This window comes from Podarcis melisellensis (assembly GCF_964234715.1).
Source record: "Podarcis melisellensis genome assembly, chromosome: 10".
NCBI classification, from domain to species: Eukaryota; Metazoa; Chordata; class Lepidosauria; order Squamata; family Lacertidae; genus Podarcis; species Podarcis melisellensis.
The window spans coordinates 32,074,309-32,302,722 of record NC_138542.1 but is presented as its reverse complement, the minus strand read 5'-3'; the positions used below and the strand labels follow the sequence as shown (position 1 = coordinate 32,302,722).

Below are 228,414 nucleotides of genomic sequence, written 5' to 3'. Positions count from 1 at the left end.
TGTCTTCAGAACATGACAATATGCAATTACTGGAAGCTTGCAAAGATAAGCTCGTTGAGACAATCTCTCTCAAAACTTTCTGAATGAATCTGTAGAGATTTGCACTAACATCTGGTTAATGCAAGATTTAGCCATTTTTGCAGTTCTTGTTCCAAAGAACAGTGTTTTAGTACATTATAAAACAAAGTGGCATAGCTAAACTTTTGCAAAAGGAGAAGCTCTGCTGTATAACCATTGCTAGAAAGCTGGGCAAAGCAATCCCATGGTCATATTAAAGACCATCACATCAACCTTGGACCTTTACATCAATGGAGCTAGCTAGCATCCTATGCTTTCTCTGCAGCATCAGAAGAAAATACGTAGCTCAAGAAGGGGAAAAAGAGGGATCAGTCAAATGAACTCATTCATATTTACCCAGCACACCTCTTCATAAATCACCCCCAACCTCCCTCATAGCAATGCAAGGCTAATCACATCAACAGTAAATGGGGCAAGGAGAGGAGATAATGATAGACATTAAGCTGCAAGGACTTTCAAGCTTTCTCCTTGCTAGTGCTCCAATGGCAAAGCCACAGCTTGAGTGAAAATCCAGATGGCGGTCCCATCCTGAAGACGTTCGAAGAGAATGAGAGTCGGGGATGGTGAAGTTCCCTATCTGCTAAACATTGGAAAAGAGAGGCAGCTGAAAAAACAATAACAGGTTTTAATAGTGTGAGTTTGGAGGCAGAGTAACGCTGCCATGTCCCTTGGAATGGGCATAGGAATCTTGCTACTTGTCTTTCTTAACTCAGTATGGCCAACTCTTGACTGGCTTGGCTCTCAGCTGCCTCTTTTAAATGGAAGATGCCAAGAATTGAAACTGGGATCACTAAACTATGGCTGGAGCTTCTGTATTCTGGTGAAGAATCACGACTGGCAAAATAGTTCGGGCCCTACATTTTAAGGGCAGCGACATTGGGGATTTAGCAGGAATCCTCATCACCCAGCTAGTGTTTAACTTCAGATATTCTCAAATACAGTGGTACTCGGGTTACATATGCTTCAGGATACATACACTTCAGGTTACAGACTCCGCTAACCCAGAGATAGTGCTTCAGGTTAAGAACTTTGCTTCAGGATGAGAAGAGAAATTGTGCTCCGGCGGCGCGGCGGCAGCAGGAGGCCCCATTAGCTAAAGTGGTGCTTCAGGTTAAGAACAGTTTCAGGTTAAGAACGGACCTCCGGAACGAATTAAGTACTTAACCCGAGGTACCACTGTATGTTAAGCAGGGGTAGACATAGTGCTCTCCAGATGTTGAACTACAATTCACATCAACTCTTGACTGTTGGCCATGCTGGCTGTGACTGATGAAAGTCTGGAGGGCACCATGTCAGCTACCCCAAATGTAGAACAACTCTAAGCATGTGTACTCAGAAGTTACACTGTGTTCAGTGGGGGTTTGCTCCTCTGTATGTTTAGGATTCCAACCTGAGTCTGTACTAATGAACTGCTATTTGAAAGCACAAATCGTAAGCTGGCTAGATTGCATTCACATTGAACATCTCAAGCTTTTCAATGATGTAACATAATTATATCAGTTTTCTCAGTGGTTTGCTAGAGTTAGCACCGTGTTAAATCCTGTGTGATGAGAGGTAATATTTTAAAAATGAAAACACAAAACAAACCCATAGGCTAACATTTGCTTTATGAATATGTCTAGTTTAGGGAACTTTTAAGATGATGCCTAAAAGTTTCTCAAACTAAAAATTCAGGGCTTTCAAGCTCATGGAAAACACACCTGTGTTTGAAGAGGTAAACCATGAGTGGAATCAAGAGAAGGAAGGGAAGCAATGCAGTTATGCCCACAGATAATTTAAAGCAGTCTAAACAAATCTGAGAGCGGGGAATGCAGTACAGTTAAATATCATGCATGACACATGCACATTTCTTTATTTCAATATAAAGAAATTTGCATAAACTACAAGATGGGATGTAATGAGTTGGCGATGGCAACAATACATAAATGGTGCCTGTCAAAGCTGACCTGATTACAGACTGATAGCGATTATAAAGGAACTTGAAGAAAAACCAAAATCTGTGTGATATATGATGGTGTATGTCCAACAGGGAGGAAAAGATAAATTTACTCGTGTATATAAAAAACAGAAAAATCTTTGTATGTTGAGAACCAGAGAAAGATAAATGCGTTTAAAGGAATGTAGAAGCCTGCAGCTAAAGAGCTAGTTCTGACTAGCATTTGCCTCAGTTTCGTATATCTTCACATTATTTCGATTACTAAACAATGCCAGAAGTTATTTTAAAAAACCTTATCTGGAATGCAGCCTCACGCCAAATGATTTTAGCATCTCTCCCAAATAGGTGGCTCAGTGGAGTTCTTCCTAATGCTACATTTTAATCACTTTCTACATTTTAATCACTTGATTCATTTAAAAGTTTTACAATGTATTTATATATGTTTTCAGCCCCAGTGCTGGTTACAACAATATAATATACACCTATTAACACAGAATAGCTACGATGATAAAGAAAATGAAAACCCACCAGCTACTTTATAGGAGTGGGTAAAAATGCAGTAATGAGATGGAAGCTAATTGGAGAAAACATTACCTTGTTTTTCTTTTTTCCTATCAGCTCACCTTAATATCCAAATGTACCTTGCAGATAGGTATGAGAGTTCTTTGTTTTACTATACCTGGACACGGCAAGTAATCAAAGTGAAGATTCTCAGCACTCTGTTGACACACAGTGTCTTGCTTCCTTCCAAACCAATTACAAGTGTTGCTTTTGGTTACAATCCAGAGAAATCACAGGGACTTGCATCATATTAATTCCAGAGGGACTTGGTGTATGCAGTTTCCATAAAAGCAATCCAGGCACAATTTACATTATTAAGGCCTTTTAATAATTTGAAAACAAAATCCTCTTGAAATGAAAAAGTTTAAAGCCAGGCCAGGATACCGTGTCCCATGTTTCATTTTAGCCACAGTCATAATATTTAGTTTGAAGAATTAATGGATAAAGGAAGACTGCTAGTCAAATTTACATTTAAATTTTAGTCCATGTAAATATACATTAAAGGGTACATAGTTCAGCTTATGGGAACAGTACCAAAGCTAATTTAAACACTGGTTCTCGGTTTACATCTTTTTAGTATTTTTTTATTTAGAAATCGGCTCCAACCTCAGCAAATTAAACAGACTTTTAGGAAGAAGAAAATACTAAAAATGCTGAAAGCTATCTGCTGAGATCAGGAGGATGTAGTCACCAAACCAGAACATTTAAGAGTATAGTTACTAAAATAAATGGAATTGCTTGCTTCAGAACCAGCAGTTTTCATTTAAAGTTAGTGCCTTCTATAAGCGAAAAAATACTGCGAATAAATCACTGTACACAAAGGACACATGAGTAGCATATAAACATTTGAAATGACTGCTGGTCCCACATGCACATGACCCACTCTTAAAAGCATTACCATGTTTAAAATACAGAAAAATGAAGGATTTTTTCCTCATTCAGATTTTTCCTATGGGGGTGGATGGGAGATAATTTGAATCAAGAAGCCATAGGGATAATCCGTTAGAATAGGCACAAACTTTCCAATTTATCTTTTTTTTAAATAAATATTTATTAAGGTTTTTTTAAAAAGAGAATACAATAATAATAAACATTATTGCTTTGTTTTAACAAAGTTTCATAATATTCTTGAGCTTCCTCACGTCTCCCGCTCCCATTTACATCTTTAATAATTTTTGTCAAGCAAATTATCATCTTATTTCCAAATCTATAACCACCTGCTTAAATATCAATTCTTAATCTATTTTAATGATGGCCAATTATTTATAACCGAGCACAAACTTTCCAATTTATCTAATCCATGGGTCCCTAATTCATCTGGGCCAGTGGGTACATTTGAAGTTTTCAAAAGGTTTTAGTAGCCCCACTGGGAAGTGGCTGCCTTAAGGGGCTTTGCCAGTCACAAAATGACTGCCGGGGCCTTGAGGGGGCACACCTAGCCATGGTTCGTTGGGGGTGTCCCCTTGCTAGCTTGTACTCTGTGTTCATTTCTTCGGTGTTGGGAGATAGGTTGGCCGGCCAGAAGAAGGGGAAGCCAAACGGAAGACTTCCCCCAAAGATTCCAAAGGGTTGGCGAACCAAGAGCTACAGAACACCAAATAGGAAGGAAAAACAAGTGGAACTGCCCCCCAAGATGAGGGAAACAAGCCTACAGGTGCCCAGAGCACAGGAGCAGCTTTGAAAACAGACCCCCCCCCGAGGCAGGATGATAATATGCAAGACCTCTCTCCACAGAGGGTGGAAACCCAAAATTCAAACACAGAACCCCCTGGGGGGTCACACACCCTCACCTGCAGGAAAAGGAAGAAACAAAACACACAAATTCTGTTCCATTCCTTTTCCTTATCCTTGGTACCCAGTTAGGCCTCTCCTTCCCACCTTATTTTCTTACACAACTACTTCCAAAATGCTATCTCGCCTTCCATTCTGGTGGCTGCGCTCAGGAATAGAGGAAGCTTCCTTCCTCTCAGGTGCCATTCTCAGCCCGGAACCACAGAGAACAGGAAGAGGAACTAGGGAGGAGCAACACTCTTCGAACTTCCTCTCCCAATCCTCTACAGTGCTCCAGGCAAAAATGGTAATTCTTGGCAAAGACAGCCCTGAGCATAGCTGTCAACCTTCCCTTTTTTGGTGGGAAATTCCTTTATCCCAGCATCGTTTCCCGCTGCTATCCTGGATTGTTAGATATCCCGTAGACTGTCCCTGGAAACTGTCAGGCTGCTGATCCCTTATTTTCGAGGCTCCCCGGGACAGGTAAGACTGCTGATCCCTTATTTTCGAATCTGAAAGTTGACAGCTATGGCCCTGAGGGAAGTGAAGGAATGTAGAGGCTCTGTGGGCTTCATGTCGGGAACATCCGATCTAGTCCAATGCCTGCTCCGTAACACTAGAACATCCACTCAACAGGTTCAACTAGAAAGCAGCAAGTTACAAAAGCAGAGCAGGTGTGTTGTGGGAAGACAACTCAACAGACGAGTCCCACAATGCACGGCAGCCAACCCCTTCCCTAAACTATTCTTTCAACCTAAGCAGAAATGCCTTCCTGACTGCACAGAATTTGTCCAGAGAGAGGCAGTCAGTCATTATTATCCCATCAAAATCAAGTACATCAGTAAAAGCTAACAAGTGCCCTTGTTTTTGATGGGACTTAAGCAGAACCGTTTGTGCTCTTGCTGTGGTGTCAAACACCAGGACAAGCAATCACTCAGAAAGAAAATCAGGTGCCCCTCCAAGCTACCCAATGTTCTATGCAGTACTTTGACCCATTATCAACCCTTAAGAGGCCACATAGAAAACTAGGCATGGCTGAGGCAGAACTCCCCCCCCCCAAAAAAGGGGGAAATGTTGTTATTCATTTCTTCCTTTTTGCCCTCAATTTCATTCCCTTGTTTTCATTCATTCTGCTTACTTCCTGCAAATCAATTTTGTTATTAACTTGTTCCTTCCAGATTTGGTTTTGTGCCTTCATGAATTCCATTTCTGCTCCTTCTTCCCTCCTCCAACTTCGTTTTCATTTGCTCACCAATATATTGAAGAGGTGCTACTTACTGTCTATGCTGTTTTTCCAGCTGTGGTGTTTTGGGCAGCAGGCAGGGCAGAACGTCAAGTCTTCAGCTGCCGATGGTATAGCAAAACAATGGGCCAGTGGATCTGGTTGTTAACCAGAAGGTTGGGGGTCCAAGCCTACCCAGGGATGGCTGTGGGCAGGATTCCTGCTTTGCAGGGGGTGGGACTAGATGAGGCCTGCGGCCCCTTCCAACTCTATGAATGGGGCTATTGATAGCACATCCAAAAACTGAAGCATCCTCAGACAGAGATGATACAACAGACTTTAAAGTAACCCCCCCCCCGAAATGGAAGTCACCCTCAATATAACAAAGGGCACATGAGCAAACCCAACGGAACTAAACATCTGTGTAAAACAGAAAAATGGGGTAAATCGGAAAAGTATTTTTTAAAGCGACTGAATTGTTGGAAGGTTCCCCATAGGCTACTTAAAACCTGGTGGACCATATAGCCCATGGGTTAGTCACCCCTGACTTAAATACCTTGCAAAACTATATTCTACAATTTTCAAACTGTTAATAGAATATTTGTGAATTCAACCTAAATTTGCTCATGGCCACTTCAGACCATTCTCTGGGTGATGAGCACACATCATAAAAGTTGTACTGCTGAAACTAAGCAGGTCTAACACTTGATTAGAAACTGCCTGGGAACTATTTGCAAGTAGTTCCAAGTTCCTTATTTACTATAAATAAATGTACCCAGGCCCTTCTTTAACCTAATTAGCTCTGCTCCCTCTATTGTGGTGTCAGCATCTTTTCTTTTTTAAAAAAATGAAACACAATTCGGTAGTGCCCATTTATGTATTCTGCAGGATATGGATATGATGGACACTAAGTAAAAAGCAGCATTCTAAAATCTGTACCCTGCCAATAAATGAGGTTTACGTATAGAAACGAAAGTAAGTGCATATAGGACTAATTTGGAAACAATTAAAACTTTCCCACTGTTGAGAAAGATATGTTGTTTTTCAACTTGCCTTGTGAATTGCAATGCAAGCGAAATTTCACCATCAAAATTGGCCAACAGTAGTATTTATAGGACTGCACAAATCACTATGAAAATGCTGTTGTTTATCTGTCAATATGAACTTGATGTAGGCAGGAGTTCAGCAACTCGCTGACTTCAGTTCAAGTCCTGCAATTATTACTGGGACTGTTCTGGAGCAAGTAGATAATGCCCAGTTTCACCCTTCTGTAACCAGAACGATGTCATGAGAGCTATATTTCAAAACACAGCAATGTGTCCATTAAGGTTTATCTAAAAGGGAATACTTGACTTTTACCTAGTTGTTCCTCAATTTGGCATAAAGGATCATTAAAATAGCATTAAATTACAGCTCTCTTTCAAAAGAATTTAAGAGGCAGATATTTAATCCTGTGGCAGTCTTCTATTTTTCTCGTGCACAAGCATTTTGTTCATAATATTAAATTCAATGTTAAATAGATCAAATGTGTGAATGTGAAGGGCACAATGGTTTTATAAACCACTACTACCTATTCTCAGCTCTGTAACAATGATAGTCTAAAGTAGAATTCTGTTCTTGGCAGCATGTCATGCTTTATTATATTAGCATCCAGCATCAACATCCTGTTCTTGCTTTATTCATTTCCAAGTTTCGATCATGTACAATACTGTGAATTAGGCCACAATAAAGTGCATCTAAAGTTATACTTAGAAGTATTTTAAAACAGGCCCTTTGAAACAGCAACATTATTTATTAGGGCACATTGCAGGAGAGTAGTTCATGCCTAGCAATCATCCCAAACTATAATGAAACAGGAACATTTGAACGCATGGGGTCCAGCATAAAATGAGAGAGATCATTTTGACACCACAAAATGTGCCAGTGCTGACGTTACATTTGTGTGTGTGTTTGTTTTGTGGAGACTTCTATGGTAATGCTCTATGTTTCACAAATTAATAGAATGTGGAGAATATTTCCAATCCCATCCCTTTTAAAGGTCTTTGTAAATAACACAAATGTATTGAATAACTGAGAAACAAAACCAAGCAACTAAGCAGTATTTGTCACGGTGTAAGTTACCAGCATTAACTGGCTGAGGAAGCACTTTGTTTTAAATAAGAAGAAGATGATAAGTTGTCATTTTATATTTTTATGTCTGTCATTAACCCAAAATACATATAAAAATGTAGAATTTATATTTGCTGTACACCTGATACAGAAAACATAGCAATGTTACTAGCAGCTGATTTCCCAAAGTCGCTTGAGAAAAGAGCTAACAAATTTATTTTGCGCTATATAGAAAAAAGTTTTAAACTAAACATTTCTCTCGACATTATTTTGCTGTCTTTTCCCACTTTGGTAACTTCAGATAAGTTGTAACAACTTATAATATCCGATTGCAATATAATTCACAGTTGACTGAATTATGTGTTAAGAAAAAAGGATACACACTATCCCCTTTTCCCCTTTGCCTAGAGAATAGTTACAGTGCCTTTCACAAATTAAATGCTTTTCATGTTGGTTTATTTAGATTTGAACCTCCAGGGGGAAAAATAGCCATTAAACGAAATGTACCTTCTCTGCTCAAAAAGTTTAAACAACATACTCATGACAAAAAGAAAGTTATTTCAATGTGAATTTTTGGACCATCTTTCATGATTGCCCATCTTACCCCATTGCTAAAAATACATTGTTCTATTATTACGTCAGCCTGTTCTGACATTAACAAGGTTCGATCACGAATTCAGACCTACAGTGGAAACGTATGCGACTCTTATTCAATGAAGCTCCAGCAGCGAAAAGACTCTTCCTTTTAAGTGCCACAAACACTTTATAGCTTAGTATGTTTTAATACTTCAACTTTTTTTTCCATATTTTTCTCATCGTTGAAGAAGTGATATCACAATCTCAAATCAAAGTCAACACTGCAGTGAGGAGAGCTTTTCTACTTTATTACAAAGAGAAGAAGCCTTTATGTGGTCAGAAAATACAAGATTGATCTTTTTTTTTTCTCTTCCTATGAAACGCTGCTGTTCAAACAGCCAGAGTGAATTGTCTCAGTTCACTTCGTTAAGTCCCATCACATTCACTTGGGTATGGATGTCCTTGGCTGCTGAAATCTGGCCCTTTAGTGCACAGGGCGACAAAGACGTCCCCTGACCAGCAGTTCCAGAATGTCCCGTTTTCATATATTGCATCCATGCACACCTCCTAAAAATGAGGTACAGCAGGGCAAACATTTTCCAAAATAGATGTCATATATATAATATATACACATTCGTACATACATACCTTTATTCATGTGATGTCCAAAAATTTAAAAAAAATGTACACATTTATTACAAAATCGTAACAAAGACTGGACAGTGTTTTGCTCATTCTGGAAAGATGAAGCTCAGTAACACACAACCCTGGAAATGAACCAAAGGTTGTGGCAATATCTTTCTTCTAAACAGTCAGATATTCTTGCATTAAGTTGGCGAAAACTGCCTTTTCAAAAACTGAAGGGGAAGTAAAATGAAGGAAGCAGACCTTGCTCATCTTTCCAAATGAAATACGAGAAGGATCTTCACATAAAAATGCACAAACATTTTTTTTTTATTACCAAGAGTGCTACAATGAACAATGCAAATTTTATTGTCTATTTCTTGTTTCTTTTTTTCCTTTTTTTACAATTTGGAAACTAAGTGGTAAACTTTTGTCAGTGTACTTGCTTGTCTTTACAGACCCAAGCTTGTCTGCTGGCAAAAAAAAAAAGTAAAAAAAAAAAAATTTAAATCCGACCCTGCTCAAACTAAAGAAAAACAAATTATAAATTTAGTTGTTGGGCAGCACATAATTAGTAAGGCAGGACTTCAAATGGTGACCCTTTTGCATGAGCCAATTGCCAGATCCTCATAAGGAATTAAAACCAGGATGCCTGAGCCACATCAGTTTTGCAGTTATGTTGAGTATTGTGCTGAGACAGCCATACCCCAAGACAAGGGAAGTCCTTAGAAGGCTTGCTGAGCAGGGTTGTAGTTGAAGGTGGATGGCAGATGAGGCCTTTCTTCTAGCTTGTCATATTCCAGATGAAACTCCTAGAAACCAAATAAAAAAGATGATCACTTCATTATCAGCCCACTAAATTCTATAAGGTCATGTGTAACCCAAAGAAAAATGCTGCTTCAGGGGGAATAAAATCTGCTAGATTTTCTCTTGACCAAAGAAGCTAATCTTCTCGTGGCCTTGTCTCCTTTTATATTATGATGGTGAGGGGAAAATAAATATTCTGCAGCAGCAGCAGCAACCTTCACTTTTGAAATTGGCTTTACAAAAACTCTCCAGTAGCTACTTTAAAACTTATGGCAGAATCCAACATAATGCCAATGAACTTCCACTCCTGTAGAAAGACTTAGGGCTTCCTGTCTCCCTGCAACCCCAAAATCTGCTCTGGAGGATCATGGTAAAACACTACATACAAACTTTAAAGTGTTTTCCCAAAATTGTCCATCTACTATTGCCCCCATTTTACTTTTTTTCTTCTGTGCCACATTCTGCAGATGCGCAGAATGCATAACATATTCTAAATTTTGGGAGGTGCTGGACTATAAATTACATTTCCCCTGCAAGCTCTCTTATAAGGAGGCAGGGGAAGGCATTCTTGACGATGAAGAAGCAGCAGCTTGTGAAGTGAAAATGATGTACTGTAGTTTTAAATTCTACTAAAGGATATATCTGGAATGTAAAGCCAGTCAGTCACCTAGTCACCTGTAAAAGTAAAGGTACCCCTGCCCGTACGGGCCAGTCATGTCCGACTCTAGGGTTGTGCGCTCATCTCACTTAAGAGGCCGGGAGCCAGCGCTGTCCGCAGACACTTCCAGGTCACATGGCCAGCGTGACGAAGCTGCTCTGGCGAGCCAGCACCAGTGCCGCACACGGAAACGCCGTTTACCTTCCCGCTATAAAGCAGTACCTATTTATCTACTTGCACTTAGGGGTGCTTTCGAACTGCTAGGTGGGCAGGAGCTGGGAGCGAAAGATGGGAGCTCACCCTGTTGCGGGGATTCGAACCGCCGACCATACGATCGGCAAGTCCTAGGCACTGAGGTTTTACCCACAGCGCCACCCGCGTCCCTAGTCACCTGTAGCTGCTAAGAACTACCTCCAGGTGATAAGCAGACATCCATTTATTTTCATTTCTCTATATATTCTACCCCTTTCCACTTCAGTGATCTCAGGGCAGATTATAAATAATGAAAGAAAAATGTTTGCCAGCAATATCGCCTTGCTGCTCAACTGCAGTGGCGTGTGTGGGAGCTCCAAACTGGCTCCAAATGGATTGTGTGAGCAGAAGGCACTTTTGCTCACATGCAGGAATTTCCCATTTCTCCCGTGATGCAATGCACTGACCCTCAGGAGCATCTTTCTGGGGGCTGTGATGGACTGCAGCTGAGAGATGGGGGAGAAATCCGTGTACAGAAAGATCTGGATGCTTAAAACATAAATAACATAGGCCCATGAGGAATAAAGCAAGGGTGTACTATTCCTAATCAGAGGTTTGCCAAATAAAAGGCTCTGTTCTTCATGGCCGCTTAACTTACCTATGAAAGGATGGGTACAAAGAGCAAGACTTCTGCAGAAGATCTTACAAGGGGGGAATATGAGAGCAGGAAGGCCTTTACTTATGCCTCAACACGTTCAGAGCTTTATAGATAAAACACACATACTGAAGTGTGTACTCAGTGTAGATTTTTAAGCTCTGGCAGTTCTTTGGACTAGAGTTCTCTGAATGAAAGACCTTTCCTGTCCATCTCAATATCTGGGACAGATCTGCATGTTATGTGTACTAATGGTAATGGTTTGCGCTTGCCAGCATGTTTAGGAATACCCATTAAGCTTAAGATTTTTAAGGCAAGACGGCATCCAAACACACCATTCGTCTTTTTGTGATGAAGGTTAACAAGAAAAAGTCTAATGTTTCCTGGTGATCTGAAATAGCTATACAGTATTTTCTCATCCATTTCTTTTAAACAATGGTTTATTTACCTACAATTTGTATCGCAGCACACATTCAGGATAGAGAACATTCAGTTCAGTTCAAAATTACAAAAACAACATTTTCCAAAGATACAAAGTCACACTCAAACTCCTTCTCGTGTCCACAGGGAGCAAGACCAACTCCTAGCCATTCAAGCTTCCTGCTATGTTGGCTAGGACACGCCTCTCTCTCCCATCTTGTGTGTAAGCAATTATTCCAAGATTTAAGTTGTTTCTTCTCCTGTCTTTAGATTGTGAGCTGTCTGGAGAGAAATGTCCTCATTTATACAAAATATCTATTACTGACCCTGTACTCAGTCAACAAATACTACATGTAATGTAATCCACATGTGATTTACTTCCTCCTTTTGCAGGTATGGCTTGATTTTAAGATGCACCTCCTAAGAATTTTTCCCCCCTTTGCAGCCCAATTTGAATAGCTGCAGTTGAGAAAGAAAAATGCTCCTTTGCACCCCAAGCTTGACTTCAAGCCGGGTATAGAGAAAAAGGGAAGTAGGATATGAGTCACAGGGCCCAGAGTGTCCCTGGTTACCTCTTAGCAACAGATTCTGGATGCTGCAGAAGATACCCTGCTTGAGCCTAAGTAGTGGTTCCCCACTGCCGATATATAGATTTGTGACAAAATAAACTGCATTTTACCACTCCATTTACATTTCAACCAAGATTCACAGAAAGGTACAAATCAGACCTCCTCCTAAGGTGAACGAACTATTGTTTTAAGAGCCATTTCTAGAATGTGAAGTCAAAACCCCACAGGCTTTCTACGAAGCTGCTTGATGGATGTCATCCTTACGTAATTATCCCCATGACAATAGTCTTAATACGTTTCAATCACTTACGCAACAGAGGGGACAATCAAAGGCTGAAGCAAGTTGAAAAGAAGGAACACTGTTCCGACTTAACTAGGGGATCTTGATATACTTCTGGGTTCATCTTCTGATAAGCATTTGTGTAAAAAATAATAAGATGGCCATTATCTGAGGCATTCTGCAGATGGGCAACAGTTAGCGAACTGAGAGGGAACCAAGGTAACGAACGCTGGTATGCTACTGCCTCTGTCCCAACAGAGTCTCCTTCCACATAGTAAGAATTTCTGGTGTAGAACAACCCACTCTAAATGTGCACAGCCTTGAATACCCCTCCCTTTTTTACAGATATTAGTGAGAATGTGCACAAAGTAAACATTTTATGTGCAACTTTTAAATGTTTCTCTGAAGAAGAAAAATACCTTAGCTACTTTTCTCCAGTTAAGACAGTCAAAGAAGTAGTATGTTCCCCTCTCATATGTATTGGTTTTCATTGTTGGCTCCATGCCTGGTGCCCTGGTAATCCATACTCTTTCTTCTTTGTGATATCTCCAATCTCGGTTGAATCTATTATTATCCAATCAGGAAGGAAGAGATTCTGTTAGCTTGGCTAATTTCCACTGATTTAATCTTCTTTAAAACTCAAAATATATCTACGCCAACATAGCTGCTCAACATCTTTAACATGCTACAATAATCTAGCCGCTATCAAAGTTAGTACCTCAAGCAAAAAACTGAACTTATTGTCCTATATGCAATGGTAATATTAGGAAGTATTAATGAAATATTTTTGCCCAGCATAAAGTAGGCGATACAATATAACTAAATTGCAAGACAATTTATGAGAGCTTAGATTACGGTTTTAATTAATGGCTTCAATCTAGAGGATAAAGCGATGCACACAAACATCCCCCCCCACTAAGAACTCCCAGTATTCTCCTTCTAATGAGTGATGGGTGTCTATCATCTGGCAGAGATTCAAGATTAGGTTCTCCACCAAGCAAGCACAAGTGCGGGAAATATATAAGCAGAAACCTGTTTCCTTTCAAGTGTCATTCTTGCTAGCATGGAATTCTCTAACATGTGGCATATAAAATAACTTGCATTTGAAACAGCAATTTAAAATTTTTTAAATAACCAGAATAATTGTCTCCTTTGTATCCTAATACAAAATTCACTGAAATCTGAACATACAGCTCTACTGCTGCTAATAGCTGTAATACATCTCCTCCATTCATGTAATAGAGATAAAACAGTAGATCTTCCCCATAGCGGCCAAGCTTTATTGCAGCCAACTGTAAAGGAGAAAAAAAAAAAGATGAACACTTTTTAAAGAAAGGAGTTTGCATAAAGGCACTAAATCCAATCAAACTTTTATTGACCTATAGTTAAGGGTGCTATTATGAGACAAATTACTCTGGTAGAATTCCAGCTGGCTTCAACGAAGCAGGAAGAGTGTAACTAGATTGTGAACCTATCTCCAAGCATGTTGCCAACACTTTTTCTAGCATGTATAATAAAACAATCCATTTCCCCCTCTAGCGTCTATTTCAATTTACCTATTTAGAAGTTGCAGAGCTAATGTTGTAGAAAATATCAGGTCTTATAATTTTCTTGTCCTTCACATATTCATAGTCCTTACTACTAGTTTGTTTACGTAACAAGTATCTGTTAAAATAGTTTTCCTGAACTGTATTATCCTGGGAGAAGTAAAGAATTTAATCTGTCTAGAAATCAAGTTTTTTGCTGAAATTATAGACAACTCAAAGAAACTTGCATTATGCATTTCAACAGGCAAACTTTTGTTTATATAAAGGGACAAGACGGTATTGCTCACCTTATCCCTAATGTGAATGTTCGTTAAATATTCAGATGGAACATGGAAGTCTAGATAAAGGAATGAAAAGCGATTTAATTCTGATCCCATGACACTGACTCTCACTTAGGAATTTTAACCACACACACACGTACGTCCACCCTACCTATATCTTGAGGTCGACAAGGTGAAGAAGCCCAAGGTGATGCAAATTTGGGATAAAGATTTCTGCACAGAAAAAAAAGTGACTGAATTGATATCAAGATCCATCTTTCTCCCAACATTTGTGTTACTTTTTCACAAAACTACTTTATGCACACACACACAGGCTAAAATTCATACATTATCTAGACAACACAGTAGCCATTGAAACTCTGATTTGGTATCCACTGCGCAACGGTAATGTATGAAATTGCAAAACATGTGGGCTGCTTGATCTTCTTGGGTACTTCCCATACCAATACTTCATCTCAGGCCTGAGAAGGAGCATACCACTGCTTCTCTTCTCTTGCTGAAGGAACTACACCATTCCTCAGGTTTCTCATGCTCCACAGAGTGGGAAACAACCATTCAGATACCAGCAGAGCTATGATCTTTCTTTTGAGATCACAGCGTACCCTGTTTTGTGGTGGAATGGAGGGAATGTAGATGAGGGAAATTTTCCAGCTGAAACTGTCAATAGGTTCTAAAATTCACCATGTACGGCCTTAAAACCATTACAATTTAACTACCTTCAAGCTTACTCAAATACCTTTCTGCTCTGAACATGGGATGTGTGGAGAAATAGTGCACTAGGGAACTTGTTCTTCGCATACACTCACACGCAGCAAAGGAACTGGAAGCAGCAGAGCCCTCACATGCTATTACCAAACATTTTTATTTTTGCAAAAGCCCAACACACAACACAAAACCAGAGTCCTGATCAAAGTAGCGGCATAGGCCCAATAAAGAGGGGCATGGGACGAGATTGTGTCGGGGGACCAGACCTTTCTGTTCTCCCACCCCTACCCCAGTCAATCATATGACGCCGTGATGTATTCCCCACCCATCAGTGACAACATTTTCAGAAGAGGGTGCTGTAGCCACTGATTAGCTGGCTAACAGCAACCTCCTTTGAAAACGTGCTTTCAGCGCCTTCAGCTGATTGGTCAGGGACTTTGCAGAGACTCCATGTAACTGACCAACAGCTGATTGTCAGTTAAGAGAGCTCCTCAAGTCTCTGCAAAGGGGGAAAATGCTCCTAAAAATGTAGTGCCAGGGGCAGGGGAGGTGTCTATCATGCTCCCTGGGGCAGCCACCCTCCAAAAAAATAAAACATACATTTAATAAACACTTTCAGCCATTCTCATGAGCCTACTCTACTAATATCACGTGTACATCCTGAGTTGCACACTTTTCTATGGAAAGCCCGATAAATAAAATCAATGGCTATTCCTCACCTAGCAATAAGGGCAGCAAACTATGGTAATGCAAGTAGTCTGGCACATTGTCTGCCGCTCAGACAACAAATAACTCAAGAAAACAAAGTCTTTCTAGGGTGTGTGTATTATAAATGGTAATGATTCTGGCTGTACACCTAATATGACCTATTATATTTTCTTATTAATATTGGTTGATGCAGTTGGTTGGTTACTGCAGATATTAGAAATTATATTATTGTGCCTTACTGTTTTATTATTATTATCAAGTTTTTTTAAAATCAAATAGTAGATAAATTTTATGGCATAAATAAATTATTATGATTATGATTAATTGTATGCTTTTTCCTTTTGGATACTGCTTTGATATTCTCAAAAAAGTGTTATGTAAGTATTTTAAACAAAAAAATGTGCACAAGAACATACACTATTCACAAATGCAAATCAATATCTTGTTTTGTTTTAATTGATTTGATATGAAGGATTTTTCCAATTCACACTCTTGAAAACAGAAGGAAATGAAAAGAGGGTCTTGATTTATTGGAAGCTTGCAGAGCTGAACTCAACATCTTGAAACAAATTGTATTTTTTATTTATTTTTTATTTTGCTTTCCAAAATTACATTTTCAGTTAGCAAAATATATTTTTTTAAGTTTTGATTTTTCAAGGTGGCTAGCTGAAGTCATTAGTTTGAACAACAAATGGGACGGAAACAGAGAACAACTTACTCAGGAGAGTTGAGATTGAGACCTAGAGTTGTCAAGTCACTTCCTAATGCGAGATGTACCATGCCGGGGTCTGTCTCTGCTGCCCTGATGAATGTTAACAAACCAATCATTCCAAACTGGTCTGTTACCATCCCTTGAGGAATGTTGGTAACCCGACCTAGACAAACACACCACAAAATTAATCCCAAAATGTCCAGAACCAAAAAACATTTAAAAGCTTTTGTGAGAAAATTTAATGGAAAACAGGGGCAGGAGAAGAGAAAGAGAAAGAGATTGAGCATACCATCAGGTAACACCTGGATCCCTTTTTTCTGCTGGTTATTGTTTTGCGTTGTTGAACTTTTATCTCCAGGAAATTTAGGTCCATCTGCACTAGAAGATGTCTTGCCTGATGTATTCAGATTCTATTCAGAGAAAATGTAGCAAGAAATTTAGCATGAGAAAAGACATAGAAGGACAAGTATACATAAACTGTAAGCCACAGAATCCCTTTAGAGGTGTACAGAGATACGTGCTTGTGTACCATTTTTTCTTCCCAATGACAACTGTTTCCTTGTGTTAGAGGTTGATCCTGAACCTCCCACGAGCTTTGAGTGCAGCACTGTAAGGGAGGACAACAGCCTTAAAACCATGGGCTCAGAAGATTGGCTGTGTGCATATTCAAGGCGTCCACATTCCAACCCTTTGGAATAGGGCCTTAAATTAAAGCTGCAAATTCTTTTCCTTTTTTAAGTATTTGTCCAGCTGATTTCACCATATGTCATTTTTGCTATGAAGTATTTGCAGGTCTCCTTTTTGTTCCCCATGTTTTATAGCGTCTATATCGGGGCGGAGAACACGAGCAGGAGCTCCTCAATCCCTGCTGGCCATTTTGCTGGCTGGGTGAGGATGCCAACATGTCAATCACCTGGTGTTCTAAGTGCGCTCCCGATTCTTTGAACTCATGGCAGGCTGCGAAGTCGCATGACTGGGAATGCCACGGTGCAACCTATCATGGAAAAGGTTTTCTAGTTACCGCTGATTAGAACCGACTGCAAGCTTTGCTTGCCATGGAATAGTCAGGAGTGTACTTGAAGGCTGAATCTTTGCCTGCCCAGCATAATAAAAGATTTAAGGTGTAGGGCAGGTGGAAATGGTTGGGGGAAATGGCTGGCTTTGCAGGCCAAATTAAGAGCTGTGCTGGTCCTAATCTGGCTTGCAGGCTCCCCACTGCTGATCTGTATAAAACTGTTCAATGCCATGAACTGGGAAATTGAATAGGGCATCATCAATGTGCTCACACCACCCAACTCTATTTCTCCTTTACATAAAATTTAGGGAAGTGGTGGAATGCAAAATTAGTACCACAGTACATTAGTAGACTCTGAGGGTCCATAAACTGATGCTCAACACTAACAATACAGAAGTTCTGCCAAAGAGGTTGATGTTCAACCTGTTCTGGATGAGGATAATTCTTCCTAGATCAATGGGTTCAAAATAATTGTTTCTTTCTTTAAAACCAGGAGACACTTACGGATTTACTGTCATCATTACTCGATGTTGGATCTTTGTAGTTAGAGCCTGGTAAAGCTGGGAAATCTTCATTGTGTATTGAGAAGTCCTGGGTTTGCTCACTTGCTGGTTTTGTTACCATTCCAACTGTGTTGAAGATAAGTGTACCAAATTAGATATTATATTTCTGTGCTGCTATTGATTTTTCTCACTTCCATCAGCAAAATTTTCTACCTCAACAGATAATGAAAGAAGAAATTAAAAAACAGGGGAAAATATGTTCTTTTAATGCAGCAGTTTGCAGAAACTATTATAAATGTAGGTCTATTGAACCAATTCTTCATAAAATATTTGCTTGTCATTTTTAAGTTAACATTCTTACAATTAACAATGTCAAGGTATGGGAGGGGGCAACAGGGTGCTTTAAAAAATAAAACAAACAGCATTTAACACAGTATTATTAAAGAAAGCAGTTCTAAATTGCTTGGGCACTCTTCCTCGTCTAACATACTAAGATAATTGGTAACACAACACGTCCTTACAATGGTTTATGGTGACTAAGTGCAGGAGAAAAACTGCAAGCACTTAAACTGGTAGATCTGCAGATACCCTCTAGACACAATCCTTCAACCCTTATTTCACACACACAAAAATAGGCCAAGCTATTCAAGATGGGAATGTGAAACTGGGCTAAAGAGATGAATTCTTTGCTACAACAATGGAAAGTACATCAGAAATAACTGTTTGACTCACATATAGATAAAAAAATACAAAGTAGCAGTTGGAAGTAGAATGGGGAGGAAAATTTATAGCAAAAATGATCTGACAATTCTCTTGCTTCCCTTAATTATTCTCAGATTACGAAATCAAAGTTCTCTCTTGATTTAAGGAACTTGCCTCTTTTGGGCTTCTGGGTGAGTTGGTATAGGATTGCAGCCTAAATATGTTTTAATTATGTTTCTATTGGAATCTTGCAATTTCCTTTTGCCCAAGAAATGACATTAACTATAGAACAGTGTCAAGTATCAAGTTCAACAAACCTGTTTTCAAATATCCATTGTGCCTTGTGATAAAAGCAAACTAGGCTGCCAAAGTACCAGTTTTAAGTGACACACACTCACCATAGGGTGCCCTTCCAGCTAGAGGGTTTATTAGTGGAGTTGGATTCCCACTTCCTTCCCTTCTGTTTCTGTCTGCTAGTGCCGGAAAATCTGAAAGGTCCAGTCCCGTCACATTTTCACTGCCATCTAAAAGTAAATGCAGGGAACTTAAAATTCTTCTCAAAAATTGTCTCTCATAAAAACGACACTGCAGAGTGAATACCATACTTTTCGCTCCATAGGATGCACCGGCCCATAGGACGCACCTAGTGTTTTTTTTGGGGGGGGGAATTATTCCCCCCCCCCAGGTGTGGGGCTGGGACGGGGGAAGCCCGAGCTTCCCCCAACCCCAGCCCCCAGAACAGGCTGCTATCCACAAGCCGTGGGAGATCTGCGCGAAGCCTGAAGCTTGGGGCGTGCTGAGCTCAGCGCGCCCCAAGCTTCTGGGTGCAGGCAAGCTCTCCGCTAGCCGTGGGAGAGCTGCATCTCCCACGGCTAGCAGATAGCTTCCTGAAGCCTGCATTCACCCCATAGGACGCACACACATTTCCCCTTCATTTTTGGAGGGGAAAAAGTGCGTCCTATAGGGCGAAAAATACGGTAATTACTAACTCTCAAGCACCAGGGTGATATTTACATCACTTTCTTGCCCCTACAACAAAAGGAAAGAAATATCCCAAAATGGAGAGATCAAGTTAGAGGAGGGTCTCGCACTGTAAATATGACCAGGAGCTTAACGCAAGCTAGTAAAAATAAAATGCTAATTCTTGAATGGACACAGAAAACAATTAAAAGCAAAATTAACAGTCCTAAAACCATGTTGTGGCTATAGCTAGCTGGCAAAAAAAGATGAAAAAAACAACATTACCAACAACATACTGGAGCAGGTTCAATATAACAGTGGTTTACCACTGGGACTACAGATGATGCAGCTCTGGCATCACTATATAATTTTAATTTAACTAGTAGTTGTCTAGTGTTAAATTACCCAGTTAATGATCCAACAGTAGTTCAAAACATCGTACATGATAGAGGGTTTAAAGAGGGGAATTATGCCTGATGTCTAGCCAGCAGCATAAGCAGCTGAGTCCCAGGAAAACCAATGGATAGTTGTGTGTCAAATACTACCACAATGTATGACATTCCCACTGCAGTGAGAAAGTCCAGTGGCTGGGAATGGGGAGAAGGCCGTCATTCCAGCATTGTGGTATCTGCTTCCCCTGAGATCCCCAGGGCTCAGCTGGAAGAAGGTTGCAAACCCAGAATAGAAATTTGGTGGCGCTGGGCTATGATTACATGCAAGACATTTAACACACATTATTTAAGTGTCTTTGTAAATAAAATAATTTAGTTTGCCTTCTAATTTATATGACTCGGAACATAAGTCATTTACAATTTAAGAACATTTATTGAAAAACATCATGAATGTCTACACAAATGTTGTAATTTGGGGGGGGGGAACCCTAAAATTGTATACAAAATGTGCTTCCAGCAAAGTCTCTCAAGTGTGCAATTTTAAGTGGGCTTACCTGTTCCATTAAAAATGTTACTTGATAAAGAATTATTCATTCCAAACGCCTGATTCCTGTTCATTCCAAATCCAGACATACTAGAAAAAAGAAACAAATAAAAGTAGAGTAGTGGAACAGATTTAAAATCATCTGTGGGGGATGAGAGTAAATGATACATAACTAACACCTAACTAACTGTTCTCATATGACTCCCCAACACACACAGCTCTGCAAAACAAACATTAATTTGAACAGATTTAATGTTAAGTTTAAAAAGAAAGCTCAAAATTTAAAACAAATTTTTTTATTATACTGCTTCAATCTCAAAAATGCTTTGGTCGTTTTTCAGATCTGGATGACTACATCGACTAAAATAGGTAAAGAGCTAACTGGCTCCTGCTGGAAACCTAAATAGATCCTTACAGGGTTTTTTTTTAAAGGATCAGGGATTTTCAGTTGACAGCCCTTTGAGCTCTTAAAAGAAGCAATCCTCAGTACAGCTAGGATCCCATGGAATGCTGATAAAGGCAATCCATGTGAAGAGGAACAGAAAACCTAAACCCGCCGATAGAATATAATGGCACACCATCGTATTCAATGCTGGTCAAAATGTTAGAATGAGACTGTTTCCACTTTTCCATGAATATTTAACTTAATAAAAACTTAAAGTGGAAACTTGCACCAAAACGGGTAAAAAAATGAGCATTTTAGCGGGTTCAATGAAGCATCTTTATGCATATCCTACATTTGTTTAAGCAGGGTGTGCATTCCAAGGTTGCTTTGTCTCGAACAAATCTTTTCATGGAAAATGTTAGGACAAGGTGTAAAGTGCAGTTCTGAGGAAATGCAGAAGTAAGCATCCGAGCAAGCTCACAAAACAACAGAGGAAATTCAAAACCTCCCCAGGAAGTAGAGATCACGTATAATACTGAAAACAATCAGTATATGGTAAAAAGAGAAAGAAAAAAAGGGCTCTTAGTTGTTTCAGATTTGAAACATACTCATAAAAGTATAAAACTATTTTAATACTCAGTCTCTCTTCCTGTTTCTCCCTTTCACCAGCTGTTTGGTTTTTTTTTCTATTTAACCACTTCTTCATTTATACTTCAAGCATTCGGTCCACCTGACTTTAGGGGTGAGTGCAGAGAAAGAACAGCCATGAGTATAAGATGAAGGCTATTAACGTGTTCTCCGTAATTTATTAATGCAACAATAAGCTTGTTTTAGTATGTTATTTGGAAATGGGCATCTGACGGTCAGATTCAAGATTCTTCAAGTGAAAAGATTGGAACTGCTAATGAATTATCAGTCGCATTCTAACTGACACACCTGCCTTCCATTTTTAAAAATGCATTGTTTAATTGTAATGGAATTGTTTAATTGTAAATGAATTGTATATGCAGGAGCATATACAGTTCTTTGTTAGCTATTGCCCTACTAGTTTATGCCTTGGTAAAATTTATGTCTAACACTCGTATTATTAAAGCACAGTAATACCAATATTGCACCTCTTCCAGGCTAAAAATGTTCAGAAAATGGATATTACACTGACCAACAGGCCCAGCGAGTGAAAAGATTTCTCTATGAAACAACTGCACAAACACAGAAGTCTTCACTGTACAAAAATTGCTGAGAACTGAAGCCAGTTAATAATTTAAGAGGTTTTAAAAGAAACCTTGGCTAAATTTGATAAAGTACTGATACGACCTCCCTTAGATATGGGAACTTGCTCATTAGCAATTGTATTTATTTCCTTATATGAAGATCTACATTACCTATACTGCAACTTAAATACTAAATATATAACATTATTTTACTTCCTATTACCACTTTCGAGTTATTCTGTCTGGAATTATAAATACATGATACCAGTGTACTAAATGTTATTTTTACCATTTCTACAAGCATCCAAGACTGAATCTCAGCAGGTTAACATGGGTGACTAGAAGGTGTTCCGTTTCAAGTTTGCTTTCTTTTTCTAGTCCTTTTAAAAAAGCTTGGATCAGGAAGAGTAGATGATAAGCACTATCTCATGCACAGGCAAACTCGGCCCTCCAGATGTTTTGGGACTACAGCTCCCATCATCCCTGACCACTGGTCCTGTTACCTAGGGATGATGGGAGTTGTAGTCCCAAAACATCTGGAGGGACGAGTTTGCCTATGCCTGCACTATTTTCTCCAGAGAAGCCAGTTATATTGGTGTAGGGGCTTGGTCTGTTTCAGTGATGCTATTCTGGATGGAAGGAAGGGCAGCTTGTGGGACATGGGTTTATGTCAGAAGAAGAGAAGCTCCATTATATACATGAGGTTCATGTATTCATATCGCTCCTTCAGCTGGGAGAGTTGACACATTTAACACAAAGCTTGGCAATACGAGCTAACTAATCCTAATGCATCGCTAGTCAGCTTTGGCTGCTGTTCCACTTGAACAGTAAGACACCCATGCTCACAATGGCTCTTCCTCATCCTCTCTTGTCCCTCATGCACCCTGAACCTCAGCTGGGGGGTGGGGAGTTGGCAACACACTGGAGCAGATTTTGGGTGGGGTGGGGAAAAGTCCTGCTGTGCCAATGGAACGCCACTGGTGTAGCATTCAATACAATCCTAAATAATTATGTTTTGATACATTTGATAAAAAAGTTTTGATTTTAGTTTGTAGGGCTTCAAAAACTGGTGAAAGCATTTCAAAAGAAACCCAGCCAGATGGGCGGCGTATAAATTATTATTATTATTATTACCCATTCACTTTCCCACAAAAATTGACCTAATTTAACTCATAACCCAGCTTTGAAAATTCAGATCATTTGCTTAGCTCATAGCAGCAAATTGGTTCCTAATACTGAATCTGCCTTACCTGTTCACAGTAAAAGGTTGTCGAGAGGGTTGTTGCTTTGGCATACAGATTATGCTGGGTGAGCTTCGATTAGGGCTGCCTAATCCCGAACTACTCATGCTGTTTGTCCTGCTGGGAATTCCGATGCCCTGACCGACCTGGGAGTGGTTCATCATATTCCTAGGATTCATAGGCAATATACCCCTGGAAAAGAAGATCCAACAGATACAATGATGTTCAGCAGAATATCGTTATTCTGAAGCAGTCAAAGCAAACCATTCTTTTCAGAATTGCTTCTAAACAAACTGGCTATTAGAAACATACGCATATAAAGAGCTGCCTGTATTGTCTACCTTGACTGGCAGTGGCTCCCAAAGTTTTTCCCTAGCTCGGTTAGTTTCAGATTTTTTTAAAAGGGTGAGCAAGTTTAGGACATTTCATATATATAGTGTCTTATTTTAACAAGCTGCACAGCAGAATGTGAATATTATTTTCCAAAGGCTGGGATCAATATTGCATTACAAGCTTTCCTCCAGTACCCTCAAAACACAAGCCGTAATCTAGAAAATTAAAACATTGTTCTTTTTAATGTATGTGCACTGCAAAATAATTTAAAGTAAAAACATATGCTACATATTTTAGGAACCCCTGCAGAAATAAGTGCTGTCAATAAATACCTGCTTGGAGATGGAGGCGTGTGAAGTGACATTGTTGGTACCCCTGTTGTTGGCGTTACGTGGCTCGGTAACTGAGTGCCTTGCGATAAGCTGCGATTTAACTGAGGGGTATTGTTGCTCATTCCCCTCATTGGAAGGCCTAGTGCACCTATTGGAAAAAAGTCAGAGGAGTGGCAATGTAGAGAATTAAGGAAGACAAGTATGGTTTTCGCAAAAATGGGTATTCATTCTGATTTGACAGCCAAATGTGCTAGGTAGTTTTTTAAAAAAACAAAAATGCACACAATAGGCTATCTTTTTATGAAATCAGTTCTAAATTCAGTGGGTGCAGTTTCCAAACTTTTGGTTTTTTTTAATTGGGTAAAGGGAACTTCCTTTTGGAGATAAATTACTTACATATATATTAATATAAAGTTTTCCCTGAAATGTTAATGTGTTTGATTGACAAAAAAAATTTTAAGTGAGATTTTTCAAGCAGCAGCTACGTTTTTAGAACTTATTTTTAATTTGAAGGGCACCATAAGCCTCCTAGGCAAATATTGGCTCCAAACAAATTTCAGTAACAGAAACTGTTCCATTTACTTTAAAACATCCGGATTTTTAAAAAGTGTATACCAGAAGTCTTCATTTCCAGTATTTATTGGTGGACTGCAATGTCACTTACACTGATTGTAAGCTCCATTGGCTTTGTTCAGGCTGTGTTAATTATGACAGGAACAAACGTAGTCTCTCCCCAGACTTGTATGTTTCCTTTCCCACTGCAGCACCATGAAATCAGAAGCTGTTGCTTCCCATTTAGATTAAGCAGATTAGCATTTCATCTGAATCCTAAAAAGCAGTTAATCTTAACTATGGTTTATTGGGAGCGGGGACTCAGCTTCATAAACTACGGTTTGAAGTTACCCACAGTCTGTTTGAAACAAAGCAAGATTAACCAGAATTTGCTGGGTTCAGGTGGCAAGTGGCAGTTAATCAAAAAGAGACCTGGCCACTTCACAGCTATGCAAGAAGAATGAATGCCAAAGGAAACTAGGCATCAAAACATAGTCACTGAGTGCCTATGATTGAAATCCTTCACCAGTTCACTAGAAAATGGCCTGGTTTTCACATTATAGTTATAGAACCACAGAATGCGCAGGCTTCTGGAGAGGAGCTCAAAGCGTCTTTGCTCCTCCCTGTTGTTTTCATTCTCTCTTCCATCCTTTTAAAAAACCCTTATGCCAAGTTAAATCAAGGTTTGGCTTATTGTGTCATTCGAACCCAAGGTTATGTATAAGGTCTCTCCTTGCTAACTACAAACTGCAGTCAAGGTTCATTCTCCTCTTTTGCAACACATCTGTGAATATGGACACAATGAGTATGTTATGAAGTTTTATTTGGCGTCTAGACCATCTGAAGTACCACAAACTTCTGCAGAGAAGTTTCTATATTCCAAAAACCAAGCCACCTAAAGGTATAACAAAAAAGACTATATACCTATATGTTAAGCAGGGGTAAATATGGGCTTTTGTTTTACCCAACTTTGTTGATATACATGCCCCCAACTTTAAACTTATTTGCCCTTGTTAAAGGTAATGTATTAAATATTCAAGTGGCAAACCTACTGATTTGCCATTGATCCATTGCATGTGACACATTTGTTTGAAAATATAGAAACATTTCTTCATGTGCAGTATGCAAACTGGGACTACTCAAATTTAAAAAGAATGGAAGATCAGAATGGGAAAAAAATATGTACTGTCATCAGTTTTACAACACTCTATGTGTTGTGAAAGAAGCTGTTAATATTGGTTTGCCTAAGAGCAATCAACAGTTCTTTTACATGCATCAGTTGGTATGTATTTATTTTGGAGTGGCTTATAGGTTGTTTTAATCTTCATCGTCATAAAATATATTTAACTGATTCCTACGTGTCTGCATAACTTGGAATTTTGAATATGGTAAGTACTGTTTATCTCAACATGCTGTGGCTCTTTTTAGGGTCTGCTGCTGGGTTTGATTTCATTTTGGACTATTGCTGTAAATCACGGTTTCAGAGATAGATCTGCATAATATTAAAAAGCACTTGGAAAAGGAGAAGGCATGCCCTTGGTAAAACTTTTCACTTTCCATTTTCAGTCAACAAAGAAATAGGCTTCTTAAAGAGTAGACTATATTTACATTGCAATACCTTCTATATTATTAGTGAAAAAATAAGTGGAAAATCAAAGTGAAAACCACACCCTGGAACATTCATTATGCCCAAGAAATAACATTTAAGTCATTACTTTCAAAATTCTGCACTATTTATATTAATGTTGAAAATGCCGATTAATTGGTACAATATTAAAGTCAATTAAAAGGCAGTGCATATGTGTCTTTTGTTTTGCCACGGGGAGCTCTAGCAAAGATCTTAAAAGGTTTGCACCTAGCCATTTCCCTGAATGAGCATTGCCAATATCCCTGACAGCAGAGACCCATTCATCCATGTGAGTCTGACTCCTCAGGCCTCCAACAGTTTGGGCTAGGGCTGTGATTAGCCTTTGTTCTGCACTGGGAGCTGTGGCTTCATGTGCCAAAACCAACATTATCACCTGAATTGTCTAGCCAGGCTTCCTACTGTTTGCTACTCCTGCTTGCTCTTCACAGGGAAAATTTGTGCCACAAATACCGCCATGCCTTCCTGCTCATGAATATGGGTATGAAAAGAAATAGCACATCAAGCTATCAACATGATTGGTATTTATTTCTTTTAAAATGTGGAATCCTAAAACACCTTAGTTGTGAGGAATTAGATGTTAGTAATCATGAGAGCAATTCTGTCTTTATTATATCATAGCTGGCTACTATGAAGTGGGGAAGTATTAGCACATTGTTGCACCACGGGGAGAATTTCTTGTGGGCAGTTAAGAGATTTCTACATTTGCCTGCTGAAATGAAGATAAATTCCTAGACAGTCTTGTAAGGCAAAGGAGTTGCTTTTGTCTACTTTCACTTTTAATTCCTGTTGGCAGTTTATCCAGACTTGGAAATAATCCTGACCTACTGAATTATTTCCAGATATCCACTAAACTAATAAATTCAGCCCAGCTGTTTTTCATTTTAGAGTCAAGGAGAGGTTGCAAACCCCAAAATTCATGAAAAATCAGCTGTATTTAATAGCTATATAACCTGATTTGCACTTCACATCAAACCATAGTTAAAACAGACTATTGTTTAATGTGACTGAGCAATGTGCTTGTTGTACAATGCTGAAATTGCATGCACTTCCTTCTTCTCTCACTCTTGCCACACTGCCAGGAAGCAAGTTGTATGCTGTATAGTCCCGTATGTTGCTGAAACAAACCACATGATTCTGTTTCCTCCCAACAAACCACAAGTGGTAAGCCAAGCTGGTTTCTGATCATGGTTTGTTCACAGAGAAATAAACCACGAGGCCAGATTCAGATAATACAAGCTACATGCCCTATTTCCAGGCAAGACAGCAGCAACAAGAGCAGAAAAGATGCAATTTCAGCAGCATGCACCAGGACCAAGCTTGTTCACATTAAACCATAGTTTATTATAACTATGGTTTATTGTGGTGTGTGAACTAGGCCTATGGGAGAAAAAATCCACTGCCCCATAGAGGATATTCAGCCTCTTGTAACCTAGGAAAACCTCCCTATTAGACAGACTGCTGTTAGCTAAAAATTGGAAATCCCAAGAGATTCCAACGGTGGAAGAATGGCAGATGAGGATGTTGGACTTTTTGGAGCTAGCCGACCTGACTGGAAGAATCCGTGACCAGAAAGAAGAGGAATATCAAGAAGACTGAAATTTAATGACTATTTAAGTAAATACTGTAATATAAATAACTAGAAGTCACTTGAAAGTACCAAACAGGCCGAGGATTAAAATTAGATTCAATTGTAAGTAAGTTGAATTTAGAATATTAAGAAAAGAGAAGAAGATAGTTCATAGTTGGAAATAATTTTAGTTGTAGAATGATATTGGAGAGCTGTTATACACAGATACAATGAAATTCAGAAGGGAGGGATTCGAGGAAGTCAATTAACAAGGTAAGATAATTTGGGTTTTTCAAGTGATATGTGTCAAAGAAAATGTTTTTATTTTTTAGTAATGTGTTTTCTCTTGTGTGTTTTCTCCCCCCCCCCCATGTTATATCTGTTATAACTGTGAAAAACTTCATAAAAAAGTTTTTCACAGGGGGGGATAGAAGGTAGGCCAATAGAAATGTATGTTGCACTCCATTGACCTTTCAGGAGTTGGTTAAAAAAACAAGAATCGAAAGATACACTGAAATCACGGTGGTAGGCAAAGAAAAAGCAACATTAAGCCAGCATGTTTTCAAAACAACTTATACAAGCCTGTACATTCACATATAACTTAGAATAGAATACTTACTTTGATGCCCGTATAAACTTGCCCCAAACTGAGACAGCTGACCTGATGTTGAAGGTGATGCCAGCATCTAAAATGGTAAATAAAGAGTCGGTCAAGGATAGAATAATAAAGTATTTCTTTAAGAAAATTAATGAAGGCAGTTGCGAAATCAATCTCAAATAATCTACTGCAGGCAAGTTTTAACTGCAATTCATGTGTTTGGGGAGAGAAGGCCCTGCTCCCAACCTCCCAGTGAACTCTGGCACCCTTCGAACTTTCTTTGTGTGTTGGGTGCGTAGGTCTGAAGTGGGGTTCTAAGCGTGCTCATATGAAGATGTGTAGAAGTAATAACAAGGGTTCTTGGCTAAGAAGATGCTTCTAAGCATGTTCAGCTTAGAATCGCCCTTCTTTGGATCTTGCATTTAACACCAGAAGTTCGGAAGCAGAACCAGCAGTCACTGGGAGTGGTGCCCTGTGTGCATGTGCCCTCCCCACTTTATACCCACAAGCTTTTGCCTGAATAGGACTATTGTTAGTTACATTTTGCTATATGGAGCTGCGTACAAGGACTCAGTTTTAGTAAACTGAGATTAGGAAGGTTCTCTAAGCTAGTGAACACCACTAACAGAACAGATAATGGAACATACAGGAAGTATCTGAAGTTACGAAGGCAGCACTTGTGCTTCTGCACAGAAGCTCGCAAGTGCCCCCTCCTACAAAATATGCTCTAAAAGATTGAGGTTGAGAAAGACTGGGAAGCTCCCAAGGCACCACAGGAAGTTGCAGGAGGAAAGGGGGAGGTTGGAAAGCTCCATAAACACAGATGCAAATAGGAATGCACATGGGGAAAATTCTGGAAATAGTTAGATGAGCAATAGTACCCAAAGAAAAAAAATACTAATAAGCTATTCAGGCTCTAATTCAAAATAATCACATTTAATAAAACAATTTGACATGAAAGGGAGGAAATTTCTCAATGTGACACTCAGAATGCAAGGCTATCCATGATTTATTAATACTCTCAATTCACCATAAATTTCTAACATCCAAAATTATTATTCAAAACTCACAGAAAAAAATGGTTCTATGACATATGTGCAGTAATGTGCACATTTTCTGCATTCTGACTTGTTATCAGCACAATAAACCTAACAGAGATTATCTGACTCACTAAGTATCATTGACCTAGTTCTCAGTCTGAGCTGTTTCGCTCAGACTGCAGGTGGAAGTTTACCTCATCAATTGCTCCTGTACATAAAGCATCTCTCTACATAGATAACTGTATGACAGGGTGTTCTAGTTTAGCTTTCCAGGTTTATTTATTTTTTCAAAACAGAGGGGTATTCAGTCATATGAACTTTCTTCCACTTGTAGTCTGAAGTGGTACTGCCCAACAATAGGCTTGCCACCTCACTGAAAACTAGCCCACTGAGAACTTTGTCACCAGTAGGCAGGTCACCACGAAGTAACTAAGCAGAAAAGCTTTTTGGAAATTGGAAAAGTGATTTTATTTTTCCTTTCTCAGGCCACTGATGTATAAGAAATGCCTCAAGAATGTAAGTATTTCTGGCATGGGGACTGGGACAAAGAACCAGAGGGGGGATTGGATGGACTTATTATCAAGGATGATCAACCACACAGTCATATGCCAATGAAAAGCTCCATGAGCATAAACAGCATTTCTATCTCTCTGAAAAACTGAATACTGGAATGTTTGGAGTGATCCCTAGTTTGCATTTAGTGCAAAAGAGCCACTGGACTATGAATAGGCGCATTATAAAAGCTTTCAGGAATGACTGGAGGCAAAATGGGGCCTCCATATTTACAGGCAGCAGAGCAATAAACTTCATATTCTGAATAATTGTAGAAGATTATTTCCTTCATGTCCTGTGTGATAGCTTCACAAGGCACTCAGGTCTGGCGCAAGAACAGCCTACCCATTTTATAGTTCCTAGTTAGCTGAAGGGCATGCATTGCCACAGATCTGTGTGGCACAAACGTGGAGCTTGCAAACACTCAAGTACCATGTGTACACCTAAACATGATATCAAATATTTTTCAGGTTTTTTCCCCAAGAGATTTTGCCTACTGTGCCTGCTTTTGTTGTGTTTTCTTTCATATTACTATTTTATTGTGAATTTTAATCTGCAAAAGCTCCCTTGAGTAATACATACATATTGGAAAGTTAGAGCAAAAATGCTTACACGAATAAATAAGGTGGTGGCTGGAAATCTGATTATAGCACTAAATATGTTAAATGCTAGCCACAAATGCCAATTTTTCCAGTTAATGGTTAGATCTACACTTGAGGACTTGAGTTTTCCAATCTATCGCAAGTGTGAACACTTATGCACATTCTGTGCAGCATGTATGGTAATTCAAGCCAATTAACTCTGGTATCCCTGATTACAAAATCATGTATTTTTAACCAGTTTAAAAAATGGAAAAAATAAGTTAGTGTAAATAAAAACTTACATCTTTTTCTGATCGATGTGGGAACATCGAAGGCTGGCCGTAGTACATGTTTTCATCGTGGTAGTCACTGTCGACTCCCTCTACAAACTTCTTTCTTGAAGCACCAAACATGCTGTTTGTCACCTACATTATAAGAATATGGCATTAATCTCTGGAACAAAAGTAAAGCAATTCCTGAATTTAATGATGCTTAAAAACACACATACATACTGCAGTTCTAACAATTTGCTAAACTATGGTTTTCTGTAATACACCTCTACCACAGGCAAGAGGAAGCATTTGCTTCTATTTGTTTGTTGAAAACCAAAGTTACTCATTATATTTGAATCTCTCATTTGGGAATCAACCAAACTTAAACCAGGATTTGTTTCCCTAAACCACAGTTGAAGTTAACCACATTTCTGGTTTTGGCTAAAATGATCACCAGTTAGCTGAAAACAGAAATGAAAGTTTCCAATCTTCTTGTGGCTGTGACAAAGAAGGGAGCAGAAGCATAGAAGCCATAGTTTAGTGTTACACATCTGAACCTAATCATACTCATTCTTATGTAGCACCTCCAGCTCCACAAAACAAAACGTGTTAAACCCAGCACAATGTATAGCTTCTCTCAAACCAAAATTCTACAGTGCAGAACAGCAAACCAGTTCCCTAGCTATTGATGGTTAACAGTTTGATCTATACATGCCTACTCAGAAGTTCAATGGGAGTTACTCCCAAGTGGATATAGGACTGCAGTCTACACCACTCATTTGTACACACTACTATTAAATAATCAATTGCCTTGTGTTCCTAAAAATGCACAAATTAATTTACTACTTGTATGTCCTCACAAATAGGCAACTATTTGAAGTAGGCAACTATTATACCTACTTTGTTAATGGGCAGTGGAAGCTAAGAAATGCATACAATACAAATCTCTGCTTAGTTGTAACATTCTTAATTCTTTACCAACAGGGATGTGTGTTTGGAGTACTGTAGCAATGAAGGGCCCAGACAGTGATAAAACAAAGTCATATATGATGATGTCCTCCTTAGGCCAGCTTCTTTTATATCCAGCCACTAATGTTCAGTGAAAGTTTTCTCTCTCTCTCTCTCTCTCTCTCTCTCTCTCTCTCTCTCTCTCTCTCTCTCTCTCTCCCCCATTACAGATTAAAAGCAATTTCCTTACGTTAGGAACACAGACTGTATTATTTATATCTTGGTATATATGTTTGGTATATTAAAAGAACAGTTTAGTCAGACAATAATTCGAAACTGAAGTTACTTTTTATTTTTTTGTTACAAACTGAGCTACAAACTGCTGAACTGTAAGGAACCTGAGCTATAAGGAACCTCTTTGGTTCTGCTAGTTTATGAGGAGCAGGCAAAAACCGATAAAAACAGAAGAAACAAAACAACATTAGTAAAACAAATAAAATTATTATGTATCCTACAGTACTTCACAATGTCAAGCAGACATAAAACACTTATTTCCATAAAAACAGTTGAGAAAAAGGGGGGACTAAGCAAGAAAGATTCAATAAATATACCGTACAGGTAATTTAAGTACACTTTCAGCTCTTTTTTGTTGCCCTGTACTATGCTCCAGTCCTTTGAGGCCTAGTCAAGGACAGAAACAGATGCACCAACTATGCCAACAAGAGGAAGCCCACAAGCAAAGGAGGCACTAAAACCTTCCTCCTCCTCCTCCTCCTCCTCCTGTGACAATGGCAGTGCCCCAGAGGCACAAATGCATCTTGCTCTTAAGGTTGATAGTAGTAGTCTCTGTTTACAACTCAGGACTTGTTTGTCCTCAGTGCACAGGAGCTGCAATGATCTGACACTGTACATAGTCTTACAGAAAGCCTTTGTGTTACATAGCTTTTAGAAATCATTTCAGGGGTATAAATATATGAACACCTTGGCTTAAACATTCCCCCCCCCCCATCATTCTAAAAGAAAATATTCCATAATCCATTTTCCCCTGAAAACAAACAAGAAAGCCTTTTTGGGGGTGAGTAGGATGGAATCCACAGTCCCCCCCTTCACTCCTCTAATTTTTATTTCACACAAAAGTAAATTCCAGGTTTTCCCAATACACTTAGGTAGCGCTCTCACTTCACAATTGGCTCACAAATCACCTACAAAATGGAATGCAGTATTTAACAGGCTAAGGGGATTATCTCCTCTTTTACTCTAGCTGAGCAAAGTGATGATGAGCTGAGAAATTACTGGTGGCAGCTGCTGCTCCTAGCAAGGGTGAAGAAGAGTAGAGTCAACCAAGGTAATCTTCCATGCAGTGAAGCCAGAAAGAATGTTCTTTGCCAACTTACTCCCTTCTGATTATAACACTACCCTACACTACTATTACTACCATTGCATTACCCTCACTAAAAATAAAAAAGGCAGAGTTGCTTTGTAGTTATCAATAAAAGGTAAAGGTAAAGGTACCCCTGCCCGTACGGGCCAGTCTTGACAGACTCTGGGGTTGTGCGCCCATCTCACTTAAGAGGCCAGGGGCCAGCGCTGTCCAGAGACACTTCCGGGTCACGGGGCCAGCGTGACATCGCTGCTCTGGCGAGCCAGAGCTGCACACGGAAACGCCGTTTACCTTCCCGCTGGTAAGCGGGCCCTATTTATCTACTTGCACCCGGAGGTGCTTTCGAACTGCTAGGTTGGCAGGCGCTGGGACCGAGCAGCGGGAGCGCACCCCGCCGCAAGGATTCGAACCGCCGACCTTTCGATCAGCAAGTCCTAGGCGCTGAGGCTTTAACCCACAGCGCCACCTGCGTCCCAATGTAGTTATCAATACTTGCACTTAAAGTTACAAACTGCCAGCATAGACATAAATCAGTAACCACGGCAGATTTAAGTTTGATCTTGTTCCTCAGAAAAGTTTGTGCTGTACCTTTGGTGCAGAAAGGAAGGAGGCCCAAGCAAGCCTCACCTGCAATATATTGCCAGGTGAAGGCACCATCATGCTCTGGTCCTCAAACCGGGTCTGGGCGACTTATCGATACATCACTCAGGCCTGGATAGCTCAGTTGGTTAGAGTGTGGTGCTAATAATGCCAAGACCGCAGGTTTGATTCCCATATGGGGCAGCTGCATAGTCCCACATTGCAAGGGGTTGGACTAAGGTGATCCGCAGGGTCCCTTCCAACTCTATGATCCGATAATGCCAAGGTTGCCTAGTAAACATAAGGAACTTTCATGGAATGTTTCCCCATTTGAAACATCAACTATAGAGACAATGATAGTCCACCCATCTCCTGAGCGGAGTTGCCATATTTAGCCAAAGGAAAATATAATTTCCTCCTTTTTGGAGCAGGGAGTGGAGCAATAATAGCATTGTCATTTCACACATGTTACGCTAATGCTTGCTCTCTTTGAAGAATCTTCCATTAGGCACGATTTTTACCTTCCCAGCCTCAGTCTCAAGATCAAAGTACTTTCTTCCTCCAGTGATAATTAGTTCTAGCCTCCCAGTTTTCCTATACTGTATTCTTCTATGGCTGTTTTTAAAGGATTTAAATTGTAAGATTTTCTTAAATTCAAAGAACTATAAATCTTTACTCATTCCACCAAAACTAAGAAATTGTAGCAATTCCTCACCCGTACTCCATCTACTGATGGCTACTTCTTAACAAGCACAGCTTTTGAAATAGGTATTATTAGCAATAACTTATACTGGAGTTTATTCACAAGTATAAACGAGATATATGAACCTACTTCTGGAATTCTTGGAAAAACTAGGTCTGTCCCACAAGCCAGTGTGGTTTAGGCACTCTCATCATTTTTATTTTCATCATGAGAATTGCCTCCATGTGCATTCCCACAAGGGAAGAAAGAGTGAAACCTGAAGCATCTCTAAGTGGCAAGGGAAAATATTAACTTGAGTATCCCTCCCCAGCCAAGACTAGGGATTTGCATTCCCAAGTATAGGCATACAAATAGCCACATGGCTGTGGTAACAGCAGCTAAGAGAAAGATGTTGTCATAATGGGGTAGTTAGTATATGATCTGTTCAACAGTAGTTTACATCTTGTCTGAGAAGTCATAAAAGGGCAGAACAGATTTTGTAAGAATAACAAGCTCTTTAAGGGAAGGCAAAAATCATATTCAGATTTTAGATATCTCGTGTTTAAGGTTACAAACTGTAAGACTCCTCTTTGAAGATATTTAATTCAAATCATGTCTGATTAATTATAGATTGGAGCTGGGAGGGCGGACGGGAATTCTGTACATTTCCTCCAAACAGCTTAACATTTGCTTCTGACACCAAACAATTTGGCATTCTTGCTCTCCCTCAAGTTTGCTCAGGGTAATGTCCTTAGTACATGATGCAGACTCTTAGGAATTTGAAATATTTTTCCTCTGAGGGAGAGTCTTCTCATCAAAACTTTGCTCTCTTATACTTATAAAAGGGAGGTCTACCACCTACAACTCTCTGAAGACATTTCCCTGAATAACTCTTTAATCAAAGATATTAGGACATAGCTTTAAAATATTCCAATAGTGGTGGCATACGGTGCACCACTTCCGAAAGAGATCAAAGGAGACATGCAGGTACATATGGAAGCGATTTCCCTCAAGTAAGCAGAACTCATGAGGTTTTGAACTTGCTGGGATTCAATGCAGCTCTGTGGCAATCATTCCAGCACAACAAGCTTTTCAACTTGCCAGATGGAACATCTCTCCCCCCCCCCCCCCCGTTCCCATATTGTCCTTCTGGTTCTCCCAGCCCCACCAGAGCCCAATTTGGGTGATACACAGGGGACAGGGAAGGGAGAAATCCCTGCTGCACTAGCAAATGTCTTCAATGAATCCTGCTCTAAGTCTTCAATCCTATGCATGCTTATCAGGAAGTAAGCAAGCACAGTGGGATTTACTCCTGTGTAAGCAATACATAGGACTGTTAAGGTCAAGAGGGTTCTTAAGGCTGAACAGGTTTTCCATCACAATATGTTAGCACAAATACCAGACAGTTATCCTAATCTCAAAAAAAGGAACACATGTGCATCAATCAGGGCTTCGTGTGGAAAGCCCCTTCCAAAAATCTGAAAATCCAGCTGTTCAACTGCTTGGCTGGAACAGGATGGAAAAGCAAGGAACTGAAAAAAATTGCCTACTCCTACTTCCAAACAGCTGAGCAGTGCTTTTCCCTGAAGAGTTATGTGCATGCAGTCTCAAATGTTGGATCAGTGAGAGGAACTGAATAAACACTTTAATATTAAGGTTCAAATAAATACATTGAATAAACATACCTTTTAACAAATGGCCCAATGGGCACTCAAGGTGGCTTCAAAAATGCCAATGGCAAAACCACTAAAATAATGTACAAAAATGTACACAGGGTACACTTCAGTTATGACTAACTAAAACGGTAATTCAACCACAACAAAGTGTTACCAACTCAGTTTAAAAGCAGCAATTTGACTTATTAGAGCTATAATATTGGAAGCAAACTTCCCATTTGGGCATTTCCCCCGTCCCAAGTATTCCAAAATGTTTTCACAAGAAAAACACTCATCTTACAAACCCTCCACAATACTGAATTGCCATTATATGCAAAGTTCAACAAAAAATATACAGTGGTGCCCCGCTAGACGAATGCCTCGCAAGACGAAAAACCCGCAAGACGAAAGGGTTTTTCGGTTTTTGCGACGCTTCGCTAGACGATTTTCCCTATGGGCTTGCATCGCAAGACGAAAGCCCATAGGGAAATCTCGGGGACCTTTTTTTAAATGCTGGCGGTGGGGAGCAAAGCCTTCCCCCCCCTCCGGACTTCAGAAGAGGTCCAGGAAGGCCGGCGGGGGCGAAAGGCTTTGCTCCCCACCGCCAGCATTTTAAAAGCGGTCCGGGATAGCAGGGAAGCGCTTCCCGCTATCCCGGACGGCTTTTGAAGGCAGGCAGGGGGGGCAAAGACTTTTGCCCCCCCTGCCTGCCTAACCGGGGGCTTTTAAATCGCCCCGGGACTGTCCGGGGCGATTTAAAAGCCCCCGGACGGCTTTTGAAGCCTCCCCCCCCGCCCGGCTTCGGGGCATCATCCCGATGCCGGGCGGTGGGGCAGGAACGCCTCCCCCAGCCGCCCGGCTTCCGGGCATCGTCCCGATGCCGGGCGGTGGGGCAGGAACGCCTCCCCCAGCCGCCCGGCATCGGAACGATGTCCCGAAGCCGGGCGGCCGGGCGGGAAAGCCTCCCCCCCCGCCCGGCTTCGGGGCATCGTCCCGATGCCGGGCGGTGGGGCAGGAACGCCTCCCCCAGCCGCCCGGCATCGGAACGATGTCCCGAAGCCGGGCGGCCGGGCGGGAAAGCCTCCCCCCCCGCCCGGCTTCGGGGCATCATCCCGATGCCGGGCGGTGGGGCAGGAACGCCTCCCCCAGCCGCCCGGCTTCGGGGCATCGTCCCGATGCCGGGCGGTGGGGCAGGAAAGCCTCCCCCAGCCGCCCGGCATCGGAACGATGGCCCGAAGCCGGGCGGCCGGGCGGGAAAGCCTCCCCCCCCCCGCCCGGCTTCGGGGCATCATCCCGATGCCGGGCGGTGGGGCAGGAACGCCTCCCCCAGCCGCCCGGCTTCGGGGCATCGTCCCGATGCCGGGCGGTGGGGCAGGAAAGCCTCCCCCAGCCGCCCGGCATCGGAACGATGTCCCGAAGCCGGGCGGCCGGGCGGGAAAGCCTCTCCCCCCCCCGCCCGGCTTCGGGGCATCGTCCCGATGCCGGGCGGTGGGGCAGGAACGCCTCCCCCAGCCGCCCGGCATCGGGGCATCGTCCCGATGCCGGGCGGTGGGGCAGGAACGCCTCCCCCAGCCGCCCGGCTTCCGGGCATCGTCCCGATGCCGGGCGGTGGGGCAGGAAAGCCTCCCCCAGCCGCCCGGCATCGGAACGATGTCCCGAAGCCGGGCGGCCGGGCGGGAAAGCCTCCCCCCCGCCCGGCTTCGGGGCATCGTCCCGATGCCGGGCGGTGGGGCAGGAAAGCCTCCCCCAGCCGCCCGGCATCGGGGCATCGTCCCGATGCCGGGCGGTGGGGCAGGAACGCCTCCCCCAGCCGCCCGGCATCGGGGCATCGTCCCGATGCCGGGCGGTGGGGCAGGAACGCCTCCCCCAGCCGCCCGGCTTCCGGGCATCGTCCCGATGCCGGGCGGTGGGGCAGGAAAGCCTCCCCCAGCCGCCCGGCATCGGAACGATGTCCCGAAGCCGGGCGGCCGGGCGGGAAAGCCTCCCCCCCCCGCCCGGCTTCGGGGCATCGTCCCGATGCCGGGCGGTGGGGCAGGAAAGCCTCCCCCAGCCGCCCGGCATCGGGGCATCGTCCCGATGCCGGGCGGTGGGGCAGGAACGCCTCCCCCAGCCGCCCGGCATCGGGGCATCGTCCCGATGCCGGGCGGTGGGGCAGGAAAGCCTCCCCCAGCCGCCCGGCATCGGAACGATGTCCCGAAGCCGGGCGGCCGGGCGGGAAAGCCTTTGTCCCCCCTGCCTGCCTTCCCAGGGGCTTTTAAATCGCCCCGGACAGCGGAGAAGTCCTCCGCTGTCCCGGGCGATTTTAAAATGCCGCCCGCCAGAAGAGGTCGGGGGAAGGCTTTTTCCATAGGAACGCATTAATTGATTTTCAATGCATTCCTATGGAAAACCGTGCATCGCAAGACGAAAAACTCGCAAGACGAAGAGACTTGCGGAACGAATTAATTTCGTCTTGCGAGGCACCACTGTATTAAAATAAAAGATTGCAAAATTGCCTACAAACATTCAGGTTACTTTTCCATCCTGGACTGGATCAAATATTTATCAGTGAAAAACTTTATTTATTATCTGTTTACAAACATTACTAGAAAATCTTTCCTAGAAAACCTAACACACACTAAGAAAATATCTACCTACCTAAAAACTGTACTTTTGCCCATTAACTTTTTTGTGTCTGTTGAAGCAAGCAAGCTTTGATGGACACTTCCTGTAAATGAAGTAGATTAAGTTATTAGAAAAGTTGAGGGAATCAACAACTTTAGCAAACACAATAGGTTTTATTTCACTATAAATGAAAAAACATACTATAAAGTTAAAGGCTAATTTATATGTTACTTACAGAACTGAAAGGATCTTCAAAAGCATTGACCTTGCCATTATGAAATGTGATACAACATAAACAATATATGAATTCTTCAACGGCAAGGTATTATTGCCAATGTTAATTAATGTTTTACAGGATTAAAAAAGGGCTATCAAAAATTAGCTACAAGTCTTCTACTTATATGCTCCTTATTTACTTACTGGGAACATACCAAATACATTGACCAGGTCAAGGGTCCACTGAGTCCAGAACACTGTCTCCAACAGTATCCAACCAAGTGCCAATACAAATCTCAAGCATGGGCATGGATGGAGGTGGTATTCTGGGTTTGTTTTTGTTTTTTAGTGTGCGAGATGGTAACCAAAACAACAACCACCCAGCCACCGAAATATTGCCAGTTAATATGGGCATCAGTGTTAGCAACTGAGATATGAAAGCTAGGAACTAAATGGCACCTTAAACCTAGGTTATAGGTGCCACAAAGGATTGTCTAGGCGCACTTTTTTATAACAAGAATACAAAGTTGAAAATGAATAAACTGCAGCCTGCTCCTCATAAACTGGTAAAATCACATAGTCTAGTCCTCATCTGAAGGCTGGAAAAAACAAGCCATACTACCCCTGCCTGCCCCCCTAATATTCTTATGAGGGTCCCTTCTCCAGTCTTCAGGATGGCTGGCAGTGGGGAGGCAGAAAAAGGTTCCTTCCAGCAGTGGCAGTTTTAATCTGAAATCTTAGGTGCAGTACTGTGTCCAGAGCTCAGAAGCTGCTCGCATTAATGAAATTCCCTGTTGCAAAAAGCGCCTAGGACAATGAATTTGTCTCATCTTAGTATGTTCAGCAGTGTAAGTTAGAACTAGAATTAATGGGAGGAGTAGAGAAAGACTGGGGAAACGAAGAAAACGTGAGACGAAGTGGAATATACAAGAAACCAAGAAAGGAGAGGAAGGGAAGTCCGTCAATGATTGTATTTTTTAATGTAACATATTGTGTAATATGTAATTCTTTTTTCCTTTTTTTATTACTTTTTGGGGGGGGTTTCTTCTGCTGAAATTAAATGAATCAGAAACGCAGTAATAATAACAAATGTCTCATCTCCTTTTAAAGCCATCCAAGTGGTCACCATCACTACCTCCCATGGAAGCAAATTCCATGGCATAGTTTAACTATGCACTGTGTGGAGTAGTACTTTCTTCTGTCTCCTTCACACGACACATAAATAAACAGTGGAACTCATTCCCACAGTAGTCACTTCTGTTTATAAATCAACTAAAAGGCACACAGATACTCACAAATTGCTTTTTGTCAACTGGAAAGTATTACGTTGATATAGATGTAAATGTTACTGAAACACATTAAAATGTTATGCAGTATAAGTTTCCCACTGGTTGTTTTTTCCTTTGCCTCCCTAAATTTTGAAGACTGTGGATGCAGAAGAGTGTTCCATGACCGCTTATTTGCCTTACGAGCTTCTCCTTGATAGGGCCAGTCCATAAGAATAAAATGTTAAGGTGAAATGTACTCTTAATGCAACAATTCAAGGGAATTACTACTTTCTCCAGCACATGAAAAGAACTCTGACTCAGTACAGTTGCTAAAGGGCTGAGCCTTCCTTTATGATAAGCAAGTGACCCAGATTCACTTCCTTTAATCTGTCCTTCTCTAACAGCATACAGAGGGCAAAACACATCATAGTCAGCCCAGGAATATGGATCTTAACAGCATACAGAGAGAAGCCACAAACAATGTGTAAAATCTAAATGAAAAAAGGGCATGCTTTGATGCTATGCATGCATCTTCACTTAGACATATGCCCCTTTAAATTCAAAGGGCCTTATTCTCTGTTAAGTGCTCATAGGGATTGAGGCCTCAATAGCAGTTACTTTATACACTAAAGTGTATGAGCTTTAAACTAAAAAAGTTGTTAAACTGCCGTCTTTCATTTCAAGCTGCCTGTGCAGAACTGGTCAAGGGTGCTAAAGGAGTTTCATCAATGTAGCTATCCTTAAAGGCCAAGAGCAGCTCCATCCTCAATCCCCTTCTTCTTGCAATACAGTCATACCTCGGGTTGAAGTAGCTTCAGGATAAGTATTTTCAGGTTGCGTGCTGCGCGTTACTTCTGTGTTTCGCTGCTCACGCATGTGCAGATGGTCAAAATGAAGCATGCGTAGAAGCGGTGAATTGCGACCTGGGCACGCGCAGACGCAGGTTGCGTTCGCTTCTGGATGCAAACAGGGCTCCGGAACAGCTCCCGTTCGTATCCAGAGGTACCACTGTATACATACATATGATGCATGGTGGGGCTCCCTCAGCTGTAACAGCAGGAGTTTGCTTAAAGCAGCAGCTCCATATATAGCCCCAGTCCAATACTACAAAAATAAGAAATACAAAAGGGGGCAGGGGGAGAATTCAAACCATCTCTTACATTTAAGAATTCTTTGTTCTTTCTGTGGCTACTGCAGAGACAAAAACTGCCATTCATTATATGGCTTCCTTAACCCCACCGTTTAAGTACAGGAAACGAGAAGTGGGACTGTTCACTAATTTAGCAGCACCTGCATGTCTAAGGGGAAGGAGAAAGAGTGAGACATTGGCACCGCATGGATTTGCCCCCACATCGTTTTTTCCCCACCATACCCATGTGGGAGGTAACTGCTGGGAATGATGGGCTATGAAAGTAAGAGCAGCCAGCTACAGAAAGAATGACAAGCAAAACATGGATTGCAAACTACAGATTGTGCCCAAGCCAGATAAAAACTAATGAAATAAGGAAACAAAAGAGTTGACTCCATTACAGTTTAATGACTGCATTTTCAATTAATTAGAAACTTTTATTATTGAAGACTGTTTTTATGTTGTAAATGGCCTTTTAAGACCGCATACCGAGATAAAGAATAAATTATAGAGAAATATTACAGTAACTCAAGTTTATTTTAAAAACCTCTCCTTAGCTTGATAGTACATCTCTCAAAAAAGTCAAAAGGTACACAAACCACAGTACAAAATACAGCAAAGCTATAACGTTACGTAAGTTCTGTTCTATCATTGCTTATTTTCTCTAATGAGTTCTGGTAACTATTAAAACTGAGCCACCTACACAACAGACACAGCGGTTCCATCACTTATTTCTGATCATTTTCCCACACCCAGGAATTATAGATGGTGTATATTTGCATTTATAAACACAGAATATGCAAAAATGGGGATATTAAAATATAGCAAAACAAGTATTAGAAACTGAGATATGAAAACTAGGAGCTAAATCGCACCTTAAACAGAGATTATGGGCCAACAATGGAATGTCTAGTCTCACTTTTTCATAACAAGAATACACAGCTGAAAATGAATGAACTTCAGCTAGAATATTATGTTCATTTTCCACATAGTCTAGTCCTGCCCCTGCCCACTCCCCTAATATTCCTAACAGGATCTCTTCTCCAGTCTTCAAAGAGTAGCAGCTGGAAATGGGAAGGCAGAAAAAGGCCCTCCTTTCCTTCCACTCTGCAGTTTTAATCTGAAATCATAGGTGCAGTACTGTACCCAGAGCTCAGAAGCTGCTCGCACTAATGAAATTCCCTGTCACAAAGTGCGCCTAGAACAATGGGAGTTTCGAACACTGAGAAAAACACTGGCAAGCATGGCTACCTAGGAAATTTTTATTCTGAAACCCAGGAATTTGAAAGATTTTAATCTCAGTGTAGGGCTCAAATAAGAAAGCGAAATATTTTCCCAACCCTGAAAATACAAAACTGAGCAATATGAAGATACCATTCAGAGTTCAATGACAACATCTTTTCCTATCTCTCTTGATAGGATAACTCTAGATATCTCGTGTCCCCCATCCATCAGGAACTAAAGAATCTCTATTCAAGACCATAGCCTTCTCTCAGCAAAATTACCTATGTGATCTAACATTAGCATTTGTTTTTGTGAACCAACTGTCTTTTAAATTGCTCCCTACTGGATCCAGCATCCTGCATCCCATTTCCCACAGTTGCCAGGCAGATGCTTTTGGCAAACTCCCAAGCAGGACATAAAGACCACAGTCCTCTCAATTAACACAGAAGAATGCACTAATGGATGGGGATAGGATGATAAGGCACCATTTTTAGCCAGCTAGGAAAAGCCTGGCCCATGAGCTTACATAGCTCCAACTCTCATCTCTCTCTATTTCCATGCAGGCAGGGGTGAAAGAGTTAAAACTAGTATGGACATGCCACATACAGAAATGAAGCACTGCTTAACACAAGAAGATGCCTGAAGTAAGTCTCTCACATATAACTAAACACATACAATTTTTGTACACAACATCGGGCTTTGTTTAGAAAAGTTGTTGAGCTTTGTTGAGCCCCCACTCAAAGAGGCTTTTAAGCTGCTTCTTTTTTTAATGAAACTCACCCAAATAAATCAACACTTCCAATATAGACTGCCATACACCAGGGTTTTTAATCGGCCATAGGAAATTCTGCCTGGACGTATTTCGATGGACTGGCTGTTTTAGACGGACGGATCCCAGATATGTCCAGGAAATTCCGGACGTATGGCATCCCTATGTGGCTTATACTGCACAAAGGAAAGCAGGGGCACACTGCAACGCTCCACCCCCTCCAGCGGATCACTTTCCCCCTTCCAAGAGTAGAGGACACTCCTTGTTTCAGAACGTGACCACCCAACTCATGGAGGGCTGAAAACAATAAAAAAGTGATGCACTGGAGTGGGATGGAGTTTGGCAGCATGCCCCTCCTCTTCGTTGCACAATGACAAAAGCCTGAAATACACGGTGTTTGCAGAAATCTATGCAACTTGTTCACGTACAAATCCCTTTAAAAAAAGGTATTTAGACCCAGAATACAATATGGCAAAATATTCTATGCTACAGATGGTATTTGAATGTGTTATTTTGCAAACTTTTTATTATGTTAGGCTGCATCAAGTGGAAGTGGAAGGATCAGACAATTATTTCATTTATTTGAAAATGAACTTTTCACACCCAGGTAACTTTTCTGAATTGGCTTTTCACATCCAAGATGGCAACAAGAGGAAATCAATTACATTCCAGAGGAAGGCATTTACTCCTACCTGGGCAGGTTAGAATATGCCAAATCAAGTAAATGAAACCAAATCAAGTAAATGAAATAAAGAAAGGAGTAATATATACTCAACTCACATGCAGCGCATATGAAAAACAATATTTTTATTTTTTTAATTTTCCACCCTAAGATGACCCAAGGTGGTTTAAGTATGTTGCAAAGTCATCGGTTACAATAGGTGATCCGTGAGAAAGAATTTTAACACAGATTTCTGAACAGCTTTTGGAATAGCTAAACTCATTTGAAAAGCTGCCTATGTGGCTAGAATCAGCAAGCAAGCTTAAAATAATCAGCCTAGGAGGAGTATTTGTGGCTTGCCATTGCCTCTGCTGTCAGCTTGCCACTTAGGGGGCCAATGGGAAGACAAACTAAAGAAAATTGTATTGTTATTCTAACACAATTAATAATGTAATGTAATATAGCAATCCCAATAGAACATTAGGACATCAAAAGGTGTTAAATTATAAAAAGGGGTGGATGGGAAACTGCTTTCTGGACTTCTCTCCCATTACTACAAAATCTGGATGAATCAATTTGTGCTGATACTAAATTAAATACAAATAATATAGCAGATTTCAGAATAAACATTTTAACTGATGCTGCAGCAAAGTTATGAAACAATTTCTACCATGGCTCCCTACACCAATAAAAGAAATGAAGTGAAGTGCAACTAACATTCAATTCAAATTCTGATAAAAACAGAATTTTAGGACTGCCACTTAATAGAACAGTCTGCATCAACAACAATTTTGTTTGGTTCATTAACAAGAGATATTCTTTCCTTGTTAAACATGCCAAAGATTCATCCTAACACTGCTTTTTAAATTCATTTTTTGCATGACTGTCTTATCATATGTACATTCCCCAAAGAGAGAAACCTACAGAAGACTCTTAAGGTGGAAGCCTCCTACACTTTAAACAAGCCTCTCACTGCCTTTGATGGTCTTCAAAACACAGCACAAAGTGAGTTCTTCACTTACCGTACCTTTGCAGGCAGAAACACCTGTGAATCCTAGTGCAAGTTCAGAAGTGGACCTGAGATCTCCTCAAAGTCATCTGTGAATGCCAGAGGATGTGGGCCGGGGCAAGGTACACAAAGTTACTTATGGCCCCCTTCACTTTTTTTCCTAAACTAAAAAAACCCAAATGCTGTAGCTCTTTCCTTAGAGGCTAGTTGTTCCACACAACACCCTAATAATTCTGGTGGCCCTTTTCTGCACCTTTTCTAGCTCTATAATATTCTTTTCAAGATGCAGCAACTAGACCTGTTTACCGTATTCCAACTGTGGTTGCACAATATATTTTTATAAAGGAATTGCAATATTGCCAGTTTTATTTTCCACCCCTTTCCTAATGATCCTCAGCCACAGACTTTGTCTTTTCACAAATGCTGAAAAAGAGGGACAACTGTTTTCTTGAGCTATCTATGACAACACCAGGATCCCTTTCCTTGTAAGTGAAGGCCTCATCACTTATACTTTACACTTATTTGACTGAACCACAATTACCATTTAAATACCGATTCATCCAGTTTGGAGTGAACCTTTTGGAATGCCTTGAAATCCCTTTTATTTTATCACCCCAAATGACTTGGTGTCACCAGCAAACATGTCTACCTCCCTGCTCACCTCCAGGTAATTTATGAACAAGTTAAAGAACAGGGATCCTAATACAAATCCTTGAGGACATCACTTTTTACATCTCTCCATTGTGAGAAATGTCCATTTCTCCTTCCTCTCTGCTTGCTGTTCTTTAGCCATTTGTCAATTCATAAAGAGGCCAGTTAAAATAATTTTCACCCCACTTTATATATTGTATTAATCTCACGTAGATCATTTATATATAAGATCAAACCAAGGATGCATATACAGAAAGGATCCAGGCATTTCCACGAAAAGGCACATTCACTATAGAGTACTAATATTCAAAAGAAATACTGTTAACTCAGTAATGTGTTCACTGAACACCTGGCGTTTCTACCAGTGGCTTCTCAAATTACAATTAAACAAGCTATATTGTGTCAGTTCTTTTTGACTACAACATAATGGGTCACAGAAGGTACAGTAGACATCTGAGGAAATAGATGTGGCAATAGATTCAATGAAACAGTGTCACCTTTCCTTCCACCTCTCTCTCCACTGAGATATATTAATAAAAGTATGAGATTTCTTTTAATAAGGCCACAAAAGTTGCTGGCCTTCAAAAAAAGGTCTGCCAGCTCTCAGCAGGCTGAGAACTCTGTCCTGCAGCCTAATCCATTTTAATGCCGGACACAGAGGAGGGGACTTCTCTCCTCCAGCTCACTACTTTCTGAGCTGAGCATGAAGCAGGGACCAGGCACTTCTTCCCTCCTCTACCAGTCTGCTCACTCAGCTGAATGGCTTCCTGGTTACCTATGGCTTCCAAGTTAGTGATTAAAGACAAGTCTGAGCTAGTGGACTGCAAAGTTATAAAGCAAAACAAGCTCTAGGAGGGATTCTCTGTAAAATAAAATGAAAAGGGAGCATTGAATGCTAGCAAGCAATGCATTCTGAGCTACAATGGAACCCTATGTTATGGGGGACACAAATCACATTACAGTATTAACCAGTCAGGAAAATAGTTCATTTGGTTGATGACAGATGTTGGTTGATGACAGACATCTCCATCTTCAGCTTTCTTAAGGTCAGCAGAAGAGCTTCTTTATTGCCTTTTATCTCCTACCTTTTGCTCTAAGGACATTGTTCACACACACCCTCATCAGTTAATGCCTACGACGACCCTGAAAGGTAGGTGAAGAGGTTGCGATCAACTCCAAGGTCACCTTGTTACCTTCATGACTGACTGGGGATTTGAACTCTGATCTCCCAGGTCCTAGTCCAACACTCCAACCACTAAACCACCCTGGCTTCCTACTGTCCTTCTGCTATGGGGCAGTTCTATAAATTGAATCGGTAAATCAATATGGGGAAAGCAAAATGTACCTTAGAGAAGGATCTGAAATATTTTCCTTGAAGCTTAGATGTATTTTATTCTGGATGTTGTCAACTGCTGTGAGATTTAAAATATGAAGCGGCATAGAAATAAAAATAAATTCTATTGGGGGGATGGTGCCTAGACATTCCATGATGGCGACAGTAACTGAGGTTTAAGCTGGCATTTGGTAATTAGCTTACACATCTGAGTTTCTAAGACTGATAGAAACATGGGAAGCTGCCTTACACCATATAAGATCACTGGCCCATTCAGCCCAGTATTGTCTATGCCTGGTTTTAGGCAGGAGTCTTTACTAGCCCTACTTGGAGATGCTGGGGATTGAATCTGTGTCATTCTGCAAAGCTGATGCTCTACCATTGAACCCTGCCCAAAGTTCAAAGAAATCAGCATCTGAAGACACATTTAAATCCTGGTTTCCCTGAACAAACCAGTTAGAATTAATTGTCACTTGCAAAGTTCAGACATAATGGGAAGCTGCAGGTTATTTGAAACAGAAAGTGGAAGCTCTTTATCTTGACGCTCACATGCAAAGGAAGGGAACTGGGAAGGAAGAGAACCTGAGGCTTACCATAGTTTATTCTCATAATCCAAAATCATTGCTTACTATTGTATGAGCTATTTGGTAAACCTCACTGATAAGCAATTGCCCTCAACATGTTTGCTTTTCCAAAGATACTCAATAAAGCTACTTACTTGGCATAGTTTTTATGTATCTTAAGATACCTTTTTCTTGCTTTAAAGCATGTTTACCTTACTCTTCTGCTGAAAAGGCTCCTTGAGGGGCCCACATAAGATCAAACCAAAAAGCAAGGTAGCCCCTGCCTGCAGACTCACAATCATTCTAAAATATGTGACACAAAAGGAAAAAATGAGGAGGAGGAAAGAGGAAAAACAAGCTAACTCAGGTACAAATAATTTTTCATAGTTCTTCTAATGACCAGCTGAAATTCAGGGAGAGAAGCTAATGGAGTGTCTCTCCTTTCCATCACTTCCTCTGCTGCAAGCAGATTTGTCCTCATCAATGATAAAATACTTTGCACTGTTCTGCTAAGGATGTTGAGAGTTGCACCACAAAGCCTGCAGTCCTATACCTAATTATTTAATAGCAAGCTCAAATGAACTTCACAAGTTTTACTTCTGAGTAGACATTTATCAGACTGCAAAATTAATTGAATGGGAAACACATTTCAGCTTTCATCATATATCTATTTTCTGATAACACTGTCTATGTTCATGTAAACAGTTACTTCAGCCTAAAGAATGAACTGTAGAGTTTAATATTAACTTCAATATTATTCACTTAGAAAAGATGGGCAGTAGTAAGTCCTTAACTTCTGTCCCAAGAATGAGTGATCAATAGTAAGCCTAGCTGTGTTAAATGGGGTGTGCTTCCAGGTACTGGGCACCAGATTCCAGCATCAGTTATGCTACTGTGAACAATATCTCAGATTTTAGCAGGATAGTTGATCCAGTAGAAGTTGTCATTGATGGAAAGGAGGTGATTTCACTTCCCTATGCAGCGCCCTTTGTTCTCTAAATCTGCTCCAGAGGCTTGGATGACTTTTTCAAACAGTGTGATAGGTAACAGTTTTCAGGAAATGGATTCATATACCCTCAGCTATACACAGAACCACAGAATAGAATTATAAATTGTAGAGTTGGAAGGGCCATGAGGGTCATCTACACCACCACCCTGCAATGCAGGAATCATGAAATACTTTCTTGGAAGTTTTTTTGTTCTTTAATGTCAATATAACTCTTGCAATTCTATTTCGGAAGTTAAGCTATGGTTAAATTATCACCTATATGCACTTTTTACAGAAATGCAGTCAGTTACCTGGAAGTACTTCTTATCTGTGCTAACTGCAACCAAAAAACAAGCCGGTGTCACTTTAAGCTACATAATGCTGCCATGCAATTTTAACCCTTCAACACTTTTATTTTTTAACGGTAACAATCTGATATTGGGGTCCAAAGATCCCATTAAAGTTCTAGCTAGAAATAAAGGTTATAACTGATTTCATTATGAGAGTGTTAATGCTTACGTCCAGAAAAGGCCAACTAGGAGTAGGATTAGTCCCAAAGGACAGAAGAGGGGGAACTTTTTCGGCCCAAGTGCCTTCATAGCAACCTTCTGAGAGTCACATGCAAGTGGTAGGCGGAGCCAGGGGCAAAAGTGGAAAGAGCAAAAAAAGTAAAATTTACCTCCGTACAGTAAGTTAGTTTCTATATACGCTCACATACACTTCTCTATGCTCCATCCAGGAAAGCAACAGGCAGTAACAAGAGTTCAAGGAAGCATTCCAACTAAGCAAAAACATTCAAGGGGTGTGTGAAGCATGGCTGTTGAGAGATGTGCATGGGAAGTGAGGTTGTGTTTCCTAGGGAAGAGTTCCAAGCACAGGGAGGCCTGAGATTCAACTCCTGCAATGCTTTGTATTGGGGTTTCTCTGTTTTCTGATACAGGACTGTACAGATCTAATTCCCTCCACCACCACCAGCCCCTCCCAAACCCTTCAGTAACTGTTAAGTTGTGTTACCCCCCCCAAAAAAGGAATTTATTATACAGATGGAATGCTGTTGTTTTCTCTACCCTATTTTGAGAAGTTGACGGGAATAGAACAGAACCCCAGTTACCTGTGGCATTTCAGGGCTTCCCTTTCCCATTCGTTTCAAAAGCAGTAAAGCGGCTTAGTAAGTCAAATGTAAATTATAAGAAATTCTAAATGGCGGTGGGAGGTGAAACACCACAGGACAATTGGTCCCACAATTGTGAAGAGAACGTAGAATATATGATGGTTCATGTTTGCTCAAAAGTATTTCCAAAAGCTGCTGGAGTGCACAACAACACCAGTAAGGTAGCAAAGGTTGATAACAACCCACACTAAGGTAAGAGGTTTAAGAGTTTTTTATCGTTGTAATTAACAATAATTTTGTTTTTTGCCTTTCATTGTTAAAATTTAATTAAAAATTGTTAATAAAAAAGTAGAGCTTATTTGTCATAATCTGGCACACACTTAACTCAAACTTGTCTTGGAGCTTAAGTGGTAACTCATTAAGTGGAACTTAATGAGTGTAACAGTGCTATTTGAAAGCCATTTTAAAATACGTATTTTTGAAAGATTAATTATAATTAATTTATTTTGTAGTTTTCAAGTTTAAGTCACTGCCTACAATTATAACACTAGTTTACCTTCAGATATTTCAAAGTGTTTTCAAGAGTTTTGGATATTTTCCTTAGAAATCTTAACAATCATGAAACATTGCAGCGAAACAATATGTGCACTTAAGATAATGAAAGTAAAATGGGGTTTCAAAAACAGCCAATACATGCAACTGTTTTAAACTGATGGGGCTAACTGATTCCATTTTGAACAGATGTCTGGAACAAGAAAATGGAAAAAATAGAAATGTCCTTACTGTCCACACAACAAAGAAATAAAATGTAACTTACTTTCCTAATAACGTAAATAGGAAAGAGCAATACAAAAAAAATCAACCTAGGAGAAATTCTTCTCCAAGCCATCCTGTCAACAGGAGTTTTGCAGAAGCTAATTACCAGTAATTAATCTTTGTCTCTTAAAATTTAGAAATAAGGGAAACCCTTGCCAATAGTAAACAGAAGACAACTTTTTAAAAACAACATTTTATTTGATATGTATCTCAAGTTATGGACTCTTTTACAAATCTGTGTGTATTTTTAATAAACAAAACTATAAGCATACATTTTAGAAAGATAACTTTCCAATAAAGCTAGACCTTTCAAAAAGGAAGCCAACTTCAATATACGTACCTAAATTTATCAGCACTTCCAGTATAAAATCTACTTCTGTGTTTTTAAATGGTTACCTCCCAGTTTCATTTTCTATAAACTCATGGACATTGAGTGCCGCCTCATTCTCATCCAAACCAATTTTCTGGAGAGCCAACTTTTAACCTCCAAACTAACCAAACTTTTTTAAAAAAACAAAAACATTAGTGCTGATACACAAGTGCAGCAGGTTTAGTATCTTATGAATTTCTCTTGCTGTCAGAAGGTGTTAGATATATTCTGTTAGTATCTAAACTCCTTACTTCCTCCTAGATGAATGAGAACGGAACTGTATCACTGTAATGGGGAAAAATATGAAGGACTTCAGAAGACGAGATAGAATACATACAGACATCATCTTAGATTCCAAAGAATATAGAAACTATATTTGTGATATTCCATGAAGCATTTCTACATTACCGTTTTCTATTTTTATATATATATTTTTAAAAGTTTGTGTCATTTCAGTGATCTACACAATAGCCCAGAGACCAAGTACCGGTACTCACTGTTGTACTTCTAGCTAGCTTTTGAGACAATTGCAATATAGAGAGAATACCTGAAGAGCCAAAGGTTTCTTAAAACTTTGTTCTGAAGATGGAAACTCCTTATCTATTTCAACTTTTAAAATTGAACCTTAAAGCAGTTTGCCTCTTTTTAGCAGTGCAAACAGCTGAAATAGAAATATTAAAGAGTGGAGAGATGTTGAACAGAAGCAAGGGAAGAAAATCAGCTTCCATGCCAAAAAGCAATGATCTGGCACAAAAGACCAAGAGGTTGGTTGCATGAACTCTGTAAAACCATCCTCTCTCTTCCTGCAATGTGGTTGGAAGCAGACTTCTTACAACGTTGTTTTGAAAAACAATAACAACAGGGGTGATTTTAGCATACAGTTGTGACACAAGACCATCTATTCCCCTCCACCCTAGGCACCCTCAACTTTGGAGACTAGAATGTAGCTCAGGAATAAATTTTTAATGGATGAAGAAAGGGCAAGGAGGAAAATTAAATTCACTTTACTGACACATTCTAAAAAGAAGCCGCATACTTGTGAGTTTGGCATTGTCTGCTTCAATGGTAGCTTTGGTGCTCTACTATTGCTAAACTATAAAACAGAAATCTTTACAAGGGTTCAACAACCGGATGAGAGCTCCTACATTAGAATAATTACAAACCTGAGTAAGTTTCATGTTGGTACTCTCTAAGTTTAGAGGGTCTCAGCCTGGTGTTGGGCAGACTGGGAGTGCTGGTGGTCTATCAAGCCCCCTGTTGCCCAAATGCACCCCTGACTAAGCTGGCCAAAATTGTATCTCGCATAGTGTTGGAGGACTTCAGTATCCATGCAGAAACTGATGTTAGGCCTTCTCAGCACTTTATAGTCTTCATGACAACCATGGGGCTGTCTCAGTCATCAGTTCAACAAAATGAGCAGTGCACACCCTCAATGTAGTCTTTACTCCAAGTGATGAGCAGTGAAACAAAGTTGTGACAGGGCGAAATGCAGTTCCTTGTCCTAGTTGGATCATTACCTGGTGAAGATTAGACTAATTACTGCTAGTCCCTCTCAAGGTCATGGGCCTTTTTGAATGGTCTATCCTCAGGGATTGATGGAATATGAGGGGTTCCTGAATCTACACTGGGGATCTTTCAGAAGAGAAAGATCTATGAAATAGTGAGCTGAAATGAGTGATTGACATGATCACTACTAAGTGTCCTCACTGCCGTTGTGGAGCCCCAGTGGTTCTTTTGTATTCTGAAGAGCTTCATACCATGAAGCAAACTAGATGAAGACTAAAGCGCAAATGCCGCAAGTCTGACTCTGAAGCAGACTGAACGCTTGTCAGTGGGCATAATCTTGTCTACCATGGTGCAGTACAGGCTGCAAAGAAGGCTCATATCACAGCCTGGATTGCTTCTTCTAATAGCAAGCTGGCAAAATTATTTCACAGTCTGGAGGTTACTGACTCCCACTCGAGGGGTGGGAACTTTGGTGCATTCAAGGACCTGCTGTGACCAACTGCTACACAATTTGAGGATAGGGTTGCTTGACTTCAGAGTGACCTTGACTCTTCAGTTATTGTAGTTACAGATGAAGTATCCAAAACCAGAGTTGGTGGTGTGCTGTGGGATTGGTTTCAGCTTGTACAGGCAACTGATGTGGACAAAGCGTTGGCAGTAATACATCCAACCATATGCCCTCCTAACCCTGTCCCCAACTGACTTATTAAATATAAGGCTTGACTGCTTAGCTCCAAAGCACAGTTAACACTTCCCATGGTGTAGCCTCTCCTTAAAAACCCCCAACTCTGGACCCCTTGGACTGGAATAATTACAGTGGCACCTCGAGTTACAAACGCCTCAGGTTACAAATGCTTCAGGTTACAAACTCCACTAACCTGGAAGAGTTACCTCAAGTTGAGAACTTTGCCCCAGGATGAGAACGGAAATCGTGTGCCGGTGGCACAGCAGCAGCAAGAGGCTGCATTAGCGAAAGCATGCCTCTAGTTAAGAACAGTTTCAGGTTAAGAACGGACCTCCAGAATGAATTAAGTTCGTAACTAGGGGTACCACTGTACTAAATATCCCTTCTTGGGGGAGGTGGCAGACAGGATTGTAGTGGGACAGCTGCAGGCATTCTTGGATGACACAAATTCTTTAGATCAATTCCAATCTGGGTTCAGGCCAAGCCATGGGATTGAGTCTGTCTTGGTCGCCCTGATAGATTACCTTTCTAGAGAGTGGAACAAGGGGAATGTGATCTGCTTCTTGAACTCTCTGAGGATTTTGGTACCATAGACCATAGTATCTTCCCAGACTGGTTCTATGGAATGGGAACTGGAAGCACTGAATTGTCATCGTTCCTGTCCAACCTTCAGGACAGAGTCCAGAGAACAGAACTAAAAGAGTACTTTTGGGGGCCTCAAGCAGTTACACTATGACACTACTTTATTCCCAGTGCTACTTAATATTTACCTGGTGCCACTGGGAGCAGTCTTTAAAATAATTTGGAGGCAGGGTGACATCATACACTGATGACACTCAGCTCCATTTCTCCATAACACCTGAATCAACAAAGCTAGGCAGGCCCTGGACCAACGCCTGGTGAAGTGGTGGGATGGATAAAGGAAAGTAAGCAGAAATTGAATCCTGGCAAGACATAGGCACTGTGGGTGAGTGGCTCCTATGTCCAGAAAATTAGTCTGGACAGGAGAAAGTACATAGCTTGATTGTTCTTCTGGATCCAGCTTTGTGACAAGAAATCCAGCTAGCCTCGATGGCTGTAAGCACCTTTTACCAGCCGCAAATGGTGCACCAGCTACAGCAATTCCTGGAATGGGAGACCTCGACCACAATAGTTCAGGCATTGGTACTACATCATTAGATTACTGCAATGCACTCTATGTAGGGCTTCTCTGTGGCAACACTCACAGTTTGGAACCAGTGTTAGAAAGTGAGATATAAAAGCTAGGAGCAAAATTGCTAGAAAAATAAACCATATTCAAGTTGCTGATGTGGGTGATTTCCACATTATTAGATGTGGTTAAATGCTTCTTCGTGAGCAATGTGGACTCATGGAACTAGAATGGTGTGTTCAACCTAGAGTAGAATCTGAAGGTTTGGCACACCTTGCAGCAGAAGGCTGACACTATGACTGTTCTATGCAACTCCATAAGCTGTCCCTTAAAGGCACTGGACTTAAAAGGAAGCAGCTGTAAATGTTATCAAGACTAGGAACAGAAGAAGAATGGATTCCAAGGCAGACTCACTTGATCAATCTGGGCTGATCATAACAGTACATGTAGCTTAGCCTCATTTATCTTATATACAATCAAATACCAAAAGCTTTCAATGTAACTGTAGGGGAAGATATAAAAGTGATCTTGAGCTGTAAGAATGAGAGGGGAGATGCTCACGTGGTGTTGCATACATTTCTTGCTGGTGGTGCAGTCAATATCAAATCAAATGATACAAACATACTCATAATGATGGTCTATGCTCTCATTTAAACCGTCAAAAGGCAGATTGGTTCAAGCAGATATTCAACAGGTTCATTAGCATAAGGAAGATCATGCACAAAATTAGAATTCCAGCCTCTCTCAAACGTGTTCTAACAAGTACTGCAAACACACGCTACTTTACAGAGCCTCAAAACAAGTGCTGTTCAGGAAAGTTCTTAGGATTGATATGCTCGACCTATTTTCAACTCTTGGGAATAACAAAACCTTGAATTATGATACAGAAAGGGATGCTACAACTTCCATCCAACCCATGGTCCACTCTGGAAAGAAGATAAGTGTAGACAGTCATGTAAGGCTCTACAATCAGCTTGCCACCAAAACAACTCAGATCATCTGAATCCTTATGGCTGAAGTCTTCAACTTTTTTCAAACCCAGGCTCCACCTTTACCCAGACATCCATCTGAGGATCCATTTCTTAATTTCTTTATCATTTGTAGTAGTAGTGCTGCTGTTGTAAAAGGTAAAAGTAGTGCTGCTGTTGTAACCTACCTTTGATCAGACTATGTCCAGCAATGAGTCCCAACCCACCAGCTGAATACTACATGTCTAAACTGTCTGATCAAAGGAGTATTTTTTGCTGAATATGATTTGTGCCATCTGAAACAAAACAAAAAGTAAATGTGTACAGTTCACCATTTGTACAGTCCACTGGCCCACTGATAAACTCTTCCAGACTAGTTTTCATGGTAAAAAAAAAACCCTGTAAGCTACTATTTTATACAGGCAGAACAAATAACCTAGCAGTACAGCCCTTAGTCCATTGTAAAGATCAGGGACACAAAGAATGAAATAACCCAGTATATCTATACACTACTTTCCAATGCTTTTTCCTTTCCTCTTCATTCTGCACATGTATTTTCTTGGCTGAAAAATGGTACAACTGTACAAAAGAGAGTAAATTTTAGTTTTTATTCTATAAAAGCACCCTCTCACAACACATGGGAAGAGAAGCTAAGAAATGTGGTAGATTGCAAAGAACAACCAAACCACTTTAAGTTATTGGGGTAATGAGTAATGAGTAAAACAGTGGTTCTTATATTTTGCAAAAGTTTAGCATCTCCCAAAGGTATATGTACTAGATGGTATTTCCTTCTTTGACACAATCCGCCCAAAAAATTCAGTGGGAATGTGGCCAGCTTCACCGTTAAAGTGTGCCTGTTCCAACTAGAGTTGTAGCTAAGCTTCTTCTGGTACTTCAAGAACATGAAATATATTGGGTGATATCCACTGTTAGTCATACTCAGAATTGACTCACCAAAAATCAATCCTACTGATTTCAGTGGAACTCCTGAGCATGCCAGTTTGGTATCACCTATTATGTATAACAGCTGATAAAAGTGGTTAAGTATGGTAAATTTGTGAAAATATAACTTGCCTTTATTTTATTGAAACAACAACTACCCAAAGATGAAGATGTAAGTTGTTACAACCCCTGGTACATATATATATTTGACAATTAGGAAACTAAAAAAGAAAATAGAAAAGATCAACAATGTAACAAACAAAAACTTAGTTATGTTATCTGATCTTAGAAGCATTTTCACACATAAACATAAAAAAATAATTTCTGGAGAAAAGGTTCAAAGATATAAATACCACCACAATGTAATTAAGAAGTTGCAATAAATTTGAATATCAAATACACTTTATAATTCTATCCACTGTTACTTCACATAGCAAGCATCAATGTAACTGAGTAAATGAAGATTAATTCTATTCCAATCCCAGTAAATATATTTTTTCTTAAAACAACAATAACTTCTTCTATTATCTAAACAATATTTGTGTCTGAAAGACCAATTGCTTCCTATTCTGAATTTTTACGGCAAGCCTCAAGGTCTTCAGAAAGTGGAAGGTTTGAATGAAATGAAAGCGGCTTCTCAACCCTTTTCACATATTTATGAATCTAGTCTAGTCCAACGCTCTGAAATGCAGGAATCTCATCTAAAGCATCCCATCACAGATGGCCATCCAAACTCTGCTTTAAAACCTCCACCTTCCAAGGGGCTCCCAATCCACTGTCAAGCAGCTCTTACTGTCAGAAGGTTCTTTTTGATGCTTAGTCTGAATCTCCTCTCTTGTAACTTCTTGTCAACATCCTTCTTAAATTCTGGTGGCCAAAACTGGACACAGTACTACAGGTGTGGGTTGGCCAAGGCAGAATACAGCGAGACCATTACTTCCCTTGAACAGGCAGGACACTAGACTTCTGTTGGTACAGCCTAGACTAGCATTAGCTTTTTTTGCTGCTGCATCATGTTTAGCTCTTGTTTAGCTTGTGGCCTAACTAAAATTCCTCAATCGTTTTCACATGTACTACTGGCAAGCCAAGTTTCCCCCATCTTATATTTGTACAGCTGGTTCTTCCTGCCTAAGTGTAGAACAATGCATTTATCCCTACTGAAATTCGTTTTGGTCCAGTTCTCCAATCTATTAAGGTCATCTTGAGAGCCAGTATGGTGTAGTGGTTAAGAGCAATAGACTTGTAATCTGGGGAATCAGGTTCGCGTCTCCGCTCCTCCACATGCAGCTGCTGGGTGACCTTGGGCTAGTCACACTTCTTTGAAGTCTCTCAGCCCCACTCACCTCACAGAGTGTTTGTTGTGGGCGAGGAAGGGAAAGAAGAATGTTAGCCACTTTGAGACTCTTTTGGGTAGTGATAAAGCGGGATATCAAATCCAAACTCCTTCCTTCTCCTTGATTATATATTCTACACCCTCCCAGAATGGTGTCTTCTGCAAATTTGCTGAGCATCCCCTCAATTCCTTCATCCAAGTGATTTATAAAGATGTTGAACAATGGGCCCAGGACAGAACCCTGCAGTACCCCACTTTTCACTTTTATCCAGGATGACAAGAAACCATTAGTGGGCACTCTTTGGGTTTGGTCAGTCAACCAGCTACCAATCCACCTAACAGTAACTTTGTCCAGCCCTCATTTTACCAGCTTCTCTGCAAGAATATCATGGAGGACTTTGTCAAAAGTCTTACTGAAAGAAAGATACACTACATCTATAGCATTACCCTGGTCCTCCAAGCTTGTAACTCTTTCCAAAAAGAGAAGTGAGATTTGCCTGCCATGACTTGTTTTTGAGAAACCCATGCTTGCGTCTTAGTTATCACAACTTTTCTAAGTGCTCATAGACCATTTAATTATGTGTTCTAGGACCTTTCCTAGTACAGATGTCAAACTGACCAGTCAGTAATTACATAGATCTACTTTTTCCCCCTTTATGGAGATGCAGACAACATTTCCTGCCTCCAATCTGCAGGGACCTCACCTGTCTCCAAGAATTCTCAACGATTATAGAAAGGCTCTGAGATTACATCCACAAGCTCCTTGGTACCCTTGGATGCAGCTAATCACGTCCTGGAGATTTGAATTCATTTAAAGTAGTTAGGTGTTCCCTTACCACCTCTTTTCCTATATTGGGTTGAAGTATCTCCTTGCATCATTTACTATGTTATCACCAAGTTGGGCACTGCTTTTCTTTTAAGTGAAGACAAAGGTAAAGTACATGTTGAGTAGTTCCACCACCTCTCTGCTACCCAATAGCATTTCTCCATGCAGAGGACCTGATACATACTCTTTCTTTCTTTTGCTTTTTCAAACATGGTTGAAGAAAGCTTTTAAAATTATTTTTAACCTCTCTTGAAGGCCTCAGCTCATTTCTGAGCTTTGGTCTGCTTGACCTTCTCCTGGCATTTGTTGGTTGCTCATGTATATTCTTACTTTGTGATTTCCCCTTTCTTCCATTTCTTATACATGCCGTTGTTACATCTCAGCTCATCTGTAGCCACACTAGATTCTTTAGATGCCTCCCACTTTCCTTTCTTGTTGGAATTGTCTGCATTTGGGCCTTCAATATTTCTCCTTTAAGTAACTCCCATTCCTCTTGGTCTACCTTCTCTTCGAATATTTCTGACCATGGGATCTCACCCAGAAGTTACTTAAGCATTTTGACATCTGCCTTCTTAAAGTCCAGGGTGCATGTCCAACTACACTCATCTTTCCCTTGCCTCTATCATGAAACCCAAGAAGACATGATCACTTCCTCTCAAGGTTCCCAGGACTTCCACTTTGTCAACCAGTTCCTCCATTAGGTTCAAGACACATGATCCCCTTGTTGCTTCTTCAAGCTTCTGGGAAATGAAATTGTCAGTGAAGAAAATGAGGAATTTGTTGGACTTTACATTCTTGGCTGAGATTGAGTTCCAACAGATTTCAGGGTAGCTGAAGTATCCCATGATTACTTTATCTCTCCTTTTTGAATGTTCAGTAATGTGCTCTAGGAAGGCAATGTTCATATTTTAAGTTCCAATATCTTCTTTATACTATTATTCTAGGAAGATGAAAGTGTTTTCATATCAGATGGATTTCATTAATGAAATCCAAATACACATTCCTAATTAATTTATTTCAAATAAGAACAAATATATTTCAAATCCTAATGGGCTTGAACAGTGTTAGAAAGTGGGATAGAAAAGCTAGGAGTCAAATGGCAACCCTATTTATTTTGATAAGCATGAACTAATACGCAATTCACATAAGTGATACATTGTTAATATCAGTTTTTAGCAGAAATTGTTAATACATGTTTAATTTGGTGTTTACAATAAAAATATTAGTACCATACTTCATTTTTTCCAAACACTCTACTCTTTATTGTTAAACTCTTTGACATATTGTCTAGCCTTAACATATACTTTGAGGTTTAAAGCACATGCATTTCAGTAATCCTTGAAAGTCAGCCAGGTGCAAAAAATAGCACCCAGACTTTTTTAGGTTCTCGCAAATGGAGAATCTTTAGGTGCAAAATGCACCTGGCACCCTGCTAATTTTGAACCCTGGACTTAAAGCTTAAAGCTTTCCAAGATACTAAAAACTAATCTCTCTTGTTAAATTTTACTATACACACTCTGCACTACTCTCTCCCTGGTACCTAGAGAGTCCATTCCTTTTATTCTTGTGCAACTTAACAATGCCAACCAATTTCAAGGTCACATGAAATATAAAAACCTGCCATCTTCAAAATTATCTTTTAATGTACAGTAATAACACAGGGCTGTCCATTTTCTGTACCTCTAACAGAAACTGGATGTGCAGGCATTAGAAGGTGACAACATCTATCTCTATACTATGAAAAGGTGTATCTGCATATTGCATACCGAAAGCGCACCAGTAGGCCAGGCAGAGGTTCATTTGGCTACTTGGCAGCATTATAAACAGGTTCTGTTTTTACACACTTTGGTTCAAAAGAGCCTCCTAGCATTTGTATACTTCATAACCCAAATAACTGTTTTAAAAATCATCAATTACAGTCCCTCTGCCAAGACAAGGAAATTGTATGAGCTATGGACAGAGGCCCTCCAACTCAATTGCATTCAAGGCCTACAGATTTATTTAGTTTGAGGATGAATATTTTTTTTAAATAAAAACAGAATTCTAATATACAATTTTATCCAGAGAAGAGGTCCAACCCTTAAATGAACTCCTCACAACCCAGAACTCTTTGAAGGAAGCATGTAGCTTATAATCCACCTGGGAGATCACAGTCAAAATATTTTCTGATCAGAAAGTCTGTCCTGTTATTTGTAACAACCAAACGGCACACAATTTCCATAGAAAGATGGGATATAAATTATTGTAATAAATAAAATCAAAGGAAGCCCCAAAGTTGATTTTAGAACCAAGGGTGGTATCCAAACAAGTGTGGCTTAACCACACCCATTCAAAACTATGGCTACCTTAAGCTCATTTATTTCAGTGGATCTAGTCAGAGTATGGCTTATGTTAGATACAACCCTGAATACATAAAGTTAAACTGGATGTTCTGTAATGTTTTTAAATCTAAATGAATAAATTTACTAGTTTAGCTTTTCAATAACCTAATTTGAGAGTACTTAATATACAAAAGTATTACCAGTCAAATGTAAGTTTTTAACGGTATGTGTATGCTAAAAAGGCAAGTTTAAATGGCAGGTATAACTGAGTCCCAACACACAAGACTACTACTTGTGGACGTCAGAGCTTTGCATTGTTCACTACTCGGAAATAAATAGGAGAAGCTTTTTATCACAAGGAACCCGCAAGGAGGCCAAATCCTGTGCAAAATTTTGAATTAGGTTGCAAATCTTTCTGTTACCTGTAAAAGTACAATTTTGACTTTTAAAGCTAGTTCAAATGTGCCAAGAAGTTTAATGATGTCATAGGCTACTTGTTAAGCATTTCAATTTCATCACTAAAACAGTTCAATAACAGTATCAACTATGATCAATACCTGAGGCTGCAAGTCTATATCCACTCACCTGGGAGTAACACCACTGAACTCAATGGGGCTCATTTCTGAGCAGGCATATATAGTGTATTTCACACATAATTGCTAAAAACAGAAGCAAGCAACAAGCTAAAGTGATAAATTAAAAATGCTCAGGTGAACATACATATAGAAACGGGTACAATCTCCATATTGACTTGACTATTCACTAGCCTCTTTGACATTCTAATACTATTTCTTCATTTTATGAAGACATCTCATTATACAAACAACTGTTATCGCCTTCACCCTCATGAAATTTCATGTCTAGTGTGTCACAATGTGTGCTGAGATACCTTAACAAACCAGGAAGTGCAGGAGAGTTTCAGAGGACAAAGACTGCCTCAAGTACTATATACTGTCTACACAGAAAGCAACTCCATGTGAAAGTAACGTGTAAACAACATGTTACTTAAGTAGTACAAAAATAATATTTGATTATTGTGCAAGCATCTACTGTATATACATGTTATGGGAAACTGCAGTCAATCAGTACATGGAATTTTATTGCCTGTAAATAGTACATAATTAGACCAAATTATTATCTAATATATTGGTCTATCTAATATATTGGTTATTTATTTCATCATAAATAACCATTACATGTTCATCTTAAGTTGACTTAAACAGCCTTTTAAAAAAAGAGAAAGAAACTCACACTTGCATTACTCTGAAACTACTGCAAACAATTTTATGAGGGACTTAAGAAATAAAGAAACAGTGATGGTCACAGTGTGGTAATTTTGTGAATATCTATTTTGAATCCTTGAAAGAAACTTGATTTTATATCATTAATTTTTGTATTTCAGATACTGTAGTGAACATGGAATGCATGTCTCTGCATGTTTACTCAGAAATAAGTGTAACTGAATTAAAGTGGGTTTACTTCAAGGTACATGTACACAGAATTGCAGTTTTAATAAGCAAAGAGGAAAGTATCTCCATGGCAAATTGTAGAACATGGTAATGTGCCACTTTAAGTGGCACACTTACATGGAAATAAGCACCACTGAAACAGTGGAACTAGTTTTGAGTAAACATGCACAGGACTGCTCTGCAAATGAAGTAACTGCCACAACTTATGATTTCCAAGTAATGTATAATTGGATCCAGAGTTCCCTTGAGTGGTACAGAGCTCACAGGATGCCCTCTTGCTTTCTGTGAATTCTATCCTTCTCCTGGAAAGTCTGTTCCAGAGGGCTGAGAGACCCTTCTGAACAGTGGGTGAAGTGGTGTGGGAGTCTGCACTGAGAATCAGCCTCCTCCCACCCGCCTGCTCCCCATTTCCATCAGCAGGAGCCTCCAATGGATTGCAGTCCCTTGCATTTATAAAAAGGCCAGCTCTGAATCCAACTCTATGCATAACGATGGACAATATCAATCACTATGTTATATATTAGTAATTCCAGAAAATGTCACCTACTCCACGCAACTTTTAGTTACTCGAGTTTAACAGGTAAGTTGTTTGTACTCAAGGTTACAGTCTTTAAACGGTTCAAAATTTTGTGCAGTGAATCCATACACAAGCCATACACCCATTCCTTCATCACCATGGAAAACCTAACTTTACAGTATAAAAATATCCACCAGAGACATCAGAAGACCTCTGCTTCAGTTACATGAGTATCTGACAACTTTTCGGGGAGCATCATTGAAGTACAACTTTTTGAGCTTAAGAACTACTCCTGATAATTACTAACCATTTTCTGCAGTTACTTTAGTACATAAATATAGACGTCATGTCTTGCTTAAAATGAAACCTCAAAGGCAGTGGTTTTCAACCAGTGTGCCATGGCTCCCTGAGGTGCCTTGAATGATAGTCAGGGATGCTGTAGGCAACACTGGCCTCTGTCCCTCTTTCCTTTCTTCCCTCCTCTGATGCCCCCTTCGCCTCTGCCTCCAAAAGACTTACACAATTGTTTGTTGCAGCACCCCTGGTTACAAGCTCCTCAGGTGAATGGTGCCTCTGGGGCTGGCCAGGGGGTGCTTCCCAAGTCCTGCAGGGCAGTGTGAGAAGGCACCTGTCTTTGGGGCGGAGGGGCAGCTCAGAGAATGGGGTCGGCAGTTGCAGCTGCCCAGGACTCCCAAGGAGAGGGCATAGGAGGCTGAGGGAACACTCCACAAGGGAGCATGTTTAAAAGGGGTGAGGGGCTGCTGACTCTGCAGGCAAAGGGTGACATAACTGGGCTCCTAAGACCCACAGAAAGAATGTAGCTGGGCCAAAGGAGCTGTGGACTCAAAAAGGTTGAAAACCTTTACTCGAGTCTAAGGCATAACTAATGGTGATGGATGAAAAAATTTCCAGTGCTTTTTCTGTGGAAAATTTCCCATTTAAGAAGCCTATCAGCAACAATATATGGATCCCAGTTGCAAAAAATATTAGGCAAGTTTTTAGCTTTTCTCACGAAATACAAGTAAAATAAAAAGTCTGTAATTAGATCAAACTTTATGACATCAGAAAAATTACTAATGAAATTATCCCCATTTGCACACATAAAAAATTCTAGGAAAATATTCTATTCAATTTCCTTCTGAGAAAGCCACATCACTAATATTTTATCAAGAGGAAGAAGAAAGTCATGATCTGTAACAATTTTCTGAAGTCACTGAAGTAGAAGTTCACCCTCACAAACAACTATCAGAGTAGCTTTTAGAACTTACACTACATGGACTTTGGTAGAATCTATGCATATCTCATTAAGAGCTGAATACCCATTTCTGATATTTTTTTTTAAAAAAAGGTATTACCTGCTTGACATTTTACGGCATACTGTATTAGAAATCTATTGGTGGGCATTAGTTATACAATTTTCATTATCCAGCCTTATCAGTAACATTTGCTCTTTACTAACTTTCCCTTAAAAATGATTTTTCTTAAACAATGGTATTTAAAAGGTTTCCCTGCACACATTCATGACATCTTTAAGATCAAAGCTGAAAATTTCTATTTCAGGAACACCAATGTTTGTTGTTGTCTTTCACCAAATAGTAAATGAAGTGAACAGTGTTTTTAGAAATGATTTGTGCTTTATGATCAGATGTATTATTTTGTGTATCATGTCGAAACAGCTTCTATGTAGTCTTTTAATGTTGATTACTCTCTCTCTCTCTCTGTGTGTGTGTGTGTGTACAGATTAAATTAATTACCAGCAGCAAAAGAAGACTGACTTTCCACTCCCCTCCCCAAATATTTCACAAGTAATTAATGCTCAGTATTACTCCCACCATAAGTTTTTTAAAAAACAAACTGTAAATTAGGGATTGAAACAATACACAAATTCCAAGTAGAAAGCTCAGCAGACTCACAAAACTGTTTCTGAATCTTACAGCCTATACCTAAAATCTAGATGCCAGCAGGCCACACAGGACCAAAACAACCAGCTGCCTGGGATGCTTACAACTCTCCTATAAACTTTACAAGAGCATGTTAAGGTCTACAATATGGTACTCTGGAATGCCACATCACATATATTAATTCAAGAACCACCATGCAATTGTACGAATCACCATGATATTTGCTTTAAAAGCAGGGGCTAGGCAGGGGAAGTTTCAATGCACCCGCTGTGTTCTAACATGATCAGTTTTGCAAGTTGTAGTTTGCCAGGGCTGAAAGATGTGCTACATACAAGGCCTCAACTTCGAACTTTTTTTTTTTTAAAAAAAGCAGCCAGGTATCAAAACTCCTTAATGGCCCAAACCATCTCAGTCTCATCAAAAACCTCACTCCTGCTCACTAAACGTTGACAGGATCGGCCACATTATTACACACAGCTTCAACGCGAACAAAGGGCAGCCTTGCCACTTCCTCCAGGGAGCTGCTTCTCCACCCCACCCCACCCCCAAATGCAATGTTACTATTTACACACACACACACACACACAAACACGTTATCAGTTTACCGCGGGGGAACTGCAGTGCACGCTCCCGAGCGAGCAAAACAAAAACAAGCCCATCCACGCAAGAAAGACCTAGTCCTGGAAGAGAGAGCGCAACCGCTCGCTCGCAAGTTTGTTCTGCAAACCTCGGCGGGGGCCGGAAGGAGGCTCTTCGCAGCCGCTGGGTCGTACGGCTGCAGCGAAACACCCCCCCCCCACACACACACACACCCCAGCAAATGCAAAGGGACCCCCCCTTCTCCATCCCGGGCCTTCCATCCTAATAAACAGGCCGCCGAGGCCGCCTCCCGCTTGGGAGCAGAGAAAGACGCGAGGCGGCGGGAAGGGGCAGAGAGCTCTGCTTTGTCGCTTCCTTACCCGGAGCCTCAGGCATCGGGGGGGACGCGGCGCTCGCACCCGGGTGGCCTAAAGGGCAGCAGCAGCGCGGGAAAGAGGGAGAAGAGCGGAGGCGGGCGCGACTAGGCCGAGCGGCGGCTGGGCGGGAGGCACAGGCAGGACCCGACCCGAGTCGGCCGGCGGCGGGAACGGAAGCAGCGGGCCCGGGGAGGAGCGGCCGGGCAGAAGCAGGACGCGGCCCTGACGGGCCTCCGCGGTGCCGCCTCCCGCGGCGGGGCTTCCCACCCACCCCCTCCTTGCTCCGGGCCGGGCCTCGGGGCTGCCCGCTCAGAGCCTGCGCGTCGCCTCGCTCGCCCTCCGCCTCCTCTTCCCCTCACGCATCTCTTCTCACCCCCCTCCCTGCTCCTCTCCCTCAGAGAGAGAGAGGGAGAGAGACAAAAGCAAACGGAAACCGAGCGGGATGAAGCGGGCCTCGGCCAGCCCGAAGCGGGCCGGAGCCGTCGGGAAGGCCTCCCCCGGCGCCCGCCAGCTCCCCCGGGAGCTGCCGAGCTGGGCCGCGGCGGGGGGGAGAGGCGGCGGGGGGAAGGAGAATCGGGCCGAACTCACCGCATGAATTTTCTTGTCCCGAGGATCCAAGATGGCTGAGCACCCTGCACGGAGGATGCTGGGGGAGCGACCTTTACCCTCTGACCCCGCCGCTGCCGTCGTGACCTCGCCGTCGTCGTCGCCGCCGCCTGGCAGTAACCGCGGGACCAGCGCTCGGTGCCGGCCTGCAGGCGCCTGCCGTCCGCCAGAGCCTCTGAGAGGGGAGAAACGCGGCCTGGCTTCTTCGGGCGGGCGCGGAGGAGTCTCGCGGCGCGGAGCCCGGTCGGCGGGAGGCGCTTGCGGGCCCGAGGAGGAGGAGGATGGCGGCGACGCCAGGCCCCGCTGTGGAGAGAGCGGCCTTGTGGGAGAAGAAGAGCTCCCGAGACATCCGGGGGAAGCGGGGCGGGCGGGGGGAGCCGCTATTTACACGCTGGGAGGGAGGGAACCTTTTACACACGTCCTTGGGAGAGCGAGTTGTGGCGCGGGGGGTCGCAAGAGCCCCTTCATCTGAGCCTGGAGGGGAGGAAGAGGCACCTTTCTCTTCCCGACCACTGAGGCCAGGATAGTCCCCGGTTTATTCCTACTCCAAAAGCTACACTCACACCCCCCCCCGCACCCGAGGTGATGAAATTCCTATACGAAACTAGGGGTTTGAACGCACCTTGTCACGTGGGATGGCCTTCCACGCGTGTTCTGTGTGGCACGTAGACAGGGCTTCCCCTGTGGTGTCTTTTGGGTAAGGATTTGGCCACTTGCGAAGCAGGCCTAAAAGTAGTACTCGTTTATAATGAAGGGGGAAATGGTTTAAAGACAGGGTTTCTCAAACTAGCGTCTCCAGCTGTTTTTGGACTACAACTCCCATTATTATTATTAAAATTTGTATATTGCCCTTCATCTATAGATCTCAGGGCAGTTCACAATTTAAAGCATTAGCACAAACATGGTACAAAAGCAGAACCAGTGGTCAGGGATGATGGGAATTGCGGTCCGGAAACAGCTGAAGACCCAAGTTTGGGAAACCCTGGTCTAAGAGATAAGTCTATAGGATAACTTGCGACACAGTAAAAGTGAGTGGTGAGCAGCGGCTACATGGAAGAAGGTGTAAGGACAAAGTGGGGTTAGAATCAACATTTTTTAACTACCATAGTCGCCGCCCCACCCCCCGAAATAGTTTATGGCCCATTTCCACATGATATTATAAAAACCAAAAGCAGTGTGCCTATGAGGCATTGTACTCCCCTGCCATTGTTATGTCCTTTGCATAAAGTGACAGTGTTTGAGTGCAGCAGCACCTGGTCTGTGGAACTGGTGTGCTAGCACCTGGTGCCCCAGGTTATATGAGGCACCAGATATGTGTAACACCGGATGAGTAAGTTCTTGGTCATCTACCAACATGTTTAAATTGGCATACACACGCCCTTGTTCCCCCTTACAGAGAAAAGGTGGAGCAAAGAATGGTAGTCAGTAACAGACCATGACACCTCTTAGAGGATAAAGTTTTCTCATTTTCCCATGTGGGAAAATATATAGGAAAGTTCCAAAAACAAAATTTTGAAATGGAGACATTAACAAATCATCTTTTCCCACAAACCTGGCTGAAAGTTCACGTGTGCAGCACTTCGGTGCCAGTATGAAGGTAAATCTTATCCACTGAAAAAGAGTGGGGCAGAGGTAATCTTTTGTAATCCCTATACTCTAACAGCATATGCTTAGTTTGTTGCCCTGAACTACCGTTTATAGTATTTTCCATCTCTTGTTCTGTATAAACTTTTAAAGAGTAATATATAAAAAATGGTCTCAAGGATTTGTTTTTTTAAAAAACAAAACAATTATGTGAAATCCATATTTATAAAGAAAGAGCAGGAGTATATTTAAATTTCACATTTCAGGGCATAAATTAACTACTGAAGGATCTAATACAGGTGACAAGGTGCAAAATACAAAACTTAAATCTGTTCATGCAGAAGATCTAAACATACTTTGAAAGAAGTCCTGTTGAGTTCAGTGAGATCATGTACCCTCTAAAAAGTGTGTTTAGGTTTGTGTCTGGATTTGTGATTTATTTGAGTTTGAGTGGTATAATTATGTTTACATCAGAACCTTTGTATCTGATTAAAAGCCATGTCATACATACAGATAGCACCTGCATGCAGGAAATTCCCTGCAGGCCTCAGCCAGGTGCTGAATTGCAGTTTCATCTTCTCTTGCTGTGGAACACATGATCTGCCAATAAATGCTATCAATGTAGGAAATATGTGATTTTTGAAGTAGCTCTGGTGCATAGTGATACAGGGAAACTCCACTACAGCCCAAGACATTTGGGGAAGTTCTCCAACTGTTGCCTTCCCATCCAGAAATGAGAATGATATTCATTTATTACAATGACAATTGTGAAACAAATCTAACATGACTTTTGTAGAATATTACTGCACGAAAGGCGTGTGATTTAGGTAGAATTTTGCAGGCCAATTGGATTGTCCATCCATCCAAAACTGTTTAACCATGTATGGGTATGTGGTGTCCCTACTTCAGCATCATATAACTTTTGTAAAGCTTGTCATGACAATAGCAGTGTGTGGTTATTCCAGCTAATGACTTGCAAGAGTTCCTAGGTCCATAGGCAGAGTTAATTTTATAATACAGCAAAGCCACATTTTATGCTGATCTAGAGATTTATCAAGCAGGTAGACTGAATGTAGGCACTACCAACCATACCCACAATTGCTGCCATTAAAGATTAACTTTCTCTCTGTTCATGACTTAACACCTTGGTATAATCAGATGGTATTTAATATTTCCACTATGCATATAATTCATAGTAGCTCAGTATGAGCTGTCAGGTTGAAGGGTGCCATGGCACCACTTAATTGATTTTATTTTTCAGTAGGGTGTAATGGGATGGTTTGTGTAGGATTTGGAAATTTGGCAATAACAGTTTCACTATTTAAAGAACCCAGAAATAGCAGAGTGTCTTAATGTAACTAGCTCAGCACATTTTCTGCATTTAAGTAGGATTTTCCTACGCCATTGGAAATATTTTTGTGTTCACTTCCTTCCAAACATGTAGAACTGAGAGGTTGTAGTTCATTGGTATGTTTTGCATGGAGAAGGTCCTAGGTTCAATTTCTGACATCTCCAACTTTTGTAGAATAGGTAAGGTGATTTATTAAAGTTTTAAAATACTAGTTTATTCCCACTGAGTAGAGCAGGATTTATTTAAAGCATTTTTCATTGCTCTTCAGCTGAATGGGCTCCCAAAAGAGACTTACACAGGATAACAAAATGGTGGCAGTGATGACCACAAACCTGGAAGCCTTTAAAAGAGGGATAGACAAATTTATGAAGGATAAGCCTATTGATGACTACTAGACATGGTGGTCATGTTCTACCACCACTGTTGGAGGCAACATACTTCTGAACATCAGGTGCTAGAAACCACAAGAGAGGAGAAGGTTGTTGCACTAAGATCCTGCTTGCATGGGCATCTGGTTGGCTGCTGTAAGAACAGGATGCTGGACTAGGCGAACTGCTGGCCAGATCCAGCAGTGCTATTCTTACAATCTTATTAATAACAAAGAAGACAGTTGGTAGGCTTGCACTCTATGACACAATACAAAAGGGGGAAAGGGGGATGGGGAGAGAAGAGGGTAAAAGCAAACTGAGGTATCAAGTCTTAGAGTCTTACAATGACTAGCTTGAATAGAAGCTGGTCAGAGATGTGAAGACTAGTTGAACCTTGTGCAAGGATTTAACCTGAATTATACAACTTTTGTCCTCTTTTCTGGGTCAGTCCGTACAGTAGAATCTGGGGAGAATCTCCTTTCTTCTCCCAAGGACTGAGGCCTTAATAGTTCCCAGTAGGTTCCTGCGCCAGAAGTTATAGGGCTCTTCAGATGTGATGAAATTCCTAGACAAATTTCTACTGTCACTGCAGGAATTTGAATGCACATCGTCATGTTTGATGCCCTTTCACACTTGTCATATGGCACACAGACCTGGCTTCCCAGTGTGTGGCACATGCGCCTTTTGTGTAAGAATTTGCCTACTTGTGAAGCAGACCTAAGAGGAGTACCTCTGTGCTTTGCGGAGCAAATGTTTGCGGCTCAAAAGTTTCCAGGAAAGGGGCATCAGCAGGTCTGTTCCACACTGTGTTGGAATTGGACTTTCAGTGTACTCTTTGGAACTCCCTCTTGTTCCATATCAGACTGTATTATCTTTTCAGTGCCTGGTGAAGGCCTTCCCACAAGCCTTTTAATAAGTTCAGGTTTTTATCCCAGTTTTTAACTGCAATGGACTAGAGATTAAATTTATATATGTTTTTTATTGTTAATCACTTCAGGATATTTCATAGGAAGCAATTCATAAGTAAAATCAGTAATACTGTAATCGGGATTGTGAAACCTACTGCATTTATTTATTTATTTATTTATTTATTTAGGAGTAATCAAGACTAGCCTTTTAAGGTGCCACAAGAGTCTCTGATTGTTGTTGGTGCAAGAAACTTACACAGCTAGCCCTCTGGAAATAGTTATTAGAGTTTTCCAGTTGTTTTTAAACCATCTATGCACTTGTAGAAAGCATCTGGAACTCTGCTTATTATATATCACCTTATTATTAAATTAAATAATCATAGTAATATTTATTATTGTTATATACTTATCTGTACCCCACCTTTTTCCCTGTTGGGACTCAAGGCATCTTACAGATAAAACCTAGAATTGCTAAAAACACAGAAAAAAACAATCATTAAAAACAATTAAATATTGATGAAATTAAAACTATATACATATATAAAAGCAGTTTAAAATATACACATAAATACAATAAAACTAGCATGGCACCAGCCATCAAAATAAGTAATTTGACCAGAATATAATGTGAGATTAACTGAATAATGAGAAAATCATTAACATCTCTCGTATGTTTGACAAGTACAAAAAATAAATACAGTTTTACAAAATAACTCCTATTCAATGCCGTAACTATGTAGCAGAATGTATAAAATAGTTCCTGTTCAAAATCAAGCCATCAGTACTCCGCTTGTTGACATGAGTAGAAATTTGATATAAAATATTGAGAGAAACTGACTAAATTTGAAACACTGTTACCTCAATTCAGTGAAGCACATATTCAAACAGTATGAACAACCTTGACAAACATGGAATAGTTCACCAGCTGTTCAGCCCAGAAACAACTATATGTGATTGACAGTTATGCTTCCCAAGTCCTGACCCACTACAGTTCAGAGGAAGAAGCTACAAAACGTATTATAACTTCACAACAACTGGCAGATGGTACCGGCTGCAGTGGGCTGCTGCTCACCGCTATATATCACCCTCTGGGGTGGTCTTGGTCTACTTCAGGAGTAGCTAACCATTGGCCCTCTGGATGGTGTTGGACTCCAACTCCCACCAGCATGTCCAGAAGTCACAGATAATGGGAGTCTTAGACCAGCAACATCAGTGTTTTTCAAACTTGGGTCTCCAGCTGTTTTTGGACTACAACTCCCATCATCTCTAGCTAGCAATACCAGTGTTCAAGGATGATGAGAATTGTAGTCTGAAAACAGCTGGAGATCCAAGATTGGCAAACACTGATCTAGAGATTACTAGCTAGTCACTCCTGTAGTTCTTTCTTGTCTCTATGACATTAGATCAAATGTCCTTCATCCCTTGTGTTCCTGGAGCTCTGTACTGAAGTCACAAGTAAACTCCATTCAGCTTAGTGAGACTTTATTTTGAGTCAACATGTATAGGATTAGTGCTGCCAGTCTCCTGCTGAAAGCAAAAGTGCTTTCTGCTCTGAAGTGTAACCTGAGGTAGGTGTCAAGTGAAGAAGATACAGAAAGATTCACATAATTAATTCCATGCACAAGAACAAAGTACTTGTGATGTCTCCTAGGAAAAGGGTAGGTGAACCAGAAGTAATTTACAAATGTTGAAAAGAGCACAAGGATCCAGTGTAAGGTCAAATTGTTTACTAAACTGGGTGTAGCATTTGAGATTAATTCACAAGAGACTACAGTGGTACCTCGGGTTACAGACTCTGCTAACCCAGAAATGGTACCTTGGGTTAAGAACTTTGCCTCAGGATGAGAACAGAAATCGGGCTCCGGTGGCGTGGCAGCAGCAGTAGACCCCATTAGCTGAAGTGGTGTTTCAGGTTAAGAACAGTTTCAGGTTAAGAACAGACCTCCAGAATGAATTAAGTTCTTAACCTGAGATACCACTGTATTCTTTCAAGAGATGGCTGGCTGCACTTCAGAGAGCAATGTGTTCTACAATCTGGGTGCAACCACTTGGAAGTCCCTTTCACCCCAACCAGGAGATATATGGGAGTTCATGTACCATAATTTTTTGTTTATATAGGTCACAGGACTACCTGTGGAATCTACCTTCAATATTTTCCTCAAAACCTATCAGGAACTAGATTCCACCACGCTCCTAAACTGTGTGTCCTATTGCTGCACTGCTCTTTTTAACATTTAAATGATAATTTAAACTGCTCTTACAGTCCCCAAAGTCTTCTTACCAGTAGTTTAAACTAGCCTACCTGCCTTAAACCATTCCTTGTCTCATTTCCTGTGATCAGGTTAAATTAACCAGTATTTCCTCCCTCTTCCTGGGATCCTTTTAAAAAATTCATTATTTCAAATCCTGAAATATTGGCCCGCATATTCTGCCCATGCCCCTCATTCCACCATCAGCACTAAATCACGCATTCTCTTTTCTCTAGGCAAAACACATTCAGTTCCTTTAGCCTGGAAATCCTACTGGATTTTTCCTTTAGCCACATGAGTATTTGGGTAGAAGAAACTATTTTAGCTTGTCAATAGCTTTTAACAAGGTTTTCCAATTTTACTAGTGACAAGAAAAATAGTGGGAGCACTGCTCCTTTTGATAATTTGAAAATGCTTCTTCTCCAGCAGTTATCATCACCTAAAACATACCGTATTTTTCGCTCTATAACACGCACCCGACCATAACACGCACGTAGTTTTTAGAGGAGGAAAATCTGTAGGCATGCCACCCGTAGGCATTCCCTCCATAACACGCACAGACATTTCCCCTTACTTTTTAGGAGGAAAAAAGTGAGTGTTATGGTGCAAAAAATACGGTACATGCTTTTATTTTTGTATACAACAAATCGGGAGTTCAAGTGGAAATTTCATTTTGCTGCTAGCTGCCCAGCTCACCCATTTACTGAAAGCATTTAACAGTGTTTAGCTCTGATCTCAGTCTGTTTTAAGCACCTCTTTATTTTGCAATACCAAAGCTTTATGGCAAGTGCAATCTAAATCACTGATAAAAAAAAACCAAACCACTGAACAAAAGCAATCCTAGCACTGACTCAGACGAGCCTAGTGGAATGTAATTGGATAACACTTTCTAATTTGATTTCAAGCCATTTACCTTTCCCACCAATGGGCCACAAATCTTATAGCAGTTTCTTGAAATCAACGATTCGAAAGCATTATAATAATGTGGATGAGCATGGTGGAAAACCCAAGATATAATGCAAGAAGACAACATCTTCACTAAGCCAATTAGTTTGTCAGAGATTAAGTATGTCTGGTATGATTTGCTTTTGTTTGGTCAAGGACCACCACGGTGTAAGCAGAGGCTTTGCTTATACACTGGCTGCAATTTTAAGTGGGGTTGAGCAGATATTAACAACAGTACAAGCCTTACAAACCAACACAAGCAACATCAAAGCTACAGTGTATAGACAAGACCTCGGCCATTGCCTTCTATGGTGAATTATCGCTTATACTTTTTGCCCAGAATAAAAGCATGCAATATTACAGGAGGGCAACAATCTTGCTTTGAAATCTTTTTTTTCTTTCCATTGACCAGGAGTGAATGTTTTCATCAGTATATTTTTCGGTAAAGATTAAATGTTCTTCCCCAGTGTATTCACATGCACACACAGACCATAAAAAAATCTTAAACCCAGCGATGTCATTCTAATCTAAGGTAACAAAGTCTGAAACTGTCTGGCTTTTCAAAATCGGGCACCATCAACAGGTTCATAAGGATTGCCATCAAAAAAATTAAAAGTTGTTGTGTTTAGAGGCACCCTAGGAAGATGTTTAATTGTTAGGGCATTTATTTAGTTGCTTGCATTTGTTTATTTTTCAGATGCGAGATAAACTGATGAGCGATTAGAAAAGATGTGGAGAATTATCTGAGAGAAAAGACACTGTACACAACAACACACTTGAGGGTGTTGGAAACCAGGGAGCCTAGATATAAGGCTTAGCTAACCAGAGAAAATGAAACAATGCAATATGATGCATGCTTACTCGGAAGTAAAGTCTCACTTCATTCAGCAGATCTTACCGCAGATAGAGGTGCATAAAATCACAGCCTAGCAGTGCAGTGCTCTGCGTGTTCAGTCCCCCACTGTGTTCAGTTACTTCTGAGTAATGTGCTTAGGGATTGCAGCTCGAGACAATTTAAGGAAGGGCTGAGGCTAAGAATCTAGAAATGCAGTGAAAAACACACTTTTGGAGCACCAGCTCGATCCATAGCATTTAATGGTTAACTTTGACTTTAAATTTCACTTTATTGAGGTCAATGGGATTTGTATCTGTGGGGCAGCTATTAAACCACACCACAGCTGTTCCAAGTCCACAGAGTGCTAAAGCTCACATGCCTTAAACATTCAGAGAAGCAAAGCCTGAGTAAGCTGTCCAGTTAATATAGAGTGAAGGTTGAGAAAGGAGAATGGTGGTTCTATATGACTACTATAAAATGTTCACCGCCGCTATTAATGGTGATGTCTAATGCTGTACTCTTTCTTTTTTTTTGTAAATATATTTACCGTAGTCACAAATTCTGAACTGCTTGCTGATTTAATGCCTGTGTTTTAATATAGGTCTGTATAGGCTTAGATTAAAATCAAAGCAAAAGAGCTTTGCCAATTGCATGCTGAAAAGAGTATCAGATTATTTCAGCTGTTTAATCTCTCCTCCACTGATCTGCACTGGGCTTGCTTCAAATAAAAATAACTTTATACCACTGGCTAAATTCAAGGTGAAATACTGTATAGCACTAACTTCTTTTGCAAATAAAGATCAATTGTTCAAGGATATTTTTCCCTGCTGGCTTCAAAATTCCAATGTGACTTCAATAATCCTTCACCAGGGGTCAGCAAACTTTTTCAGCAGGGGGCCAGGCCACTGTCCCTCAGACCTTGTGGGGGGGCAGGACTATATTTTGGGTAAAAAAAATGAACGAATTCCTATGCTCCACAAATAACTCAGAGATGCATTTTAAGTAAAAGCACACATTCTACTCATGTAAAAACACGCTGATTCCCGGACTGTCCGTGGGCCAGATTTAGAAGGCGATTGGGCCGAATCCGGCCCCTGGGCCTTAGTTTGCCTACCCATGTCCTACATCATCACAAAGGCTGAGTGGAACATCATGAGATGGAGACCTCCATCTTGGTGCCATGTCATGTGTTGGCCTTGTCCTTCACCCCAGCAAATGTAAAGACCAGACTGGAGGGCATGTGTACAAAAGATTTCCTCAAGATGAGCTGTAAACAAGTTGAGACAATGTAAGGAGAAAGATCTAAGGGGGAGGGAAAGGGGGTTTCCCTTTCTGATGCCACCATGCACTGTGCAGGAGATTTGCACTAACTGGTAACACCTGCTGCAGGCTGTATACTGAGAATTGGGTGGGGTAGTGCAGACATATGACCAAGCATGAAAATATAAAGGTGCTTCTGAGCCAGCCAATTGGTGCACCTTCCAGAGTGATAACTGCTTCATAGGTGGGCAACTTGAGTTCTGAAGGCCACATAGGGCCCACAAGCTGTCCCAGAAACTCCAGCGGGTGCAGAATGCAGCAGCGAGGCTCTTCACGGGGTCTCTGCCATGGGAGCATATTCACCCAGTGCTTTTCCAGCTGCACTGGCGCCCGGTGGAGTACAGGGTCAGATTTAAGGTGCTGGTTTTGACCTTTAAAGCCCTTCATGGCCTAGGACCCTTGTACCTATGGGACCGCCTCTCCCGGTATGCCCCACGGAGAGCCTCAAGGTCCATAAATAGCAACACCCTAGTGGTCCCGGGTCCTAAGGAAGTTAGATTAGCTTCAACCAGAGTCAGGGCCTTTTCAACACTGGCTCATGAGACCAGCGCCCTGCAGGATCTGATTTCTTTCCGCAGGGCCTGTAAGACAGAATTGTTCCGCCTGGCCTTTGGCTTGGAGCCAATTTGATTCCCTGCCCCTCTTTCTTTTTTCTTTTTTCTTTCTCCTCCTGTGATGAGGCTGCATTTTAATATTTTAATGTTTCAATATTTTAATGTATTTTAATCTTGTTTTTAAGTTGTATTCATTCAACTTGTTTTTATTATTGCTTGTTAGCCACCCTGAGCCTGGCCTTGGCTGGGGAGGGCGGGGTATAAATAAATATTATTATTATTATTATTATTATTATTATTATTATGCCACTCCTTATCCCTCCTTATGAAGCCCCATTTCCCCAGCCTATCAGAGTCCCTTCCTGCTTGTTTCTCCACCTCACTATTATTGTTTTAGTTTTTTCCCCTATTTCAGTGCAGTTTCAAAATAACCGAAAGGGACAATATTTTATTTTATTTAAAATAAATTGATGTTTTTTAAAAAAAACATTTTCCTAGGCTTGAGGTGCAAGCGTTTCCTACAGCTGTAGGAGCACAAATTGTTACACATCTCTTTCTCTCTGGCATGCTACAGTCAGAAAGGAATTGTTTTCACTTGCTTTCCAAAATGGTGTTTGTATTGGTATGTTGCACTTTTTTAAAAAACAACACCACTGTGTATTTATTTGAGAGCAGCCCTGTCAATCCCAGTGGGGATTCTGAGAATTCTAATCTCAGAAGCCATGGTGAAAATGGCAGTAGAGTGGTCTTTATGCCTTTTTGGTTAATTCAGAACACTTTCGTCTCTGGCTTTGCCTACCTGGTCCCAAATGACAACATTGGTGCCAGGTGGCACCAGTGTTTTGAAAAGCATTTCAAAGGGAAATGCCACAGCCCCAAACCTCTCTCTAGGATTACTAGCAGACTTAATTTAGAAGGTGGAGGCACCTGGATGAAAGCCTCATGTGATGATCTTTGGACAAACAGACTGATGCAGGTGAAAATCATCCCAGAGGCATTCAGGGATCCAAGACGTCATAAGATCAGCACAGTGGTTTGAATTGAAAACAGACTGGGAGCTAATAAAGCTGATTCAGCATAGGTGAAGTATGACGGTCATCTTTTGAACTAAGTGCAGGTTAGTTAACTGTCTCTAAAAGCAGGCCCACATCGCAGTAATCCAACTCAGCCTGGAGGAACAAGGGATCTTCTCTCAGATTTCTATACCATCTCTTCCCTTTTATACTAGAGACACTTCATGGACACTCAGTTTAGATGGCAAACATGTTTGCAGTGTGCTTGCCAAACCACAGTTATGGTGGCAACATTCAAAGGGGAGAGACGTTAATTTGCATCAGAAACTGGACTGTGTTTTACAGGTATATTTCCTATTCAAGAGTATGCTATTCGTATCTTAATACAAGTATATTTATAGATGCACATGGGCCTTTCGGAAGTTACAGTGTTCAGAAAACACATTTGCAGCAGAAAAGCTATTTGGAAGTAATTCCTATTGAGTTCTATGAGGCTTGCTCCCAGGTAAACATGCATAGAATTGCAGCTTTATTGATGTAGCCAACCAGGTGGGTGGGGGACATGTGGATTTTAGTACCTGACACCACCCCAGTTTCCAAGTGATATGAGATTCCAGGGTTCATGCTCCCTTTTGGAATGAGGCACAGCAGAGACTGTGGTGTCTTTATGATATATGGCTTATTTACACACATATAAAACCTGAGCCTACGATGGAGGGGTTCACAAACATCAACACCCCAAATGCATCTTATTTCTCCCATAGCTGCAGCCTTGGATTCAAACAGACATCAAACATTGCTCTGTCTCTCCGCCTTCTCCCAGCTTGCTGTTTTACATCTGTCCTACATCACTGCAACTCTTTTCTCCTAACTCTGACTTTGTCTGGTAAGGGAGGGGCCTCCACCCATTCTTCATCTCACACAGAGCCCCTTAATTCCCCATCACCTCACCGGTAAGCTAGCTTGGCCATTCCAGGAATTAGAAGTCTAGCTGTTAACACTTGCTGGATCCAGGGATTAGAGGAGTCTGGCATACTACTTAATGCTCCTTCCTCAAAACTCTAACTGTGTAACCAAAAAGCCACTGAATTAAAGATAATTTAGCCATACTTTTCTACACAGATCACATTCATGCCTGATCTTTACTTTCACCAGCATAAGTCAAATAACATGTAGAGTCACACCTTAGTTGTCAAACACCTTGGTACTTATCCATTTTGGCTCCTGAACGCCACAAACCTGGAATTGAGTGTTCCGGTTTGTGAATGTTCTTTGGAAGCCAAACGTCTGACACAGCTTCCGTGGCTTCCGATTGAGTGCAGGAAGCTCCTGGAGCCAATCGGAAGCCTTGCCTTGGTTTCTGAACGTTTTCAGAAGTTGAACAGATTCCGGAATGGATTCCGTTCAACAACCAAGGTACGACTGTACAGCCAATACGGGCCATTTCATGCATCCCTCCCCTTTTCTTTCTGAGATAATCTCTATTGTAAGAAGAAGTGTGAGTTTCATTTCTTCCAAAGCATAGTTTGGGCAGCTGCTTGATGGTGCTCTTTGAAACCAGGGGCGTTTTTATATAATTTTAGACTATACCTCATGTTCTTACAGCCCCCACTTACTTCAAAATGTGGTAGGACACCCCATTGCATGGGGGGGGGGGCTTCCTGTTCATTCTAGTCATCTTGTGCACCAGAATCCTACCGCTGATGGCACCACTGCAGGAAACTGTTTCTTGTTTCGCAGCACCTTCTTAGTTGGACGAATTCATTTTTTGAATAATAGGCCGTCTGCACCAGATGTGTCGACTGTGCATTCTACAGATAACAGCATTAATCACCAAAGAATAAATTCCCCACCCCAATTTGATATATGTCTAATCACGCAGTAGCATGTATCCTAGTTACACACGTAAGAGCCTTTCATGGCACCAGACGAGGCTTGGATCCCTAGCCCTTAATTAGCATAGGATAAAATGAAAAGGTGAAATTTATACTTCTCGTATACCTTCAATCCTCTTCCTCGCCTTTGATCCTTCAAGAGTTGCAGATGTCTCTGTTTTTCTTCTGCTCTAAATGGGGACACTAAAGGGAGGGGGAGGGAAACAGCAGTAGCCTCAGCTAAGCGAGGAGGTTTTGTTTCTTATGAGCGATCTTGTACCACAGCAATGTCAAAAGAACAAAAAAAAGCAATTACTACATGATTTTACACAGTCATTATCAAACCAAACAGCTGCTCAGTGTCTTAAAACACAGCATGTGCAAAGAACATGGTGTGTACAATGGATGGGGGTGGGGGAGAAGGCTTGAAATGGTACTTCCTGGTCCTGTCTCAGATGTCCACACAAAGGCTGTGCATCCCCAGGATACAGATTATGGTCCAGTTTCAACTAACCCACCGTGCTAGTGGAAGCCAGTGCAAAGACTCCCGCTAGTGCCATTGGGCTTTCTCTCCTCCCCTCATGTGTCCCCCTTCCCTTAAATCCACTCTGGAGTGTCGGAAGAACCCCCAGAACAGTGAGCAAGAGGAGGAGAAGGGGAACCGCTCCATCTGGCTAGCAGAAATGCTTGCACTCAGGGAACGATCAGAAGGGCGCAACCTTGAGTCTCTTCCACACTGCAGTTTGGACACAACGTATGCCTTTCTCAGACATGTCAATTATTGTGTGGAGGTCCCGGAGGATGGCAGCAGGCACAATCCTTTCTCAACCACAGTCATGTCAAGGAGGCTGGATTTTGCCAAGTGCACAAGGAACCATGGATTGCTTAAAACAGAGGCCACATTCCCTTAGGGACCATATGCCAGTAGTGGATGGGGCCTGAGGCAAAACTGAGCACAGCAATGGTTGTAGTTCCTCCCCCTTTTTACACCCTCTCTGTCCCCCATTCAGGCAAGCAAGAGGCATTATCAGAATTCAAGGATACATTCCAGCCAGGCCAAAAGAAATCAAGGAGGCTAAGTCTCCTTTTTCTTTGGTGATCCCTTGTAGCCGAGTAAGATTGTCTTCCATGAACACGGTTTTAACAGTGAGTCCATAAGTTACTGTGGAGGCCAACTCTGGATCCACATGTCTTTCCACAGTGGGGACCTAGGTTTCCGGGCGGGAATGGATCATGGTGAGGGTTTGCCAAGCGTGCCTTCCTCTTAGCATGTTTCTCCCTTTTGTCCTGAGTTTGAGCATCTTCAAAACCCATGACACCTTTGGTAAAGGCTGTTCTTCAACTGGAGCGCTCACAGGCCAGTGTTTCCCAGTTGTCGGTGTTTATACACCATTTTTTAAGAATTGCCTTGAGAGAGTCTTTAAACCTCTTGTCGACCCCCAGCACTACACTTTCCATTTTTAAGTTTGGAATAAGTAGTTGCTTTGGAAGACGATAATCAGGCATCCGTACAACATGACCAGCCCAACAGAGTTGATGTTGAAGAAGCATTGCTTCGACACTGGTAATCTTTGCTTCTTCCAGTACCCTAACATTAGTTCGCCTGTCTTCCCAAGTGATGTGTCAATTTTTTTGGAGACATCATTGATGAAATCATAGGAGGTTGTGAAGAAGGCCTGGTGTGGCCTGGACAAAGGGGTGTGGCTACAGAGGGTCCCATGGACCAGAAAGAGAGGACTAGAGGGTTGCAGTCAGTCCTTGGGCCCGAGGCTCTCCAACTCTAGTGTAAAACTCATCTCCATCCAGACTCTTCTCTATTCCTCTTCCAACCCTTCTGTGATGATCCTTCTGAACTCAGACATAGGACAGGCATGGCTACAAACGTTTAGACTATATACACAAGGAGTGGGGAATCTTTTTCAGTTCAAAGGCTGCATTGCCTTCTGCACATCCTTCTGGGATGCCAGAAGTAGGAAGAGCTACAAATGTGTATTTTCCCTTTGTGTGGTAGACTAATTTCTACACACTCTCACCTCCCCATCTCTGTCCTCCATCCAGGCAAGCAAGGGGCATTATCAGAGTCCATTATCAGGCATATTCCAGGCAGGCAAAAGTACTCAAGGAAAATGCGAGAATGCAGCCAGGAGAGAGAAGATTGCATTTGCCCCTGGGACATGAGTTCCCCACCCCTGACCTACTCCATGCATGACCCCTCATAGATCACAAGCATTGCAATTTAGGCTTGTAAGGAATTGTGCTGCTCCTGATTGCTCCTTCAGCTTCATGCTATGGGATGGTGAAAGTCCACCTTCAGTTCTCATCAGTGAGGCCAAGGGATTTAATTTAATGCAGCTCATAATATGTGAGGGATATTTAGAATCATGAAATTGTAGAGTAGGAAGGGACCATGAGAATCATCTAGTCCAACCCCCTGCAATACAGGAATTGAACTTGCAACCTTGGCATTATCAGCACCATGCTCTAACCAGCTGAGCTATGCAGGCTGAAGATGCCGAGGATGCAAACTTGGGCTGTTTCTGGCTTATTGAAATAATCATTGGATGTCTGTGTAGAACAGGTGAGCTCATTTCATTCTTACTTTGGAATGATCATGCTACATTTTACAGAACAAAACTTTTTGTAAAAATCTGGAGTTCTGCCTCAACCCAGTTGATGTTATAACTCGTAATCAGTGAAGCAAGCAACAACTTCCTGACTCTCTCTGGCTTACTGCAGAAATTTTTTGACATTGCAAGCGCCTCTAATTAGCACTTTGGGGAGCCAGCTTCTGCAGATACCCAATAGCTTGTATGAATAGTTCCAACATGTCCTGTTGAAAACAACTATATTTATCCATTGTATTATGTGACAAGATGGGTCATGATGCCATCTCTTCTTGAGAGGCAAAAACCTTTGCAGATATATTGGTTTATGCATAGTTGTCAACACACCAAACCACCATTGTCCTATCTTCCTAGCTCCTCCTGAAACCCAAGGGTGTCACAGTGGCATCACTGGTCTACAAAACTGTTTTATTGACAAAGACTTTTCAGTTTACCACACCATAGATACCAGTAATCGCATGTTTGGTGCATTTAGAGTAGAGCCCCAGAGCACCTTCCCGACACCAACATCACTACTGCTTCCCTGGACGAGGCAGCAGCAATGTTTGGGGAGCACAGGAACACCTGTAGGACTGCCTGATGAGCAGCTCAACAGTCCCACTTGTGAAACTGCACAGCCCCAAACTGGTTGCAACATGGCACCCATGGGAAGAGATGCGACCACAAAAGCCTTTCCCAATGCCCCTAGGGAAGAGGAGGAGGAGGAGGAGGAGTTTGGACTTGATATCCTGCCTTTCACTCCCCTTAAAGGTAAAGGGACCCCTGACAATTAGGTCCAGTCGTGGCCTACTCTGGGGTTGTGGCACTCATCTTGTTTTATTGGCCGAGGGAGCTGCCGTACAGCTTCTAGGTCATGTGGCCAGCATGACTAAGCCACTTCTGGCGAACCAGAGCAGCGCACGGAAACATCGTTTACCTTCCCGCCAGAGTGGTACCTATTTATCTACTTGAACTTTGACGTGCTTTCGAACTGCTAGGTTGGCAGGAGCAGGGACTGAGCAACGGGAGCTCACCCCGTCGCAGGGATTTGAACCACCAACCTTCTGATCGGCAAGTCCTAGGCCCTGTGGTTTAACCCACAGTGCCACCCGTGCTCCTTTCACTCCCCTTAAGGAGTCTCAAAGCGGCTAACAATCTCCTTTCCCTTCCTCTCCCACAACAAACACTCTGTGAGGTGAGTGAGGCTGAGAGACTTCAGAGAAGTGTGACTAGCCCAAGGTCACCCAGCAGCTGCATGTGGAAGAGTGGGGATGCGAACCTGGTTCACCAGATTACGAGTCTATTGCCCTTAACCACTATACCACACTGGCTCTCTGGATGGTTACCTTGCCTCTATTTCCTTGCTTAAACTTAAACAAAGCCTTCCATTGCAGCCAACAGAAAGCTTTATTCCCAGCCTAAATGCTGGCAAGGGGAGAGTGAGTGTTGTGGTTGCAGTGTGTTCTTGGTGCCCACAACAGTTTCTCCCATTTGCAAATGTACCCACAAGCCTAGAAAGGTTGGGGACCCCTGCAAAAACCAACTAACTATGGCACTCCCTCCCATTAATAATCAGGCAGTGAAAATCACCTTTTTCACTCTACCTCTCTACTGAAAATTTTCAATAAAATATAATTATAACAAAAACAAAACCAGGCAGGCACTGCCCCTGCTGAGCTTCAGACACCCGGTTAAAACGGTTTCACTTCAGGAGACCTTTGCGCCGCTAATGCTGTTCTATTGCTTTGGTTCATTAATATCTGAGGCCCTGTTTTCAATCTTGTAATTTTATTTTGTAAGATGCATTGACTCACCAATGTGGTGAAATGCAGGGTATGTGTTTTTTTAGAGAGAAATAAAAGACCCACAGCTGGAGGTAGTTTTAGCTCTAAACATGCCAAACTTTCTGCAAAAAATAGACACTGTACATTTTAAGCCTTAAGGTCTCATAGTCATAGCAGCACCTCTTGGGGCAATCACAGCTTCATTCATACTGTCAGATTAATCGATAGAACGGAATCTTAGGAGAAGACACTGGAATCCTTCTGAAAAATGTGTCCCCCCCCCCTTTATCCTAGAAGCTTTTAAGGTCCATTGCCAGTTATAAAGAGCCAATAAAGCTTGCTATTACCTCCTTAAGTTACCTTTCTCGTTTTATCATCTTTCATGCCCACCACAGGGCTTCCTCATTAAGTGCATGCAAGATAGTTTAGCAGCCACATTAAATATTTTGAATTTTTTAAAAAAGGATATAAATGGTACCATAGCTGGGCAAGGCGAGTGCACAGGGGCATCACAAATGGATATTTTGGCCCATTGCCTGTTTTATCTCCATCGTCAAATTACCGTCAGGTTTCAAACAAGGCCGTGGAATAGTTTAGTCTTTGTCCGTTCATGAAACCAGTGGCTGCTGTCATCATCACTCAGCTGCTGTTGGAGTGAGGAAGTGTTGCTGATTCATTACTGGGGAAGGGGAGATATTAATCAAAGTATATGTTCAGCATTTAATGCTTTTTCATTTTAGAGTCCCCCTACCTTTACTGGAGCTGGGTGTCTTTCTCACAATACCTCCTGCAGTCATTTGTATCGAGTTGATGGGGGTTTGGACAATTGAACTTGTTCCAGATGAAGGAGGTCAGCTGCAAGCGCTTCCTACCCCAATACATTCTTAGAGATCCTAAGGCAAATTGAAGTCCTGGCTGCAAAAGCAGCAGATAGAAATAGCCACAATGGCATTGGCACGAAGAGGGCAATGGCTACCACTACCATCTGGGAGCCAGTGTGGTGTAGAGGTTAGAGTTTCAGACTAGGACCTGGGAGACCAGGGTTTGAATCCTCACTCAGACTTAGTGAATGACCTTGGGTCAGTCTCTGTCTCTCAGCCTAAACAACCTCACAGGATTGTTGTGAGGATAAAATGGGGAGGGTGGAGAGCCAGGTGTGCCCCATTGAGCCCCTTGAAAGGAAGGTGGGATATCAAGACAATAAATAAAGAGCAGTGCTGTGGATTTGGGGAGAAAAAAGGGAGCATGGGCAGCTGGCTTCTAGCTCTATCTGCAAAAGTGTTGCCAAGTTCTTAAAGGACTTGGGGGACAGGCCTATGCCACAAATTTGCATGTGCTGATTGATATGCATAGGAGGAACAAATCCAGAGTGGGACCTCGCCAGCAATGCACTTGGCAGTGCACCTAGCCACCCTGCCACCAAAGTAAAACAAAAACATGTTTATGAGAGAAAGGTAAAAATTAAACTATGTCACTAGCTCAACCCACCTAGGCAGGAGATCCAGGGCCTGGAGTGGGACAGGGCTTGGGCTTCCTGGGCCACCCCCTCACAATTCTTATTAATATTCACCCTTCATCTGAAGATCACAAAGCTGTTCACAACAGAAAAATACAAAATAAGAACACAAAATACAGTGCTACACTGGAAGTCGAATGGAATCCGTTCTGGAACTCTGTTCGACTTCCAAAACATTCGGAAACTAAGGCGTGGCTTCCAATTGGCTGCAGGAAACTCCTGCAGCCAATCGGAAGCTGCAGAATCCACGTCAGACGTTTGGGTTCCTAAAACATTCACAAACCAGAACACTCACCTCCAGGTTTGTGGGGTTAGGGAGCCAAAATGTTTGACTCGCACAGCGTTCGGGATCCAAAGTACAACTGTACATAATAAAAACAGAAGCAAACCAATATACCGTATTTTTTGCACCATAACACTCACTTTTTTCCTCCTAGAAAGTAAGGGGAAATGTCTGTGCGTGTTATGGAGGAAATGCCTACGGATTTTCCTCCTCTAAAAACTATGTGCGTGTTATGGTCGGGTGCGTGTTACTGTATAGAGCGAAAAATACGGTACATTTAAGAGGTCATAGACTGTTAATCAGTCAAATGCCTGGTTAAAGAGAAATATTTTTGCCTGGCACCTAAAGGTGCATGATGAAGGCATCAGGTGAGCCTCCCTGGGGAGAGCATTTCCACACACGGGAAGCCACCACAGCAAAGAACTGCTCTCGTGTTGCCACTCTCCAGACCTCTTGTGCACACAAAGCAGGGCCTCCAATGATGAACACAGGGTCCAGGTTGGTTCATAAGGGGCAAGGCAGTCCTGGGGTATTGCAGTCCTGAACCATTTAAGGCACCATTTCAGCCAACCAGCATTGTCTTGCTATTATAACATTCTCGACTTCTTTAAGCCACAGCTTCACTGCCAGGTCTCATCATAGAAAGGAGCTCAAAGCAGCATTTGAAAATTTACTGCCCTTTAATTTAATCAAATGTTCTCATGTCCTTGTGTTGCGCACTGAGGAACAAAGCAACCAATTATGATTATGTCCCATCACAATCAGGCATTTGTCAAAGCAACTCCCTCTCAGAATAAATAATCTAGAATGTCTGGAGTTTTCCCTGGATTGCAAATGTAGTTACATCCCTACATCTTGCGGTTTTAGAAGACACCTTTTCAGCCAACAATAGTAAACAATAAAACAGGTTTCACTTTTAAATAGTTATTGTAAGAATGGTATAATGCCAAAATGATTCCTGCCTTGGTGGGTTTAAGCATAGATACAGGTCAAGTGTGGTGTCTATCTCGTGCACAACAGTTTAGCTTTGTTTCTGAGAGAGGGCTTGCGTAAAGAAACCAGAATTGACACATTCACCCATCCCTGGTCAGGGATAATGGCAGTTGCAGGATCTGGCCTGCTGTGTGAAGAGACTGCAGCAAAAGGAGAGTGAAGGTGCTTCTAGCCTCAATGCCAATAGCTTTGTGTGACTTATTTTGCCACAATGCAGTTTGCCTTTATTGCCGCAGGACTGCAATCTACTCTGCTGTAAAAGCACCTCCAGATATATGAAATCTATAAAATGTAATGTTTATAGTCGTGTTAAACAACAGGGGGGCAGCGGCTTGGGTCCATATCTTCAGAAATTAATGAGAAGTGTATGATTTAGCCAAATCCCTAAATGTCAACACTAAAGCACCATAAAGAATCTTACCAGGGCTGGGTTGGTGCTTTGGGACCCTAGAAATTATCATTCAACCTCTGGGGTTTGTTTTGATTAGGAATTTATTTATTTTTTGGAAGGAGAAGCCACGTTTCCAGTGTATCCAGATAATGCTAAGCTCATCGGGAGCCTAATAATAAATGACACAGCCACCCCGCCAATATGTTTTGCAACCCAAGAGAAGAATCAGGAATTATCTACAGTTAAGACATACATGCATACATGCATGCATATCATCATTGTCCTGAGAATTTTTAACAAGACAAAGCATTTCAGAATCTGGAAGGATTGCCTAGTTCTGCCATAAGCATATTCGCTTAAATTTAGAAATTAAGCCCTTTGACAAAACCCATTACAACGGGGGAAACAGCAATAGCAGTGGTTGCAATAGCCCAACTTGCATGCCCATAAAAGGCCCCCTGATGATGCTATTGTAATGGGAGATTAAAACAGCCAAGCAGAGTCATTGCAAATTACTGAAACCTCAACCTATAAACAGGGAGTGGGGAGAGAAGTGCCATGCAGAATATATTAGTTTCAAAGCTGACTGAATTCCAGAAGAAATCTCTCCACCATTTAATATTATGCTATCTTACAGTGCAATCCTATAAACGTCTGCTCAATGTGGCCAATTGTCAGGGGTGATGGAAGCTGAAATCCAGCAACATCTGGAATTTCACAGATGTTTCCATCCCTGCTGTACAGTCTTATCTTCCTCTGAGGAGTTCCAGGGGGCTGTTGCTGTAGTACCCTCACTCCCTTTATCCTCACAATGCACTTGTGTGAGAGTGTGATGGACCAAGAAACTCATCCAGTTATCCAGTCCCTGGGTCATCTGAAGGCAGCCCTGTATAGGGAAGTTTTTATTATGGGATACAAATTGTTGAGGGTTTTTTCGAAGACTCCAAAATCATTGATTTTTCAATTGACTTGCCTAATATCAAGGACAAAGTGCTGCCTTTTGGCAATTCCCCCCAGACGTCAGTTCCACCTTTGAACTCCCAGTAATGTCCAGGGAAATCTGAACGTATGGCAGCCTTAGAAATAGTAATATGATGATGTAATGGGATTAAATGTTGGAAGGTACGAAGTGAATTTTGCAACTGAGTGAAGATTTCAATCCTTATCCCCCACCCCGTGGGCCTAGTAGGGCAGGTGGGTGGGGCTGCCAAACTGTTGATATCACAGTGACACCCACTTTTGATCCATGGCACTATGAAGCCCCAAGAACCAGCTGATCATTGGGGCTTCATAGTGCCACATATGGATGTGTGGTGTAGTGGTTAAGAGAGGTAGTCTTGTAATCTGGGGAACCGGGTTCGCATCTCCGCTCCTCCACATGCAGCTGCTGGGTGACCTTGGGCCAGTCACACTTCTCTGAAGTCTCTCAGCCCCACTCACCTCACAGAGCGTTTGTTGTGGGGGAGGAAGGGAAAGGAGAATGTTGGCCGCTTTGAGACTCCTTCGGGTAGTGATAAAGCGGAATATCAAATCCAAACTCTTCTTCTTCTCTTTGCAAGCACCAATGGTTAGCAGATTGTAGGGACTTGCAGAGAGCTATTAAGGGCACGGGGTGTTGCAGTTTCCTGCAAACCACTTTTTGTCCCAATCATGTCTTTACCTGCCCTACACCTGTCATATATAGGTCTAGGCAGGTCCACGGACTGGAGGTTCCTCACCAATGTTCTAGCCCAACTCTCTAACCACTACACTGCACCACACCAGCAACCTTAAAAAAAATATTCAATTCACTAAGTTTACTTTATATTTTTGCATCAAAGGTCATACTGAAGCTCTTACTGAAGCCATCTGAAGTCACAGTACGGAAAATGTGAACATTATAGAGCATCTTTTAAGCTGGCATCCAACCATTTTTCATTTTAATGAAGGCACATCCTTCGCCTAAGCAGCAATGCCTCTCCTGTGAGTATAAATGGGTTTCCTTAAGTTGCTGGCTTAAAAACAGCTCTTATTAGCAGGCCGTGGGGTAAATGTATCTATCTGTCTGGAGCAGGATGCATTAACCAATTTTATTTGCAAATAACATTTGGCAGAACAGAGCAATAAAAGGGGGAGACCTAATAATCAGAAGATCAATTTTATACTGCTGCAAAAGCTTTTGGCTGTGTATTAACATATAAATTAGCTCGCTAAGGACACAAGAATGGTTTATGAGTTAAAGATGTAGGTAAAACAATATATTCAAGGACTGAGTTAAAGAAGTAGCCTTTTTGCTGAATTGTGGAAGGGGGAGGAGTCTGTAAACTTGGGCAAATCACCCCAAGGAAGGCTGGTCTTGCTCCTTCTCTCATGGACTGTATGGGGAAAACTTTTCTTCTTAGAAAGGCTTTGCAATGAAATATTTGCCGGACTTGTTTTAATCTCTTTTGCCAACGCTTCTGCATTTATAACATTGCCCTGCTGTTGATTTATTGAGGATGCTGTAAGCATTCTATGCTTTTACATCCTACGGACGAGGTTTTATTCAGCTGCTGATGTTTTTGTATTACTTTACCGTCCCCCATCCCCCCACAAAAATGATCTAAATATGTTTTTAGTGACTCTGTTAGCAGCTCTGAAACTTCAAAGAAAGCTCAGGAATAAAGAAATTTGGGCTGCGATCCAATATTCACTTTCCTGGGACTTAGTTCTGAGCAGAGGATTTGCTGCAAAATAAGTTTGTCAACTGTTGTATAAGAGGTAGAAAATCATACCTCTCTCTCTGCAATTTCATCTTCAGTTCCATACCTTCCAACATTTCTCTGATGAAAATAGGGGCATTTTATTTAATAGTAATAATAATAATAATAATAATAATAATAATAATAATAATAATACCACGTCCATCTTTTTGGGTTGACCCAGCCACTCCAGGCAGCTTCCAACATATAAAAATAATAACAAAACATTAAACATTAAAAGACTTACCTATACAGGGCTGCCTTCGGATGACTTAGGGTTTGGATAACTCCATACCCTCCTCCCACTCAGTTGCCCTACAGCTGAGGGGGAGGTGGTGGGCAGACCATTTGGGGCAGCACTGAGCCGGCAGGCGCCCAAGCCACTGCGTCACTCCCAGGAGAGATGCATGGCTCAGGCATGCTGCAGGCCCCGTAGTGAGTGCCACCTGGCATTTTGTCACCGCTCCCTTAGTGGTGACACCTGGGTCGGACCGCCCCCACCGCCCCCCCTTCCTCTGCCCTGACTCCGAGCTGTTCATTGTTGCATACGAAGATCTCTGAACTGTGCCAGATCAGGCTAAAGATCTACAGTATATAGTGCAGACTGCTGCTTCCCATTGTTGTCAGCCGCATGCCTTGAAAAATCTCACACAATAATTACTGTCACCATATCTTTAAAGTTTGCTTTTTTAAAAAAAAAAGTGAGCACAGATAAAATCCGAAAAAGACACTGAAACATATTATGCAGCTCTCTTGACAATAAGTTTATAGTCTTCCCAGAAGAAGCCACAGAGAACAGGGCAGTTCCACCAATGCCAATGAAGTATTATTACATCTTTCACTATTAACAGCTTATTTTTCATTTTCACCACTTCACACATATCTGTTCTGTATTAGTCGGGACACTGGATTTCTGCAAGGACACGGATACAATTCCAAAGTGAACATCAAAAGAGAAATACAGACATCAGAGAGAAATCCCTTGCAACGTATTAAGCGATCCCCAAAGAGCAAATAAACAATTGGATTAAATCCCAGAAACTGGCGGGCTTCTGAACTATACTTTGTAACAAGAAATTGTGCATGATGCATAGCAAAATGAAATATTGCTGCTGCTTGAACATAAAGGACAGCAACCTTCAAAGTGAGACAAAGCTCAGGTGTACTAGTTTAAACTTTGCAAAATCTGGAAGGAAAGGAAAACTTTAAAAACCAAATACAGTGGTACCTTGGATTAAGAATTTAATTCGTTCTGGAGGTCAGTTCTTAACCTGAAACTGTTCTTAACATGAAGCACCACTTTAGCTAATGGGGCCTCCTGCTGCTGCCGCGCCGCCGAAACACAATTTCTGTTCTCATCCTGAAGCAAAGTTCTTAACCCGAGGTAATACTTCTGGGTTAGCAGAGTCTGTAACCTGAAGCGTATGTAACCTGAAGCGTCTGTAACCCGAGGTACCACTGTAGAGTGAAGCACAGAGTCCTATTCACTGTGGGGCTCTTTGGACATATGGTAAGTAGTCAATGCGGTAACATATTAGGGGGTCACCAATCTTTTGAGGTCTGTGGCTGAATCTGCAAACTGGACAAACTGTTGTGGGCACACACACACCCCTCAACCAAGCACTTGGTATGCTCTGTTCTATTGGCTACAGCTGAAGGCTTCTTTCAAGCCTAATTTCATAAAGAGGTGGGGCAGAGAAGAATCTATGGCAGGGGTCAGCAAACTTTTTCAGCAGGGGGCCAGTCCACTGTCCCTCAGACTTTCTGGGGACACGAACTATATTTAGGTGGGGGGGAATGAACGAATTCCTATGCCCCGCAAATAACCCCAAGATGCATTTTAAATAAAAGAACACATTCTACTCATGTAAAAACAATAGGCAGGCTCCACAAATAACCCAGAGATGTATTTTAAATAAAAGGGCACATTCTACTCATGTAAAAACACGCTGATTCCTGGACCGCCCGTGGGCCGGATTTAGAAGGCGATTGGGCCAGATCTGGCCCCCAGGCCTTAGTTTGCCTCCCCATGATCTATGGGCTCGAAGGAAGGCCTTTGCATGCACCATGTTGGCAACCCCTGAGAGGTTTGTTTGTTTTATTGCATCTATACCTCACCTTTTCCTTCAAGAAAGCTCAATGGTTCTCCCCCTCCTCTTTTAATCCTCACAACAAACTTGTGAGTTGGTTCCAGATCTTTCTTGGGGAGGGGTTCTTGGGCAGATCACCCTCAGCAGTTCCATCTCTTCACTGCTGCCATTTTTATTTCCTCCTCAGCACTGTGGCCACCTCACTTCCCAGTAGGGCTGGACCCAGGGGAGAAAATGGGGCACTTCTCCACCAAACTCTATCTGCCCATAGCCAGCCCCCACCCACCTGCCTCCTTACTTCCAAGAGGTGGCACTGCCTGTAAAGCTCCCTCCTCCTTAGTCTCAGTGTTGCCTGTTACAGAGCAGGGAGGAGGTTGGGAACAAAGCTCCAATGAGCTTGCTCTGCCTACCATTGGTTCTGGCTCCCCCTACTGTTGACCTCCCAGCTTTCCATTCCACCAGCACCAATGGGCAACAGCCACCACTGGCCGGACCAAGACATTTTGCTGCCTGAGGCAATTGTTTGTATACGTAAGTATCCAAGGACAGCTGGCAAATGAAAAATCAGCATTTCATTCAAGGTGTCCTTTAGAGCATCCCTTGTGTGTGGATTATTATCGCCAAATCCTCCAATTCTGTAGTCCTTGTTCTTTGATCTCTTATCCATATATCCTTCTCTTGGCAGCAGAAACAATAGCGTAGGCTGGATTGTAGCCAGAAACGCTTCTATATATGCAATGCCTAGCAGGAAAATCTATGTCAGTCATCTGAGCTGAAAAGATCATATAGGATTAATTTCAAAACGAACAAAGCGAGATTATTCCTAGCAGGATTCCTAGTAAATTGGTGCAAGTCGTTTTCAAGACAGGGTCGTATAATTGAATGTCTAGCAAGAAAGATTACATAAAAGTGGAAATGCAGCTTTTCCTTCTGGAGAACAGAAATAACCTGGGCAGAAATTGGTGTGAAATTATTCGGGGGTGGGGGGTGTTTGAAAAAGTTGGTGAAATAATAAGATGCTGTATTGTTTATGGAAGTAATCCAGATGCTGAATTTATTTTATCAGCACGTGCCTAATCCAGTTCCAAACAGAACTAATCCTTGACTAAAAAATCCTGGCATAGCAAATCCTCCTCTTTTTTTGGCAATAAGTACTTATTCACAAATAGCCTTCAGGACTTCAAACAAAAATAAATGGAGAATTGCAGGGAAAAGAGTATTACTCGGTTCGGTGCAGAGAGTATTACTTTAAAGAAGAGTTCACATTCAAACATAATCCTTTCATCACATGCGCCACACATGGAAAGTCATTACACCTAGTGAGGGCGTAAGAGGCAAAATCTGCCTGGCAACAGCGTTCTTCCCTTCTATCAATGATTTCCATCTGTGCTCGCTGGTCACTCTCCTAAATCAGCGTTAAGGCTTAGTACCAGACTTGCAATTACTTCGCTGGAAGCAGATACCTTTGTGTTAGTTCAAGCAGAAGGATACACCGAGAAACTCTATTTCTTTATATTTCAATTCCGTGTCATCACCTAGGTTGAGAGGATCATGCCGGTTGAAAAACCAAAGACACATAATTCTTCTTACTGCAGAATCTTCATATTAAATCCCCCCCCCCAGTTCTAAAAAAGATTAATCCTCCCAACTCTTCGCCCCATCAAACAGCAGTTTAATCTCACCATTTTTAAATTGCATTAAGGCTCTTTAATTGTGGGGTTTTCAAATGGATAGGCTACCATTTCTGTGGGGGCAGAACTCTACAGTTACAAGCTTGAGTTACTAGAGAAATCCCACCAGAAGAGGGTGGGCAGAAGGTAATTTGCTTGCCCCCTTCTCCCTTCAGCAACACTCTGAGGAGTTGTTGTTGTTGTTTAGTCGTTTAGTCATGTCCGACTCTTCGTGACCCCATGGACCAGAGCACGCCAGGCACTCCTGTCTTCCACTGCCTCCCGCAGTTTGGTCAGACTCATGTTTGTGGCTTCGAGAACACTGTCCAACCATCTCGTCCTCTGTCGTCCCCTTCTCCTTGTGCCCTCCATCTTTCCCAACATCAGGGTCTTTTCCAGGGAGTCTTCTCTTCTCATGAGGTGGCCAATGTATTGGAGCCTCAGCTTCACAATCTGTCCTTCCAGTGAGCACTCAGGACTGATCTCCTTCAGAATGGAGAGGTTTGATCTTCTTGTAGTCCATAGGACTCTCAAGAGTCTCTTCCAGCACCATAATTCAAAAGCATCAATTTTTCGGCGATCAGTCTTCTCCCCTTCTCCCTTCAGCAACACTCTGAGTTAGCTCCACCCAATTTTCAGGGAGCCTCTTTCCCCCTCGGCCCATCATACTACAGCTCACCCTGTTCAGGATGGTCCTCCTTGGGACAGACTTTTTCAGAGAGGGGGAAGGAGGACTGGGGAAATCACTTTCTGCCCAAACCTTTCTGCTTCTCTAGATCTAAATGGTGCATAGAAGAAATAAACAGGATAATAAACTTGGTTGATTTCAAATCATCATGGAACAATGAAAGTAAGGAGGTGATATTTCAAATATGCAAAGCCGGAGGTGTTTTTCATTTCCTAGGCCAATAACTTGCCTACTGCTGATGTCTCCCTAAGTCACCCATGGCATCCAACATGTAGGAGCAGGTTGCCATTTTGGATATAGTGCACAGGGGAGATTCCTATGCATAGCAATGAACGCAGAGTCTTCAATAATATACATGTACATGTCTCTGAAATTAGATCTATGAACTAAAAAAGATGTGTTCTTCTAATACCTGATTCCAGGAATAGTTTGGAGTTAGATACCTTGATAGTCAGGTAATCGATCCCATTGAGGTCAGTTGTAGCCTTGGGAAATATTGGGAAATGCTACAAGAACCATAAGAAAGAAAGGTTATTAAAGACACGGGAAACTGTAAAATGTAATTAAATTTTAACTGCTTTGTTGAGAATGAAATCAAAACTTCTCTAGTGGCCAGTAATTCAGTATGTACATTTCCTTATTAATGGTATTTTTATATCATCCTTCAATCATATTCCTAGTGCTTTGCATTACAAAGAAATATGAATTAAGATATATACATTTTTAAGATAATCGTTTTATTGGCTCCTGGGACAATGGCTTTGTCAAATGTTTCTATTTTCCTGATAATTGTGTGTGCATGTATGTGAAGTTTCTTTGGTTTTGTCACTTGTGTTTTTGTAAGAATTTCATAATAATCAAATGCTTACACATTCCTAACACCATCTGAAGCTGTTAAAATAAAATCCCAGTAAAATGTGTCATTTTGCCTGTTTCGTACAATGTGCCCCCTAACTAGTCTGGACTGAGCTTCAGACTCTTGGCCGCCATTCAATCCTCTACAAAGCCTACATCCCACCTATGAGAATTTAATTAAAAATTTCTCTCCCATTTTATAACTTTAAAATGCAAATTATTTTATCATTTATTGATGGAGTACAGTTGGGATGGATTTCGAACCCTCAGTGAGTTAGGAACTCCCCCTGCATGTGAAGACAGGCTCTGGCGGGTTGAGAGGACAAGACCAATAGTAGGTCCCATGATCAATAAGGCAATTAGTGTAAATTGCTAAAGTCCCTCTTCTTTAAGATTTAGCTTCCTCCCCAGGGTCTCTAGAAGCTAGATCTCAGATGGTGGAGAGGGCTGATCTTACTTCTAAATGCGCATGCATATCCATGTGTAAAAAAAGGTAAGGTAAAGGGTAAAGGACTCCTGGACGGTTATGTCCAGTCAAAGGTGACAATGGGGTTGTGGCGCTCATCTTGCTTTCAGGCTGAGGGAGCCCTCGTTTGTCCACAGACTGCTTTCCGGTTCATGTGGCCAGCATGACTAAACTGCTTCTGGTGCAACGGAAACCAGAGTGCATGGAAACACCGTTTACCTTCCCGCCATACCTGTACTTATTTATCTACTTGCACTGGTATGCTTTCGAACTACTAGGTTGGCAGAAGCTTGGGACAGAGCAACGGGAGCTCACCCCGTCACAGGGATTTGAACCGCTGACCTTCCGATCAGCAAGCTCAAGAGGCTCAGTGGTTTAAACCCATGTCCAATTCTATAGATGTCTCAGATAGCTCCAAGGGAAGTTGGTATAGGATCAGGGGTGTCCCTAGGTGGCTGGGCCAAGAAGCCACAAAAATCACATCTCTCCAATCTGGCTCAGAATGGCTAGGAACCCACCTGTGCAGTCCCCCAGGCCACTCTTCCAATGCTCAGAGTGGCCCACATCTCCTTGCCAAGGGCACAAGGGAACATAGGCACGCCTCTGAATAGGATTGCAGCCTACGGTGACATATGGCGCACAGCCAGCCACTTCAAAAACTGCCGCTGCTGTCCTATATTTTGAACTGTCAATAATGTAATTATATGATAATCCCCCCCCCCCCACTGAGCACATCTTCGGTGATTGAACTTTAACCCAAAAGAAGAATGAATTGTTTGAGCATTTAAATCAGTGGCCAGCAGGGCCATATTTGACCCACCAATGAATAAAGCAGGCAGTGGCTAATCTTCAACAACCTATCTATATAATAATGGAAATGATAGATATAGGGTTGCCATATGTCCAGGAATTCCCGGACATGTCCTCTTTTGGTGGTCCTACATACCCCTCCGGGGGGAATTTTACCATTTAAATCAAATGTACTGGATTTGGGTATTTATTTATTTTTTAAAAAATGTGCCGGGCGGCTCTTGTTCAGGTTCCGATGTGGGCAGCTCAGGCGGCACTTTCTGTCTCTGGATTTTTACCTCTTGAAATTTGGCAACCCTGCGGTAGAACTCTTGATGTGATCCTTGGCACTGGAGCGTTGAAAGCACAACTCTCATTTGGAGAGCATGAATTAACAGAAAAAATAACAGAATACAAAAATTCATATTACGCACAGACTGCAAGATCTTCTCGCTATTGCGTGTGTAGCATTCAAGTGACAGAGGCTTTGTGAAGCTTCAGTGGTACTGTTGCGTCATACGTAATGTGGCACTACAACAACCGCCACTTAACGTTTGTAATTGCTGTGCTCTTTCACTCCTGCACGACTGCTGCTTAGGTTCCATCAGCTTGAAATATTTATGCATTTAACTGTGCATGACCTACTCCTCATGCAAGCACTTTTTAAAGAAAAAGGCTCCCGGAGTCTGGTTAAGTGGTTCTTGAGAAAAATGGTTTTAGTTCTTCAAGAACAGGACGGCGGGCACACCCAAAACAACCTAGTGAAAAATAAATGCCGGTAATGAAGCACAGTGGCAGATTTATGGCAAAATAATCAGAAGAAATCCAATGTGCCTATTAGAATGGAGTCATAGAATTGCAGAGTTGGAAGGAACCACAGGGGTCATCTAGCCCAAGCCCCTGCCATACAAGAATCTTTTGCTTAACATGGGGCTTGAACCCATGAGCCTGAGATTAAGAGTCTCGTGTTTTACCAGCTGAGCTATTCCAATCTCTTTTGCACTCATGCAGAGGCAAGATTTGAGCCAGGCACCTCCTGATTTGTAGCTCAGTCTCTTTTAGCCAAATTGTGAGGCAGCTACACAAATATGGGGGGGTTATATGGGGCTTTTTCTTTCTTTCTTTCTTCTTTTTAGAAAAAAAGGCAAGTAAGAGAGAGTATGTTAGAGGTGACTCAAAGTATACATGGTATAGAGAAAGTGCATAGGGAGATGTTCTCCTGCTCTCATAATATTAGAACTTCTTGTTATTGTTTAGTCGTTTCTGACTCTTCGTGACCCCATGGACCAGAGCACGCCAGGCACTCCTGTCTTCCACTACCTCCCGCAGTTTGGTCAAACGCATGCTGGTAGCTTCGAGAACACTGTCCAACCACCCCGTCCTCTGTCGTCCCCTTCTCCTTGTGCCCTCCATCTTTCCCAGCATCAGGGTCTTTTCCAGGGAGTCTTCTCTTCTCATGAGGTGGCCAAAGTATTGGAGCCTCAGCTTCAGGATCTGTCCTTCCAGTGAGCACTCAGGGCTGGTTTCCTTCAGAATGGATAGGTTGGATCTTCTTGCAGTCCAAGACAGCATCATAATTCAAAAGCATTAATTCTTTGGCAATCAACCTTCTTTATGGTCCAGCTCTCACTTCCATACATCACTACTGGGAAAACCATAGCTTTAACTATATGGACCTTTGTTGACAAGGTGATGTCTTTGCTTTTTAAGATGCTGTCTAGGTTTGCCATTGTTTTTCTCCCAAGAAGCACTTGGGAGAACTTAGGACCACCTAATGAAGCTGAACGTTAGAAGATTCAGGATAGACAAAGGAAAGCACTTCTTTACTCAACACATAGTCAAACTATTGTCTACTATAAGATGTAGATTCACCAACTTGGATGACCCAGTCCATGGAAGATAAAGCCCACAAAGGCTACCAGCAGGGATATATCTATGTTCTACATCCACTGCTAAAAGCAGGCTGCATCTGAACGCCAGTTGCTGGCAATCACAACCAGAGAGAGTGCTGCTTGCAGGGCTCTTATGTTCTTACCTGCATCACCATCCTGTGCCATATATTCTAGAACGGAGTCCTCTGAGAAGACTTCATTCCACCAATAACCCTGGACAAAGCTCCCAACCTTAGTTGCCTGTCTGTAAAAAGGATATGACTTAAACATGCACCACAGATTTCTTGAGAACGAATGTGGAAAGTTTATCCTAAATTAAACGCTACCCTAGGGACACAGGTGGCGCTGTGGGTTAAACCACTGAGCCTCTTGGGCTTGCTGATCAGAAGGTCGGAGGTTCGAATCCCCGTGACGGAGTGAGCTGCCGTTGCTCGGTCCCTGCTCCTGCCAACCTAGCAGTTCGAAAGCACATCAAAGTGCAAGTAGATAAATAGTACCGCTCCGGCGGGAAGGTAAACAGCATTTCCGTGCGCTGCTCTGGTTTGCCGGAAGCGGCTTAGTCATGCTGGCCACATGACCCAGAGGCTGTATGCTGGCTTCCTCAGCCAATAAAGCAAGAGTCAGCCACGACTGGACCTAATGGTCAGGGCCCCCTTTACCTTTACCTTAAACCTACCCTGAAGTTAAATTTAGATTAATACATGTTTAATATTTATTCTTACGGGGGGGGGGGGATTTTAAAAGAAAGAAACATGTGTTCCTGCATCTGTCTTCTTTGTCCCCGCCACCTCCAGACTACCAAGAGCAAGTTTTTCCATCGTTAGAAGCTCTATAATGAGACCATCTAGATCCGCTGGTGATCTCTTTGTGAGCTTCCCCATCCAGCTCACATTCCCTGTTTATAGGGCGCATGGTGAGAACATGTGCAGGATGACAGACAGCTCATGTACTGACAGCTTTTGGCAAAGCTGCATTATTTCACAGAGGACTCTCCATCTGTCGCTACATTCAGCAACACAAACTGACCTCGCCGGCCCTGGCAGATTAACATTTAATGATGCTTTCAGCTTGAGCCCTTATAATTTTTCATCTTCCAGGGGGCAAACAGAGAGCAGGAAACAGACTTCATGTGGTCTAGAGCACACTAGGGACAGGTTGGTGGTGGGTCCTTGCCAAGAGGATCAGAAGTGCTGTTTGGGCACCAAAGGTTTTGTCACAATCAAGTGGTATATGGATTTTGTAAAGCACATAGCTACCCCGCCCTCAGTAATCCTAGGAACTGTAATTCACGCATCACAGAGCTATAATTACCAGCTCCCCTAAAAACTACAGTTCCCAGGATTCTTTGCAGGAGGCCATGTGTTTTAAATGTGCATTAAATGTGCTTTACATGTATGGTGTGAATTCGCTATGTAAAATACAAAGATGACCTTGCAAAAGTGAATGCAATTTCATTGCTGCTCCTTCTCAACAAACGGAAACGATAGCCAACTGTCAAGAGACACGCATGCTGTCTGGATTTAAGACAGAGAGAAATAAAAGGCTGTGATTTTTACCCCACATTGATTTACTTTGTGTGTACATTTGTGTGTGTAGATATACATATATATAAATACACGTTTCTGCAGTTCTGTCAATTCTCTAGTAACTGGAATAAAGTGGGTCAAGATTGTGTTTTATTCATACAGAGTGAATTAACTGCATGCTGTCCCCTCAAGCATAATCCTTTTTTTCCTGGCCTAGAAAGAAACCCTGCTGCAGGCCTGCATGAAGAGCCCCGACAGCAAGGTGTGTAGAACCCCCATAGTCACAAACCGCTAAAATTGCCAAAACCTGTGCAGAGCTCGAATTCTGTAAAAAAATGTTTCCACAGAGGACACAACACAAAAGAGGGCCCTTTCACCTAATACCAAATGTTTGTTTTGTAGATATAAGATTAGGCTTTTCAGCACCCACAAAAAATATGGGGTGTTTTTTAAAAAACATGGGCTGTACATGCATCATTTGCACTGCCATGGCCTGGTTGCCCATGTAAAATTACTCTGGCCTATCTAAACATTCATATTTAGACACGAGTATTGTGATTGGACAGGCACACACCCCCTCCACTTACGCGGAAGTTACGCTCTGGGTCCCCGTGCACATAGGTGAAAATCACATAAGTGGGGAGCTTCCTCTAAACACCCTCTCTGCTGTTGTCTCTCCAATCTAGACCCAAAACACTGTATCCAACAATTGAAGCCCTGGGGCTGGCTGGAGGCTGGAGGAGGCATGGGGAAATGACTGCAGCTGCCATGCCGCCCCGCGCATCAGCTGTCAGGTGGGGAGGCTGAGCAGCCTAAACAAAGCCCCGCTGTGCCTCCAGTCTCTTCAGGGGTTGCTCTACCCTCAATGACATTCTCTTCAGGCTCCAGGGAGGGTCTCCTTGCAAGCCACGAGGGCTCACCAGCTCTCTCCTGCTATTTCCAAGTTTGAATTGAATTATTTATTTATTTCCCGGCACCACATGTCCGTGTGTAGTCACACATGTGAGGGGAGGGGTGCCTATACTATTGGGAGAGGCCTGTAACAGCATCAGCTCAAGATACATTCCTACAAAGCACATTTATAGGTGACATAAGAAAAAGTCATTTGGTTAACACCGTAGGTTTCCCCGTTGCCGTCCAATTGATTAGCGCGGGTTGCAAGAGCACAATATTGTGTATGGGGCACAAATCCCATTAGAAATCCAATTGTTTTTTCCTTTGGTTAGGGGGCCAGTTAAACATGCCGAGAGGCTCTGCAAAATAAGATTGTTTCCGTCCAATTACTCTGTTACTCTATTGCACCATTAAAATGAATGATTACAGCCCAGTCCACAAACTAGATCAGACAGATAGTTGGATTTAAGCCAATTGTGTCTTACTGCGGGAAATCAGCTTAAACTGAAGTCGGCTCATGTGCTCGCCTTTGAATCATCAGCAATCACACAGTTTTACTAGCAGCTTCTATGAATACCTCACAAAACAACAAAATGCTTCAGTTTTATTTACTCCCATTTGATATTCCCAAAACAAGGGCATAAAACAGAAGTTCATTAAGTGTTTGCCAGGAAGAATTAATGTGGCAAACAAGCTTTCAGCAGCACTAAAGATTTCCCCATCCCCATTCTTTTCAGGGAGAGTTAAAGCCATCCTTTCAGATGCAGTTCCGATAGAAATAGAAGAAGTAATCAGTGAAAAATATCCCAGCGTAGTTAGGATCCGTTGAACAGTCTGCAAGATCCTGGTGGGACAAAACAATAAAGTAAGATTAAGATACATCCAATAATCATAGCTAAATGTTTTGTTCTTTTTTAGTCTTTTAATAATAATAATAATAATAAGACTTACTGGAGCAGCAACACGAAAATGGTAAGCACTGTCATGGAACGAGCTTACAGGGAGATACCAAATATGATGGAATCCCTATATAACCAAATGAGAGAGAGAGAGAGAGAGAGGGGGGGGGGAGAGAGAGAGAGAGAGAGAGAGAGAGAGAGAGAGAGAGAGAGGAAGATGATAGGGAATGAAACTTGCATGTATGTCTATTGCTGCAAATGCACATTAGGGAAGTAAGAAGGCAACCATTTCCGTCTGGACATGTAGTCACTGCAAGCAGCACTGTTTCCATTCTGCTGCAGTTCAGTTTTCACCAAATAATACATTATTTGTCTTGCTGTCTACTATTTCACATAAGTTACATAAGTTATGGTTAGCGCACATAACTTAGGTAGCAATTTACATAACTTACATTCATTTCAATGTAACGGAAACATCGCCACCGCGTAAAAAAAAGCCATTAATTACATATCATCTGTACACATCAAGAACAAGAGCAATGTGAATGAATACTAATTGCATTCATTTCATTGACCACAGACAAATACGCAAAGTGCAGTAATTTCCGCTTCCTTTCCCATTTTCATCAGAATTCTCTGACATTCCTATTACACATGTGGGAAAGCTGGAGTTTCTAAGGCTATGGCAGTTCTGGGGTTTGCCAAGGTCAGAATGAGAATTAGTACTTTATCCTAACTCAAGGGAAACACATCTTGCTTGTTTACAAGCCTTTGTTGTATTATTTCCAAGAGCTGGAGCCTCCCTAGGTTCCAGAAAATATAGCAGCAGTGGGCAGTGCTTCCTTCTAGTTGTTTTTTAACTGACAGATGAAGTAAATAAAACTCCTTGTATGGAAGAGACAACAGAACTAAGTACCTGTGTAGTTTCTGGAAAGGGTTCCCTCTTATGACGGGTTTGTTGTGGAAGACGAAAGCAAGACTTTCCAAAGGTGATTTTGCATTGAAAGATAATGAGTGGTTCCGTTGTACTTCAAGGAACAAGGATAATATTAAAAGCTGCAAGATTCTATAGTACTGCTTTAAAAAATATACGAAATAAGACCTATGGAGTTTAACAAGCAAAGCACCCAAGGCAAATGTGTGGCTCCATATTGGGAGACAGAATTCCACTGAAAATCAATGCTAATTCTAACAATATAGCTGCTCAAAAGAGTGTACAGACGTGGAAATGGGATCATAGCAATTTGGAAATGTTGAGTTTAAATTCTATGGGCCAGTTCATATATGACTGCTTGTATTCCCATTTTGCAGATCAAGTGAATGATCTACTTCCAGGAGTACCATAGCATAGCAGGGGGTAACTCATATCAATAGTGCAAATCAAATTTTGTGTATGTTTGAATGATGGACTTTCAGGGCCAGTTCCACTATTAGACAGAGTGAAGCAGCTGCCTAGGCTGGTGGATTGCTGGAGGATAGGGAGAAGAGGGGAGATGTTGGAGGACCTCCTATATTAGTCAGCTGCTCACAGGTTCAGTGGAAGATGCTGTCCCATCATCAGTGATGAGCTGAAGTTAGATTCAACGGCCAGTACACTCAACATCTGCACTCACAGGGGGTCTCTACTGTAAACATCAGCAGGCAAGCACAACGCATGAATTGGCTCTAAGGACGCAACCCAACTGAGGTTTCCAGCAGAATGTGAACCATTAAGGGACATTCATAAATTTCGATTTAGGCTTTTTCATCCTTGCTGTTTCATTAGGATCTGTTAAGATCTGGGCACAATCTTCATTCATACCATATACATAATAACAGATAAGGTGTTAAAAAAAAAGTTTATCTATAGCAAAATCTGTCTGTGTACTTACTTGATTTCCAGAGAGATTTTCACTATGACAGGTGTGTGTTTGTTAATGGGAACAATGTAACTATAATTTCCAGACCTAAAATAATAAATAGTGACAATGGCATTCAATATTTTGAAATTCTAGGCAAATATCAATATCAAAAAACGTCAAATGCCAAGCCAATCTGCTATATGAACTGGAGACTGCCAAGAACAGCCTTAAGCAACCTTATCAACTATTCTAATGGGAAATAGCAATGAACAGTTGCCCAGTAGCATAGCTGGGCAACAATTTCAGTAGGAGGCACTTTGAGACAATCACCTGCACTGCTCAGAATAGTAAGGTAGCCTGCTTTTTAAATGGAGGACAGCAGTGAGCAACAGGTAAAATAATTCAGCCATCCTCTTGCAAATTACGATCCAACCTTCAGCAGCAGGTTTTTAAAATTCAGTATTAAAAACAGCTGAAATAAATGACAGTTGTATGAATGAGCTAGGATGTGAACTGAAAACAAAAGCAAAATTTAGAAAATCTTGCCTTTCTGAAGATTCTGCATCCCCATGTGCAGATGGTGATGATTATCATTATCATTATTATTTATTAAATTTGTATATCTCCCTTCATCCAAAGATCACACGGTGATTTCACAAGATCAGTTTCCTGATCATGCAGTATCACTTTTTTTGTTCTTAGATGAAAATATTTGCACCATTAATTGTGGAGGCATGACACTATCACCTTACATATGTCTACTCAGAAGTAAGTCTCATTGAATTCGATGGCAATTTACTCCCAGGTATAGAATTGCCCTCTCCAAATAGCTAATCCCTGTTGAGTTAACTATAAGTTATGGTAAGACCAACTGACAGCTAGGGATTCAAAGATCCGTTTTCTCAGTTTCTCGTTTTTTTGAATCTGAACTTCAGTTTTCCACATTTCACAGCAACTTGGCAATTTTTTAAAATCCTCATAGAAACTAATGCAAATTATAATGCAAATTTCTCTTAATAAATACATTTTTATATGTAGTTTTGATCGATGTACCAATTTTTGCAAGCAATTTCCCCTAATCTATGAAATTCTGCAAACGATGGCTGCCTCGAGAATTTCAAGGCAAAATTCAGATTAAGTGCAATTGCTGAAGGATAGATGTGTTTCAGTCTGCATATTGTTTCAGAAATTTGTCGGATTTGGCTTTAAGTGCATGCTGAATAAAATTTCCCCTCCATCCCTACTGATTTTCCACAGCAAAATCCTTAGCTCAACTTAACATATTGAGGCTCTGTGCTGCATTAGACAAAGAGATGTAAGGATACAATTTTACCCACCCACACTGCAGGTTTTTGCGACAATAACGGCGATCTATTTTTTGTTGCGTCTCTAAGATCTGCATAGAGATGATTGATGTGTCAGTCCCTGAAAGGAAGAAGAATTGTTTTCGTGAGCATAGACATTTGGCGTGAAGAAACTTTTTTTAAAAATGCACACACAATAATAATGAAAAGTTTATATGAAAACATTTTGTTACAACCTGCTCCCCTTTCCATTAGCTGCCTTTGCCCTCTGCCCTCACCCTGGCACTCCTCGTGAAAGGCCCTATGAAATATACTCAGTCCTGCAGTGATTTCATGCTCTTTATTGCAGCTTGTAAAACAGTGATTGAATTTCCCCCCAAACCCCAGGCTTTTATATACATTATTTACACAATGAGTCCCGTCTGATTGGCTGATTCTGCTTCCCTCCTGGAGTCTGATTGGTCTTCTCCTGCAGGCCAATCAGTTGTTGCATGCTAGCATCCTACCCCCCTTCATGGATCACTGCCTTGTCGTGGGGAAGGGGCTTGAAGAACTCAGAGAAGCTATGAACTATGCCGAGCAGGGCACCCAAGATGAACAGGTCATAGTGGAGAGTTTTGACCAAACGTGATCCACCTGGAGGAGGAACCGGCAAGCCACTCCAGTATCCCTGCCAAGAAAACTCCATGGACAAAGACAACAGGCATATAAAAGATATGACGCTGGAAGATGAGCCCCTCAGGTCGGAAGGCGTCCAACATGCTACTGGGGAAGAGCGGAGGGCAAGTACAAGTAGATCCAGAGCTGATGAAGCGGCTGGGCCAAAGCTGAAAGGGCGCTCAGTTGCGGATATGCCTGGAAGCGAAAGGAAAGTCCAATGCTGTAAAGAAAAATATTGCATAGGAACCTGGAATGTAAGAACCATGAACCTGGGTAAGTTGGAGGTGGTCAAAAATGAGATGGCAAGAATAAATATTGACATCCTGGGCATCAGTGAACTAAAATGGACGGGAATGGGTGAATTCAGTTCGGATGACCATCATATCTACTACTGTGGGCAAGAAACCCGTAAAAGAAATGGAGTGGCCCTCATAGTCAACAAAAGAGTGGCGAAAGCTGTACTGGGATGCAATCTCAAAAATGATAGAATGATCTCGATACGAATCCAAGGCAGACCTTTTAACATCACAGTAATCCAAGTTTATGCACCAACTACTTGTGCTGAAGAAACTGAAATTGACCAATTCTATGAAGACTTACAAGACCTTATAGAAGTGACACCAAAGAAGGATGTTCTTCTCATTATAGGGGATTGGAATGCTAAAGTAGGGAGTCAAGAGATAAAAGGAACAACTGGCAAGTTTGGCCTTGGAGATCAAAACGAAGCAGGGCAAAGGCTAATAGAGTTCTGTCAAGAGAACAAGCTGGTCATCACAAACACGCTTTTCCAACAACACAAGAGACGACTCTACACATGGACATCACCAGATGGGCAGCATCGAAATCAGATTGATTATATTCTCTGCAGCCAAAGATGGAGAAGCTCTATACAGTCAGCAAAAACAAGACCTGGAGCTGACTGTGGCTCAGATCATCAGCTTCTTATAGCAAAATTCAAGCTTAAACTGAAGAAAGTAGGAAAAACCACTGGGCCGGTAAGATACAATCTAAGTCAAATCCCTTATGAATACACAGTGGAAGTGAGGAACAGGTTTAAGGATTTAGATTTGGTGGACAGAATGCCTGAAGAACTATGGATGGAAGCTCGTAACATTATACAGGAGGCAGCAACGAAAACCATCCCAATGAAAAGGAAATGCAAGAAAGCAAAGTGGCTGTCCAATGAGGCCTTACAAATAGCGGGGGAGAGAAGGCAAGCAAAATGCGAGGGAGATGGTGAAAGATACAGGAAATTGAATGCAGATTTCCAAAGAATAGCAAGGAGAGACAAGAAGACCTTCTTAAACGAGCAATGCAAAGAAATAGAGGAAAGCAATAGAATGGGAAGAACCAGAGATCTGTTCAAGAAAATTGGAGATATGAAAGGAACATTTCGTACAAAGATTTCCATAATAAAGGACAAAAGTGGAAAGGACCTAACAGAAGCAGAAGACATCAAGAAGAGGTGGCAAGAATACACAGAGGAATTATACCAGAAAGAAATGGATGTCTCGTATACCCCAGGTAGTGTGGTTGCTGACCTTGAGCCAGACATCCTGGAAAGTGAAGTCAAATGGGCCTTAGAAAGCACTGCAAATAACAAGGCCAGTGGAAGTGATGGTATTCCAGCTGAACTATTTAAAATTTTAAAAGATGATGCTGTTAAGGTGCTATACTCAATATGCCAGCAAGTTTGGAAAACTCAGCAGTGGCCAGAAGATTGGAGAAGATCAGTCTACATCCCAATCCCAAAGAAGGGCAGTGCCAAAGAATGCTCCAACTACCGCACAATTGCACTCATTTCACACGCTAGCAAGGTTATGCTTAAAATTCTACAAGGAAGGCTCAAGCAGTATGTGGACCGAGAACTCCCAGAAGTGCAAGCTGGATTTAGAAGAGGCAGAGGAACCAGAGACCAAATTGCAAACATGCGCTGGATTATGGAGAAAGCTAGAGAGTTCCAGAAAGACATCTACTTCTGCTTCATTGACTATGCAAAAGCCTTTGACTGTGTCGACCACGGCAAACTATGGCAAGTTCTTAAAGAAATGGGAGTGCCAGATCACCTCATCTGTCTCCTGAGAAATCTCTATGTGGGACAAGAAGCTACAGTTAGAACTGGATATGGAAGAACTGATTGGTTCAAAATTGGGAAAGGAGTATGACAAGGCTGTATTTTGTCTCCCTGCTTATTTAACTTATATGCAGAATTCATCATGCGAAAGGCTGGGCTGGATGAATCCCTAGCTGGAATTAAGATTGCCGGAAGAAATATCAACAACCTCAGATATGCAGATGACACAACCTTGATGGCAGAAAGTGAGGAGGAATTAAAGAACCTTTTAATGAGGGTGAAAGAGGAGAGCGTAAAATATGGTCTGAAGCTCAACATCAAAAAAACGAAGATCATGGCCACTGGTCCCATCACCTCCTGGCAAATAGAAGGGGAAGAAATGGAGGTAGTGAGAGATTTTACTTTCTTGGGCTCAATGATCACTGCAGATGGTGACAGCAGCCACAAAATTAAAAGACGCCTGCTTCTTGGGAGAAGGGCAATGACAGGCCTAGACAGCATCTTGAGAAGTAGAGACATCACCTTGCCAACAAAGGTTCGTATAGTTAAAGCTATGGTTTTCCCAGTAGTGATGTATGGAAGTGAGAGCTGGACCATAAAGAAGGCTGATCGCCGAAGAATTGATGCTTTTGAATTATGGTGCTGGAGGAGACTCTTGAGAGTCCCATGGACTGCAAGAAGATCAAACCTCTCCATACTGAAGGAAATCAACCCTGAGTGCTCACTGGAAGGAAAGATTGTGAAGCTGAGGCTCCAGTACTTTGGCCACCTCATGAGAAGAGAAGACTCCCTGGAGAAGCCCCTGATGTTGGGAAAGATGGAGGGCACAAGGAGAAGGGGACGGCAGAGGACGGGATGGTTGGATAGTGTTTTCGAGGTTACCAGCATGAGTTTGACCAAACTGCGGGAGGCAGTGGAGGACAGAGGTGCCTGGCGTTCTCTGGTCCATGGGGTCACGAAGAGTCGGACACGACTAAACGACTAAACAACAACAACAGCACCCTACCAGCCTAATAGGCTGATTAACTTCCTCCTGGAGCCTGATTGGTCTTCTCCTGCAAGCCAATCAGTTGTTGCATTCTAGGATCCTACCTGCCTATTGTTCTACGATCCAAGCTTAGTACATAACACCCTATTAATGGTAGTGACTTTGCCATATGGTTTTCACATGAAGCAAAAGTCAAGCTTTCAGAAGACATATTAACTTTGAGGAGTCCTCTGGAATTGTAACTCTGATACACGCACAATTTCATCCAAATCACACCACATGTGAAAACAACAACGTGGTACCATTTTGAAAACACATGTACAAATTGTGTCAGAAAAAAAGGATGGGACTTGGTGGAGCAATGGGTCAGTGTGCCTGGCTGTTAACCAGATGGTTGGTGGTTCAAGCCCATCCAGCGATGGCTGTGAGCAGGATTCGTGCATTTGAGGGGGTTGGGCTAGATGACCCCAAGGTCCCTTCCAACCCTACAATTCTATGCTTCTATATTATATGAAGGAGCCCCAAGGATTGTTTCAAAAAGTGCAGATTAGGTAGGTTTACCTTTAAATGCAAACTGATTCAAATTTCTCCCCGTCCCTGCTGGTAATGGGAGGCGAAAGGAAGAGGTGGAGGAGAACACGACCCATTGAGCCAAGTTGTGGGTGGCATCCCCAGAATAATTATTCACAAAGTGGGTCTAATACATTTCCTCAAAACTGTTGATAGGAGGAAATCGTAATGGACCACAGAGACTAAGATGCCCCAGCTGTCCTGGCAATGAGCTACAGTGGTACCTCGGGTTACAGACACTTCAGGTTACAGACTCCACTAACCCAAAAATAGTACCTCAGGTTAAGAACTTTGCTTCAGGATGAGAACAGAAATCGCACGATGACGGCAGCGGGAGGCCCCATTAGCTAAAGCGGTACCTCAGGTTAAGAATAGTTTCAGGTTAAGAATGGACCTCCAGAACGAATTAAGCTATTAACCCGAGGTACCACTGTAGATGCATAACGTCTCTAAACTAGATCAACATTTTAAAGTAACCAAAGGGGTTTTGATGAACTTTTTTTTCCAAAGGAAATAAAGAATACTTTACAGTCATTTCCAAGGTCAGGCTTCTCAAACCAGTTGTTTCCTGGCAGTACTTTCCTTTTCGTTCCTGAGGAAAGAATAGAGGGCCTTCACAAAGTGAAACAATTATATGACAAGAACAAATACAGCAAAATGAGCTTCTGCATGAGTTTTCCAAGCACAGGTTTGAAGGATGCTTGCAGATGCTCTATTCTGAAGACAGTTCGTTTTATGAAAGGGGACTTTTTTCACACTCTAGAGGTCATGTTCAGTTTCTCAAGGACCATTCCATTTGGAGAAGAGAATAAGCAAAAGGGAATACTGTATACAGTTTGCATTGAAATACTCTGTTTTATTTACAAAAGTATAAAGCGAATTAGGTGTTGGGGGGTGCAGCAGCAAGTCCCGGCAGGATGATCGAGGGTCAGCTCCACTGTTAAGTAGAGTGAGATGGTGGCCTCAGACCTTACATGGTGGGGAGGTGGTGGAGAGAACAGAGCTGTGTGTGTCATGTGACCTGCAGTGTGCTCCATAGGCCAGTGTCCTTCAACCTTGGGTCCCCAGGTGTTGTGGGAACTACAACTCCCATCATCCTCAGTTAGTCCACTCAGTTAGTTTAGCCAGTAGTCAGGGATCAGAGGAGTTATAGCCCCATAACATCTGGAGATCCATTGAAGAATACTGTCCTAAACTAGCCTGCTGCTCTCAGCTACAGTGGGGGAGCAGACTGTCCCTTTGTCAGTCTTGAAGTAAGTTTTAGCTACCAGTCTGGCCACTTTCCAGGATATAGAATGGGGTGTGGTTCACCATATTTGCCTCAGATAGCAAAATATATTCAGCCAGCCCCTGGTGCTGGTCTGAAAGCATTATCTGTTCTGGTCACCAGCACATCAGCGAAAGCCCAGAGAAAGATAACATGTGGTCTGTTTTGTTTTGTTTTTCAGATGGGCCAGCCAGGGAGGCTGCAGAAAGAAAAACACATAATCCACCTTTGAACACCTTGCAGCTGTAAGGTAAGCTGCATACCCCTACCCCCTGAAATTCTCAAGGAATCCTCATGTTCCCTGAGAAAGAAACAGAAAAACTGAAAAATAATCTTTCACAGAGAAATAAAACTTCTGAGAAACTGAGAACAGATTTCAAGAAAGTGCTAATTTTGTCTCCACATTATCGTCATTGGGCAAGTGTAGGCACACAGCTACATGGAGAGATCTATCCTCAGCAACCATTTTCACAATCACTACAATCACAGAAATTGCCACAGAAATTGCCTTCTCATAAGTAGTAGCAACATCCATTCATGATTTAACTTACTATGTTCCTTTGCCTTCACCTTCTGATAATTTAGTTCTTTTCTTACTGTTTGATGACTTGGACAGCAGTAAGTTTCCTGACAAGGTAAAATGCCACAAAAATTCACTTCAGGAATGACGCCAGTAGGTTTGGGGCTTGAAGACATTGTGCTGTATCTGGTCACTACAGTAGAAGAAATCCATGAGTGACACACATATCACCTTCACCAGTTTTAACATAGCGAAATTTGGGTGTGTCAATACATTCTAATTTTTCAGTTCAAACAGATTTGCTTCTTTTCAACAGTTAATTCATTCTATTTCTGCTCTCCACATTGAGTAGCAGTGCACACCATGACAATGGGAAATTTTGACCCACATACCTGCCTTCAGAAATATTACACAATTGGCATGCCACTTAAGTGAGGGTTCAGTTCTGGGGGGATCCATGCTCAAAGACAACATCATGCAAAGTCAGGAGCTCCCAGAAGCCCCTGGGGGTTTATTGTTTCATTTGTTACTATGTTCAATATTTTTGTGGCTTTATATTGTAAGTGATGTGCCATCTTCCTTACCAGGCTCTGGGATGCTTCCAGAGCCCTCACACCTCCTTCCCAGAGGCTGGTAAGGAAGAAAAACCTGCTGGGAGTGTGAAAAATAAATAAGTGCAAAATAAATAAATGGAAAATAAATAAAGGGAGAGCAGGGAATCGTTTCTCCCAATCTCCCTTTATTTCCTGCCCACTGCATAAGGTTGCATATGTAAAGTGAGCATAAGTTGTGAGTCTGATGTATAGTGCTGCCCATATATTTCTAAGTGTACTTCTTCAGCCTTATAGCCTAGAAATATGGGGCAATGTCCAATGACACCTGCCTGTTTGCACAATAGAATTCCATTTACACTTCCTGTTTCTCTTACTCACCCCCCAAGATCCCTGCAAACACACCCCAAACATCTGTTCTGAGGGCATCTCCCAACCCCCTGGAGCAGATTTAGGAGGAATGGAAGGCTTTTCAGGACTGAAGAGAGGAGAATAAATCCTGTTGTATGAGCGGATGTCCACTCATGCTCTGCTGGCTCTACCTCATGGGCTTTTTAAAAAAAAAACAGCATAATGATTTCATGGTTCTGAGAATGCAGAATTCTGTGTCACCTGCCAAATTCCATCAATGTAGGGTACAGTTTTTAGATTTACTCTATTAACATTTTTTCAGCCTCAAATAACAGCGTAAAGCACAGTACCTGTCAAAGTGGTGGGTGGAGGGAGTGTTATCAGACTTGTTGAATTGCTGGGAAAGGTTGATAAAATCACATTAGCATATTTAAAAAAAACCATGCAGCTATTACTCTAACACAGCAGCAACAAGGGTATATAAGCATATTCAAGTATGCTTTGCTAGCACCAAGTGGGAAACATGCACATAAAAGTGGCTGTTCCCAAAGAGTGCAATTGCATCTCCATGGAGGCTTGCCAATCCTTTTCATTTAATGCTTATACGCTTTAAATAGGCTGCTATCTGCCCAACCCCAGAGCATTACAAAGAGCAAACAATTAAAGTTCAAATAAGCGACAAATCAGTTACTTGCCTGCTTGTAGAACTGGCCATGACTGGGTCGGGTATGCTAAGGACGTAAATGGTGGCTATCGACAGAACACTGTAACGAGACATTTATTGCATAGATTGACATCTATCATCATATACCAAAAAAAAAAGAGTACAGAAGAGGCAAAATCTTTGAAATATCTCCTCCCCATTGTTGAAGTTCTCTTATGAGCCTCAGTTATCATTTATTTCATTAAATCAGTACTTAATATTAGGATCAAAGAAATGAAGTCTGATGGTGTTGATGATTATCACCACCATTTAAATGTGTGTCTGTGTGTTCTTCCATATAACAATAAAAACCATGTTGTTGTTGTTGTTGTTTTACAAAAAGCTTTTATGAATGAACTGATGAAGAAAACAACCAAGTGGTCGTATCCAGTGCTGCTGTTCTGCTTGCACAACAGACTTCCACTTGCACAATTGAATTTCCTCTCCTTTCCTTCTTGCAGCCTTCAAAATCTGGTCCAGAGGGTTGAGGGACCCTCCAGGACAAAATTGATAACACGTGGAGGGGCAGAGAGGAAAAGTAAGTCCCATTGCACTAGTAGAACTTTGCTTGTGCAATGCTGAAATTACATCCCAACATCTCATTAATAATATGCTTTTCTTTACCAGACTGCCATAACTGCAACCAAAGCAATCACAGTTATCTGGAAGATCCTGGAGCTGGACCATGACTGATTTTTCTCTGGAGAACACATCTGAGGAAGAAGGAAGGAAGGAAGGAGCATGGGCTTAATCCATAATGCCTATGTGGAGCAGGCAGTGTTCATCATCAGAATATTTTTGTGCGAGTACAGCTCAGAATCAACACTGAAAACTATTCAACTCCTGTTAAAGTTCTTTTGGTACCTCTAGGCAGAAGATCCCACAAGCACTTCTCACTGGGAATAAAAATGCAAGGGGTTGGACTCAGGCTTAAGAGTCAACCCACTGAAATCAATGGGCCACAAGTCTAATTTCAGTGGATTTCAGTGGAACTAAGTCTTGACCCAAGCCGGGGGGGGGGGCAGGGACTGAATAACAAACCATATGCTGCCCTTTCCTTACATCCAAAATCTGCTGCCTGAGACAACCAATTGCTGAGTTGAGGTGTCTGCAAAAAAAATTGCTCTTTTTAAAAATTATTTGTCCTTCCCCCACAGCGTGCAGTGTAGCTCACTTGCTTTAGCAACCTACAATGCATTCTTTTATACATCTGTTCAGAAGCAAGCTGCAGTTTGAAGGTTCCAGGACTGTAGCCCCAGATTCTATTGTCCTACCTAGAAAAGCCAGGATTTGACCTTCTACATGCAGAGCATGTACCCTTTCCCCAACTTCCCCATGCTTGTTCCTACCTGGAAGCAAGGTGATTTCCAGGTGTGCCCCCCCTTCCTTTTAAAGAGATTATAACCAATTCAACAGGTATTCTGTTTAAATTGACAGTCTTTTTACCTACACATTGGAGGGTTATTCGCAATCTATGTTCTTACTTTCACTCACCTTTATAGGAGCTGATTTTCTTGATGGTAAACGAGAAGTAGCTTGGCTAAAAATCCTGGAATACATATTTTTTAAAAATGCTTTATTTTGTGAATTCATCGCAGGAAGTGGAAAAAAAGAATATTAGAAGGGAAAATCAACAAGGAGGTGAATCCTGTTGTTAGCTTGCTCAGATGAATGCCATCAAATATTGTTTCTCATGCTGAAACATGCTGAAACATTGGTTAGAATGACAAACCCCAGTAGACCCGAAGGAGTGTCTTCACCCCCATAGTTCTACCCAGACACCCCCATAGTTCTACCCAGACACTCCCTCACAGTGAGAAGTGAGGTTACAGGGAACCAGGCAGAGGGCCTTCTCGGTAGTGGCGCCCGCCCTGTGGAACACATTCCCATCAGATGTCAAGGAAACAAACAACTATCTGACTTTTAGAAGACATCTGAAGGCAGCCCTGTTTAGGGAAGTTTTTAATGTTTGATGTTTTATTCTATTTTTAATATTCTGTTGGGAGCCGCCCAGAGTGGTTGGGGAAACCCAGCCAGATGGGCGGGGTATAAATTATTATTATTATTATTATTATTATTATTATTATTATTATTATTATTATTATATTTCTTCCATGGAAACTGCAATGGACATTTGGAGTGCATTCCACTTGCATGAAAATAGTATGTGACTAGAAACAGTTTTGCCAAAACAATGGACTCTTCAGAAATCATGAGTATCAAAGGGCAAATCTGACCATGGCGATAGCTACGGGTGAGTACTAATCCCTGATGCACACTGCTGGAAAAGGGTAAGATGTTGCAGAGGTGTCCACTGGACTCCACCACTGATGATATGGCAGTGGTGGCCTGGGGCTGCTAGCAGGTAGTATCCAAAACTGGTCGTCCTATGAATTCAGCTCTACCTTTAGATATACAGGCTATGTGTAACATGTTAAGGAAGCTGGTGAATTTGGCTGTGTGCCCTGAGGAGAAATGCAGATACCTTCCTGCGTTCTTTTCACTGGATGTCGTTGACTTCAAGCTGTTTATCTGTTTCAGTCTGGCTAGTTTTTTATTCCACGCTTCCAACTCTTCTATCCGGACTTCAAGATTGTTTGTTAATTTGCAAAGCTGCTTCACTGCACCCACATTCTCCATGAAAATTTGGTCCTTGAAAGAAACACAAAGAATCCCATCAATAAATAAGATGTGAAGAAAGGAATTACCTTAGCTGAGCATCCTAGATGGCTTCCTGAAGGTATTATTTCTGCCGTTTTAAACCACAAAACTCACTCCCCTTTCATTATATCATGACTAATGATGTGCCAAAGTTTTCCCTAATCTTTTTTATTTCCTCTGAAAATGTGACAGAAAAACGGAAGCTTCTTTTGCAGGGGAAGAAAACTTTTGAGAATTTGGAGAGCAGAGGTTGGTACAACACTAACCGAATCACAATTTGCTTTTAAGACTCTTGTCGATTTCAAAAGCTCTTCACCGTGCACCAGAGGAGATTGTTGTTCAGGAAACACAAGTGTAAGCTTTACAATCCTTTCGATACTACCCTTGACATGTGATTTCTCAGTTCTACCCTAAAGAGAGTTCAAGTGCATGCAATACCAACACCTTTACTCAAAATAGAAAGACCACAAAAATCCCCCCACAACCCCCAAACTGCTGGATCAGTTATGTATGCAAATAATAAAAATAATAAATTATGTGCCATCTGCACTCAATTGCCGGTGAGCACTTGTGCAGGAAAGGCAGTGACTAACAAGAAGACATCATGCAGCACCACGCTAAAACATTTGTTTTAAATTAGTGTTGTGCCTAAACACTAAATAGATCGTGACAGGCATTCGAGGTTTCTGAATGTTTTCCTCCACAAACTGTTTCCCATGGACAGATTCAGAATTCCCTGTCACATGGTACGTTCTGTGCAGATCAGATGGTGCAAACAGACTCAGCTGAACCATTTATCTTGCAACCCCAACACAACTTCCCCAGGGAGAGAAAGACAGATGGAAGAAGAGAGTCCCCTTATGCTATTTCTGAAACGGGAGCTTGGGAAGTATTTGTTTATTTTTTTTTGCTAAGCGGGATAACAGACACTGAATCAGCTAACACCAGGTCCTCTTTGTGGGCCTTCTATGAGGGGTCCTTGTTTCTTATGTATGAACCGGTCAATTTATATAAACCTGAGAAAGTACTGAGGGAATATGGTTTGAATTTGAATGCATGAAGAAGTGGCCATGCGGCTACATAGCGGAACATGTTCCAAACATGTTCCAGAGTGCACCAGAGTGAGATAGAAAGGAGGGGAGCGAGGGACATGGTAAATCTGCTATTTCTACTCTGTGACACTTTCTCATGAATTCACCTGAAACTCCACTCTGTCCCATTTCCATGTTGATCTGTTGTTGTTTTTAAAATGTGCTTATTGATTTTATTGCATTTATATCCCATCTCTCTTCCAAGGAACTCAAGTTTGCATACAAGGTCCCCTTCTCCCCATTTTATCCCCACAAACACCCTGTGGGGTAGGTTAGGCTGTGAGAGCATGACTGGAACCCAAGGCCACACGACAAACTTCATAAGTGGCCCAACACATTGCGCTACTATATCACGCTGGCTCTTCCAGATGCATTTAAAGATGTAGTTGTTTCTCTGAAAATAAGCACTTGAGAAATCTTATGATACATCTCTTGAGCTGAGAACTGCCTTGGAATATTTAGGAAGTGCACCAAGTCATTGGCCTTCCAATCTATGCATTTGCCTGGCTAGGGTAAGGTCACTAAGCATAGGCACCTCTTCAGCTTTGCAGCTGGTAACAGTGTGTGTCTCCTGGAGGTCCTCTCCACCATGAGCACCTTCCATGGTACAAAGCCTGGGCTGATGCCTCCACAACATCATGTATGGGTTGGTGGGTAGGGTTCTCCTCCACAGCTCACCTCATCTTCACAGTCCTTAAAGCCTTGTACTTTCTGTATGCATACATTCTCAGAGTAGTCACAGGTAGGCTAATTTCTGGAGGAACGAGTTCCAAGCGCCTGTTCCTCCTAACCCCACAACAGCTGAAATGGGTTCAGGGGTAGCATACTAGGTACTTGGGATCAGCAGCAGCGGATGTGTCTCTCTCCGGTGTGATGTACAGCGCAGTCCTAAACACTTAGCACTTACTGTTCACATGGAAGGTCCCTGGTCCAATCTTTGATGGTCATATGAGAATTCACAAAGACTGGATTTCTCAAGCTTCCCTAGAAGGAGCCACACCATTGGCTCAAGCCACATCGTTCCTCTTCACAAATGCAACCACGGGAGTGTGAAAGCAGCTCACACATGACATAAGAATGCTCCCTCAGGATCCTGGCTTTCTTCCTAGATGTTTGCAGGGTTGTGATGGCTTGGGCAAGCTGCCCTTTCATTCCCATTTTTCTTACTCATCACACAAACAAACACATTTCTGTACAGAGGTGCAGCCACTCCTATGGTTGAGGGAAGATTTCTACGCAAGGCCCCCAGGATGCTATACTATTTATATCGCTGTATTTCGGCAAACTGCTTTCCCACACTATAACGTGCAAATTGAAAGCTGCCATTCAGCCTTTGAATAAAGCAGTTATTGTTCCATATGTTATTAAGCTGCCACAGTACATTTAAGCCATACAAAACACCATTGTAAATGCCGTACAGAGATGGTCTGGTTTTTTTTATGGTGCCCAAATTGTACTGCCGCATATGATATGTAGCATAAACAAAACCTACACAGTTGGGAAAGCCCACACAATCAACAGAGACAAGACATTCCACAATTGGTTCGCTGAAGGGTATCTTCAAAACACTCATGGTCTTGAAGCCATTACATCGATGACATGGTCCTCTTGTCCCCCTGCACAGGAGATATGAATCTGATGCCTTTCCAACCGGTCATGCCCAGATCTCCACAAAAGTAGAGTTTGTATGAGGAGAGGGAGATAGACTGGAGTTTTATTAAGTCACAAGGTCCCGCAGAGTGCCAGAGCTTGCAGCCATTTAAGTGAAACTGTGCAAGTTCATAGTGAAATCCACAAGAGGGGAGGGGCCTGCTAAAACAAAAACTTGCAGTGTAGACCATTCCTCTTCTTTTGTACATCCCCCAGGCTGTTGGTGCCTGCTCTTTTGTGGAGGTGGATAGTGCTCCTTTGGCAACATAAGGACTGGCACTCAGATAATTTACATCACTATTAATATGGGGTACACAATATAATGCCCTGTTGTTGGACTACAATTCCCATCATCCCTGACCATTGGCCTTGCTGACTGAGGCTGATGGAAGCTGGAGTCCAGAATCTGTAGGGCACCACATTGGCAACCCCAGGTATATAGTATTAATATTTTCAGAAACAATCAAATTCGGCACATTTTTTCTGAACAGATGCAAGTATGGTTAACCTATTCCCCTTTGTGAAAATGCTCTTCTCCCATCAGGACCCAGTGATAAGAAAAATACAGGTCTACTTTATCTTGAGCAGCCTGAAAGGTATCTGAAAGATCCAAATGATGGGGCCTAGCATTTAATTCAAGTTTGCCTTTGGTCCCATTTCATGCCAATGGTGAAGGACTGAGAGTCTTGGAAGTTACTGTATTTTTTGCTCTATAAGACTCACTTTTTCCCTCCTAAAAAGTACAGGGAAATGTGTGTGCGTCTTATGGAGCGAATGCAGGCTGCACAGCTATCACAGAAGCCAGAACAGCGAGAGGGATTGCTGCTTTCACTGCACAGCGATCCCTCTTGCTGTTCTGGCTTCTGAGATTCAGAATATTTTTTTTCTTGTTTTCCTCCTCCAAAAACTAGGTGTGTCTTGTGGTCTGGTGTGTCTTATAGAGCGAAAAATATGGTACTTCAGCTGGGAACGTTGCCATAACACAAGTTGGCCAAAGGGAGATCCAAATGAAAGGAAGGAATAGCTCATTATTACCACTCCCCCCCCCCCAATGTATATTCTGCTTTTCCTCAAGGAAGCTCAAAGTGGCGTACATGAATCTCTCCCCCCACAACCCCCATTTTATCTTAACCACAATCCTTTGAGCTAGGCCAAGTCAATAGAGTGTGCCTGACCTAAGGTCTTCTTGTGTACTGCAAGGCCAAGTTGGGATTTGACCCTGGGTCTCCTCAGTTCAACATTCTGAAGTTGCCCTCTCCCTTTCCCTGCTTGGATGGGACATCTGTTTCTAATCACTGCTGTATTAAAACACAGAACCATCAAAGAGTAGACTATTACTTCTCCAGAAGGTGAATCTCAAAAATGATGTGACTAATCATGAACACTAATTACAGTGAACTTACAACTACTCTTTTTCAAAGCAAGATGGTTTACTGCACTGTAGGAAAATAGAATTACCTTATCAACCATGAGGAAATGATCCACTTTTTCTCCATTTTCACATGTTAAGTCTCCAGTGTCTCTCACAGCTCTTGGCAGAAGTTCCTGAACTTCCTGGGCAATTACTCCTGCTCACAAAAAAATAAGAGAAGGGGTGCAATCGAAAGCAGAACATTTCTCACGGGGGGTTCCTTCTGTAAGCACTCCTTGTTGCTTTACCTAGAAGCCAGAAGTTTTATTTTATTCTTAAGCACTGTAAATATTAATAAACAATGGATTACTGACTGCTTTGGAAAACAGGGAGGACCTCCCTCCAAATGGAATGGAGTATCCTGAAAAAAGGACATGGTTTATTGATTTGAATCCTTAACAGAAGATTCTACACTGCAATATTTTGTTGCAGATTCCACTTGTCTAGCTGCAATGTCTGTATGTTGTCCCTGGTATAACCCAGGAGACTATTCCTCCCAGTTCAGACCCTTGACCCACCTGCACATTTTGTACCTTATTATTTAATGGAAGACAGAGGTACCCCAATTTTGGGGCACCCTCTCTAAAGAGGTTGACCAGGTATCTACTGTGAGGTGTTTCCTGTGCTAGGCAACCCCCTTTTTATTTCCCCCAACTTTCCAGACACTTTTCTGAACTTGCGGCCCTGTGTAAAGGTTTGCTGTTGTGTTCGCATTTGCATTTTAGGTGTTTCATTCTTTTGCCCATTGCCCTGGGGATGTGATTGAAGGGCAGTCTAAAAAACACAATACAATGCAATTGATACATTCATTAATTGGATTACTGCGTTACGTTTGACTGCCAAGGCAAACATTGCAACATTATAAAGGAAGATGATGCTGGGGTGTATTCAAGATTATTATGCCTGAAGACCTGAAAACAACAGATGATTTGATGGAATACCTGTTTCGTGGATCTGGTTGATCCCCATAACAGATGCAAACTCGGGCTTGTAGTCGTATTCAACCAGCCGCATCTGTGCTATTCTTCTCAGCTGCTCATGCGTATCAACCTAATTGACCAAAGACAAGGCTTAGCGTGTTAAAATATTTAACACAGTCAAGTCATGTCAAAGGGCTTTCATGTGCACGTGCTTTTGAAGTCTGAGGTGGCCGCAGTTAATATGCCTAGTTGTTATTAAGCAGCTTTAATGCCCCCATATTCCAATTCGTATTTTGAGGCAAAGGGTGAGGCAGTGCTATTTATCTAGAAAAAGAGGTGCAGGAACTCACCACGAACACCTCCCTCGTTCTCTTATAATGGCAATGGCACCCACCTGGGGGGGGAGCCCTAGGGAGAGGGTTTCCACAAGGTGGGGTACCCCATTTTTGCCAATTTCAGCTTACCTACTGAAATAATCTGTGCCATATCCCATACCATCCCAGAGGCTTCCTCAACTCTCAGGAGTAGCTTTTTGGGGATCACAGGGGGTTGAAATTGATAGGGCAGGTTGGGTGCCCTGTTTTGTACAAGTACAAAAGTGCTTTCCACTAGTGCAAAACCACCCCTGGATGCAACCCAGATACAGTCGTACCTTGGTTCTCAAACGCCTGGTGACTCAAACGTTTTGGCTCCCGAATGCCGCAAACCCAGAAGTGAGTGTTCCGGCTTGCGAACATTTTTTGGAGGCCGAACGTCCAATGCGGCTTCCGAGTGAGTGCAGGAAGCTCCTGCAGCCAATCGGAAGCCATGCTTTAGATTTCTAATGTTTCTGGAAGTCAAACGGACGTCTGGAATGGATTCCGTTCGAGAACCAAGGTACGACTGTACAGACGTCAAAACGTAGTCAGGATAGGTTCCTTTAAAAATATATGTGGGGGGACTATATGTTTTAAATGAATGGTGTGGATGTGACCACAAAGAAGGACAACTGGGACATCATTTAAATATAAATTAGTGAATTTCGTACTTTTTGTTCAGTGTCACCTCCCATTAAAAGGCTCAAGATGGGAAAAGATGGTAGAGCATCAGTCGCCTGCAGAAGCTCCCAAGTTGAATGACCAGCATCTCCAGGTGGGCTGGGGGAGATTCCTGCCTTAAACCCTGGAGAGTTGCTGCCAGTCAGTGTAGACAATACTGAGTGAGATGGACCAATAGTCTGACTCCGTATAAGGGAGTTTCTTATGTTCCTCAGTTCCCACTTGATGGAAATGATGGGGGCGACCCCATCCCCATATAACTGCTGCCAGCCCGAGTTGGCAATACTGGCCTAGATGGACAAAATACTTTTATGCCGTACAAGGCACCTTCTTATTTTTTCCTTCCTCCCCATCCCTTCTGGCACCCTGCTAGTTTTTTAAGTGATGAGCAAAAGCTATGAAACATCTGGTTACTTCGCAACGCAATGCCTGCCTCTCAGTCGCCGTCTCCATGCGAACATGTGCTGCTGTGTTGGGAAATTACTTCCCTGTCTCGCTCACCTCCTGGATATTCTGTTTGGCTCGCCTGTCAGATGGATGCATGACTGTTCCCATAACTTTCATGTTTCCACAGACAACCAGGGCTTCATCTGGTGCGTCTGTGTTAATTCCCACTCGACCGTGGCAAACGGCGGTTTCAGGAACATGTCCTCGCTGCCAAAGCGTATCGCTGTCATTCTCAAACTGTCCAGGGTTAGAGGCCTGAAAACATTTTCAGGTCAGTAGCGTACAAACACAGAACTCGTTTTCTAAGGGGGGGGGATTAGTACCACGCAAAATCCTTCCAGAGAAATGCACCCTCATGCTTCTTTGTGATGCAGCAAAATTAACAGCTGAGTAAAGACAACCTCACCCAAAAGGAGTCGGTGTGTGTTGAAATACTTTAAAGATGCAACAGGGGGCAAGGAAGGGAAGACCTGAAGCAAACATCTGGTCCAAAATCACCTCACTGAATCTTATCAGAGAGGGAAGGGGGGCAGGATGGAGGGTGGGATTGGGAGCATTTACTAAAGCAAAGTGACTTTCAAAAGTGCACAACTGATATTAGACAAATCTGGCTAGATAACAAGAAGAGAATCTGCAATGGCATAAATCCCCCAAGGGGGTCTTCTGGGGCATGGCCTGAGCAGGACAGGGCAAGTGTCCCAGAAAACCTGGGACATCCCATTTTTTCCTCTGAAGAGGATGGTGGCCATTTTGGGTTCCATGATCTCAGGCAATTTTCCCCTTTAAAAAGCAGCTTTACCGGGCCACAATATTGTGCAGCTCCCCCAAACGCACGTCTTTGGGCGCCGTGCCCAAAAAAGCACTTTCAGCGGGGATAATTGCAGTGTGAAATTGCACAAGGTCATGGCGTCCAAAATGGCCGCCATCCTTTCACAAGAAAAAGATGGCATCCCAGAAGATGGTGTCCTGGTTTTTGTCTTTGGTGTACCGGAAGGTATGAGAAGAGACTTGCACCTATTCCAAACCCTGTTCAGCTCAGTCATGTCCTCAAAATTCAGGCCCACCCTCCATGCTGTTTCATCCAGCAATAGCCCCTTGCCAGAGGGTCCTGAAGGAAGCTTGGAACAAGGGTAAGAGCATAAATTACACTGGCCTAAATTATGCCCTCTTCCTGTTGTTAGGATTGCTCTGTCACCTGGCAATAAATTTCACTCAACTCAGCCGGACGTAATTCTGAGTAGATATGCCTAGGATTGTGCTGTAAACACTATAACATTTCGCTGGAACATCTTACCATTCAGGGAAGTGGAATGAGAATGCAAAATTAGGGCAGGTGTTCAAAATACGACGATGCTGAGATTTTAGTGATTTATTAGCGTTTATTTTAAAAAAGATCAGTCAGTCAGGAATTCAAGGATTCCCATTTGTATCCAAGCAAAACAGCACCGGGGGAAGCTTTCTCTCTTTTTAACCGTTCTCTGCCATCTGTAAGTATGTGGAGCCAAGCACCTCACAATTAGAGCATGATCTGATATGCCTGTTAACCACAACTCGGTGAGTAGATGGCTGAGTCTTCCCAGTATTGCAGGAAAAGCGGAGCAGAGCTTCTCCTTACGGGCCTTTGCTGCACATACCAAGTTAAGCAGATATTTCAGATGCACGAGATCTTATTAAGATTTTAGTCCTCTTCAGGCATTCTTAATTTGTATCTGGGGTGGCAGGACTCTGCATGACACCCCAGCCCCCTCCACCCTGACCTTCCCACATTGAGTGGCATAGTCTGGAGATGGGGGTGGAACCAAGATCAGCTGTGTGCAGTTAGAATTCCCTCTCACACCATCCCAATCAACGCAGGAAGGATGTGCTGGGCTGGTAAAGGGGTCAGGCTGAGATATGTGGTCTTGTGCCTCTCCTTGGATGCAAACCAAGAAGGCCTGAAAAGGGCTTTTGTTTACATGGCAGTCGTGGAATTTTTGGATGCTTTTTTTTAATTATTTTGCTTTTAGTTTGTTTTTAATTTTTTAAAAAATGATTTTACTGCATGGTTTTATATAGTTGTAAACTGATGTGATGTATTTCTAGAATGCAGCATTTTTTTACAAATACATTTTTAAAATGCCAACTTTTGAATGAACATTTGCAACCCACGATTTCGTGGTGATCGAAATAGTAAACACGGGTTATCCTGCTTTTATTCTCCCAAATGTCATGTGAGTTAGCCCAGGCTATGAGACCATTCCAGTTCCAAGAGCTGGATCCATTTGGCAGCCCCTTGTTGGGACTCTTTAGCACCCCAACTTTCACAGGAATAAAACATGCTTCCCACTGCAAGCACAAAGATGGGGGAAGGGAGGAAGAGGTGGGGCAAAGAGTGCAAAACCATTACTGCAGCAGCAAAGCCACCCCATAGATCTCAATAATAATACTGCACAGCTGAGGTGAAGAGCAGTAACAAAACACAGGACAGTATCCGGCACTGGACCTACCCTGACAATGATCCTTTCCGAAACATGAGCAGCCACCAAATAAGGCTGGTCTTGACTGACGGCGTACAACCCAGCAACTAACATGAAGTACCTGAATAGAATGTTGTTGTTTTTAAATTAGAAAATCATTTCAAGCATTAAAAAAATCACAGACATTGCCAAGAACTCCGGAAACAAAGGGGTGTGCACCTCAAAAACAGAGAAGCTTCCTGTACTCTGTCCAAGACTTACATTACAAGGATGCTAATGCTGTCCAAACCACACCCAAAGTTGGGATTTCCCTTTGAGTAAGGTTGCAAGCTGAAACCCACTTATCTGAAAGTCAATGCTATTGAGTCAATGGCTTCTGAGTAGACATGCTTAGGAGCTTGCCTGACAATTTCTCTCTCTCTCTGCCCAGCCCCCAGGGGATCCCACACCTGAAGCTGGGGTTTACTTTTGAGTAAACATACTGTGACACACCACCCCAATCTCTGAGCGGTGTGAGATTCCAGGGTCTTGTGTCCTTACCAGGGTCTGTTTTGGACAATGAGGCACAACAGAGATTGCGATGTCTTTATGATGTATGGTTTATTTACACGTATGTACAACCCAGGCAGTGGAAGACAGGAGTGCCTGGCATGCTCTGGTCCAAGGGGTCATGAAGAGTCGGACATGACTAAATGACTAAACAACAACAACCTGAGCCTAGATAGTGAGAGCATTCAGATCCCAACATGGTCTTGCCCTTCTACTGCTGTAGCCTTGGATTCCAACACATTGTGTCTGACCTTCTCTGCAGCATGAAACAGATAGCCTACCTCGTGCTCCTCCCCTGTCCAGCTTGCAAAACTGACACCTTTTCCTGTTTGCTTACCTCTTTTTCCACTGCATTCTGCCCCCCACCTTCCTGAAACTCTGGCCTTTTGTCTCTGTTAATTATCTCTCACCTCAGAGAGGGGCTTTCACCATTTGCCACCAGGGCCAGAGAGTCTCTGCTAATGGCCTTCCTTGTGCTCTTTTAATGGTTCATCTCTCCAGGCAATGACTTCATCGGGAAGCCAGCCTGGCTCATGTTTTAACATGATTTATATTTTAACATGCTAAATTCAGGCACCCCGGAATTAGAAGTGGGGTCCAGAATTAGAAGGAGACACCAGGCACCCCACAAGCCTATAACAATACATACACTAAGGTTGCAATCCTAAACCCACTTACCTCAGAGTAAGGCCCATTATTTCAATGGCCATGTTTAGGATTGTGCTGTAAGGCTGCACATGCCATATACATTAATTACACAATAGATAATCACTGTTCTGAACAGTGGGACTACATGTGCAAAGGTTTACCTGGGTATAAACCCTTCTGCATTGAATGGGACTTCTGAGAAGTAAGTTTCACTGGGTTCAGTGGTGCTTGCAAATTACGTCACAACTTTTCCCATAGATTTTAATAAGCCATGAGCTGTGTGTGTGTGTGTGTGTGTGTGTGTGTGTGTGTATACACACACAAATCTATATGAGAGATTTTTGTGGACCAGAAAAAGAAGTAAGATAACAGAGGAGCTGAAGAGTAATGAGCCTTAAAACATAATCACATGGTGAAATGTGTGAAATGCTTGCTGTCAAATGCAGTACCTTTGGTCAGGGTTAGGTTTTCCTTTCTTCCTCATATTATTGGCTGTTGTTTCACTAAAGTGCAATCGTGCCAAGGTTACTTTGGTCACCTGGTCTCCTGGCAGATCAACTCTATAGCACAAAAGGGGGAAAGCGCACAGATTTCAGTTTAACTGTTAATTCACAGCAAATTTTCCACAAGATGCATAACAAGTTAAACTCTCAGTCCTTAACAGAGGTGAGCATTCGCCATCTATGTAGTGCACAGAATTTTTTTTTATCACTTGTAACACACATGCACTTCAAAGAGAGCAACCCCTAATTTGAGGTGGCAGTGATAATAGGTGATTTTGCTCCCCACTTCCCGCACCCCAATTTCCATTGCATCACTCAAGTATTCATCTATTTACATTTGTGAAAAGATGTATATTGCGGGGTATCACCAGGTTATTGACAGATAATTGGCAAGACAACTTGTGAAGACTCATTTTTGGCTAACGCTCTGCTGAATCTTCTTACAGCCAGATGCTCTCAGATCTCAACAGTTTTGGATTCCTTCCCTGGTGCTTTCCATCTCCCAAATGATATATCCCTCACCTCAAATACTCCTGAAGTGTAGGTGGGTTCCCATGATGCAAGACGCAGTGATAACAGCAAGAACCTTTATTTAACTACATAACTGGGAAACAGGGGCAAAGCAACTGCTTATATACATTCCTGAAAGCCTGGGCCACTCCCACTCCCAACATGATTGGCTGTCTAAACTTCCAAGTTGCGAATCACGACTCAGAGTTCAAGGGCCAATGGCAGAGGCCCAAATCCTGAAATGTTCTGTGTGATTGGACATCATGTATTGAATCAGAACACAGGATCTCAGAATCCTTAGTCCAGACTCAAGCTCAGGCAAACACAGACCACTGAATACATAACACCTCCTAGGAAAAAGATATGTCTTTGGCCTTATCATCAGTAAAACAATGATGTAGGCATGGAAACAGGACGGGAGCTGCTCAACAAGCATCAACTGCAAAAGAGCCCAACTAAACATGATAGCATTCCCAAGATTAGCAATTCCATGAATATCTTGCTAAAGTAAACAGTGGGTCTGGTGGGCCCAGTTTGGACCCTGGCAGATTGCAATGGTGGAAGGGGGTCTTCCCCTTGGTCCCCTGGTCACACATGCAGGATCTCAACCTACCCACAGGGAGGAAGTTGCCCTAAGGTGTCTTTCTATGGAAAAGTAAAAGGATGGAGCTCATTAATACTCACACTTCCTAATCCTAAAGGTAGTACTGCCACAATTCATGGATTATTGACAAATACAGACAGGCAGCACCTGAAGACGCTAAATTTAAGAATATTTAGATCCTGTGTGTATGTGGGTGGTGCTGTGGTTTAAACCACTGAGCCTCTTGGGCTTGCTGATCGGAAGGTCGGCGGTTCGAATCCACACAACAGGGTGAGCTCTCAGTGAAAGGAGATAATAGATACTGCTGCAGCAGGAAGGTAAACGGTGTTTCTGTGCACTCTGGTTTCCATCATGGTGTTCCATTGTGCCACATAACGCAGAAAGGTGTCTGTGGACAAACGCCTGCTCCCTCGGTCTGAAAGCAAGATGAGCTCCACAACCCCAAAGTTGCCTTTGACTGGACTAAACCATCCAGGGGGCCTTTACCTTTTCTGACTCAGGAGTGCACAGCTTAAACAGTTTAGTGGCTTTAGCAAATGAATAGTTAGGATGTCCACACATGTCCTTGTGCCATGCCTAGAAAGCATGGGTCTGAGCAGTTTTCTGCTTTACCTGCCCTTTTTAGGCAGGGGTGGCTGGGTGGGTGGGGGCCTGGCATGAATAGGTGCCTAGACTGGAAATCGAAAGAAGCCACTGTGATATTTCTGAATAGAGTGGGATATGTCCAATGAATAACTGAATGGTTACATATACTTACTTGTTAAGTACAGTGTTTTATTATGCCTTTATATTTGTTGGAAGCCTCTAAGAGTGGCTGGGGCAACCCAGTCAGATTGGCGGGGAACTACTACTACTACTACTACTACTAATAATAATAATAATAATAATAATAATAATAATAATAATAATGTGTTTTGTGGTTTGCATGTTTGTTTTTACTTACTGAACAGGGTAGAAAGGCTTTTTGCTTCGATCAGTTTGAGATTGCTCAATGATGATTACTTGATTGGGAGCTTCCATCTAAATATGGAATAACAAGCAAAGGAGGTTTAAGACTCCCTCTCCCCTCTCTCTCTCTCTCTCTCTCTCTCTCTCTCTCTCTCTCTCTCTCTTTTAACATACCAGAAGCTTTCTGTACATTAAGCTTATCTGGGAAAATACCTGACCTCCATCCAGGAAAGAAAGAGGAAGGATCAGAGTTCAAGGGCGTATTCCAGCCACACAAAAACATTCAAGGAAGGTGTGAAGCAGGGCAAGTGGTGGGGGAGGGCCTGGGAATAGTCCCAAGGGTTTGGAGGGCTGTATTTGCTTCCCCATACCTGCCCTAAAAGGTAGCCTAGAAGTATCTGAAATAAATTAATAATGAAAATGAGGAAGGAAGGAAGGAAGGAAGGAAGGAAGGAAGGAAGGAAGGAAGGAAGGAGACACACTTGCCTTAATACCAAAAGTTTTCAAGTAAAACGTTTCTACCGGCTTCAGCCCCAAATGGGTTTTGACAAATTTGGGGTGTCCAACCACTCGAATGTAGACTGTGATCTGGAAATGGTTTTTCTTCTGACAAATAAAAGCGCTATCTGCTGTTGAAAAATTAAATCCTTTGTTTGTAACAATGTAATATCCCACATCTGGGCTGGAAAAAAACACACACAAGAGGAATCTGTAAGTGGAATAATATTTCAGCAAGTTACATCGCTCAAACAATATCATAGATGTGGATACTCCAGTAACAAATTATTCATGTCTTTTTGGAGGGGGATCTTTGAAGTAATAATGGATTCTTAAATTGGCTTTTAATGCTGTGCAGGAAATAGGTAGAGATACCTAAACACCTCAAGGACTTCCTTTTAAAGAGAGTGATTGGCTCCTTCCAGGGCTGACAGGAAACAGAAGGGAGCACTGTTGCTCACAATGCCTCTCTGACACAGTGAGCGAAAAGGCTACTCATTTTTCTCATGTAACCCTCATTTTAAAACATCCAGTCAGTTATTTATGACGGTCAAGCAACCAATAAGTCAAAATACAAATATGAAATGCAAAATCACAACCTCAGCAAAAAACCATTTATTTTAAAAAATGCCTAGCTAAGAACTAACAGCCACATCAGGTCTAAGAGACATGCTGATGTTTTGCAGCTGCTCATTAATAAATGTAGTAGCACCCTCAAGGAAGATACTCTTTAAGTACACTCTTTAAGACTGAGGATATTTTGTGTGCCATCAAACCCCCTGATGTAAATGACAGTAAAAAAAATACATGGAAGATTGTTTCAACCTCCTGCAGTATTATCCAGTAGAATTTTTCTGGGTAATAAAAAAATTCCTACATTTGTAGTCTCATGAAGATTAATACCCACTTCAACTGATCTCCAGTTTAGTTAATATAAGTATGTTTCTTTCTGCTTCCTCGTGTCTGTTTCACTTAATGCTAGAAACAGATCTGGAAAACTGATGCCCTTGGTGTTGCCAAATTGCTTCTTTGCGTGGACAGGCAGAGTCCCCAGGTCCCGAGCACCCCCCCCCCGTCATGTGGAATAACGACTCAAGACAATGTGCTATGGGATTAAATTGGCCACAACTTTATTAAATTTCAAATGTGGGTAGACCTTGGCTCAGGCACTGGGCATTCTCCCTCCCCAGTCCCCAGCTGGGGACCTAGGGAGCATCAGGGTTATCCAGTGTTTGTGGGGGGGGCTGGCTCTGGAGAACATATGTTCAAGCAGAGATAGCCACCCCCGTTACGCCGCCACCACAGGAGAGAGCAATGTGGACCTTTCGGCGTACGGTCAAAGCCTCCCTTCCGAAACCCCTTTAACGGGGAACCCTGGTATCGCTGCTGCAAAGAGGAAGATGGACAAAAGGATTCCGCCCAAGGCCTGATACCGCCAAAGTTGTGACGTTTTGCTACGGGAAAGGCGAAACCTGCCAATGCAGGGAAATTCCTTTCCGGCCCTTTGACAGCGACCTTAACGTAGCAGCGCCCGCATACCTGTAAGAAAAGTTAACCAGCAAAACCTGTGAAGAAAAGTTAACCTGCAAAATAAGGCATTAACTGAGGGTGGGTAGGGTGGGAGAAGCTCTGGAGCCAAGTGAGGATTCCCAGGTAAGATCCTCCCTCTGTTGTGTGGGCAGGTAATCCCTCCTCCACCTGGCCTGATCTCCTTGGCAACGCTTCCCCCAGGTGGGATTGGACAGCTGACTGGGGTAGGCGGAGACCTCCAGGTATCCCACCTGAGGGAAGGCAAAGCCAAGCCTATGCTGATGGAGCTGCTCCAGATCCAGGGGCTGCGCGCGTCCACGCAAAGGTCGCCCGCCGTTTTATGCGGGGAGCGGTCATTGTCCTAAAATCATAGGCATAACCAGAGACTTGCAGCAGGCTCTAGCAGGGACAAATCCAACCAGGTCTACAATCTCCCATCTTGAGACAGCAACAGCATCAAGCCCATTTTTGTCCCTCATTTGCTTATTTGTTTCCCTCCCCACCCTCCATCTCAGTCCACGGCTTTGTGTTGCGTCCCAGCCTGGAGGAGAATTCTGGAGAGCATGAAACCTACATCCTGTTTTGTGACATTTTGTTGTGGTCCTAATAAATATACTGTGCAACGTGGATTAGGAGGTGATCACTATGCAGAGTCACTATGAGGATGGCTACTATCATGTGCTGTTTAAATGTGGGTTTCTACCAAATATGAGACCCTTCTTTTCTGCTATCGTGTATGGGGCAAAGGTCTCAAAGGCCGTCTAGAAAGAAGCAGTGAATTAGCTATCTAGGACAATTGTGCCTCTTTGTCTGCATCTCTGTAATACATCACTTGAAAGCTACAGCCCAAGACTCAAAGTCTCCATTATATAGAGTCACTTTGTTCATTAAAGGAAGGCTGAACAATGATCCCTTGTCACATGGTACTGTGGAAACCCACTTTCCTCCCAGCAAATGAAAGGTGGCTCTTTGGGGTTCCTCCTTTCACTTGGCCATTAGAGGTTAGAATGTATAGCCTTTTGCAAAAGATTTATTTCAACTTTATGGTCTCTCGGGATGGTGAAGAAAGAGCAAGTGGTCCCTTTTGAGACCTGTCACTTTCTTCATGAGATTTTAATCTACAGCAGAGAAGAGAACCGGCTCATAAATAATGTCCGCTCACTTCTGGATTTGTAAAGCATGTAATAAAGAGGACATCAACTTTCGAAAATACAAATGTCTGAAAATCAGACTTTATCTGTATTTTTAAATGTTTCTTCTACATTGGAGAGTAAACATTTGGTAGTCCCAATATTACCCTGCTGCTGAAAGAATTGATATGCCCGGTTTTGGACAACAAAGACAAAAAGATATATAGACTGAGAAGATATTCACTTCTTCTCTTTTGTACTGCGGACACCTCCACCCCAGCCCAGTCTCATATCCCTAAAAAGATGATAAAGCAAGAAATGGTTCTAACAATTGTGCATTTCCAAGAAATAAAATAAGGTATTCATAGATATGAATGACTTTGGACTACTGCATATTTCCAAGAAGTAAAATAATATATTCATAAAGTAAGACTATATTAAGTTTTAAGCAGTAACACTTAACCATAACTACATTGACAGTCACTTGATTTCTAACAGGATGCAAGAGCATTAGAGAGGTGCCTTGTTTTTATGACCTCAGCAAACCCCCGGGTGCTTATTACCCCTTATTTAAAAGTAGGTACCCCTGACCATTAGGTCCAGTCGCGGACAACTCTGGGGTTGCAGCGCTCATTTCGCTTTATTGGCCGAGGGAGCCGGCGTACAGCTTCCAGGTCATGACTAAGCTGCTTCTGGTGCCTATTTATCTACTTGATTTACACAATACTAAAAATGAAGCTCAAGCCCCCAATTTGTTTCAGGTGAAAAATGTCTCTTATTTTCAAAGAATAAGAAGAGCAGCATTGCTGGATCATACCAGAGGTTCGTTTCAGCCAGCATCCTGCTTTCTGCAGATGCTTCAAGGAAGTCCACAAGGAAGCATGAAGGCAATAGCTCTCCTCATCTGTTCCTCCCCAGCGAACAATATTCAGAGGCAGCCTCCATGCTGAATGCCTGGAACTAACGGACGCAGGGTGTCCATGTTGGACATGAGGACAGAAATTAGAAATGCCATCTTGAAGATGGCTCACCCAGTGGACACACAGTCAAGCTGAACAGTTTAACTGGGTGTGCACTCGGTGAACCACCTGCTTGGCCTTCCTCATGTCATCTGCATGTCTGGCATGGACACCCAGCACCCATTAGTTCCCCTTAATCCTTCCCTCCCCAGCTGTGCACACTCCCCAAGAATGCCTCCTGTGTTGCAAGGTCCCAGGTATAATTCTCACATCTCTTAAGTGGGGCTGGGGGTAACTCCAGTGTCTGAAACCCAGGAGAGCTTCTGCCAGTCAGCAGAAGCCGTATGAGCCAGACGGACTGTTTTCTGACTTGAGACAAGGCAGCCTACAACCTAAGAACCCAATCATTGTTTTATTCTGTTTTTAATCTGTTGGGAGCCACCCAGAGTGGCCGCGGAAGCCCAGCCGGATGGGTGGGGTATAAATAAATTTATCATCATCAAACCCATTTAAATTTGTAGTTCAAACATCAATTCAGTCTCTTCCTCAAGAGAAGCCTGTGGTGTCTATTTCTTTCCAATCTGAGCATCACAATGAAAAAAGGATGGAATGTGATAAGCACTTACAGCTTTTCATAATTATGGTTGAACAGGCTGCTCCAGGGAGATATCCGATATGGTTGCCAGGCGAGGGACAGATAGGATTTTTCAACAGACGCTACGTTCTGCACACCACTGTCATACTCTTGCATGTCAGGAGAAGAATCCTTTACAGTCACTGGAAGGAGATCACACCATCAGCAGAGCTCTCATATTGTTGTTTCTGGGATTCTGTCAGGCTAGAAGAAGCATGCCTTGGCCCTGTATACCCGAAGGAGCGTCTCCACCCGCATTGTGCAGCCCATTGTCCAGCTCTGAGGGCCTTCTGGCAGTTCCCTCACTACGAGACGTGAAGCTACAGGGAACCAGGTAGAAGGCCTTCTTGGTAGTGGCGCCTGCCCTGTGGAATGCCCTCCCTTCAAATGTCATACCGATAAACTATTTGACTTTTAGAAGACGTCTGAAGGCAGCCCTGCTCAGGGAAGTTTTTAATGGTTCATATTTTATTGTGTTTTTAATATTTTGCTGTGAGCCGCCCAGAGTGGGTGAGGCAACCCAGTCAGATGGGCGGCATATAAACAATAGATGATGGTGATGGCATCTTGAGCCATAGAGACGCTCTTGTACCATCTCTTGCTAGTTATGCTTGGATAGCAGTTTACAGGATTAGAATTGCAGAATCTTGGGGCCAAAGAAGATGATACATTGTGTGTGCAATTGCATGCGGGGCGCAGCACCCCCCTAAACAATTATGCAAGAGCAAGCACTTTTGGCTGTACAACTGAAGTTCCTTTCCCTGTGTACTCCCCACACACTCCTAAAAGATGTCCTGGGTTTCCTACCAACCCTCCAGAGCAAATGTAGGGAGTGCACAGGGTTTGTGGTGAGAGGAGAGGGAGGGGAAGTTCTGCTGCAAAGTCAAAAGTGCTTGCACTAGCAGCACTACTGAACTGAATACCATCCAAGGTGTCCAGGTCTTTCTGCTCAAACAACAGTGGTGCTGTGTGCGTCCTATGGGGCGAATGCAGGCTTTCGCTGAAGCCTGGAGAGCAAGAGGCGTCGGTGCGCACCGACCCCTCTCGCTCTCCAGGCTTCAGGAAGCTATCCGCAAGCCTTGCGCGCCCGGAGGGAGGTCCCGCGGGCTCGCAAGGCTGGCGGGCAGCAGCCTGTTCTGTGGGCTGGGGTCGGGGGAAGCTTGGCTTCCCCACTCCAGCCCTGCGGCTGGGGGGGGGAATATTTTTTTTTTATTCATTCCCCCCCCCAAAAAAACCGAGGTGCGTCCTATGGGCCAGTGCGCCTCATAGGGCGAAAAATACGGTACTTTAAAGCCTCAGGTGTATGCAGGTGGACATATCTGTGCTGAAGGATGATCCCCACCCCTACCCACAAAATGTACATTTCCACTTACTTTGTCCAACATTGCCAGACCATGTTTGAAATTCTAGAGGGTCCTCCAACATCTCAGAGTGCTTTCTCTTTTTAGATACCAAGGAAAGACTAGAAGGAACATGAACGTTGATACCGATTGATTAAAATATGAATGCAATGTTTCAAATAAAGATCATGTGACAAATGCAATCCTAAATTCTACTGAACACAATGTAACTTAGGTAAAGGTAAAGGGACCCCTGACCGTTAGGTCCAGTCGCAGACAACTCTGGAGTTGCAGCGCTCATCTCGCTTTAGTGGCCAAGGAACCCAGCGTTTGTCCGCAGAAAGCTTCCAGGTCATGTGTCCAGCATGACTAAGCCGCTTCTGGCAAACCAGAGCAGTGCACGGAAACACTGTTTACCTTCCTGCCAAAGCGGTACCTATTTATCTACTTGCACTTTGACGTGCTTTCGAACTGCTAGGTGGGCAGGAGCAGAGACCGAACAACGGGAGCTGACCCCGTTGCGGGGATTCGAACTGCCAACCTTCTGATCAGCAAGCCCTAGGCTCTGTGGTTTAACCCACAATGCCACCCATGTCCCTTACAATGTAACTTACTTCTGAGTAAAACTTGCACAAGACTGAGCTGTTCAACATTTAAATGCTGCCACCTTGTGGAGAGATTGAAATCTTATTTTGTGTGCCTTAACAACATGAATTTGCTGACAGCAGCTCTTTCCTACAAAAGGAAATGCTTCTAAAATATGACGAGCCTCTAAAAGATGCAGCAGAATTCTTTTCTTTCTTTTTGCAGGTGAAATTTGAATCAGAGTCATTTTTTTCTTCACACTTTTTCTTGCTAACCCACGAGGGGGAAAGCCCTGGTTACAGTAATATATATTTTAAATTACCTGGGGTTATGAGAGGGTCTTAACGGGGAGCCATTTAAAGCATGATTATTTGATGGCGTGGAGTTATTCCAGGGAGTTGGAGCATTGCCTGTCTTCAGGCTGAAGTCATGGTGCGCACCACACGCTTGTCCGATAGCATTTGTCTTACAAGAAGTCTCAAAAAAGTTGCAAGGGAACTTATTGGTGGGCCCTACGGAAGGGAGAGGTGCTGAAGGTCGCAACTCGGTAGGGTATGAAATGTCATAATACGTGACTGTGGAGAAAGAGAGATAGAGAAGCATTGCATCGTCCAGCGTCATCACTTCAAATGAACACTGAAGACCCAATCCAGAATGCCAACCAATCAGGACTCACACAACCAACCTTTGGTCTGTGGTGGAGAGCAGGGCTCCGATCCTGAATCTGGAGGGGAGTCTGGGAGCGTGTTTTGCCTGGAATTGGAGTCAAGAGGGGCAGGGCAAAAAAAAAAAGAAGCCATTATACAGATAACAAAAATGTATCTTCCAACTTTTCTTCTTCTTTTTTCCCCCCTTTATTTTTCTTTTTCTCTTTTTTCCTCTTTTGTTCCTTCTTTCATGTATATCTACTTATTTGAAATATATATGTATTTGCAATATTTTGTAACAGTTATGTTAAATAAACAATAAAATTATTAATTAAAAAAATGTAATTTCTATGTGTTTACAAAAAAACCCCCCACAAACCTATTTGTTAGCTATGCCAAGGCCATGCGAATAGCTTTTAATGCAGATCTACATGTTACGTGAGCTATTAAAGTCTCGTTCTGCGAGGATTCCTGATAGGCCCAATAAATGTGTCGGTCACACCACCCAAACCCCCCACAGATGGCATTATAACAAGTACTGAAGAGAAACTGTGGTTATTAAGATCTGCCATTGATTCTCGGGAAATTATGATAGCAGCGTTTGTACTCTTTCCTTCTCCTTCCAAAGTGAGTCTGCTATTCTAATGACCGCTGACACTTGTCTTACCACACATTCACATGTGTTATATGATGCATTGACATATTCAAAGAGTTGCCTATGGAAGAGGAAGAAGCACAATCCAGAACTGATAATATGGCCACTTTCTCGGCATTGGCATGGCTCCATTAAACAGAAGCTTGGGGCACATTTGCTTTTCTCTCCCTCCCATTCCACAGGATATTTCTAAGAATCAATTGAGCTGTTGAAGATATTAGCTCAGGTCCTTAGTTCACAACGAAAAGTTTCCCATTCCTTGCTTTCCCCTGCGACCTTTCCCAGCCCCAAGGTATGGAACAATCTTGAACAATGTGGGGTGGAAGACACAGGAGGAGGGATAAATTAAATCTCATTGCTGTTTAGCAGCCATTCATTTGTCATTTGTCCTTGAAAAAACTATTTTGAATAAGGCATGGATCATTTCAGGAATGGCGCCATTATTTGTGTGCGATTTTAAGAAATTGCTGGAGGAGGGAAATGATGAGGAAAACAGTGTACTTTTCATACTTACAGGCTTCCAAACGATTCAAAGTCACTGTCTATGAATTCTTCCAGCATCTGTGTATCCACCAATGCATTCTCCAATGCTCTGTGCACGTCTTGCCCTTAAGATTAAACATGGGAAATTCGGGCTATGGTTTTCGGCTGGAAAATGCTGTTATATATTCATTTTTTTCCGGTGACCACATAATTCTCCACTCCCATCGTTCAGCCCAGACACTGAGGTCCAGCACCGAGGGCCTTCTGGCGGTTCCCTCACTGTGAGAAGCGAAGTTACAGGAAAGCAGGCAGAGGGCCTTCTCGGTAGTGGTGCCCCACCCTGTGGAACGCCCTCCCATCAGATGTCAAGGAAATAAACAACTATCCGACTTTTAGAAGACATCTGAAGGCAGCCCTGTTTAGGGAAGTTTTTAAATGTTTGATGTTTTATTCTGTTTTTAATATTCTGTTGGGAGCTGCCCAGAGTGGCTGGGGAAACCCAGCCAGATGGGCAGGGTATAAAAAATAAATTTATTATCATTATCATTATTATAGTATTATTATTCTGACTTCAAAGATTCCAGGCACAATAGTATTATAATGTCAAAGTGGGAGGGGGACTACAGAACTGCAAGCAGCAAATATATATATATTAGTTGTCCAATACTAAAAAACAAACTGAATTATCCTTTATATATTTATAGCTTAGAAAATATGGGGTGTGGCTAATGTGAATATGTGTGAATATGTGGTTAGATCTCAGGAGGATGTTTTGATTAATATGCATGTAAAGTTGCTGCCAGAGGATTTTAGGGTTTTCTGAACAAGATGACTACAAAGTTCATTCTCTTATCACTGTACATTTAAATATTTTAAAATATTTTAAAATATACAGTCGTACGTCGGCTCCCGAACGCCTTGGGAGTTGAACGTTCCAGCTCCCGAATGATCAAAAATGGGAAGTGAGTGTTCTGGTTTTCTAATTTTTTTTTGGAAGCTGAACATCCGGCGCAGCTTCTGTTATTGTTTCCGGCACACCTGCGCAACTGGGAACCAATTGGAAGCCGCACCTTGGCTTCCCAACTTTTCAGAAGACGAACGGACTTCCGGAACGGATTCTGTTCAACTACCCGGGTACGTCTGTACTAAGATTTTTAAAATTAAAACCCCACATGCATGCAGTGCTGGATAAGATCACAGCTTGAAGCTGCAGACAGTATGGTGAACATTCATGTGTGTTAATACTCAGGTTCAAATCTCTACTCAGCCATGAAGTTTACTAGATGGGCTCACGGAAATTTAGGTTGAAAGATGATCATCTTTCAACCTAAACTTCCTCACAGGGTTGTTGTGTTGTAGAGTCATGCATGGCACTAGACCGAGACTACCCGGCACCCACACTACTATTCTTTAGGCACGAGGAAAGCACTTTTTAAAAAAAATCTTACACATTTTAATGGCTTTAGGTCTGCTCTGAGGTCTGTTTACATTTTCTCTGTATTGAGTTACAGTGGTACCTCGTGTTACAGACGCTTCAGGTTACAGACTCCGCTAACCCAGAAACAGTACCTTGGGTTAAGAACTTTACTTCAGGATGAAAACAGAAATCACATAGCGGCAGTGGGAGACCCCATTAGCTAAAGTGGTACCTCAGGTTAAGAACAATTTCAGGTTAAGAACAAACCTCCAGAACAAATTAAGTTATTAACCTGAGGTAGTACTGTATTTGATTGTATGCTTTATATACTCTGTAGTCCCTATAGTCCAAATATGAAGCATAATATATAAATATCATAAATGAATCAATCTCAAGTTCCTGGGAGGTAAGGCAGGATATAAATATATTAAAATATGTTCTTTTCTAGTCATTCACATGGCCCCACCCACTCAATACATGTGCTCTCTTTGGAAACGAAATTGGGAGAATAGCCCAGCAAAAAGTAAGTCATCTTTTGGTGCATATGAATAAGGAGTGATCAGAAGAGGCAACGAAAATACAACATACTTCTTTACTGTGGACAAAACGATCTTTTACTTTAGCAGTTGGCCACCTACCTTCGAAGAACTGTTGAAGAGCCTCAGTTTCACCCACAACATCCATGGGCAAGTAGGAGGAGGAGGCAGTTTGCACCCCAAACCACTTTGCAAGCGTTCAGACTTGCTCAGCTAGTTACGGAGAGCTGGCACTTTTTCAGAGGGCTGCCAACATGTTCAAAAAAGATCTCCTTCATTCTTGTCAAAACACACAGGTTACGTGTGCCAGAGAGAATCCAGGACTTTTGCAAATGAGCTCCTGGTCAGATTTGAGGGTTTCAGCACCAAATAAAGATCCTGCCACAACTTTAGGACCAAAACGTGTACAGTATTTCCCCCTTACGTAAAGCTGATCCCAGTTTCCTTCCTTAAGGACCTTTACCCTTTAATTCCCTCGGCTATGGGGCATGTGTGCAATTAAGAAGGCAACAAAGGTTGCTTATCTCTTGCCTGTCCTTCCCCTGCATGTGTTTATGTATAGCTAAGGCAAATGCTATAAATGGAGGCATGATCAGATTTTTTGCTTTTTCTTTTCTTTTTAAAAAGCTAGTCTAAAGATGCAGCTATTTCTTGATGATCAGTCACGGTCCGAGATGGCGCTTGTTACACCACTGTGCTGCAATGCTTAGACTGCTGAGCTAGGATCTGGGAGACCCGAGTTCAAATCTCGACTCAGCAATGAACTTGGACTGGGTGACCTTGAACCAGTCCCTCTCTCTCCACCTAACCAACAAACAGAGTTTATTGTGAGGGGGGGAAATATGTAAGCCACTGTGAGATCTTTGAAGAAAAGTTGGGGTATGAATGTTCCGATACATTACGATACATTTTGTCCCATTTCTGCATTAATCTGATTAAACAACAACAACAAAATCCATATAAAAGTTTAAAATGCTCATTTTTATCTCTATATACATTTCCAGACGTATATTATCTTAAAATACAGTTGACATTTGGGTTGTTGTTATTTCTGAAGCCAACACCTGTATAGCAAAGCAAGCGTAAAACCTGAAGGATAATTATATTCCAGTCTGCATGTTTAAAGTCCAGGAAGTGAAATGCAGAACAAACTTCATTCTTCTCCACCCATAGTTGCACTTCTTATGTATTTGATGTATAGTACCACAAACCTCCAATATATTCGCCGTGTGTGTGACAGACAGACCTGTATTTGGTAAAATAGTTAATGAAGTTTCAGGTAGCTTTAATTCCTGTGCACTTTTTTGCAAAACGAGCATAACTTTTAACTTTGCAATTTGCCATGGACAAATTCAGTGATATTTGGAATCCATTCTTACAAATACTGTAATAGGTCAATGTCTGGTGAATTACAATAACCACCTTGTAAAATATAGTTTGGGGTTTTTTTCCCTTCCCCCTTTTATTTTTCCTTCTACACAGGTTCTTTCTTTTTTATCTCTCACCATGTTTAGTGCACATATAATTATGTACTTTCAATAAAGATGTTTTTCAAAAAGAAAAACAAATAAAACTTTGCAATAGTCTTTCTCCATTTACCCTCATGGCAGGAAAACAGCAAAACTTCTCTGTTGAGGAAGGGAACTCCAAGGAATCAATTCCAGCTGAAGGCCATGAAGCACACCTAGAGGAACTATGGGGAACCATGGATGGAACTGCAAACCAGGGAACCAAATGCAGCCCTCCTGGCTGCTTCTCTAGCTGTCCCAGGAACTCTCCCCAGACCACAATCCTTACCAGCCCTGTTTTTTACCCTCCTTTTGCCCTGGCAGGAATGTGCCACCAAAACTCTGGTCCTATTTTTTGCTTACCTGGCTGGAGGACAGAGAAGACAGTACAAATGTTCGTATGAACTAGCCTACTATACAATGGTAAGACTCACATTCATTTCTCTGCCTCCTTTTGCGCCTGGCCCTGCCCACCATTGGCATGCGGCCCCCAAACTCCTTGTTGCGGGCATCTGTCTGTCTTGGGATACAATGGAGGAGTCCATCTTTGACGCCCCGACTTCTTACGGTTATGCTTAATACACTATCTTGGGGTGGAGTTGTATTCTAGTCCTACTCAAGAGTAGACCCATTAAAATCAATAAATGTAACTCAGGTTCATCCATTTCAATGAGTCTACTCAATGAGTAGGGCTTTGGTGATTTTTTGTAGATCAGCTTGGATGATGGACATTACCAAAAAGGCCTGCCCATCATAAGGATATTTGCAGAGTACCATAAATAAAGATGGAATAGATGTGCAAAATATGCAGATTGCCTGTTTAGTTACACAATCCAGATTGAGTGAAAAGCAGCATCTGGCCACTAGCAGCGTGGTTATGTGACTTGGCCTCTGAGGTATTTTAAACACGTTTATGGCCACACCCTGGTAAGTCATATGCCAAAAGCTCAGATGCCATGAAAAGATGGCACACAAGGCAAGGAAAAATGGTCCTCTAGTATTTGTCAGAGTTATTTTCTTTTTAAAACGCTGAATGGTTGGGATATGTACACCTTACATTAAGTGCACAAGCATTTTATTTAGGTTCTGGAAGGAAATAGAACTGGGAAGCTCATATAGGAAAAGGGGTGGAGTACAGAATGGTGTATGATGATAATTATTATTATTATTATTATTATTATTATTATTATTATTATTTATTTATTTATTTATTTATACCCCGCCCATCTGGCTGGGCCTCCCCAGCCACTCTGGGCAGCTTCCATAGAAACCAAAAATACAGTAAAATATCACACGTTAAAAACTTCCCTGAACAGGGCTGCCTTAAGATGTCTTCTGAATGTCAGGTAGTTGTTTATCGCTTTGACATCTGCTGGAAGGGCGTTCCACAGGGCAGGCGCCACTACCGAGAAGGCTCTCTGCCTGGTTCCCTGTAACTTGGCCTCTCGCAGTGAGGGAACCGTCAGAAGGCCCTCGGAGCTGGACCTCAGCGTCCGGGCAGAATGATGGGGGTGGAGACGCTCCTTCAGGTATACTGGACCGAGGCCATTTAGGGCTTTAAATGTCAGCACCAACACTATGAACTGTGCTCGGAAACGAGAAAAAATACAAGATAACCAAGAAAGTAAAAGATTCAATACAGAAAAAGAGGTTGGGGGTAGGGTAGGATGACTTGGAGGACTAGCTGCTGGGAGCCACAAGTGGACAGAGGGGCTGTCGTACCAAGCCCTTGCTTGCAGGCTTCCTATAGGCATCCGGTTGGCCACTGTGAGAACAGGATGTTGGACTAAATGTCCAGAAGGGATTTCTCATGTTCTCCACTCAGAGGTAAAAGGCAAAGGATGCGGGTGGCGCTGTGGTCTAAACCACTGAGCCTCTTGAGCTTGCCGATCAGAAGGTTGGCGGTTCGAATCCCCTCGACGGAGTGAGTTCCTGTTGCTCTGTCCCAGCTCCTGCCAACCTAGCAGTTTGAAAGCACACCAGTGCAAGTAGATAAATAGGTACTGCTACAGCGGGAAGGTAAATGGTGTTTCTGTGCACTCTGGCTTCCATCACGGTGGTCCGTTGCACTAGAAGCGGTTTAGTCATGCTGGCCACATGACCAGGAAACCTGTCTGTGGACAAACGACAGCTCCATTGGCCTAAAAGCAAGATGAGCGCCACAACCTCATTGTCACCTTTGACTAGACTTAACCATCCAGGGGTCCTTTACCATTACCTTTTTACTCCAGAGGAAAACCCCTATATAGATATTTCCAATCCCATAGACACCAGGTGGGTAATTTGGGATACCAACTTTGAAGCAGCTTTACTACTTCAAAGCCCTAGTTTTTGGTTGGTATTGCCATATATATTTACCCCAAGCTATTAACACCAAGTTCCCTATAGTAATGGGAATATCTGTGCAGAAACATGTCCCTCACAATTTGCAGAATGCGCACTTCTCCTTTTAAAGTTCGACACCACAGGACTCAAGTTTGAGTTAACTTTTATTAAGTCGAAATCCTACATTATAAACTCTCCAGAACACAAAAATGAACACAATATTTGAACAGCATCAAACCTGCGTTTCTCAACTGTTAAAGTTACAATCGCTATAGTACACCTGAATATCCTCTTGCCTTCATTTCAAACGAAACAATAATGTCCATCCTTAAATAAAATAATCTTGCTGAACTCCAAGAGTATGTGGCGCAATTTGCACAGGAGGAGAAGCCTTGGACCCTTTTCAAAATAAATATCAATGTTGTGACAAGGATTCTGAACCACTCCGAAGATATGTACATTTATGGAAGTGCATGCAAGCACCAGAAAAGTGTAGCAGTTACAGCTCTTCCTTGTAATATCCGAGTTTTGCCAGCGACATCTCTTTCCTCAGCTGCATAACCTCCCAAAACATCTGATCCACTGCACAAGAAAGAAAGAAAAAACCCAAGACATTTTAGTTGCAGCTAGATTGGTTGTAAAAAGGGAAATGGAAGCATGTGTTTACTATGGTGAACTGTTGGTGTAAGAAAGCTTTGTTCTTAGGCGTCTCAGAAAAATTAACTCATTATCTTAAGGCTCAACCAGTGGACTTTGCTGCCACTTGGAGGACTTTTGCCATACACATAAACAAACATATGAAGCTACCTATCCCAGTGAAGCATGACTTCACTGAGCAACACCTCTGACATCTGACTTTGTTTGACTGTGTGGTCCAAATCATGCCCCCTTTCACCCAACCCTGCTTAGCAACATTCTCTTTTTTCATTTGCTGTCTTATGGCTCCCTCTCTGCTTTGTACTCACCTTGGTCTTCCACGAAGTGATTGTTTTCGTTTTTCCTTTACAGTGGTACCTCAGGTTACATACGCTTCAGGTTACAGACTCCGCTAACCCAGAAATATTACCTCAGGTTAAGAACTTTGCTTCAGGATGAGAACAGAAATCGCGCAGTGGCGGTGCAGTGGCAGCTGGAGGCCCCATTAGCTAAAGCGGTGCTTCAGGTTAAGAACAGTTTCAGGTTAAGAACGGACCTCCGGAACGAATTAAATGCTTAACCCGAGGTACCACTGTAGTATGTTTAGCGTTATTTTACTAAGATTTACTAGTGCTGCTTTCCTTTTAAAGTTTTAACAAAAGGTAAAACAAAGAAAACAGACATGTTGGGGAAACGTGTTTCATTAAAAGCTCCCAGCTTTGTATACTTATCTACTTTTTTATACTTTCATGTTATTCCTTCCCTTTTACAGAACGCAAACTGGTTGCAGAAGTCATATGAGCCAAAGACATTCCAAAACATTAACATACTAACATTAAGTATCATCCACTGCACCAGGAACAGGGGCTTTTTTCTTTTCTTTTTTGAAAGAAAGAAAAGGGAGAGGGTCTTGAGTTTCCAGATACTAAAAATTCAGTATTTAAAAATAATGCAGCTCAAGAGCACTGCTACAAAGCTTGGCTAATGCATTTTGCATTAGAAACACTACTAACCTGTCATCAAACTGCCAAGGGTTCAGTTTTCTTACTAGTTTAATGCGGTTGGGCACGAGGGAAGGGGAGAATTTAACTAGTCTACCAGACTTGGTTCGAACAGGGGTCCACCAAGCCTTTTTAGGCCCGTTGGTGCAATCTGAGTTTTCAGTAAGTGCCACAAGCTGTACCCACCTCCAATCACTTTTCCCCGCCCCCCACTGGCACCCCTGAGAGATAGAAGGGAGTTGGGCAAAGATCAGATCCAGCAGAATTCACCTGAGCCTTGGAAAGCATTCACAGCTGAAAGAGGAAGTGGGAAAGGGTGTCAACTCTTCCAACTTCCTCCTTCAGCTATGTACTTTTCAAGGTACCTTATGTCACCTTACGGCCAAGAGGCAGGGAAGGGGAGGGGCTCAGAGTATTTGTGGGCACCGGACAAGGATGCCATTATACCCACTCGTACCATGTTGGTGGTCCCTGAACCACAACTATAAATCATGTGTCGCAGTCCCCGAATTTACAACATTTGTTAGAATCCCCTCTCCAAAAAAATTATTCTTTTCTGGTTATTTAAATCATAGGGAGAGAAAATTATCTGGTTACATGGCATCCAGTGATAACCTGGCAATTTATAATTTGGATTGCAATCTGTTTTTCGGGACACTTCCTAAATCTTACCAATAGTTAGGTGGTATAAATCTTATATTATTTCAGGCTTAGTTATGAAGACTTCTCCTCGCTAGCTGTATTGCTTCTTGTCCATATTCCCAAAGTACAGTTGTACCCTGGAAGTTGAATGGCTTAGTTCCCGAACGTTTTGGCTCCGGAACATCACAAACCCAGAAGTGACTATTCCGGTTTGCGAACTATTTTTGCAAGCCGAATGTCTGACGGGGCTTCCGATTGGCTGCAGGGGTTTCCTGCAGCCAATCAGAAGCCGTGCTTTGGTTTTCAAACGTTTCGGAAGTCGAACGGACTTCCGGAACAGATTCCGTTCGACCTTCAAGGTACAACTGTATATGGTATATGCTTAGCCCTAGAGGTTGCAAAACAGGGATGGGGAAGCTCTGGCTCTTTCTGATGTTGTCTGACTCCAACTCCCATCAGCTCAGTCAATGTTGATTTTATGATGGGAGTTGTAGTCCCAAGCATCTAGAAGGCAACCTTTTGGGAAAGGCTGCTGTAGAAGTCTTTGCTCAATTAATGGAGACTCAGACCAGAGTTATTGCCAATATCAAGTAGGCAATCTTTAGGGTCAGAAAAGTCTCAACTACAGGTAGACACAGAACCTTCCTACAGTAAGTTCACCAGTAAGTAAGTAATTTTTGGTATTTGCATTAGACATAGATCTTTACTTACCATCCTGCTGCTTCACAAGCCCCTGCTGTATATACCGAATGTATGTGAAGAAGTTACATACAGATGTAATCTGCACAAGAGAGATGCAAGAGTTATAATTTAATATACTTAATTGTGCACATTACACAACTGTCTGCTCCATGAGCAGAGACAAAGCACAGGGAACCCCAATACTTACCCTATATCTACAGAAAGGAGAAATATAGTAATAGTTGCTTGAGTCCCCCAACTTGATTCTATGCTTGCATGTTTTACTTTGTCCACTGAGAGCACATTTCCTGTATGGATGGAACAGAAAAGTAGTTTGTTGTTGTTTTGAAACATATCTAAACTACATGAAAACTGAGGTCTGGTACAGTTGCCTACAATTAAACAAGAAATCTGCAATCTGATTTTACACCATGATTTACAGACACCACTTGACATTGTGAACAATAGTTGTGCACAGTGGTCATGCAGCTTTCACGCTCTCTTCCTCAATCGTGCTTATTGAGTCCCAAAATCTCCTTGAGAGAACATCCACCATAAATTCTCGGTCACTTAATGTGCCTCAGGTGGACAGCAGAGGTAAGGATATCCAGTAAGCACTCTCAACTGTGGAATATATTGCTAACTATAATTTCAAAGTCAAGACACAACAAATATTTAAAGATAACTGAAAGGACTGTGCTTAACACTACTTTCAGCTATTATGTGTGGCAATATAAATAAGCACTTGCAGTATTTACAGAGCAAGAGAAAAAACTATGTTATGCTAACTTTATAGTACACTGTCAAGTTGCGAGAAATACACTAATAAAGCCTGGGTCCCTTCCAATTCCATGAGTCTATGGCAGTGACATGGCAATGTTTACATTATACCAAAATGAATCACGTTTGAGTGATCAGTTCCAAAATTTTAGTGAAGTCATTTCTGTCAAAAAGGGCCATAGCTGGTGAACCAACTGTTGCTGGAAAAAGGGACTCCTAGCCACCAAGGCCACTTGAGCCTCCAAGACAGGTGAGGGACAGACACACCCAAAGTACAGACTGCTCCTTCCTAAGGAGAGGAACCCCACCCAGGTCCAGCTGCCTCCCCAAATCCTGAGCCTGAGAACTCAGGACACATAACACCAACTTTCCTCAAAGAAACTCCGGACAAGGCCTGCCCCACTGTTCACACAGCAGCTGCCATTTATGTTAAAGGTACCCCTGCCCGTACGGGCCAGTCGTGTCCGACTCTAGGGTTGCGCGCTCATCTCGCTCAAGAGGCCGTGAGCCAGCACTGTCCGAAGACACTTCCGGGTCACGTGGCCAGCGTGACGAAGATGCAGCTGGCGAGCCAGCACCAGCGCAGCACACGGAAACGCCGTTTACCTTCCCGCTAGAAAGCGGTCCCTATTTATCTACTTGCACTTAGGGGTGCTTTCGAACTGCTAGGTGGGCAGGAGCTAGGACCGAACGACGGGAGCTCACCCCGCCGCGGGGATTCAAACCGCCGACCATACGATCGGCAAGTCCTAGGCACTGAGGTTTTACCCACAGCGCCACCCACGTCCCCGCCATTTACGTTACCTATGCCTGAAAGCACATGCACATTGTGATTCTTTGGCACAAAACAGCTCACTTGGAAAAGAAACCCTATGGCGCTTTTCTGCAGCACTATGACATTTCTGGCCTTTGGCAAACCTATGCCAGTCATTTCTGACAGGCAGGCAGACATTGTTTTGAAATAGCATCTTCATGTCTCTTGCACGATCTGATTCCACCAGTTTGAACATACTTTGGTCCTCCACATTCAACCGCAGAAGCTTTCACAAATCGAACAGGTTGCAAGCCAACTGGTTCAATGCTTAAGGTATTGTTTTCCACAGCTTCCAAGACGGCAGATGCCAGCTGAAAATGGAGCACGGAGTTTAGATCTGTTGAAATTTCCTAAAGATATTAACTACACAGCATGCTACCCTGAAACAACTGCAGACTTAGGCTAGACCTAGGCACATCAAAACGCGTTTCGGAAAACACGCTGTAAACTTCGTAACGGGAAATCCCATTGATGAAAGACAGGACATTACAGCACCATCTGGTGTCACAGTGTTATAACCCATATAAAACACTTTTTCTTTACTAAGGTAGCTGAACCTTGAGTCTCTGGACAGCGAGCAACTGGATGCCTGTGAAAAACCTGCAAAGCAGGATTCTGTGGTTTCTAGCAATTGGCATTCAGAAGCATTCTGCTCTGACCATAGAGGCAGAAAGCAGTAGCCATCATTGTTAATAGCTATTGATAGCTACAAATTTGTCCAACCCACTTTTGAAAGCCATCCAAGCTGGTACCCATCACCGCCTCCTGAGGAAGCGAGTTCCTGAATATGGTTCCAAAACGTTACCTCACTTTTTGAGAAGGTCAAACACGGAAAGATATCTTCCTGATAGATTTTCTCCAGGAAAGGGCATGCCCTGTCCATAGTGGGATCATCCTTCCAGGATCTGAATTCGTTATACAGAGCTAAGTCAGCCTATCATTAAAAAAACCCAAAATGAAACAAAATGAAAAGAAGAATCCAAAATTCATACTAAAGTCATATAGTGCAGATGACACCCACATCACCTTGAATACAGAATCTACATGACTATACAGACAGTGATAAGAACCCCTAAGTCCCACTGATTTACACATATTTAACATGGGTAGATTACACCCTAATACCACAGCTATAGGCGTCAAGTTGCAGAAAGGTTATATTTCCCTCCTTGTTCAATCACTAATTAGGGCATTGGTTACCTGCCAACATCTGCCTTTGTTTCTTAACCTCAGATCGTGCTCTTGAGACTAACTCACATAAGGGTACAGGTATTTTAAATTTGCAAGCCTTATTTTCTTTGAGCGCACAAAGGAAAGAAACATGGAACACCTGATATAAGCCACTTTTATGAAGTTCACAACGATAAGAAATATTCTCTTTGTGGGTCATTCTAAAGATCTGTTTAACGGGGTAAGGGAGCTGAATTTAAAAACAATTGAATCAAAAGACAGAGCTTGAAGGCCGTCCTTTAGGCAAAATGTACACATCTTTTTTGAGGGGGAACAGAGTGATCTGGCCACAGTTAGGCAGCCGAATTAACAAACTGTTCTTTGGAAGAAAAATGCAAATGCTTTTTTCCATTGCCTCAATGGATGGTATTGCCTTATGGCAGCTTCCAAGTGCCATTGTTTTCTACCAGTTCGTTGCAGGTGTTTTGATGCAGACCTACAATACATACAAACGTGAAATACCTCTTTGCAGTCTTTCACAATTGGCTGCATCATGGCGACATCCTGGTTGCTGACCCCCATCGCGCTGCTCGTACTCTTGTTCCTCGCATGGCCTTTTTTGAAGGGTGTCTTTCCGCTAGATTGAAGCTCTTTCGTGGGCGACGTCGGCGAAGTGGACAGCACTAACGTTTTCAGGGCTGCTACCTCGGCCTGAAGGACATCAATCTAAACACGTATGAAAGAAAAAGAGAGACCAAATAATTGATTGGAAATAATTGACTGGAAAGCAAGCAAAAGCTGCTTCTACTACAGTCACTCATTTGTGACAAAATCCTTCATGGAATAAAGTATTTTGTAGCCAAAATGACCTGAAGTAACCAAGGGACCTAGCCCTGGAGACCTAGGACTCGCCAGTAAGACGCCAGAAGAAAGCTTATCCGTTCGGAACTCTGCATTAGCAGAATTCGTATATTTGAATTAGTTTGGGGTTTGCTTTTGTATAATTCGACAAGAACACTCTGGGGCATTTCTGAATATGAGTAACTTGTGTGATGCCTTATTGGCAGAGTTGAAGGTGAAATCTCAGCAATGGGCTAGCTACAGAGGTTAGGGGTCACCAAGTAAGAGGCCTTTAACGCAACACTGCGTGGCCACAGCTATTAGTTTCATTCTCTGCCCTTTCACTTGCTTGAAAGATGTTTTGTTAAAAACCAGGAGAAAGGAAGACACCTGTGTGCCCCAGAGTCACAACATAAAGTCATTTTCACAAAAGCAAGAGAGCAATCGACTGTATATCCTCTTGTTCAACAGATCTTTCAGTTTACCATTCATGGTCATTCTTTCGTTTTCCTCACATTGCCATACAGTGGAAACAGACTAAACACAAAAGTCCACCGGGGAGGAAATTATTCATCTCTAAGTACGCTACAAATGGAGTCCATCACCTCAGCTCACTGTTGAACTAGAAAAACAGAACTCTAGTGACTGAAGGGGTAAAGAATGTTCCAGCAGAAGTCTGTAACATACTGCAGAATAGTTACGAAGGGAAATAATGACACAACTCCAAGTGGGTAGTGTAAATTAGACCTCTGGCAAGAACTAGCTCATATATTTGTTCAAATGATCGTATAAATATTTCTATAGGTTACATGAATGAGAATCACTGAGGCCAAACAATCACTAAATAGTGCCGGATGGAGACAGAGCCTGACACCACCAGCTCTCAATTACTGACGTCATTTTCTACTGGATATCTAATCCCCCTCTGGAAATTACTAAAAGAAATATTACAAAATGTCACAGCCTTTTCCTTGTGGCAAAGAATTCCATATACATTGGAACTTCAGGTTACGTACCGTCCTCCTTACGAACACTTTGGGTAATGAGCTCCGCTAACCCGGAAGTTGATGTTCCTTGTTGTGAACTTTGCCCGGCATGCGAGCAGAAGTTGCATGCCGGCAGCAGAAGACCCCATTAGTGAAAGCACACCTCATGTTAAGAATGGTTTCGGGTTAAGAACAGACCTCCAGAACGAATTAAATTCATAACCAGAGGTACCACTGTATAAGCTTTCCTTAAGCTAGAGTGACTCAGCCTCCTCATTTGGGGCAGAATTTGCTGATCTAGAGGGCTCTATAAGAAAAATACTTTTTCTTTCATATTCTTCCCTTCCCACCCACATTTGCCTCTGAAAGTATTTTTGCCCAATTCCTGTAATTTCTTCCCTTGTTCTTCTTTCGCACTCAGCTTGTACTTTGTATTCCTTCTCCCTTCAAATTTCCCTCCTCCTCTGTTGTCCTTTCACGTTCACTTCTTCCTAACTGCAACAACTTTCCACTCTTATCAATTCTCCTTTATATTCCCAATTTTAACTTTTCACCTCACTTTCTAATTGCCTTCAACATGCCCTCTGGCCCTTTATCCTTAGAAAGGAGACTTTCCTTCCTGTGTCATCCAAAACATCTGTCTCCTGCCTACTTTTACTCAGCATGAGTGGTTGGTACTGGCACTGGGTCCAACCACAAAGCTAAGGCATAACGAGGATGTACAAGACAGGCTCTGGTACCAAGGCCCACCAGAAACTAGCCCAAGGCCCACTTGTGGGTCCCAATCCACCTTAGCCTGTTCTTACATATCTGACCTCCTCGCTTGACACCACTACTGGTTTTTTTAAAACGCCTAGAGTTCAAAGGTCAGTTGGCAACCTGAGGAGGCTGTTTTGTGAGTGAAAAGCTGGGGAAAGGAATGCATACACACTAAAACAAACCCCTCTGGATCACAGGGATATCATTAACTCACTTTTCCTTGTGCTTCTTTCAGTTGTTTTTCAGCTGTCGCCTGCTTTATGTTTGCTTCCCTCACCATTTTGTGTGCTTCCTACAAGAACAAACATTTGCATGGTATATAAATGCTTTTGCATGGGTTTTCCTGCCACATGAAAACAGTAAGCTATGAAATGTGGCTCTTTTTCTGTCTTTAAAAAGAATAGATAGCAGGGATAAGGTTTTGAAGTCACCCAACCGCACAGCTGCTTTTCACGTTGCTTTTGAAAGTCTCAAGTGCACCGACAGGCAAGTCGCCCATACCTTAAAGATAAACAACGGAAAGTGCTGGAAACATAATGTTTGAGTCCGAGGTCCAATCAGGAGAGACAGCTACTTTGTGGTTTGATTCCCATTCAAAAGGCAACAATATAGCTGCTATTCCACCCAGGAAGCCCGCCATTTATTTGGAGAAGCATGGCTTGGACAATTTCGACTACACAACAGCATTTACAGGCATGAACACACACACACACACACACCCCTCGTGAATCTGCTGTCACCCCAACTGGTGAAGAAATTTGCTTCATTTTTAGCAGATGAACTTACAAGAATAAACTACTTCCCAAACTTCCCATTTTTGAAGGTGGGGTGGGGGGAGACATTCAAGCACATCCTGAAATGGCAACCTCAATCCGAAGCGTGTTACCACAGAAAACTCTCCAAACAAACCTCAAAGAGGCTGGCAGTAAGTTCTTCCAATTCCTGTCCGAGTTGGTCGCGCACTTTAGAAAGCCTCTCACATTCTTCATCTTTCAGTTTCAGCTCCTAAGAAAAAGAAATGGGTGTTGACTTTGAGAGTTATAATTTATGACTTTTCCAACCCTGGTCAGAAGAGAGGTGTTTGGACCAAACTAGACACGATACAGCAGCCATGTGCATTTTACTCACATGTCTGCTTTGTTGAGGTATAAAAGGACAGTGGCATTACATGAAATGGAATACGCAGGCAAAAATGGGAGATTTGAGTTCCTTTCCGCTCTTTTCTCCTGACGTGGGTCTCATACCAGAAGCAAGCTGTGCTGGAGATAAAAGTGCTTGAAGCAATGGGGCATAGCAAGGCAAGAGAGGAGAAGCTATCGCTGCCTTCTGCTCTTGTGCTCTACATTTTCTAAAGAAACAGGGCCCACCGCTTCTTATGGGTTGCCTTGTTGCCCCTTGCTTGTCTTTTGCTGGAACAGAAACCTTGCTCCATACAAGCTCTTCGTGGGAATTGCTAGTGGTGCATAGCCAGTAGTTTCAGCTTGATGATATGCTTTCAGGCAAAGTAGGAATCGCAGCAAAACAACCCTTGCCTCTCCCCCAAAGACATCAAGAATGAACCAAAATGGAAACAATCCCTTCACCTTTTCATTTGCCAGTGTTAGTAAGTATACAGCACTAGGGGGCAGCCAATATTTAGAAGACATGCCTGACAAGCTCACACAGAACAGAAAACAAAGAGTTATATCTCCAGGAGGGTAACAGGATACTTTCGGGATGATGGATAAGATTTGCAAAGGTTTGCAAAGCTCACTCACAAACAACTCGGCAAAATGGCAAAGTAGCAAAGGGTTTCGTTTTGAAAGCAAGGTGAGCTGAAAAGGCAGTTCCAAGGCCTGTTCCTTAGAAAGAGCCCTGTTTATATGAATAGGGCTACTCTGGACTAAGCTGCTTGAAGATTGGGACGTGAGAAGTCTTGGCTTAAAGCAATGCTGACCCGGCCAAAACAAGAAAACAGAAACCAAGCAGAAGGATTGTTCCTTCTCTTTCATGACATCAATGCCTACATTGTACACAGCATCTTCACAGGCTATGGCCATATGTGATTTATATGAGTGAAGGGAAAACCCAAGACTTGCATCACTTTTCCAACGAAAATCAGTCAACCTAAGTTCATTTTATAGATACAGAATTGAAGCCCTGAGATGTACGGATGAAGGACAATATACAGTGGTGCCTCGCAAGACGAAATTAATTCGTTCCGCAAGTTCTTTCGTCTTGCGAGTTTTTCGTCTTGCGAAGCACGGTTTCCCATAGGAATGCATTGAAAATTAATTAATGCGTTCCTATGGAAACCGCCTTCAGACCAGGTCCGGGGACAGTCTGTCCCCTGACCTCTTCTGAAGGCTGGGGGGGCGGACAAGGGCTTTTCTTCCCACCCCCAGCATTTAAAAAAAACCCCGGGACAGCAGAGGACTTCTCCGCTGTCCCGAGGTTTTTTTAAATGCTGGCGGGCGGCAGCGCTGCCGGCCGCCAGCATTTTAAGATCGCCCCGGACAGCCTCCGCTGTCCCGGGGTTTTTTAAAATGCTGGCGGGCGGCATTTTAAGATCGTCCCGGACTGCCTCCGCTGTCGCGGGGTTTTTTAGAATGCTGCCGTCCGCCAGCATTCTAAAAAACCCCGGGACATTCTCCGCTGTCCAGGGGCGATTTAAAAGCCCCCGGGAAGGCAGGCAGGGGGGACAAAGACTTTTGCCCCTCGCCAGCCTTCAGAAGAGGTCCTGGACCTCTTCCCGAAGGCGGGCAGGGGGCAAAAGTCTTTGTCCCCCCTGCCTGCCTTCCCGGGGCGATTTAAAAGCCTCCGGACGGCTTTTGAAGGCAGGCGGGGGGGGGAGCAAAGACTTTTGCCCCCCGCCCGCCTTCGGCAGAGGTCCTGGACCTCTTCCGAAGGCGGGTGGGGGGCAAAAGTCTTTGTCCCCCCTGCCTGTCTTCCCGGGGGCTTTTAAATCGCCCCAGGACTGTCCCGGGGCGATTTAAAAGCCTCCGGACGGCTTTTGAAGGCAGGCGGGGGGAGCAAAGACTTTTGCCCCCCACCCGCCTTCGGAAGAGGTCCAGGACCTCTTCCGAAGGCGGGCGGGGGGCAAAAGTCTTTGCTCCCCCCCCCCCGCGCCTGCCTTCAAAAGCCATCCGGGATAGCGGGAAGCGCTTCCCTGCTATCCCGGACTGCTTTTAAAATGCTGGCAGTGGGGAGGAAAGCCTTTCGGCCCCCGCCGGCCTTCCTGGACCTCTTCTGAAGGCCGGAGGGGGGGGAAAGGCTTTGCTCCCCACCGCCAGCATTTAAAAGTGGTCCCCGGAGATTTCCCTATGGGCTTTCGTCTTGCGAAGCAAGCCCATAGGGAAAATCGTCTAGCGAAGCGCCTCCAAAACGGAAAAACCCTTTCGTCTAGCGGGTTTTTCGTCTTGCGAGGCGTTCGTCTTGCGGGGCACCACTGTACACATTTAACAACATCAACATCCTCACCATCAGGATACTGAAGTGAAAATAATATTCATTTTAAAAGAGATTGAATGATTAAGCTTGGCTAAATAAGCCTATGTAATTAGCAAGAAAATTGGGGGGGGGGGACTTTTAACAGCACGTTCTTAGAGGCCTGTTAGAAAATAAGAAAGAGTAATGATAGCTTTGCAAAATGCCCTTTTGGCTATTCATAACTATGTATTTTAACACTTAAAGTATGCTGTACCTGAAGGATAGAACTGTATAAATCACTGAATTGGCAAATATTTGTAGTTTAAATTGCTTTACTATTCATAGGGAGGGGGTACAGGGCAATGAAACACTCTCCCTTGAACCACTGAAATTCATATTGACATTTTATCTCACAACCTTTGAGATTCCGTCAAACATTGCCCATGCAGCTTGAAGCCAGACTTCATCATCACAGAGACATGCCACTGTCATCCATGCACCTCCCACACTCAATTACTGCAATGAACTTTATGGGGTCATATTACACCTATCTTACAGCATCTCTGTTACTTACTAGACTGTTTCCAGGCTCTGTTAAAGGTACTTTAACATAAAGCCTTAAGTGGGCCCAGGCCATGGAAGGTCTTCTATAAGAAGTCCTAACTCTCCCCACTATATACACATGTTTTGTTCAGATGCAAGGTTAGATTCTGCTAAGAGCAGAGCATATTCTGCAACCCACCCAACGAGAGGCTATTCCATATAGGCCTTGTTATTTGCCTCCTTTTCAGAGGCAATCAATCACATTTTTATTCTTCTGGAATGTTAGAGTGGAAAATCACTTGAATATGACTGAAATTTGAAGGTCTGTCTGCTTCTATTTTAAATTTTTTACCCTTGGGGTTCCTTCCAACTGATTTTACAAGTTTTATTTTTATTAAGCGCCTCGTGAACAATTTTCAATATACCAATGACGTTAAGAGAATAAATAAAGGAAGTCTGGAAGTTTGCAAGAACTCCCAAGATTTTCAGGATGCTGAATTCTGCGCTCAACAGTAAACTGCACTTACACAGAACTGAAAAAACATACCATATACATTAATCTTACCCTCTGAGCTTTAGCAAGTTCCTCTTTTAATCTTTCATAGCCCTTTTCTCTGACTTCCAAAACCGATGGGCTCCGTAGGCGAGACAGACTGTCTGTGCTCAGTCCCAAAACATCGTCACTTCCTTCAGCGGAGTCTGTTATGGTGGCTCCCTGCAAAAATTCTCTCTCGGCATTGCTACTTGCCTTTCTGGAATTATCATATTTGGACGAAGCACCTTGGAGTCCCGAGGTAGAACAAGGAATGGTTTCTGTAACATTGATGCTGAAAGAAAAAGGCATACATATTTTAGCAATGTATACTGCTGCACATAAAGTATTATTATGAAAAAACAAAAGACAAACACATACACCAGAAAGTGACTTGCAACAAAGCTTGCTTAGATCATCAAGAGAAGATTCTCACAACCAACCTGATACCTGATGCTTCTGCACAATTGAGGTGCCTAGGAGATGAATAGACGGGTTGTGTAGGAAGATCAGAGACGTTCAGGGCAGTCGGCTGAATTGGCGTGGAGCACACAGCTGAGGCGTGAAGCCGGTAGATGACCGTGGGTGAGGTAGTTTGTTCAGAAGCACTAGATTCATACACTCCTAGAAGATCTGGAGTGGTGGGCGAGGCTAGATTCACTTCGTGAAAACCTTCCAGGGTGTCGTTGGCCATAATAAAAGATTCATCATATGAAGTCCTAAAATGAGAATAATTTTTGAATTACTGCACTACAACATCTGTATTGCTTGTTGACCCTAACTAAACAATTCCACTAGTGCAAGCGCTTTTAGAAGCAGAATTAAACTCCCAGCACAACCCCTAAATCTGCTCTGGAGCAGTGTTTCCCATACTTGGGTCTCCAGCTGTTTTTGGACTACAAGTCCCATCATCCCTCACCAATGGTCTTGCTAGCTAGGGATGATGGGAGTTGTGGTCCAAAAAAACAGCTGAATACCTAATGTATCAGTGTGGGGAATCAGCATGGGGCAGTGGCTGAAGCATGCAGCTGGGAAACCCAGCTTCACATTCCCATGCACATGTAAAATCTAATGGTGCCTACCTTTCAAGGGTAAAGGTAAAGGGACCCCTGACCGTTAGATCCAGTTGTGGCCGACTCTGGGGTTGCGGCACTCATCTCGCTTTATTGGCTGAGGGAGCCAGCGTACAGCTTCCGGGTAATGTGGCCAGCATGACTAAGCCGCTTCTGGCGAACCAGAGCAGCGCACGGAAATGCCATTTACCTTCCCACCAGAGCGGTACCTATTTATCTACTTGCACTTTGATGTGCTTTCAAACTGCTAGGTTGGCAGGAGCAGGGACCGAGCAACAGGAGCTCACCCCGTCGCAGGGATTCGAACCACCGACCTTCTGATTGGCAAGTCCTAGGCTCTGTGGTTTAACCCGCAGCACCACCCGCGTCCTTTCCTTTCAAGTATACTATGATGTTAAGATGCTGCTCCGAGATGTTTAGAAAAAGGAGAGGATAATAACACATATAGGATACCATGGAATGATGGTAGGTTTAAACAAAAAATAGGAGAACCGTTGAATGATAGCTATGAGCTTTCAGATAATTTTATGCAGGACAAATGGAGAAAGCTCCAACTATGGAAAAGATGTGTTTGCCGTGGGTGTGGGTGGGAGGAAAGAGATTCTGCTGCTTACTAACATGAAGGTAAAAGCTTAATATCTATTTCAGTCATTTAATCCTTTTCCCCCCCACAAGTATATTGCGGCTTAGTTCTATTCAAAATGTTATTTTTGCTCCTATTGCATACTGCGCGCAGAAGTGGCGTGCGATAAATTGCTACCCTGACAACTGTACTCCTGCTTTTGACTGTCGAAGAAAATAACCCAAGAAGCAGCCACACAAAAGAAACACTGTAATTTTCTGTGGAATGCGGCTTCATCTCCCAACTGCCAAAGTGTTCTGCCAAGAAACCCCCCACCAAGTCTGGGCAGTAAACAGGGACTTCCTGGTATTCCTACTGGTTTTCTAGAGGCACACACTCTGTCCAGGACTAAATCGCCTCCCATCTCATCTCAAATGGTTGCTTTGTAAGGAAGAAGAAAGCCTGAATATACAGCTTGCACAGGTTGGGGATGCCTGACTTAAACACACAAGGAGAAAAATATACTACACTTTCAGTTCTTGCCTACAATGGATACGGTGCTCTCCCTTTTTCTTACAGCCTACATAAATGAGAATTAAAGCTTCTTTCAATGTTCACAGACACACAAATTACTTTTTTGTAACCAAGTCTGAACCTCGTGGTTTTCTATATTGCATACCCAATTTCCATGGATCACAAATCAAATATACAGAACTGATATAAGCTGGAAACTGCAGGACAACTGATCACCCTGAAAGTATGGCTGGCAAGGCAAAACTGCTGCAAACACAACAACTCAAAAATCACTGTGTTTCTGCAAGTATCACGCATGTTGTTGCTTAGAGGGGACTATTCAAAAGAGTTCTCCATCTCGTAATAAATATTCAATTCATTCCTCTGTCATGAATGGTATGAGCCTTGCTGTCATGTAGGGAAATGTGGGTCCCTCCAGATGTTGTAAAGCTCCAACACGCATCACCCCTACCATTGGTAATGCTGGCTGGGGCTGGTGAAATATAAACCAACAACATCTGTTGTTGGCTAGCCAAATTGGCTAACTCTGCTGTAATGATTGAATCTTTATTTGAGGCAGCCATCGGCCATAGCAATAAAACAAGAATGCGATATACAAAGAATAGAAATAAAAAGTCAATTATATAAAATACATTTTAGGGTTTTGAATCAATAGTCAAAACAGTGGATCTTATTCTGATTGCCCCAGCTAAAAACCTTGCAAGCTTTGCTGTCACCTGCTCATCTTGATCTGCCAAGAGAAGTGGTTTGGCGACCCGGAATGGACAATAAAAGAGGGGTGATAATCTCATTTCTCAAGTCTTTCTAAAGAGTGCAAGCCAGAAGGGCATATGCCATTGATTCGGTACTGCCATCTCCACAGGGACATAAGCGTTTTTTAGGTGGAATCTGTTGGAATCATTCCTCAAGTACAGCTGAGGGCAATATATTCAATCTTGCGAGAGTAAAAGCGTGCCCATATTTTAGAATTGCTAGGTTATGCAGATAGGGTGCCAGAGATTCGAAATGGGAAGTTGTAATCAAATCAGTAGCGTGGGTCAGAAAAAAATTCAGTGCTTTTATTTTTCCAAAAATAGATACAGTACTGTATTTTTTGCCCCATAGGATGCACCGGCCCATAGGACGCACCTAGTTTTTTTGGGGGGGAAATAAAGAAAAAAAATTATTTCCCCCCCCCAGGTGCGCCCGAGCTTCCCCCGACCCCAGCCCCCAGAACAGGCTTGCGGAGGGCTGCGCGAAACCCGAAGCCTGGGGTGTGCTGAGCTCAGCGCGCCCCAGGCTTCTGGGTGCAGGCAAGCTCTCCACTAGCTGTGGGAGAGCTGCGTCTCCCACGGCTAGCGGATAGCTTCCTGAAGCCTGGAGAGCGAGAGGGGTCGGTGCGCACCGACCCCCCTCGCTCTCCAGGCTTCAGCGAAAGCCTGCATTCGTCCCATAGGACGCACACACATTTCCCCTTCATTTTTGGAGGGGGAAAAGTGCGTCCTATAGGGCAAAAAATACGCTAGATAGATAGAGATAGATAGAGATGATAGATAGATAGATAGATAGATAGATAGATAGATATTCATTTCATAAGCTCATTAGTAGCAAAGACTGGATGACAATTACAAATATGGTCTTTGGGAGGTTTGGCAGTATCAATTTTTTAGCTTTGTTTATTAAATACAAGTGAAACAAACATTCTAAGTTAGATCATTCTCTAGGGCTGAGCTTTCCAAACTTTTCAGGTTGGTGAAACACTTTTTAGACATACATCACTTCGCGACACAGTAATTCAGTTTTACTTAGCAAACCACAGAGGTTGAACTAATCCCTTTCCGGCCCCAGGAGGAGATAAGAGAGTGTTTGTGTGACACACCTACACAGTGCAGCCGACACACTAACGTGTCGCGACACACAGTTCGGAAAGCTCTGTTCTAGGGCCTCTGAACATTTTCCGAAGCAAAGCACACCAATTTGGATAGGAAGATTTTCCAGAATTATTTTTAGAATGTCCACAGCTAACCAGAAGACATAACTTGACCATACCGTGCCTTTAATACTCAATATTTACAATAGAATCTGTTGTACTTTGACTTGGTGTGTTTGACCAGGCTTAATCCCTAAAAATCGTCTTATGAACATCTTTAATAATAACAACTATATAAAAATCATGAGGGTCAAAGCTTCCCAAGGCACTGCATTGCTAAATCTTTGTTTTATACAGTCAGTAATCCAAACCCCCAAGGGAGCTGGTTGTTACCTGATGCAACTCCTGAACTCCCTTCCCCCACCAAGCAGATATTGAGGCCTGAGGATTTTTAGGGAGACAGGCAGATGCATTCAAACAAAGGATTTGGAATGAACGTAATTGACACTGAAGAGGATGTAAACAAATTACAGTAAATAATTTAATGTTTCTAGAGACAGCATTGCACAAAAACCTCTATTCGTATTTTACAGCTAAGCATTGTCTTAGAATTCAACTTTTAGCAAAAATAAATGGCGAGGGAAGAGATTACTCCAGAAACTATTGTAGCAGGATGGTTCAAGTAGTGCAGATTAATTCCAGGAACAGGCATCTTAAGATATTCATTTTAACTCCAGAAGCAAAAATGAAAAAAGCAACATGCTATCATTAAGAGCGATAACAAACCTAGACAGCATCTTAAAAAGCAGAGTCATCACCTTGCCGACAAAGGTCCGTATTGTTAAAGCTATGGTTTTCCCAGTAGTGACGTATGAAACTGAGAGCTGGACCATAAAGAAGGCTGATTGCCAAAGAATTGATGCTTTTGAATTATGGTGCTGGAGGAGACTGTTGAAAGTCCCATGGACTGCAAGAAGATCAAACGCATCCATTCTGAAGGAAACCAACCCTGAGTGCTCACTGGAAGGACAGATCGTGAAGCTGAGGCTCTAATACTTTGGCCACCTCATGAGAAGAGAAGACTCCCTGGAAAAGACCCTGATGCTGGGAAAGATTAAGGGCCCAAGGAGAAGGGGACGACAGAGGACGAGATGGCTGGACAGTGTTCTCGAAGCTACCAGCATGAGTTTGACCAAACTGCGGGAGGCAGTGGAAAACAGGAGTGCCTGGCGTGCTCTGGTCCATGGGGTCACAAAGAGTCGGATACGACTAAACAATAACAACAAATGGGTAACAAAAAATGGACACTTTTGATCACCTCGTCATAGTCATGCCAGAGACAGATAAGGGAGGGGGAGCATGCAAGCCCCCAAGTCTTGTTCCGGCCATGATCAACTATGGTTGAGCATGACTTCCCAACTGGCCAATTTACACACAATTTGATCCTAGCATTCGACGTTGCTCTAGTCTGGAAGTGTCCTTGTCTTCATTGTGAAAAGATGAATTAGTCAAGTACAAATGAGAGCAGCAACAAAACTGCTCAGTCAAGTTGTGCCCTCTTCCAGGATACTCCAATCCATTCAATGCCACCCCCTTTTCCATTTGTACCTTTCGAATCCACTCAGCCTTTAGCCAGGCTGGGGGTTTGGGGGGGGCAGCTCTTAGGGTATTTCTTCTCAAATATGTTCTGTACTTCTGGGAACCATGCCAATCATTCTCTCTTGCTTCAGTGGCCTCATTTTGGCTAAGATCCTGTCAGCACTCACCAGCCAATCCAGCTATTAGAGGGAGTGATTTACACAGGTAACAAAGAAATGAATACAAGAACCAGTTTTGTGCTCATTCGGATGTAAAACAGACAAAACAACTTTGTGTTCTTACCAAGCACTGAATGGTGTTGGAAAGGCCAATTTCAGAAGTAAAAAGGACCTTAGAACTTCTATAGAGATAGTTATGCCATGTTTTGTCACCATTAAAAGGCAAAGGTAAAGGTACCCCTGCCCGTACGGGCCAGTCTTGCCAGACTCTAGGGTTGTGCGCTCATCTCACTCTAGAGGCCGGGGGCCAGTGCTGTCCGCAGACACTTCCGGGTCACGTGGCCAGCATGACAAGCTGCATCTGGTGAGCCAGCGCAGCACACGGAAACGCCGTTTACCTTCCCGCTGGTAAGCGGTCCCTATTTATCTACTTGCACCTGCAGGTGCTTTCGAACTGCTAGGTTGGCAGGCGCTGGGACCGAACGATGGGAGCGCACCCCGCCGCGGGGATTCGAACCGCCGACCATGCGATCGGCAAGTCCTAGGCGCTGAGGTTTTTTTGTCACTTTTGTCACCATTATTATATGGCAAATAAGACATTTTATGTAAATTGCTGCCAGAGTAGTTCTCCGGTCTCAAAGAAAAGCCAGCTTAAGCCTCATGTGTAAAGACAATCTAAGAAACAAGGAAGTTCCAATATTTAAATCTCTAGTGAAACAGTGACAGAAAGTTGTAAAAACACTTTAAAAAACAAACCACCATTTAAAGCTTATTTATGTTTTAGTTCTATAAACAGGGTGAAAGTGATATGGTTTAATCAGCACTCAAGGCTTGCTTACACAATGCATTAGCCTCTGAGGAGACCTTTAAACATGTTTCGGTGTCACATGTGTCAAAAGTTGCAAGCTAACGAAAGAAAAGAGGCTTTGAATACAAAAAGCTTTGGACTGGCCTCTGTACAATTTCTGGGTAAGTGGCTAATAAATTATATTATGGACTTTAGCTTGGTAAACACCAGACACTGGAGTCATGGACACAGTTCTCCAAAGATAACACCACACAACACGCAAACACAGGGTCAATCCACATTTTCCGAAAGCACATGTGACACAGAGCTAATTAAGAGGGTACTTCAGTAAGGTATGAGATAGAAACTCAGTTCAGTTTCCCAGCTGCATCCTAAAGTCATAAAACTTACAAAGTTTTAAGTTCTTAAAATATAAATCATTTTAAACATGCAGAATAGGAAGAGTCTATGACCACATCATACCTTACATAATATATACATTGGAATTTTAATGTAGATAATGACCATTTCAGTTTTCCAGTCCATTAGAATGCTAACTTACATATCAGAAATGAGTGTATCAAAAATAGGGAGGGAAACAGATTTTAAAATATTTTTTTTCCACTTCTAATAAAGACATAATCTTGCCATTCTTTCCAGTAATGGTCTTCCCTTCAGGGGAAGACATCAGCACTCAGTGCCCATGGGCAGCTGTCGAGACCCCAAATCCCTGGCAAGGTCCAATGCTAATGTCTGTCTAGCCCCCCACTTTAGGTTTCCCCCCACCTCACGTAGTGCTCTGATCGGCACTGGCTGGCTGTTCTAGGTACCATTTAATTCCCCCCAATTCCCCCAATGAAGTGGCACTCTGGAGCATTAAGGGAAATTTAAATAGTGCCCACCCAGGGCTGCAACTGACTGCTGCTAAAGTTGGGTAAGCCAGGACCGAAAGAGATGAGGATTCACCAAGAAGGCCCTTTCTCCAGAGAACCAACAGAACCTGCTCATCTTCCAACTTCCTGCCCACCACCAGATTCATAAGGATTTGAGCTTTTCCTGTATGTGTAGGACAACAGACTGAGAGATTCCTCAATTCACTTAAACTACAGCATTGAAGGGAAGGCTAACTCAAGATATTGCACATTTATAGATGAAGGATTAATTCTCCGCTAAGTACACAGCATGAACTGATAAACACACGTGACTCGCCAGCAGGCTTTTGCAATTTAGGGCTATTTTTGGCATTTTGAGATTCACAGACATCTTACACCCACTCTGTGCAGAATGCAGAATGCCACATTTAGATTCGGCCTCTGCATGAAAACCCTTAATGAACAGCCTGCAAGACAACCTCATTTATCCCAATCAAGCAAGACATAATCAAATCAGTAGACTTTTTTAAAAAAGGAAAACGTTAGAGGCAAGGGAATAGTTACATCTTTGATGAGGATTCTGGAAGTTTCCCCAGATTCCTGCCATCACTAGCCTTTGCACCCAATCACCAGAGACTACCTTCATCAACAATAACAACATAAGACAGAAAGCTGCTTTGTGACTTCTCTTGCTGTTTACAATATTATTTTTAAAAAGAATCTAGTTTCAACTGCAGATTTGCACCAGGTTACTACATATTTTAATAAACATTGTATAATAAAAGTGAGCATTTTAATTTTTTAAAAAATGAGAACTGTTTGAGTGGAAACTTATATGCATTACTAGTGAATTTGCATTAATCCCAATTCAGTGTTCTTCCATTAAGGAATGAGGTTTCTAATCCTATTTGCAACTCTAATGCCCATTTCTGTCAGATGCAATTTTTTTATAATAAAAAAGGAAGAAAGAGCAATAACATGTAATTGAATATTTTGAAAAAAGTGTGAATTCAATCACTTTTGTTGTAAGGAAGATAACAGAAATGTAAAGTGAGCCCCTGGTGCAGGAGGAGGAATGGACTATTTCTGGATAGAAGTACAAATGTTAACTGTTGGTTTACTATGGAGTTGAGCTGGTTAAAGATCTTAAGCTTAGAGCTTTACCTATCTTAAATTCCAAAGAATCTGTCTTTCATTAAATATTTTAAAGGTAATCTTCCTAGCAAAATTCTTTCAATCTTTGCCATCTCTGCACAACACAAAGCTATGGGTTGTTTTTTTACTCTGACCAAAGGACACGACTCCCTTGAGTTAATGTTTATTTGGCAGGAAATGTTCCACTTCTTCTTCTGCTACTCTTATCCTCTACACTTTTAGTGTTAAATCTCAAAGTTTCCATTAAAGCCAAACATTTAAAGAGACAGTGTGGTATAGCAGTTAGAATGTTGGACCAGAACTTTGGAAAATCTACACCCAGCTGTGAATAAGTTAACTGGACAATCTTGGGCCAGGCTCTCAGCCTAACCTGCCACACAAGTTTGTTGTGAGGAGAAGCATGCACAACATCTTCAGCACTCTTGAGGCAAGAGGAACTTTGGTGTGATAAAAAAATAAATATCCTTCACAGACCAATAGACAATGCTCCTCTCCTGCACCTCTGTTAAAAGGAAAAAAGCAGCAAGAGTGTATAGAATTAAACCCTACATGAAGAGGCCATTACTGTATTCAGTAATAGATGCTATGTTTTGCATGCAGAAAGTTGTGGATTCACTCCATAAGACATCCAGATAAAAGTTCTCTGGTAGAAGGTGGCTAGCAGAGACCCTGGAGAGCTGCTATCAGTCAGAGTAGAAAGTAAAAAAAGTTAAAGGGCCGCTGGACGGTTAGGTCCAGTCAAAGGCGACTCTGGGGTTGCAGCGCTCATCTCACTTTCAGGCCAAGGGAGCCGGCGTATGTCCACAGACAGCTTTCCAGGCCATGTGGCCAGCATGACTAAACCGCTTTTGGCGCAACGGAACACCGTGATGGAAGCCAGAGCACACGGAAACATCGTTTACCTTCCTGCCACAGCAGTACATATCTATCTACTTGCACTGGTATGCTTTCAAACTGCTAGGTTGGCAGGAGCAACAGGAGCTCAACCCGTTGCAGGGATTCGATCCGCCGACCTTCTGATCAGCAAGTCCAAGAGGCTCAGGGATTTACAAATGGCAGCTTGTGCATTCAATAGCAGGTTTGTGAGGTTATTATGAAGGATGCCTTGCTTGTTTCTTTTCCTAGTATCATGAACATGTAAACACTACAAACATGTATTTGGTGCATGTTACAAATCAAGTTGCTCAGCGGCTCTGCTAGGTCACTGAGCCACTTCCCGATAAGCACCTAATCCACTGAGCCAATGGCTCAGCGGGGCTATATCACTAGCTAAGAACAACTTGCTGGATGACATGAAACAGGCAGTGCAATGAACCAAGGTGATCTTGGAAACAGAGTGAGGGCTAACAGAAGTGCAGGACTTATATCAGGCAAGCAAAACACAACTTTGTGGCTGCATAATGTTACCTACTAACTCAAACCCTAAGGCCAGAAATACTGTTAAATCAATTAGGCCCAAATGACAGCTATAATGTCCCCCCCTCCTTTTTCCAGATTACAGTCATACGTCGGGTTACAGACACTTCAGGTTGCGTATTTTTGGGTTGTGCACTGCACCGAACCTGGAAGTACTGGAACGGGTTACTTCCGGGTTTCGGTCCTTTGCGCATGAGCAAAAGCGCCAAATTGCAACCCGTGTGTGCGCAGACACGGTGCTGTGCTGCGGGTTGTGAACGCTGTGGGTTGTGAACGTGCCTCCCACACGGATCCCGTTCGCAACCCAAGCGTCCACTGTATTACATTGCCCCCTAAATCTCTCTGCTTCCCCAATCATTATCAGTTGCTCAGTCTGGCTAGTAGTACTGCTCCTGAGACCAACCAGTTCTCAGACACAGTGTGAAGAACTGCTGCTGCAGGTAAACAAATGAGACACTAGCCTATGTATCCAAGGAGCATGGCAACCAGTGAGAAACAGCAGTTGACAGAGAATGCGCATGGCAATGAGGCTATGAATCAGGACTAGATTCCTAGGCAAGCTAGGGGTAATACTGTTTACTACTTGCATTGGGCAAATTAAATTTGCATACCTGTGCCCATAGCAATCTGTGCAGAGTACAAGGCCACTTTTCAATGTGCACTATTAGAATATCCATTAACTTGCTTCTAGGTCATTTAAAAAATCTTCAAAATATATTTGTTTGCAGGGTGCTAAGGAGATGTCATGATACTCAAAATATGTTTTGCTCTAACGAAAATGACAATTCTGAGATACACTTGAAAATTCTCCACTAAATATGGCCCTTCTAAAATGAGATTTGAGTATTAAGTGTCAGCTGCAAGTTACATGGACATTAGTTATTTATTAAAAGCATAATGACTAGGATAAATTATTTATCCCTCTTTATTCTCAAGGTAATGTTAACCTAGCATAACAGAACTCTAGCACTACTAAATGGCCTTGAGGGGTGGAACAGACAAAGGACTTAAGGGGGGGAGGCGACAGATAAAGGGTGATGTGACCATGCACAGAAAACAAGAAACATATATAAACTGCCAGAAACATTAAAAAGCACACAATTTTGTTTTAATTTCTGCACACCATCCCCCTTGTTTCATGTATAATAGATTAAACTTATGCAGTAATGACATTCATATGCATGCATTATCAACCTTTCATCTATGTTAGAAGCAATTTTCAAAGAACCATACATTATTTCTTTTTTTTATTTTTAATGCCCTAGCGTTTATGAACCAAGCAGACAAGGAAGAACTTGTACAAATGAGACAAGACCTATCAAAATAAAAGTTGCTTTCACAACTTTTTCAAACCAAGCACTGCTTCAGAAAATAGTTGTTTTGTTCCCCCACAAGCCACCATCCAGAACTTTTAACATTTAACTGTGAAGGAACAGAGACTCCATTTATCCTTCCTTCAACTTAACCTCAATTTCATAATACTGTTACCTTAAATCTGCAGTACTTACAGTATTGGTAATCTCCAGTTACAAGGTATTAGCATGCTATTGAAAGTAGGTCTCCTATTGATAAATTGTTCTAGACAACACAATGGACACTTTAATTTTAAGAACAACGGACACATTCTGCTTTACATCCAGCAGAACTGTCAAGTTCGTATCAAAACTTTAAAGATAATGTTTTAATGAAAAATGTCAATGTTTAACTCCAAGAACAAAGTGTTACTGTCAACTCTTCATGAAGAGTAATTCCAATCCGTTCTCCATGTTAATTTTTAAAGCAACGATTACCAGCACCTTCCCATTCATGAAATTTGCCTCTTAAATTCATTTAACTTGGTTTCTTATGCAAAGCTTTCTCTATCATCCTCCCAAATTCTAGTCCCCCTTCAGTCAAGATCAAGTTCAGAATAAGTTGTGCTAATTAAACTTGCATATACTGCCCTTGTATAATTTATTCTGCTTTCAAGATGGAATATAGGGGATGACAGCTGGGAACAGCATTAAATTATGTGGCCTGCAGAGCCAGGAAAGCAGGGCATAGAAACAACAAACGCTCTTGGAGCAGACGACTGGCTAGCCAGACATCATTATGGCTGCCACAGGGTTGCAAACATTACTCTGCACGTTTGCAGGCTTTCCAACTTGCAAGTGCTGGCTTTCTGAAAAACAACAGAAAGACTGACTGTGCAAAATGTGGCCGTCTGCAGATGGCCGGGCCACAGGCGCTGAGTGCTGGGAACCTCAATAGGGTGTTTAGATGAATGCAAAGCCACTTAAAAGAGTGTCAAGGGTTTAAAAACCATAGATCCTGGGTGTCCAACCCTCTCAAGAAACGCCGTTAAATGCAGTGCTATCTAGGGAGCTGCATCAGGTTACCCCCCCCCACCTCCATCAAATACTATCTTCATTCACCCCTTCTCGCATCTAAACTGGTGCCATCGGTATATGGTGGTTAGACACCCTTCCTTGATGAATGCACTAAGGTGGGGGAGGAGAGAAGGAGCCGCTCTTGAGCGCATTTGGGCAAGGTGACTCCGTCGAGTTTGAGGGCTGGAAGTGATCTTGGAGGCGCACCCCGCGTGGAAAGAGAGGGGTGCAGAAGGGCGCCATGGGTGCCTCGCAAAACACAGCAGGGACGGAGGTGGCGGCGGGGAAGGGAAGGGCCTCCCCTCCAGGCGTCCCGGCTGCTCGGGAGCTCCGCGGAGCCCCGGCCTGGGGACAGGAGGAGTCCCCGACGGGGTGGGAGGCGAGAAGGTGCCACAGGTGGGGCTGGGGCGCCCCGGAGAGCCAGAGTTGCAGAGAAGGACAGAAAAGGCTTACCTGCCAAGCCGAGTGAGACGCTTCCCTGCCAAAGGCGGCGGCGGCGGCTCCTTCTTCCTTCGGCGGCTGCAGCCAGTCTCTGATAACAAGAGGGCAAGCGGAGAGGCGGGGAGCCGCCGCGCATGCGCCCAAGGGGACGCGGCGCCCTCGGGCCGGGCGGAACTCCAGTAATCAGATGCCAGGTAAGAAGCAGCGGCCCGCTGAGTAGGAGGAGGAGGAGGAGGTCCAGGTAGGCGGCGCCAGAGGGCTCCGCGGGCTCCCCCTGGAGGCTGCGTCCCGTCACTTCAACGCCTCTCCGGGCCCCAATCATGGGGAAAAAGAAGAGAGGGGCGGAAACTCTGCAAAGCTCTCCCTTTGCACTCAGTCGGACAGCTTGCAAATTGTTGTAGCTTCAGCGGTCTGGTTTCTAGCACTTATAAAGGGATAAGTGGAGTGGTCTGGGCTCCTCCTGCCTCGTGGTCCCCTGAAATTTGAGCATTGATCAGGAGGGAAGCGCTGACTAACTGCAACAAATCCTTGGAGGGGATTGTTTTTTTAATTCAATAAAGTTGTGGTGTTTTATTATGAAAGTTAATTAAAGCTGTGTTTTAACCAAGGTACACTGAGAACTTAAAACTGTTAGTTTTGCAAAGCAGAATGTGCTAACCTTGAAAGATAACAGTGCAGCCAAGACCCAGAAATTCTTATAGCCAAGAAATATATTAGCAACTGCTTAGAAGGAAATGCTACTTTTAATTAAAAGTGGGGGGTTTTGTGTGTGAATGGTTTTCCTTGTCAAGGCTGAAGCAGGGGTGCAATCAAGGGGTGAAGATCAAGCTATACCTTTTAATTCTGAAATGTAAAATTCATTTTTTTAAAATATATATTTTATTTGTGGTATTTCTATCAACTGCCCAATTGCACAGTCCTCTGCATCCTCATAAAGATAAAATGCTAAAACACAATATGAAATATATCATTTTCCCCTGGTTTCTCTCTCTCCTGTTTCCATTGTTTTATTGTTGGCTTCTTGATTTAATGAATTTGGTATCGTTTTGTGTCATTGTTTTATCTTAAGATACCCTAAAGCCATCACGAGTTGACATTTTGTCTAGAAAAGTGGGATATAAATTTTAATGTAAATCGTAAGATTTATTTAAATATCTTGAAGACTATGCCTAGCAGAAGGAGCAAATCCTTTGCATGCTTATTCAGAAGCAAGCCCAATTGAGTACTCATTTATTTAACCATTCAATTGATTTATTAGCCACCATATAACAGAAGGTCTCTGGGTGGCCTGCAAAGGAAAACAATAATTTTAAAAATCACATTAGGTCTAGTAAGCAGAGAAATATACAAGCAGGATAAAACATTGTTTTTATATGCAGCAACTGCGGAAAGAATGTTCCCAAAGATGGAAGCAAGAAGATTTACCAATGAAAGAAGAGTGGCAGATGAAATTAATAGACTACGCAGAATTGGTGAAAGTGACGGGGAAAATTCGGAACCAGCAGGATCAGTCTTTTCAGAAAGACTGGAATAAATTTGTTATATTTGAAAAGACAACTGTAAACAATTAACATCACTAGCAGGATTATAGGAAGTTTTGTGAGGAGAAATTAATCACTTATTACCTATTGTAGTTAATTAAGTAATTATATAAGGATAAGATTTAGCAGGAATAAGAAATATAGGAAAATGCAATATATAGAGATTTGGTTTGAAAACCATCAGTCAGGTAGGAGGGAAATCACAAGCCCTTGGTTGGTTCCCTGTTTCCCCCGGTCCGTCGCCGCCAGTGAGCAGGGTATCAGACAGACGAGACTTCTGCGTTCCCCCTGGAAAAATTTACCAGTGCGCGCTGGGTAAGCAGTTTAGAGATCCTCTCTCTTGTACCCTGCCCAGTAGGGCGAAGGGGCTGCGTTCCAGCAGACCACTTATCCGAGTCACAGGGCACCATAAAATGTAGCACCTCTGCTTGTGGTTAACGCTTAGCTGGAATGAAATATTCAACGCAGCAATAGAGAAATTAAAATATTAATTTATTTGTCAGACAAATAAATGAGAGGCTCAGTGGTATATGGTTACCAAGCTCTGGCCTGGCCTCCTGCCATTCTGGCCAGCACTTATATTCCCTTAATCCAGCCCCCTTTGCTCCTCCTGTGGCTGCCTCTGTCCAATCAGCCTGGTTGGAATTCCTATTGGCTGTTTGCTAGAACCAATCACAATAGATACACCCATTTCCTTCTATCCTTATAAGGGAGACAAAGAGCTATATATAAATGACAAATAAGTAATAATATATCTTACATGGAATCTTAATTACCAGCTCACCTCTTGCCCTCCTTGCCCTATTGCCTTCTAAAACAAATGGTTAATCTTAAATTTTTATCTTCAAGGATCTTGAGTTAATCATCATTGAAATATCTCCTTCATTTGAGGGTCTTTTAAACAAATGCCTGACAACTATATATCAGGAGTGTTCGATGGCGTCTCCTGTCTGGCAAGGGGGGCTAGGCTCATTTGCCCCTCTGGTCTCCTATTGCAATATGACTCTAAGAATCTAGCATTTCTTAAATCCTTTGCATAATTACATTTAAGCCAATATATTTAAGCTAATATATTTCATACATTATCATAGGTAGCCTTTTAAAAGAATAAAACCTTTGTAAAGTAAAAAGGAACTCAGTAAAAAACAGCTTTAAAGAAGCCTCTTTAGTTTACACCTCCCCCTTTCACCCTCCTTTCCAGCCTCAAAATAAAATAGGAAGAAGCTTCTTCTTCTCCAGCCAAGCCAGTTGCCTTTCCCAACATTTATTGCCCTTTTTAACTCTCTCAGTTTAAGAAAGAAACAGCTTTAGAAGATTTCCTAAAAATGCTCTTTCTGTCAGCTAGATGTTTTTCCCCATTTGCTCCTGGCTTTTGAAAATTTAGCTCAAGGTTTAACGAGAGGCCGAAGGTATCATTTTACTATTTGCCCATTCCTAATTGTGTTTTCTCAACCTGCAAGGGCAGTGTATGTAATTCCCTTTTTTTTATGACTTTGAGAATTGTTTTTCCTGCTATAAATCAAGGGGGGGCACTTATCTAGGAGGATAGCCAAGGTTTTCTGCCTGGCATGAAACATTTGAAAATCCTTTTTAAGCTCATTTTAAAATACAAGCCTTGATTGAAATATATAAGCTTTGATAAAAATGCAGGCTTATAATTAGATGCCTCAGCAAAAGCACAGCTTTAAAATCAGATAGCTTTAAAGTCAAATAGATCACTTAGAACAAGCAAATAAAACACCACAGCATCATAACAATTAAAGTAGAAAGCAAAGAAGTAAAACCTATCAGAGAACTAAATAACAACATAATAAAAATTTAAACGGTGTTAGAAAATAAAGAGAAATTTACATGGCACTGAAAAGACATTAGTGCATTCACAATTGCAGACTAGAGCTTCCTTTGAGGTAAGACTTCATTTAGGAATCAACCCAAGATAGAAAAACTCCCTTATTCTCAAGACTTGTTAAAACTCAAATATTGCTGTGGCTGTGTTTATTTATATTTGCGTGCTATCAGTATGAGAGTAGTATAAATCTTGGAAATTTACAGTTCAATCCTGTGTATATTTACTCAGAAATAATAAACTCTACTAAGGTAAATAGTGCAAATTCTCTACAAGTCAGTTTTAAGATTGTAGTTTGAATGTTCGCAGCATACCTGAAGTACTGCATTGTCAACAAACTATTGAAGTATCCCCATACTGGAGTAAGTGGTTGATAACAATGCCTGGATAGGATCCTAAACACATATACATCTAAGTAAATCCTCTCCCCATTTGCTCACACATTTCTGGCAGGCTTTTGTTCTGTCTGGAAAGGGAAATGTCTGCTCTTCGCAGCCAGTGTTTTCCTAGACACTGCCAAGAACTGAGCAAGCAGCTGGTGCCCCTGAGCAAAAAGGCCATGGCCCCAATCCAGCAGAGGATCGGGGTACCTACTGCTGCACTCACTGAATACCCATTAGCATCTAAAATGTTAGCAGTGCTAGCAGTTGTAAAAGTGCTGATCTTTTGATCGCTGGCAAAGATGGAGCGTCTTGATTCCCTGTTCTTCCCTCCTAAGAGGTACTGTCAGTGCAGAGTTGAGCTTTGCAAATTCATCCCAGGTACTAAACAAGGCAGGCTTGGAGAACCTGTTGCCCTCCAAATGCTGCTGGATTTCAACGCCCGTCAGCATAGACGGTGACCATGGATGATGGGAGTTGTAGTCCAATAAGAACTGGAAGACCATAGGTTCTCTGCCCCTGAGTGCAAGGTACAATTGCCCCTTCTATAGCAATCCTTTGTACACAGCCAATCTACACACACAAGATCACTCACACAGACTGAAGTGCCCGAGTACAGTCGTACCTTGGTTTTCGAACAGCCTTGTTCTTGAATGTTTTGGCTCCCAAACACAAATGCAGGAGTGTTCCAGTTTGCGAACTATTTTTGGAAGCCGAATGTCCAGTTTACAAACTATTTTTAAAAGCCGAATGTACCTCAGGTTACATACGCTTGCAGGAGCTTCCTGCAGCCAATCAGAAGCTGCACTTTGGTTTCCAAACGTTTTGGAAGTCAAACGAACTTCCGGAACACATTCTGTTCGACTTCCAAGGTACGACTGTAGAAAGGTTCTTATTTGGTATGGAGGCAAAATTCAGTTTTGTTTGTATGGTCAATGAGAAACTACCTGTTTCACACTTCTTGAACCAACACTCAGACTGAAACCCAGCTAGCCTTTGAAATTCACACTTGATGCAGTTCTGCCACCCAACAACATGTACAAAAATGCTTGAACATGAAGAAAGTGAATATGGAGAAAGTGAATACAGTGGTACCTCAGGTTACATACGCTTCAGGTTACAGACTCTGCTAACCCAGAAATAGTGCTTCAGGTTAAGAACTTTGCTTCAGGATGAGAACAGAAATCGTGCTCCGGCGGCACGGCAGCAGTGGGAGGCCCCATTAGCTAAAGTGGTCTTCAGGTTAAGAACAGTTTCAGGTTAAGAACGGACCTCCGGAACGAATTAAGTACTTAACCTGAGGTACCACTGTATGGAGAAAGAAATGCATGTATTAGTGAAATTACTATACAAATATGCATATATTAAAGGAAATTGCCTGTAACGTGTTTAGGTGCATACAAAAAAATTCTCATCAGGGGACATACACACTGAAATGCTGGTGAATTTTCGTTAAGTTTTGTTTTGTTTTTTAAATTGGATAGTACTGCAAAAATGTGGAGAACTGAATCTAAGAGTAGGAACATAAGAAATGGGGGAAACTGGCAGATTCATCCATCCATAGTTCTTGCTGATGGCCTATATGTTTATTAAGTGGAAAACCTGAATGAACTACTGAATTGATGTATCAGAATAAACTATGGTATCTCTGAGTACTGGAAAAATAGTCGAGAACAATGTCACTAGCAAAGCCTAAAAAACTCGGTCAATAATGCAACCATTTCATCACATGTCAGACTTAAGTCCTGATTCATTCATCTCACATATCTACCATGTCGTATTATTTATGTTAACTAATTCTACTCTGCATTCCAGACATTGGTCCCTTCAAGCCCCAAATAAATTCCCTGAGCCACTACTTCTCACTAGTTCCACTTGTTTCCAAGGAATGAGCAAGCCTCCTGCCCCACCAGTCAGACCCCTACTTTCCTCATCTTGTAGGCTGTGGAGGAGAGAAAAAACGCATCACAGAATTCCTAATTTTCCCACCAAGAACCCTGGGCCACCAAAACAAAGCATATTCACATCATGAGTCAGGTTACATAAAACACACTCACAAATGACATGTTCAATGTGCATAATTTATTCTAATTGACTTTCCCCCCCTATTTTCTGCTAACATGATTTAGGATTTTTTAAAAGCCCAGAATCCAAAGACCTCATACATCTTCCTAATCTTCAGATTAATCACATTATTTTTGTAATGATTCTCCTGATCTCAGAAACCACTGGAAACAGGCACAGACAGATTGCCTTCAGAAGAAAGCAAGCAGGCAAAGCAATACCTATTTATTGATCCAATTCTCCTTCACCAAATTGCACAAGTTTTTGAACTTTGCGGAGCCGTTAAGGTAGCTCTGTAGCACTTTAAAAGAAGCAGGCTCCTGTTTTTTGAAGTGGTTCTTTACTTCTTCTGCACTAGGCAGATGGCAGAAAGGGGGGGGCGGGAATCCAAGCTGAAAAAACATCATGGCAAATCATGCCCACGGTTGGTTCTGCATTCAGACCAAAGGGGGTCCTCCTTTGGATAACAAGTGGAGTGATAATTATAGATTAGAAAAGAGCCAGATCAGCAGCTGCTGCTGCTTGCGTTTGTTCCCTGTTGTAGCTGACAGCAGTAGAGAACTTGGCAAAAACAGGCTTCCAGAAGTGGAAAGACACGTTAACCCCTGTGCTTGTCAGTCCGCTATGGTGAGGACTCCAGGGAGCAATTAAAGCCCTGATAGGCTGTGTGCCTAAGGTGGAGAGGGAAACAAAGTGACCTGAATGCTCCCACGCTTGGGGAGCGCAGAAGGCCTCAGATCATCATCTCTGTGCTTGAGTGATCTCATCGGGAGAGCAGGTTAGTCGATTTTTATTTTGATATCTCTCCGTGCTTGAGTTAACCTGAGTTAACACTTGAACAAATATTTTGGGGGAAAATAAATTACGTTTTTTAAACATGCAGCAAAGCCTCATTTACCTCGGCCAGTCATGCTGTAGCCTTTCTTATGCCTGCATGTGATTGATGTTCTTAAGGTGTTTTATTTACACTTGCAATTCTAGGATACACAGTTACTGTACAGCACACACAAAACCCACAGCAGTTATTTATAGTTGCATTAAAAGTACTGAGTGTAGAGGCATTTGGTGGTTGCTTTTCACGATGGGGAGATTATTGTCTGTTTGTGATTATTTAATACTTTTTTAAAAGCTTGCATGATCAATTTACATGAGCTTGTTTCTTGGGAGGGTGTCATGGAAGGGCCTCAAAGGGGAAATGATGAATAGAGGTGGGATTAATACTCCTTTCCAATATGAGTTTTAAAAATCTATTATTATTTTTTAAAAAAATGAAAAGTTTGAGTTATAAATTGAATAAATAATATGGTTTGGAGGCTAATGTACAATCCCATTATCCATTATGTGTGGCTAATAAAACCATGCAAGTCTGCATGCAAGTAAATCCCCTTGAATTTCCCAGGTTAAGTGTTTAGGGGATTAGAAGAAGAAGAAGAAGAGTTTGGATTTGATATCCCGCCTTTCACTCCCTTTAAGGAGTCTCAAAGCGGCTAACATTCTCCTTTCCCTTCCTCCCCCACAACAAACACTCTGTGAGGTGAGTGGGGCTGAGAGACTTCAAAGAAGTGTGACTGGCCCAAGGTCACCCAGCAGCTGCATGTGGAGGAGCAGAGACGAGAACCCGGTTCCCCAGATTACAAGACTACCGCTCTCAACCACTACACCACACAGCCTAAATTCCACCATTTTCAGTAAAGCCAGATTGCAGCTCATGTCTTTGTTAGGTGGTTTCTTAAACACGGCCAATGCATACTGCCAATAACATTGCAACTAATGCCTTTTGCTACTTTGGATCCCAACTGGCTTAATCAGTGCTTTGAAAATGTTTCACTAATGCAGGCATGTCCAACAGGCAGATTGTGATCTACCGGTAGATCACTGGATGTCTGCAGTAGACCAGTGGTAAATCATTGGCTCCCCCCAAAGAAGCTGAACAACTATGGCTCCCCTAAAAAAAGCTCAACAATTTTGACCTGTACCCCCAAGAAAGGGGGTAGATCACTGCCAGTTTTTAACTCTGCGAGTAGATGGCAGTCTCTAGAGAGTTGGTCACCCCTGCACTAATGGAACATTTGTTGTTGTTTTTTTATAAATATTTATTGGAGTTTTTAATAAAAGAAATACAAAAGTAATAAACAGCATTGCTTTGTTTTTACAAAATTTCATAACATCTTTAGACTTCCTCACGTCTCCCGCTCCCACTTACATCATTAATAAGTTTTTTCAAGCAAATTATCATCTTATTTGCAATTTTATAACCACTCATTTAAATACAATATAATAGTTCTCCTACAGATTTTGTTACTCTTAATCTCACTTATCATCAAATTCTGATCCAGTTTAGTGATGGCCAATTATTTATAACCAAGCATCCTTCTTAACATTCCACTAAATCACAATATTTCTGTAGGTAAATCTTAAATTTCTTCCAATCTTCTTCGGTCCTTTCTTCTCCCAGGTCTCGAATTCTGCCAGTCATCTCCGCCAGTTGCATATAGTCCATCAGTTGGAACATTTGCCTGGGTTGGGAAACACGTCTCCTACTGCTGAGTCTACCCGGAGGATGGAAAGCTGCATTCTAAGCAGCATGTTGAAACCCCAGTAAAGGTCCAGAGGGTCTATTGGTATTTCTATGCTCACTGCAGCATCATTGCTAATTAAATGTTAGATTGGCGTTAGAACAGCTTGTGTTACGTAGACTATATCCTGTCTATTAGCAGGGTTGCCACACAATTGCAGGATCCGGTGTCTCTTACAGAATTCATAATTTACAGCATATTGTTATCCCTTGGAGCTACGTAGCTTGGGAAAATGTAGGCTATGTCTGTGGAAATCACAGCAGGCATCCAGATTGTACATGCTGTGAATACTCTGGTAACACTGTTCCTTGTAGTGGCTGCTGTGATGCTGTATGTCCAAGTTGATATTGTACGTAAAAAAAAACTGAGCTTAAATCCTGGAAAGAGGGGCCTGATGGATGAGTAGTTCCCAGAGCCAGGAGACAGCTGGATTTCCTGTTCTGGGTGGGGTTGCACTTCCTCTGAAGGAGCAGGGATGCAGTCTGTGGGTACACCTTGAGCCACCTCTGTCACAAGAGGCCCAAGTGACCTCCATGACCAGGAGTGCTTTTTACCAGTTCCTGCTGGTATGCCAGCTGCAACTATTTACGGACTACAAGAGCCTGACCACAATGGCCCATGCACTGGTAACCTCAAGGCTTGATTACTGTAACACGCTTTACGTGGGTCTACCCCTGTATCCCTTCCAAAAGTTTCAACCAGGGCAAAATGAAGCTGCCAGACTGTTCACAGGAGTAGCTTACTGGCAACAAGTTACTCCGCTCAGTAACTCTGCTGAGAGAGATGTGCTGGTTGCTGATTTGCTACGCAACCAGGTTCAAGGTGCTTGCGTTAATTCACAAAACCCTAGTCAGCTTAGGCCCAGATTACTTAAAGAATCATCTGATCCCTTCAACGCTACCACATGTACTGAGATCTTCCGATGGGGCAAGTGTGGTAGTCCCCCACACCCCTGAGTTTCAATTATCCTTCACTAGGGAGTGGAAGGAGGCATTAGTGTGGCCTGTGGAACATCTTACCAGTAGATGTTTGGTGGGACCCACTCCTATCTTCTTTCAGACCCCTTTTTTAACCAATGATGCTTTCTCGATCTTATAATAGCATTTTATGGATGCTTTTTCTGATTGCATTCTTATATGTAGTATACCACCTTGGTGTATATTTTTTTAATGATAGTGTGGATTAATATGCAAATAATTAAATAAAAATTATACGGGTTACCTGTTGTGTTTTGTCTTTCCATTTTCCCAGGAGCAACCAGCAGAGGCGATGACAGTCACATACTCTAGCAAAGTAGCAAATGCCACTTTCTTTGGGTTCCACAGATTGCTTCTCAAGTGGAAAGGAAGCATCTACAAACTGCTTTACAGAGAATTTTTGCTCTTTGCTTTTCTCTACACTGCAATAAGTCTATTATACAGGTACTGGGTTGTTGTTTTTTCCACCTCGTGAAAAACTCCGTATTGCAATCTTTCCTTGGATAATGATGGAGGGATCTGCAACAAAACGTTTCAGTATGTTGTTTTCTGTTCAGGATGCAGTTGTAGCCAATCCTGCCCTTTCTCAAGATACTCTGTTCCAGGGATGTGTAGCCCTCCAAATGTTGTTGGGAGTCCTATCAGCTCAAGCCATCATGGCCAACCATGGTGAAGGATGATGGGAGTTGTCATCAAGCAACATCTGGAGGGTGAAAGATTACCCACACCTCCTAGTTTTATGACTCCCATCCCCCTCACCAGCACTCAAGTGATCTGTGGCCTGAACTATTCCCTTGCCACGAATACATGGGCTTGTTCTCCTCCACAAGGAATTCTCCAAACCTGAATTTCCCCCAGGTCTGCTTGTATCTTCTTGTAGAAGGATGGTGCTATCTAGGCCACATAAAGATTGGTACTTGAAGAAAGACTTGAAGAAACATGACTATGACACAATCCACTAGGATCCACAAGCTCTACGGAAGGAGCTATGCAATATCACTATTTATTTAATCTTCTTAAATGTATATCCTACTTTTCTCATGGAACCTGAGACAGCGTAGAAGTGGTTTCCCAGGGTCTACCCATCCAGGCACTGACCTGACTCAAACCTGCTTGGCTTCAGCAAGAGCATACATGGTCCAGGATCTCTTGTGCATCCCCCATGCCTCCTGTTCCAATCAGGAAGCTGATTGCCTTGCAGTTATCTTGGGAGTCACTCCTACAGTGGCTGACAATGACATGGAAAAGTCTCTGATATTCAACAGCAAAAGTGTTGTGAAAACAAAGCTACATCCCTTTATGAAGACAAATACTCAATTATAACAATATGTCAATAGGAGAGCTATAGCCTCCCCTCCCCCAATTAGTAATACATTCTAGCAAAAACAGGCCCATTTATGTCTTGCGATGGTTTTTCCTATCAAATTTCTGCAAGTAGAGCTTTGAGTGTGGGTTGCTTCCTGAGGTGTCCTTGGCCAGAGCTTTGGGTTTCTTCAGAGCTGGATCACATGACAGCTTCTCCAGGGACATTAGACTGGCCCCATCTCTGATGACATTTAGGCAGGCAGCAAAAATGTTTTATGGTTGCAATGGTTTTTCATTTACTGTGCTCTTGTTTGATCTGTAATTTTCTGTTGTAATTTTGTTGTTGAATTTTAATTTTGTTGTCATCTTCTTGTTCACTGCCACAGGGGGCCCTAGTTAGGACTGAAAGGTGGTGTAAAACTGTGTTTATAAATGAATAAAAAGGGGGGAGTGCAATCTAGCCAATTTTGTCTTGTTATAGATCTTTTGGGGAATATCCTGAATATTAATGAGAGTCATTTAGAAGCAATCTGCATAGTTTGATCTGGGTGCTGATGTGGATTTAGAGTTTGCATCTTTCACAACCTCCAAGATTCACAACCTGCATAAGCTGTTATGGCCATTGTTTGATTGATTCCCCCTTTCCCACCATGGATTATATAATCAGATCTGTTTTTAATGGGCTGTATTATTACCGTTATACAGAATTGTGTTGTTGTAGAAATATTGTGATAATGCACTGAATATTTCTCATTTTCACCCACTTGGCTAAGCAGGGAAAAGCCTATACATGTCTGCTGAGAAGCATGACCCAATGAGTTATATGCCTGGAATAATAGTTGTATAATGCATTTCATTCTGCATATCTGAGATTTTTCCATTCACTTGTCAGTCTCGGAGCAGTGGCTTTTGTCATAATTGTGAAACACACAGACGAGCTTCCTTATCACCTCCTATGCAGTAAATATGACTATTAATACTAGTATTCCGGCTTGCTCATATTATATTCTTAATATGGAATTAATATCCTCTTTATAAGAAACTAATTTGAAAAACTAATATCTCCCCCCCCCCTTTTTTTTTTCTTTTGTCCTTGCAGATTTTTTCTTACTGGTAGCCAGAAACGATACTTTGAAAAACTGGCCATTTATTGTGACAAATATGCAGAACAAATCCCAGTTACTTTTGTGCTTGGTGAGTATCTACATATATATATATATCCCATAATTACCATGACTTCGTTTAGGACTTCACTACTAACCTAGAAGCAGGGATGGGCAGGAAGGCGTTTGGGATCTACTGGATAGATCTCTGGGTGAGTCATAGTAGATTGGCCCAGATTTCTTACTCCCAAACTGTTTAACAATATTAACTGCACATCATATGCACCAGGGGTGTACAGCCAGTAGGCAGCTCAGTTCACAAGCTGCTCTGATGCTGGTACGATCACAATGTCAGTACCAGCCTGAGGACGGGAGACATGCTAGCACTAGTTTCTCCCCATTTACCAGGGCTGGCAGTGTGTAGCATCCACTCCAGGTAGTTGCTTTAGGGTATCATGAAAAGGCAGTGAATTGTTACTTATTTAAATTATTAGGATTGTATTTTTACTGCTTGGGAGGAGGAGAAGGAGGGGAAGTGCTTGTGGAATTTTCTGCCTCTGTGGCCAAAATAATGTGGCAGGTCTTGGGTGCTGTGCACCTTGAATTGTGGCGTGGGAGTAGGAATGCACTTGCTGCTCTGTCGTGATATTTTCCTGTTGAATACTCCCGTCAAGAAATCTGACTTCACAAAAGAGCTACAGCAGTGGTGGAAAACCTCCTTTGGTCCTCCACACATAGGAGCCAACTCCTAGGGGCTGAGGTGCTTTCAATCCTCCCAATAAAATATTTGAAGGGCCCGCCCCACCTAAAGTTGATGGACATTGCCATTCAAATGGTGTGTGTGTGCCACATCTTGTGATCAATTATGCATGGCAGGGCTTCTCCCCCCCCCCATATTTTATTCAAGTTGGCACCCCTGCCTCCAGATGTTACTAGACTGCAACTCCCATCAGTCCTAACCATTGTGCATCCTGACTAGGATGGGTGGGAGTCCAGAAGCAACTGGAGAGCCACAAGTTCCCCACTACTGAGTTATAGGCCCCAGCGCTTTCCATGACGGAGTTGTTGTAAGCCTAGGTGTATATTTTAACTGCGCACATTTTTTAGAAGAGCCAGAGCTATGTGATGATTTGCAGCAACAAATGTGAATCGGGATCTTTCAAAATCTCCAGGCTTCTATGTTACTTTGGTGGTGAACCGTTGGTGGAATCAGTTTGTAAATCTGCCGTGGCCAGACAGACTTATGCTCTTGATCTCCAGTACTATCCAGGGGAGAGACGAGCACGGCCGCTTGCTCAGAAGAACTCTAATACGTTACGTGAATTTAACGTCCGTCCTCATCTTCCGTTCAGTGAGCACAGCTGTCTATAAGCGATTTCCAACAATGGACCACGTGGTAGAAGGAGGTATTTGTCCATTTCTTTTCTTCTCCATCTCAGCCATGTCACATGTGGTCATAACTGAGCAGGGGCAGAATCTTTTGACGTATCAAAAGCATATATATAGACAAGGCACAGAGCCAAACAGTGGCGTAGCGTGGGTTGTCAGCACCCGGGGCAAGGCAAGTAATTTGTGCCCCCTAACCCATGGATTTGTGCCCCCTAACCCTAACCCCCAGATGTTGCGCCTGGTGCGGCTGGCCCCCCCTGCATCCCCCACGCTACACCACTGGGGCCACATCATCAGAAAGAGAAGCATCACTTCCGTCCTTATCCTGGGAGTTGCTTTTCCAGTTAGTAAGTACTTAGGGTGATGCATGAACCATGACAATCATGCTAAATGTAGCATTATAGGAAATGGGATTCCACAAGCAGGTTCAGTTTGACTTTAAGAGCTTAGATTCAAAATGGTAGAAACCCATCGTTAGAGTTTCTGTCAGAGGCCAGGCACCTCCTTCCCAAAGCCAAGGAAGCTTCTGCCCAGCTTAGGGAGGAAGGCGTGATGCTCACACACACAACAAACCCCCCCCCAAAGAAAATGGCCTCAGAAGCTGATATCTCTGGCTCTAACTGTTCCCCTACAAAAAAATTCGCCGCATGTCACTGCTATCCTCCACATTCTGCCTGTGGCGTAGGGTGGGTTGTCAGCACCCGGGGCAAGGCAAGTAATTTGCACCCCCTAACCCGTGGATTTGCGCCCCCTAACCCTAACCCCCAGATGATGCGCCCGGTGCGGCCGGCCCCCCCTGCACCCCCCACGCTACGCCACTGCATTCTGCACCAACTGCTGCCTCCAGACCAACCCTAAAGGTGGTTTGGGACCACCATATATATGCAGTACACAGCATGAGCTGTTGCTTCTCTTTCTTTCAGGTGAAACTGACAGTTTTTTGTTTTTTTAAATTCACCTTGGCTACAATTTGGTTGGGCCATTGAAGGTTATATAAAACTGCTCCAAGAGCCGATTCGTCACCCTTGTTTTAGACATAACGTTTGATTGTATGAAGGGGTTTATGGTCATCCTTTTAATAATACATAAGTATAAGCAGAAATGAGTAAGGTTGTTTGGGGTCACGTGCTTCAGAGGATGCGCTTTCTGAACATATATAGGAGATCCAAAGCCAACTCTATTTCTTTATAAACAGGTTTTATGACACCAGAGGAAAGGAAAATATTTGATGAACTTAAATCTCCCCACCTTAAATACTGGGTCCCCTTTGTCTGGTTTGGAAATTTGGCAGCAAAAGCACGACAGGATGGAAGGATCAGAGACAGTGTAGACTTGCAGACCCTTTTGATCGTAAGTAAGCCAACACAGCATAACGCCATAGGGGGTGAGATGTGCTCTTTCTTAAACATGCCTGTTTTACGTATATAAACCATAGGCCTGTCTCTTCCCTTTCCATTATACCATAGTGACTGGGTTTCAGCCTACACTACAGTACATCAAGGCCAGCCCTAGATCAGATGACACCCCAGGCAAGGCATCTTCACATCCTACCCTTCCATTGGTTCGCATTTTGAATGCCTTATTTTCATTGCATTTGTAGCCTATTACAGGGCTGCTGTCAGGCTTGAGTGTGGGGCAGACAAAGTGCCCACTAGTGATTCTCCTCCTATGTTGGCGAGTCTCCTCTGGCTTGCCTAACAGCAGTACTAGGCAATTGGGTCTGGGAGCCGCCATTTTAATTTCCCACAATGCCCTCATAGTAGTGTCATTCTAGGACTTTGTAAGACATTAAAATTGCTGTTCCTGGCCCCAGGAAACATGAAAGGTGTGTTCCAAAAATACAGTGTTATATTGTCAGCTGCCATACGCAAGTGACCTCCTCTGGCCTGTAGCAATGATATGATTTAAAATTCATCTGAAAAATCCAGGATATAATTCATAGTTCAGGCTGCAATCCTATCCACATATACCTCGATGGAGCAAGCCTCATTGAATTCAAGGGGGCTTACTTCTGAGTAGACATGTATAGAATGCACTGTTCATTTCATAAAATGTTACTATTTGGCTTTAAGGTTCCAGCCTTAGGGTTCTAGCTCTAAGATCTACCATCCCCCTAGGCAATCCACTGCCTAAACCAATCCTACTCTGCTACTCTGTGACATCACATCAGTTAAACCAATTGCAGCCAGAGAGTCTGTTACATCACTATTATTACCAAGCTCCACCATGCTAATAATAATAAGAATGAAGTCATTCTCTTCAATGACCACATCAACTTTGTGTTTGTTTGTTTTCCACTTAGGAGATGAATCGTTATCGATCATGGTGTAGCCTGCTATTTGGTTATGACTGGGTTGGAATTCCCCTAGTGTACACACAGGTATCTAAGTGAAACCTTTTGCCAATATACAGAAACGATGTTGAATGGTGGGTAGAGATGGATCTTGGGGTGCTGAAAAGTTTAAACTTAAATGTAGTGTATATTCGAAGCCTGAAAAGTTTGTGTTTCTCCCTCCACCTCCTCCTGCTTTCACAAATAGTTGATTCCATGAATGGGGATCCTGTGGCCTTCTAGATGTTGCTGGACTCCAACTCCCAGAAGCCCCAGCCAGTTTGCCCAATAACCAAGGATGGTGGTAGTTGGAGTCCAGCAACTTCTGGAGGACCACAGGTTTCCCATTCTGGTTTATTCACTTCTTAGGGCTGAGGTGGAACTGGAGACTGAATAAAGACCAAACCCTAACAGCCCAACTTGGAACTGCTCTCCCACTGCCATATCACATTTGTATCATCTTGCATGAGAATGTATTGCACTGTAGGTGGCCAACAGAACTTTGCACGTTCACTGTGTAGGTCTATATATATATATATATATATATATATATATATATATATATATGGCACACCTCTTATACAGTAATTATATCCGTAATAGGGATGCAGGTGGTGCTGTGGTCTAAACCACTGAGCCTCTTGAGCTTGCTGATTTGAAAGTCGGCAGTTCAAATCCATGTGACAGGGTAAGCTCCTGTTGCTCTGTTCCAGCTCCTGCCAACCTAGCAGTTCGAAAGCAGTGCAAGTAGATAAATAGATACCACTGCAGTGGGAAGGTAAACAGCATTTCATAGAATCATAGAATCATAGAGTCTATGCGCTCCAGCTTCCATCATGGTGTTCCGTTGTGCCAGAAGCGACTTAGTCATGCTGGCCACGTGACCCAGAAAGCTATCTGTGGACAAACGCTGGCTCCCTCAGCCTGAAAGTGAGATGAGCTCTGCACTCCATAGTTGCCTTTGAATGGACTTAACCATCCAGGGGTCCTTTACCTTTTACCTTTGCCTTATTATATCCATAGCAGTAGCTTAATGTGGCCTTAATTCATTTCAGGTTGTAACACTTGCTGTCTACACCTTCTTCTTCACGTGCCTGATAGGACGTCAGTTTTTGGACCCTGAACAAAACTATCCAGGTCATGATTTAGATCTTTACATTCCTATCTTCACATTGTTACAGTTTTTCTTCTATGCAGGATGGCTAAAGGTAAATCGCTACTATAGTTTTCCAGTGTGTTCGGAATTTTCTTGTGATTTGTTTGTTCAGATTCAGTGAGTAAGATTTATTCCAGCCAAGTCAATGGAAGTAAAGGGCCCCTTTAAAAAGCTATCTATACTTTTATTGCTCCTCTCCTTCCCTCCCCCCCCCCATTCCCCTCTCCCATTCCCTTGCAAATCTGCTCTGGAAAATCTGCTCTGGAAAGTCTGTCCTGTCACTCAGATAGAAGTCCATTGTGGTCACACGAGGTCACCACTGGACACAGCCCACTGTGTTTCATGAAGCTCAGCCAACAGCATCATATCTGGCATCCATGTCTCATAGTCCAAGCTAGGCTAAGATAAAGTAACAATGATATTCAGACTGCTTTTTTCTATTTAAAAAATATTCTATAAAGCTTAAAAGCACACCGGCTATGCTTCTCAGGCTTGCAATCTGAATAGACGCAATTACAAAGTAAAGGGGATATAGAGAGGGACACTTAGCAATTATTCAGCATACAGCATCACATAGAGATTTAGGCAGTCCTTTTTTTCTGGGGGGACGCAGGGGTACACATACCCCGAAACATTTTGTGAATCTAAGTTTGGCCTCATTGAGGGGCAGTATTTCAATATGAGTAGGAAAATGAGAGTACCCCTAAATATTTTTTTAAGAAAAAAAAAGCACGGGATTTAGGTAATACCAAAAACATATAGCTATCCAATGTGCTATGTTTCTTACAATGATCCGTTCCAAAACCAAAGCATGCTTTCCCATAGAAAGTAATGCAAAACGGATTAATCCGTACCAGACTTTGAAAAACAACCCCTAAAACAGCAATTTAACATGAATTTTACTACCTAACAAGACCATTGATCCATAAAATGAAAGAAATAATCAATGTACTGTACTATAAAATAAATAAGACAGTATTGTAGATGATAAAAATAAAATAAAAAGTATTTCTTACTTGCACTGATGATAGTCATTGTTTGGATGGGGGGCTTTTATCCATTTCCACACTCACACATTCAATCAATCAGTAGCTGAACTGGGTGCCACACAGTCACAAAAATAATTTAACCAAAAAATCCTCAAAAACAAAAACGCAAAATAAACAGCAAAAACAAAAGCGCCAATTACAGTGGTACCTTGGTTCTCAAACATAATCCGTTCCAGAAGTCTGTTTGATTTCCAAAATGTTCAGAAACCAAGGCATGGCTTCTGATTGGTGCAGGAGCCCCGGAAACAATAGCCAACAGCCAAATTGGACGTTCAGCTTCCGAAAAACTTTCAAAAACCAGAACATTTACTTCTCGGTTTTCGGTGTTTGGGAACTAAAGCGTTTGTGGTTCGAGGACCCGATCCCCGCGTAGTGAAATGAAAACACGAGACATGATATAAGGTTAATGGGCAAGAAAAGGCCACAACTTTATTGATTACAGCAAGTGAAAAGGTATTGGCTTAGGCATTGGTTTACGTCAGCTGACTCCACCCCCTCAGAGAGGGTTGAGTCTGAAACAGGGGGGTTTATTCACCAGTAGGTGGAGCCTGTTGATGCTAATCCAACCATAAGCTCTCCCCTGATGTCACCGAGGGTCGTGCCATGGCCTCCCGCCACGCAGGCATCAGACAGAATACACGACTGTTGGATTCCTTTATCGGAATACCCAAAATTGAAGGCGCAGGCGATGGCCACACCTAGCCCTTCGACACACCACTTTATTCCAATGCCTAACCTACCCACCAATACCATGAAAGTTGTGGCGATTGCTACGAGGTAGGCAAAAAAACCAAAAAGCCTAATGCCAAATGGAAAAATTCCTACCAGGCCCCCCGGACAACCAGGGCGACCAACCTAAGGTCCATAGCAAGGCCAAAAGAAAACTGAGACCCTGAGCTCTAAGAGAGTGGAGGGTGGGTGACTCGCGACGGGACGCCGGAAAGTGAGGCCGGAAAGCTGGCGCCGCAGCAATTTAGGCTGCTAAACACGCCCCCTCGCAGGCACCTGGTTGGGTGCCTGGGCGTGGGCGTGGGCGCCAGCCAGGTGAATGGGAGGCAGGGGGCTAACGCCCCCTGCTTGAGGCGGAGTCCGGCTCCCGACCACAACCACTCCCCTCTCTTGCAGGAGGAGAGTCTTAGGGAACCAAGGTACCGCTGTATATGCATCTCCCCACTCTTACCAGAGCTCCATAATGCCATGTACACCTCATTGCAATAGACCATCCCTGGAAAGACAAAAGCATACATGGCTGTGGAAGAGCTCATGTCTCCCCGAAAGGGTACAGCCACTGTATCAGATGAAACCTTACCATTGCACAGGGGTGGGGAATGTGCGCCACTCCCTGATGTTGGTCTCCAACTTCCATCAGCTCTAGCCAGCATGGCCAATAATGAAAGGAAATGGGAGTCATTTAGAGGGCCTCAGGCTCGGCATCCCTGCCAGAGTAGACGCCTGGCAGGAGCAATAGGAGCAATCAGTACTGAACATACACAGGGCCTCCGTGATCTGACGGCTCTTTCAGAAGCCATTGCACACAGAGGCACTGCTGCAAGCACTGGTGTCTCCCAGCAGTGGCGTAGCGTGGGTTGTCAGCACCCGGGGCAAGGCAAGAAATTTGCGCCCCCTAACCCGTGGATTTGCGCCCCCTAACCCTAACCCCCAGATGTTGCGCCCGGTGCGGCCGGCCCCCCTGCACCCCCCATGCTACGTCACTGTCTCCCAGGAGTCCGGTGAGAGTTGTTAGGTAGTATGGGCCTGCCCACAGAGTTGTGAAGACGTACCTGGGGACGAGTAACATACTTGCTTTTCCTCAGTGCCTCGATAATATCTGCTTAACCTGTACATTAGCAAATAAACAGATTGCGGCATCAAAACAGTAACCCTCTGGTACTATCCTCCTCAAGAGAAAATTGATCCTTTAACGGTGCCTATTTAGGAACATCAGACCATATGTTTTAATCTGATTTTACCATATGAAGTAATAATAATTTTATTATTTATACCCCGCCCATCTGGCTGGGTTTCCCCAGTAGGTTATGTTTACACTGTAACTCTCACACATCTTAAATCCTAGATATGGGGCAGGTTATACATTTTAATCAGACATAGAATCATAGAATTGTAGCATTGGAAGGGGCCACAAGAGTCACCTAGTCCAACCCCCCCACACCCCGCAGGAATATTTTCCCCCAATGTGGGGGGGAAGTAATAAAAAATCCCAGCCCAGTCCAATTTCATCATAAGAACTTCCTAATGTCACAATGCAACTAAGAAAGTAGCAGCACTTCCAGTCTCCCAAAGTCCCGAGGCAGCTACATGACAAGTCCTTCTTGCAAGTACAGCCATGCCTTGGAAGCCTACAAAGCAGACCTTGTCATAGAGAAATCGCAAGTAGGAATACACCCCCTGCTGCAATTTTTATCAAAAGAGGTTTGTTGCAATTATGCTGCTGGCCCCGGTAACGATGTTAAAACACACGCTACTGTCCGCCTAATACGACAGTGTGAAGAACGCAAAAAAGATGGTGTTGATTTGTTAACCAACAAGAAGTGCAAACATAACAAAAATAAATAGTAAACCATAAAGCACCACAGCCCAGAAGGAGAAGTTACGGCACAACTCTAAAGGTATTATGCAAAGGTTCCCTCTACAAATAACAAAGATACATAAAAATAAAAGCATTCTCCTCCTGTGAGTTCTATCCTCACTGAAAATAAAGGTTCTATGAAGTCTTAGATGAAAGGGACATTTGCATCTACTGATGGCACTGAATACAAGTTAGTTTGCAAAACAGGTTATTTGAAATCATTGTCTGGCTGCCAGTCATTGCTGTTATGTATAGGACAACAGTCCCCCTCACATGAGGCCCTTTTAATCCTGCTTTGTGTTGTCCTGGATTAGTCACTAATCTGTTCAGTTCTAATATCCAGGAATCCTAAAATAGCACTTAATTGTCCTGGTTTGCATTTCTTTTCAGACTGTGATATCATGTGCCGCATTGCCTGTGGCAGATGAGCCAACGCAATGTTTCCACTTGTAGTCACTCTCCTTTATATCTTCCACATTCATTTAAGGATGCCCTGCAATGTGATTTCTTGTTCACAGATATCTGCCTAGCTGGGTAGCATAGCAAGTCTCATTGTCCTACTTCTGTATCATCTAGATACATACCGTATTTTTTGCTCTATAACACGCCCCCAACCATAACACGCACGTAGCTTTTAGAGGAGGAAAATCTGTAGGCATGCCACCCGTAGGCATTCCCTCCATAACATGCACAGACATTTCCCCTTACTTTTTAGGAGGAAAAAAGTGAGTGTTATGGTGCAAAAAATACGGTAATTGTTCGTAAAATCGTAATTCATCTTGAATCCACTGGGTTCGTGCTAGGAACCACTGCACCCTTGAGCCAATCTGCCATCACAGGATGGTAAGATAGGCCCAATATAGACCTTTTCGTCATGTTAGCCCAGGAAGTGACATAATGAAATAACACTTTCCTTCCTGAACCACCCACCTTCCGCTCTCGCAGTCATGAGCAGCTGGGCTTTCGAGGTGATATTGGTCATGCAGATACTATGATGCCATAAGATCCACTGTCCTGTAATATCACATATGAGCTTTAAGTACTGATGAAGCCCAGGACGGCGAAACAAGGCCATTATTCTGGAAATCCTTGTCTAGACTCTGTGTAAGGATTTTGTGGAACTGTAACAACCTTTCATGTGGATTTTTTGGACTTTATGAACAGACAGATGAAATAGACACCATTACACAGATGGACCTTATGCATGAACTGACTAAAGTATGATCTGATCCACTGGGTCTTCTACTCTGTTCGTTTGTTGAACTTTATAAGTTACTTCTGCTGCAATTTATAATTTGATACTATGAATAGTATACCTTATTTATCTAAGAACACAGCCGGTTACGTCTCGCGTGCTTATTGGGTCTATTAAGCCCCAGCACGACTGACGAGGGATTTGGATTCTTCTACCCATTCCTCTTTGTAACTGGCAGAATCTGTCAGATTTATCAAAGAAAACCCAGCCTCTTTGTATACTTTACCTCCCCTACTCCAACAGATTTCTCAGTCCAGTAGATCAGGTGCCACATGCTGCAAAATCCACTTGGGAAAATGTGGAGATTGCACAATCACCTATCAAAAGCATCGTCCTTACCCTCTAGGGGACTGTGCATTAGTACAAATCTGTAGCATAAATATCTTTTGATATTTCAGCTTTTGGTGATGTACTTATATATACGTGCAATTCTAATAACAGGTTGCTGAGCAGCTCATCAACCCATTTGGTGAAGACGACGATGATTTTGAAACAAATTGGTGCATCGATAGGAATCTGCAGGTGTGACTTTTCTTGCTGCCACTTACCATTATTTTCTTCAGCTCTGCAGCAATGTAATTTTTTTTTTAAATTTTCTGCCATGGATAATATTGCGTGATGCCCTCCTCCCACATTTCACAGATTAGACTACAGACATATTTCGAACACTTCTTCGCAAGCTCCACTTCAACACATTGCTGAAGGCTCTTCACTGCCTGCCATGTTCGTTTATTTTGCTGTGACTGATTTCGGAGCTAAGAGGCGGATTGTTCTCTTGGCACAAGTACAGGAGAAACACATCATTACCCTACAATATGCTATCATCAAGAGTTCCAAATATTTTTTTGCTGCAGTATCTGAAATGTCAGGCTGCATGGCTCTTTAGTGTTTATATGCATGCATTTTTCCTACAGCAGGTACTCCAAACCCTAGGAAGTGCTCTGGCCAATGGTGGCGTTTTCTCCTCTGAGGTTGTTTCACTTTCCTCTGGTTTTGGCTAGTCTGGACAGATTGTAGCTTAAAGCTACCAGAAGAGAGCTCTTTTATGCATGCTCAAAGGCCTGCAGACACCCTGTGGGAGCAGATCCGCCCTACTCCAAAAAGCAACCACTTCACAAATTGCTTCTGAAATGCCCACGTTTCAATATAATTTTGTCATAGGGTGCAAGGAGCTGCTGCTTGGAAAAAACTAATGACCAGGTCATGTTGGGTGTTCTGGGTATGAATAGTGCAGTTCTCTCTATTCTCTAGACTGTGGTCAGAGTTTATTGCGCCTAAAACTGCATTGCAAGCTTTCTAATTCACGGCCATTGTTCCAGGTTTCACTTCTGGCTGTTGATGAAATGCACATGAATTTACCCAGAATGAAAAAAGACATTTACTGGGATGATTCCTCCGCCCGCCCGCCCTACACATTAGCAGCTGCAGACTCCTGTATTCCATCTTTCCTTGGATCCACCATCGAAATGCGGTACGCAAGTCTGCGGTCTCCTACCATAGTTAAGACAGGGTCAAAATGGTTCCTCATGGGCCCAGTTTGTTCCATCGTTAACAGCCCAGTCCTAAAAGAATTCAGGCTTAGACATACCTAATTCTTGATAGAAGATACCAGACTATTAAGAACATAGCTCTTTTGTCTGATCCAGCAGAGCTCTTGCTATCTCATGCAGTCTCTTGTTTCCAGTCACTAGGCAAGCACATGAGGGCAGCAGCACTCTCTCACTGTTGCTTCCAGCAAGTGGTATTCTGGAGAACGTTGCCTCCAATCCAGTGTAGGCAACCTTTAGCCCCATGTGACTAGTAGGCAAATTCATGTTAGAAGAAGCTATCAGTGACTACCAGTCAGAATAAATTACAAGATATTGTAGTTTATTACAAGATGAAGACACATGTAAATAACTAAAACAAATCAGCGGAACAATAACCCACCCTTCCCACAGACGCATATTAAAAGCCTGCAGAACATTAATCAGCCCAAGGCCTGGTTGAAGAAGAACGTCTTTGTCTCATGCCTATAATGAAGGCACCAGACGAACCTCCCTGGGAGAGAGCATTCTACAAATGGGGAGCCACTACAGAGAAGGCCTGTTCTCGTGTTGCCACCCTCAGACCTCACATGGAGGAGGCACACCAAGATGGGCCTCAGATGATGAGCATAGAGTCTGAGATGGTTTATATGGAGAGAGGCAATCCTTGAGGTTGGGAATTTTTTTTATGTTCCCCTCATAGAGTTCCCCTCCCAAAGCTTTTGTTGTACTTCTGTAAATCCTGGGGGGTTTGCAGAAGTTGCCTCCCTTTTCTTCGTGGATGATGCCACCATGTGTGGATGGGGCCCCATAAGGATCCACACGCTAAGGACTGAGTTCATTGTTAGCAATAGGGATGATAACTGCTTTCATGTTTCAACTTGCAGCCTGACTGATAGCCAGTTCCTCCATGGAGAAAACTGGCCCCGGAATAACGATAAACCCAGAAGGCAGCATTCGATGCTGAGAAAAGTGAAACGGTTCCTGAGTGTCCGTGAAGGCTCTCCTGCTCCAACAAGACGGTCCTACCAAAGGCAGTCGAGTGAGAACTCTGTTTTCTTCCCCTCTCACGAAATGCATCACATTGGCAAGTTGCTAGAAATGCACTCCAGGGGGAGACATTTCTCCTCAAACAGCATGAAAAGCCATGAGAGGGGGCACGGGAGCATGGATCTTGGAGTCATTAGAGAAAGCAGCAGGAATGAAGGTCTGGAGACAGGCTACCAGTCTGGTGCAGAAGAAAACCTAGCTAAAATGGACTCGGCAGCAGTTGAAAAGATGGTTGTTGAAAATGAAGGCAGATTGAATTCACAAATAAACAAGGACATTAACATCCTGACAGAAGAAGATTTTGACAATCAAAGTGAGTCAGAGACTGATTCCGAAGGACCTGTGATGACCCACTGTGCCCCGCTGCACAGCTCTCCCACAGATTTGCTCATATCTCCTTCAAAAATTGCACCACCTCATATGGGATCCAGGCAACAGGATTCATCCACTGGTGTAAAACAGGAAAAGGAACCTCGCACCCACCAAAGCACCACATCCAGCAACCTGCCAAATGATCAAATGTGGCAATACCCAGATGTTTTCACTCACCATGCGGCACCTAGGACAAAAACTGAATCTCTTTCAACAGAGTCTGGGACAATGCCTGGAGAAGGCAGCTTAAGTACTGAGAGCACTCCCACTTCTTCTTCTTCTTCTCCTGCTGCTGCTACTAATACATTTGACACAAGCCACTTACCGGAACAAGTGGATGCTAGAGAAACTGATATCCTTTATATCGTTGAGTGTAGCAATGAGAAAAATAAAGGGCACCTCTGACAAATTGGAGAGCGCCAAGCTCTTGTGCTGCTGACTCATGCCATGCAGGGCATCTATTTTTTAACAGCTCACCTCAGGACAGGCAACAGCTTGCAGGCAACATTATGCTTCACCAAAAGCCTCAATAATGATAATACAATTTGAAAATATTTAATCCTATCTTGGTTTAATTATTCTGAGTAATTTAGCTCAAACTGAACAGGTAAATATGAGATACAGGTGGGGCTGTATGTGTGTGTGTACACAGTAAGATGACCATACAGGTAAGTGCTCCATTTATGCATATTCAATATGTGTGCGACTGTGTATACAACCATTGCACCAAACCCAGAAGTGACCCGGAAACGTCATAAAGACGTCACTGAAATGCCACTAAAAGGGCAGAATGGAGGGTGGGGTGGGGTGTTTGCAGGCTTTTTTCAGTGGGTTTCAGTTATGCACGATTTCACCGATGTGTGTGTTGCCTTGGAACATAACCTTCGCATAAACAGGGGGCTGCCTGTATCTCAACTGGTGTTGGAGCTTCTTTAAGAGCCACAGATAAGAAGGCAGCGGCAACATTCAGCAGGCATATTTCTGCCCATTACTAGGACATTGTGACTGGAGAAGGGTGAAGATTCTTCCTCTGAGCCCTGTCCATTCTGGCAACTGGTTGACATTTTACTGGTGCATTTCATTCCGTATCATTTCTAGCCTGTTTTGCTACTTAATAGGTAGAAAAGAAATAAGCTCATAGAAGTTTCCATCAGTCACTATGTCAAGGTCCGGTTCACAGGTGATCAAAGTCCCGGCAAGGGAAGTCAAGACCAGGGGCAAGATGGTGGGGTAGGAGCAGGAACAGGGGTCCAGAAGCCAGGAGTCAGCAGCCAAGAGTCCGAGGGTCAGAGAGCTGGAGTCAAGAAGCCAAGGGTCTGAGGGTCAGGAAGCAAGGAGTTAAGAAGTCAAAGGTCCGAGGATCAAGAAGGAGGGAGTCAAGAAGCTGAGGTTCAAGTATCAGGAAGCAAGAAGCCAAAAGCAGCAAGGCAGGAAGTGTGTTGCTGTGGCAAAGAGCTGAAGGGAAATGCTGACCTTCTATCCCTTCCCAGCTCTATCCCTTGGCCACGCCTTGCCTCTTCAGAACAAACTTAGGAAGGCCCCAGTCCTGCAAAGTCCTATTGGTCACAGGGCCTGGCTCCTGCACGCACACCTGACTCACTAGCCTTATCCTCCGTGGTTAATTGTTGCTTAATCACATAGAGCTACTAGCCAAGATGGTCTCACTCCCCTTCCACAGTTAAGAGCCAGTATTGCTTCTGAATAGCAGCTGCTGGAAACTGCAGGAGCAGATGGAGCTCTTGTGCTTAGGTCCTGCTAGCGGGTTTCCCGTTGGGGTATCTGCTTGGCCACTGTAGAACAGGACGCTGGGCCGGAGGAGTCATCATCCTGATCTAGCAGGCTCTTGTTAAGATTGCATGAAGAGGGCATGGCAGTGCTTCCCATTGGCCCTGCCCCACCACCACTGCCAGGTCCACCTCCATGCCACGTTGGAGAAATGTCTGCAATGGGGAAGCCTGGTGAATCTGTGCATAGCCTTTCCCTTGATCTCTATTTGCTTGTGGCAGCGATGCAAAAGGATAATCTCCCCTTTCTATGTGATGTTTCCCCTGCCGTAATAAATTTGTTCTTGCTACTGTAACATGGGATCCAGACACGCTCCTTCACTCTGTTGCAGAGATTGTTACAGTTCCCGCTTTATTTATTCAGCACTGACTATATTGTGCGGATGGGATATTGCACTACAGTCACTCAAAGGCAGCACTGTTCACAAAAGGTAAAATGTGGCATGCTTTGAAACAACCATTACTTTCCCTGTTGCCTTAAGATCCATCCTTTCCCCTTCAAACTGTGAACAAGTAAAAATGAGTTGTCTTTGCTCGCTAACACTCTGGCAGGTTTGGCATTTTGCAAAATAAGCCCCTCACAGTTCTGACACCAGCGTCGGATCATCAGTTTCTATCAGGCCTTCTTAATTAGTGTGACATTTCTGGTGATGTTTTCAATTAGAAAGTGCCACACAACTATTTCAGCGGCCTTCTTCAACGGAAAAGAAAACCGGTTCGAAAACATGCAGGAATTTTCGAAAAACAGCATATGCTTGTGCAAATATTATGAGTGTTATTTGTTTGAGGTGGGATATCACTACAATGGCTTTGTTTCTCTTGAATTGTCCTTTTCATAACTAACGCCTTTCAAAACTTTTCTTTCTTGTTGTTAGTAAAATTGTACTCAGGTTTTCAATAGCTAGCTCAACAATTATAGAAAATTTAGGAGCCAATTGACTGGAAAGCTCAGGAACCAAGAAGACCAAAAGAATGGGGGGAAATGATCTAGGAGACCACTATAAGCAGATGAAAACATTAGCAGATTCTAATAACACTTGTGTGTAGCAAATACTAAGGTTGATATGGAGAGATATAAAATGTGGACTATGAAATAATATGCAGTTGAGAAGGTGGACAATAGGACCCATGGAGGGGAAGGGGGGAAGTCTAGAGATTTGGGAAATATCTCTAAATATGGATATGTAATTTGTATTGTTATAGTTCTATACTTGTAAAATCAAATAAGAATTATTTTTTTAAAAGAAAATTTAGGAGCCAAAAATGGTCCTAATGATTAGCACTATGAGAGTTACATTATCTTAGTTTGGAGCAAATAGAGAAAGTTGCCTATCAACACAGTTGCATATATCAAGAGGTTCTCAAACTGGCTCATGGATCACCAGTGGCCTGAGAGCTCCATGCTGGTGGTCCACAGTGTGAAGAACAGCAGAAACAGCAGCTGCTCCATCATAATCTAAGCCTAAGCTTTGCGATGTAGCTTGCCCCCCAACCCCCGCACATCGCGTGGATAGCAAAGCAGTCAGTATTCCCCTTATCTCTTTTTTCCCAGCTCTAGCTGCAGTGGCATTTTCCTCAGGATGTACACCAGTTCTAGACCACATTCACTTTATAATATGTTTAAAGCCCTCTGATACCACTTTAAATGCTTTCCACAAAGAATTCTGGGAGCTGTAGTTTGTTATGGGAGCTGGGAGTTGCTAGGAGACACTCCATATTCCCCTCAGATAGCTACATTTCCCAGAATGGGTTAACGATAAAATCCCTCATGACAGGGAACTGTATGTATGAAGTGAATATGGCCGCTGTGGCCACTTCCACACTCTATCTCTGTGCGTGTGCATCAAGCAACTTTTCAGGCACACAGTCAGTCAGAGAAATTAGGGCTTGACAAACAGTGTCACAACTATTGTCCTTCCCCTCTTATGCCCCCCAGGTGTCCTTCTCTGCTTCCCCATTTTGCAGCTCCCTTTGATGCACCACACCCCCATCTCACTGTTTGAAGCAGAAGTCTAATTTCCCCCACAACAGCCTGAACACTCTTAATATGGCTGGTGCCGTTGAGAGACACAGGGAAGCTTTTTAAAATCTGAGGTTTCTCCCCACCACCACCACCACCACACCCTCTTTCTTTTCCTCTGTAGTTTTGTTGGAAGTCGCCCAGAGTGGCTGGGGAATAAGAATTATTATTATTATTATTATTATTATTATTATTATAACCAACCATGGAAATCAAGTCCCTTCAAGCCTCAATTCCACTTAGCATATGAACTTGCCTTCTTGCTGCTCCACAGCATCCCATGGCTGGGCGATTACCTCCTTCCGTCTGCCATGTGGACCACCTGAGGGTTGAACGTCACAGCAGTTGCCAACTGCGTTCTGGTAGGAAGAAGGGGGTGGACCTCCTTTATATCCACCCAGCAGCATTATTGCTTTTGTGACATCACAGTCAGTCCACAGCCAATGGCAGTAGCTGTGGAAGCATCATCATGACCTCAGCAAGACCTCACAATGGTGGGTGTGGTTCAGCAGCCTTTATCTACCAGAGAAGACATTTTGATACCCAAGGCAGAATCCAGCCCAATGGCTGCATCCCCTTATAGTGATTATTCCAGGGGCTGAGTGCCAAGAGTGGGTGAAATAATGTGTTTTTTTAATAAAAAAATAAACAAACAATAAAATTGAAGTGAAAATAACTAATGTAGATGATAAACCAACAGGGTACAAATTAACAAACTGACAGGAATGAAACATTGGTAAAGGCCTGGTGTCATGAACAGGTTAGAGAGTCCAAAGTGCGGGCAAAGGAGGCGGGAAGATGATCCAGGAGAAAGGACCAGTGATTTGTGGGGTTCTGTGCTATCCATGAGGCAGGGGGAAGAGGAAGAGGCTGGGCAGTCAGAGACAGGAGAAAAAGCTGCAGGGAGGCACAGAGGTGGAAGAGACAGTCCCAAAGAGAGTTGGGCCATTAAAATCTCCTTTGTCCTTCTCCCACTGTCTGTAATATAAGTAAAGGTAAAGGACTTCTGGATGGTTAAGTCCAGTCAAAAGCGACTATGGGATTGTGCCGCTCATCTCGCTTTCAGGCCGAGGGAGCTAGCGTTTGTCCACAGTTAGCTTTCCGGGTCATGTGGCCAGCATGACTAAACCACTTCTGGAGCAACGGGACACCGTGATGGAAACCAAAGTGCACGGAAACACCATCTACCTTCCCGCTGCAGCGGTACCTATTTATCTACTTCCACTGGTGTGCTTTCGAACTGCTAGGTTGGCAGGAGCTGGGCAGAGCAACAGAAGCTCACCCTGTCACGGGGATTCAAACCACCGACCTTACGATCAGCAACCCCAAGAGGCTCAGTGGTTTAGACCACAGCACCACTTGCATCTGTATCTGAATGCAAACGGCATGTGAAGGTAGTGGGGCAGAAGAAACAATGATGTTTGAATCTGCACACGGGAATATCAACTAAAAGAGGAGTTCTCACAGGATCTGTGAAGCTACATTTAGGGTGTTTATCCTTCTGGCTGAAGTAAGAACTGTCCTGTTTATAATAACAGGATTCATTCAGATTTAAATATGCTGTTTGTCTCCACCAAATATCTCCAATCAAATTAGGAGAATGCAATGAAAGGAAGAGGTGTAAATCAAAGTCGGCAGCAAACACTTTGGAGATTTCCACACCATTACATTTGGATTTCCCCCCTTTTATGCCTCACAACAATAGAGACATTTCTTTGTATGACAGAGTTAATGTCCTCCATTCCCTTTTCCCACAGCATAAATCCGCAGGAGGACACAAACAGAGTGAAGTCATTTGCAAATGAAAACAAAATGGTCAAATAAAGTGAAAACAGGACAACCCCAAAGGGCATTTTCTTGATCAACTTTAATTCATCCATACATCTGATTCTAAAACCAGATTTAACAAATCTAGCCCTGTGGGCATTAGTGAAAAATGCAGCCTTTTAAAGTATCTGTTTAAACATCATTTGATTAGTATTCAGCCTTTGTAAAATATATTTGTGTAGGAGAGATGGCCAAAGCAGGATCTAAAATGTGACATGTTGACACAGTTGCCAGAAGTCAAAACAAAAAAAAATTCCTTCCAGTAGCACCTTAAAGACCAACTAAGTTAGTTCTTGGTATGAGCTTTCGTGTGCATGCACACTTCTTCAGATACACTGAAACAGAAGTTACCAGACCCTTCTATATAGTGAGAAGGTGGGGAGGGGTATTACTCAGAAGGGTGGTAGGAATGGGTGATTGGCAGATAGCTGTGATGAGCCTGTTGACGACTATCTGTAACAGTTGTCAGAAGTAAAGTTTAAATTGCTTTAAGCGATTTCAGCATCTGTAGTTGAGATTTAAAAACCAAATTCCCTGGAGTTCTCCCCTTTCCACTGTGCAAGTGACAAATTCCAGACTTACAGCGCAGCTCTGCAAAAGTTTAACCTGTAAATCCCATTCATTGGACCATGCACACTTACATGGCAATAAGCCCCACTGGAATTTGTTGACTTCTGGGTAGGAGGAGAACTTTGATTCAGTACACATTTAAAGACTTTTCTATTAAATTTGCACTTGCCAAAGCAATACGAGAACCAAAACACAGATATCCTACAAAATTCAGACTCGGCCAAACTTTGTGGTACAGTTCTCCAACCAAATAATGTTTACATAATAATGAACGTGTTATGGAAAAGTGTGGGTACAATAGTGAAAATAACATATGAAAACACCTATATTTAGGGGAAATGCTTGCAAAAATGTGTACATTAGTTAGAACATACAAAAATATGTTTATTTGGAGAAACCTGCACTAAAAATGCGGATGAATTTTCATGAGGATTTTTTAGAAAAGATTCACAAATTGCTGCAGAAATGGGAAGAACTTAATTTAAGGTTGGAAAACTAAGAAACTGGGAGAACTGAAAAGGACAGATCCTTCCATCCTTACTTCTGAGTAAACCATGCATAGGATTGCACAGTCAAAGGAATTTTTTATTATTATCACTGCCTACCTATAACGCAACACAAACTCTGAGAAGCCAAGACTCCTCTTTCCATAACTACTGCTCAGAAGAAGGGGAAATCCAGTTTGCAGTGAATAATTTGGGTTCTTCCCTTTTGTATTCGTCTGGTATCCTATTCCCTCCACTAAGAAATGTGCCATTGGAAGAGCACGGTAGGTGAGAACAATGATGCACATACCATTCTTTGAAAAGTGGGGCTGCTCTGGGAGGGCCACCATCCCTGAGACAGCTTCACCTCCTGCTTCGCCTTCAGCTCCTTGAGAAAAATTCTAGTCCAGAGATTTAAAATACAATTCCATGCATTTTTAGCCCCAAGTTTAATGGGGTTTATTCGCAAGTACAGTGGTACCTTGGTTCTAAAACTTAATCTGTTCCAGAAGTCCACTCAACTCCTGAAACAGTTCGAAAACCAGGGTGCGGCTTCCAATTGGCTGCAGGAGCTTCCTGCACTCAAGCAGAAGCCGTGTCAAACATTCAGCTTCTGAAAAACATTCAAAAACTGGAACACTTACTTCTGGGTTTTCAGCGTTCGGGAGCTGATTTGTTTAACAACCAAGCCGTTCGAGAACCAAGGTACCACTGTAAGTGGCTACAGGGTTGCAACCTACGACTGCTTTCCTATTCCCACATAGAGAAAAAAAACACTGATTCACTTCCAAGTTGATCAAAGAATTTTCAAGTCTCCTTTAACACTGCCTCTTCCCCCCGCCCCTCGTTGTCCGAATCAGTTGGACTCTTTGCACCTAGGGCAGGTTTACTGGCGGGATGCAAACCGCTGTCAAAGCATTTCCCATTACTCGTGCTATTTTGCTTTGTGTGCAAATCCAACTCTGTTATTCCCGCGATCAAAGACGCAATAGAAAGCTGACATAAATACGTCTCCCAGAATCCACATCGGTTTGTTGCGGGGGCCGAGATCCAGAGCCTGAAAGCCACTGAGGCAAAAAGCTTCTCCTCCACTGGTTTGCTGTCACAGAAAAACAAACACTTCTGTTTGGGTGATGCTTTTCCACTAGCGTTTGAACCAGAGCTGTTTGAACCAGAGCTATTAGGCAGGGTGAGGCTGCTGCCTTGGGCGGCAGAAGCCACCCACGCAGAGAGCACAAGATCTCACGTGATTTGGGGTGAGATGTCACCCCAAATCAGTGCAATCTTGCCCAAAATCAATGCTGGTGGGGGCGCCACTTCTCCACCAGCTGCAGATACAGCACGACATGTGGCAGTGGGAGCATTAGCAGGGTAAAGCTGGTATTTCCCATTTCACCTTAAGTGATGAAATGAGCCATGCCATCCCTGGATTGAACCAAAACCAACATGCTTTCGTTTCATGAGCCTTTTGGCCTCTTCAAAACACATGCCCTCCCTCTGACAATTTTCCACACCCTTTGGCCAAAGGGTACAGGGATGTTTGTACAGGGGGAAGTGGCGAGAAGGCAGTGGGCACCCACTGTTAAGTGCTCCTCTGAATGCCAGCTGCTAGGGAGGCTCTTGAGAGACTCTTTACGCCCATCAGCTAGAAACCCACATTCCATATCAACACTTAGCCCACAAACACTCCACACAGCTCTTGTATCAAAAGACAGCAACCGTGAGAATTCAGATACATACCTTGATTATATACTGCTTTGAAGTTATTGTGTATTCTCTCTGCCCAATGGTAAAGGTTATCGGAGGCAGGCTGGAGAGTCTTCTGCAGTCTACAATAAACTGTAACAGAAATGAATTCCTCCACTTGAACTGGGGTTCTTATTATCATTCACAGAAACAGCGAAAGTGACCTATTGGTGTTGGTATGTTGGTGGGAAGAGCTGGCAGCTAGGAGACCTTTGACAAACTACAGTTCTCAGAATTCTTTGGGGGAAGCCACAACTCTTAAAGTGGTAGAAGACTGCTTGAAATGTATGGTGTGAATGACAAGGAACCACCAGAATCTTTGTTGCTTTTGCCCATAACATGAGAGTAGACCAACGTAACTTCCTATTTCTCTCAAATTTCAGTGAAGTACCATATTTTTTGCTCCATAAGATGCACCAGAGCACAAGATGCACCTAGTTTTTGGAGGAGGAAAACAAGAAAAAAAATATTTTGAATCTCAGAAGCCAGAACAGCAAGAGGGTTTGCTGCGCAGTGAAAGCAGCAATCCCTCTTGCTGTTCTGGCTTCTGGGATAGCTGCGCAGCCTGCATTCACTCCATAAGATCCACACACATTTCCCCTTACTTTTTAGGAGGGAAAAAGTGAGTCTTATAGAGCAAAAAATACGGTATATTTCTAGCCTTGCCCAAAACTTCCCCCTTATTTTGACCTTTGATTCTTTTTTCCCCACAACTCAAAACAATATGTCCTGGACCACCATCATATCAACAGCTCTGGATTTTCTTTGGGGTTCTGCTGCCCCAAACATTCTGTTTACCTCGCCATGCGGTGCTGGGTGGGCTCCGATTTTTTGTTGCAGCCGTATTATTTGTGAGGGTGGGCCAGTAATGAGAGAAGTACCCGAGTCTACAATGGCTGCACAGCCCTCTCTGCATGCCGTTATCTGTCCCTGGATTTTCACGCTGTATTTTGGGGAGGAGAAAAGAACAAACACGAATACTCTTGATTGAATCAGGTTGCAAGCATGTGGGGCCATAGAGATGAGGAAAGCAAGCAAAGGTCAGCAATCAGTTAAAACATAACCTTTTAAAATCAATTCAGCAAAATTATCTTCTGAAAGATATTAAAATTTGCCTCCATATTATTCAACTAGTTCTAATTTTGAATATCTTAAAACAGTGCTGGGGGAACTGTGGCATCTAGATTTTGCTGGGCTCCAAATACCATCACCCGGGAGCTCCAAAGAGATTTTCTGGGCCTGGTACATGGCATGTGGGTTGGGTCATCCCCACACCCTGCAAAGACTGGCACAATATTTGCATAAAATTAGCTGTAAAATACATTTGTATTCAGACTGTTTTGCAAGGGGGTGGAGGAAACCCTCACAAAATTAATCAGGAACCATACACAAGTATTAAGTTTGCCCGACAGGCATAATATCCTCAGGTGAACTTTCCGCCATAATTGTATTTCCATAATAGCCAAGGCTTAACCTGCTGAATTGCCTCCAGCCATTGTCTGGAGAAAGAACTTCCTGGTTCGTTTTAAGGGTCCTCTCTAGGATATGCATGATTCTACTATTTCTCTATAGTACCCAACAATCAAAGCTGTGAGTTGGCTCATTGGTTAAAAACACTGAAAGGTGAGAGCAAGCGCTTTTCTCCCAAAGCAATTGCTTAGAATGGAGTCTGCACATTTTTTGCTCCATAAATCACATTCTACAAGGGCTTTGGTCCAAATACAACAATCCCTCCCCCCGTACCTCGCTCTTTTGTGTTATTTGATCCAGAGATGCTTTCCTTTCTACATTCCCAGTCCAAAGGTTTCTGATTCATTTATTTTTCAAACTTACTTGTCCATATGAATTTTCCAATACTTTTGCTCGGTGACTGGAACCCAGTGAATGGACCCTTTGTAGAGAGAATGGTCAATGCCTCCGAATATCAACTCACCCCCATTCTCAGTGTTGCCTTCTCTAAAAGAAAAAAGAAAAACTATTATTGGATAGGCAAGCATAAACACAGTTGTGGTTTGACATGAAGTTGAATGAGGGTGTACACCAGTTCAGCCTTCTCAGATATTTCTGTTTGTCTTGGAAGCTGCAGGTGTCCTAGGCTGCTAACATACCATACATTCAAAGCATATTTAAAGCACATGACTTTCCTCAAATAAGCCTGGGAACAGGAGTTTGATAAGGGTGGTGAAAATTGTAGCTCTGTGAGGGGTAACCTGTCGTTCCCATGATTCTCTGGGGAAAGCCATGGTTTAAATGTATGGTATGTGTGCAGTCATAGTCAAACCATGACAAGAGAAAAGCCAGAATACAAAAACAGTATTTAATACTTCAGAACCATCAAGTCCAAATCTGAATCGCAACTCAAATGGAGTTAAATGACATCAACAGAAACAACAAGCAGCCTCATATATCATAATTTCTTCTTTAAAGGTTGGCTTTGGTTGATCTTATTGACATCCAACACCCTTTTAGAATGTGGCTTGTTGGGGTTTTTTTGGGGGGGGTTGTGTTTGGTTTGATTTTATATGTTGTGGTTTTGTTTGTGAACTGCCCTGAGACCTCTGGGTATAGGGCAGTGTATAAATTGATTAAATAATAATAATAATAAATAATAATAGAAGTTGATTAGAAATTACAGCCCTGATTGGAGTCCTTTAAAAGCTCACATATGAATATGTTCATTTTCTAACAAAAAGATGAAACAGAAATCTGCTACCAGGCCAGGTTCAAGGTTTCGGTACTAACATATACAGAACCAGGTTACTTGAGGGATAGCCTTATCCATTACATATCCAGAAGATTTCTGTAGTCTGCAGGAAAGTTTCTCACACAAGTTCCAAAGATCTCAGAAGCCAGCTCTGCAGCAACTCGCAGCAGGAATTTCAGTGTGATTTCCCTGGTTCTGCAGAATAGCATTCCTGCTGAGATATGATAAGTGCCCACTATCTGCACTTTCTAGAAACAACTGGAGACATTTTTGTTCCAACAGGCTTTCCCAGCTGGATAAATAGACCTTTGTCACGAGTGTCTATTTTGTATTGTTTCTGTTTTGTTTTAAATGTATCAGCTGTTCTTTGTGTTTTTAACTGTTTTGGGGAGTTTTTTATTTCCATTTACTTGAGACGGTGTAGATGGTGATTAATAAATTAACGTTCACAATTTTGATGATTATGATTATAATATAAGTAGGCCTCCTTACTGGATAATTGGCATCTTGTCTGAGGGCCCCCTAAAACTTGTGGCTGTCCCTGCCTTTCTGAGCTCACTGAAATCATGCAGCAAGTAGATAAAATTTGTGAACCAGATTCCACTCCTGATGAATTATGTGGAAAACATGTAGTACAGTGGTACCTCAGGTTACAGACACTTCAGGTTACCGACGCTTCAGGTTACAGACTCCGCTCACCCAGAAATAGTACATCGGGTTAAGAACTTTACCTCAGGATGAGAACAGAAATTGCGTGGCAGCAGCGGGAGGCCAGAAATAGTACCTCGGGTTAAGAACAGTTTCAGGTTAAGAACGGACCTCCAGAACAAATTAAGTTTTTAACCCAAGGTACCACTGTACCAGAAATCTCACAATAACTGCAAAAATAAATATATATACTCAGTGCTTTTTTTTCTGGGGGTATGCAAGGGTACTCATACCCCTAAACATTTTGTGAATCTTTGTACTTTTGTCCATTTACTGTATTTATTTATTTGAACTATAAAATGGTGATTTTCTTGAGTCAAAATGAGAGTACCTCTAAACATTCCTTTTAGAAAAAAAGCACTGAGTAAATGAACCCTCCACAAATCTGGAGTGAAGTCCCTAAGATGATTGGATGGCACCTTGCGCTCCTCTTTCTGGCAACTCCTGCAGCCAAGCTGGTGCCAAGAGTGTTGCTCTGTTTTCCTTTGGACCACTTCAGCGAGGCCAGAGGGATGGTGGTCTTGTCTAGGCAGCCAAGGACTCTCATACACAAAGCCCAGGCTTATGTCCCAGGGAAGTTACTTTGGTGTTGCTATCACAGTGGTTTGATTTACCCCAGATGGCACACTCTATTGTCTCTTGAGACAGATGGATGCTGCCAACAACAACAACAACAACAACATGAATATTTCACCAGAAACCATTCTGTGGAAAGGCTGGTTTGCGCCATCCTACCTTTTCACTCTCAAACACTGACCTGTTCAAGATGAAGGAAAATACAGGTTCCTCTATCAATTGTTGCCTCAGCATATTGTCGAATACTGGAAGTCCATGTAGCACTGACAACGATGGATATCCCAAGCCTAGCACCCCATCGAAGTGTGCAAAGGTAAAGGTCAGGTCAGGCTCATAGACGGACTCTCCAAAATCTTGAGCCTCAATGGAAAGGTTGCTGAACTGGTTCATTGATTTGCCAAAGAGAAACAATGTGAAAAACATGTAACCACATTAAAGTTCAGGTTATTCAGTTCAAAGCAATTTCCTTCTTGAACCTCTTCAGGTTTGGTTTATGTCACAAAATTCTATAGTTTGGGCCTAAGTTTCCTTGCTTCTGATGGAAAAAGCTTATCACACAACCTGATATTGAACCATATATGCCAGTAACTTTCTCCAGTTCTGGCAAAGATGAGAAAGAATGATAGTATTAATGCTATATCATCTGCATTTAAAGTTACCGGTACTTTATAAGATAGCTGTGTGGTTTGTGTTCCCTTACCTTCAAAGAGACTTTGGTGAACTGGAACACATAAAACATGGACTGGATTTCCTTAACAATGCATTTTGAACATCAGCTAAATTATTATAAAAAACATGTCCCAAATTATCCATGCCCTCATGTGTACCGCCAAGAACCCAACGAAATACAGAACCCTCGAAGGCAACCCTAGTAAGAGCTTCTCTCACCTGTACGGTGTCTTTGGCAGTGACGCCGATCAAACTCCCAGTCCCATATTGTAAATAAAATGGCTCCCCTACTTGCGCATAGGAGTATGACATAAATGACTCAAATCTCTTATGCATGCCTGTAAAAACAAGGGCCATTAGTAACCTCAGCAATAAACATTATTTCTCCCCAGGTTTAGGCCTAATTTTGATTAAATAATAAAAGCAAAGCATTGCATTAATTAAAAGCAAAGCACTGCATTTTCTGTATGGATCTTCTGTGTCATGGAAATGTGAAACGTGAAACGTGCATCCTTGGGCCGGAGTCCTTTGAGTTGCAATAGGTGAATACACCTGGAGGCTTCGCTTTCACTCAGATAAGTGGGGAAGATGCAGGCAGGCATCCTTTCCATTGGGACTAAAGCAAATGGGGAAGCCAACACAGAAGAAGCTCTTTGCATGCATTGGAACCTCCAGGCCTGCAAGAGATCACTCAGATACCGAATTTGGCTGTTCCTTCTTCTGGCATTGTGTGCTGTTACGGAAATTATGGGGGAGGGGCATATATTTGAAGTTGTTAAATGTTACAAATATGATGCCTGAATGTATCCTTTTGACTTGGCAACTCAGGGAAGATACCTAGCTTTGTGAATCATATAAAATCAACCCCTTTGCCAAGTTCCTCCATTCCAACGCCATTTTGCCCATGGAAAAAGGACTCTTTTCCCTGCCACCTCCCCAAGCTTGAAGACATGTTTGCACACCTCCTACCCCAGGGAAATTCCCATAGGTGACAATTATTGGGCTCATTGTTCTCCAAGGGAAGCCAAATCTCATCACTAGACTTGCTTCAGGCTCCAGACATGCAAAGTAAGTTCTATCGTGCTTTTGGGTGGTGGGTACCTAAGATATGTTTGCCTATGCTAATCTTATGCTTGGGTGTTGCCCTGATATATCTGTCTATGCTGATCTTGTGGTAACCCTCCCCTTTTGTGACATGTTAGTGATGTAGCAATGATGTATTGATGATGCTGTGCGAACTGTATTCTGGGATATGGTGGGAAAGTCAATGTCGCCCCCTGCTCTGGGTTCACTTGCTGCTGTTGAACCTGTTGCGCAACAAAAAAAGGATCTAAGTCTACTGACTGCTGATTTGCTCCAAATTGCTTGGCTGGAATTCCCTTCTTTTACTGACCGCATGGACCCACGGGGGACTTATACCCCAATGAGCTGGGCTGTTGAGTAGGCTCTCGACCCGGAATTTTCCTTAACAGTGGGCAATTGGTGAAAGCTCAGGAACACACAGAGTGGTAGAAAAGACAGAAATTGATTACATCAATGCCCTACATACCTTTTTATGGCCCTCCCTGACTAAGATTCTGTGCTGCTTCCATCCCAATCAGCCATCTAAAATCTCCCTTTCCCTGTCTCCAATCCATTATTTCTCTCTATTATTTGTACCCTGCCCATCTTTTGGGGAGTGTGGGGCCGAAACAAACCTTAAATTATTTTCGTTTGGGTCTGGAGAATTCTGTGGTACACAAGGTTGAATATGTTTGAGATTGCTGCTGCTTTAAACCCGTTAAATGTCAAAATATTTCTTACTGCAAGCTTTACTGTAGCAACGAGCGGATGGGACCCAAAAATCGCTGGAGCCGGTGTCAAACACCACGGTGAATCGCTGAGGTGGAGTGCCAACACTCACCTCTCCATAGTACTGGGCCTAGGGGAAAAATAACCCATCAGTCCAGTATTCAGTCACCTGACATACAAGGTTAGGGGAGCTTCAGGTAGGTGATGGTGCCCATCAGGTAAACACAACGTTGGGTATGTAGTTCCATTTTAGGAGCAGAGGTAACAACTCTCCAAGCCTAAACACTGAAAATAGAGGTGGGTCTGAAAAGTATACACCCAAAAAAACCAAGGTAAAGAGGTATGTCTTCAGCATTCACCAGAAGCTATCTAATCAAGGTGCCAGGCACAGCTCTTTTGGGAGGGATTACACATGTTACGTTAGTCACAAAGCTGCCAATTTGGTGTTTGTCTTTTAAAGGAATTGCCAGCACTGGGTCCCAATCTGGACTGGGATTTTAGTGTGGTGCCAGAGGGCTTTAATCTTGTTTTCCTGCCATGGTCCCAATCCCCACACCAACAATAGGAGCTTTTTTCTCTCTATACAAACTGGAGAAATACTAGGATTCCCATTTGTATTAGGGAGCCCACCATGCCAATTTTGCTTTTAAAAACAAAACCCTGCACTTAAAGGCGCAGCTATGTTTCTATATGACTTACTGCACAGAACTCTGAGCCATACCTTGCATGGGATGTTGTTCAAATTGGGGGAGGGAATGTTTTATTCAGAAATTCTTAACAAGCCTGATTAAGCTTTGCTTTCTTAAATATCCAAGTGAATTTAGAAACCAGGCAAAGAATCCTGGATGCCAAGACAGGATCAGCCCACCAATGAACTCCACAAGCTTATCAGTCTTCCACTTCCATATCATCCCCTAGCGAGCAGCACAGCTGTGTCTCACGTTCTATTTTTAGTATTAAAAAAAACAACAACCCATTCCTGGCATCTGCTGCAGAAGGTGAAGTGATCTTGTATTCCCAGAACAGGCTTTAACTGTTAATTTATATTTTCATTGCTTTAATTGGAAATGCATATTTTGCATATTTGTTTTAAAGAACGAAATAGGAGAAGCTACCATGGTGCTGTTCCTGGAGCAATTTCACTCCTTCCTGAGCAAACCAAGAGCCTTGTTTACAGCAGGGCTGGGGAACCTGTGACGACCTAGACATGGTTGGGTTCCAATTTCCATCAGCCCCAGCCAGCACAGCCAATGGCAGGGATGACGGAAGGTATAGTCCAGGAATGTCTGGAGCAGGTGGTGCTGTGGTCTAAACCACTGAACCTCTTGGACTTGCCAATCAGAAGGTCGGCGGTTCGAATCCCTGCAACAGGATGAGCTCCCTTTGCTCTGTCCCAGCTTCTGCCAACCTAGCAGTTCAAAAGCATACCAGTGCAAGTAGATAAATAAGTACAGGTGTGGCAGGAAGGTAAACAACGTTTCCATGCACTCTGGTTTCCATTGCACCAGAAGAGGTTTAGTCATGCTGGCTGCATGACCCAGAAAGCTGTCTGTGGACAAACTCCGGCTCCCTTGGCCTGAAAGTGAGATGAGCGCTGCAACCCCATAGTTGCCTTTGACTGGACTTAACCGTCCAGGGGTCTTTTACCTTTACCTTTTTATTTCTGGAATGTTTGAAGGGCCACGGGTTCCCCAGCCTTCGTTGACACATTTGAGGCAACATGGGTCAGCAACTGCAAGGGAGCAAGTCCCTCTATTGCTATTGACAATTAACAATATTATATACATATACAGTGGTACCTTGGGTTACAGACGCTTCAGGTTACAGACTCTGCTAACTCAGAAAAAGTACCTCAGGTTAAGAACTTTCCTTCAGGATGGGAACAGAAATTGTGCAGCAGCGGTGTGGCGGCAGTGGGAGGCCCCATTAGCTAAAGTGGTGCTTCAGGTTAAGAACAGTTTCAGGTTAAGAACAGACCTCCAGAACAAATTGAGTTCTTAACCCAAGGTATCACTGTACATACACACACATATGCATGTATATATAATAGTGGGGCCACGAGACTCCTGGTTGTTTTTGCTTTAACAGACCTTCATGGCCAGGTGTGCCAACTCTAAGGGGTGGAGGTGTCATCAGCGCCCTCAATATTTCTTAGCAGAGGTCTCAACGCCCCCAATATTGAGGGGGTGGAGGAGGCCAAACCGCCAAGCCGAGTGTGGCACAGCATCAAAGGCAGCCTCCTCCTGAGTGTGAGAGAGGAGCAGCTGTGGTGTTGGGCAAGGCCTCCTCCCGACGATGCACACACAACACATGACACAACGCGTGTTGCAAAATCACTGGCATGTCACACATGGACCGCATCGCGGCACTGCTGGCCCCCCAATCTTTGGCTCAAGGCAGCGCCTTTGTTGACAGATACCTCAAAGCATAGTTAAAACAAAATGAAAACGTTTGTGGCCTCACAAGGAAACTGTTTTCCATCTCGTCGTGTTCCTTTTCTACAGCAGTTTGAGGAAAGAGTTGCTTTTACCACAGCTCTCATCAAGTGGATTTACCTCACAATCCCTTTCTCCTCATTTTCTTGCACAGACCCTTTTGAAGGACCTGCTCTAAGTCCAGCCACCTCCTCAAGTAAACAGGATCAGAATTAAAACAAGAACAACATGGTCCCCCCCCCCCCCGATTTTGGAGGAATACAGCTCCCACCAGTCCCAGGCAGTGTGGTCAACAGTCAGGGATGATGGAAGTAGTAGTCTAGCAACATCTGGATGGCACCACATTGCCAATGGTACGTTAAATGATAAAACCAACCTTCCTTCTCTTTGCAGTTTATGAGGAATAAATGTTTCCTAGAATTAGAAATTTACATATGGAGCCTCTATTATATTTTAAGAAAACATAAAAAAGTCAATTGTCGCTTATTTGAGGCATGTGCTTTAATTCCTAATTGTCCTGGGAGTGAACAGGTGGTTTAAATTTGTAATCTATTTTAGGTTTACTTTACAATACAACAATAATGTTTCTGGTATGGTCTGGGCTACTAACAGCTCTATAAATATTGGCTTAATAGGTTCCAAGTACAGCAATTTTACTAAGAGACAGATGGACATATACTTTGAGCAATGGATGTTTGCTGACATTTTTTTAGTTACTTCTTTTATAGACATTTATAGACTATGTTATATGTTGCAATCTGCCTTGTTATTTTATGAAGGAGCCTTGTTATTTCATGAAAGAGCAGGTTATTAGTCTTCAAATCAATCAATCAATGAGCAACATCTGTCCTATGAGCTTTTCATCCCATTATTATGCAGTGACATACTCACATTCATGTAATCATAGAGCCTTTCTGTTGCAAGTCCCTGTGACAAATTAATATCTGAAGGGAGACAGTGCGGGTACCTCTGAACAAAAATGTCAGGTTGGCGGTCTTCAAGAAGCTTATGCAGCTCTCCTCTTTTACGGAGTTTTCCTCTGATAGATTCAAATCGCGTTAGAGGGATCCTGGGCGGATGACATGAATGCATGTTTGGTGTGGCACACAATGGACAATAAAACCCCAGAAAAGCAGAAATTAGGACTAGGACTAGTATGTTTTTTCTAGGGTGGTTTGATCAATATTTTCCCCCTGGTATGTACCATGTTAATTTTGCCTAGCTTAGGATAGAAATCAACATAGAGCTAATAAGATAATTCTTCAAGCATTTCTGCCCGCCAGATGAAACAACTGTCCTTCTCCGCCCCACATGTGTTGTTCTGGGGTTTCCCCGACCCTCTGAAATGAATTGAGGACGTGCAGTGGGAGAAGAGGAGGGAAAGCTCTTCTGAGCTATCGCAAGTCCTTGCACTGGCTTCTGCTAGTGTACCAGTTGAGTTGAATCCAGCCCTTAGAGTGTTATAAAACTACATGGTAGATGTTGAGGCCTGGAATGGGCAAACATGTCCATTTTGGGTTTCTCTCAGTTTTCTAATCTTAAATTCCACATTTCTGCATCAGTTTGCGATTAAAAAAAAAATCCTCATGAAAATTTGCCAACATTTTAGCGAAAATCTCTCCTGTGTAAATTTTTATATGCACATATTTATATGTTATTTTCATTAATATGTGCACACTTTACCATTCTATAGGCACTTTTACATACATTACTTGACTGGAGAACTGCACTGAAAAAGCTGGCTGAGAATATTGAAGGATAGCTGTTCTTCTGTTCACATCTTGTTTCAGAAAACACAAAGTTGGTTAGCTCACTTTTAAGTGCCAATGGAATCAAGTTTCTCCCCCATTCCTATTTGAGGTACATGAGCCACTGCTAGTCTGTGTAGTACTGGACTAGATAAATAGCCTGAATTAGTATAAAGCATCTTCCCAAGAACTGAAATTAACATAAATTGTGGTATTATGCCTTCCAATCATTGGGACTTGTTGCAGGGGAAATGTTTCCATGAATTTTGCCCAGGGTTTGAGTCTAGTACCATCTTGTAGCAAATGCCTTTCTATAGCATGCCAACACCAAAAGTTTCTTTTTATATATAGAAAAAAAGCTTCTAAAATAATTAACAAGACTCCTTTTTACAGAAACATGGGCCCACTGCTAAGAACACACTGAAAATATATGAAATACTTCCTTACCTTACTACAGCTGTGAGGCACGGAATATAAACCAGAGCTGCTAAGAGAACCCTCATGGTTTCAGCTGGAAGTGGAAATAAAGCTGGCTTTTCTTCTCTCTATCTCTTTTATATACTTTGCTGGATCACAACCAGCTGTTTGCGGGGTCAGTCAACGACTGCAGGTCAGTTGCTTGGCAGGACATTTGTAATGTGCTGGACAAGGACCCGCCAATTTGTGTAAATACTGCAATCTGTTACAACATGGATGGGGAACCGGTGGCCCTCAGGTTGTTGTTGGACTCCAACTCCCATCAACCCCAGCCAGCATCGCCAATAGCCAGGGATGCTGGGAGTTGCAGTTCAGCGACATCTAGGGGACCACACGTTCCCCACCTCTGCATTGGAACACTCCAACAAGGGAGTGATGGAGGCAGGTAGTAGCAGTGCATGTGGTAGGGCTTGACGCTGGTGTAGTTGCTTACCTGAATGGGGCTGAAGTGCCAATAAGGGCGAGACTGTGCAGTTGCACTGACAGGAGTGCTGGACCGGCAGGGATGCTCCCACTGGTTCAACCACCCCACCCCAACCTCGCCACTATTGCCCTGCCCCAACACTGCCCAAATAAGGAGCAGTGACAGAGGTGGATTTAGGGAAGCGTGACTGGTTCACCCGCACTGGTGAAAGGGCGCTGCAGGGGGGCTGAAACAATAACTTATAATGAAAGTCGAGAGATGTGGATGGGGGTGTCAAATTTTGTTGTGTTGCGCAGGGCGCCGTTGAAATTTGAAAGTCTGCGTCTAGTAGACTCCATTGTAAGGAGTTTGGCTGTGTCTCACTACACATGCCACTACCTCTTAAGAATAATGAGTCTTTTTCAGTGTGGACTAAGTACAGTGGTGCCTCAGGTTACATACGCTTCAGGTTACAGACTCCGCAAACCCATAAATAGTACCTCAGGTTAAGAACTTTGCTTAAGGATGAGAACAGAAAGCGTGCGGCAGCGCAGCAGCAGGAGGCCCCATTAGCTAAAGCGGTGCTTCAGGTTAAGAAGTGTTTCAGGTTAAGAACGGACCTCCGGAATGAATTAAGTATGTAATCAGAGGTACCACTGTAGTTATAAACCAGGTCTTACCATGTCCCCAGGTTTTCATAGGTGAACCTATGCAATTCAAAGCCCTATAGAAAGATGAAGGGTAAATGGCCTCATCTGAAAGATTCAGCACCATAACAAGCAATTTGACCTTTCCTTATGTCACCTTTTCTCATTAGCTATTACTGAATTACTTTCATTTAACCTCTCCCCAAGGAGGCAGGTGCAAAGCTTGCACTCTAAGGCTGTGTCGGCACTATATACCTTTAAACCCCACTTGAAGCACATTCTTTCCCTCGAAGGATTCTGGTTGCTGTAGTTTACCCCTTGGGGAGCTATAATTCCCAGCACCTCATAAATGACATGGTCCAAAATTCATGGAGAGAGAGAAGGTGCTTCAAAGGTACAGTCTGTCTGCAATCCAATCCATCAGTTCAAGTTATTCCTACAAAATGTATCGGAGATGGGGAATCTCAATCCTGGGGGCAACATTCACCCCTCCAGATTAGCTGTCTCCAGTTTGCACCTCTTCCTCCTCAGCCACATGGCCTCTCCCCAGGCCATGCCTCTCACTAGCCCTTTTTTGCACCCTCCTGGAGCTCAAGTGCGGCCTTGAACTCTGACAATGCCTCTTCCTTACCTCTGGTTCTCCCCATCATTGGCATGTGGCCCCCAGAAGGCTGCCTGGAGAGGAATGTGGCCCTCTGAAAAAGCTTCCCTACTCCTGACATATATAACATGGAGTTGAGTAATCCTTGTGTCAAAAACTGTTGCTCAATGGCTCTGGCCTTCAGCTTGCACATCTAACACAAGCAGCTTTGCAAAGACTTCAGGGCAAGCCCAGTGAGTAACGGAGACTATACAGGCTCGTCCCTTAGGTAAAATGGCTCACTGTCCCACCAAACCTAAACTTGGCCAGCTGCTTGCTTACAACTATAGCCCAAGGGGTAGCCTTGCCTATCACTTCCCTCCTCCTCCCCAGTTTCTCTGTTCCCATTGTAAAACTCAGCAGGGACAAGAATGGGGCCCAAACGAATTTAGTTGGCTCTGTTTGTCATTGGCTGTGGCTCCACTTCCTGTTGGCCTCCCTGCCTTGCACTCCAGCAGTCCCAATGGGCACCAGTGGATGGAGTCACTGCATGACCATTTGGGGACACAACCCAAGCTGAATCAGGATTCAGTCAACACTCACATCTGATCACATGCAGAGGGCTACGTGAATCAGTTCTTGTTCTCTTGCAGACAAAGGTGCAACTACTGTCTGTCTCAAGACTTTCACCTCTGAGAGGCAGAGCATCCTACATTAACTGGTCTTCACCCCCCATCACTCATTAAGGTCCTCAAAAGTCCAGACTCTGGCTATTTTTTCATTGCCTTGATCTCATTAGCTCACTGCAAGGAGACTTTGGCTTGCCAACACAGTCACAAGGTGCAGCAATCTAAGGTCATTGTGATCTGCATTGATAAGACTAGATTAATAGTTAAACTGTGAACCAGAGTTTTTACCCCTTAATATATTTAAGTAAGTCCTAAATATGTCCCTTAACAACAAATAAATGTAAATAAGCATTCTGCATCCAGAAATAGCAAAATGTCATATAAATGCCGAGCCTTTAGAGTAGAGCATGCTAAGGGGAACATTGGGACTGTTTTGGAAAATATGTCTGATTAACCACTGTGCAATCTCAGAACTTCACCTCGGTGTTTTCTGCTGCTTTTGCGCACGAGAGCTATTCCAAGGCAATGCCTGTATTTCTCATCAGCAGACACTCATTCAGTTATCAGGAACATTTCAGGGCTCTTGAGATTCATGATTGTTGCTATGTGGACCATATATATTACAGCAAGGAGGAGGGAACAGCACACAAAATAGAAGCCAGGCAGCTTCCCTGCTCCATAAGCCTGATTCACTAGCGAAGAACCGATGTAACTTTCCAAAGTTGTTAGGATGGGCAACGCTTTCCGAACAGTCATTGCTTTCTTCCCATCAGATGCCTGCCAGAAATACATCCTGGGAGACCTTGAAGAGATGCCAATTGATAAAATGTTGGATCTGAGCAGCAGGCAGGTGAGGAGGTTCCCGCTGCACGTTTGTTCTTTCAGGGAACTGGTCAAATTGTACCTGAGCGACAACAATCTGAATCATCTGCCCTCTGAGCTAGAACAGCTGCAGAATCTACAGATCTTGGCACTGGATTTCAACAATTTCCAAACGCTTCCCCCGGTGGTATGCACCTTGAAGCAGCTGTGTATCCTTTACCTGGGCAACAACAGACTCGGAGACTTGCCTGTGGAGCTGCGCCAGCTGCAGAACCTGAAGACACTCTGGATTGAGTCCAACTGTTTGTATCACCTGCCCAACGTGGTGTGCGAGTTGAAGCAACTCAAGACGCTGCATGCCGGCTCCAATGCGCTGCACTCCCTGCCTGCCCAGCTGTGGTACCTGAAGGACCTGCGCAGCATCTGGCTCTCAGGCAACCTGCTGCCCGAATTCCCCCCCGTGTTGCTTCACATGCCATTCCTGGAAATTATCGACGTCGACCGCAACATCATCACTTACTTCCCCAGTCTCGTGCACCTGAGCAGCTTGAAGCTGGTGATCTATGACCACAACCCCTGCAGAAACGCACCCAAGGTAGCCAAGGGGGTGCATAGGGTTGGGAGGTGGTCTGAGGAAAGCCCCGAACCTAGGAAACGATCTGGTATGGATAGGGACAAAGGATCTGAGGACATCGACTCCATTCTCCCCCCTCCAGGCCATCTCAGTCTAGCCGAGTGACAAAAATTTCCACTAGAACTTGTAAGTTTGCCGCAGGAGCCTTCTCAGCCAGGGTGTTCATCACCAGATAAAGATGAGAGTATCTGGACTGTGTTTTCACAGGCTGTATAATCCAGTGTAAAGTTGCATGTGTTCGATTTCACTTGATTTCTACAGTATTATGTGCATGCCCAGCTTGGTGAGTAATTTAAATATCTAGAATTAGCAAGATAAACTCTGAACTGTGACAGCCAGCTAACGTACCCCTTCTGATACCTGCAGCTCTTCTACAGAATTCAGATGGAATAAAACCTAGAAACAAATCTTTGAGAAGGGGGAAAGGAATCCATTTAAAGATAAAAATGCAGGTGCCTTGCCTTCTGTATTATTAAAACCAATGCTACAGCACTAGCTCTGTGGTATTAAAGAAATTGTGTGTATTTTGAAGGCAATTTGAAGATATTTCATCCTGCAAATGTATCTAGTACAGCCAAACAGGGAAATTCTTTGCATTTATCCTGGTTTTGTGTGTAAATGAGAACTTTTAAGTTGGGGTTCACCAGTTACAAATCCGACTACATGGAGTCTATCTGCATTCCAGCTTGAGCGCTACTCGGGGAAATGTAGCGTGTAGGATTAAGAGAGATAGGACCCCTAGCGTAGTGTTCAACACCATCAGTCTCTGGGGAAGCCATGACTGACAGAAAAGCAATATTTATAGATATGCCATTAGAATAGTTTGTTTCCATTTAACTATTTAACTCGGTGTTATCCAATTAATGAAGTACTGCAGACCCCATTTTTCAAGTCTAGCTAATGACCCTCCTACTTTTGAAAATGTAGGTATCTCTGTGGTACTTTTTGCTATATGAATGGTACCACGGACCACCAATTGGGAACCACCGCTTTAGCCTATTATACATGCCTAACAAGTTAGAGGAACTATGCAGTTAGTTGTTTTACCTTTTAAATTAAAAGACATGCAGTATGTTGGATGTAATCCTAAGTAAAGCTTTTTATTATTTCATTGTGAACTATTTCTCCTCCAACTTTCCAAGCTATTTCAGAACTCTGAAAGTAGACTACAGCCTACAAAAGCTCATGCCACAAGGCATGCGGTCATAGTTAGAGTACCACAGAACTCTATCATTTGCTGCAACCAGCTAATACGGTTACTTCTTCCAGATTTTTTTTTTAACATGCCAACTAGAAATTAACTTTTTTTGTCTTGGGGAAGTTATGTACTTGAACCTCCAATTCCAGCAAAAACAGTGAGGTTTCAGATTACTTCCTCCTTGCCGAGATGTGATAAACACACAACTAGCTAAGGTTTAGTGGCCTGTATTATCTTCATGAAATGTTTAATGAAAGGATCACACAGGATTTTTAAATACTAGCAGTAAACTTTGCTTTCATGATCAGCCACCTGCATATTATCTGAATTGTGCTCTCACTATTTCACACGTATGCATTCAAAAGTCTTTCCAATAAAAAGCACAAACTCCAGTACTATACCAAGGTAAATAGAAAGTCAAAACAGATTTGAAACTTTTATTATAGGGTACTACAAAGAGGATGGTGAGGAAATATAGATGTTATACAATAAGAATAAATTGGTCTTTTTGAAACAATATAATTTAAACCAACAAAAGAATGATCACATGCCAAAGATCGATATTCCATCCCTTTATTCATCAAATCGGTCTGAAGCGCACAACGTATTTTGCAAACTTCTGGTCCACGTGTTTTTACTGACCATGGAATACTCAACACGGATAACGATCTGGTACTCTTTTCCTGAAAGAAGAATCAGAATTCAGTACACGCAAATGTTGGGAGGAAAGAAGAGTCTCCAAGTTCATTGCAAACCTAGAATGTAAGAACCTAAAAGTGTTTGTACATGTTTGTTGTTTAGTTCATCAGCAATAGCCTTCTCAGTCCACTCTTAATTGCCCAGGTAATCCCAGAGTAAGTTACAATGATATTTCAATTCATAACAGTAGCAGGCAGAGATAACTACAAGTCAAGAGGGTAAGACCACTGTTCAGCCCACTACCACAGATGCCTACAAGAGAGTTGGCACCAGCTGTATCTGAGGGGGAGGGAATTTGACAGACAAACAACCCCAAGAAAGTCCTCCCTCTTGTGCTGTTTATCAGTCAATTAAAAGGACCTCCCCACAGATCTTCATGTATGAGCTCCCCACATGTTGGATCCCTCTGGCCAAGCCCTTCTGATTATTTTGAATCAGCCAAAAAAGGCAAGTGCCGAGAGGGTATGTTTCCAGTCCCGCTGCTTCAACTCCCTTGGCCACATCCTCAGGCCTCAAAACCTGAAACGGATCCTACTAGACCAAATAGGACGCTGATAGTACCTTGATGGGAGTATATCCTATCTTAGCCAGTAGCATCAAATGTACAACCGTAACAAAATTTCATAAACATAGAAGCATACCTATTATAAGGAAATTATAGTTCAAATCAATTGTTTTTCTGATAAAGATTGATTACGGCATTGTCTCGCAAGAACTGGAAAAGCTTTGGGTTTTACCTTGGAGCTGCTTTAATAATATCATCGACACGGAGAATCACCTCTGCAGCTTCAGCAGCACTCAGCAAAACTTGCCGTTTCACTTGAAAGCTTTCCACCACTCCCAGAGTTGCCATGTCTGCAATGGTAGCCTCCTTCATGTCTTCAAGAGATTAAAAAAAAAAGTTTATCAGTGTTAATAAGGCAAACATCCCATTTCCATAGCCGTTTTGCATTTTCTATCTTGGCACTGTTAAAATGATACTGATTTTAATTAAAGGTCTACACATTTTCAATTGGAATTTGCATTTAGTAAAATTCAGTCTAATGCCCGATTTTAATTTTCACTGCTGCTGTTGAATGTAAAGCACCCCAAAGCAGCTTCTATTCCCACTGCAAGTGTTTATTAGTCTTAGTTAGTTACTTAGTATTTTTTTAAAAATAAAACATACAAACTATATATAAAAATCCTTACCAAGTCCATACGTGGTTTTCCCTTCAATATGAGCAGCTCGAAGCTGGGAAACCAAATCTGCACTGTCATAGCCAGCATTATCAGCGATGATAGTTGGGAGCTAACAAAATAAAGCAGGCTTGTTAGACCATTTGGCAAAGAACAAACCTGCAAACTACGTGCCAGTTGCAAAAATAAATAACAATAACACACATATAAGCGCTATTAGTTACTACTGTACTATTGCACTATCCTTACTCAAAATATGTGTATCCTTGATGCAGAATCTGAATTTGTCAATACTAACAATCTTTGGCAATCCCTCCCATTCATTGAAGAGAAACAAGTTTACAAGAGAATCCCAGATCTCTGCTTAGGTCAGGGCTAGGGAACCATTATCCCTGACCACCGGCCACGGCTGATGGAAGGTGGAGTCCAACAACATCTGGAGGGCCACAGTCCTCCGTTCCTTGTTCAAGGGAATCCTGCTACAATTGGTTTGGAGAGAGAGAAAGCCAACCCATGTTTTAGAAGTGCTTAGAAATAACACTATGTAAAGTCAGCCAAGCCAAAAGAAACATGGGAAAGGGCCTAGAGGAAGATAGGTAATGTTACTGTTCCTTGGTTAACAAGGGCACAATTTGGTTGCATGAGCCACAAACCTGAAAACTACCATCTCAAAAGACTTTGCAAAGACCAACAACCAGTAAATGTTGTTTGGGTGCTCAGCCTCCTCCTCATAATTACTAGCTTTCCAGAGCACTATGCTTCATTATACAGGTAGTAAAGAGAACCAAACACTAGTTTACCGTGCTCAAGGCCTTAGCGAAGGACTCCATTGCTACGGATTCCTTGCCTGGTGTCCTCTTTGCAAGCTCCCAGACAGCATTAGCCATTAACATCTCTGAGCAGCCTATGAGTTGGGAAACAAACAGACACCTTGTAACCAACCTGAGCAAGTATTAAAGTTAATATTTCAATTGCTGGAGTTAAAATAAGAACACTGTATATTTACCTCCACCATACACCGTTCTAGTATCTTTTACAGTCTGGGCAAGAACACAGAGTGCATCATGCAGAGATCTTTCCGCTTCATCTATGATCTGTTGTGTTGCACCACGCAGAACTACGGTGCATGCTTCACCTAAAAGGTATAAAAAGGTAAGGAAAAGCAATAAAAATATTTCCAACAAAATCCTGTCTCCTGCATATAAAAGGACATTGAACCTACTGTCTATCAAGCCAAATCCTAAAGCCGCATAGTGTTGACTGGTTATTATTATTATTAATTATTGTTAAAATATGTGTACTGCCCTTCATCTGCAGATCTCAGGGCAGTTCACTATATAAAAGCATAAAAACAAGAAACAGCAACAAACCAATAACCCCCCTCCCCCCACTAGATGAACTGAGCTACCAGAGATGGTTGCTCTGTAGCTGCTCTTGTTGCATATTCAGGCATTTCCCTTTGCATACTTGCAAAAGGTGTTATTCTGTCTCAAGGTGGTAGAGGTGTTGGGATCATTGCTCTTTCCATGTGTGGGTAACATATGAGCACTGGTGCTAACCACCACCCTTGATAGTTTCCAGGGACGTGCCTGTTGTTTTTAAAATTTTCAGGCTGTGGGTATCTTCTCCTCCCTTCCTGGGGTAAAGCATGAATGCAAGGTGGCAGCTGCTCCACAGACACAGCAGTGGACGGTAGCTGGTGCATATGATTGTTCTGTCCAACACTGAGCAGCAAAACCTACCCATGGCAACTCCAGAGAAATGAAGAAGTTTATCTTCACCAATCATGACTTCTTCAATCAGCTTGCAGCTTCCTAGCTTCACCAATTCTGGATGGTCAAAAGTTGAAGCAATTTCACCACCTGAGAATGAATGCAACTTCGTGTTAGCCTTTTCCCACCACAAGTGTAAAATAGTTTTAGTAACTGTTTACTTAGTAGACATACAAACCTGAACTTTGAAAAAAAGCTTTTATGAAAAGATGTATGAGCAGTATGTATGTTCATCAGTCTCTCTCTCTCTCTCTCTCTCTCTCTCTCTCTCTCTCTCTCTCTCTCTCTCTGTGTGTGTGTGTGTGTGTTTTGTTTTAAAGAAACTACTATGCTGATATGCCACCTTTCACCTTAAATTATGGAGACATCCTCACTATCATTGTGCAAAAAAAGTTTAAAAAATGTATTGGTAGCCAATTTCAGCTCTCATGGTTGGCCCACAAGCAGCAAAGAAGCTGGGTTCTTGTGTAACTTTTCCGAATAGCTAAGAAAGAAATCAGATTTACAGTATGTTGCAAAAAAAAAAAAAAAAAATTAAGGGTAGGAGTAGGAGTTCAGATCCTTTGTTCAATGAATGGTACTTTGCCGTCAAGGTAAGGTATTTACTATGTGGTTCCTGGTTATTACTGGCATGTTTTCTCTGGTGCTCCTGATTTACTTTTATTATGCAGTTGTGTGTTGTTGTTGTTTTTGTTTTTTACTGTAGCAGATTCTGGGATCCCTTGTGTAACAAAAGGCAGGTTAAAAATAATTCTTGTACCTGTAACAAGAGCTAGACGTTCAACTCCAGCAAAATCTGCATGTTCAATAGCCATAACACCAGCAGCAGCAAACATCTGTTCTGGGTAGTTATAGATCAATTGCCTGTAATAAGAAAAGGTGCTCATAATAATGTGACAGAAAACATATCTTAATTTATCTCAACAAAAACTTCCATAGTGCTTAACAGTACGATGATTTTTAAACACTGTGTATGACTTTAACTGTTAAAGACTAGTAACCAAGGTTTTGTTCTTGGGTTCAACAAGCCAGGCTCTAGCTTTCATCCATGGTATGGCATGGCGGCAGCAGCAGCAGCAGATATGAGGAAGGAGTGATGTGGGAATTTCTGAGCACCTTGCACCAGAATGCTGTTTGCTCACACTAAACTACAGTTTGTTTTAAGCTGTGGTTTAAGGTGATGTGTGAACTGTGCCACTATGTAGTTACAGGCTTGTCAGCAGAGGCTCTGAAGAGTCAATCAGCATGTTCCAAACATCCCTCAGCATAATACATACCTGTTGATAAAGCAGTTTATTCCATGCTTCAGAATACGTTCAACCTTCTCCTTCATTTTCTCTTTTTCTGCTTGTTCAATTTCTGCCACCTTTGCTGTGGAATCCACTCTTACACGGGAGCCAAATATCTAAGAAATAAATATGACAATATTAAAAAATAGCTCAACTGCTTTGACTTCACTAGGATTTGCACCACAAAAATTGCGTACCTTAATTTTATCAGTATCCATGCCAGTATTTGCGATAAGGATTTTTGCATTTTCAATCCTTTTTGGCTGGTTGACTCCAATTTTTTTATCCAACAGAAAACCTAAAATGAAGAAGAATCAGACTTTCGTTATAGCAGCAAGGATTATCGGGCATATTTTATGAAACTGAACAGGTTGCCTGGGTCTCTTTTCACTCAAACTGTCATAGAAATAGATTCAAACACTTAGCTGAATAAAACAAAGCAGTATTCCCCCAAAATCATATGAAGCATCAAGGAACACATAAAAGGTAAAGGTAAAGGTACCCCTGCCCGTACGGGCCAGTCTTGACAGACTCTGGGGTTGTGCACCCATCTCACTTAAGAGGCCAGGGGCCAGCGCTGTCCGGAGACACTTCCGGGTCACATGGCCAGTGTGACATCGCTGCTCTGGCGAGCCAGAGCTGCACACGGAAACGCCGTTTACCTTCCCGCTGGTAAGCGGTCCCTATTTATCTACTTGCACCTGGACGTGCTTTCGAACTGCTAGGTTGGCAGGCGCTGGGACCGAGCAGCGGGAGCGCACCCCGCAGCAGGGATTCGAACCGCCGACCTTTCGATCAGCAAGTCCTAGGCGCTGAGGCTTTAACCCACAGCGCCACCTGTGTCCCTAAGGAACACATAAGGCAGACCAAAATGAAACAGTAATAGAATCAGAAGATACTTAGCTTCTTAAATGTAGATAATTTGAGGCTACTTCAGATGCTTAATTCGTACAATACATTATGAAGTGACCCAAGTGCATAAATATGAAAAGGTTTCTCAGAATGGGCAAACATTCAGTTTACCTAGGTAATCCTGTGATTTAAAACCATTCAGGAAGCAATGTAAACATGATCCACTTACGTATTTCCACTTATCTATGGAAATAGCTTTCAGAGGGCCTTCTCTGCATGCAAAATACTACATTGGAGCTTGCCTTCAAAATTTTACCAAGGGTAATAGAAATATACAAATACTGGCTGCACTTATATATCACAGTAAGCCATAACCCATCTTGTTCCTTCCATTTTCAGCGCTATATCTGAACCAGTGATTGTGTTTGTTTCGCTCCTACAAACAATGAGCAGTAAGCAAAGAAGATTACAGATCAGTTTACTTAGAGTGAAACAAACTATGATCCCTGGTTTGGGCATAACACTAAGTCAGGAATTGTGAGCTAATTTTCTCCCAGTGCAAGCCTGTAGGAATAAAGCAGGCACCATATTTTTTTTTTTAACACTGTCTGGTGTTATGGCTTATGTGACAGTCAAAAATGTTTTAAACTGGCTTAGTGGAAAGCCTGCTATTTTATCTTCATAGTAAGCAATGACAAGGTTCCTTGCTTTGACATAATTTACTGAATTATTACCAGTAAGCAAAATTATACCTTCATCCAAGTAGGAGTCTATTAGACTTCCTCCTAGTTTCTTGATGATATGAATAGCTTCCAGATTACCAGATCCCTTCAGCCTAAGGACAGCATCTACTGCAAGTTTTGCAAAGTGATCTTTATGATGAGTCAGCAATTTTGAAGAGAGTGTGGTTTCTGCAATATTCATCAAGTCTTTGTGAAATGAAGCTTCATTTCCCCTGAAAAGCAGAAAAAGTAAACTTAAAAGCACATCTTGGATCGCCACTAAAATATATGGCCTTGATCCAGAGAACCACACAGCAAAGTTCTGCATATAATTGCAAGGCTTCTGATACTCTACTTTCGAATAACCACCACCCACCTACACCAACTTGGAAGACATTATCTTCAAAAGTTAAGAACAAAAATACTGTAAGCCCATGCAGATGCCTAATAGTATATGCTGCACTATTTGTAGTTTAGAAGAAACTGTATTTTCACATAAAGATGTCCAATGTTTCATCTGCATACTGAAGAGACTAAATTAATCCATGAATCATGGATTTTATTTTTTCAAATGCAGAACCTCAGCATTTAAAATCCATGAATCAACAGCAGTACAATAGGGTTTTGCCTCATTAATGTGCCATACACCCAGTCCTTCCTTTCCCTCTGTATCTAGCACATTTTTGAACTCTGGTATAAATCAAAGTTTTGCAACACGGGTCAATTTCTTCTAATACAAGACAATTTTATTCAAAATATAGGATACTGTCCTAGAACACTGTCCTATCCAGGTGTGAAGAAGTCTCGTTCACTAGGACAAAAGAATCTAGAACAGGGAGGCTATTCTTTCCATAATAGCCACTGTAAAATATTTAAAGTAGTTGGAAAAATAGAAAACTAAAGAGGGAAGAAGCCATTCGCATCCGACACCGTCTTTAAAACATGTTTTTCATAAATACAGCAAGATCTAAAATAATATACTGCAGAATTTAGAATGTTTTTAATCTGTTGTGAGCTGCCCAGAGTGGCTGGGGAAACCCAGCCGGATGGGTGGGGTATAAATAAATTAGTAGTAGTAGTAGTAGTAGTAGTAGTAGTAGAAGAAGAAGAATGCTCGGGATAAATTTCAAGACTATTTTGCTTATTGGCAGAATATTACAACGAAGTTGTGTGTTTCACATAGCAGGAAACACTTCTTTAAGTGCAAGCACCATTCAGCTCTTAATGCTACTTTCCTTTTTGGTTTGGCTGCACACACCTGTCATTAGTTACATGATATTGGACCTTAACAATCTGAGAGACAAATGCCTGTTGTCTGTGACTAGAACTAACCCATGATCCACAGCGGATTTCACCAAGGCTTCTCTTGCTGCTTTTGTGGCTTCTCTCCAACCTGCAATAATGGTCTGAGGGTGGATTTTTCTGGCAATCAATAATTCTGCCTCCTAGAAAAATAAAAGCATTTTGTTTATCTTAATGCAGTTGCAAGTAAAACAGTAACAAGTGTACTCTCCGGCAAACACATGCCACTTTCTTGTTCCTTATTTCAGTTGTCTCAATGATGTAACGGCTTAAATAAGATTACCTGGAAGCTTCAACACATAAAAACTCCCTAAATTTTTTTATCAGTATACCTTATACATATTCTATAAAGTCAGCTATATTAGTTTGTTGCAGCAAAAAACTTCAACTTAGCATTTCAGCATAACTTTTCAGTGTTTTTAAAAATGGAACTATTTATTACCCTTAGCAATTCAGCTGCCAGAACAGTTACTGAAGTAGTTCCATCTCCAACTTCGTCATCTTGAACCTTGGACATATCTGTGAGGAGAACGTTACCACACAAGCTTTAATATTGAAATATCATGTTGGCATTCTACACGGCTATACAGAAATCAGAGATAAAAACAGGATCTCTCTAACTGCACTGTCATACTATAGGCAAGGCTGGATAGGGTGCTATGTCATGAGAAGCAAATACAGCATTATGCAACGCTTAAGCAGCAGCATCCAGCTTTTTCTTTACGTCTAAGTTTGACTGCTTTGGTTCAAGAACCAGCATGATGTGGTGAATAATGTCAGACTGGGAACACAGCGTAGTTTTCACAGGAAGCAGACAATCTACAATCTTTTAATTTAGCAAAATAAAATATCCCCATAATGTATTTAGTCAAACATACCAACCAAAACCTTGGCTGCAGGGTTGTCCACTCCAATAGCTTTTAAGATAGTTGCGCCATCGTTGGTTACTGTCACTGTGCCTTCTCTTCCAGTACTAAGGAGAATCTTGTCCTGAAGGTCCATATTTGAAGATATTTAATATTTGACTCAAAAGGGGTAACAGTGACAAAATCAATGTATTTCAGAAATTACAAATAACTTACCATGCCCTTAGGTCCCAAAGTGCTTTTAACTAGATCTCCAATGGCAATAGCCCCAACAAAAGATGACTGGAATAAAAAAGAGGAAATTATAAATATGACCCCAAGCAGAATAAGCTCAAGCTTTCTTTTATAGCGAAACATATACAGGTGCAACTACAGTTCTAGATATCAAGTGTCAATGAATATTAGACTTGCCAAACGGGCTGTTTCTGCTCTCTCTTCATCAGCACCAGCCTTGAAGATATTCACAGGTGCTAGGGATAAGGATGCCTGAAATAATAGGAAACAAAATGCCAATTAGCATATAGTAAAGACTTAATTTTCAAATAATAATTTTACACCTTGCCACCCACTTACTATGAGTGTTATGTAATTTCTGAATTGCTCACATTGTGACTATTGCTCCTTTCAGGCATGATGTTCACTTATAAATCCTACACACTAACAGCTACCAGAGCACTAAGTTCTGCCTCCCAGATCACCACTGTCATTGCCCTTCATGAGTATGAAGTGGACAGCATTTTCTATTTGGGGGTTAGGGTGGAGGCTGACAGTGTGATTTAAAGTATGAACCAACCCAGACCCTGCAATCATCATCTGAGGTGCTTCTTTGAGTGCCTCCCCAAGAGGGCTGGAGGATGGGCAGCACAAGATCAGGTCTTTTCTGCAGTGGCTTCCCATTTGTGGAATGCTCTTCACAAGGAGTCCACCTGGTGCTTTCATCACACATCTTTAGGTGCCCAGCAAAAATGTTACTCTGTAACCAGGTCTTGGGCTGATTTAACATTCTATGGTCTTTTAAATGTGTTTGCGGGAGAGAAGCAATTGGTTTGTTTTCATTTTATTATGTATTTTGTTCTCATTTTGTTTTGTTTTTTTAATGTTGTCAACTGCCCTGTGGTCGTCAGGTGAAGGGCGACATACAAATTTAACAGAGCTGTTCCACCAGGCCTTTGGTCAGGGCACATCCTGACCCCCCTCCTCTGGCAATCTGCACAGAATTTTGCTTAATGGTTGCCATCAATTTGATTTTAATTAATTTTATAATGAATGTTTTTAGAATGTTGGATTATTTTGTTTGTTGTTAGCCGCCCTGAGCCCAGCTTCGGCTGGGGAGGGCGGGATGATATTATTATTATTATTATTATTATTATTATTATTATTATTATTATTATTATTACTATTATTATAGTAATAATAAAAAAATCTTACTAAAGCAGGGTTCTAGATCACACGTGGAGCCTCAGTGAGTAGAAGCACTTCATCCTCCAAATGTACACACAAATCGAACAACCAAACAAGAGCTTACAGCTGCAGAACAGCGATGAGGAATATCTTGACCGCAGGCCAAATAATGCCCACCAGGCCATTTTGGTGAAGACACACGAGCCTGTCTTGTACTTGCTATTGTCAAGTGTGGGGCAGCTAAAGACACACTGTCCGCAAAGCTTCCCAAGCTCTGATAATCAGGTCTTGCAAAGTACAGTGGTACCTCAGGTTAAGTACTTAATTCGTTCCGGAGGTCCGTTCTTAACCTGAAACACCAATTTAGCTAATGGTGCCTCCCACTGCTGCTGCCGCGCCGCCGGAGCCCAATTTCTGTACTTATCCTGAAGCAGAGTTCTTAACCTGGAGCACTATTTCTGGGTTAGCAGTGTCTGTAACCTGAAGCGTATGTAACCTGAAGCGTATGTAACCCGAGGTACCACTGTACTGTGCATGGGACTTTGCAAGACCCGCCGATCAGACGGCTGCTAGTTCTTGCAGAACGCCACAAACATGGCGTCGCCAGGCTCAATGATCAGACGATGCTCAGCACTTTACATGCCTCTCTGCCTCTGCTGCTTGGTTTCAAACAACAAGGGCAAATACGGGTAGCCTCGCCCACCTGTCAAACTTGGGGAAGGAAACAAGGATGTGGTCCACCCACCAGATTCCAGGCCCCCCACGACTGCTGCAGAATGCAACGTGAACTGCGGTGCAAATCACTACATCGAAATTTAAGAAAAAGGGCGGTGTGGGTGTGGGTGATATGCGACGCCGTAGGCATGGCAGCAGCCAGGCTCTTCACACAAATCCCCAATGAACTCGGGAGGCGAGATTTTGAATCATAAAAGGTTGGCTGGCCACCTGTGCCATGTATGATCTCTACGCGAGATTCCTGCATTGCAGGGGGTTGGGCTAGATGACCCTCGGGATCCCTTCCGACCCTATGAAGTGACTGCATGGAACTACAACCAAGAGGCCTCTCCGGAGTACCCCCCCCCAGCTGCGGCTTCCTTTGTCTCTGGCGCTGGATGCCTGCGCACCGAAGGGGGAGGGAGGCGACCCTTCCTCCTCGGGCCGAGGAAAGGCGACGGGGACGGCCTGAAGGGATGAAGGCCCCACCATCCTACCCACCGTGGACGGCGCCGCCCAAGGAGAGAGCGGGGCCCAGGGGCCTCTCCATCCCCGGCCGTTGCCGCCAGGGCGTCACCGGCTCCCCTCCCCTCCCCCTTTCCGGTAATTCTGGAACCTTCGGTTCCCTCCCCGCCCCCTCAGAAACGCCGGGCTCCGGCTCCCCCTCAGTGGAGAGGGACGGAGGGGAGGGGATTATTAGACTCGAAGCTCACCATGTTGACGGCGCGTTGGGGCTTCCAGGCCGCTACTCGAATCTTCCCAGCCGCCTCGTGCCCGGAGCCGCAGCTGCGCGTTCGAGCGGATTCAACGAACACCGGAAATGACGCTCCCCGCCGGAGAAAGGAAGGGCAGCGCGGGCTCGTTGCATGCCGGGAAGTGTAGTTTTCTTTCCCCCCTACCGGCGGGTCCTTTATGCCTCTGCGTAGCGGGCTGGAGCCTAGCCAGGGATCGGCACGAGCTTGTAATGTAACGGGTGGAGATGGGTTTTCAGATCCAGCTGCTACAGCGGCAAGAATGTTACGCGCCCCAAAATGGAAAGAAGCAGAAGTCCCAGCAAAGAATTGGGTATAAAAACTTATGGAGTATGCAGAAAGATTTCTTGAAGCAACAACAGCTTGAAGCAGCTGTTAGTTCTGGGTACAGTATAGCAGTCTCACACAGTGGTATCTATATTTTTTTTTAATTAGGCAAAACCGAAGGTTCTAAATACTGTACTGGGTTGCCACAAATGTCAGAGACCTGGACTTCAAGATGGGAGATAGTGGTTAGGCACCCCTCTGATCTGGCCCAATTTAAACTATCAACAAAAATAATGGCCAGAAGCTATTATCAGACTCCACCATTTAAAGGTGGAGAAGGAAAACTTGCATTTTTGAACGGTCCTACACAAAACCACTCTTCTCTATAGAAACGACAAAGGGAGATCACCATAGTTTTAACCCAGCCTTCAGGTTTCTCTGTTCAAGCACTAACTAGGTTTGGTGGCTTTTAATCCAACAAGAGA

The 228,414-nt window shown here is 42.6% G+C and overlaps 7 protein-coding genes across 18 annotated transcripts; 2 read left to right on the top strand and 5 right to left on the bottom strand.

The window, feature by feature from the left end:
- Positions 1-8,539: 8,539 nt before the first annotated feature.
- CNOT2 (CCR4-NOT transcription complex subunit 2) lies at positions 8,540-66,298 on the bottom strand. 7 transcript variants are annotated; one of them, XM_081928064.1, is made up of 16 exons: positions 65,958-66,087; positions 38,721-38,790; positions 30,869-30,991; positions 28,415-28,481; positions 24,029-24,176; positions 23,373-23,555; positions 20,537-20,616; positions 19,029-19,154; positions 17,930-18,054; positions 16,700-16,820; positions 16,417-16,573; positions 14,437-14,498; positions 14,292-14,341; positions 13,649-13,749; positions 12,877-13,021; positions 8,540-9,688 (listed from the first exon to the last, which is right to left on the bottom strand). In XM_081928064.1, the coding sequence occupies exons 3-16, from the start codon at positions 30,977-30,979 to the stop codon at positions 9,602-9,604; spliced, it is 1,563 nt and encodes a 520-aa protein (XP_081784190.1). In that variant the 5' UTR covers positions 30,980-30,991; positions 38,721-38,790; positions 65,958-66,087; the 3' UTR covers positions 8,540-9,601. The 7 variants fall into 7 exon arrangements, with proteins under 7 accessions (XP_081784190.1, XP_081784195.1, XP_081784191.1 ...); XM_081928069.1 differs by lacking the exon at positions 38,721-38,790 and having other exon boundaries at positions 8,540-8,819; positions 9,583-9,688; positions 65,958-66,057; XM_081928065.1 differs by lacking the exon at positions 65,958-66,087 and adding an exon at positions 65,373-65,505.
- A 33,399-nt stretch (positions 66,299-99,697) lies between these two features.
- Positions 99,698-138,177, bottom strand: MYRFL (myelin regulatory factor like). Of its 2 annotated transcripts, none has more exons than XM_081928018.1 (25): positions 137,816-138,177; positions 135,792-135,885; positions 134,661-134,728; positions 134,298-134,550; positions 133,424-133,512; positions 132,043-132,193; positions 127,786-127,981; positions 127,295-127,371; positions 125,184-125,294; positions 123,568-123,658; positions 121,136-121,336; positions 119,619-119,727; positions 118,725-118,834; positions 114,350-114,516; positions 113,359-113,413; positions 112,489-112,577; positions 111,857-111,925; positions 111,512-111,558; positions 110,291-110,452; positions 109,002-109,064; positions 104,214-104,301; positions 102,907-102,981; positions 101,952-102,063; positions 101,088-101,162; positions 99,698-100,980 (listed from the first exon to the last, which is right to left on the bottom strand). In XM_081928018.1, the coding sequence occupies exons 1-25, from the start codon at positions 137,859-137,861 to the stop codon at positions 100,894-100,896; spliced, it is 2,685 nt and encodes an 894-aa protein (XP_081784144.1). In that variant the 5' UTR covers positions 137,862-138,177; the 3' UTR covers positions 99,698-100,893. The 2 variants fall into 2 exon arrangements, with proteins under 2 accessions (XP_081784144.1, XP_081784145.1); XM_081928019.1 differs by having other exon boundaries at positions 134,298-134,487.
- Positions 138,178-141,692: 3,515 nt separating this feature from the next.
- Positions 141,693-195,820, bottom strand: RAB3IP (RAB3A interacting protein). Of its 2 annotated transcripts, none has more exons than XM_081928075.1 (11): positions 195,722-195,820; positions 154,782-155,057; positions 154,372-154,633; positions 150,765-150,860; positions 150,070-150,147; positions 147,793-147,996; positions 146,906-147,034; positions 146,299-146,411; positions 144,715-144,814; positions 144,537-144,606; positions 141,693-142,128 (listed from the first exon to the last, which is right to left on the bottom strand). In XM_081928075.1, exons 1-11 carry the CDS (start codon positions 195,745-195,747, stop codon positions 142,046-142,048), a joined length of 1,437 nt encoding a protein of 478 aa, XP_081784201.1. In that variant the 5' UTR covers positions 195,748-195,820; the 3' UTR covers positions 141,693-142,045. The 2 variants fall into 2 exon arrangements, with proteins under 2 accessions (XP_081784201.1, XP_081784202.1); XM_081928076.1 differs by lacking the exon at positions 195,722-195,820 and adding an exon at positions 167,166-167,271.
- Positions 170,514-192,075, top strand: BEST3 (bestrophin 3). Of its 3 annotated transcripts, XM_081928029.1 has the most exons (10): positions 170,516-173,762; positions 176,812-176,981; positions 178,942-179,036; positions 180,118-180,351; positions 181,530-181,684; positions 182,637-182,714; positions 183,722-183,874; positions 189,155-189,235; positions 190,033-190,184; positions 191,127-192,075. In XM_081928029.1, exons 2-10 carry the CDS (start codon positions 176,830-176,832, stop codon positions 192,064-192,066), a joined length of 2,040 nt encoding a protein of 679 aa, XP_081784155.1. In that variant the 5' UTR covers positions 170,516-173,762; positions 176,812-176,829; the 3' UTR covers positions 192,067-192,075. The 3 variants fall into 3 exon arrangements, with proteins under 3 accessions (XP_081784156.1, XP_081784155.1, XP_081784157.1); XM_081928030.1 differs by lacking the exon at positions 189,155-189,235 and having other exon boundaries at positions 170,514-173,762; XM_081928031.1 differs by lacking the exons at positions 170,516-173,762; positions 176,812-176,981 and having other exon boundaries at positions 178,948-179,036; positions 180,206-180,351.
- A 2,606-nt stretch (positions 195,821-198,426) lies between the features above and the next one.
- Positions 198,427-209,888, bottom strand: LOC309379172 (cathepsin E-B-like). 2 transcript variants are annotated; one of them, XM_081928096.1, is made up of 8 exons: positions 209,868-209,888; positions 206,554-206,671; positions 204,970-205,088; positions 204,263-204,462; positions 201,927-202,049; positions 200,892-201,036; positions 200,088-200,186; positions 198,427-199,446 (listed from the first exon to the last, which is right to left on the bottom strand). In XM_081928096.1, exons 1-8 carry the CDS (start codon positions 209,871-209,873, stop codon positions 199,282-199,284), a joined length of 975 nt encoding a protein of 324 aa, XP_081784222.1. In that variant the 5' UTR covers positions 209,874-209,888; the 3' UTR covers positions 198,427-199,281. The 2 variants fall into 2 exon arrangements, with proteins under 2 accessions (XP_081784222.1, XP_081784223.1); XM_081928097.1 differs by lacking the exons at positions 206,554-206,671; positions 209,868-209,888 and adding an exon at positions 205,588-205,636.
- A 4,208-nt stretch (positions 209,889-214,096) lies between these two features.
- LRRC10 (leucine rich repeat containing 10) lies at positions 214,097-216,421 on the top strand. The gene has a single exon (XM_081927561.1). The coding sequence runs from the start codon at positions 214,191-214,193 to the stop codon at positions 215,019-215,021; it is 831 nt and encodes a 276-aa protein (XP_081783687.1). The 5' UTR covers positions 214,097-214,190; the 3' UTR covers positions 215,022-216,421.
- Positions 216,422-216,537: 116 nt separating this feature from the next.
- Positions 216,538-227,963, bottom strand: CCT2 (chaperonin containing TCP1 subunit 2). The gene is made up of 16 exons (XM_081927560.1): positions 227,624-227,963; positions 225,207-225,281; positions 225,012-225,077; positions 224,808-224,919; positions 224,372-224,448; positions 223,960-224,072; positions 222,658-222,860; positions 221,251-221,351; positions 221,042-221,169; positions 220,525-220,628; positions 219,735-219,854; positions 218,999-219,127; positions 218,793-218,896; positions 218,005-218,104; positions 217,551-217,692; positions 216,538-216,797 (listed from the first exon to the last, which is right to left on the bottom strand). The coding sequence occupies exons 1-16, from the start codon at positions 227,624-227,626 to the stop codon at positions 216,767-216,769; spliced, it is 1,608 nt and encodes a 535-aa protein (XP_081783686.1). The 5' UTR covers positions 227,627-227,963; the 3' UTR covers positions 216,538-216,766.
- Positions 227,964-228,414: the final 451 nt, after the last annotated feature.

Coding starts and splice junctions, on each gene's coding strand:
- CNOT2 (XM_081928070.1), bottom strand. CDS start 30,979: ATGTTTGGTGCTTCAAGAAAGAAGTTTGTAGAGGGAGTCGACAGTGAC. Junction 13,750..14,291: donor ACATTCACATTAGGGATAAG/GTGAGCAATACC, acceptor TCTCCTTTACAG/TTGGCTGCAATAAAGCTTGG. Junction 13,022..13,648: donor CTATTAGCAGCAGTAGAGCT/GTATGTTCAGAT, acceptor GGATAATAATAG/ATTCAACCGAGATTGGAGAT.
- MYRFL (XM_081928018.1), bottom strand. CDS start 137,861: ATGGATGTTGTGGGTGAAACTGAGGCTCTTCAACAGTTCTTCGAAG. Junction 135,886..137,815: donor TCTTCAACAGTTCTTCGAAG/GTAGGTGGCCAA, acceptor TTTAATCTTAAG/GGCAAGACGTGCACAGAGCA. Junction 125,295..127,294: donor AAGCCTTTCTACCCTGTTCA/GTAAGTAAAAAC, acceptor TTTGTGCTATAG/AGTTGATCTGCCAGGAGACC.
- BEST3 (XM_081928029.1), top strand. CDS start 176,830: ATGACAGTCACATACTCTAGCAAAGTAGCAAATGCCACTTTCTTTGGG. Junction 179,037..180,117: donor CCCAGTTACTTTTGTGCTTG/GTGAGTATCTAC, acceptor CAAAATCTCCAG/GCTTCTATGTTACTTTGGTG. Junction 183,875..189,154: donor TCTATGCAGGATGGCTAAAG/GTAAATCGCTAC, acceptor TTCTAATAACAG/GTTGCTGAGCAGCTCATCAA.
- RAB3IP (XM_081928075.1), bottom strand. CDS start 195,747: ATGGGATGCTGTGGAGCAGCAAGAAG. Junction 154,634..154,781: donor GCAGAAGCATCAGGTATCAG/GTTGGTTGTGAG, acceptor TTTTTCTTTCAG/CATCAATGTTACAGAAACCA. Junction 144,815..146,298: donor GTTGAATGTGGAGGACCAAA/GTATGTTCAAAC, acceptor CCATCCATACAG/GAAATGTGCTCTCAGTGGAC.
- LOC309379172 (XM_081928096.1), bottom strand. Junction 205,089..206,553: donor TTGCTACAGTAAAGCTTGCA/GTAAGAAATATT, acceptor TTGTTTTTACAG/GCATGCATAAGAGATTTGAG. Junction 204,463..204,969: donor CTGCCAAAGACACCGTACAG/GTGAGAGAAGCT, acceptor TCAATGAACCAG/TTCAGCAACCTTTCCATTGA.
- LRRC10 (XM_081927561.1), top strand. CDS start 214,191: ATGGGCAACGCTTTCCGAACAGTCATTGCTTTCTTCCCATCAGATGCC.
- CCT2 (XM_081927560.1), bottom strand. Junction 221,352..222,657: donor AGACTCCTACTTGGATGAAG/GTATAATTTTGC, acceptor TCTTCATTTTAG/GTTTTCTGTTGGATAAAAAA. Junction 217,693..218,004: donor GAAAACCACGTATGGACTTG/GTAAGGATTTTT, acceptor AATCTCTTGAAG/ACATGAAGGAGGCTACCATT.